Source organism: Microcebus murinus, chromosome 27 (assembly GCF_040939455.1).
Source record: "Microcebus murinus isolate Inina chromosome 27, M.murinus_Inina_mat1.0, whole genome shotgun sequence".
NCBI classification, from domain to species: domain Eukaryota; kingdom Metazoa; phylum Chordata; class Mammalia; order Primates; family Cheirogaleidae; genus Microcebus; species Microcebus murinus.
The window spans coordinates 17,408,737-17,665,972 of NC_134130.1; the positions used below are offsets into that span (position 1 = coordinate 17,408,737).

General features: G+C 38.8%; 3 protein-coding genes and 2 non-coding genes across 7 annotated transcripts; 4 read left to right on the plus strand and 1 right to left on the minus strand.

The window, feature by feature from the left end:
• The first annotated feature begins 52,338 nt into the window (after positions 1–52,338).
• GIMD1 (GIMAP family P-loop NTPase domain containing 1) lies at positions 52,339–61,654 on the plus strand. Its single transcript, XM_012779035.3, has 2 exons — positions 52,339–52,731; positions 61,394–61,654. The coding sequence occupies exons 1-2, from the start codon at positions 52,339–52,341 to the stop codon at positions 61,652–61,654; spliced, it is 654 nt and encodes a 217-aa protein (XP_012634489.1).
• Positions 61,655–67,601: 5,947 nt separating this feature from the next.
• On the minus strand, positions 67,602–108,430 carry AIMP1 (aminoacyl tRNA synthetase complex interacting multifunctional protein 1). Of its 2 annotated transcripts, XM_075998320.1 has the most exons (8): positions 108,209–108,430; positions 100,527–100,688; positions 98,826–98,959; positions 95,665–95,778; positions 93,588–93,755; positions 89,848–90,059; positions 78,654–78,822; positions 67,602–68,451 (listed from the first exon to the last, which is right to left on the minus strand). In XM_075998320.1, coding segments are annotated over exons 1-8 (1,128 nt in total). In that variant the 5' UTR covers positions 108,211–108,430; the 3' UTR covers positions 67,602–68,284. The 2 variants fall into 2 exon arrangements, with proteins under 2 accessions (XP_075854435.1, XP_012634485.1); XM_012779031.3 differs by lacking the exon at positions 100,527–100,688 and having other exon boundaries at positions 108,209–108,405.
• Positions 97,783–97,912, plus strand: LOC142864970 (small nucleolar RNA SNORA42/SNORA80 family). The gene has a single exon (XR_012915260.1). It is a non-coding gene; the product is annotated as a small nucleolar RNA SNORA42/SNORA80 family (small nucleolar RNA).
• A 111-nt stretch (positions 108,431–108,541) lies between the features above and the next one.
• TBCK (TBC1 domain containing kinase) lies at positions 108,542–242,717 on the plus strand. 2 transcript variants are annotated; one of them, XM_012779027.3, is made up of 26 exons: positions 108,542–108,845; positions 117,707–117,927; positions 119,666–119,738; positions 138,199–138,313; positions 146,782–146,855; positions 153,625–153,766; positions 158,546–158,606; positions 159,820–159,881; positions 160,461–160,522; positions 161,496–161,644; positions 163,547–163,685; positions 164,923–165,022; positions 166,757–166,806; positions 166,976–167,105; positions 167,880–167,978; positions 169,613–169,675; positions 170,190–170,316; positions 171,415–171,465; positions 179,590–179,673; positions 183,553–183,638; positions 210,755–210,791; positions 211,747–211,908; positions 215,185–215,357; positions 220,727–220,902; positions 222,726–222,885; positions 239,154–242,717. In XM_012779027.3, the coding sequence occupies exons 2-26, from the start codon at positions 117,735–117,737 to the stop codon at positions 239,262–239,264; spliced, it is 2,679 nt and encodes an 892-aa protein (XP_012634481.1). In that variant the 5' UTR covers positions 108,542–108,845; positions 117,707–117,734; the 3' UTR covers positions 239,265–242,717. The 2 variants fall into 2 exon arrangements, with proteins under 2 accessions (XP_012634481.1, XP_020140102.1); XM_020284513.2 differs by lacking the exon at positions 239,154–242,717 and adding an exon at positions 227,782–231,942.
• LOC142864955 (U6 spliceosomal RNA) lies at positions 230,709–230,816 on the plus strand. The gene has a single exon (XR_012915248.1). It is a non-coding gene; the product is annotated as a U6 spliceosomal RNA (small nuclear RNA).
• Positions 242,718–257,236: the final 14,519 nt, after the last annotated feature.

Sequence of the window (257,236 nt, forward strand, 5' to 3'; positions counted from 1 at the left end):
TAGATGCCTGGGATTTGGTTTTTATATCACATACAAATTGTTTAATGCTTTTTCTCCTAGGAAAATTGCTCTAAATTTATTAAGAATTTAATATAATGGCCTGAAATTCAAAATTCAACCACATGGACTAGTGAAAAATAGTAGCCCTGCCCATTTCCTATTTATTTATTTTTGCCTCCACTATCAACTCTGTAACCCTGTCCTGGGCACAATTATCTGATTGTAGCTCCTTCTATAATCTTCAAATATTTAAGAACTGACAGAAATAGTGAGATATTTTTAACCACAGAGCTCTTACATTCTTATAAGTAGCCTTATTCTTATTCTTATTTTTGGCCTCAACTGCAGTCCATAGAAAAATCTCGCTTCTGAAGGTCAAACTAAATATTGGAATCACACAAGATCATCGCCATCAGGGAGTGTTATGGCATCTTACCTTCTCTATTCCTCCAAGGAAGAAATTTGAAATGACTTCCACATATTGAAGATCCATGTGGAATACACCTTAAATAAAGGCAACAGTGTTAATTTAAAATTCAGTTTTTCTGTGTGAACCTGGAGAATTCTCTTTAGCCATTTTAAAAAGGACTTTTATTAAAGTGCCCTTTTAGTCGACATTAACAATGGTCACCAGCGTCGCGCTCATTTCAAGCATGTGAGAATCTGATCTGGGAGAGAGACCCTGACAACTCCTCTCCATGAACAGCCAAGAGAAACTAACAATCAATGAACACGAAGAAAAAGTCTTCCACGTGCACTTACGTAATGTGGGGCCGAAAAGTGTGCTTGGGCCCTTGAGAACTGTTTCTTCCCGAATGCTGCGTGCCACTGTCCTGCTCTCCCAACCCTCAGACCGTGCACCTCACACTGCCGTGGACCCTTGTGTTATTTATATTTGCAACAAATCAGTTGCCGTTTCATCTGAGAAACCGCCCCTGGCACCACCCCTACCATAGTTCACCAGGCGTTTATCACAGTCATTAACTATTTACTTCTCTGTCTCTCTAGTAATTAAAAGAGATCCTTGAAGACAGCTAAAAATATGCCTCTTCGTTTTGCATTCCTGTCTACCATAGTGTGTGAATAAATGTTTGTTGAATACCTTCATGGAAGAAAGAATGAATCTCCTTATATAAGACAATGGACTTCTTGGAGCAGGAAAAAATCATGTCTATTTCATCTTTGTGCTTTTCTCTCTGTCCATTTCCAATGTGTTTTACATAGTGGGGGCTTAGTGTCATAGTCAAGGAAAAAGAAGTTCAAAAGTAGCTTTACCATTCATTTGATCCACAGAACAATACTGAAATGGGTAGACGTATTAATACCCTAAAGTCCCTTCCATTTCTGAGATTCAATGGGGCTATGATGCCGGTGAGGTATAATCTATAGAGGAAAAGGAATCCCGAGACCCAAAGGCAAGTCTCGCTCCACTGAGTCTGTCCAGGAGCAGAGCCCAGACTGAGCCTGGAGTCGCCACTGCCTTTCCAGTGCTCCCTTCACCAACTCAAATTAGCTTGAATTTTACTTCTTTTCCTTCTTATAGTCTTTTTATGCAGTCTTAAGTTCTTAATAGAACAAGTCTCCTCCAGGAAGACATAGACTTAACAGTGGCCAAACTCTGTTTTCTGTTTTTAGGACTCAACTCTTCTGCAATTAAAGTAGAGGCAGTCACCTTGGAAAATAACACCTGCAAAGATATAGAAAGAAATGATTTGGCGCAGACGGGAGCATCTGGCAACTTCCAACAGATTCACAAGGGCAAAGCTTCAGGCCAAACCAGCCCCATCACACCTGTGCTTGGAGGCGGCTGCAAACAGAAGCCCGGCCGGCCCGGGCCGCTGCAGCTGCTCTGATGTAGATTCCCGGCCTCTAGGGGCACAGTAGTGGGACCCGAGACCAAAACAGCTGGTCTCTGTGCCCTCTGCGAGCTCCCCCTTGACACCGCTTGCTGAAAGAAAAGGAGGTGATGATCCCCGACCTGGGTTCAGCTCTCCCGAGAAGCTTGCGGTGTCGTGAGGCTGAAAACCGGACAGCCGTGCCCAAGACTCCGCGTCAACAGCGTCCGCAGGTCCCTGCTCCCCAGGCCGCGCTCCGGACCCACTCCTCCCAGGAGAGCCAGTGCAGCCAGCAGCCCAGAGTCAGCCTTGACACATACAATTTTAGTAAGTGCTAGAAAATCAGGAGACTGCGGGCTCTCGGCTTTTGCGGTTTTCCCGCGCCGAGTTCCCTCCGGGAGCTGCAGAGCCAGCGGTCCCGTGCTTTCCGTCGGAATCCTGCGAACAGTCGTGTCGACTGCAGCGACCCCGTCAGATGCTGCCGTGCATCAGATGCACCCGCCTCTTGGAGGAAAAGAAATTAATTTAAAAACAAAGAGAAGAGCCCGCAGCAACGCTGGCAGAGGACAGGCCTCTCCGCCGCCCAGAGCACCGCGACCCCGCCACTGGGGACGCCCACGCGGAGGACGGTCCGGCGACCTGTTCCATTGTAATCTCAATGAAACTGAACCAACTTCCCTGGGATTAGGCTTCCCTCGCCGAGAAGGAGGCTCCTGCCAACACACGCGGGCGCACGCACGGCGCCCGCCCCGCCCCGCCCCGCCCCGCCCCCGCCCCCGCCCCGCCCCCGCCCCCGCCCCGCCCCGCCCCGCCCCGCCCCCGCCCCGCCCCCGCCCCCGCCCCGCCCCGCCCCCGCCCCCGCCCCGCCCCGCCCCCGCCCCGCCCCCGCCCCCGCCCCGCCCCCGCCCCCGCCCCCGCCCCGCCCCGCCCCCGCCCCCGCCCCCGCCCCGCCCCGCCCCCGCCCCCGCCCCCGCCCCGCCCCGCCCCCGCCCCCGCCACGCCCCGCCCCCGCCATGCCCCGCCCCCGCGCCCGCCACGCCCCCGCCACGCCCCACCACGCCCCCGCCACGCCCCCGCCACGCCCCGCGCCCGCCACGCCCCACCCCGTGCCCGCCCCGTCACGCCCCGCCCCCGCGCCCGCCGCGCCCCACGCCCGCCCCGTCACGCCCCACGCCCGCCCCTCACCCCGCCCCAGCCCGCCCTCGCCCTACCCAGAGCCCATCCCACCCGGCCCCCCCCCCCCCGCGCCCGCCCCGCGCCCGCCCCTCGCCCGCCCCGCCACGCCCCGTGCCTGCCCCTCGCAGGCCCCGCCACGCCCCGTGCCTGCCCCTCGCCGGCCCCGCCACGCCTCGTGCCCGCCCCACCCAGCGCTCGCCCCTCCCCCCCACTACCAAAGAAAACACAGCTAGGTATTTAGATACCACGTCCAGATCAACTCCGGATCCACCGGCGTCAGCCCAAGCCCGATTTGCCTCCGCGTATTTCTTCTGTGGCTTCAATGCATGGCCTAAGGCTTGAAACTGTCGCTTTGTCTCCAAAGAGCTAAGTTAATATAAGTGCGGACACTGAAAAGGTCCCCTTCATTGACTCCCACAGGTCTCCGCCCGCGTGCGCGCCCGCGGCCAGGGCGGAAGCGGCAAGCGGCTCGCCGCGTGTCCCGCCGGGGAGCGCGCCGCCACCAAGCTGCAGACACTCCCCTGACCTGTCTCGGTCAGAGACTCCCCTGACCTGTCTCGGGCAGAGACTCCCCTGACCTGTCTCGGTCAGAGACTCCCCTGACCTGTCTCGTGCAGAGACTCCCCTGACCTGTCTCGGTCAGAGACTCCCCTGACCTGTCTCGGTCAGAGACTCCCCTGACCTGTCTCGTGCAGAGACTCCGCTGACCTGTCTCGGTCAGAGACTCCCCTGACCTGTCTCGGTCAGAGACTCCCCTGACCTGTCTCGGGCAGAGACTCCGCTGACCTGTCTCGTGCAGAGACTCCCCTGACCTGTCTCGTGCAGAGACTCCCCTGACCTGTCTCGTGCAGAGACTCCCCTGACCTGTCTCGTGCAGAGACTCCCCTGACCTGTCTCGGTCAGAGACTCCGCTGACCTGTCTCGGGCAGAGACTCCCCTGACCTGTCTCGGTCAGAGACTCCCCTGACCTGTCTCGGGCAGAGACTCCCCTGACCTGTCTCGGTCAGAGACTCCCCTGACCTGTCTCGGTCAGAGACTCCCCTGACCTGTCTCGTGCAGAGACTCCCCTGACCTGTCTCGGTCAGAGACTCCCCTGACCTGTCTCGGTCAGAGACTCCCCTGACCTGTCTCGTGCAGAGACTCCCCTGACCTGTCTCGGGCAGAGACTCCGCTGACCTGTCTCGTGCAGAGACTCCGCTGACCTGTCTCGGTCAGAGACTCCGCTGACCTGTCTCGTGCAGAGACTCCCCTGACCTGTCTCGTTCAGAGACTCCCCTGACCTGTCTCGTGCAGAGACTCCCCTGACCTGTCTCGTGCAGAGACTCCCCTGACCTGTCTCGGTCAGAGACTCCCCTGACCTGTCTCGGTCAGAGACTCCCCTGACCTGTCTCGTGCAGAGACTCCGCTGACCTGTCTCGTGCAGAGACTCCGCTGACCTGTCTCGGTCAGAGACTCCCCTGACCTGTCTCGGGCAGAGACTCCCCTGACCTGTCTCGGTCAGAGACTCCCCTGACCTGTCTCGTGCAGAGACTCCCCTGACCTGTCTCGTGCAGAGACTCCGCTGACCTGTCTCGGTCAGAGACTCCCCTGACCTGTCTCGGTCAGAGACTCCCCTGACCTGTCTCGGGCAGAGACTCCGCTGACCTGTCTCGTGCAGAGACTCCCCTGACCTGTCTCGTGCAGAGACTCCCCTGACCTGTCTCGTGCAGAGACTCCCCTGACCTGTCTCGGTCAGAGACTCCGCTGACCTGTCTCGGGCAGAGACTCCCCTGACCTGTCTCGGTCAGAGACTCCCCTGACCTGTCTCGGGCAGAGACTCCCCTGACCTGTCTCGTGCAGAGACTCCCCTGACCTGTCTCGGTCAGAGACTCCCCTGACCTGTCTCGGTCAGAGACTCCCCTGACCTGTCTCGTGCAGAGACTCCCCTGACCTGTCTCGGTCAGAGACTCCCCTGACCTGTCTCGGTCAGAGACTCCCCTGACCTGTCTCGTGCAGAGACTCCCCTGACCTGTCTCGGGCAGAGACTCCGCTGACCTGTCTCGTGCAGAGACTCCGCTGACCTGTCTCGGTCAGAGACTCCGCTGACCTGTCTCGTGCAGAGACTCCCCTGACCTGTCTCGTTCAGAGACTCCCCTGACCTGTCTCGTGCAGAGACTCCCCTGACCTGTCTCGTGCAGAGACTCCCCTGACCTGTCTCGGTCAGAGACTCCCCTGACCTGTCTCGGTCAGAGACTCCCCTGACCTGTCTCGTGCAGAGACTCCGCTGACCTGTCTCGTGCAGAGACTCCGCTGACCTGTCTCGGTCAGAGACTCCCCTGACCTGTCTCGGGCAGAGACTCCCCTGACCTGTCTCGGTCAGAGACTCCCCTGACCTGTCTCGGTCAGAGACTCCCCTGACCTGTCTCGTGCAGAGACTCCCCTGACCTGTCTCGTGCAGAGACTCCGCTGACCTGTCTCGGTCAGAGACTCCCCTGACCTGTCTCGGTCAGAGACTCCCCTGACCTGTCTCGGGCAGAGACTCCCCTGACCTGTCTCGGTCAGAGACTCCCCTGACCTGTCTCGGTCAGAGACTCCCCTGACCTGTCTCGGGCAGAGACTCCCCTGACCTGTCTCGTGCAGAGACTCCCCTGACCTGTCTCGTGCAGAGACTCCCCTGACCTGTCTCGTGCAGAGACTCCCCTGACCTGTCTCGTGCAGAGACTCCCCTGACCTGTCTCGTGCAGAGACTCCCCTGACCTGTCTCGGTCAGAGACTCCGCTGACCTGTCTCGTGCAGAGACTCCCCTGACCTGTCTCGTGCAGAGACTCCGCTGACCTGTCTCGGGCAGAGACTCCGCTGACCTGTCTCGTGCAGAGACTCCGCTAACGGGACGCGCTCGCGCCCCCGGCGAGGCGGGCAGGGCCTCGGTAAGGCAGCTCACGTTATGGACGTAGAGGCTCGAGGGAGGAGCCCTTCCCCTGCGAATGGCCGTCACAGCGCTGCGCGCAAGCATTGGATGAATGCAAACGTGTTTGCCTTGGACAGCTGAAACTCAGAGAGCAGAGTTGGTTCACAGAATTTCCGTCTTTCCAAAAACAAACACTAGCGGGTGGGGGCAGCTGGGGGAGGAGGGGCCGGGCACTTACGTGCAGTGAGTGCCATGCGCACCGTCTGGGGATGGACGCGCTTGAAGCTCTGACTCGAGGGGGAGGGGGCAAGGGCAATGTCCCTAACCTTAACGTTTGTACCCCCACAATATGCTGAAATTAAAAAACAAAAAGAAGAACAAATGTGTCTTTTCAGTGTACCAAAAAGCAGGCTGAAGAGGCGGAAACACCCAGAAGCGCGCGGAGCGCTGGCCTCCGGTGGCAGACCTCGGCCTCCGGTGGCAGACCTCGGCCTCAGGTGGCAGACCTCGGCCTCCGGTGGCAGACCTCGGCCTCAGGTGGCAGACCTCGGCCTCCGGTGGCAGACCTCGGCCTCCGGTGGCAGACCTCGGCCTCAGGTGGCAGACCTCGGCCTCCGGTGGCAGACCTCGGCCTCCAGACCCGCGGTCAGAGCCTCTAGGGATGCAGCGAGGCAACCTGCGCTTTCCAGAGCCCTCTGGGTGATTCTGGAACTTGCTATAAAGTTTGGGAACAACTGCTACAGACCAGTGATAATGCAGAGAACAAGTAAGCTTGGAACAAAGATGCCTGCTGGAGGAAGATTTCAGAAAATGGCAACAGCAAAAACATAGAACAGTATGGATTACTGCAGTAGTGGATTGACCAATAAAGTAGATTTTAAAATTGTGATCCTTAAATACATACCCAACGTGATTCATGATATCTAAAACAATCCTCTTATTGCATTCAGTACTTTTTGAACTATTTTAATATCGAATAAAGTCTAAAGTTTTAGAATTAAGAAGAAACATGGCATTTTACTTATTTGGGGACCATATCTAATTAAATTTCAAGTGTTATACAAACAAAATAATGGTCCAGAATTTAAAGAATGGCTTTGGGGAAATTCAACAAAGATTTTTTCTTAACAGATTCTAAGATATAGTAATCAAAATCCTTCTCCACAAGTGAATAGTTCTAAATTATAAGAAAGGATTTCAGTTCGTTAAGTAGAGTTGTTCAGCAATCTGCTGGTGAACAAAAATAAGATGCATAATCTTTTCTAGAGATTTTAAATCAATCCTTATATTCTGGGATGGTTTTAAAACCATCCAATGAAATGGCAAAAATACACGTTACTTTCAATTTTATCTTCTGATCTCATGCCATGAATCCGTAAATACAATTTTTATAAAGATGTGTATTTCACAGCCCTATATAATTTGCTAAATAGGTCCTTTCCTTCTGAAGTGAATCCAAAAAAGCACAAGGTGGTTGCTGAGGGATTAATCATTTAAGAAAAAATATGCTAGAAAATATATTTTTAAATAATTTTAATGTCTTGAATACTTGGATTATATTTAAGACCTACTCTGTTTCTTCCTGGTTATTTGTCTTGAGACAAGTCCCCTAATCTTTTTATGAGGCCATTCTTACTTTTAATCTACATGTAATCATATCTATCTTAGAAGGTTATGAGCTTAGGTGGGATAATGCATGGAAAAGCCTTGGTAAAATTTAGTTTGTATACTATATGCATGAAAGGTATGGCTTTTAAAACAAAACACCATTCATATGCTTTTAGAAGTGTTCTTTTAGAACCACTTAACATAAGTACCTTTGAACTATACATTACCAAAATATTATAACATTCCCTGAGAAATCTTTAATTTTTTATCAGTAGATTAAACTATTCATCCTCCATTTAACATACTAGGTAACTTAGTTTCTCCTGAATTATCTTAATAAACATTTTTAACATAGTAAAAATTTTATGGGATCAAAATTCATTCATTAAGAATAGCCCAAAATGACTCTGATGAGCATGATTTTGGCTTGGATAGACGCAGGGAGCAATTGTGAAGGGAAATCCTTGGCCTTCTAGGTTCACTTAGCAATTTATAGCCCAAAATAGAGATGCTCAGAGAGCTATTTTGCAATATCTCTGCCCTTCAAGATGTCAAAGAGCCAGGATGATGTAGCCTCTGGGAAGAGGGGACGTTTGGGGAACTGTAAACAGAAGAGCAGCCTAAATGCTCAGATGACCTGGAATCCCAGACATGCTGTTGTATGCAGATTTGCCAAACAAGAATGAAGGTCTTAGGACACAAATACAGCTGAGAAATGAGTTGATCTGATGAACTTCTGCATGCTTTGTGGCCAGAATGCAATGATATACAAGGAGACCTGAGAGATTCATTGAGATCCTGTTAAACCTTTAACCACTCTGTAGCCCCTAGAGAATCTAGTTATCTGAAAAATGTGACATATACTCTGGTAAATTCAACATTTTCATACTAATCCAACTTCCAGAAGGAACACCCTCTCCTGCCCCATTTTGCTGGTGACAATATTTGATGAAATGTCCTAGAGGGTCATTCTCCGCAAATAACCTACATTTCTATGAAATCCTGGCTTTGTATTTCATGCTATTGAATTTTGCAGGGAAGAGTAGTTCTTATGTTGGGAGAAAATGCAAAATAAAGAGACTTGGGAACTAGGACTTGCTTCATTCTGCAGAGACAAGAAAGAGGCTTCACATTTGCTGAGAGTGGACTTTCTTAAGTGGTTACACATGGTTTGCATCTGTTAATCTCCCGAGCACCCTGTATCTTTAGCATTTCTTTGCTTACTGAATTTTCCCTTAGTTTTAATTACTTAAGAAAAGCATCCCTCCCAAATGGCACCTTTTTCTTTTTGCTTTGACTTTGTATTTTAAAATAACTTTTGTCTCACATAGAAATTGAAAAATAGTATAGAGTTTCTGTGCAAATTTCACCCCACTTTCAATATTAACATCTCATAAAACTTTAGTACAATCACCAAAACTATGAAATGGACCACAATACAATATTATTAACAAAACATACCCCCGTCCGCCCCTCCGCCCTCACCCCGTCCGCCCCTCCGCCTGCACCCCCGTCCGCCCCTCCGCCCTCACACCGTCCGCCCCTCCGCCCTCACCCCCGTCCGCCCCTCCGCCCTCACCCCCGTCCGCCCCTCCGCCCGCACCCCCGTCCGCCCCTCCGCCCTCACCCCCGTCCGCCCCTCCGCCCTCACCCCCGTCCGCCCCTCCGCCCGCACCCCCGTCCGCCCCTCCGCCCTCACCCCCGTCCGCCCCTCCGCCCGTCTGCGCCTCCGCCTGACTTTTCTTTCAATATCTCTCATTCTGGGACTGTTTGTGTTTCTCTTTCGGCGACTCTATTTCTCTCTCCCTGCCTCTTCCCTAACCCATGCCTGCTCAAATAAAAATAAAACCAATAAAATATTTCTAAGAACACATCGGAAAAAAACCCACATCGATCATGGATATTATTACCAATTCTGCTCTGAAAAGCTACAATGTCAGCACAGATGTATATTGAAAAGGCAAATCAGATAGAGTCACTTTCTCTTAGGTGTCCCATAAAAGATGGGATCAGGACAGATCTGGGAATTCTCTTCCCAGGCTTCAGAATGTGCAGCTGGAGGGCTCAGACGACAGCTGCCAGGGACCTCGAATTAGGGCCTTGGGCTCCTGGAAGCGCTGAGGTGACACTCAGCCCTGGGAATGACGTCGTGAGACTCGGCTGTGGCCCACTCACTGCCCAGAGCCCTCTGTGTCTCCGGTGCTGGAGCTCATCCCTGTTCTGGAAGGCTTCCAGCCAGCGCTTTCACTAAGACAGCAAAACAGTTTCACATAAATGGCACAAACTGTGTCATCAAAACACCTAGACTCGGAGCCATTGCTTTGCCTCTGTGTGGGATTGAGGTGGTCGGGTAATTTGCCCTGTTTGCTTGTCTTTATGTATGAAACGGAAATGACTCTGACTTGCCCTGTGAGATTTTTAGGGTGCTGGGACAGTGAAACGAGACATGTGTAGCATAAGGTTTCTGTTTCTTGCTTTTGTTTGCTTTGCTTTGGCTCTTTTGTTTACTAAATCTGAGGTGCAGTGGCTCTCAACCAGGGCAACTGTTTCTCCCCAGGGATATTTGGTGATGTCTGGAGACAATTTGGGTTGTTACAACTGGAGGGTTGTTCCTGGAATCTACTGGGTAGAATCAAGTTTATTGCCAAACACCCTGCGACGCACAGGAGGGACGGACGGCCACAACAAAGAGTTATTCAGGCCAAAGTAATGCCATGGTGCAGAGGTTGGGAAACCCTGGTTTATTTAGCATGATAAACTTTTTAGATCAGTCTTATTTATCTTAACATTGTGTCATCACTTTATTCTCATTATTTTATTGTTCTTAACATGCTCCTTCTATACATGTATTTTATGTATTTTATTTCTGTGGCATATCCAGGGGGACACTTGGTGCCTAAGCAGAGGAAGTTGGTGACCTGTCACCCTTTGGCCACCCAGCCCCAATAGTTCTTCCTTTGACGACCCCCCAGACAATGAATATAACATGCTATATTATGTCATAGAAGATTTACAAACCCAAATCCCTCTTCATGAGCAGTAATTACAGGTCCCGTCGACAACATAACTAAGTTTATTCTTTCAACTGTGAAAAATGATTATCTAATATGGACAATACACTGTGCTAAGCTCTGGGGAGACAGATCTAAAATAGATCCAGGTATCACCTCTGCAACTAGGAATGTTCAGTCAAACAGAGAAGACAGAGACAAACAGACAGACGCACACACACACACACACACACACAAATAAATGCATAATTAGATATTATACTAAGTGCAATGAATGAAAATAAATAGATTCCAAGAGTGAAAATAGCTGAGAGGACCCTATTTAAGAGGCGGGAAAGGGGTGAGAGCTGTCACAGAAGCCTTCTCTGATTGAGAGCTGAGTTGTGACCTGGAAGAGGGGTAGGAGTTAGCCAGGCTAAAAATCTTTCCAGAAGAGAGAATAGCATGTGGCAAGGTCCTGAGGTTGGAACAAGCCTTAGCCACTTAAATAGCTGAGATTTTGGAGTATCTTTGTCTCCTTGTCTTGAATTATCCAAATTCTTTGGGTATGGCTACACTTCTCATTCTTTATAGACAGTCTCACAAATGGACGTGGTTTTGTTCATTGCTGTTTTTCTCTTTTGGGGAGAAATATCTAATCAGTTAAGTATACTAATGAATGTGGTACAATCATGAATAAAAAGCTAAAATAAGGGAAGTTAGAGGCTATAAAATTGTCTACCTAGAAGAGATACCCAACTGCCTAATTTTACACTTTAAAAAGAGAAATTAAGTGACTTGCATGAACATCACTTTGTAGATATAATCAAGGAAAGATGAGATCATGTTCAATTTGCATAAACTCTAATACAATATGACTGATGGCCTCATTAGAAGAGACAGGGAGACAGACACAGGGAAAACACCATGTGACAACAGAGAATGGAGTGACAAGGCTATGAGCCAAAGCAACCCTGGGAAGCTCAGAGAATGGCATGGAATAGATTCTCTTGGAAGGCTTAGATCGCCCGACACTTTAATTTTGCACTCCCAGCCTCCAGAACTGGGAGGGAATAAATTTCTCTTGTTCTAAACCTCAAGCTACAGTAGCCCTGGGAAACTGATACAGACTCCTTTCCTCCCCCCCCCCCTTTTTCAAGTTTCATCCATCCTTTTAACCCTTTTCTTCCCATGCTCCACCCCAACTCTCATCCTACATCCTAAGCCCCTCCTGCTTTGAGTGGCCATTAGCTGGGACCTGCCTCTAGCGTCGTGGAGCTCAACCCCGGGTGATTATACCCCCATGGGGAATTGATCAGTGTGTAGGTAGGTAGCGTGCTCCGGCACGTGCCCTGAGCATGTGCACTTCCATGATGCCTATTGCGTGGGAGAAACGTGTTTGACTGAGCAATGATGAGAAATCATTCACTAAGTAGCATGAAAATATTTGTTCCATTGTGTTCTGTTTCAGAGTGATGAAGTTCTTTAAGAATCACTCTATTGTAGAAAATATAAAATTATGTTTCCCTTTACGCCAGTGGTATATTGTCTCTTCTCATGCGAAATTCCATTTTCATGTCAATACGCATCTAGATTCTTTAATCTGGAACTAAATTTGCAAATTTTTGGCACGGAGCAATTTCCTTTTTAGTGCCCTGCTGTCTCCATGATATCTGCTTGATTTTATTACGTGCGCAGTTCAGACATGTGTTTCAGTTCTTGTTTCCTGTCTGTACTCTCTTTACCCCTTCCCATTACTAGTTCTACTCAATTTGGCAAACTCAATCTGCCAAAATTCTAAAACATTTTAAGGAAACCATAACTAACAGAAAACATGTAGGTGACTTTTTTTCTCCCTCCAACTATTCCATAGGCTGAAACTGAGTCTAAACAAATCTACTTTTACTAAACTTCAATATTTGGATAAATACCTTCTCATTCCAATGAGTACTCTGAACTACCTTGTCATTCTCATCTTTCAAGTCAGAAGCACTTGCTATACAAAAGGTATTTCACCAAAGTTTCTGAGTAAACTTGACTCTCTTCTTTTATCTCTTTGTAGCAATTTTTGTTTGACCTTACAAAAAGTTTAAAGCTAAGAGGGGACATTATAGGTGGTCATGTGAGTTCTGCCTTAGTTGGAAGAAGACACTGGATTGCGTGTGATTGGTGAACTGGGAGAAAGTAAAAATAATGGGCAACATATGTTGTTTTGTCACTGGTGTATTGTATACATTTGGGGAATCTGATTCCTCTCTCAGTGGAATAACCATCATCCTATGCTTAGAATAGAGATGATACAAGTGCCAAAAGGCATGTATGTAGCCCACCAGTTATTGTAACTGGACCTCAACTTACCTCCTGTGAAGGTGGAATGGTTCATCTTCAGCTCAGCTCCTAAGGCTTCAGCACAAAAGGGTTGGTTTGGGACAAACATCTCTCCCCACGTGGAGTAAAACACACACAGGCTCAGCAGTCATAATGGAATATAGTTGGAATCTAGAGGAATGGGAATATCCTACCTCACCTGACCATAAAGGACATTGGTTTTCAAGCTGTCCAATTGTCACTTCAAATGTCACATCATCACATTGTCATATGCCAAAATGAGTTTTCTAGGAACAATGGGAAATCTGTTTCATTTTGGAGACAAGAATTAAATAGTCTGGGTGGGGTCTTCAGGGAAACTTCTTTTTGAATAAATATGACATATATTGAAGCCCAAATGCCACCCTCAATACTAGGACTACTGTTGTAACGGCCGCTGTAGTGGTTGCCTGGCTGCAGAAAAGACACTAGGACTTCAGACAGGTTCAGAAGAACTCGATACATAACAAAGAAAGAAAACTGGCTCAAGCATATGAGAGCAACAAAACATATACAACCCAGGAAATTTTACTCACTCTATGAATTTAAGTAACAGCTTGTTAATCCTCAAAATACATATCAATAACCATATGTCATCAAATCAAAGACATTGACAATTGTGACAAAGCATTTTTTAAATACAACTAAGGAAGAAAAGAAAAACACTCTCATTTAAATATAAGACCATTTAAGTAAAGTAAAAAAAAAAGGAAAATTGGTGCTGATTGAATTACAACAGAATGTTTTCTAACTACATTGTGTTTGAGGCATTTCAATTTGTGTTAAAATGTGAAAAATGGACATTTTAAAATGAAAGAAGTACAGTAGGTCTCTTTCTTTTGAGTTTTATTGCATAAAAATGTGCTGAGAAACTTTTTTACTTCTCCTCTCCCAGCTCTTCTTGTGATGCTTGGAATACTCTGAACCTTGAAGAACAAATGAGGGAATTAAATTATGTTCATCAAGGTGGAAGAGACAGAAACTCTTGGCATCATTCTGAATGGAGTTTGTTTTAAAATGCAGGTTGGTATCAATGAGCTATTTGCTCCTGGTATTAAATAGATGATCAGACCATTTTGAAAAACTATATTTGCTAGAGTGCTTATTGTGGAGCATACCACTTAGTATTATACTATCTGGCCAAGTATTCAACATTTTAACTGCTAAGATTCACCATGTAAACTAGGCAAGAGGACGAGAAAGTATGAGAAAATTACTAGGTAGATTTGCTCTAGCTGACATGTGATTAGGCCACTCACAGAGGCGGTTTATTACAAGCAATCGTAAAAATAAGGCATCCATAATGGCCAATCATAAGCGGCCAGAGAAATCTGTGGCTGTAAGAACTGACCCCACAAATGCCTTTGGATGCTCCATGCATCCTTCTCCAATATGGTTTCATAATCCACCACTCCTACCAAGCTACTGATGGCGAGATGATCACCTTATTTAAGGCATATTCTGCTATAACAAACAGATTCCACATTCCAATGGTTTAACAAAACAGAAGTCTGTTTCTTGCTCACGAAGCAGCCTAAAGCAGATGTCCTTGGCTACAGTCTCCCCTGGATCTCTCTCCTCCAGGAACTCACGGTCCCAGGACTCATGTGTAGGTCTGCAGAGCCCTCGCCACTGATCTGGAAGATGGGGAAGTGGGTGGCGAGCATACTCGTGAGAGCTCTACTGAACCGCAGTTAGTTGCAGGGCCATATCTAACTACAAAGGCAGCGGGAAATGAAGTACAATTGTGTGCCTGGGAGGAAAAAGTAAAATAAAGTTGTTTCTGCCACAACTATTAGTGCTTCCACTAATAATTGTCACCTTGGACCTTGTGCCAACAGCACTTTCCACAGTAAAACGACCATATTCCCTTTGGAGGAGGGTCTTAGGGAATGACGGCCATACATACTTCTTTTGACGTTATTGGATTCTTTCTAGTGGAGATGGGATCTCTCTTTCATGAGTGGATTCAGGTATGAAACTTGACTGAGGTCAAGGAATAAGCAAGAGGCTGTGACTTTTTGCTGGGTGGCTGTCCTTAGCCTTCTCCATCTTTTTACTTTGGAAAGGACATTGGTATCCACGTGGCTGTTGGACCCCTAAAATCTTCACTGAAGTGGCAGGCTCCTGTGACTTAAAGCCACCCTTTGAAATACAGGTATCTTCTTAAAGCCTCTAACATACTATCTGCCTCTTGCTCATCCTATGAAATTCACATAATATCCTCAATGTAATAAATCAATATGCTATCCAGACCTCTGTGGAATATTTTATGACAGTTCTTTTCAGGAAAAACTATAAATAAATATTTTGTTAATTTCACATAAATGCAAATTATTTGGAGCCTCCTTTCCAACCAAAATGGAAAATAATGCATGTGCCAAATCAGTGGCCATATACCATGTTCTCGAGGCCTTATTAATCTTCTCTAGAAACATGTTATACCACATTGGGCAAACCAACTCCAATCTAGGCTACAACTTGGATGAGTTTGCAAGGTCTACAGGGAGAAATAGGAAATGATATTTATATGCTAATGGGAAAAGGGAGAAATTAAAGATACAGAATGAAGAGGATCAAGTGGCTGAGATTCATGCATTCATCCAAGACATGGTGAGATGTGCCGTGGAGAAATACAAAGAAGGTGAAGGAAATCCGACCTGATAGTCTATGTTATATTAGGCACTGAAAATTTTATAACCTACCACATTTTCTTTTTGTCTTGACTACCAAGAAGTTTAGAGCCAAGTTTAATACTTAATGAAATTGTTCATAAGTCTACTCATTAGTTCACTTACTCATACATTCAATCAATAACCAATTATTTCATGGCCAATGTATGCTAAACACTGTACAATAAGAATAGTCCCAGTCTTGAAGATCTTAGTCAAGACATGTATGAAAAAGAAGTCTTTGACCTTTTTTTGCAGCATATGTAATCGAGAAGAGTTATTTCTTTAATTATTGAAACTCTATCACCCATGGACATTGAATGACAGATTAAAATTTGGGAAGAATGCTATGTATTATTTTGACACAAAGAAACATTAACCAACTCACATTAACCAACACAGAGTTTTTGGAGTCAAAATTACTCTTTTTCAGAAATGACTAATTAATAAATTGTGTTTTTGTTTAATCAATGTGAATTGGGTTTTCTTTTGAATTAAATTTGTATGGTGAAAATAACTAATGTAGGCATTCTCAAAGTATATAAAATCATTGTTTTAATAGAAAAAGCAAGTATAATTTGTAGCAACCTTGCTTAGATAAAAAACCATCTTGCTTACATAGTCTAACAAATTATACCATGAAACTAAACTGCAATGAGAGCTGAAATATTTGAAGTGCTCTACTTTGACCTCACCACTGCCTTTAGTTTAGCTAATTCAGGAACTTTAATGGTTATCTATAAATACTCTTCTTATTTACGATATGGTAAAATAATCAATGTTGTACCAATAAAACAGACAGTTCAACCAAGTATAATTAGATTAAGAAGGAAAATAAACAGAGTCATGTTCACTTTTTAAGATCTTTTCAAAATCTGGAAATTGTTGTGGAAAGTCCAGCTCTTGGAATTTTAAAAGCCAAATGGTATCAGGAAGCTAGTCATTCAGTAAGAATGATAACTTCGGGGTATCAACTGTTACCAAGCAGTGATTACCCAGAGGGAGGGGGGAAAAAGGGTGAAATTTCCCCATTTGGTAACTTGATAAGTCTAGCAAAAACATAATAAGAAACAAAATTAAATGTGCTGGATGTCACCACTGAAAATATCTAACTATTAAATATCTTTGTATCTTACTTAGAGCCATTTTCCCAGCATTTGAGAATGTGTCAGTAGTTATCATATTTATTTTCAAGCTTTACAGATAGAAATTTGAGGATATATAAAGAGCAGTCCTAAAACTGTAATCATTAGTAGTTCAGGACCACAACCAGAAAATATATCATTTGGCCTTTTAAAACACTTTAGAATCATTTGGCTATTTGCATTATATGTTTTTCAGTTATACTTGACTATAGAATTATCATCTTAATTTTTGACTGACCGATTTTTGAATAGTTTTTGTTACCCCTTGACCTCTACATCTTTTTACAGACCAAAATAAAAAGATGTTTCTTAAAGTATTTTTTCATTTTGGTATATTATATCTAATTTAGCTCATGAGGATAACATTTAAGGAAAAAAAATTTGTGAAAAATACATTTATTTAACAAATATTTATTGAGCTAAGTACTATTCTACGACATTGGGTAAGTAATACTGCATAGAAACCATTCTTCTCAATTTTATCAATGACCGTCTGTGATGGCTAATTTAATGTGTCAACGTGGCCGGGCGTGGCACCCAGTCGTTTCATCAACACCAGTTACTGAGAAGAAATTTTCTGTCAAGGAATTTTTTTTAGATATGATTAACATTTAAATCAATAGATCCTGGTAAAGCAGATTACCCTTCATGATGTAGGTGGGCCTCACCCAATCAGCTGAAGGTTGTAAGAGAAAAGACTGAGAAAGAATTCTGTGTCCAAACTGTCTTTGGACTCAAGACCGCAACATCAACCCTGCCAGGTCTTCAGCCTGTCGGCCTGCCCTGCAGACTTCAGATTTGGCAACCCCAGCTGTGAGCCAATTTCTTAAATCACTCTCTCTCTCTCTTAAGTCCCTTCTCTCCCTCTCTCTTTTTCTCTTGCACACATTTTCTCTCTCTTGCTCTGTGTGTGTGTATACACACATACATATACTGTATATGTATAATGTGTGTATGAGTATATATGCTGTGTATACAGTATACTGTATATGTTGGTTTTGTTTCTCTAGGGAATACTAATAAAACCTCCATGATACTAAATGCAATAGTTGGTTTTCATCCTTTCTCTTTGATACACTTTCTTAACTTCAGTTTCAAAAGACTACTCTTGGTTTTCCTTCTATATCACTTATCTCTTCTATTCAAATTCTGTTGTTGATTGTTCCCCTCTTATTTCCTAATGTTGGGTTGGTTTGGGGTTACTCTTTGATCCCCTTCTCTTCTCTAGCTGCATTTCTCCTTTGGTGATCTGATCCAGTTTCATAACTATAAAAGCCATCTATACACCAGTGACTCCCAAATGTAAATTTCTAATCCAAATTTTGCACTGGAAATCCAAATTTACACATTTAACCCAGTACTTGACTTTTAGCCATCCAAAAGACATTCTCTAAATTAACATTGTTAATTATTAAACTTCAGCTATTCCCTCACCAACCCCTGCTAACCCATTTCACACCAACAGTCACTCAGAAAATCCTATTATTTCTGCCTTCAAAATATATTCAGAATCTGACCATTTCTTATCACTCTACTGCTATGACCCTAGCCTGAATCACCATAACCTGTCTCCTGGATTCGTTGATAACCTCTCAAATAATTTCCCTGTTTCTACCTTTGACCTCTGACACGCCTTTTCCAGACACGGTGATCCTCTTCAAATGTAGGTTGGATCTCATCACTGCTCTACTCAAAATTGTTCAATGGTTCTACATTTCACTGACCTATAAAAGCCAACACCCTTACAATGGTATAGATACAATTTAAGGCTATTTTATTCTTTGGGAATGGTGTGAGGCGGAGTCCTACAGACACTACACAATCTAGCCGTGTTTCTCTATTAGTCCACAGACCTTCCAGCCATCTATTCCCCCTCCTCCTTCACTCTACTGGCCTCCTTGCTATTTCTCCAACACTATCAGCAAGCTCCTGACTTAGGGCCTTTGCATTGCTTGATCTCTCTGCCTGGAAAGCAATTCTTATAGATAATCATGTTTATTAAGTCTTTGCTCTAATGCCAACTTCTCAATGAGTCTCACTCTAAAAACCTGATTTAAAATTGCAGCCTGCCCCCCACTAATTTGCACTACTGATTACCCTTAGCATTATCCTCTTTACGTATTTCCATCCTGTGAGTTTCCTTTATTGACCTGAACTCTGGGCTCATGTATCTCCCACTAATAGGCAAGCTCCACTAGGGTAGAAATGTTGGCAATTTTGTTCGCTGTTACATTCTAACATACTCAGCACAGTGTAGGACACATAATAAATACCATATGTTTACATTTTAATCATTTAAAATAAGCCATTCAAAAACACATCTTTTACGAAGTTATGAAACCTAAGTTACCACCCTATTTCAGAAAATCAACACAAACTCCTCTCAAATAAACTTAACCTATATTAGGTATCTAAGTTTGATGCCATATTTTAGGGAAGAGTTTACTACTACAACTATAAAAACTAACAGGGCGCCCAGATCGGGTGCAGGCACCTACAGCAGTGGAGAGCAGAATGAATGCTGGTGCTGCTCCAAGGTCAGAGAGAGATGCACGAGGAGAGGCTGTACCTGCCGTTGCTCTCTCGCTCGTCACACGGGAATGTGAGTGTCTCAATGGAAAAATGGAATAAGATCATGGAAACTGACCTACTTTAGTTACAGCTTAAATAGTTACATACTTCAACCCGCCCTGGTCCTTTTAGAGTATTACTTAGTAAAATTATCTGTCCATATTCCTCGATTTTACTCAGGGCATGATAATTTATTCCACATTCATAATCAATGCAATGTATTCTAGCTCATTGTCTTGGACATTCACTTCTAGACTGGAACACACTGTCATTTCATCAGCATCTGGGCAAATCACAGGCCACCTTCCAAGTGTGGGCTACAGTTCTATACAGAACATGTTAAATATGAGGATGAAGGGTTCATTCTCCATTTGTTGTTGATTCATTCACTTAAATGCTCACAACCTTTAAAATGTTATCCTAAGAGGCAATCAATTGTTAATACAAATTAAGTAAGTTATACATACTCAATAATGCAGTAAATGCAAAAAATAATGGTCCCAAATCTCAGAAAACACTGTTCAAAACATTAAAATCAATCATATGTGTGTGCATGTATGTGTGTGTACATATATATATATGTGGACATATATATATGAAGAGAGAGAGTTCAATTCTTGGTATTCTTCAAAATAATTAAATGATTCACACAAAAAATCACTAAACAAACAATTTTGAGATACATTTTCTAAATCTATATAGCAGTTATATTAATGCCTATTATTTCCAGTAATAAACAAATACATGCGCATTATGGAAAAATGAAAAAAAATTTAGATAGATATCCAAGTTTCATACAGTACACCAAAGTCATATGTCAGCAGTACATTGAGAGAAATTTTTAAAGAAAAGTAAGGAAGGCAGGGAGGAAGGAAGGAAGAAAAGAAGGAAGAGAAAAAGAGAAGATTCTGAGGCAGATATTATTAACTTGAAATCAAGAAAATGCTGGTATTGATCCACTTTCAGGATCTGGTCAATGAGTTGTCTAAACGTGCCACTAGTCCACACCATTTACTGTATTTGTAATTAATCTCAGAACTATATATAATGAGAAAAAGTGTGTTAAACAGAAAAGCAATGTTACTTCTTCAGTTTGTCAAAAACAATTTTGAACCCTTAAGGTTTGAAATATAATTCTCAGTACTTGATTCTTTTTGTAATCTACTATGAAGAAAAAAAGAAGTTTATAATAACCCACTGTGAAATAATAAGAAATGTACACATTGGTTTCTGCCCTCAGCTCCTTATAATTTCTTGAGTGATAGGGGTGCTGGGAGAATCTTCTCTTCCAGCGTTTGGTGTCTAACCCCAGTTCTTGACACAGAGATCCCATGTCCCTTGGAATTTCCTAGATGACAGGAGCATTTCTTTGCCCAAAGGAGGTGACTCTTGGTGGGCTTCTGGATGGTGGCTGGTCACCAGAGAGGCCACGCCAGGATTATGAGCTTGGAGCTTTCAGCCCCACCTTTCCTTTCTCTAGAGTGGGCAGAGGAGCAGCAAATAGAATTAATAATCAATCATGTTGGCCTGGCGCGGTGGCTCACGCCTGTAATCCTCGCACTCTGGGAGGCCGAGGCGGGTGGATTGCTCGAGGTCAGGAGTTCGAAACCAGCCTGAGCAAGAGTGAGACCCTGTCTCTACTATAAATAGAAAGAAATTAATTGGCCAACTAAAAATATATATACAAAAAATTAGCCGGGCATGGTGGCGCATGCCTGTAGTCCCAGCCACTCGGGAGGCTGAGGCAGGAGGATCACTTGAGCCCAGGAGTTTGAGGTTGCTGTGAGCTAGGCTGACGCCACGGCACTCACTCTAGCCTGGGCAACAAAGTGAGACTCTGACTCAAAAAAAAAAAATCAATCATGTCTACCTGATGACGCCTCCATAATAAAATCCCTGAACTATAGATTTGGAGGCGCTTCCGGGTGGAGGGAGGGCTTGCCCCAGTTCCACAGGGCCCTTCCCCCTATACACCTCTCATCTGGCTGCTTGTCTCTGTCCTTTAATATCAGTATACCCTTCATTAATAAGCCAGTGAATAGAGAGCTTTCCTGAGTTCCGCACGTTCTGTGAATCCACCCGGGGAGTGGCCGTGCGGACCCCACAGAGAGCCAGCGGTCCCAGCGCGGCCTGACCAGCGCCCGCCTGGCACCCGAGCGGGAGCGGCTCTGCGGAGCTGAGCCTCCGCCTGTGTGCGGTCTGATGCGATCTCTGCTACGAAGGTGTCAGAATTGAATTAGGGGACACCCGGCTATTGTCTGTTGGAGATTCTGCCAGAGAATTGCTTGATGTGTGGGAAAAAAACTCCACACATGTGGTGTCAGAGAGTAGAGTGGCTGTGTCAATGTACAGAGTGGAAAAAAACAATTTAATTGTTCCTATAGCCTATACCCTGTGGCTAAAAAAACAATCTGTGTCCTTTTTGTATTAAAGAAAGGGGGAGAAAAGATCACAATTGAGTTTTATGATTTTATATGCTATTTTTGTCTGGTTACAGAACATTTACAAAACCAGGTTTAATTTTATTTCTTTAATAAATTCTATCTCTCAAAACACACAATTAAAATTAATAAGAAATATAATACAACCTTAAATGAGAGCTTACATACTGCATTCCTTAAAACAGCTGCTTTTATTTCATTTTAAATTAGCCAAGCTTTATGTGGAATCTTTGTAGCTGACCTTGTAGAACTGTAATACTATGAGCCACAAAGCACATGTTTCTGATTTTGTGAATCTGAAATAACATTTCTTACAATATCCAAAAAATGAGATTGCATTGTGCCTGAGAGGGAAAAAAATCCATGTATCATTTAAAATATCATTGAAATAAACGTGAATGTTATTCATTGAGGGCACAGAAAACTATAGACCTTATCTTACTCTTGCCTAACCTACCATTCTACTTTCTAGAGAGCCCTATTCAGAAAAATAAAAATAGAGCCCACAACTTTGACATCTAAAGTGGACAATGTAAGATGCATTGTTTAAAAAAAAAAAAGCCACCCTCTTAATTTATATTCCCAGTGAAATTTTATGTTTATGAGTAACAACTTTCTTCTATGGAGCTTACAACATCTTATGTACACTAATTGTTGAATCTTTTCAACATCTTTAAGAAATAAGCAGGAAACTCCTGTTGGTCAAGACATAGATGAAAACAAAGCCATACTCCATTATTTAGCATGAAAAAGGAAATCTAATAAATTGTTGCACAAAATTGTTAATTAGCTATTCTCTTTTTTAAATTAAAGAATATTTTTAAATTTATTTTTTAATTTCAGATTATGTGGGTACAAACACTTTGGTTACACATATTGCCTGTGCCCGAGTCAGAGCTTCAAGCATGTCCATCCCCGAGACAGTGCGCACCACACCCATTAGGTGTGAATACCCCTCCCCTACTCCCCCTCCCACCTGCCCAACTTAATTAACTATTCTTATTGAGAACTAAATGAGGAAATTGGTTTAAAATGTTCTTAAATTACAATGGAGGAAATACAAGGTAGCAATCTGAAAGATACTCTCACACTGTGAGAGTAAAAATGCAGTTGGAGTAGGTTGCTTAGCCTGCAGCATGCATGATAACAGCGCAACGTAAGATGATTGGCAAGATTTGGGGTTGTGGAGGGGCACAAAACACCACGTGACCTTCTATATCACCTCTGCCCACTTGAGGACACTCAGGCACTTAGATTTGAATTATTCTCCCAACACAGTCCCAAGTCTCAGAGCAGCATTTTCCCTGCGTAAATGTGTTTATCCTGGGCAGGAACCAGAGCTCTATGATAGGGTGCAATAGCATCTTGTGGGTCATTATTCTTCTTTTGGAAGAGAATAAAGATAAATTTCAGGTGTCACTTTTACATGGTTTAAACCAGGAGGAAAGTAATAATGTTCCTTTTGATCTCTTTGAAACTCAATGAATTCTATCCCAATGAAAATTACATAGAGGCAGTTTCTGGATCAATATAAGAAAAAGAGGGCTATCATGAACAGTCCTCTCTGAAGGACATTGTCTATATGATTACTGACCAAACATGTGATCCAACTAAGTTGGCCCTATGGTGCCTTAGGAACCTACAAATACAAATTTTAACATATTTATTGTCTCTCCTACACACTCAGTGTGAGCAACTATGGCTCTGAATGCTGGAGAATTGACTCATCTTTTTCATTACCCTCTCTATGGTCTCCCAAAATATGATGTAATTTGCATAAATGGTTTAGAGTACTAAGCATTGGCATTCCCTCCACCAAAGCATGGCTTCATTGATTTAATACAGTTTAGTTATATAATTTTTCACAGTTGTAAATTGAAATTTTTTATTATTTTAGAGACATTGGTGGGACAAATGGGATTCAGAGCCCGGAAGAAAAAGTGTTGTGATCTAATACCAATTTGCCTCTCAACATTCCTCTCAAAAGTATCAAAGCAGCAGCCTGTGAACATTTTCAATGTTTTTGAGTTTCAATCCTAATTATCTCACATTTTGTGGAGACCATTAATGACAAAACTATTGTGATTTATGGAGAATGTAATCTTAATATTGATTATATTTGAACTCATTCAATTTCCCACTTTTCCCAAGACCTCCCTTCTGAAAAGGAATACATACCACAAGATAATATGAAAGTTAAGATAAAAGACCAGAAATGAAATCAACATGTCTGGGTTTATGTATTCAAAAATATTTCTGATCAGAGATGGTATCAGGTGATTCAATAGCCTATAAGGGATAATAACATAGAATCACTCTATCTTTTATTTTGCTCAGGTTACCTTTCCAGGACCAAAGCTTCGAAGTTTAACTGCTGCCAGAGATTAAGACAAAGCCAAACTCCTTGCCATGGTCTATAGACACATCATGTGCTGGCTTCCACCTACCACCCGCCCCTTCTCCTCCCACTGCTTCCACTCTCCTCTAACAAAGCAACCTGAGTTTCAGTCTTCCAGTGGTTCCCTAATCCTACTGTGCCCTAATCCTAATCATCCACACCTGTGTCTTTAATTAAGCTTTGCTTCAGCCTGAAAAGTTCTCCCAATTTCCTTCTCATCAAGTGAATTCTTACTTATTCAAAATATGTCTTCTCCACATACATGAGTGGATTAATAAAATATGGTATATGTATACCATGGAGAATTATTCAGCCATAAAAAGAAATGTGAACAATTACCTTTTGTAACAACCTGGATGGAACTGAAGACCATCCTCCTAAGTATCATAAGAATGGAAAAACAAATACCATATGTACTCACTATTAAATTAGAACTAAATGATAAACACTCATGTGTATGTATGGTAACAAAATTTAATGGAGATCAAGCAGGTAGGGGGGGAGAGGGGATGAGTAAATTCACACTTAACGGGTACAATGCATATTATAGGGGTGATGGACACACTTATAACTTTGACTCAAACTGTACAAAAGTAATTCATGTAACCAAAACATTTGTATCCCTGTAATATTCTGAAATAAAAATAAATAAATAAATACTGTCAACCATTCTATATCTAGCAAAACTGTCCTTCAAATGTGGTATAGAAAAAAAAGTGGGATAGAAATTAAGACATTCCCAGATGAATAAAAGCTAAGACATTTTTTAGTACTAGAGTTGCCTGGTAAGAAATTTTAAAGGGGGTCCTGCAGGTTAAATAAAAGGACACTGGAAAATAAATACAACAAAAACAAAAATAAGTAAATTAGACTTAATTAAACTAAAAAAGTTTCTGCACAGCAAAAGAAATAATCAACAGAGTAAATATACAACTTACAAAACAGGAGAAAATATTCACAAACTATATAGCGGACAAAGGACTAATATTGAGAATCTACAAGGAACTTAAACAACACAGCAAGAAAAAAGCAAATAACCCCATTAAAAAGTGAGCAAAAGACATGAACAGACATTTTTCAAAATATACAAATGGCCAGCAAACATATGAAAAAAATGCACAACATCATTAATCTTCAGGGAAACGCAAATTAAAACCACAATGAGATACCACCTTATGCTTGTGAGAATCACCATATTAAAAAGTCTAAAAAACAATAGACGCTGGAGTGGAGGTAATGAAAAAGAAACACTTATACACTGTGTTATACACTGTTGGTGGGAATGTGTGTTTGTACAACCTCTATGGAAAACAGTATGGAGATTCCTCAAAGAACTAAAAGTAAATCTACCATTTGATCCAGCAATCCCACTGCTGGGTATGTACCCAAGGAAAAGAAGTCATTATATCAAAAAGACACATGCACTCATATGTTTATCATAGTACAATTCATAATTGCAAAAATATGGAATCAACCTAAGTGCCCATCAACTGATAAGTGAATAAAGAAAATGTGAGATATATATACACACACACACACATATATGTACATACAAACACACCATGGAATACTACTCAGCCATAAAGAAGAATAAAATAATGTCTTTTGCTACTTGGATGGAACTGGAATCCTCTAGGTGAAGTATCTCAGGAATGGAAAAACAAATTCTGCATGTACTCACTAATAAGTGGAAGCGGAACGATGGGTATACATGGTCATATAGAGTGGTATAATGGACTTTGGAGACTCAGAAGGGAGGAGGGTTGGAGGTAAGTGAGGGAACAAAAACTATCCATCATGTTCACTGTACGCTATTTGGGTGATGGGCATACTGAAAGCCCTGACTTCACCACTATACAATTTATCCATGTAACAAAAAATCTACTTGTACCCCCTAAATCTATTGAAATAAAAACTTTAAAAGGATACTAGATAGCAATTAGAGTCAGGATGAAGAAATAAAGATCTCAGTAAAAGTAAATACATGGGAAATTATTTTTCAAAAAGTTAGTATTATGTGACAACAGGGTATAACTGCACGTTTTTGTTTTCTACATGATTTAAAAGATTAATACATTATAAAATTATTAGTCTAAAAGGTAGTATTATTATAGCTTTGGTTTATAACTCCGCATTTTGTTTTCTACATAATTTAAGAGACTAATGCACTAAAAGTTATTAGTTTATGTTTTGGGGCACATATGTTCTAAGATGTAATTTTGTGACATTAGTAACTACAGGGATAGGGATAGAGCTGTAAATGAGTAGTGCTGGTATAAATTCAAATTAGGGTGTTATAGCTTTAGGATGTCAAATGTAATTGCCATTTGACCACAAAGTAACCACAAAGAAAACAGTCACAAAAGGCTATATATGCAAAAGGAAAAGGGAAAGAATTAAAACATTTCACTACAAAAAAATCAACTAAATACAAAAGAGACAGTAAAATGGGGTCTCAAAGAGAAATTTATATACCCCTGTTCCTAGTAAATTATTCATGATGGCTAAAACGTGGAAGCAACGCAAGTGTCCATCGAGTGATGAATGGATAAACAAAATGTGGTATAGAGATAGAATGAAATATTATTCACCCTTAAAAAGGAAGGAAATTCTGACATATGCTACAACACGCATGATCCTGTAGGACATTGTGCTAAGTGAAATAAGCCAGTCACAAAAAGATGCTGCATGGTTCTATTCACACAAGGTCCCTAAAGAACTCAAAATCTTAGAGGGAAGGTAGAACAGTAGTTGCCAAGGTCTGGGGGAGGGGAATGGGGAGTTATTGCTTAATGAGTGTAGAGTTTTAGTTTTGCAAGATGAACAGAATTTAGGAGATGGATGGTGGTGATGGCTGTACAATATGAACATAATTAGTATCTCTGAACTGCACACTTAAAAATGGTTAAGATGGTAAATTCTATGTACATTTTGCCACAATACAAAATTGAAGGAAAAGACTTTCCCTCAAGGATTTTGAACATCAACAATTCTTCTAAGAGTCTTTCAATGATTGATTAGCCTCTAAACTTAAGCAGAAATAAAACTCAGACAACAATAAAGCACGTATCATGTTAGTTTTCACATGACGATATGGTAAAAGAAACTCTAAAGAGTGATTTAAAATAATTTCACATTAGATTATATTTGAGGTTAAAAGTCATATTTTTATAGAATGCAAAATATAAATTAGCAATCTCATTACTTTTATTCCCTGTAGACAAAACAGGAGGGGGGGATAAAAATGCAAGCACATGTAAATGATTTTTTTGTTTATGTTGTTTGGGAAAGTTCAGTTTGTTTCAAATCTGAGCCCAATCAAGAAAAAAATTTAAATAAGAACACCCTATGAACCATAGCAAAGACTCAAACTTTATACATCTATTTTTTCTCTCAATTTCCCCTACTGTTTTCATATGCCCACTTTACAAAACAGAGAAACTAAAAGTGAGAACACATACAGAAAATTATTTTTATATTTCTTCAGCATACGTTTTGCCATTAAATATTCACATCATTCAACTGAGCAATTTCTAACATAGATTCAAAATAAGCTCATTTGTAAAACAAAACATCTGGGGACAATGGTTAAATACAGAAAGGAAGGGGTGTTTCTCTGGTCTTCTTTGCTTTTCTTATGTATATTTTTCGTCCCATTTCCACTCAAATGATTTTGCAGAAATCTGGGAGCATTTTCTTTGGAGTGAGAAAATTAACAAGTCAACAGAAATCTACCATACCATCTCTAAGAAATGTTATCCATTTGTGTTATGAAATTCTTGTTTTGGGCTTCTTGAATTTCTAACTACAATCTTCCTGTAAACGGTGTAAGTTTATCAGAACAGCATAAAGGTACTCATTGCTTGCTCTCTAGGGAAAAGAAGGAATGACCTTCCCCAAGGAAGACAAGAGTGATCATGACAACTGAATGTGAAGTCATCAAACCCATGGCAGTGCATTTTCTAGGGAAACATTTTGTTATTTAAGTTAAAACATGATCTAATGAATTGTCAGGGCCATCATTTAGCACGTAACAGAGCTCCGTCCTGGACGTCCTGTGGGTGATGAAGTATGTGAGTTGCCCTGAGTCCCGCCCCTTACTGCAGACCTAGTCGCGTCACTCATCCAAAGCCCACGCACTGCGTGCCCACTGTATTGTTGCTTCTGCCTTTGTGGAGTTCAGGATCAAGGGAGCCGGACAGGGAATCCAACAGCAGCAGCACAAACCAGATGTCCTTTGAAAGTTCTAGGCCCAGGTTCAATTGGGAGCACATAGGAGGGGCACTTAACCAGGCATGGAATAGGGCAAGCAGGTGTAAGAAAGCTATTCCCAGCTGAAGCTGCTTGAAGACTACGTGGAATTTTAACAGAAAAGAGAAAAGAAAGCTTTCAGCGTGAGCGAGCAAGCATGGACGGATGTGAGAGCTCTTAGATGGTAAAATAAGACTTATGGGGCAGACGTGGGGGCCGAGGCAGCGAAAGACTGGATAAAGGGAAACAATCGATCTCATTTCCCACATCTGTGTAATGTTGTTGGCACTTACTATCTGCCTGGCCAAATATGAGGTAGCCCCCTAAGGAGAATACAGATATGAAAAAGTATATGGTCACTCTCCTTAAAGATGGCCCAGTTTAGTTAGAGTGGGGGCGTAGGGGAGGGCATGCAGAAGGACTCTCTAAAAGCAAGTGCATGACATGCAGCCTGGCAGAAGTCTTACAGCAAGTAGGTGGACCACAAGGGAAAATGGGACCAATTCCATCTGGGCATGAAGTAAGAACTAACTACTAAAGTTGTTGGCTCAAGGCACCACCAGCCTTCTTCTCACAGGGTTTAGAGACCAGCACTCTTCCTTGCTGAGTCCAGATTCGCTTCTCGGACAACAGTCCAGCACACTTGGCCGATCAGAATTGGTACATGAGGCAAATCCTGCACACTCGACACCTTGGAAGCTTAATCTTTGAAGGAAAAGGAAGATAAAGTGAAGCGGAGTTAAAGATCAGAAAACAAACGGGGGGATCCCTGAGGTCGGCTGACACTGGTTCTCTCTCTCCTAACTGGAAGGGGCGAAGGGCAGGAAGAGCTGCAGATGGGAGGGCCCATTGCACTGAGTGGGGCCAGCCCCTGCAAGTCTGTCGTCTAGCAGAGAACTGGCGGGGCTCCATGACCCCACAGGTCATCATCATCTTTGCTCCTACCGAAAAGACCAGAAATAGAGAGAGGGAGAGGGAGATATTTGATTCCACAAACCAGAAAAGAGGCCACAGGAAAAGCTCCTAAGTAGGGATAAAGAAGAAAGCAAATTACGGAGTTCTCGTTATGAATGGCAGCAGGGGCTGGAGGGACCTTACGGGGAAGCCAGCCAGCCTTCCTTGCTCCTCAGTATAAAACAATCTCAGCATTGAACTGGGAAGAGAATGGAATGTTCATCAATTATATTAAAGGTAGATGGACTTATTAAAAATGCAGCAATGTTTGCCAGAAGCAGATGGAAAACAGAAATTCAAAACAAGGTGAGATCATTTGCAAAACCTCAACCCTACTGCGAACTCCCAGCAGCTGACAGTTCTCCTGTGCCGGTGCCTTGCTGATGAGAGGTGGTTGGGAATGAGAAGGCCAAAGAAGGAGGGGGCAGAAAACCCCAAGACATGGTTTATTGGTCCTTTTCCTTCTATCATTCTCCAGTATAGAGAAAGACATCCCTTTGTCCTCCTATTGAATAGGCATTGGTATCAGTTTAGAGTCTGTGAGTTGCTGGTTTCATCCCTGTGGAAATCGCATTTCCCTCATATGCCTATTGTATAGACGTGCTCATTAATCTTAAACACTGCAATTTATGACAGCTAAAACCAGCCAAACTCGAGTAATTTCTGAGACTGAACTTGGATGACCACTTTTTCTATAATATCAGAACTTTAATTCTAAAGCTTGAAATAACCGTAGAAATATCTAGTCCATCACTCTCAATTTCCCTACTGGGGAAAGTCAAATCCAGAAAAGTCAGGTTATTGGCCTTAGTTTACAGAGCAGTTTTGTAGCTAGAAGCCAGAACTTCTGGCATCTGTTACAGAATAAAATTGAAGAAAATGAACACTTTGGCTTTGAATAATTATTTCAAGAATAAGGCTTAGGCTGCTAGCTAATGGGTATTCTAACAGTACTTAGTTATTATATTGCTTTAATAAGATCTATTAAGTGGTGATATAACAAAAATAACAGGGATGATAAACATACCCCAATATTAATCATGATTCACACAATTTTACAAAGCTTTAAAAAATTCTCTTAGAACTATTGCCATAATGAAAACTTACTTTTCTTATTTATTATAAAACAAACAGTGGAAGGGGAGGAGGGGAAAGAGCAAAGGCTTTCCCACCTATTTCTGGGGAAATCAGAAAAAGCTGGTGTGATTGGTAAAACATGCAAAGGAAAGATTGAATTAAAAGAAAACCAGCCCTTGCTACTTTAATCATCAATATGATGGAAATTTTTTTGACAATCACTGTCAATTTACACATTAAGTCACTATTCAATTACCCAAATTTGAAACAGAAAGTACTGTTTTCTTCTGCAGTGGGATTAAAAATTAAGACATTACTAATTATGGGAATGTTCACTATAATCAGTTATTCTTATAGCTTCTTTTCTTCTTTTCTTTTTAATGAGTTCTTCAAATTAGGGCATCCACAACATGGTTTCCAGAAAGACAGATGAGGGTGTGTCTAGAAGCAGATAGAAAGATGCTTTTTCCCAAGAGAAAGAAGTACTGTGCTTTTGAAAGTTAGAGAAAATAATTAAATGTTTTTAGATTTTAGATTTGAGAATCCTCACTCGTTTTATAGAAAAAGTGGTTTATGAAAATATATAAACTTGATGGATGTACATAGAATTCCTAGAGGCAATGCATTAGAAATTTAACATGGGAGTTCTAGACAACCGAGCATTAGAGATTTTTTTTTCTTTTCTTTTTTTTATTGGGAGTACCCCCCCCCCCCCACCAAACTCCGAATTCCTGGTGAACACCACCACCATTCGAGCACCATAGTGGTCTCTTTGGGGGAGCTTTAATTTTTTTTATTTTTATTTTTATTTCAGCATATTATGGGGGTACAAATGTTAAGGTTACATGCCCGTCTCCCCCCTTCCACCCACCCAACACCCGATAAATGTTGTTCCTATATGTCCACTTATGTGTCAATCCATTAATACCCATTTGCTGGTGAGTACATGTGGTGCTTATTTTTCTATTCTTGAGATACATCACTTAGTAGAATGGGTTCCAGCTTTATCCAGGAAAATACAAGAGGTGCTCTATCATCATTGTTTCTTAAAGCTGAATAAGTACTCCATGGTATACACATGCCATATTTTATTAATCCACTCATGAATTGATGGGCACGTTAGTTGTTTCCGCAACTTTGCAATTGTGAATTGTGCTGCTATAAACATTCTAGTGCAGGTGTCTTTTTCATAAAGTGACTTTTGACCTTTTGGGTAGATGCCCAGTAGTGGAATTGCTGGATCAAATGGTAGATCTACTTGTATCGCTTTAAAGTATCTCCATATTGCTTTCCACAGGGGCTGACCAGTTTGCAGTCCCACCAGCAGTGTAGGAGTGTTCCTATCTCTCTGCATCCATGCCAACATTTATTGTTTGGGGACTGTTTGATAAAGGCCATTCTTACTGGAGATAGGTGATATCTCATTGGAGTTTTTATTTGCATTTCACTGATGATTAGAGATGTTGAGCATTTTTTATATGTTTGTTGGCCTTTAATCTGTCTTCCTTTGAAAAATTTCTGTTCATGTCCTTTGCCCACTTTTTGACAGGGTTGTTTGATTTTTTTTCTTGCCGATTATCCTGAGTTCTAAATATTTCTAGTTATCAGCCCTTTATTGGATGTGTAGCTTGTGAACATTTTCTCCCATCCTGTGGGTTGTCTGTTTCTTTGGCTGTGCAGAAGCTTTTTAATATGATCAGGTCACATTTATTTATTTTTGTTGCTGCTGTGATTGCCTTTGGGGTCTTCTTCATAAATTCCTTGCCTAGGCGAATGTCTAGAAGAGTATTCCAATGTTTTCCTCTAGGATTCTAATAGTTTCACACCTAAGGTTCAAGTCTGCTACCCAGCATGAGTTGATTTTTGTGAGAGGTGAAAGGTGTGGGTCCTGTTTCAGTCTTATATATGTGGCTATCTATATGTCTATATGTGGCTATCCAGTTTTCCCAGCACCATTTATTGCATGAAGATTCATTCACCCAGTGTTTGTTTTTTGTCTGCTTTGTCGAATATTAGTTGGCTATATGAGGATGGTTTTATATCTGGGTTTCTGATCTGTTCCACTGGTCAAAGTCCCTGTTCTTGTGCCAGTGAAAAGCTATTTTAATTACTATAGCCTTGTAGTATAGTTTGAAATCTGGTAAATTGATACCTCCTATTTTGTTTTTGTTGCCTAGGATTGATTTTGCTATACGGAGTCTTCTCTGGTTCCATACGAAGCATAAAATTATTTTTTCTGTATCTGTGAAAAATGATGATGGCATTTTAATAGGGGTTGCATTGACTCTGTAGGTCACTTTGGGTAGTATAGATATTTTAACAATGTTGATTCTGCCAACCCATGAGCATGGTATATTCTTCTTCCACCTATTTACATCCTCTGCTATTTTCTTCTTCAGTGTTTCATAGTTCTCCCTATAGAGGTCTTTTACCTCATTAGTTAAATATATTCCAAGGTACTTTATTTTCTTTGTTACTGTTTTGAAGGGAATTGAGACTTTGATTTGGTTCTCACTTTTACTGTTGTTGGCGTATATGAATGCCTCTGATTTCTGTGTATTGATTTTGTATCCTGACACTTTACTGAATTCATTTATCAATTCAAGGAGTCTCTTGGTTGAATCCTTGGGGTTTCCTAGGTATAATATCATGTCATCAGCAAAGAGTGAGAGTTTGATCTCTTCTGCTCCCATTTGGATGCCCTTAATTCCACTCTTTTGTCTGATTGCTGTAGCAAGGACTTCCAGCACTATGCTGAATAAAAGTGGAGACAGTGGACGACCTTGTCTTATTCCAGTTCTAAATGGGAATGCTTTCAATTTTTCCCCATTCAGTATGATATTGGCTGTGAGTTTGTCATATATGGCTTGTACCATTTTTAGGTAAGCCCTGTCAATACCTATTTTGTTGAGCGTTCTTATCATAAAAGGGTGTTGAAATTTGTCAAATGCTTTTTCTGCGTCTATTGAGAAGATCATATGGTCTTTATTTTTGCTTTTGTTTATATGGTGAATTACATTTATAGATTTGTGTATGCTGAACCATCCCTGGGATGAAGCCCACTTGGTTGTGATGGATTATTTTCTTGACAAGCACCTGGATTTGATTGACTAGGATTTTGTTGAGAATTTTTGCATCTATATTCATAAGGGATATTGAACTGTAGTTTTCTTTTTTTGTTGTATCCTTTCCTGGTTTTGGTATCAGGGTTATGTTTGCTTCATAAAATGTGTTGGGGAGGTTTCCATCCTTCCCACTGTTGTGAAATAATTTCTGCAGGATAAGCACCAGTTCGTTGTAGGTATGGTAAAATTCGAGTCTGAAACCATCTGGTCAAGGACTTTTCTTTTTAGGAAGGTTTTTATTGCTGTTTCAGTTTCAGTACTTGATATTGGTCTGTTCAGGAGTTCTATTTCTTCCTGGTTGAGCCTAGGGAGGCTGTGTGTTTCCAAGAAATTGTGCATTTCCTCCACATTTTCCAGTTTGTGTGCATAGAGGTTTTTGTAGTATTCATAAATTATATCTTGTATCTATGTGGCATCAGTTGTAATTTCTCCTTTATTGTTCCTGATAGAGCTTATTAGAGATTTTTCTTTTCTGATTTTCATTAGTCTAGCCAATGGTGTGTCAATTTTGTTTATTTTTTCAAAGAACCAACTTTTTGTTTTGTTTATCTTCTGTATAGTTTCCCTCTTGTCAATTTCGTTTAGTTATGATTTGATCTTAATGATTTCACTTCTTCTGCTGGGTTTGGGGTTGGTCTGTTCTTCTTTTTCCAGCTCTTTTAGACGATTCATTAGGTTGTCTATTTGTAACCTTTTTGACTTTTGGATATAGGCATTTATGGAAATAAACTTTCCTCTCAGGACTGCTTAGCTGTGTCCCACAGGTTTTGGTAACTTGTGTCTCCTTTGTCATTTAGTTCAAAGAATCTTTTGATTTCCAACTTGATTTCCTCATTAATGAAGTGATCATGAAGCAGAAGGTTGTTTAGTTTCCATAACTTTGTGTAGAAATGAGAACTCCTGTTAGTATTGATTTCTACATTTATTCCATTGTGGTCTGTAAAGATACACGGTATAATTTCTATTTTTAAAAATTGTTTGAGACGTGCTTTGTGTCTAGGATATGGTCAATCTAAGAGAATGACCCATGAGCTGATGAAAAGAATGTATATTCAGTGGTTTTGGGGTAGAATTCCTGTAAATGTCAGTCAGGCCCATTTGTTCTAGAGTTGTGTTTAAGTCCATTATTTCTTTGTTGATTCCCTGTTTGGAGGATCTGTCCTGTGCTGTCAGTGGGGTGTTAAAGTCTGCAACTATTATGGTGTTGTTGTTTATTCATTTGTTTAGATCAAGTAGAGTTTGATTTATGAATCTGGGTGCACCAAGGTTGGGTGCATATATATTTAGAATTGTTACATCTTTTTGTTGAACTATACCCTTCACCATTATATAGTGACCTTCTTTGTCTTTTATTTCTTTTGTTGATTTAAAAGCTAAGTTATCTGTAATCAGACTGCCATTCCACCCTCTTTTGGCTTCTGTTTGCTTGAAATATTGTTCTCCACCCTTTTACCTTTAGTCTAACTGCATCCTTGCAGGTTAGATGTGTTTCCTGAAGGCAGAAGATACTTGGCTTGTGTTTTTTATCCATTTGGCCAGCCTATGTCTCTTGAGTGGGGAATGTTTTTATTCCTCTGGAGAGGCACTTTAGTCCCTCAGATGGTCGGCAGGGCCCTGGGACTTCCAGGTGTGTCCTTTTCTCCCCCTCAGTGAGGGCTGGTCTAGGAGAGAGTCTGGGCGGAGCTGGGTTATGCAATCCTGCCCTCAGGCACCACCAGTGCTGTTAGCAGAAGTCAAAGTTCTGTTCTCTGTTTATGGGAAAAGCTGTCAGGGAGGGGCTGGAATGGCCCCGCTCAGTCAGAGAGTCTGTGTGTGGTGGGGTGGGGCCATCTGAGACCCGCAGTCTGGAGCGGGCCTCGCTCCTTTCTACCCTCCCAACTCCGTGGCTACTCCTGGGCCTCGGCCAGCAGGCCAGACCTCACACCACTGGGCCTCCCCTGCCTGTGATGCTGGCCAGGAGATTCCCTGCACAGGATCATTGCTTGGGCTGGGCGCTCAGCCCCCCTTTGGGAGGAGGGTTGCCCTCTAGGACACTGATCTGTCCCTGAAGGCACACACACCTCAGTAGGCTGTTCAAGTATATCCCCTCTGTGCCCCGGGCAATGCGAGACCTCTGTGCACGGGATCTGGTCTGACGGTCTGACCTCTGGGCCCTGGAGTTCAATCCCTAACCCCACCAGGGAGAGGAGTGCCAGTCCTAATTCACCCACGGGAAGCCCAAGCTGGGTTGATGTCTCTCAGCCTCAGGGAACGTGATGTCCCACGTTCTTCTGGGATCACCGTGCCAGCAGCTCCTGGGAGGCCTGCGGGTAGGGAGCTCACAGTCTGAGTTCCCCTCAGTCAGCTGAAGGGCCCCAAAAGGGAAGGTCCTGTTCCCTGGAGGTGCCTCCAGCTAATGGCTATACTGACTCTCTCAGCAGCTGCGGATAGGGTTGGGGAAGGGGCAAAGGAGGAATGTGGTGCCTGCCACGAGGTTTGAGTCTGTTCCTGCAGAGGTGCCCTGCAGGAGTTGGGAGCCTGGTGCCGCCTCCGCTACTGGCTTCCCGCTCACTGGCGGTGGCCGTCTCTGGGCTGGTGTCCGCAGGTCTCTCCACCCGCTGGGGAGCCCACCAGCGGTCTGAGATACAAGGGAGGGGAAAGTTAACTGCTTCATCTGCCCTTGCCGCTGGTCTCCGGGCTACTCAGGAGGTCTCTGCTTCCAGTTCTCCTCCGCAACCTCCTCCCGTGGAGTCTCCCGTGGTCTCAGGTACCCCTCCTCTGATGTATGTTCGTCTGCTTGCTTTTTTCTTGTAATTTCTCCTAGAATCTGCCTTTTCTGCAGAGTCACTATGTCTGGTGGTGTTTCTCATCTGCCATCTTGGTCCTCCGAGCTCCATAGTCTAGAGATTGTTTTAAGTTCAGTTCTTCTAGTGACACTGTGACTTCTGTTCTGCATAACCAATCTCAGCATCACAAAACCTCAGCCACATACGATATTAAATACTGATTGCTCGTACATTTGGGGGTAGTAACTAGAGAGCTCTTCTGATCTTAATGAGGTTTACTCATGCACCTGCAGATTGGCTGTCACCTGATCCAGGTTGTCCTGGTGTGTAGTTTCCACTCCGTCATGTTTTTGTCATGGCAATGACAAGGTATAGAGGGTAGCCCCAGGACAATAGCCTTTGCTCATACACAGCACATGTGACAGATGAAACAACTCCTCGAATCCAGAGCCAAGGAGTCTGGCAGAGGAGAAGGACCCTGCAACATTATGTATGCCAAAGGATGTGAGTACAGGCAGGGGTGAAGACTTGGGAGTATTAATGTTCAAAGTACTAGGGGGGAAACAAAACAAAAAAAGACTCAAATTTTATCCTTTAGAAAGTCATATTCTAATTGAGAGACAGACACAAAGATAAAGTTTACCACATGCTAACATGGTAAATGATGGAGATGGGTGTGAAGAACTATAGGAGCAGGGAAAGGGTGGCTCTGGCTGAGGGTAGAGAAAGTCTTCACAGCAGAGGCAACCACATGAGAGGGTTGGAGGATCAACAGGAATTTATCAGATCTGAGAAGTGGGAGAACGAAGGAATATGGAGTAGCGTGGAGCTAAGGAAAAATGTGGTGTGTTCTGAGAACAGTAACTGGTGTGATCATATTGAGATACAAAAAGTGATGGAATGCCCTTTTATGAGAAACAGCTTTGCCTTTTTATGCCTAACGTCCTGTAACCACATTTGTGTGACCTGGGGCTATTGTGGACACATTATAGCCTGGCAGTGATAAGCCACAAGTAGAAGAACCAACATGGTGAGGGCTGCAGAGAAGAAAGTGGAGATGATGATGTCACTGAGCTGTGGGGTCGTCCCTGGACTGCTGACACTTAGGGTTCTTCAAATGTAAAATAATTAAATGTCTTCAATGCTTAAGCTACTATTGGTTGAGCTTTTTATGTTACTTGCATACTGTTTTTTTTTTTTTTGCAAGGAATCAAAAGAGGCTTTGTGAATCTGTTATTTACCTGATGAAAGTTCGCGATTTATGTTATGAATAATGGGATGTTGTGCTCTGCAGTTTGTTCCCCTACATCTTCTGTCCCTTCTTCTGCATTCTTCTCTGTTTGCCGAAAGGACCGCCTCAACAGATTGCCCTGACTTCAGGCCTCCAGTTCATTTCATCCAAGGGAAGTTGCCAGCAAGAGAGCAGAGAGCGGGAAAAGAGTGATGTGGGTGTTTATTCCTTCCTCTGCCTTCCTTATGGGTCATTATGGTTAAATTTTCTTTATCCTTGTGTTGAACGTGCCTACCAGGCAGCCCCAACTCTCTCGGAGCTCTGATGACAGCCTCCAGCTCCTTCCTTAACCCCTCCAGGGAGAGAGTCCCCCACTCTCGCCAGCCCCAGGGTAGCTACCCGTGTTTCTAGGGTTCTCTTATGTCTGCCCACACCTTTAGAAACGGCTCCTTTAAAGGGAGCTGAAGCGAACTGTGCCAGGGTCAGATTGGCTGAGACCCCAAGTCAGCAGAACGGGCGCCCATGGCTTGTTCCCACAATTAGCAGGGTGTGGCTTGTTGACTGCCGAAGAGACTGTTTCTCCAGGCAACGGCCAAGGACCTGTGGCCTCACGTGGGAGCCAAGGTTGCCTGGTGACCAGCACGCGGTGCTAGGCGCTGCAAGGCGGTCAAGGACTCCTGGTCTCGCACTTGAGCCGAGATTGTTCATTATCCGAAAACAGTGTCAAACATCAAAAGAGACCTCTTGTAGAAGGCCATGGTTTTTGCTTTGACTGGAAAAGCAGGTGTTGTTGGCCGTGGGAAGTCACGTACCAAAAAGTAGCTGGGAAAGTAGCTGGCATGAGAAAATAGCTACGGGAAGCTTGCCCAATTAAACTGTATATAAATAAATGACGAGCACATTTTTGGTGCTGCAGTCTGCAACTGTCTCTAGTCTCTGTGTCCTTTTTTCTTCTGGGACTGCAGCCAATTCTGTCTGTCTGCATCTTATGTATGTGTTCTGTGTGTCATCCCCCTCCTGTAATTGGGCCACGACACTCCTTTATTGTTAACTCTCTTCAGGTACCCCATTTGTCCATCTGTACATATGGTATAGGTTTTGATGTTGTTTAAGAACTGATTAGCTATTTGGTAGCATTAACTCACAGGAAAATTTCTAGCAGCATCATTTGTATTTAAAGGGAAATTCAGCACGTCTCTCTGATCAAAGGCTGCCTACAATATGACATATTGCTATACAGTGTTCACTCCACTCATGGCACTATTCTTTGTAATATGCAAGTAATTTAACTATGGAACCAAAATTCTCAGCTTCCCCAAGTGAATCCTAAAAAGGAAAGAAAACTGAATAGATGTTGGTGCAGATAATATTATTTATGCAGGTTATAAATTAACTAGGATAACGAAAACATGTTAAAACTTTGATATATCATATAGAACTGCAAAAGTATATTTCCTACCTTGTAACTGAAAAACTAATCTAAATGACCAGTCTGTTTGGCAACTATTTAAGTGTGTGTGTATGTGTGTGTGTGTGTATGTTGGTATTTACCCAAAGTCCTAGAAACTGAAAGTGGCAGACTAGCTCTCAAATACAGGGCCTCTATTTCAAAGTCAATGCTCTTTGAAAATTCATTACACTCTCTCATGTATGCACCACGTCTGAAAATATTCCCTAAAGGCAAATCAATAAATACTCATTGCATATAGTAAAAAGAATATGAAAAACACAGTGATTTAAAGTAATGAAGGCCCAAATGAATGATCAAGTATATCCAAGGACATAATGGGAAAGGGTCAACTAACAGTTAAATGGATGGGAAAAGAAGGCATGTAAGTTAAGTTTTAATATTTCCCTTTGTTTAGCAAACACTTACTAAGTTTCTCGCACTAGGTGTGAGGCACTGTCCTCAGCAGTAGGATTACAAAAATCCACAACACACCAGCCCTGCCTTCGAAGAGGTTAAAGTCCAACAGACAGATTGTGGTGTGTAAATGGCTGCCATGTGTCATTCTAAGGCAGCGACACAAATCCCACCGGACACAGTGGGAGCACACAACAAAAGAAGTTATCGTTAAGAAATGGAGGGGCTGGGCAGGAGGTGAGAGGGGCTTCCTTGAGGAGGTGACTGTAGTTGAGTACTGAAGTAAATAGAAAAAAATAAAATTATTTTTAGTAAAAATTTAATAAATAATAAATAATTTTTTTCTAAATCTTACTTTTTTATTAAAAACATTTATTGAAATATAATGCATTAAATTTACACTTTTAAAGTACACCACTTCATGGATTTTAGTATAGTCACAGTGTTGTACAACCATTGCCAATATCTTATTTTAGAATATTTTCATCACTCTAAAAGAAACCCTGTGATCATTAGTGGCCATGCCCCATTTCCAATCCCTCCCCTTCCTGGAAATGACTGATCTACTTTTTCTCTGTGGATTTGCTTGTTCTGAACATCTTATATGAATGGAGTCATATAATATATGACCCTGTGACTGGCTCCTTTACCTTAATATGATATTTTCAAGACTCACTCATGTTGTATCAATACTTCATGTGTTTTTATTGCCAATAGAGTCCATTGTGTGAATATTCTGCATTTTTGTCATCCCTTAATTAGTTGATGAACATTTGGATTGTTTCCACTTTTTTGCTACTAGGAACAAGGTTTCTATAAACATTCATGTACAAGTTTTTATATAAACATGTTTTCATTTTCCTTGAATATACATCTACGAGTAGAATTTCTGGGTCATACGGTAACCCTATGTTTAACATTTGAAAAACTGCCAAAGTGGCTACACCATCAGCAATGTCTAAACACTCCAAATTTTGTTTTAGCCAACTTGGTGGGTGTGAAGTTATATTTCATTTTGAATTTGATTTGCATTTCCCTAATGATTAATGATGTCAAGCATCTCTTCATGTATTTATTGACCATTGGTACATGATCTTTGGAGAAATCCTTTGCTCACTGTTCAATTGAGTTGTCTTTTTATTATTGAGTTGTATGAGTTTTTTATATATATAGTCATGCACTGCTTAATGACAGGGATACAGTCTGAGAAATGCATCACTAGGCAATTTTGTCATTGTGTGGACATCATGGAGTGTACTTTCACAAGCCCAGATGATGAAGCTACTACATGCTTGGCCTATGTATTATAGCCTATTGCTCCTAAGCTACAGACCTGTACAGCATTTTACTGTAATGAATACTGTAGCCAAATGTACCACAGTAGTATTTGTGTATCTAAACATATCTACACATAGAAAAGGTGCAGTAAAAATATGGTATTTCAATCTTATAAGATCACTATTGTATTTGGGGTCCATCATTGACCAAAATAGTATGTGACACATGATCGGATTCTGAAGTTTCTTATTATTAATTGATAGATGAGTTGCAAATGTTTTCTCCCAATCTGTGAGTTCTTTTTACCTTTTTAATGATTTTCTTTGAAGCACAAAGTTTTGAATTTGTATGATGTACATTTACTTTTTTCTTGTCACTTATGCTTTTAGTGTTACATTTTAAAAAACCATTGCCTAAGCCAACATAATAAAGATTTAATCTTATATTTTCTTCTAAGGGTTGTATAATTTCAGCTCTTTCATTTGTATCTATAATAACTTTCAGTAAATTTTTGTATATCATGTAGGTAGGGGGCCAATTTCATTTTCTGTATATGGACATTCATATTCATAAACATATAGTTGTCCAGCACTATTTGTTGAAAAGACTATTCTTTCTCCCATTTAATTGTGTTGGCACCCTTGTAGAAAATTATTTTACCTTACATGTAAGGGTTTATTTCTAGACTTTCAATTCTATCTCATATTTTTATATGTCTATCTGGATGTCCTAAATATTTTTTGAGTCTTGAAAATGAATGGTTGTTTGCCAGCCAGACGAGCATTCAGGTGGAGTGGAATTGGGGACAGAGGACATTCCAGACAGACGCGATGGCCTGAGCAGAGGCATGGAGGAGCAGCAGGATGCCCACCGGCAGGAGGACAGGGAGTGGGCATTGGCTAGGGCAGTAACAGCCGCGGAGCCCAGGAGGTGGTGAAGAGAGAGGAACGCCTAGGGAGACTGACCTTCACCCTACAGAAATGTGGGGCTTGTGAGGACTTCGCGCACGGTCGCATTCAACCCTGGAGCGGCCTCTCCAGCAGCAGCGTGCGAAGAACGAGCCGGAAGACCGTGAGGACGGCAGAGACCATCACAGAAGTGACCTCCGTGGGTCCAAGCAGGCAGTCGAGGGCGTGAAGTCAAGCAGTAGCAGTGGGGCCAGAGAAGAGGCAGGGACGCACTTGACAGAGATTAAAAGGGAAAATCAGTAATATTTCTTCACCAGTTGGATGAGTTCTACTGGAAGAAGAGGGAAAATCGCACCTGACTCCCAGGTTTCTGCGGAAGAGGCTGCTCACCGAGCTAGAGAACACAGGAGGTGGACTGGGTTCGAACAAACTATAATCATTTCCATTTGGGACACTTTGAATATTCCTAAGTACTTTCTATGTGTAAAGCACTATGTTAGATGATTTACATACAGTATGTAATTTCATTTATATGCATTATACCACTAGTCCTATAAGGTTTTATTGAATTTATTTTATAGAATAGAAAACCAAGTGTGGGAGGAAGATAAAAACTTTATCTATTTCATACAAGTATAATAGTTTAAATAGAGCAGAAATTTACACCTAGATCTATAGCTTTTATTTTATTTTTTATTATTTTTTCATTTTTATTTTTTTGGAGACAAAGTCTTGCTAGAGTGCTGTGGCATTAGCCTAGCTCACAGCGACCTCAAACTCCTGGGCTCAAGCAATCCTCTGCCTCAGCTTCCCAAGTAGCTGGGACTACAGGCATGCACCACCATGCCCCGCTTATTTTTTTTTCTATATATTTTTAGTTGTCCAGCTAGTTTCTATTTTTAGTAGAGACAGGGCCTTGCTCTTGCTCAGGCTGGTCTCGAACTCCTGGCCTCAAGCGATCATCCCGCCTCAGCCTCCCAGAGTGCTAGGATTACAGGCATGAGCCACCATGCCCTGCCCAGATCTATAGCTTTTAAAGATCTATACCTATTTAAGGTAACTTTCATGGCTGTATTTCATTCTAGAAGCTTATTGTGGATGAAATAAACCATGTGTAAACTCAAAACAAGAAATCTAACCCATTCTTTACATTCCTCTCAGTTGTGATTACTTTTAATTTTCAACAGAGTCACCTTTGCAAAGATACACAGAAGTGAATAGGTTGGAATAGGGTGCATATTGGAAGAGAGTTGTATTTAAAATCTGCCTTATTGTAAAGACAAATTTAAATTCAACTGATATTTATTAAACACCTACCATAGTGAGACAGTTTATAGAACACATTTAAATAGATTACCTGCCTTAACCTCTACAACAACCCTCTAAAGTATATCATTTCTTGCTTTGAAAAGAAGTAACCTACCTTTGGAAATTTTCTTGATGTTTAACTCATTTCCATTTGATTTTGTTTCTAAATATCACGCCTTTGCATAGAGGTATCCATTCCACAATCATTTATTTAAGTGACCATAACTCTTTTTATGGGTGATAATGAAGGAAAGAAACACGGCAATTGAGACTTCTGATTTCATAACAATTATGTTGAGCCTTGATGTGTCCAAATTCTGAAAAGATTTCACTTTTAAGTCTTTGGGTATTTCGTGCATTATGAAACAGATGTGAGATTTAAAGAAATATATCAATAAATCTGGTATAATTTAAATTGCCTTATATTATTTTATCAAACCTCTGATTTCTGGAACAGAAAGGATGTACTCAATAATAAGATGCCATAGTCACTCAATAATATGTTTTGAATTTACTAATTATAATAATTATGTTTGGGCTTCACTTGAATAGGCTTCAGATCTCCTTTACTATCTACAATGCTGGCATAAATTTTAATAAACACACTGCCATGATGTCTAACTTTGTAAAATGAAGTTCTTTAAAAAATAATCTTTACTTTTAATAGTGACATTTATTTCATTTATCTTTAATGCACATGTGAAACAAGCATAGGGGAAGCATATGCTTTTACATACACTTTTATGCTATGTGTTGTAAGTATAATCATGTAAACACATTGTACCTAATTGCCACACAAAGAATGATGTCATCTGTGTATTTATTTAACATAACATCTCTAAATGTTATCCTTTACCCTATGATTATAATGTAAATTTGTACACACCACAGAATTTGGAAACTGATAGTTGGATTAGCACTTAAAAACAAAGTATTATAACCCAGGACTGAAAATAAAATTAGTGTCATACAAAGGACCACCTTGGACAATAAAGCTGTTTTGCTACTTATATATGCAATCTATTTCTTGCCATTTCTTTTGCCCAATTATGCTTACTATTGGGCTATGTCAGCATGATCTTTATTCCATTTTGTAATACCCTATATACCTTCCCAAACCGTTCAGAAGACCAAATTAAACTCTTCCAACACATCTGAGCCTACAACAATATGTTTCAGATGATTGCTTCCAAACACTGTGGGCCTACAGTACGTTCTTTAGCCCAGCAATTTTATAGCAATATTATAAAGCAGTGATTTCAATTTCATATAATTGTGCTTGGCACAGATAGTGGCTCTTATGTAGACCTATTTAATTTCGCCTTTTAGGAATTATGTAAATATCATATGTCTCTTTTTTGAAATGTACCATTACAGTGTCATATTTCTGACCTCATTTTTCACAGGGCACACAACGCATCAACCTGACCATTTGTCTTTTTTGCGCTTAGCTCATGTGGTGAGCACCTGAAAACCATTCTTAAAACTTACCACCCACCCTCTTGCCTGCTCTGACTCTGACTTTTACATCACGTTTCTTAATTTTACCGAGATTTGGCTGACAGGCAAGATGTGATGTGCTGTGCAGGGCTGTGACCACAGAGGTACAATACCATGTCAGTGCAGGCTTTTAATGTGTAGTTATATAATCATTTCTGGGTATGCTCAGAATTAAGCAGAACATAAGCAAAAGATTTTTGCAAAGCCTGTAACATTTTGCTCTTGTGTATATCTCCATTTTATAGTATAGTGAATACTGGATTGAGGTAGATGTAGGTTAGAGTTCCATTCTGCTACTTCTACGCTCTGCCACTCGGGGAGCTTATGTATAATAGTTATGATAATATATTCTTATACCGAGCCTTGGTTTCCTCATCTGGAAAAGGACAATAATTGTGCCTGCAACACAGACTTGTTTTGAGGATTACATGAAAAAAATTCACACAAAGCACTTAGTACATGCCTGCGTCAAAATGCAATTGCCCCATAGAGTATAGTAATAGTTGTTATTATTGCTGTTGCTATTATTATTTGGGAGTTTGTATGATTAAGACAGCCCAAATCAATGAGATTGGGCCCAACACAGCAGCAATCACGTGGGTGATTGCCAAACTTCAACTAACTTTGGACAACTTTAACTCCTCCTTTAGAAAATCCGTCATTTCTTGATTTTATGCTTTAAATGTTTTCCCAAAACATTTTGGAGGGCAGAGGCGTAACAACAAAGTACTCGCTTACATACACAGTCCGGACAAATGGTGCCCTCCAGGCCCCCAGGCCCCTTTCCTTTCTCCGCTGCTCCTTCCCCGTCCCTGCGCTCTGGCGCCCAGCCCTGTTCTGGCCAGGTGCTGGGCTGCAGTGAGAGCAGTAGCTGGTTAAACAGATGTGTGTCAGCAACTACACTCCAGCTCTGCGACTCACTGATCGTGTGACCACGGGCAAGTTACCTAACCTCTCTGTGCACGTGTGTCCTTTAAAATGGGGTCAATGACACCACCCATCTTGGAGGGCTGTGTGAGTTAAGTCTAGAACAGGGCCTGGCTCTACAGAAGCCTCAGTTTTCCATTAAGGCCTGCTGCACTCATGCGTGGCGTCGCATGCACACGCACGACAAACACACAGCTGGCGTCTCCTCTCCTGCGCCCCGCTCGCTGCCCCTCTTTCCATGGCGCGTCCTTGAGGGATCTGCGCCGCACAGGAATTGACAAAGGGTGACACTCATCCCGTCCCCTTCTCTCTGTGCCTCGGTCACTTCTCAGTATACAGTGTTAAGTGCTCTGCTGTTGTTTCGTCTTTTAAAACTAAGGGCTGCTTTGCCATCCAATACTTCACCCTGAACAGTCAAGACGTGAATACCTCCTGTGTATCCGATACTCTTTGATAAGAGCCTGATAAAACTGTCATGTTGTCATAATCGATGTCTTTCCTCGGCTTCATTTATGGTTCCAGTTCATCACTGTGCCGGCGACACACACACACACACCCCTACCTAACCTCAGGATTGGACAGGAAGGCAGTATGAGAGTCAGAGGATTCGCTGACCTTTCTACAGCGAATTGGCAGTCTCCGTTACTGGCCCTGATGTCTCACACATTTTGGCACCAGCAATTCCAGTGACAGCATCTGGGATGTTAGTCTATCCCACAGCTTTTGCTAGGAAGAGAAAAAGCTTATTTTTCTTTGGGAAAGAAAGACTAAGTATTTTAGGAAGGTTACAAATTTCTTAGGCAAATTTCAGTTATTTTTGTAAGGGTTTACTCTTCTTGACTTGAGATTATTAATTCCTTTGTAAAAAAGAAGTATTTATCACAAAACAAAAGACTTTGGGGGCATCAAGTTTGGAAGGAATCAAGTGTGACATCTGATATTTGTTGTCATTACTTTATTTCTAGCTACTATGTCTATAGTCTGCCTTGGTGCATTTGGCCAGTCAAATAGATGTATCCATATGGGTTGAATATATGCTGTTTTCTAGGTTAGAAGAGTAAAATTTCTAAAACCTTTGACATTTGAAATTATTTTTATGAATATATTTTAATGATGTTCTATATTATGTTATCTTCTTTCTTTCCTTTTTCTTTTTCTTTCTTTTTTTTTTTTTTTTTTTTGAGACAGAGTCTCACTCTGTTGCCAGGGCTAGAGTCCCGTGGCGTCAGCCTAGCTCACAGCAACCTCCAACTCCTGGGCTCCAGCGATCCTTCTGCCTCAGCCTCCTGAGTAGCTGGGACTACAGGCATGCACCACCATACCCAGCTAATTTTTTCTATATATTTTTAGTTAGCCAATTAATTTCTTTCTATTTTAGTAGAGACGGGGTCTTGCTCTTGCTCAGGCTGGTTTTGAACTCCTGACCTTGAGTGATCCTCCAGCCTTGGCCTCCCAGAGTGCTAGGATCACAGGTGTGAGCCACCGCGCCCGGCCTATCTTATTTCTTTAGAGTGAATAAGAAAGGTCTTTTATCAAAGATGATCTAAATCAGGGTAATGGAATTTAGCAAAAGTGTTTCAAAAATAAGATTTAGAAGCTTTGAGATCTCAATTTTTTTTTTTTTTTTAGAGTTAGGGTCTTGCTCTGTTGTCCAGGCTAGAGTGCAGTGATGCAATCATAGCTTACTATAACTTCAAACTCTTGGGCTCAGGAGATCCTCCTGTCTCAGCCTCCCAAGTAGCTAGGGCTACAGGTTCATGCCACCATGTCTGCCTAATTTTTTTATCTTTTTGTAAAGATGGGTCTCACTTTGTTGTCCAAGCTGGTTTCGAACTCCTGGCCTTAAGTGATCCTCCTGCCTCAGCCTCCCAGAATGCTGGGATTATAGGCAGGATCCACCATGGCTGGTAAGATCACAAAGTTTGAGAATTTGAATTAAACACATTTATTTTACAGAGATATGTTTCACAATATCCTATTTTCCGTCAGTAAGTATAGTATTAGAAATCTACTGATTTTTCTCTCTTTTAAGGTTATAGTCATTCTTCAATAATGACATATATTTATATAATGACTCACTATATTATAATTATAAATGATAATTTGCATATACCTGATTCTCAGTTTCCAACCTAATTGTCTCAGAGTTGGTGGCCAAAAGTTTAGTTATTATAAGTTAAATCTTGATATCCTCAAAACACTAGATTATGAATTTAGCTCATGTTCATGGAAATCCATTTCAAGCTATAAAGTTGCAAAAGTTAATTGTGCACACATACACATACAGAGAAAACATTTGTAATTAAGTATATAAAACCAAACCTACTATATTAGCCACCTAAGAATTTTAAAAAAACAGGTCTAGTGCCAGAAATGAAGGTGGTTGGTTATATTTTTAAAAATTGAAAATATGGGCAAAATAGATATGTGTTTATTATACTGTAAATTACCAAAATTGACACCAGAAGAGTCAAATTACTATGGCAGAAATTTTTAAAGTTGTTTGAGAATCACTTCTAGGAAGTTGCTCAGTGTAACTATCTTCATGGAAGTTTTGCTAAACATATTCCCATTATTAAAACCTATCCTTGTGATTGCGTAATGTTTTCAGTAGCGATTGCTAAAGAAAAGGAATAAATAAGGTATACGTGGGTAGTTTGAAAATGAAATCTACCTACTACGTCAGTCTCCAAAAGGAGCTACTGTCCCATGGTCCCTAGAAAATACAGATTTAAAAGTGATTCTATTTTACTCTCTGTTCCGTTCTTTTTAAATGCTTTGAAAAACACACATTGCACTTATAATCTGGAAAATATATGTGCATAAATACTCAAAATAAAACCAAGCAAGCAATCAAACAACAACAAAACCAAACAAAAACATCCCAAGTGTCCTGCATGGGGGTGTGACTGGTAGAGTCTTTAATGTATGAAACCAACCAAGTTTGTACGAAAGACTTCTGTTCCCATAAATATTTCTTTGCAGACATGGATATTCTTCAATTTTCCAGGAACCTTCAAACTGCATTCAAATTAAGACCATCTGTTCACCAAATTTAAACTGCTAACCAGTGTCCCAAAATTTCTAATGGTGCGAGCTCATGCCTTGTTCTACAACCAGCTCAGCTGAGTTAATCAAGTTAATCTAACCTGAACCAGCTTGTCAGTGTTCTCTCAACTGGGTGCTGTGTTAGCCAAGGTTAAAGCCATTTAGTCATCACAAATGCAAAATCTGGTCAATATGCTAAAAATCCTCTTTATTATGAAAAGAAATGTCATTGGAGCAAAATGTTCATAATTCAAGCCAATGGAAATTGGAATTTTCTAAAACTGTGACAGTCTCTTCTAATGAAATTGCTGTAAGTCAAAACAATTGCTGTAAGTCAAGATCTACTTATAATAAAACTTGTGAGTATACAGACACAATTTTACTGAATATGAACACAAACTATAAATTATATATACACATATATGCACACAAACACACAAAGAAATATATGTTAATATATGTATGTATACACATCTCTCTCTGTGTGTATATATATAAGTATATATAAAATGTGAAATATAATAGTTACTTGTAAGCTAGAGTCATCTGTACTCCAAAATATCTCATTTCACGGATTATGGAAAGTATAAAAGTCCTCCCAAAGATTCCTGCAAGTTTGTAGGGATTAGTATCCTTCTAGCTTCAACCTCATGCCTCTTCTGAATTACTTTGACTCAGATGTCATCCTATAATCTCCAACTTGTGTGGCCCCTGTCCTATACTAACTTAGGGGTAGGCCTCAGACCTTTTCATTAATTTCCATCAAGATAAAATTTAAAAAATGAAATGCAAAACAACCACCAGAAACAAAGCAAAAATAAAAAGCCACCTTCACATGAGACAGTTGTGGTGTGGCTGACTCTGCATCTCAGAAATGCAAAGAACTTGAAACTGAACATTAGCTATTTCTGCTGAAATAGAATTTCCAGCACTGAGATCTAGTTTCCTGCCCCACTATAGTGTGAGCATTCTTATTTTCTTCTTCCTCCCCGCGTCCCTCTCTCTATCTCCTTCTCTCCCTTGCTCCTTCAATACCCTGACCTTCCCTACTCTTTTCTTGGTTCTGCCCCATAACCAGCAGGCTGGCTAATACAGTACTTTGCTGTGGGTTTAGCTCATATTCTCCTTTTATAGCTCAAGCAGCTAATCAAACTCTTCTCTCAAAGTCAGTTTTCTTCCTAAGAGGAATTCTGGAGCCAGCTGTCTGAGTGTCCTTAAACATTTCTTACAAGTAATAATACATTTTCATGCCTACTACATTATATTTAGCCAAGTCAGTGAAAAGGTAATTTTTTAAATTGTTTTTTCATTTCAGAAAAGAATTTACAATCAACTTTTCAACATCATCTACTGTGAATAAATTACCCCTCTATAAGACCTCTAAGTTGACTCAAATCTGAAACCACTAAACATACGAAAATTTATCTAGAAATTCTGCATTCTCATGGAAACTTATAATTATGCTTATGAACTCAACTGTTATATTCTACAGATGATTTAAACTTTGATTTTGAAGTGGAGTATTTGAAAAATTAACTTACACTTGCTATGTTCTATAAGGAACGTAGAAAGGAAAGTTTAGCTTTGCCCTTCTTCAAAAAAATCCTTCACACAATTAATGTGTGTTAATGCAGATGGTTGGAGAATGTCAGTTTGTAGTTTGAAGAAGAAAATTAAAATAAATTCTAGTTCAAAATCACTTCTTAGGAAGCAGGCTGCTACTGCCATCTGGGGGAGGTTCTTTGTGCTTCATTCCGGAAAGCCAAGGTGCTTGTCAGATGCGTGAGGACAGTTCCTGCTGTTCTTGTCATAGCCACACAAGAGGAAGACTTTTTCACTCTCTGCTCATGCGGCCAGCTGTCTCCAAGTTCTCTTCACCCAGAAATACATACTTCATAGACTTTTTGAGAGATACAAGAGAAGATAAAACAGATATAACCACACTAATGTTTCTACATCTTAACACATTAAAACCGTATTTTGGAAAGTGTGGTTAAATACTAAGATATGGAAAAAATAAAATTTGAGATTTTAGCAAGAAAATAAATCCTAAGTTTTTAAGAAAAAATGTATTTGACTTCAAGTCAGAGTTAATTTTACTCCTTTCCTTAAATATACTCTCACAAATTAATATGAAAACTATATGTGCTGATATAATCATGCTATTATTTCATCATTTAATATAATACATTTTAATTATATGGAAATAGTCCAAATAGTTTTCTTAGAAAATTCGGAACAGCATTGATGAACCTTAATATTGTTGTGAAGTCCATATGTAATTATTGTGCATACATTACATATCTTTTTATTGAAATTTTTCATGTAGTAGTTATATGGTTTTCACCAAGTAAAATGAAAAAAAAATAACCATTGCTATAAAATGTCTAGTTTCTGTTTAATACTTACCAATCTGGTATTTCTTTATGCTATATATAAAATTTTACCTATTAAATAATGAAATTTAATCCTTAAAATAGCAGTTTCAGAAGTATCTATTAAAATTACAAGTCTGGTCTGCTCATCCGGCCCAGGTAACATTACAAGTCTGTCGATTGCTATACAAGAGTTAGTGCTGATTACAGGAAGATGACTAATCATTTATAAATAGGATGTCTGGTAATAGATTAACTAAATAAAATACATACGGTGTCAGTCCCGGAGTGGTACAGCGACGCCATCAGAAGGTCAAAGTTCGAACCAAGGAACAACTGTACCAACTGAAGGCACGTCTTTGTGGAGAAAGCATTTTCAAGACTGGCAAAGGTAAGTGACACACAGCAAACTGACTGGGATTGCATAACCAACTTTTAAAAAATATGATACTTGTGATTCAGGACTGAAAAGGAGTTGCCTGCGTCTCCAGGCAGTTGGCACAACGGAACGAGAGGGGTGAGTTGGTGAAACACAGGGAACCCAAAAACGAGTGTCTCTTTTTTGGAGGGGTGAGGCTCCTTCCAGGGCTTCACATCTGGGCCTGGGGATCGTAGGGGAGAGGGACATTAGAGGACAAGAAAGGCCTGCGGTGCTTAAAACTGTGCAACAGAATGACAAGTAACAAGCAAAAGTAACCAATCTGCAATACTGAGATGTCTTCATTTCTGAATCGACAGGTTGAGCACATTCGGCAATTGACAGAACTTATCAGTCTAGTGAAATGTTTGATAATCTCAAATGCTAGGAGGGGCTCTGCTTTGTAAAAAGGATCCACCGCACTTCCCAGGTTTATAAATGACAGTTTATAAAGACTCTCTTGGGGTCCCCCCCTCCTACCTGAGCTGCACAATGTATCGGGCTTCACTCTGTCTGTTAAAAAGCCAAAACTTTACAACGACAGACTATGGAAATGATTGATTATTTCATAACAGCAATTATAAGTAGTTTTCATTTTCATCAGAATGTTACCTGATTATAAAAAATATTTGGTAAACAGAAACAGAAGTCTTCTATAGCATTATTCATATTTCGTAGGAAAAAAGTATCCAGGAAGTCCGGAAAGATGATGTTTTGCAGATGCCAGTTGCATATTCAGGGCTGGAGATGTCGCGAGAAAGTCAAGAAGGGCTGTTTCTTCCACTGTCCTGTTCCTGCTTCTCCAACAGTGAACAATTTTCAGACAGCGCTGTCAGCTTTGTCGCTGAGCGCAGGCACTGCAATGCCCAATCCTAAACCAACTCACCTACCCTGCTGATGCATTAACATATTCCTCCTAACCGTGGTTTATATTATCTTCATGCAATTCAAGGTTTTTTTTTTCTTTTTCCTGCAATTATTGCTTCTTCCTCCTTTTCTTATCTGAGTGTGACTTCTCTCTCCTGTCCACTGTAAACCTCTCCTGTTATTAATATTTCAGCACTTCCTCTGTCTGCTCTTTAGTGGAGCGCCTCCATGCTCTAGCCACCGTGGCGGAGGGAAGCAAACCTAAGACAATGCTCGGGTGCTCCAGACCAGGTGAGGGAACGCGGAAGCCGGAGCCTGCCTGCTTATGCTGTGCCTTTGTTTACCCACAGCCATGGCGGACCCCACCAAGATGGTAGTCAACCTGGCCCTCTTTGGCACGACTCAGAGTGGGAAAAGCTCTGCCGGGAACACCCTGCTGGGAAGCGCTGACTTTCACAGCAGCTTTGCCCCATGTTCTGTTACCCAAGATTGCAGCCTGGGCCGCAGCTGTCACCTCCAGAGCTTCCTGCGCCGAAGGGGTCAGGAGGTCGCCCTGCAGGTGCGGGTGTTGGACACTCCAGGTTGTCCACACAGCAGGCTGAGCAAGAAGGACGTGGAACAGAAGGTTAGGGATGCTCTGGAGCATCACTTTGGGCAAGAGGGTCTCCACCTGGCGCTGCTGGTCCAGAGAGCAGACGTGCCTTTCTGTGGGCAGGAGGCCACGTACCCAGTCCAGATGATCCAGGTAACAGACACGGAGTTACACTAACGCCATTATTCCCATCGGGAGGACAGCATCCTAGCAGTAAAGAATCATGTAGATCTGGTTTAGAAAGTAGTTTAAACCACAACGTGTTGGTCACATAAGAATAGTTAGTAAAAATTACTTGATTTTTCCCGAGAGTCATTCTTACAGTTTCCTTTTACAGGAATTCAATCAGTCATTTTACAACTGGGTTCAATAGGAAAGTTGAGATACTAAACTTCAGAGGTTAATGAAGCCTCAAACTCCTAAGAAGTGAAAACCTGAATAAGTTTGTAAAATGTAGTTGGTCCCTGGGCTGCCTGCATCAGAATCACCTGGCCTGCTTGTTTGGGCCCAGACCACCCCAGACCTCCCAAACAGCATCTCAAGAGGGAGCCTGCATATCTGCGTTTTCATAACTTTCTGTATATTTCTCCAAAATAGTCAGGCTTGAGAATCACTGAACTCAAATACTGACATGCATCCATCCAATTTCAAAGGGACGATCTCTTGCAGCTCACTCACAAACGGGTGTTCATTCACTGACTATCATTGAACACTCTATTGAGAACCGTAGAGTGCTTACTGATTGGCAAAGAGACATAAACCTGCCTTCAGAAAGCTTACGGTCTAGAAGAGACAAATAACCCAGGATAAGACGATGCACTAGTGCCAAAGTAGTATCATGTGTGAAGGGGGCTTTATAAGGCGTACAACATAGTAAACATTCAAGGGAGAGCTGTGCATTATTTATAGGGAAAGGGTAGGAATTTGAGATGCTTTGCTTGTCTCTTCATCTGCAGCTTAAATGGCTGTTCCATTCCAGCCATGGCCAGGCCACATGGACCTCAGGTTGAACATAAAGAACATAGCCACCTTTCCCTAGGGTTCTGTCCCTGTTTGTTCATTCCTTATAGGTCGCTAAGTTGTAGGCCTGTTCAGCCAGTCTGGAGAGGAGCCGGCTAAGGGCAGAGGTCCTGGGTGAGGCTGCGGCCAGGAGGAGGAGGAGCGCGTGTGCGCACGTGGGGGGGGGTGCGGAAGCGAGCCCCACACGGGCTATTACTAGCAGCTCTTGAGAGTGCTCATTGGGCTGCCCCATTCTATTCAATTTCTTGAGTCTCTGGTCTTGAGTCCACTCGAATTTAACTGCTGGACTTTACTGGTATCACTCTGGAGCCTTACTGAGCAACTGAGCTCAGAGAAGCCGTGTCTACTAGAAGCTGCACAGGTAAGCTATAGGAAGAATAGAGAACAGACATTTTCCATTCAAAAAGAACCTGTAATAAATGCTACTTCTTTTTCGGTGCAGTCTCAGACCATGCTGATGTAAGCTCTGTAACATTCAGAAAGATAGCATACTTTGCTTTAATGAAGGGTTGTTTTTTATTTCCCTTTAACTGGTAAAGACACAAGATTGTTCTAAATGACAGACACACATTTTGTTTTTCAGTAATTCTGCATGTTTCTGAGAATGAAAAAAAAGTGTAATCACAAGAAATTAGGAAAAATTAGGGTGACAAGAACATTAAAAATAATCCTCATTGTCCAACTCCTGAAAAATCAAGGGCATGCCATACAAAAGTAGAGGAGAACAGAAGATGATTGCAATTAAGAAACAATACAGAATCTAAGAAAACCCATAAACCTCTCCCAAACAATTAAAGCCTGCATTTCAAACAAGGTTTCTGGTAGAAATCAAGTAGTGGGAAACTTATATCCATGACATCAGTATAATTTTTAGATAGTTTTTTAAAAAATTATTTAAAGCTGTTATTAAATAAACATTTAGCTTAAGCTAGAGATGGATGCAATCCGGTAAATTCAGTAAGTGCAGAAACAACTATTTCTCAAAAGCTGCTCTGACTGTCTCCAAATGTCCCAATATTGTCCTCCCTGGTAGACCCAGGCTGAGCCGAGAAGGCTATTTTAAATGACACACATTTTGAAAACAGAGTTTTCAAGTTTTAGGATTAGAACAATATTGTAATCGTCCCCTTTTTAAAAATACAAGTGAACTCGATTCATAGGTGTTTCTGGTCTTCTCAAACAGTGTCTGGCATTTAGCTTCTCCTCTTAGAGCTGCCATCCCTAAATCAGTGTCCAATTCAGGAGCCGAAGGCAGAGAGGAGATGGGCTAGGGAAAAGCTCAGAGCCAGATTGTTTTTTTCCAGAATAAATAACTTCTGTCTCCCAAGAAAACTCAGCAGCCAAGATTGAGTCACCCTCAGGGTGGCCCGTGACCCCTGGGAGGCACTGCAGACCTGCTCTGGGGTCTTTGATTGGTGGTCACCCTAGCACAGGCTGGCTGTGCACAACCTTCTTCCAGAAGGTGCCTGGGACGCTGGTGGCGCCATCTGTCTGCTCACAGATTGGGAGCAGCTGCAGTAAGTCTGAATGTTCAACAGGACGAGCAGCTGTTAGGGAGAAACAAGAAGCTGCTGGGGTCTGGGTATCAGGCACACCCTGGATTTCTTTTCCTTCCTGGATGATGCAAAGTGGAGAGCAGAGCGTCTGCCTTCTCTCTTTTCCTTTCTCCCTCCCTTTGGAGGCACTGATGGCTTCCATGGAAGGAGTCTGTGTAAGGCAAGTCCCAGAGAAGTGGCCTCTTCTTTCCTGGGCCTCCCTGCTGTCTCTTTAAATATCTTTTTCTGATTTATACTCCAATATTTAGCAGAGGGTGACAGGCTGCCAGTGGTGACAACTGAAACATTTCCCCCAACGATCCCTTTTTCTTTGTGTTAGGCCTTTATTAATTTACAGCAAAATGATGGGATATCCACGAGTCATCTCCCCAAAGCTGAGAAATAGAAAGAAAAATTCATCTGAATGTTATCTAGAATGCCATTCGAATGTTTAAAAAAAATCCACAAATAATAGATCAGACGAGATGTGATAAAGTCACCTCAAGGAAAGAGCTCGTGTGCAGCCAAGCTGCACTAGGAATTGAACCCGGGAAGTGACTAACGTCCATACTCTTTCCAGTATTATGGTGCTACATGTCGTTACCGTGTGCAAGCGGGCTACACACGTGTATTTTTGTTTCATAATCAACAACTTGACTTTTGATGTTGATGAGGAGCGTGTCTACAAAAGCCTCAGAAAGACCAATGCAGGGCCTGAAAATATGAAACAAACATCCTGGGCTCAACTGTTGGATAGAATTTAATTTAAAAACAAGCCTAACTGCTTTCTAGGTAAGTGACTATTAATGTTACTAAGACTTTCTTGGTTTCAGCTCCTGACTTGTAAAATGGGGGCGATTGCACCGTGTTAAAGAGTTCTGAGCATCAGCACTGATGAATGCAATGCGTTTGGCCTTGTGCCTCCTTGCTGTAGGTTCACAGAAAATGAAACATATTACTATTATTGTTGCCGTCGTCGTTGTTATTAAAATCAATGCCAAGACTGTGACAAGTGCTCATTCTAATGAACCATGAGATGTGCGTGCACATTCCAGAGGTAGGAGCATGGGTTCTGCGGTATCAGAGTTCCGACTTAGCTGCTTCCTGGCTCTGTGATCTTGGGCAGGTAACGTCCCCAGGTTCTGCTGGTGAGTGGAGGATGATAGTAGCACCCACTTCATTGAGTTACTTTGGGGATTCATGCTGTGTGACCAGAAAACTGTTTAACTCCGATACTGGCACATGGTGAGTGCACAGTAAACGTTAGCTCTGGTCATTGTTATTTATTGTTAGTATTTGTCTTACCCTAAAATTAGAACACACTATTTGTAGAAATAACCTTCTTTAGGTCTATCTTGATAGGCTTCAGAAGAAAATGAGAGTGAAATAAAATTCACATGACCCTGATTTATAACTATAAGAAGTAACTTCTTTATTAATTTAGAAAAAAAATCTGAAAAAAGCTCTCTGGATTAGTAACGTTAAACAGAGAAGGCTCAGCTCAGTGGAGAGACCGTGGCCCTGAAGCGCAGGGGAGCGTGGTCGCAGGCCCAGGCCTACCAGTAACCGGCCGCATGGCTCCGGCAGCCCTTTGACAGCACAGGGCCTCAACACCCTCATCTGCAAAATGAGGCAGTTTGGACAGACGATCTCTAAGGCTGAATATTCTCTGACTCTGATCTAAAGAGGTCTTATCATTCAGCTTTGGCTCTCTGAGAAGGAAAATGTGGAGTTTTAAAGTGGGATGAGAGTAAGGGAATAGCATAAAATATAAAAAATGGCCCTTATTGTCCTCCTGTTCCATGATAATTTTTTCTCAGTTGATGTCATAGTTGGCTTTTTTTAAAGTTTCCCCCTAAAAAGTCCAGATGCTATGATTTCATCAACCACAAACAAATGGGGCAGGGCTGGTGAGGTCCTGGGAAAATGAACATAATTCCTGGAAAACAAAGTTTATATCCTAACTAGTTGTCCCAAAAGGACTAGATGGACTCATACCCATTAGCACTCTGAAACCAAGCAAGTCATGATTGATTGTAAAATTTTCATCTTGTTTAGTACTATATTTAAATTATTAACACCAGATAACTTACATTAACTTATCTTGCTCTTGGATTTTTATGTGAAGTATCAATCAACTATGATTATTCTTCTCTGTGTCCATAGAGAACATGTTTGGCCACTAACATGATGACTATACACCAAGTGACATTAAGTTCAAATATTCAACTATCTTCTGGCCAAAAATCAATCTAAAGATTATAACTAAATCAACCACTCTCTTCTGGTTTTGGCAGTAATTCAAAAGTGCAATTTCTCTCACAGTTTAGGATATGAGCATCCTTTTATAAATAATTATAAACATGTAAAAACTTCCCAGTGGCTGAACACATGGACTTGTAAATGGGGTAGAACTTACAAATCTATCATCCTTACGTGCTTTAACTCATTTTCTCTGAATGAGAGTATGATTTAAAGTATAGAAAATGTCTGGTGGAAACAAAAAGGGAATGTGTTGATGCTACAATACAGAAAACCAAGAACAAAAGGAATATTGTGAAAGTTCAAACGTTTACTTCAATAAGTACCAACCTAGCAAGAGAAGAATTCTATGTTATGATGTATAACACAAGAAAGGACTGTTTGTGCCAAATAGTTTATTTAGCATGCACATTTATAACAGTATAATGATACTATATATTGAAAATATTAATAACAAATATGGCTCAGGGTTCAACCAATAAATATCAGGGGATAGACTGAAGATGGCATTAGAAGGGTTAAGGGCAGAAGCTATTTACTAACTTGTATGTGAACACTTCAGTATCTGACAGTCAGTATGACCACACAATGGTGTGTTGGGTGAATATCAGATCTCGCCCTAAATCTGATAAACTTCCAAAGATAAGAGTGATCGAGGATCAATGGCTTTATGTGTATAGAAATAAAATCCCAATGCTATGCAATTCCCAATCACGCTTGCTTATGTTAATTCCCTTGTTAATTACTATGTGTTTTTCAAGAGTCACCTCAAGGCATCATCACAAACAGGAAATTTTTCCTCATCCCTCCCTTTGAACCCCACTTTCCACTCCCACCTCCAAATGGGCTAAACGTCCACCTCTATAGCACCAACATGATTTCTATCACAACACTTATAGCAACTTGGAAGTATTTTTTTTCATGTCTGTCCCCCTTCTTCAGCTCTAAGTTTAGTTAGTACACAAGAATCTACACTAGATATAGACAGAAAATATTATCTGTCTTGTTCTGCACTTTGTTCCTATCATGTAGAACCTGCCAAGAACAAAGTAGATCCTCAATAAATATTTGCAGAAGGAATAAATAATCTGGAGTGCTTTTTAAAGAAAAAAATTTTTTTTTTGTAAAGACAGAGTCTCCCTTGTTTGCCCAGTCTGGTCTCAAACTCCTGGCCACAAGCAATGCCTCTGCCTCTCAAAGTGCTGAGATTACAGACATCAGTGCATCTTAAAATTCAAATTCCCAGGCTCCAGCCCTAAAGGTTCTGGTGCATTTTTAGCAAGTTTTCCAGGTGATTCTGATGCAAATGATACCGGAAGCATTTTATTCTCAGAGCTCAGATCTAATATATCTGGCACTTTATTAATTTTTTTCGATTACTTTGCTCTGACTGCCATAACAAAGTACCACAAACTGGGTGGTTTAAACAACAGATACTTATTGTCTCAGTTCTGGAGGCCGGATGTCTGAGACCAAGGTGTTGGCAGGGTGGTTCCTCCTGAGGGCTCTGAGGGAAGGGTATGTTCCAGGCCTCTTTCATTGGCTGGTAGATGGCCATCGCCATGGTCACATGGCATTCTCCCCGTATTGGTGTCTTTGTCCAAGTTTTCCTGTTTTATTACTATAAGGATACCAATCATATTGGATTAGGGACTCACTCTAAAGACCTTATCTTAATTATATCTGCAACAACTCTATGTCCTAATAAGATCACATTCTGAGGAACTGGAGGTTAGGTCTTCAACATACGAATTTGGGGGAGGTCTACTAATTGTACTACATCACCATTAGCTAAAATGGGATGTTGACGTTGCATGAATACTTAGATTTAGACAAGAGTTATGTTCTTTAAAAGTCGGGTTAATTAAAATTTTGCAAATAAATCTGTGTTTTAAAGGCACATAGAATATACTAATTAAAGTACTTCTTTGAAAAATTGTTTTGTGAAGTTTAGAATCTTTCTGTTAAAATAATTATCCCCTAACGTACTGATCTTGAAACTTTAATTCATATTTTCATGAAACAAGATATTAATAGGAGAAGCAGAAATATGCAATATTGTAAGGTGTAGATAGGCAAATTTTGAACAGATATGAGGAGAAATTTTGGATTTATTCCTTGAGAGAGTCCCCCGAATACAAAACAGAGTGCAGATAGCAGGCAAATCCATGAGAATGAACTGCAGAGCAAAAGAGAAGCTTTACAGGAAATTATAATATTGTGTCACGAAGATTAATTAAACTTCAAAACTAAACCCTCAAAACAAATAATAAAACTCTAAACCTTCTATTCGAGATGGTGATAAATTTTAGAGTAATTCAACCAATATTTATTGAGAGTTTACAATGTGCCAGAAGCTTTGATTGATAAGAAAAGACATGAACCTTCCCTTCAAAGAGCCCACTGTCAAGCTGTAAAGGTAGATGTATAAATAACTGACTCTGATAAAAGCCAGACTGTATCAGGAGTTGTAACTGGTAAGCATGATCATGAGATGTTTCTAAGTTTAAATATTAAACTTTTGTTTAATATTTTTTGTCCCACAGTTCTCATGGATACTTTCATATTGGATTTACATAATCTGATTCTTTCCTTCCTTCCTTCTCTTCTTCTTTCTTTCCTTCCTCCCTTTCTTCCTTCCTCCTTTCCTTCCTTCCTTCCTCCCTTTCTTCCTTTCTTCTTTCCTTCCTTCCTTCTTTCCTTTCTTCCTTTTCTGTTTCACTCTTCCTCATTTCCTTCTTTCTTTTCAATTATTCAGCATATAAATACTAATCCTGTATTTGTCAAATACATTGAAAATAATTTCCCAGACTGTCTTTCAAATTTTTCAAGATTTTTTAAAAACCAGAGTTTATACTAACACATGCAATTCAGCCTCTCTGTATGTCAATTTCCCCACACCGTAATGGAGACAATAGTAGCATCTCCACAAACAATCATATTAAGCTTCAAAAGAGAGAAAGCCTGTGAAGTGATTAGCATAATATCTGGTGCTAAATGGTAGTTCTTTCTTCTGATTAGTAGAAGTCCTAGATAGTTCTTGTTATATTTATTTCTAGGCATTTTATATTTTTCTTGCTATGATAAACTCGTAGCAGCTTTGGAAATATTTCAGTAATGGGAGTGTTTGGAGTGGAGGGAATGTAATTTTACTGTCACATCATGATTTCATATAACTTTGAAAATATTAAGTGTTAAATGGTTATTTCTAGATGCCTTTCATATTGCGTGAACAGTTTGCCACATGCTGTTGCTTCTGCTGCATATCAGCTCATTTTCACTAATCAAACAAGAATTTATTACATAACCAACTTCCACATATTACTAAGTAAGGGAACATTTATCAACCACATGAGAGGAAATCATCTGATAAATTGTGTTTGATTCTAGACATGTAAAGTGAGCAAGATGAGAAACACAGTAACATCTTGTAGTTGTTCCAAATCACCAAATGTATTTTGATCTTAGCTTTTTCCATTGCATGCCATCTGATTAATCAATAGATTGTAACCAGATTGTGTAATTTTAAATCCTTAGGAGATGCTTTTAGTGATGATGATAACACAACATTCCTACAAATAAAAGACAAATAGGACAATTCCCTTGCCGAACCAAGGTCCTCTGACTTAAAGAAATTCAGTGGTTCTAAGAGAGTCATGTTGTTTCCATCAAAGAGACAAGTATAAATCATTAGTGAATAGTGTAAGTATATCATAGGGAGCACTGATAATATGTACCGTCGAGGTCATGTATACATCATCAATTATAATAGTAAAATAAAGTGGAGAACTAAGACCTTTTTTGAAATCCCACCATCTCTCTCTATTTCCTTCCAACACTTGGTCCCATCATCACTTCCTATTCCATGTATCAGCTTTCAGGGACATAACGACACCTGGATCGGTTGGGTGTCTATACTGAGCCATCATAAGTCCTTTGCTCATTTTTACAGAGTATAGTTCAAGGCAAATAGCCATTTAACTTCTTCTCTCTTTCAGGAACTTCTGGGACATGCTTGGAAGAATTACACTGCCATTCTTTTTACCCACGCAGAAAAAATAGAAGAGGCTGGATCCAATGAAGATAAATATTTACGTGCGGCCCCTGACACACTGTTAACCCTATTAAATTCTATTCAGCACAAATATGTTTTCCAGCATAAAAAAGAAAAATCATTTAATGAACAAAGAATGAAAATCTTAGAAAGAATCATGGGATTTGTAAAAGAGAATTGTTACCAAGTTCTTACCTTTAAATAAAATTTAGGTAAAAAAAAAGAGCATTTGATATTGGAGTCAGAAACCTGGTTTCAAAAACTGCCTTTGTGAGCATGGACATGTATGATAATAATTCTTATACACCACTGGTGAGCATGTGTTTTGGTATAACCACTTTGGAAAACTGGAAGATAAAAAGAACAACAAGCACTTAAGATTTCCAATAGAAGTCCCATAAGATAGCAGTTGCACTCCTAGGAGTATATATCCAACATGCATGTGTACATTTGTGCACTGAGGCATGTATGTGCAAGAATGTTCATAGCGGTACTATTCAAAATAGCTAAAAACTGGAAACTATCCGAATGTCCTTTAATAGTAGAATGCTATGGTGTGTTCACACAGGAGGATAGTATACAGTAATGAGAATGAGCGAACTCAACTACATTTACCAGTGCCGATGAACTGCACAAACATAATGCTGAAATATAAGCCAGACATTAAAGACTACATGCTCTATGATTCCATATGTGTAAAGTCCAAAACCAGTCAAACCAATATAATCTCAACTCCTCTGGTGATAGAAGTGCAGTAAGTCAAGAGAGTGGCTACCCTTGAGGAGGACACAGTGAGTCAAAAGGATGCACGTGAGGTGGCTTCTGAGACTGTTTTTCAGTTTCTTGAGTTTGAGGCTGGTTTCACAGGTGTGTTCACTTCGTGAGAAAGGCAACAACAAACGCTTGCCATTTATGAACTGCTTAGTATATAAGTTATATTTAAATACAAGTTTAGAATGAATAATATTATCCAGTTTTTAAGCACCAGAGGAAATAAAATCTTCATCTTTCTCTGCTGCATCCCTTTTAATAAAAGGATTTGTTCTGTAAAATTTGGATTCAGTCAAAAGGCTGCACTCAAGGACCTAGAAGGCCACATGTGGCCTTAAGGCCGCAGGTTCCCCACCCATTTCAGTCTTTTTATCTATCTTTTCCATTCTGTTTATCTATCTATACTCTGTATTCTTTCCCTAGAATCTGCTTAGATTTTCTTTTGTATTAATTTTCAGACATTTCACAATTCTGTTACGTAAGACTAATGTTTTTAAGTGACAAATCTGTTTCCCAGATTCTCGTTCAAACTTTATTTTAAAAATAAGTCTCTTTTCACAAACATCTGAAGTATTTGTTTTCAATGTATTGCTGTTGCACAGAAAATGTTACCCTTTTATAGGAAAACTGAAGATTATAGAAAAAAGATTTCTTAAAAAAATCATTCTCTTTTGTTAAATGTATTGAAAGTGACTTTTAGTTTGCATTTTTCATTAATCTTTTTCAAAGATAAATCCAGTTGTGGTGTTGATTTTGGATGACTTCTGCACTGTTCTTTCCAAATTCCCCAGGTGTGAAAATTTGAATGGGTTTTAAATGAACACATATCAGCCAAATATGTATTCATAGGGCTGCAAACTTAAGAGCGTGTATATATTGAGAGCATTTCTCTACTGGGATGTATAATATTCTAATGAGTCAATATACAAAAACAAATGTAAAACTTTGTCAGAACAGCCTTGATATAAAAGCTCACCACATGAATGCCATTGAGGAAATGAACAGATATCAACAATTGCTATTTTGACAGTTCTGTAGGCATTATGTCGCAATGGGAAAGACAAGAAGAGTTGACCCTTCATTAAAAAGGATTATTCTTTCTTCTTGCAATTACTGAGTCCAAGGCTTATTTCTGCGCCTGTTGCTAAGGAGAATAGCCTGCCAGATAGGAAATTATGTTGATGAAGACATAAAATAGCACTTACACATATTTTTTTACTTAAAAATCTAGAGAATTGAGAATAGTGTGTGTTAGGAGGGGGGGTGGAAGTTAGGAAGGAAGGAAAAAAAAAACAAGTAAGAGAATACATAAGGGTGAAAAAATACAATATACAATAATTAATTCACACTCTGAAATTCCAGATGGCTCACTTTCAAAACCAATAATTATTTCATTGTTCTGAGTCCTTCCTCCAAATATTTTTTTGGAGTTATGCTCCTATGAATTATCTCTGCCAAGATTTATGCAGAGGAAAAACCATAACTATAAAAAGTACAATAAACAAGAATGTGTAAGTCACTCTTTCTTACTCCAACAAGTTGGCACCTGAAGTTTCAGTTTTGTACAGAGATGTATTAGCCAAGAGCAACTATCCTATTTTTCATCATTGTTCAAGTTTTGGGGTTATCATCCAAATAGTATACCTATAAACAGTTGTTTTTGTTTTCAATTATCTACCTATCGATCTATCTATCCAACTATCTACCTGGAGTTTAGTAACTGCTTTCATGTGGTGGTTTTTGGGACAGACTGTCAGTATAGGGCCAGTGCCCTCAACAACAGTGCGCTACTCAAAGAATCAAGGAATCGTTACTCTTTAAAAAGGCAACTGCCACTAGCAGCAGCAGAGTAGGAGCTTGGTTTTGCCAAGTTGAGTTCTTCCTATGAAATTCCATAGCAAACAAATAAAAATAAAAATAAAATTTTAAAAAATGGATAAATTGATAAATCCTCTTCATAACCACTACAAAAGAGTAGTGTAATAACCACATCTCTTCCCTTAGAATCTCTTAAGTATTATACTAAAGAAGCCCCCCAATCTTACATGAACACTAGAGTTTAGGGGTGTTTTTTTGCATTTGTTACTATCTTTCCCTACAGTTTACATAAAAGTTAAACTTTTTATTCATACAAAAGAAACCACATGACGATTTAACTAATGTGGAAGAAAGTATAATCTAATGAAGAGCACTGGATTAGTAAAAGTTGAAAGAAGATCTAGGTTTCAGCTTAGTGCAGGCATTTAACTTTTCTATTGATTCTTAAAATGACTGATATTCGTAAGTAGTTAAGAAATACACGTGACATGTGAAAACTTTGTAAGTTATAAAGCATTAGCTATCTTAATAATTCTGTCACAAAATTGATGGCAGTAGACAGATGTTATATCCCCCTTACATTTGTTAGAGAAAGCATGGCTATTCCTTAACTAAAATTTTGGAGGGTAGAGCTCTCTCCACAAGAAACAGTTTGCCGTATTATTCAGTTGTGTTACACTAACTTGTCTCCCCTAGTTCTTTTTTTTTTTGAGACATGGTCTTGCTCTGCCACCCAAGCTAGAGTGCAGTGGCATCATAGCTCACAGCAACCTCAAACTCCTGGGCTCAAGAGATCCTCCTGCCTCAGCCTCCCAAGTAGCTGGGACTACAGGCATGAGTCACCATGCCCCGCTAATTTTTTTTTCTAGAGACGGGGTCTTGCTCAGGCTGGTCTTTAACTCTTGGCCTCAAGCAATCCTCCTTCCTTGGCCTCTCAAAGTGTTAGGGTTACAGGCGTGAGCCAATGTGCCCGGTCTCCTAGTTCTTTTATTTTGCATCTTAGTGATAATGTAATTTTGCATTGCACCTAGTACCAGAACTTGTGTCACCATTCATGTAGATAAAGTACACAATGTATAATTGTGATACTTTTATATTTTAAAAGGTACAACACATCATTTCCCTGAAAATTAGAGGAGGTATACTCATGCCCCTTCAGCACCAGTTATAAGAAATGGTGAGGTGCCCCCTCACCCATTAAGAATTTGAAAATATGATTGCTTATATTAAGCCAAGCAAATCAACACACAATAGTTAGAAACACATTGTGTTCCTAGTCTAAGAGAATTACAAAACTATTTGAAACATTATGAATGATATCAAACCAGTGACAGAGCATCAAATGAACGGGGGTGGGGTGGGGGAGCAGCATCTAAAAGTCTAAAAAATGGGTTTCAGTGGGAGTGGAGGGAGGGTAAGGAAAGTTTCAGTAACGAACATCTCCAATGAGGGAAGACATTATTGAGAGACAGAGTCCTCATTTGATACACAAGTAATCTTCCAAACAGGAATTCAACTTCTAAACAAATGTGATATCACGAATGGGGACAGAAATACTAGTTTCCAGAAAGAAACATCCCCTATCATAAACTGATATCAACATAGCATACACCTATTATATGCTAGGTGCTGTTTTAAGTACACTAAGTGTACTTACTCATAGAATATTCACAACTCTGTAGATACTGTTGTTATTCTCATTTTACAGAGGGGGGAAGTTAAGGTACAGAGATTAAACAGCTGTCCAAGGTCACACAGGCATTGAAGTTGCAGCGCCTGGAATCAAAATTAGGCCATCAGACTTCAACAACACTACTAAGCTCTACAGATCTAGCATCTCTGAGAGTCATCTACAAATGCAGGGTTTTGAACCTGCAAAGCTCATGCCCGGACTCTGACACCTAAATTCACTAAGATCGCCCTACGAGGCCCCTTGTTAGCTACTAGCCTTCCCTTATCCACACCCGCTACCTTGCTGACATGCTTCTTATTAAACCTCTGTGAGTGACTAAAGATAGTATAAAAATTCTAAACAGGAATTGACATATTTTTATAAAGGCAACAACAAATTATCTGTTTGGGGCACTTAATGTTCCTGGTAGAAGCAAGACCAAGAAAAAAAATTTCTGACTTTATAATAAAATCAGTATGTCCCAAAAAGGATTCATCTCAAAAAAATGCTACACATGGAATTTTTAAATATAAGAAAAGCTAGTTCTCTAAACACTTAACCATAAGATAGTGGACCAATCTTGCACGAGGAAAGTATTTTGGGAGAGGCTCAGCTTTTTTTCTGGCTAAATTTGCAACAAACAATGCCATTTTGTCATTAATTCTGTAAGAGTTCTCCCATCCCAGCAATACAAATAAAACAGAATTAAGTGGGTTTTTTTGTGTGTGTGTGAAAACAAAGACTGAATAGGGGCTGAATTGATAACTTGAATGATGCTTTTATGCAACTCGAAAAATCGCTCGCTAACTCCCAACTTCCTCCTCTCTTTAACAGTTTAGCGTGGATTTTTATGTGCTAAAGATCTGGGGGAATTATGGAGGGAAGTGCAGCCATTTGGTAAAATTGGCAAGATATAATATGGTGCTTGAGATAGAGATGTGAAACTTTTGCCAGGTACATACTCCATAAATTTCATAATTTTGTGATGAAAATTCATAAATTTCAGCCACAAACAAGCTACTGACAATCCTGTGTCATAGACTTTAACAAAAGAACAAATGGTTTTTATTATTTCTAGGTCCTACATATAGTTTAATCATTAATCTATGCTTCACTATCAAAACTTTAGATAATTTGATCTGGGCTAGACTATTTCAATATTTAGTTGGGAAAAATGACTATATGGGACTATTTCAAAAGACTCAAAACAGACTCTGCCAGCAAGTCTTTATTCCCAAAAGAATAATATATTTTGAGAACAAAATAACTTTTAAAACTGATTTTGTGTTATCAACAGATGTTAATGTTCTGTTCATATTCAGTTTTTCAAAATGAACTTATAACATATACTATGGTACTATATCCTGGCCTACCAGAGTTCTATGGATTTAAATAAATGAACTTTAATTATACTTTTTATAACATGCAATATTGTTTTACAGTTGTTAAGGTTTTCTTTCTTTTTTTTTTTTTTTTTTGGTCTCTCCTTATTAGAGGATTTAGACAGCCACAGTGCTAGAATGTTTTCTGTGTTATGCACACGTTTTCAAACAGTGTCTATACCTCTGCTTCCATGACTGCCTTCCCTATTTGGTAGTCTAAATCATCAGTAACCACCTCAAAGCTTGTGACCTTGTGGATCATAATTTCTAAGTTAATTCTCACTGTTCCTATAATGCTTGTAAAATGAGTGAAAAGAGGTATCTGACATATTAATATAGATGTACTATATAAGTTTGGGGCTATAATTTAATATATTGACAGTATGATGGTACATGAAAAAGCAAAATATATCAATTTTAAATGCCCCCTAAAGATAATAACCTATAAATTATCTTTTATTATGTACACAAAAAATCTTTATAAAACAGCTAGAAGGAAAAAAATGGAATGCTGTTTGTAGGATCAATTTATTGGTAACTACATACAGTGACACCACTTTACAGTGTGTTTATTAAATTCAAGACACAGGTGGAAATTTCACTTTTTTTAAAATAGTCACTTTAAGTATTATTAGTCAGGGTTACTTTGGTAGCAAAGCAAAAATGTTCAAATGTTGTATGCCCTGGATTTTATGTCTGGCTCTTAGAATTAGTAGTTGATCATTTTCAATATTATTACAATTATGAGTAGTTAATAACTAACACAAAATGCAACTTGTCATTTTTGAAGAGGACAGTACATTTATAACAGACGTTCACAATATATTAATCCAAGTGCTTGAAATTTCATGCATCATGTGCCCACAAATACAATACTACATACTAATCTAGTTCAAGTTATCTAAATGTATAAAGAAAAAACCTGCTAACCAATATCCCTGCTAAAAAATAAATTATCACAACACATAAGCAATGTCTTCTCTCCATTATAGATGATCATAAACCATGGGTAAAAACGCAGTTTCCCCAGTCAATTGAAAACAATATATAACAGCTAAAAGACTAGATAACTCTAGAAGAGAAATAACACAAAAATGAGCCAGTCATATTTCAGGTACAAGTGACAAATATAATCCTTTTTATTATTATTGAAGTTTTCTCCAATGTACTGCAGTAACAAACGCGTTTTATTTTACTTGATTCCGCTGTTGGCCATGGTCTGAGCCCGACACACCCCCTTCCCTTTGACCTCGAAGGCAGCTCCTCTGTAGGTGGCCACACACTGGTTGTCAGTGCGAAGGTCAGGCTGGATCTGCTCCCAGATCTTCTTCTTAGGGTTCAGCTCCTTGTCAGGCTCTCCTGTGGAGGGGAAAACACAAGAAAAATACAGAGCTAACATACAAAGACAGTAAAGAAACTATCCATAGAGATATCTAGTGAGTTGTCTTGGCAGCATTTTCTGACCTTTAGACCTAATCAAAGTTTTAATGTTTACTTTATTTTTATGTCAGTAGTTTCTATTCTTGACTGGCAAAATAAAATAACTATTGCTGTTTCCTGATTAATGTTAAAGACATTATTTTTATTTTTACAATAAATATTTTTACAGATAATATAGCTCAACAAATTTGTTCCCTGAATTAAAAGAAAAATGTAAGATACACATTTTATCATTACACTTAAAGACAAAAGGTGAAGGAATGAAAATGTGTCTTGATGTATTATACCTTCACACCTGGCAGGAGCCGCTTCTGCTTTACTGTTTCAACATACAAAAGGAATGACTAGACTTCAGATTTCCTGCAGATACCGGAGAATGGCTTAAATGTTGGGATTTTCCAACTCACTACAACTACTTTGCCACTTAGTGAGACAAAAAGAGACAGAATGGAGTAGTGAGGTGATAAGAACTAGCATTTTCTAAGCACTAGGAATATATGTTGTTGCCTAAAATTCACACAACACTGACTCTAATTTCTTTTCTTTTTTTAGTTTTTTAAAATTTTTTGAGATGGGTTCTTACTCTGTTGCCCAGGCTAGAGTACAGTGGTGTCATCATAGCTTACTGCAACCTCAAACTCCTGAACTCAAGCAAACCTCCTGTCTCAGCCTTCCAAGTAGCTGGGACTATAAGCGGGCCAACCTGCTGGGCTAATTTTTCCATTTTTTGTAGAGATGGAGTCTTGCTCTTCCTCAGGCTAGTCTTGAACTCCTGGACTTAAGCAATCTTCCAACCTTGGCCTCCAAAAGTACCAGGAATACAGGTATGAGCCACTGCGCCCAGCTCTGACTCTAATTTGATAAAGATCTAAAAGTTTTAAACTTCATACAAAAGACTAAAATAAATTCCAAGGAAGGAAATTTGAACAAAAAATAAACTAGAAACTAATAAGAGTAATCACCAAAGCTTGACTCTTCCTTTTAACACAACATACTTGACACCTGAGCATTGTAACTGTAGTTGTGAGACTTTATCAAATCATTAAATTGGACAGTAATTATGAAAGGGCCTAGTAAACTAAGAAATGTTAGACAAATACCTATTATTAACATTAATGTCAAAAAGCTAGTACTTTCACTGCTTTAAGTAAAATTTAAGCAGTAGATAATATCCCAGATTCTATAAGTTACAGTCTCACGTGTTATAAACCCGTCACATTATGAGCACTGAGTATAAATCAGCATTGAAAAAGTCTGAGATGCAGTGACAACCTTTGGGTTTACTCAAAATGTTTCTCTACAATTTACTACTTGGTAGGGTATCAAGCTACTTCTTCAAAATGATAGTTTAAATCATCTCCCACAAAAAATATACCTAATGTTTTAAAGAATTTTATTTTTTATTTCGGCATATTATAGGAGTACAGATTTTAAGGTTTCAATAAATGCCCATTTCCCCCCCTCCCCCCACAAGTCTGAGTCTCCAGCATGACCATCCCCTAGATGGTGCACATCTCACTCATTATATATGTATATACTCGCCCCCCTCCCCCCTGCCCAATACCCTATTACTGCAGTACCTATGTGACCACTTAGCTGCTGTTCAGTTAATACCAATTTGCTGGTGAGTATATGTGGTGCTTGTTTTTCCTTTCTTGGGAAACTTCACTTAATAGTATGGGTTCCAGCTCTAAACAGGAAAATATAAGATGTGCTATATCACCATTGTTTCTTAGAGCTGAATAGTACTCCATGGTATACATATACCACATTTTATTAATCCATTCTTGGATTGATGGGCACCTGGGCTGTTTCCATAGAATTGCGATTATGAATTGTGCTGCTATAAACATTCGAGTGCAGGCGTCTTTTTTGTAGACTGTCATTGGATCTTTTGGGTAGATACCCAGCAATAGGATTGCTGGATCAAATGGTAGATTCACTTGTATCGCTTTAAGGTATCTCCATATTGCTTTCCACAGAGGTTGAACTAATTTGCAGTCCCACCAGCAGTGTAGGAGTATAGAATTTTTTTATTTCCATCTTGATTTCTTCATTTATTAAGTAATCATTTAGTAGGAGGTTGTTTGATTTCCACGTTTTTGTGTAGAAATATGAGTTTCTGTTAGGGTTGATTTCTACTTTTATTCCACTGTGATCTGAGAAGGTACATGGTATGATTTCTAGTTTTTTAAATTTCTTGAGATTTACTTTGCGTCCTAGGATACAGTCAGTCTTAGAGAATGTCCCGTGAGCTGATGAGAAGAACGTATATTCAATAGATTTTGGGTAGAATGTCCTGTAGATGTCAGTCAGACCCAGTTGTTCCAAAGTTTTGTTTAAGTCCATTATTTCTTTATTAATTTTCTGTTTGGAGTTTCTGTCTTGTGCCGTCAGTGGGGTGTTGAACTCTCCGGTGATTATGGAGTTGCTATTAATCTATTTGCATAAATCCAGTAAGGTTTGCTTTATGAAACTGGGTGCACCTAAGTTGGGTGCATATATATTTAAAATTGTTATCTCTTCTTGTTGAAGTGTGCCCTTCACCATTATATAATGACCCTCTTTGTCTTTCACTACTTTTGTTGGTTTAAAAACTAAATCGTCTGAAATTAAAACTGCCACACCAGCCTTCTTTTGCCTTCCACTTGCCTGGAATACTGATCTCCACCCTTTTACTTTTAGTATATATGCATCCTTGCAGGTTAGATGTATTTCCAGAAGACAGCATATACTTGGCCTGTATTTTCTTATCCATTCAGCCAGCCTATGTCTCTTGAGTGGAGAGTTTAAGCCATACACATTTATTGAGAGAACTGACAGGTAAGGTAGATTACTGTTCATTCTGTTGGGTTGGATGTTGTTGCTTTGATTTCTCTGTTGAGCCATTGTATTATCTGGCCTTTAATCTTTGGGTTTTGGTTGTTTTTATATTCGTGAGTTTTTATCATGGTGTTCTGTGCATAACACTGTTTTGAGTACTTCTTGTAGGGCTGGTCTTGTCTTGGTGAATTCTCTGAGCCTTTGCTTGTCTGAGAATGTCTTTATTTCTCCTTCATATATGAAGCTTAGTTTTGCAGGGAATAAGATTCTAGGCTGAGCACTGTTTTGTTTCAGAAGAGTGAGAATGGGGCCCCAGCCTCTCCTTGCTTGTAAAGTCTCATTAGAGAGGTTTGGTGTTATACGAATTGGCTTTCCCTTGTACGTCACTTGCTTCTTTCATCTTACAGCTCTTAGAAGGGCCTCTGTAGTTGATATTTTTGTCAGTCTGATGACTGCATGTCGTGACGTATTCCTATTTGCATTGAATCTCCCAGGGGTCCTCTGAGCTTCTTGAACTTGTATATCGAGATTTTGAGCAAGGCCTGGGAAATTTTCCTCTATTATATCTTCAAATAGCTTGTCCAACCCTTGGGTGTTGTCCTCTTCCCCTTCTGGTAACCCTATGACCCTCACATTAGGTTTCTTCACATAATCCCACATCTCTTGTAGGCTTTGCTCTTTTTTTTGTTTCTCTGCTCTATCTCTGTGATGGTTTTATTTAGTTGGAGGGCGTTATCTTCAATCTCTGAGATTCTTTCTTCTGTTTGATGTACCCTGTTCTTGAGACTTTCCACTGTATTTTGTACTTCCCTGAATTGATTCTTCATTTCCAGGAGTTCGGTTAAACTTTTCTTCATTGTGTCTCTTTCTTTAGTGAACTTTTGTTCTAGGTCCTGGAGGCCTTTTGTGGTTTCTTTGTGTTGGTTATTGAGTTGTTGTTGCAGCTCGGTGAGTGTTCTTATGATCCACCTACGAAATTCCTCCTCTTTCATTTTGGTTGCCTGATTTGGGTTGGTGTCTGTTTCTAGGGGGCTGGTGCTCCTCTTTAGGGGGGTGTTTTCCATTTGGTTCTTCATATTTCCTGAGTTCCTTCGCTGATTTCTTCCCATGTCAATCAGTTGTTGTTTCTTTCCTTTAGGTTTTTGTTTGGGTATTCTCACACCTTGTTTAGTTTCCGAGCCGTTAGGTGGTGTCTGTGGGTGATATTCGACCACTCCCTGTATAATGAGTCAGTGGGTGCCGTGAAAAGGCTGTGCAGGATACCATCCCTGTCAGTAGGTGGCGCTTGCTTTGAGGAACAGGCTATGCTGTTGTTTTTGTGTCCTGTTATCAGCTGTTGTTCTGGGCGGAGCTGGGTTGGGAAAGCCTGCCCTCAGCCACCACCAATGCCGTTAGCAGGGGTCAAAGTTCTGTTCTCTGCTTCCAGGAAAAGCTGTCAGGGCGGGGATGGAATGGTCCAGCTCAGCCAGAAAGTCTGCGTGTGTGCGTGGGGCTGTCTGAGACCTGCAGTCTGGAGCGGGCCTCACTTCTTTCCACCCTCCCCAACTCCGCAGCTACTCCTGGGCCTCTGCCAGCAGGCCAGACCACATGCCACCAGGCCTCCCTGGACTGTGATGCCGGCGGGGAGGTTCCCTGCGCAGAAACGCTGCCTGGGCTTGGTGCAAGGCCTCCCTTTGGGGGGAAGGTTGCCCTCTAGGACGCTGATCTGCCCCTGGAGGCACACACACCTCAGCAGGCTGTTCACAAATATCCCTTCTGTGCCCAGGCAATGCTAGACCTCGGTGCACGGGATCTGGTCTGCAGGTCCGACCTCTCGGTCCCAGAGTTCAAACTGTATCCCCACCAGGGAGAGGAGTTCCGTTCTCAATTCACCCACAGAGAGCCCAAGCTGTGTCTGTGTCTCTCAGCCTCTGAGTCGGCACCGTTCTCCTGGGAACACCGTGCCAACAGCACCTGGGAGGGCTGGCGGGTAGGGAGCTCACAGTCTGAGTTCCCCTTAGTCAGCTGTAGGGTCCCAAAAAGGAAGGTCCCGTTCCCTGGAGGTGCCTCCGGCTGGTGGCTATATTGTCTCTCTAGGCAGCCGAGGGTATGGTCGGCGGAGGGGAGGAGGAGGCAATATGGCGCCTGCCGCACGGCTCGGGTCTGTGCACACGGAGGTGCCCCGATTGATTTGGGAGTCTGGTGCCGCGTCCGCTACAGGCTAACCCCTAGCTGGCGGCGGCCATCTCTGGGCTGGTGTCCGCAGGTCTCTCCACCCGCTGGGGAGCCCACCAGCAGTCCCAGATGCAGGGGAGGGGAAAGGTGATTTATCCACCTACCCTTCCTGCTGGTCTCTGGGCTGCTCCGGCGGTCTCAGCTTCCAGTTCTCCTCCACAGCCTCCTCCCGTGGATTCTCCCGGGGTCTCAGGTACCCCTCCTTCCGGCCCTCGTCTGCTGTATGCTCGCCTTCTTGCTTCTTTTTTCTAATTTCTGCTAGAATCTGTCTTTTCTGCAGAGACACTCTTTCTGGCGGTGTTTCTCGTCCGCCATCTTGATCCTCCTCCCAAGAATTTTTTTTTTTTAATGAACAATATTTTCCAGGGAAGTCTTCTGTCATTCCTTGTTCCAAATTTTCTTTTCCTAACTTTTTTTTTTTGTGGCAAAGGTTATTGAAAGTTATGTGACATATCAATATAAGTTCTTAAAGCTAAAAATTGTGGAGGCTCTGAAATTGCTAAACACATGCTAATAATCACCATTTGGAAATGCTATACATATTGTAAGAGAACTAATCATTTAGAGATTATTTTAGGCTACCTCATTCTAAACAAAACACATAGGAAAAAGAAACTAGAGGAGAAAGTTCAGAAAGCTTGTACAGATATAAAAAGCTGTGACCACCTTCTTGGCATTTAAAACCTGTAAAAAGCAATAAATACCAATTCCAGAATTCTAGGCGTTCACAAGTCTGGAGTAAAAATGACAAATTTCATTTTAATTAGGCAATTCTTTTGTACGGAATGCTCATCAATCATCAACTTCACTGATAGCTGGTGTGACCATAATAAATCTAGCACTAACTTATTTTATGTTTGATTAACTGAGTTTATAGAATTGTGGTTGTAACTATTACCAATTGTGGCACAAAAACTAAAATACAGCTATGCAAATGGGGGCCAATTAATTTCACACAGCTAATCAATAGACAAAAGAGGTTTGGTAGTTAGATAGAAATAATTATGGCAATACTGAAGGAAGATACTAGGTCTGCTCTCCAAATGCTGTATTTTTTAAAAATGCTTTACTAATAAGTTTCTTTCTATTTATTCACTGACCAATTCAATGAGCTACTGATTTATGTCAGGCATTGTTCTAGATGCTAGGAATGAAGCAGTGAATAATTAAAAAAAAGAAAAATGCTGATTTCATGATGTTTACATTTCCATGTGGGCAGACAATAAATAATGTACAGTATATTTGGTGGAGATAAGTGCTTTGGAAAAAAATAAAACAAAGAAGGTGACGTCTGAAAGATTTAATAGTGTGAGGTAGAAAGCCATGCAAATATGTGGGGAAGAACTAGCGGCTCCACCGAAGTGAGCAAGGAAAGGCTGGAGTTCTAACGAGACTATTGCAAGGACCTGGACGTGTCCTCTAGGCGAGACGGAAAGCTTCTGAATAGTCTGGGCACAGCAATATAATCTGATCTACATCACTCCAGCTGCTAGAGATGACAAGAGGTGAAAGTGGGAAGAGAGCAAAGGCAGGAAGATGAGTTAGAAGCCTTTTGCAATCATCCAGATAACAGATGTTGGCATTAGGACTGGGGTGGTAGTGGTGCAGATGATAATGATTCTATGTTTAGGAGGTAGAGCCACTAAGATTTTCTGAATGAGAGACACAGGGTATGAGAAAAGGAGCTAAGCAAGTGGGAGAATGGAGTTCCTATCAAATGAAATGGAAAATACTACAGAACAACGGAATACTGCGCGAAAAGACTAGGACATGTATCCTTTCCCCTTGGGGCATGAAAGTGAAGAAGTCCACTAGGCAGCTGGATAAGTGACTGGGAAAAAATGCCAAAAAAAATGAATGAGAAAAAACAAAACAAAAAACGGGGAAGAGGCCAAGGATGAAGTTCTGAGGTACCATAATGGTAAGAGGTAAGGACGAATCAGAAAAGGAGATGAGAGGGGCAGCTGGTGAAGCAACAGAACCAGGAGAGTGGAGAGCCAAGGTAGTTAATAGAAGGACTGAGAAGTAGCCGTGTTGCCACAGGGAATAACTGGAGATCTCAACCAGGGCAGTTCTGGTGGGACAGTCGGGAGAGAAATCTGATTGAGCTAGGTTTTGAAAAAGATGAATCAAGTATAGACAATTTTGGTTTTTAAGAATAAATGGACTCAAAAGGTAAACCTATGCTTTGTGATAAACTATTAATTTATTGTTATTAACCTTATTAGTATTAATAAAACTATTATTAAGATTCATTATCAATAGAAATAAGCATGATCTTGGAAGCTAAAAAGTCTGAATGTAAACTCTTATTTACTATTAGACCATGAATAGTATATTCCCCAAAAGAACTGTCATTGCCTTTGTCTCCTAGCTGCAACACTGTTTTCCAGTCATTTTTGCTTGGGGCTTTAGAGACCAGTTACCATATTTACATATTAAAAAGTATACTTTTACACATTTAAGATGAAATAAAGAATTGGTTAGGTGGGAAACGCTTTAGCCATTGTTATAAAAATATTACATGTTATCTTCTAAACTTTATGGAAGTTTTTGGCTTTATAGTTGGAGAAAATAGTTAAGCCTTGAAAAAATAGCCTTGAAAAAAGTTTTTTCAAGGCTAAAGAGCAATTCAAAGATTTGAGCCTCAGTTGCAATTTCTACGCCATGTTTAATACATGCAACATGATATGTAAATCTCCATACACTGAGCATGTATCCAGCAGACATCAAAATGTACTAGCAGACACTTTAAGTTTTACAATATGAAACAGATGCTGAAAAATGAAGCACTGATAAACCATGGTTCTCTCTAGGAAAAAAAAAATAAGACTAATGGCCTGTAGTGTAGTATTAACTCATTTATTTTGTTTTTCAGATTTACTGCTACAAAAGAAGTACCTGGTGTGGCAACACACAGAAGATGAGTACTAACAGACCTCATTTCCCAAATTTTATCAATTATTTGACAGTGTTTAGTTCAGATAAGCACAGTATAATGCTAGCGATACTTCAAACAACTCGATGGACTATTTTAAAGTTAGGTTTTCTTTTTTTTCGCTTTACAAATACTTTTTGTACTTTCTCCACATATTCAAGTGCTTAAGGCACAAAGGGAGACTATGAATTTGGAAGAAATACCTGACTTTGGAACAATATAAATATAAACTTGCAAACAGCAAAACTGATTGAAAGATTCAAGAATATAGTAAAGGCAAGAAATCCATGCTGGGCTATTAGTGCCTCTAATCCTACGTGAGTGGGTAACTAAAAATAAACTACTCTCAATTTATTCAGCAATAACATTCAGATAATAAAAACTGATTCAAATGCTGAAATAGTTACCTATTAATTCTATAGAGGAATGAAAGCCATCATAGTAATAGAAGAACTATAAGGCTTCATTAATTAAATAGTTCATATTAACTAATAGCAAGCAATAATCAACAAATAAAAATGTTATGGTACTAGAGATTCATTCACATCTATGGTTTGATCCTTCTACTAACTCCATATAACATTAAGTTAGTAACTAAATTTTGTTGGACCTCACTTTCCAAATTTGTAAAATAGTATGCTAAACAAGACGATTTCTTTTAGTTCTAAATATTTAACTCTACAATTTAGGTCAAAAAAGTAAACCTAAACAAAGTACCAAATCTTTAAGTATTTAAATAAAAAGGAAGGCAAATGTTAATCTGAAAAGGTAAATCAGGATTTATTTTTGTTGTTTTTCTTAATGCATTCTTAAACTTAAAAGAAAAAGTTCACTTTTATTGCTATTCTATTCAAATTTAGTGAATGAAAATTACAAATAGAATTTCAGGTTAGTCAATGATACATGGACAGCTTATCCCAAAGGGGCAGGTTTTGGGAAGTGTTTGAGATTGTGGGAGCAGAATGGTGATCATATGTTCTATGTAAAGCCATCAGGGTGTTTCTGAGAAATCTTTGAGACTGGGATTTTCCTAAAACCTAATTTCCCAAAAAAGGTTCTTAGAGCACAGACCACCATGATTGCTCATCTACAGAGGTTCAAGACATATACATGAATTCAAAGTCATGGATACTTACAAAAAATAATCACCTGTGTTTTTTAGATTAGTCTACTTTTCATTAGGAGGCTAGAACTGTGTTTCAGAAAAATTAATCCATGCTTTTATCTATGCTTTCTATCTTACTATTACAATGTTAAAACTTTTATTAAACACAGTTAATATAGAATTTTTAAAAACATGACTATATAATCACATCAGCCTTGCTATTCCATTAAAATTCAGTTATTTCTATAAATGTCTCCAAATTAATCCTGACTTTTGAACCTAATTCTACTTGTTACCTTAATTTATTTCCACTTTTCTATTAGTCTAGTCAAATGAAAATCCTTTAAATGTAGCCTTTTAATTTCTGTTTTTCCTCTTATAAAGTCCTTCTCTTTATATGAAAGAAATATTTATCCTACATCTGTCAAGCATCCTTTCTCTTCTACTTCAAAGACCTATTTGAAGAAGGTTTTTCATGCATTATGAAGCTTCAGCTGTCTCAGGAGCAATTTTGCTAGAGAAAACAGGCAATATGAAATGAAACTTCCTTTTAGATTATTAAAATAATTGAATTTCAATTTAGAGATTTTCTCTATATCCTGAAGTCAAGTAAAAGCATATGCAAGTATTATTAGATGGACTTTGAGAATTATAAATCTTCCCCCATTTCTGAACTTTTTATCTCTTTGTTTTTCGTGCTGCAGTCTGAGACAATGTACAGTGTAAATGATTTCGCAGCACACTGATTTTTCTTTATCCATGTCACGTTCTGCTGTGCAAGTATCAATATTAGCATTTCACACCTAAGGCAAAATCTCTTTCTGGTGTTTTGCATAATACATGCATTCATGGAGATGAGGGTGGTTATGTGACTGCACTCAACGTAGTGCCAATCTCAAAACACTCAATAGCATTTAATAATGATCATTTAACGTAAGTCTTGTGATTTATACACAGGACGATTTTAATCTTTAAACATTATAAACATCACTTTGAGAACCGATCCCCAAGCTATTTAAGTAATTACTAATAAATACTTACCAGGGAAAGCATCAAAAGTAATTCTGTCTCCAGGAACAGATCCATTAGGAGGAGCCAATATTTCAATTTTCTCTGGAGAACTCGCACACATCAGCATCGCTTGAGATATTATTCCTCTCATCTTGGCAGGTTTCAGGTTACAAAGTAAAATCACCATCCTATTTTGCATCTGTGTGAAACATAAACTGTTGACTAAATATATACTGAGATTTAGAATAAACCTATCTAGAATACATTAAGGTATACATAATATGTTAAATATCAGGTCTACTTTTGTGGATGTATCTTTGTCTCTGTGTGTCCCATATCTTTTGCATATTTACACATGTGCATTTTTTCCTTTACACATTTGGTCATTTTCAATGCTAAGCATCATTTATTTCCTAATTTAAAAAAATCCATCACTTAAGAATTCAAGCATTATGCATACTGCAATTAACACGTTTATTACAGAAGTGAAGAAATTCATTTAGTTTTCAAAAGTTAAAATGTCTTAATTTTTTTCCCTAGCTAGCAAAAATAAGAAATATAGTATCTTAAATTCTTCCAACAGATTCAAAATAAAACATCAGAAAAAAGGACCTAAGACTCAAATTTCAAATTCAAAATGACCCTTTCTAGGGGGACTCTTCATGAATAATGTTTCTCTTCAAACACTTCATATAAATTAGAAATATCATACATGAGACCTCTAAAAAGTTACAGCACAAATGTGTAAGAACCGCAACAGGGCTAGCTAGAAGCAATTCTTCAAGGATCTGATGATAATTGTGGCCCCTTTCCTTAGAAAAATATACAACCTAAAAAATTTGGCATGCAATTTTAAGGGCTAAGTTGCCTTGCTTCATAGAATTATAGAGTGCTTACTAGTACTGTCTTAATGAGTTATATATAGATGTTTATATAGTTATGCTTATGGGTATGAAAGACAGCATGTGGAAGAGAAGAAATAGTCTCATGGTCAACAACTTATGAGTACAGAAAAGATGAAGCCCAAATGAAGAGGTTTTCCAATTTGAGCTGGCTGGCTCAAGATCAGTTGTTTCTTTTCTCTAGTGTTCCTTATGACCCTAATTTCATAAGGAATTATGAGTAAATCCTGGTCCAAATGAGTATTAAAAACAAAAAAAGCACACACATGTGCCAAGTCTATCTCTTTTTCCACAAATAAGAGAAATTTCTTCACTGGTGTCCTTAATTCCATCTTCCTCCTATCAACAGAGCAGTCAGAATGATCCTATTAAATCTGAGGCAGACAATGCTACTACTTTGCTCAAAAATCCTTCAGTGGCTTTAATCTTATTGAGAATAAACACCAAACTCTTTAAAATGATCTCTAAGACTCTATGGCACTTGGTGTCCTTATCTTTGATTTCATCTCCTATAACTTTCCCCCTTATTTATCCTGCTCTAGTCATCTAGACTTGCTGTTCTTTCACCATCTCAGGGACACATCTGTCCCAGGGCTGCCTGAAATGCTCTTCAGACGGATAGACACATGACTCGGTTTCTTCATTTTCTTAGACCTTTCTTTACTCAAATATTACATTCTTTTTTTTTTTATTTTATTTCGGCATATTACGAGTATACAGATTTTAAGGTTTCAATAAATGCCCATTTCCCCCCCAACACAAGTCTGAGTCTCCAGCATGACCATCCCCCAGAAGGTACACACATCTCACTCATTATATATGTATGTACCCGCCCCCCTCCCCCCTGCCCAATACCCTATTACTGTAGTACCTATGTGTCCACTTAGGTGCTGTTCAGTTAATACCAATGTGCTGGTGAGTATATGTGGTGCTTGTTTTTCCATTCTTGGGAAACTTCACTTAATAGTATGGGTTCCAACTCTAACCAGGAAAATATAAGATGTACTATGTCACCATTATTTCTAAGAGCTAAATAGTACTCCATGGTATACATATACCACATTTTATTAATCCATTCATGGATTGATGGACACTTGGGCTGTTTCCACAGCCTTGCGATTATGAATTGTGCTGCTATAAATATTCGAGTGCAGGTTTCTTTTTTGTAGAGTGTCATTGGATCATTTGGGTAGATGCCCAGCAATGGGATTGCTGGATCAAATGGTAGATTCACCTGTATCGCTTTAAGGTATTTCCATATTGCTATCCACAGAGGTTGAACTAGTTTGCAGTCCCACCAGCAGTGTAGGAGTGTTCCTCTCTCTCCACATCCACACCAGCAGTTATTGTTTTGAGACTTTTTGATAAAGGCCATTCTCACTGGAGTTAAGTGATATCTCATTGTGGTTTTGATTTGCATTTCCCTGATGATTAGAGATGTTGGGCATTTTTTCATATGTTTGTTGGCCATTCTTCTGTCTTCTTTAGAAAAGTTTCTGTTCAAGTCCTTTGCCCACTTTTTAATAGGGTTATTTGATTTTTTCTTGCTGACTTTTGTGAGTTCTAAGTATATGCTAGTTATCAGTCCCTTATCAAATGTATAGGATGGAAAAATTTTCTCCCATTCTGTAGGCGGTCTGTTTACTTTCATGACTATTTCTATGGCTGTGCAGAAGCTTTGTAGTTTGATCATGTCCCATTTATTTATTTTTGTTGCTGCTGTGATTGCATCTGGGGACTTCTTCATAAACTCTTTGCCTAGGCCGATGTCTAGGAGAGTGTTTCCAACTTTTTCCTCTAAAATTCTAATAGTTTCATACCTTAGGTTTCAGTCTGTTACCCAGCGTGAGTTGATTTTTGTGAGTCGTGAAAGGTGTGGGCCCTGTTTTGGCCTTCTACAGGTGGCTATCCAGTTTTCCCAGCACCATTTATTGAAAAGGGATTTTTTTCCCCAGCGTATGTTTTTGTCTGCTTTGTTAAAGATTAGATGGCTATATGAGGATGGTTTTATATCAGGATTCTAACATCTGTTCAACTGGTCCATATTCCTATTTTTGTGCCAATACCATAATGATTTAAATACTACAGCTTTGTAGTATAGTTTGATATCTGGCAAATTAATGCCTCCCATTTGGTTTTTGTTGCCTAGAATTGCTTTTCATATTTGGGGTCTTCTTTGGTTCCATACGAAGTGTAAAATTAGTTTTTCTATATCTGTGAAGAATGCTGATGGGATTTCAAAAGGTATTGCATTGAAATCTGTAGATCAGTTTGGGTAGTATAGACATTTTGATGATGTTGAGGCTGCCATCGACGAGCATGGTATGGATTTCTATCTGTTTACATCCTCTGCTATTTCCTTCCTCAGTGTTTCATAGTTCTCCCTGTAGAGGTCTTTTACCTCCTTGGTTAAGTATATTCCTAGGTACTTTAATTTCTTTGTTGCTATTGTGAAGGGAATTGAGTCTTTGATTTGGTTCTCAATTAGATTGTTGTTGGCGTATAGGAATGACTCTGATTTCTGTGTATTGATTTTGTATCCTGAGACTTTACTAAATTCATTGATCAGTTCCAGGAGTTTCTTGGTTGAATCTTTGGGGTTTTCTAGATATATCATATCATCAGCAAACAGTGAAACTTTGATCTCTTCTGCCCCAATTTGCGTACCTTTACTTCCACTTTCCTGTCTGATTGCTGTAGCCAAGACTTCCAGCACTATGTGGAACAGAAGTGGAGATAGTGGGTAGCCTTGTCTGGTTCCAGTTCTAAGTGGGAATGATTTCAATTTTTCCCCATTCAGTATGATGTTGGCTATGGGTGTGTCATATATGGCTTGTATCATTTTTAGGTATGTTCCTTGTATGCCTATTTTATTAACTGTTCATATCATGAAAGGATGTTGAATTTTGTCAAAACCTTTTCCTACATCTATTGAAAGAATCATGTGGTCTTTGTTTTTGCTTCTGTTTATGTGGTGAATTGCATTTATAGATTTACGTATGTTGAACCATCCCTGCATCCCTGGCATGAAGCCCACTTGGTCGTGATGGATTATTTTTTTGATAAGCGTCTGGATTCGGTTAGCTAAGATTTTGTTGAAAATTATTGCATCTATATTCATTAGGGATATTGGTCTGTAGTTTTCTTTTTTTGTTGTATCCTTTCCTGGTTTTGGTATCAGAGTAATATTCACTTCATAAAAGGTGTCCGAGAGGTTTCCGTTCTTCTCGTTGTTGTGGAATAGTTTCTGCAAGACAGGGACTAGTTCTTCTTTGTAAGTGTGATAAAATTCGGGTGTGAAGCCATCTGGACCGGGACTTTCTTTTTAGGGAGATTTTTAATTGCTGTTTCTATTTAAGCTCTTGAGATTGGTCTGTTCAGGAAACCTATTTCTTCCTGGTTGAGCCTAGGGAGGCTGTGTGTTTCTAGAAATTTATCCATTTCCTCCACATTTTCCAGTTTGTGTGAATAAAGATTTTTGTAGTATTCATAAATTGTATCTTGTATCTCTTTGGGATCAGTTGTGATATCTCCTTTTTTGTTCCTGATGGAGCTTATTAGAGATTTCTCTTTTCTGCTTTTCGTTAGCTTAGCCAATGGTGTGTCAATTTTGTTTATTTTATCAAAGAACCAACTTTTTGTTTTATTAATCTCCTGAATAGCTTCCCTGTTTTCAATTTCGTTTAGTTCTGATTTGATCTTGTTGATTTCACTTCTTCTGCTAGGTTTGAGGTTGGTCTGTTCTTCTGTTTCCAGCTCTTTGTGCCGTTTCGTTAGATTGTCTAATTGTGGTCTTTTTGTCTTTTAGTTATAGGCATTTATGGAGATAAACTTTCCTCTCAGAACTGCTTTAGCTGTGTCCCAGAGGAGTTAATAACTTGTCTCTCCATTGTCGTTTTCTTCATAGAATTTTTTTATTTCCATCTTGATTTCTTCATTTATGAAGTAATCATTCAGTAGGAGGTTGTTTAATTTCCGCCTTTTTGTGTAGAAATTTGAGTTTCTGTTAGGGTTGATTTCTAGTTTTATTCCACTGTGATCTGAGAAGGTACATGGTATGATTTCTAGTTTTTAAAATTTCTTGAGATTTACTTTGTGTCCTAGGATACGGTCTGTCTTAGAGAATGTCCCGTGAGCTGATGAGAAGAACATATATTCAGTGGATTTGGGGTAGAATGCACTGTAGATGTCAGTCAGACCCAATTCTTCCAGGGCTTTGTTTAAATCCATTATTTCTTTATTAATTTTCTGTTTGGAGGATTTGTCTTGTGCCGTCAGTGGGGTGTTGAAATCTCTGGTGATTATGGAGTTGCTATTAATCCATTTGCTTATATCCAGTAAGGTTTGCTTTATGAAACTGGGTGCACCTAAGTTGGGTGCATATATATTTAAAATGTTATCTCTTCTTGTTGAAGTGTGCCCTTCACTATTATATAATGACCCTCTTTGTCTTTCACTACTTTTGTTGGTTTAAAAACTAAATCGTCTGAAATTAGAACTGCCACACCAGCCTTCTTTTGCCTTCCACTTGCCTGGAATACTGATCTCCACCCTTTTACTTTTAGTATATATGCATCCTTGCAGGTTAGATGTGTTTCCTGAAGACAGCATATACTTGGCCTGTATTTTCTTATCCATTCAGCCAGCCTATGTCTCTTGAGTGGAGAGTTTAAGCCATACACATTTACTGAGAGAACTGATAGGTAAGGTAGATTACTGTTCATTCTGTTGGGTTGGATGTTGTTGCTATGGTTTCTGTCTTGAGCCATTGTAATATCGGGCCGTTAAACTTTGGGTTTTGGTTGTTTTTACATTCGTAGGTTATTATTATGATGTTCCGTGCGTAATGCTGTTTTGAGTACTTCTTGTAGGGCTGGTCTTGTCTTGGTGAATTCTCTGAGCCTTTGCTTGTCTGAGAATGTCTTTATTTCTCCTTCATATACGAAGCTTAGTTTTGCAGGGAATAAGATTCTAGGCTGGGCATTGTTTTGTTTCAGAAGAGTGAGAATGGGGCCCCAGCCTCTCCTTGCTTGTAATGCTCATTAGAGAAGTCTGGTGTTATTCAAATTGGCTTTCCCTTGTATGTCACTTGCTTCTTTCATCTTACAGCTCTTAAAAGGGTCTCTTTAGTGGATATTTTGGTCAGTCTGATGACTACATGTCGTGACGTCTTCCTGTTTGCATTGAATCTCCCAGAGGTCCTCTGAGCTTCTTGAACTTGTATATCGAGATTTTTGAGCAAGGCCTGGGAAATTTTCCTCTATTATATCTTCAAATAGCTTGTCCAACCCTTGAGTGTTGTCCTCTTCCCCTTCTGGCAACCCTATGACCCTCACATTAGGTTTCTTCACATAATCCCACATCTCTTGTAGGCTTTGCTCTTTTCTCTTGTTTCTCTGCTCTATCTCTCTGACGGTTTTATTTAGTTGGAGGATGTTATCTTCAATCTCTGAGATTCTTTCTTCTGTTTGATCTATCCTGTTCTTGAAACTTTCCACTGAATTTTGTAGTTCCTGAATTGATTCTTCATTTCCAGTAGTTCGGTTAAACTTTTCTTCATTGTGTCTCTTTCTTTAGTGAACTTTTGTTCTAGGTCCTGGAGGCTTTTTGTGGTTTCTTTGTGTTAGTTATTGAGTTGTTGTTGCAGCTCGGTGAGTGTTCTTTTGATCCACCTACGAAATTCCTCCTCTTTCATTTTGGTTGCCTGATTTGTGTTGGTGTCCGTTTCTAGGGGGCTGGTGCTCCTCTTAGGGGATGTGTTTTCCGTTTGGTTCTTCATATTTCCTGAGTTCCTTCGCTGATTTCTTCCCATGTCGATCAGTTGTTGTTTCCTTCCTTTAGGTTTTTGTTTGGGTATTCTCACACCTTGTTTAGTTTCTGAGCCGTTAGGTGGTGTCTGTGGGTGATATTCGACCACTCCCTGTATAATGAGTCAGTGGGTGCCGTGAAAAGGCTGTGCAGGATACCGTCCCTGTCAGTAGGTGTCACTTGCTTGAAGGAACAGCTATGCTGTTCATTTGGTGTCCTGTTATCAGCTGTTGTTCTGGGCGGAGCTGGGTTGGGTAAGCCTGCCCTCAGCCACCACCAATGCTGTTAGCAGGGGTCAAAGTTCTGTTCTCTGCTTCCAGGAAAAGCTGTCAGGGCAGGGCTGGAATGGTCCAGCTCAGTCAGAAAGTCTGCATGTGGGGGTGGGGCTGTCTGAGACCCGCAGTCTGGAGCGGGCCTCACTTCTTTCCACCCTCCCCAACTCCGCAGCTACTCCTGGGCCTCTGCCAGCAGCCCAGACCACAGGCCACCAGGCCTCCCCTGACTGTGATGCCGGCAGGGAGGTTCCCTGCACAGGAACGCCACCTGGGCTGGGCGTATGGCCTCCTTTTGGGAGGAGGGTTGCCCTCTAGGATGCTGATCTGCCCCTGAAGGCACACACACCTCAGTAGGCTGTTCACAAATATCCCTTCTGTGCCCAGGCAATGCTAGAACTCGGTGCACGGGATCTGGGCTGCAGGTCCGACCTCTCGGTCCCAGAGTTCAAACTGTATTTCCACCAGGGAGAGGAGTTCTGGTCCCAATTCACCCACAGGGAGCCAAAGCCGTGTCTATGTCTCTCAGCCTCTGAGTCGGCACCGTTCTCCTGGGAACTCCGTGCCAACAGCACCTGGGAGGGCTGGCGGGTAAGGAGCTCACAGTATGAGTTCCCCTTAGTCAGCTGTAGGGTCCCAAAAGGGAAGGTCCCGTTCCCTGGAATTGCCTCTGGCTGGTGGCTGTATTGTCTCTCTGGGCAGCCGCGGGTAGGGTCGCTGGAGGGGAAGAGGAGGTAATATGGCGCCTGCCGAGTGGCTCGCGTCTGTGCACACGGAGGTGTCCGGAGGGAGTTGGGAGCCTGGTGCCGCGTCCGCTACAGGCTCACCGCTAGCTGGTGGCGGCCATCTCTGGGCTGGTGTCCGCAGGTCTCTCCACCAGCTGGGGAGCCCACCAGCAGTCCCAAATGCAGGGGAGGGGAAACGGCAAATCCACCTACCCTTGCCGCTGGTCTCCGGGCTGCTCCTTACTTTCTTTAGAAGGGCTTCTGTGGGGGCTTTATATGAGACAGCAGGCATTATCCAGGCTTCAATACTCCCTGGATTCTTTCTCTATTTTTCTCTTGGTACTTATCACTATTTAATTATGTATTCACTTATATCTTGGTAATTTTCTGGCTACTTCATAGGAATGAGAGCTTCATAAAGGCATGGCTATTTTTTAACCTGTCTGTCATACGTGTATGTATCTATTTTAATTTGTTGCACTATCCTTTGTCTAAATTAGTGCTTGGTACATGGCAGGTACCCAATAAGTATTTGCATTTATGAATGTAAATGAATGAATGCAGGGATTAGTCCAAGTTCATAAAGCCAAGAAGCAGCAGAGTGGCAATGAACAGAGAGGGAGAGCTATCTCAGTGTTGAAGTCCATATTTTTTTGCAGTATCTCTGAAGTACCATGGGACACAGGAAATAGAGGATTCAAAGTACTACAGAAGACATCTAGAAAGCATAAATTAAAAACTATTATTAATACTATCTTTGATTCTTCCCACTGTTATTAAATATATTTTTATAAAAAAATTTAATTCTTCAAGAAAATAAATATGGTATTCAAAAGTAAAGGGAGAGAAAAGAAAAAAGGAAAGAAATGTGTTAAAAGAAGGGATTTGAAAGCTTTTAAGGAAAGATATCAAGTTAGGAAAATGCTGCTTTGAAGGATATCACTATGGAGTATTAATTTGCTTTTAAAATAGTTATCAAGCAAGGTTATCCTACATAAAATATGCCAGCACTGCTTTTCACATATCCCAAATAGCCAGCTCTATTTCCACTACAGAAATAACTAAATTTTGAACAAGAAATAATATGAACTGTAGCCATGGTCTGCTTCCTAAAATATTGTTACATAAAAGCACACTTCTTGGTGACAAACACACCGGAAGAGAGGAGGAGAGATTTTAAAATCTGACCTCCTTCTCACCATCAATTTCTTTCTTTCTTTATTTTTTTTCCGAGACAGAGTCCCACTCTGTTACATGGGCTAGAGTGCCGTGGCTTCAGCCTAGCTCACAGCAACCTCAAACTCCTAGGCTCAAGCAATTCTTCTGCCTCCTGAGTAGCTGGGACTACAGGCATGAACCACCAGGCCCAGCTAATTTCTTTCATTTTTAGTAGAGACGGGGTCTCACTCTTGCTCAGGCTGGTCTCAAACTCCTGAGCTCAAACAATCCTCCCGCCTCAGCCTCCCAGAGTGCTAGGATTACAGGCATGAGCCACCATGCCTGGCCTATTTTAAGAAATATTTAAAACCCAAACTTTATTCATTCAGATAATTAAGTATTGAAGACCTAAAAGAAATGAGTTTAAATAAGAAGTGGAAGAAATTACATCCTTGCATCTTTGATGATAGGTCAATATTGACCCATTACCTGTACTATATTCTGGCTATGCTGCAACTAGAGAATACAACAACAGCCCAGACCAGGGATCAAAACCCAAATTGTCTTACAGGTAGGTAAAATAAATGAGTAAGGCAACCTAGATAGACATAACAAATAGCCCTCTTCTTGCTTTCTGAGACATGGTAGAAACACTCATATGGGCATTGGCCTAGCCATAGAATTTATGAAGAAGACTCCAAAGCAATCACAGTAACAACAAAAATAAATAAACGAGACCTGATCAAATTAAAAAGCTTTTGCACAGCCAAGGAAACATTACAGCAAACAGACAACCTACAGAATGGGAAAAAATATGTGCAGGCTACACATCTGTAAAGGGCTGATAACTAGAAAATCAGCAAGAAAAAATCAAACAACCCCATAAAAAATGGGCAAAGGACATGAACAGAAACTTTTCAAAAGAAGACAGACTAATAGCCAACAAACATATGAAAAAGTGCTCAACATCTCTAATCATCAGGGAAATGTAAATCAAAACCACAATGAGGTATCACTTAACTCCAGGGAAAATAGTTTTTATTAAGAAGTCCCAAAACAACAAATGTTGGTGTGGATGCAGAGAGATAGGAACACTCATACACTGCTGGTGGGACTGCAAACTATTACAACCTCTATGGAAAGTAGTATGGAGATACCTCAAAGAATGAAAAAAAGTAGAACCACCACATTTGATCCAGCAATCCCACTACGGGGTTTTACCCACAGGAAAAACAGACACTTTATAAAGACATTCCGCAGTCAAATGTTTATAGGAGCACGACTAATACTGCGAAGATGTGGAAACAACCCAAGTGCCCATCAATAAATGAGTGGATTAATAAAATGTGGTGTATGTATGCCACGGAGTTCTATTCAACCACAAAAAACAATGGTGACTTAGTACCTCTTGTATTGTCTTGGATGGAGCTGGAGCCCATTCTACTAAGTGAAGTATCACAAGAATGGAAAAACAAGCACCACATGTACTCGCCACTAAATTGGTACTAACTGATCAACACTTACGTGCACATATGGAAGTAACATTCACTGGATGTGGAGTAGGTGGGAGGGAGAGGAGGGGATGGTAAATTCACACCCAGTGGGTGTGGTGCGCACTGTCTGGGGGTCAGTAGCTCTGACTCGGGCAGCGCAAAGGCAATATACATAACCAAAGTATTTGTACCCCCATAATTTTGGAAATTAAAAAAATAAATTAAAAAGGGAAAAAGAAATAGTTTACTCTCCTCTTAACCTTCCATAACAGAAGAGGAATACTTGTATATTAAGTACTTTAAAAACAACAGCCATCATAATCATTATTTTTATTATTGTTCCATCATGGAATTTTATCATAGCTTGATTTTTAAAAAATCATTGTTATATGTACTCAGAAAGTAATCTAAAAGTAAGAGAACAAGTTTTATTTCTCTAAAATCCAAGAAATATTTTCACACTTGAGGAAAAAATAAGAGGGATCATAGAGATTGAACTTATATTTTTTAATAGTATTTCATTATTTATTAAAAATTAGATGCTTTGTATTTTGTTGTTACTTAGATATTTAAAATACATATTTTTTTACAGAAAGTAGAAAACTAAAAACACAGATAAAAATAATACATCTTCTCTTCTTCCTATGCTCATGAATAATCTTAATTTATAGATCCTTTGCAGGTTTTTGGTGGCTTTATGCACCTTTTTTGTAGAATCTACCACATTCAAACTAATTAATTGAACTAATCAACACTGGCTCATGTCCTATGGCCATCCGATAGGAAATCATAATGGAAAGCCATCAAAAAAGAGGGAACAAAAGTGACCTATGAATGCTACAGTAATTTCAGTTGTACAGATTTACCTGTTCAAGGGGAACATGATTCACCAGGCCGCTGACAACTGTTCTTGGGGCTGTTTCTCCAACATCTACTTCTTCTACATACAATGAATCTGCATCAGGGTGTTTTCTGGCAGATATAATGCAACCAATTCGAAGATCCAGGCGGGAAACATCTATTGGCTTGGAGTCAGCACTTCCTGTGGCTGACAGCTGTTTTTTCTCCTTTTTCTCTCCTAAAAAAGTAATTATGAATGGGTAAACATCAGAAGGAAAACAAAATTACACTATGAAAAACCCATGGTATTAATACTGACGAGTTTAAAAGAAAAAAAGAATATTTATCTCCTACCTTCATTTCAATAATAACAAAGGAAAGAACTATTCAAGTCATAATGTCTTAAACCCTTTTTTAGCTATTTCCTTGTTATATTTCTAGTTAGAAGACGTGGTGCAGAGGTTGGCAACTATAGCTCATGGGCCAAATCCAGCCTGATGCCTGCTTTTGTAAGTAATGTAATCATATCCGTTCATTTACATATTATCTATGGATACTTTTGCACTAAGGTAGAGTTGAGTAGTGGTGACAGAGACATTATGGCTCAAAAAGCCTAACATATTTACTACATGGTATGTTACAGAAAAAGTTTGCCTTTCCCTAAAACAGACCCATAGGAAATCCTTTAAAAACTTTTACTTTTACTCTTTGGAAAGTGAAAAATCCTTTATTTAGAAAGAACACCACAACCAGTAGCCAAATGACAGAATGAACTACAGTGAAATAAAATTTCACTGATAGAATGTTTCTCTCATCATTTATATACACAAATAAATATAAAATGAATTTTGACAATTCTTAGATTTCCCCGATGATTTATGAGGACTTTAGGTTTAACCATAGCAACTATTTTTTTTTTCCCTAAGAGAAAGGGGTTTTGTTATGTTGCTCAAGTTGGACTTGAACTCTTGGGCACAAGCAATCCTCCCATCTCAACCTCCTATGGGAGTACAGGTCCCAACAAATCCTGTTTCTAAGTTTAATTAATTATTAATTCTACTTTTATTTATATGCTGATCATGTAACTCTTACAAACAAACGATTACTTCAGCTACTGAGCCTCATTCAATCCTGCATAGAGGATTCATATTCCTTAAGCTTACAACTAGCTCCTGTGGCAAACAAATAAATAAAAACAAAAACTTATTTACTTCAAGTCTGCAGGGCACAGGTAAACTTCTGTAGCATGGAAGCAGTCCTTGTAAACTATACCTTTACTTAACTTTTTAAAAAAATATTTACTGAGTGCTAAGGCCCTGGAAAGAGTAAGATGAGTGGCCCATAATGCCAAAGCACATGAAATCTCTTTTAAGGAAGACAGACACATATGTAATGAATATGCAATAAATATTATATGCAAAGAAACACAGAGAAGAACAATTCTGCACAGAACAGGAAAGGAGGATTTTATGTAAAGGAAATTCACAATTTATACAAAGATAGCTTACAAAAGAGGAGACAGAACTAGTTTAAAATATTTTGGACAATTTTTAATCCCATTACCAAGCTTTTAAAAAATGACATTTTCCATATAACGAATTAGCAAAGACTCTTTAAAAGATAAAAACCCATATGATATAGAAAAACATATACAAAACTACCAGAAGAAAATATATTAAAATCTTAAGTTATCTTTGTATAAGCTATATATATTTACTTTAAAATACTGTAACAATATGATATAGTTATATCCATATATATTTTTAACTTTAACCTACTTTCCAGGCATTTGAAATATCTTTATTACCAGGAATCCACATTCCAGAGGTGATTGCAAATACTAAAACCTATACCAGAGTTCTGTTAATTATCATAAGGGATTTCAGAAATGTTTCATTGACGTGAATCATACGCAATCAAGATATATGGTGATCTAGACTATACGGGCACTACAGCCCTTGCATGAGCAGAATATTGGAATCTGGTGATCCTCGCAGCAAAACACCTACGGAATAGCTCTCTATGACCAGCACTGTCCAACACAGTAGCTGCCAGCCCCATCTGGCTATTTACATTTAAGTTCCAAATAATTAACACTAAGTTAGAAATTCAGTTTAGTCACACTAACCACATTTCAAATCCTTGACAGCCTCACCTGGCTACTGGCTACCATGTTGGACGATGCAGACATAAAGCATTTCCATCATCATAGAAGAGTTCCACTGGACAAAAGTGTTCTAGACCTAGAGCTCCATTTGGTCTTGTTTGCTCCTCCTTCTCCCAGGAGGGCCTTGCTGCCTCAATTGATTAAAAGACTGATTAATTCTGCCATCAGAATAACAGTGCATCCTCCTTAGAGAACAAAGTATGAACTTCACCAAATTTATAATAATAGGCTATATAATTGTTTTGTCTACTTAATTTTACAAATAAGAATTAGTACAATGCTTCCATTGTACTCATACCACCTAATGGTGAAGGTGCATTGGAGAGGATGTGCAGCCCCACCTACTTCTAACAGAGGCTATACTGTTTACCAAAAGGAATCAAGTGCTAGATGCTAAATTGGCTTAGGTTAGTTCACAAATCCCTCAGCCATCTTGTACTTTCCAAAAAAATTAAAAATGAGTGTTAAGTATACTGAGAGGTATATGTAATGAATTACAAAAGTACTTTTTAAGACATAACTAGGGAAATGAACTCTAGTGAGCAGCGAAGGAAAGTGGTTAAAAAGGTAGTCAGATTAGAAAAATAGCTTTAGCAGCAAGGTAAAGGATAAACTAGAAAAGATGAGGCTTTAACATTAATTCAGATGAAAGATCATAAAAACTTGAACTGAGGCAGCTCCTAATGAAATGAAAGAACAGAATTGGGTTCTAGATGTTTTGGTGAAAGGAATTATAGGGCTTATTGGTTTAATTAGACATGAAAATTGAGGAGAAGAAACAGGTTAAGATTGACTGCTCAAGATTTCAAGTATGGTTGCCTAAGTGAATGGTGACTCTGCTTTCTACTTCACTTGGATTTTTTGTTTTTTCAAGAGCAGTCCTTCCTGTGTCGCAGTGCAGTTGTGTGATCACAGCTCACTGCAACCTGGAACTCCTGAGCCCAGGCAATCCTCCCGCCTCAGCCTCATAAGTAGCTGGGACTACAGGTGCATACCACCACGCCTGGATTATTTCTTATCTTTTGAAGAAGCAGAGTCTCACTATGTTGCTTAGGCTGGTCTTGAACTCCTGGCCTCAAGTGATCCTCCTTGCCTCTCAAAGAACTGGGATTGCAGGCATGAGGCACTGTGCCTGGCTTCTAATTAGGTTCGTATGTGTTCCTGAAATCTCAACACTCCTATGCCTCAGTTCAGACATTTTGCCTTGACTAGAATGTCCTTTTCCTATCTTCACAACTGGTCTTAAGCTAACTTCCTACCTGTGACTTCTTTGAAACTATGGCCCAGATACATAGCAAACCAAAGTCAGTCATACCAAACTACATATGGGATCCTACACTTAATTTCCACTTTCTATGGTTTTAATTAGTTGGCTCCTCTGACTAAAACACCGTACTTTTACCTTGTTGACCTGGTCAACATTCATACATCATTTAGGACCCAGCTTGTATGTTCCATTATCATATTAGTCCTAATTCTACTTTAGCTCTTAAAAGTTTGAACTTTCTTTTTGATACCATTATTATTATCATCACCAAACATGTTGACATTATCTGATAAACCAGTCAAGAGCCCAATAAGCTTAAAGGTCAAAAATACCTTTCTTTTCAATTTTCTCTTTTGCCTTCTTTTCTTCCCCTGCTCCTCCTTTTATCTGTTCTTTGGCTCCAGAAGATATGGTTGTTATTGGTGTAGACTGCATCATATTTTCAGAAACCATAGAATTGGCTTGCAGTGGAGTACCAGATGGAAATGGTATTTGCTTCACTGATACAGAAAATGAAATAGATAGTCATTTATATTAAAATCAATAAGCAACATAAAGAATATGGAATTGTGAATCATAACTATAAACTCTTTTTAAAAGAAAAGTTCACTGTACGTGACTACTAAGTATCTCCTTTCTGAGACTGTAAAAAGGCTGCCAAGAAATAAAGTATTTTAAACCATTACTGAGGTAAAAGAATAAAGGCATGATTCCCATTTAATTACTAAACTGAGAAACTTGCAGATAACAAAAATAATAGCTAACATTTATTATGGACTATGTCCCAAATACTTTTTAAAATGCATTATATGAGTTAACTCATGCATTTCTCATATACACCCTAAGAAGAATGTTCTGTCCATGTTCCCATTTTACAAATGATCAATCTGAGCCAACCAGGAGTTAAGAAATTGGCCCATCACACAGATAGTAAGAAGAAGAAGAAGAATTTATACCCAGGCAGTTTGTTTCCAGAGGCTACACTCTCATGGTCTGGCATGATGGCAAGTTTTCACTCAGGTTTTCCTTCATATTGAACAATCAATTGGGAAAGGGTTTTAATATTAGTCATTTCTATTCTAGAATTAATGGAGAGACAGCATTACTTCTCCATAATTGTATATCAAAAAACAACTTTTTAAAGAAGCAAAGGGAAATCTATCAGCAATATTTTAAGATGTTAAAAAACGATTCCCATATCCCAATGAACACAGAAAAATATAATCTCATGAGGGATTTTGATGCGGCTCAGATTCTGGCCAATATCCAGGCCACTTTTCCGAGGTATTTTTTAAGTTCCTTAGAGGGTATTGCTTCTTTTAATAATGTGAATTTCTATTTTATGTTTCACCACCAGACAGAATTCACTACTTTAATTCAAACCACTGATCTGGTTTAACATTTCATTAATAAAATTAGAGTTTAAAAATTTACTGTTTATAGGGGCAGTCTTCAAGCACTGGGTGAAATGAAAAGCAGTTTTAAGCAGCTAATATTTTAATGCTTATTTAATTCTATACCTGCATTCCAAATCTGCTAGTCTTGGAAAGCATCAACTAGTCTCAAATCTTCGAATGACAAACAATATTCTCTCTAGTTGACAGCTCTAATACATCATTGATTTTTTCCCTTATTTTTATTTATCTAACTAAAGGTAGAATTAATACTACAACTTTCAAAATAATTCACTGACAGAATAATGGTCAGAAGGAACCAATAAGAGAGACTTTTATATACTAGGGCCTCCTTAATTCACCCAGGATTTTCTACAATACAATCAAATACCTTTCTATGTGGTACTCTGAAATTTTAACAGAACTGTTATTATTATTCTCATTGTTTTATGATAATGTAAATTTGCCTAGAAACTTGCAAAACAATTCAATAAAATTTTAAATTTTATTTACAATATAATAGTTGAAATGATACTTATTTGCTGACTTGGGTAGCTTAAAAATTATATGATTTCTGAAAATTATTTTAAAGCTCTAAGCTTTAACTGCCTCATGTACAAAACAAAGATGCTTGTATATAAGTGTTTTTAAGGATAAAATAATGCATGTGAAGGACACACTTGCTACAGTGTTCCACATACAGTGAACCTTAATAAAAATTAATTGAATAGTATCATGGCTAATTTTCACTAAGTATCAAACAGGAACAGTGATGGTCAAGTTGCAGTACAGTACAAAAATTAAAATAATAGGTTTTTGAACCTAGCTTTACTACTTTTGTGTGACTTCAGGCAAGATCATCTGCCTCTTCAAAGTCTCCATTTTCTCTTCTGTAAGGCAGCATGGAGGCATGCTGTGAGGATAAGTTGAGAAATCAAGCATAATACTTAATAAATAAAAAGTGACATATTATTATCATAAATCAAAATAATCTATCATTTCCATATCTAATTACCCCCATTTTGAATTTCTGCCTGAATAAGCTCTTGTTTCAGTTCTTCAATTTCTTTCTTCAGTTTAGCATTTTCAACTCGAAGTTTCTTCTCTTCTCTCAAAGTTGCCTGCAAAACTAGGATCAAGAAAATCCAGTTAAAATATGTTTTTTTTCAAAGGTTTTATATGAATACTATTTGAAAAGAGGATAACCAATATAAATGGAGTGAGGAGGACACTAGCAACCAAATTTTTGGCTAGTTCTTTATGCCAGTTTAATATTTATTAAAACAACCTGATGAGAGAGAGAGAGAAGTAAAGAGAGAGAGAAAGAGTAAATAAGGGAGAAAATCTGTGAAATAATAGTGGAACAGAAAAAAATTTTGTCTATGAATCATTTTCCTAGCTTCTATAAAGATGCTTACTAAAATCAAATTATCACCTTTTCAGCACTGTAGCTATAATAAAGGGCAATGACAAATAACTTAAGACACTGGCATCAAAGTGTCAATAACAGATAAACTGTAAGAAAGAGAGGTGAGTATTAGATATATCAAATTATATATTTAAAAAGTATGAGACCTAATGATGATATCACACAAGGAAAAACTATTCTCATCTCTTTTTAGTCATTACTATTTAAAAGAAGCTAAATAATATTTTATTCCTAAAGTCTCGAAGTGGGGCTGGCCAAACATGCAATGAGTGAAATAACTTCAAAGATTTGTTCAAAATATAACGTATGTGTTAAAAAATAATGTGTGTGTTAAAGGTGAATAAAGCATATGAAATACAACAGAAAAACAATAGTTCTCAGTGGGGCTGATATTGCTCCTTGGGTAGAATTCTGAAAATCTATGGGATTATTTTTGGTTGTCACAAATAAAGGGAGTCACTCCTGGCCTTCACTGGGCAGGGGTCAAGGATGCCAGATGTCCTGCAACATGCTGCATATTCTTGCAAAATGAAGAAATGTCTCACATTCAGCAGAACTTTCCAGTGGCCCACTCTATTGTATGTATAGGTAAAAATCCTGTTAATAATTATTTGAGTCTGGATTCTAACTATTCTTGATACATAAACACAAAGTATTTTTCAGCATTTTTATTATACTAAATTTTCCAGGAATCAAATACCATGTAAATCAAGAGTAGCCTGTACCTTGTTTTATTCAGAATTCTACCTAAGAAATCATTCAACATTTTGAGTAAATCAGATTCATCACTAAAAACTGCTTCTGGTATCTGAGCTGCTTTAACAAAGGCAGACTAATATGTATCTTTATTATGATAGTTGGCACTGTACCTGTTGCATTCTTGGAGAGTCCATGTATGTGAATCATGTAGCATGTGACCCTCTCACATTACCTCTGGTAGTACAGTCTCACTCAAAGTATTACTTTTTTTTTTCTTTTTGAGATAAGGTCTTGCTCTGTCACCCAGGCAGGACTGTGGGGCCTTATCACAGTTCACAGCAGCCTCAAACTCCTGAGAACAAGTGATCTTCCTGAGTAGCCAAGACTATAGGCACATGTAACCATAATTCTTAAAATATACATTATTATAACTACTGTTTATAAATTACTTTCTTTTTATTTCTCTTCTATACTACATATAGGGTTAATGCTATGTTTTGAAATTATGTATATAGGCAGGATATCTTATCTAAAATATTTTCTTTACAGGACATTAACACAGATTTTACAAAGTATTTCGTGCAAATGAGAACCACCAAGATAGGTTACCAAAGAAAATAATATGAAGGTGAAGAATAAATAGTTTCCTTTTAAAAAGAAATCAGCAACACTGAAATGCTAGTCAAGATGCTCGGAAATGGCCACTCATGAGAAAAAAACTTAGGTTTATAACATACATTATATCATATAAGCAATGATCATTTCCAATCTCTTCATTTTATTAATAGGAATATTAAGAATTTAAGAAAAATAGTAAGAGAAATCCTAGGAAACATTATAAAAAAGAAATAATTAAACTTGTATTTTAAAATTGGGGAAAAATTATAAAGGGAAATTTTTTTAGAGAGTAAATGTAGGCTTCTGTAAGCCATTTGTAGGTTTATGCAGGAGTGAAAGCATTCTTTTCTATTAGTGATGGCAAAAGATTTTGAAATTTGTATTATGACATTAACATTGGTTATTGAAAACTAATAGTCCCCCTCTCATAGTGTCCCATGCGAGAGCAAACTGTGGCCTCAAACCATTGCCTGGCCTGTGCTCGTAGACTCCTGGCACTGAAGCAGGTTGCACAGTGGAAAAGAAAAAATAAAAAGTAAAAAAAATAAATAAATAAATAAATTAAAAAAAAAAAAAAAAAAAGGCCGGGCACTGTGGCTCACGCCTGTAATCCTAGCTCTTGGGAGGCCGAGGCGGGCGGATTGCTCAAGGTCAGGAGTTCAAAACCAGCCTGAGCGAGACCCCGTCTCTACTATAAATAGAAAGAAATTAATTGGCCAACTGATATATATATAAAAAATTAGCCGGGCATGGTGGCGCATGCCTGTAGTCCCAGCTACTTGGGGAGGCTGAGGCAGGAGGATCGCTTGAGCCCAGGAGTTTGAGGTTGCTGTGAGCGAGGCTGACGCCATGGCACTCACTCTAGCCTGGACAACAAAGCGAGACTCTGTCTCAAAAAAAAAAAAAAAAAAAAAAGAAAACTAAAATATATTTAAACAAACCCAAAACCAAACTAAGTCCTAAAGTAGAAATTCAGGTTTAATATTTTTATACATATAACAGCAAATTCTACATAAAACTTAAATATTTCCATGTAAAAATCATTTTAGAAAATGCCTTAGTACAGAGTAATATGAAAGTATACATTCTTCTCCATATAAGGTTAGAGGAAATACTTGACTTCATGTTTGGTTTCACCCAATTTTCTTCATTTCTAACTTCTAATGCTATACCAACCTATTTTAAGCATTATAATCTTCCTTTAGCAGTCCTGAAATAATACACTGTTTTCTCTACATATCATCTACTCAACATATATCAATTCTAATTTATTTAATCCTAGAGTATTTTTACACTCAAAATTTAAAGGAATCTGAAAGCTATCATCCAGATGATTAAGTAATAATTTATGTGGTAAGCACATTTTATTTACTCTGTCAATATACGAATTCATTTTAAATATCTTCTTACAAAATTTCAAATTTTCTTACTTGCTTTCTCCTTAAGAAGAGCAACTTGCTGCTTAAGATATTCAATGATTTGATCAGCCTCTGCACCTTTCTGCTCCAGTCTCTTCAAAACAGCATTATTATTTGCCATTTTTGCCAAGAAACGGCAGAAAATCCTAAATGAAAAAATAAAAGTGATAAATCACACTGTGAAAGGAATAAATTTATTGTACAGGACACTGTGGAAAAAGCAGTTTTTTGGCATTAGAAGCTCTGGAAACAGGTTTTCTAGTAGTTGTTGACTAACTGTCATTTAAATATTTCAAAAATACAGGATGGACACATGAGTTTATACGAATGTTTCTCTAGTAATATCACCATTCAGTTCAGGGATGCCTTTTTGGTCCAGGCTAAACAGTGTATGAAACAACTTAACATTACCTTTAAGCAAAGCACATATACAGACTTCACCACTCCTGGTTGTCTGTCATTTATGTTGCCAGGTCTATAAAAGTAATTTAAGTTCATGACACCAACTTTACTTATAGTATACTTTGCTTATTTTGTCCCACGTGCTGGGATTATAGTGAAAAACAAAAATCCATATGTTCTTTGCACTGACTAAGCTTTCAGATAAATGGGGGAAACATAGTAAATTGAAGAAATTTTTTAGAATAAGGTTATGTTTAGGCCAACAGAGGAGGGAACATTGCTTAAAGCTCAGGCAAATCTTTTTCCATTTAACTCAATGCTCATTTCATTATTGCGAGCTAATGACTCCACTGTGATTTTCAATTTTACATTGAGTAAAAGCTAAATTCCAAGATTTTAAGTCCTCTTAGTCTCCTCAGAGCTTCTAATATGCTAACATGCACAGGGTTTCTCACATATTAATATTAACATATTTATAGAGCACTTACTATGACTGGCTAAACACTTTACATGGATCACCTTTGAATACTGTAATTACCTCAATTATACACAGAAGAAAACTTGAATTAAAATTAATTTGCCCCAGGCCATACAGCTACTTAGTAAATGAGGATTGAAACTCAGGTCTGTTTGATATTGCAGCTAGATCTATTAATGCCTGAGCTATAATTTCTCTAAAGTATAATATATAATTATAAAGCATTTTCAATGTATTGAATGACAGACTCCTAACCAAGGAACATTGATGAACGTTTAATTAAACCAGTATTCTCTAAAACAGTTTGGGAAATGCTAGTTTAATCTCTGTGCTAAAAAAATAAGTAAAATTATGAGATTAAAATAAATATAACAATTACAAGTACAGTAACTGCAAATATAAAACATTTGTGGAGAGAAAAAAGGCACAGAAAACAATATACCAAGTATGTTGTGTCTGAATGGTGACAGTCAAGAACGTTTCTTTTTCCTTTTCTAACTTGAGATAGTAATAGTAGGGATCATATATTTTATGAGAAAATCTTTCGAAAAATATTATCCAAATTATTGTCTCTTCACGTTTTGTTCTTTTCAATGTTCAAACCATACTTCATCAAACTTAAAAAGCCATTAATTTGATTCTAACACATGATACCAAATACTGCATATGAATAAATCACTAAAACACACAAACAGGGAGGAGGGAATCAAGATGGCGGACAAGAAACACCACCAGAAAGGGTGTCTCTGCAGAAAATACAGATTCTAGCAGAAATTACAAGAAAGAAGCAAGAAGATGAGCATACATCGGACAAGGGTCGGAAGGAGGAGTACCTGAGATCACGGGAGACTCCACGGGAGGAGGTTGCAGAGGAGAACTGGAAGCTGAGACCGCCAGAGCAGCCCGGAGACCAGCGGGAAGGGTAGGTGGATAAGTCACCTTTCCCCTCCCCTGCATCTGGGACTGCTGGTGGGGTCCCCAGCTGGTGGAGAGACCTGCGGACACCAGCCAAGCAACGGCCGCTGCCAGTGAGCGGTAAGCCAGTAGCGGACGTGGCACCAGCTCCCAAATCCCTCGGGCACCTCTGTGTGCACAGACCCGGGCAGCGCAGCAGGCACCATATTGCCTCCTTCACCCCTCCACAGACCCTACCCGCGGCTGCCCAGAAAGATAGTACAGCCAACAGCCAGAGGCACCTCCAGGGAACAGGACCTTTCCTTTTCGGGCCCTATAGCTGACTAAGGGGAACTCAGACTGTGAGCTCCCTCCCCGCCAGCCCTCCCAGGTGCTGCTAGCATGGTGATCCCAGGAGAATGGGGCAGACCCTGAGGCTGAGAGACATAGACACGGCTTGGGCTCTCCGTGAGTGAATTGGGACTGGCACTCCTCTCCCTGGTGGGGATACAGTTTCAACTCTGGGGCCCAGAGATCAGACCTGGAGACCAGATCCTGTGCATCAAGGTCTTGCATTGCCCGGGACACAAAAGAGATATACGTGAACAGCCTACTGAGGTGTGTGTGCCTTCAGGGGCACATCGGTGTCCCAGAGGGCAACCCTCCTCCCAAAGGGAGGCTGTGAGCCCAGCCGAGGTGGTTTTCCTGCACAGGGAACCTCCTCGCTGGCATCACAGCCAGAGGAGGCCTGGTAGCGTGTGGTCTGGCCTACTGGCAGAGGCCCAGGAGTAGCTGCGGAGCTGGGGAGGGTGGAAAGAAGCCAGCCCCGCTCAGGACTGCAGGTGACAGACAGCCCCACCCCACATGCAGAATTTCTGACTGAATGGGGCAATTCCACCCCTCCCTGACAGCTTTTCCTGGAAGCAGAGAACAGAACTTTGACCCCTGCTAAAGACACTGGTGGTGCCTGAGGGCAGGCTTACCCAACCCAGCTCTGCCCACACTCTCTCCTAGATCAGCCCTCACTGAGGGGGAGAAAAGGACACACCTGGAAGTCCCAGGGCCCCACCCACCACCTGAGGCACTAGAGTGACTGTCTACAGGAACAAAAGCTGATAAGAGGACACAAAAACAACAGCATAGCCTGTTCCTCCAAGCAAGTGCCACGTGCTGACAGGGAGGGCATCCTGCATACCCTTTTCACACCACCTACAGACTCATTATAAAGGGACTGGTCAAATCTCACCCACAGACACAACCTCCTGGCTCAGAAACTAAACAAGGCATGTGAATACCCAAACAAAAACCTAAAGAAAAGAAAACAACTGATCGACATGGGAGGAAACCAGCGAAAGAACTCTGGAAATATGAAGAACCAAACGGAAAACACACCCTCAAAGAGGAGCACCAGCCCCTTAGAAACAGACACCAACCAAAATCAGGCAACCAAAATGACAGAAGAGGAATATCGAATGTGGATCATAAGAAAATTCAATGACCTGCAAGAACAACTCAATAACCAACACAAAGAAACCACAAAAAGCCTCCAGGACCTGGAACAAATGTTCACTAAAGAAATCAACACAATAAAGAGAAGCTTAACCGAACTCTTGGAAATGAAGAATCAATTCAGGGAACTACAAAATTCACTGGAAAGTCTCAAAACAGGGTAGATCAAACAGAAGAAAGAATCTCAGAGATTGAAGATAACACCCTCCAATTAAATAAATCAGTCACAGAAATAGAGCAGAGAAACAGGAGAAAAGAGCAAAGCCTACAAGAGATGTGGGATTATGTGAAGAAACCTAATGTGAGGGTCATAGGGTTACCAGAAGGGGAAGAAGACAACACTCATGGGTTGGACAAGCTATTTGAAGATATAATAGAGGAAAATTTCCCAGGCCTTGCTCAAAATCTCGATATACAAGTTCAAGAAGCTCAGAGGACCCCTGCGAATTTCAATGCAAACAGGAAGATGTCAAGACATGCAGTCATCAGACTGACCAAAATATCAATTAAAGAGGCCCTTCTAAGAGCTGTCAGATGAATTAAGCAAGTAACATACAAGGGAAAGCCAATTCGAATAACACCAGATTTCTTTACTGAGACTTTACAAACAAGGAGAGACTGGGGCCCCATTTTCACTCTTCTGAAACAAAACAATGCCCACCCTAGAATTTTATTCCTTGCAAAACGAAACTTCATATATGAAGGAGAAATAAAAACATTGTCATATAAGCAAAGTCTCAGAGATTTCACCAATACAAGACTAGCCGTACAAGACTTACTCAAAACAGTGTTACACATGGAACGCCATAAGAAAAACTCACGAATATAAAAACAACCAAAACGCAAAGATTAACAGCCAGATATTACAACGGCTCAAGAGAGAAATCAAAGCAACATCATCCAACCCAACAGAATGAACAATAATCTACCTTACCTATCAGTTCTCTCAATAAATGTTAATGGCTTAAACTCTCCACTCAAGAGACAGAAGCTGGCTGAATGGATAAGAAACTGCAGGCCAAGTATATGCTGTTTTCAGGTAACACATGTAACCTGCAAGGATGCATATAGACTAAAAGTAAAAGGGTGGAGATCAGTATTCCAGGCAAGTGGAAACCAAAAGAAGGCTGGCATGGCAGTTCTAATTTCAGACGATTTAGTTTTTAAACCAACAAAAGTAGTGAAAGACAAAGAGGGTCATTATATAATGGTGAAGGGCACACTTCAACAAGAAGAGATAACATTTTAAATATATATGCACCCAACTTAGGTGCACCCAGTTTCATAAAGCAAACCTTACTGGATATAAGCAAATGGATTAATAGCAACTCCATAATCACCAGAGATTTCAACACCCCACTGACAGCACAAGACAGATCCTCCAAACAGAAAATTAATAAAGAAATAATGGACTTAAACAAAACTCTAGAACAATTAGGTCTGACTGACATTTACAGGACATTCTACACAAAATCGACTGAATATACATTCTTCGCATCAGCTCACAGGACATTCTCTAAGACTGGCCATATCCTAGGACACAAAGTAAACCTCAAGAAATTTAAAAAAATAGAAATCATACCATTTATCTTCTCAGATCACAGTGGAATAAAAGTAGAAATCAACCCTAACAGAAACTCACATTTCTACACAAAAACGTGGAAATGAAACAACCTCCTATTAAATGATTACTTCATAAATGAAGAAATCAAGGTGGAAATAAAAATATTCTATGAACAAAATGACAATGGAGAACAAGTTATCAAACCCTGTGGGATACTAGAGGCTAAAGCAGTTCTGAGAGGAAAGTTTATCTCCATAAATGCCTATAACCAAAAGTCAAAAAGATCACAGACAATTTAATGAAACGACTCAGAGAGCTGGAAAAGGAAGAACAGACCAACCTCCCAAACCCAGCAGAAGAAGTGGAATCAACAAGATCAAATCAGAACTAAACGAAATTGAACAGGGAAACTATTCAGGAAATTAATAAAACAAAAAGTTGGTTCTTTGAAAAAATAAACAAAATTGACACACCATTGGCTAAGCTAAGGAAAAGCAGAAAAGAGAAATCTCTAATAAGCTCCATCAGGAACCAAAAAGGAGATATCACAACTGATCCCAAAGAGATACAAGATATAATTTATAAATACTACAAAAATCTTTATGCATACAAACTGGAAAATGTGCAGGAAATGGACAAATTTCTAGAAACACACAGCCTCCCTAGGCTCAACCAGGAAGAAATAGGTTTCCTGAACAGACCAATCTCAAGAGCTGAAATAGAAATAGCAATTAAAAATCTCCCTAAAAAGGAATGTCCTGGTCCAGATGGTTTCACACCCTAATTTTATCACACTCACAAAGAAGAACTAGTACCTATCTTGCAGAAACTATTCCACACCATTGAGAAGAATGGAAACCTCCCGGACACCTTTTATGAAGCGAGTATTACTCTGATACCAAAACCAGGAAAGGATACAACAAAAAAAGAAAACTACAGACCAATATCCCTAATGAATATAGATGCAAAAATTTTCAACAAAATCTTAGCTAACCGAATCCAGACGCTTATCAAAAAAAGAATCCATCACGACCAAGTGGTGCAGGGATGCAGGGATGGTTCAACATACGTAAATCCATAAATGCAATTCACCACATAAACAGAAGCAAAAAAAAGACCACATGATTCTTTCAATAGATGCAGAAAGAGCTTTTGACAAAATTCAACACCCTTTCATGATACGAACACTTGATAAAACAGGCATAGAAGTGACATACCTAAAAATGATAGAAGCCATATATGACAGACCCATAGCCAACATCATACTGAATGGGGAAAAATTGAAATCATTCCCACTCAGAACTGGAACCAGACAAGGCTGCCCCCTATCTCCACTTCTGTTCAACAGAGTGCTGTAATTCCTGGCTACAGCAATCAGACAGGAAAGTGGAAGTAAAGGTATCCAAATTGGGGCAGAAGAGATCAAACTTTCACTGTTTGCTGATGATATGATATATCTAGAAAACCCCAAAGATTCAACCAAGAAACTCCTGGAACTGATCAATGAATTTAGTAAAGTCTCAGGATACAAAATCAATACACAGAAATCAGAGGCATTCATATACGCCAACAACAATCAAATTGAGAACCAAATCAAAGACTCAATTCCTTTCACAATAGCAACAAAGAAATTAAAGTACGTAGGTATATACTTAACCAAGGACGTAAAAGACCACTACAGGGAGAACTATGAAACACTGAGGAAGGAAATAACAGAGGATGCAAACAGATGGAAATCCACACCATGCTCATGGATCGGCAGACTCAACATCATCAAAATGTCTATACTACCCAAACTGATCTACAGATTCAATGCAATACCTATTAAAATCCCATCAGCATTCTTCACAGATATAGAAAAAATATTTTATACTTCGTATGGAACCAAAGAAGACCCCGAATATGAAAAGCAATTCTAGCCAACAAAAACAAAATGGGAGGCATTAATATTCCAGATATCAAACTATACTACAAAGCTGTAGTAATTAAATCTGCTATTGGCACAAAAATAGGAATATTGACCAGTGGAACAGATGTGAGAATCCTGATATAAAACCATCCTCATATAGCCATCTAATCTTTGACAAAGCAGACAAAAACATACGCTGGGGAAAAGAATCCCTTTTCAATAAATGGTGCTGGGAAAACTGGATAGCCACTTGTAGAAGGCTAAAGCAGGACCCACACCTTTCACCTCTCACAAAAATCAACTCACGCTGGGTAACAGACTTAAACCTAAGGTATGAAACTATTAGAATTCTAGAAGAAAATGTTGGAAACACTCTCCTAGACATCGGCCTAGGCAAAGAGTTTATGAAGAAGTCCCCAAAGGCAATCACAGCAGCAACAAAAATAAATAAATGGGACATGATCAAACTACAAAGCTTCTGCACAGCCATAGAAATAGTCATGAAAGTAAACAGACAACCTACAGAATGAGAGAAAATTTTTGCATCCTACGCATCCGATAAGAGGCTGATAACTAGAATATACTTAGAACTCACGAAAATCAGCAAGAAAAAAAATCAAATAACCCTATTAAAAAGTGGGCAAAGGACTTGAACAGAAACTTTTCTAAAGAAGACAGAAGAATGGCCAACAAACATATGAAAAAATGCTCAACATCTCTAATCATCAGGGAAATGAAAATCAAAACCACAATGAGATATCACTTAACTCCAGTGAGAATAGCCTTTATCAAAAAGTCTCAAAACAATAAATGCTGGTGTGGATGCGGAGAGAGAGGAACACTCCTACACTGCTGGTGGGACTGCAAACTAGTTCAACCTCTGTGGATAGCAATATGGAAATACCTTAAAGCGATACAGGTGAATCTACCATTTGATCCAGCAATCTCATTGCTGGGCATCTACCCAAAAGATCCAATGACACTCTACAAAAAAGACACCTGCACTCGAATATTAATAGCAGCACAATTCATAGTTGCAAGGCTGTGGAAACAGCCCAAGTGCCCATCATTCCACGAATGGATTAATAAAATGTGGTATATGTATACCATGAAGTACTATTCAGCTCTAAGAAACAACAGTGATATAGCACATGTTATATTTTCCTGGTTAGAGCTGGAACCCATACTACTAAGTGAAGTTTCCCAAGAATGGAAAAACAAGCACCACACATACTCACCAGCAAACTGGTATTAACTGAGCAGCACCTAAGTGGACACACAGGTACTACAGTAATAGGGTATTGGGCAGGTGGGAGGGGGGGAGGGTATGTATATACATAACGAGTGAGTTGTGCACCGTCTGGGGGATGGTCACGCTGGAAACTCAGACTTGTTGGGGGAGGGGAGTAAAGGGCATTTATTGAACCCTTAAAATTTGTACCCCCATAATATGCCGAAATAAAAGAAAAAAAAACACACAAACAAAAGACTATTTTTGAGATTACCTTTCTTAACATTTTTCTTTACTTCACCTATCTCCCCAGTAGGCAATGATAATTATGTTACAAGTACCTGTTGGTCTATATTAAGATGTCAACAATTTTAAAATACACCCTTATTTCAGAGATGTAAATATGAAAAACTTGTATATCACAATTGATGAGCTATAGTGATTTTAATCACTTTTTAATCATTTTTCCTCACCTTTCTTCTTCTCCCTTCATCCCTATTCTTATTGTCTAACTTCTTTCCCTCATTTGCTTCACAACTAAATTACCAATATACCCCACACTTAAAGAATACCTTTATTATAGAAGGAAACAATGAGGTACCTTTTAGAACTAGGTTAAAATTCCTACTAGGATTTAAAACATATATGTCAAAACTCATCAGAATTTAAAGAAAAGTAAACAATATAATTACATACGCTGAGAATAATGCATCTCAGAGACACTGAACATATTTAACAGCAGAAACCAGTAGTAATTCCAGGGGTCTTTTATCAACCTTTGCTCAAACCTATAGAAAGAAGATCTAAAACTGCTTTTCTTGTGTGAAAATTCATATATATTCTTGATTGTTTCCCTTACCAGAGAGCCTTCTTTCCCTTTACTGATGAGGACACTGAGCGTCCTAGAGGATTTAAAGGATGGCTATGAGGGGCTGGCTATAGAGTAGATAACTATCAGAGGACAATCCCTGTATTTCCAGACACTATAATAATTAACACAAAATTTAGTATATAATAAAAATGCTGAAAAATACTTTGTGTTTATATATAAAGAATAGTTAGAATCTAGACTCAAATAATTATTAACAGGATTTTCACCTATACATATAATACAGTGGGTCACTGGAAAGTTCCCCAACGACACTCAAGTCCTTTGACACACATTCACAAGACAATAAACGTGCTTAAGAATCTATTTTTTCCAGTAGCCTCCTTTCTCTTGGCACTGCATTCCATTTCTCAAACTTGGCTCTCTTCTCTATTTTTCCCCATGCCAAGGTCGGTGCTGGTGCCAAGCTGGCTTCCTAGTAGCACCCGTAGAACAAGCCCTCTCTCCAGAGGAAGTAAGGGAAGGGAGACTCCTACGACCTCAACCCACTCACTCTGGACCCTCCACAACGTCACTCACATCAAACAGTCGACCCCGGCTGCAAGGCGGACTCCGCCGGGAGGTAAGGACCGACGCCTTCCCCAGCACTGCGGCAGCGAAAAAGGACCCAACGAGGTGTCCGCGCCAAACGCCTGAAGGTTCCCCAGATCCTTCCCCACATTCCCTTCCCCTTCCTGTGCGCAGTCCTATTAACCCGCCGCACTGCGCTTCCCCGCTTCTATTCTCTCACCCAATGTTGCCAACTCCCTCCGCACCTCTTCCTCTGTCCCTACATTTTTTTGTCGCCAATTTGGGTAAACGGCATGACGCCGGAAGTCAGGGGTCTTTTCTTCGTGTTGCGTCGCGGAGCCAGTGAGGTCAGAAGAAATGGCCGGCGGAATCGAGGGTGGTGGGTAAAAAGCTGAGAGCTGTGCGTGGAGAGAGCCAGGCTCGCGCTCCTGGTCATCGTCCCAGAATGCTACTGCAGCTGGCTTAGGTTGCCGGCCAAGGGCGAGCTCTGAGTTCCCAGCGGGAAAGGCCTCTCCTGTAGAAGCACCTGAAATGCAGGGTCTGCTGTGCTAAGTCACAGCAGCCACAGCGACAGCACTGGGGGCCTGTACAGAAACTCCACCCCACCTGTCCTTGTGCCCGCCTGCGTCCCCAGACCCAGAGGCAGGTATTTGGACGTCCCAGTGTTCTGTGTCGTAATGGGGCGTGGGGTTGTGGGAGGTGGAGCTGCGAGTGGCCCCGCACCCGCACGTCTGCAGCTAGAAATAGAGCCCAGCTGTGGAGCTGCCTGCTGCTGGGTACTGTCTCCCTCGTTACCTGCAGCCTTCCCCTGAATCTCACGTTCACCTGAGTCGTTTGGGAATTGCAGGCTACTCTTGAAAGTAACTGCTTCAAAGGAAGGCTTAAAGGGGTTAGAAAGTCTGGAATCTGCCCTTCCATTACTCTTCATAGATGCGGACTTTTGCTTTGGTTTGTTTTTGGTTTTCAAAGTTTAATCAGTTGTCAAAGTGTGAAACTCCCTTCAGCAATAGGAGACAGTGACGCAGTAGAAGGAAGTTACTCTAAAATTGTCAGTGGCTGCTTCTCAAGGCCCCCTGTCTCTGTTTCTATTTGGGACAGAAAGATAACTTTTTGCGAGAAGGTATATATACAAAACAAATGAATTAGGGTCATTTGCCCGTTGAAGAAATGTGAAAACTGTTTTATTCATGATAAAATCGGCATCTTTTGCTCTATTTTTGACTTTTCCTCCCATTTGAATTATACGGCTCCAAGTTCTTTGAGGGCAAAGATTGTGTCCTGTTCACCGTTGGCCGTTGTCGGCACAGTAGCTAGGAAAAAATCTGGGAAAAAAAACTTAAAATAGGGACTTCACAATGTTTGTTGAATGAACTTATTTTCAAACCCAATTGCTTTCATTGTTTTTCTCATCTAATCTCTCACCTCAGTGGGTTCTTTTTCAATAGCTTTCTTCCATTCACCAAGTGTAAGCAAACGTTTGTGTGTGAGGTTTTTTTTTTTTGTGCAACCATCTAAGAGCAGAACACTAATGAAATGCTTTATACTATTTAATGTTGTATCTTTTTGAATCATTGCATTTTATTATTTGATTTTTAGTTGTCTAAATGATAAAGGCATCTAATTGAAAATCAAACACTGTAGTGCAATAGGAGTGAGTAATAAAATGCAACAGTTCACTGTCTCACCCTTCCTACCCTCAGTGCTATTCTCCAGAGGTAATCATTTTTAACCTTTTCTAATTTTAGGTCTATACATTGAATAATAAGTTAAATTGCTAATTCTTTTTCTATTGACTTCTTAAGGTAGCCCACGCCATCCACAACCTCTCTTCCCCAAATTTTGGAATAGTTATCACAGTTTTCAATTTTTGTATTATTTACTTTATAATTCTAAATAATATATATAAATTACCTTTTTCATATCAACTTTTGAAAATATATTTGACTCCTTATTTGGTAAAATGAGAAAAGTAGTTACTACCTTTTCCATTATCACTGCAGAAACCATAATCACGCCAACTTTTTCTTAGCTGGGCCTTGTACATTTTCCAGGTTTAAAATATTTATATTTCTTATCTACAACATTTGTGCTGTGTTAATGTGCTAAAAACTAATAAAATGTTTACAGTATTATGGGTTTATAGTTATTCTTCAGTGCAGGTTCAAGCAGTATGCTGTGATACATTTTCTTCCAAGTATTTCAACTTCATGATCTGCTGTCATACTAAGGAGAATGTGATATCAAGGTCAATTGGTTCTTCTTTCTTCCCCTCCAATGGCAAAAAATCATGCCATACTTGAGTATGCTTTATTTTTTGAACCATATATTTACATGGTTTTTAACCTTCCCCACTTTCATGATTGTCTTCCTGCTTTCTTTTGGGAAGAGGTGCATGTGCTTTCTTTACCAAGTTCTCTTCATTCTTTGTATCATGTACAGAGACGCTTTTATTCCGTTCCTCTGCTTGAGTACATTTCCCTTGGAGCCCAGTGCGCTTCTATTTAATTTGGACAGATTGCTTTCTAGTCCTTTTGTATTGCTTCTATTTGGGGTTTACATTCATTGAACTTGTGGGTAAATTATATTGTTTCTTAACCCCACATCTTCTATTCTTTGGTTTCCCTCTCTGTTTTGCCATAATACCTTCTAAAGAAACTTTCTCACAAAGATGTGTGGATGGTAATTTTATTTTTTAATGTTTGCATGGCTATAAATTGTCATTTGCTATTATGGTTGTTAGTTTGGCTGCATATAGAATCAAAATTATGTTTCTTCAACTCTTCCAAGGTTTCAGTGTCTTCTCACTTTTCATTGTTGCTGATGAGATGAGAATGCCAGTCTGAGCTTAATTTGATAGCTGAACTGTTTTTTTTTCCTCTCTGAAATGATTACAATTTTCTAGTTATGCTTGATGATTTGAAAATTTATGGTGACATGTTTAGGTATGAGTTTATTCTCCTTGAATGAATTTGTACAGCAGAGTTAAGTGTCTCAAATGGATCTTTTTCCACTTCTTGAATCATAAGCCTTTTTTATTTGAAGGTATTTATTTCCTTTCAACTGTGGGAAATTTTCTCCTGTCTTTCATAATTCCTTCTACTTTATTTTTCTATATTCTCTTTTTTTGAAATTCCTATAAAGTGATTATTGGATTCTTGGCTTGATCCACTATGTTATTTTTTTCTTTATGTTTTTATCTGTTTGCATTTTGCTTCATGTTCTAAACCAGGGGTCCTCAAACTTTTTAAACAGGGGGCCAGTTTACTGTCCCTCAGACCACTGGAGGGCCGGACTATAGTTTTAAAAAAAACTACGAACAAATTCCTATGCACACTGCATATATCTTATTTTGAAGTAAAAAAACAAAACGGGAACAAATACAATATTTAAAATGAAGAACAAGTAAAGTTAAATCAACAAATTTACCAGTATTTCAATGGGAACTATGGGCCTGCTTTTGGCTAATGATATGGCCGATGTCCGGTTCCATATTTGTCACTGCTAGTTGTAATAAGTGGTGCAAGTGTGCATCAGTTAGTCTAGGTCTGGTTGGAGATTTCAGATGTTTCATTCTGGAAAAAGTCTGTTCACAGACATAAGTGCTGACAAAGATGGTTGCCACTTTGAGTGCATGGTTCCTGAGATTAGGATAAGTCTGAGGGGAGAGGTGCATAGAAATTAGGAAGGCTGCTTGACTTGAATGCGTCTTTCAGAGAGTCACAATTCTGCAGTTCAGCCAGTTCCATTTGGTAAATTGTATCCGCATTTTCAATGTCAATAGAAAATGGGTTACAGAAAAGCTGTATGCCCTATTTATGGAGATGAAGCTCTTTAAATCTAAATTGGAACTCCTTTTGCAACTTTTCCAGTGAATCCACACATGTTTTGTTTGGGAATGCAACCAGTGGTTTTTCCGCTAACAGATATTGAGTTGTGGGGAGATGGCAGAAATTTTCCTCCTTCACTTGTTTAATGAGGCCTAATTTTACTTCGAATGCTTTCACATGTGATTGCGTATCACAGATGAGCTTCCCCTTTCCTTGAAGTTGCACATTGAAACTGTTGAGTAGCTCTGTTACGTCTGTCAGAAAGGCAAGGTGCCACTTCCATTCTGCACCATTGAGTTCTGGTACTTCTTTGTTTTTTGAAAGCAGAAAAGCTGTAATCTGTGGAAGTAAGTCATAGAAATGTTTCAAAACTCTCCCTCGACTCAGCCGACGGAGTTCTGTGTGGTACAGAACATCTTCATAGGCAACATTTAGCGCAGAAAGAAATTCCTGAAATTGTCTGTGGTTTAGTGCATTAGCTCTAATGAAGTTAACACAAGATACCACAATTTTCATAACAGTCCCACTTCAGTGATTTCCACACAGCGCTTGTTGGTGGACGAGGCAGTGTATGGCTGTTGGATGAGAATGGTTATGTTTGTCCATCCCTTGGTTAATGCAAGCAATTACTCCTTTCTTAGACCCCACCATGCTAGGAGCACCATCAGTTGTCACACTGGCTAATTTAGCCCAGTCCAGCTCCAAACCATTCACTATTTGGAAAACCTTTTCATAGGTATCTTCTCCTGTAGTTGTTCCTTTGATGCTTTGCAGTGCAGCAAGCTCTTCTGTGACTTCGAAATAGTCATTTGTCCCATGAATAAAAGTTACAAGTTGTGCAGAATCATGAACATCATTACTTTCCTCGAGTGCCAAGGAAAAATAGGAAAGTTTTTTTGTGGAGTTTTGCAAATGCTGATGCAAATTGTCTCTCATTTCTTCAATCTTTCGTGTAATTAATTGTAGGTCCTGAAAGAGTCACTGCACTAAATAAATCGGCCTTCTCTGGACACATCTCTTTGGCAATAGAAAGAAGGCATTCTGTAACAAATTCTCCCTCCACGGACGGTCTGCCAGTGCACCCTATTAGCTTGGCAACTTGAAAACTTGCTCACAGTGATGAAATATTTAGCTGCTGCTGCTGCTTCACAAAAGTATTTTGCTGAGTTGTCAATATTTTCAGTTTTAATATTTTATCTTTTCTCACTTCTCCAACCAAACAATCATATTTATCTTTATGTTGAGTTTGATAGTGTCGACGCAAATTGTACTCTTTGAACACAGACACTATATTCTGGCATATCAGACACATAGCTCTTTCCTTGTACTGCATGAAAAAGTAATCATAAATCCACTGTTCTTTGAATATCCTATACTCCGACTCAATTTTTCTCTTTCTTGATATCATTGTTTCCTAGGGATTCCAAATTGCTATTAGTAAAATATCAATATATGTATACAGTGCTACAAAAACAGTATACCAGCAATAACTTTGCCCACACGGAGACATAAAGACTGCACTGCCCATCAATGCAGTCTGATCAGTGCCCATCAATGCAGCCTTGCCAGGGCCCATATTGGTGGAACTCCGCTTTTACCTCAGGCTCACACTGGTGAAGTGTGGGAACCGGCCCGATTACAGAGCCAGTTCCTCCACCACCTTTCTAGTTCACAGTACCCTATGCGAACCGCACTGCGATCTGTGAACTCGCACAGGAATCTGATCGCATGGGTGAGAAGACCCATGCGATCAGATTCCACTGCAGGAAAAAAAAAGCACATATGCCTTTTTTCTTCTGAATCTAATGCAAGTTCAGCCATACAAGTATATGGCTGAACTCCCACTGCTCAGAGATCGCAACAGTATGAACTGGGGCTTACACAGCTAACAACATACAACATTATACACAACTGAATAGTAATCAGAATATAAATGTACTTACTATCAAATTGGGTTTCCTACTCCTCGGCTGTCTGCAGAGCCAGATTAAGTTCCCATGGGGCCCTAGGCAGATTATCAGTTTGGGGCCCCCATGTGATAAGGCTGAGCACTGACCATTTGCATTAACACTAAGCACTATTTGCATTTCCTCTGAGCTCTGACAATTTGCATCAACACTGACCGCTGACCATTTGCAATAACACTGACTGCTGACAATTTGAATTAATACTGAGCAGCTGACCATTTGCATTAACACTGAGTACTTACAATTAACATTACCTCTGAGCACTATTTGCATTACCTCTGAGCACTGACAATTTGTATTAGCACTGAGCGCTATTTGCGTTATCACTGTGATGCAACCCCCCCTAGAAACACCCCCAACCAACTAACCAACTTTAAAAAAAAGACTCTACTAACTTAAAAAAAAAGGCACCCCTTATCTGCAAAAAAAACGACCTCCTAACTTCAGAAAAAAAGACCACCCTTAACTGCAAAAAAATGGCCCTACTGACTGCAAAATTAAAAAAATAAAAAAAAAATAGACCTCCTAACTTCAAAAAAAAAATCCTAACTTGTTCTTACCTCGGTCCTCAGGCAGTAGCAGGCTCTGCACAGGTAAGCTCGTGACTTGTCAGATCACACCCGAGACTGAAAGGAGGAGTCGAGAGACAGAGAGAAGAAGGGGAGTTGGAGAATGCGGTGCACATTCCACACATGTGCACTGTGGGCCCAGGATGAGCCAGCTGCTAAGCAGGACAGGCAGCGGGGGCAAAAACACCCAGTGGGGCGGATAAATGTCCTCAGTGGGCCGCATGTGGCCTGTGGGCCATAGTTTGAGGACCCCTGTTCTAAGCAATTGTCCGAAAACTTTGTTTTCCAATACTTCCACTTGATTTAGCAATCAAGATTTTAAAGCTTCTTGTAGATTTCTTCCCTAATTTCAACCCTTCGTTACAGTCAGTGGGTGACACTACTCTGAGGGTTTTTTCCCCCATTTCCTTACTTACTGAATATATTCTTACCATATATGTAAGTATTCCAGAATTATTTATTTTACTTTTCTTATTTTTAGATTTTATGAAACTTGGCATAACTTTTGTGTGTCTTTTTCTCTTATTCATCATTATATTTCTCAGATTCATTTGTGCTGCTAAATTTCCTATCATTTGCCACCCTGTACGCTCTTCCATCAGGTGGATGTACCACAATTTATTTAGCCATTCATCCGCCACTGGGTACTTGCATTATCTCCAGTGTGGAAATATTAGAAGCAGTACTGCCATGATCTTTCTTGTACCAATCCCACTATGTGTGCGTAGTGTTTTATGCAGGAATGTGATAACAAGATAGTGTCAAACTGTTTTCTGAAGTGAGTGTACCAACTTACACTCCCACTTACAGTAAATTAGAGGTCCTAGTTTTCCACATCCTCCTAGTATGCATTACCAGGTTTCTTAATTTTTACTCTCTGGTAGATGTAAATTGCCATGTGATTTTAGTAATTTTTGTTTGTTTTTTTGACAGAGTCTCACTCTGTTGCCTGGTTTAGAGTGCCATGGTGTCAGCCTAGCTCACAGCAACCTCAATCTCCTGGGCTCAAGCAATCCTCCTGTCTCAGCCTCCCAGGTAGCTGGGACTACAGGCACGTGCCACCGAGCCCAGCTAATGTTTTCTATTTTTAGTTGTTTGGCTAATTTATTTCTATTTATAGTAGAAATGGGGCCTCGCTCTTGCTCAGGCTGGTCTTGAACTCCTGAGCTCAGGCAATCCTCCTGCCTCTGCCTCCCAAAGCACTAGGATTACAGGTGTGAACCACCACACCCGGCCTGTTTTTAGTAATTTCTTGATTATTAATGAGGTTGTTTATCGTCTCGTATTTATTGGCCATTTCCCATCACTTTTTTGTGTCATATGTTTTTCTATAACCTGTTATACAATGGATGCAATATCTTCTCAGATCTCTGTAGATATATTGGAGTTGGGTTTTGTTTTGTTTTTTCATAAGTCATTTCAGTTGCCTCCAAAGCTAGATTTTTGGGAGCTCATTGTATTTTTTGCTGTTTGTGCTGTAGTCTTTCCTAAACTATCTGATGATTCCCAGACACTTTTTTAAGAGTTGAGGAAGGCTGTCTGAGTGTTCTGTGTGTATGGACAGGCTTGTTGACTGGCACGTTTTGTTTTAGTATGTATGGCTGGAGGACAGCAGATCTTAGCTGTGGTCCTACAAATAATAGAATTAAGAGGAGTTTGCTTTTCTCACCAGTGCCCATAGCTACTGTAATTCTCAGTTTGTTCAGTTTCTTTGGGAGGGAATCTTGTCTTCTTTTACATGGAGGGTAAATAACTACCCATGTTGTGGGGCTGGTGGCAGAGTTGATGCTTCTAATTCTTCAACACCTCAAATCACCCTTTTGGTTTCAAACCCTCTGTGACTGCTCTTCACCACCGTTCCTGCCTTCTCTAAGTCTGAAGCCTCTGAGTCTGAAGAAGCCAAGCAAACCTCTTGACTGTCATTACAGGTTGTAGCTTCATTCTTCCTGTTTCTTGTGACAAACCTCTTCCATGTGCATTTTGCTTTGTAAGAGTTTCTGGGAATCTTTCATTATCTCATGGCCCTTTTCTCTTCCTTTTTAAATGTTTATTAACATTTGAAAACTTTTTATTCTAATGAGGTTTCTGGATAGACATAAGAAAAGTGGTCTATTGAACTGGAATTCCAGCATATTTATTAAGAAAGCTGAGAAGGGAAAAATGCAGTGCTTGACCAATGGAATGTCTTTTTAGTGAGATACATGGGTAAGAGATTTTGTGTCAAGAGACATTTTTTGTTATGATTGCCTTAATGTAATTCAGATTGATTTGGAGCAAGTTTCTTAATCTCCATGCTGCTCTTTTACACAACTCTGGAGGCACCATTTATTTTGGAGTCAATCCAAATAGGACCTCTCATGCTATACACATGGAACAAGTATCTCTAAATTGGAGGCAATAACATCTATCAAGATTGTTGAGGGAATTAAAGCAGATCTTGGTATAAAACACCTAGCATGAAAATTGATATGATAGACACTTCTGTTATCTAATTTAATTTTTACTGTTAAGAAAGTCCCTGATCAGAGTTTCATTACTTCCCCCACTGAGAAGGAAAGGTTCTTGGATAGTATGTGGGTCATTCAATCTTCAGGTAAAGTGAAGAGCCTTATTGATATAAAGATGCAGTAACAAACTTCCTCTACTCCTCCCCCAAACTTCTGCAGACACTATGGTGACTTAATCCTCCATTCTTAAAACTGTCAGGCATGATTGAAGGTAGAATGTTCTGCCTTCTCCTTTTTATGACATTGAAAATCTTTGAATTTGGTTTAGAATTACATTATAAATTTATGTTTGGGTGTTTTTTAGTTGATACTAGCTTAGAATATATATATATATATATATATATATATATATATATATATATATATATATATATATATATTCTGTAGTCTTGCTATGTTGCCCAGGCTGGTGTCCAACTCCTGGCCTCAAGTGACCCTCCCACTTCAGCTTCCCAGAGTGCTAGGATTATAGGCGTGAGCTACCGTGCCTGGCCAGAATTTTGTAACTGTGAAATTTTTGCTATGAAGTGTTCATATTGTCATTTTCCTCCTAGTTGTCTATTGTTAGTCATGTTTAATGTGAGAAAACACTGACTTAACGTTTTGTCAGTCTCATAAAATTCTCTCTTTTTCCAAGTCGTCTTGGAAGAACTAGGACTCCAAAAATGTTTCCGTTGAAGGATGCTGACATGGGTGCCTTTACGTTCTTTGCCTCGGCTCTGCCTCATGATGTTTGTGGGAGCAATGGGCTTCCTCTCACACCAAATTCCATCAAAATCTTAGGGCGCTTTCAAATCCTCAAGACGATCACCCATCCCAGACTGTGCCAGTATGTGGATATTTCTAGGGGAAAGCATGGTGAGTTGTTTTTTTGTTTTTTTTTTTCTATTTTGTGTTCTCTGTTGTTACCCTGATTAAGTTATAAATACTGCATACAGTGAATGTATAAAGAAATCAGTATGTGTATGCCTAGTCCCCTCCCCCCTCACCTCTTTTTCTCCATCTCTTTTTGTTGCACACTTGCCCCTTTATTTGCAAATCTGCCAGGTAAAATTCAAACTCCCTACCAGGTTGTTACATGCAAGATCCTTTGTGATCTAGTTCCTGCTGTTTTCTTTAGAAGGATTGCTTTTGCTTTGACCACTTTAACCCTTCACTCCAGCTAAGCTGAGTTGCTTGAGTTTTTCTGATTATGCCATGGCCCTTCCACACACCTGCTTTACTATTTTCTACTATTTACTACTATTTTTTATACTATACTATTTTCTCTCCTGGATGATGCTGTGCCTCATTCCCTGCAATCTGACTAGATCCCTTTCCTAGATTCTTTTATAGTTGACCACCCAAAATAAGCAACTGAGGCAAAGATCTCCACCAATGGAGGTTTATGAAGCCAATGTTTGAGGACATACTGGGAAAAGCACAAATCACAGAAGTATCTGTGAACTGTGCTCTCCAAAGAATGATTTGGGAATTCATTATTTAAAAGGAGAGAACATACAGAAAGAAAAAGGAGGAGGGAGTGGGAAGTGAGGCAAATGGTCACAGTCTTGCAGATTTTACTTAGTGCCCAGGAAATCTACATTTTCTATAAGGTAAATGTTTGAAGAGAAAAAAGGAGTAAAGGAAGAATCAATTATGTCAATGTTCCAAGTAGGTAGAAGAATGCTTGATCATGTATTGTTTGTGTTCTGCTGCTGGGAAGATAACTTGTCATCAACATTGTTCTTGTGGCATGAAGCAGACTTTACTTTTAGGAGCTAGACTTAGCCTGCATACCTAATATTACAATTTGCATGTTCTTATTTATGGGAGGCCAGCAAAGAATTTCATTATAAATGGTCTGTGGGGTTAGTCCTTAAAGATGCCTGAAGCCTTTTACATTTGCTTGGGCATCTAGCTAATGCATGTTAGTAATATTTAATAGCTGTTCATTTGAAAAGGGGGTGTTACATGATTCAGCCTCCAGGCTTGACCTTCTCTTTTGCATAAGGAGTTAGGGGGTGGTCCTGAGATTTTTATTTTCCTTTACATAGCTTTTATCATATTTTATTATGTTCTATTTTCTCCTTTGAGGTCCCTAACCACTTCATTGTTCAAGGGTCAACTATAATGCTAAGTCAATTTCCTATTCTTTTCCATAGTTATGATTCAGAACATTTCTGATTTTCTCAAGTTTCTGAATACAATTTCAAAGATCTTGTGTTTGAACCAGACTGTCAAATCAATCTGTACTTAGCTCCCCAATTTCCTCTTCCCTTCAAAATTTCTTTATATCTTCATTTAGTCTTTTATTTCTTCCAATCTGCATCAGAAGAATCACTTCTTTTTTCCCATGGTCAGCCTTTCCATCTGTTTTTCCTGATGCACATGAGAGAAACTAGAGAAAAAAAAAGATGAAAAAGAATTGTTATTTAATATATTAGATGTTTACCCTAGTATTCTATATACTTGTTAATGATGTAGTTTATAGGGTTCGAAAAGCTCTTTTAAAATATTTTTATTTGTGCTACATGTTAGTATCTTTAGTGGGTTGTATTATTTTCTTATTGAAATGTTTTGTTGATAAAAAGTGGATTTGCTTTGTTTTATGCAGAAAGACTGGTGGTGGTGGCTGAGCACTGTGAAAGGAGCCTGGAAGACTTGCTTCGAGAAAGGAAACCTGTGAGGTACTGTGTAATGTCAGGACAATTAAATGAAAAGCAGACATTGGCAAACAAAAAGGCATTTCAACTAGAAACTGGAGGGTTTGGTTTCTTCTGTTACTCGTTTTATGATAAAATCCAGGTGCAAATATTCACTTTAGGAAATTTAATTCACAGGCTACATACAAATCCTGTGTTAATATACCCCAGTATTGATCTTTTTGAGATAGATATTCTCCAAAGTTCTTTGGCAAATAATTCTTCAAAAGACCATATGTGAAAATTTGCAGTCTTCTTAGTGCTAAGCATTTCAGTAGCTGAAATTAAGATTATTTTCCTGAAAGGAATACATGGTAACTCTGAATAGGATTCTGGTATTCCTAGCGACATAGTTAACTATGTTAAGTAAAGCCCATTTTGAATATTAGGGAGAAGTGATAATCATGGCTTGAGTACAATTTAATGATACAGTTTAAATTCCATTATTTCAATGACTTAATAAATTTACTTCCTATCTCTTGGCAAAGAGGGTATGTGGTCTAAATTTTTATTATAAATATACTATAAAATGAAAGGCTTTACAGATCTTCTAAAATTATTCATCAAAGTCTTTCTCTAGTTTATAAATAAAATTGTATTAAAAGGATAGCCAAATGCTTGCTGTGAGTCTTTATAGGATTGTAATTATCCTAGTTTAAAAAAATATCCTTACTTTCATTGGTTAATACTTTTCCATCACCAGAATATTCCAAATGAAAAAATTTTCAAGGGAATAAAAATGTGTGTCCTACTACATGGTAATAATTTGATAGAAGCAAAACAAATAAATGAAAGTGCTACTATTGCCACTTCAAATGGCTTGGTTTCAGGTGGCCTCTGGAATGAAAATACAGATACCACGTATACAGTAGCCTTACTTGCTGCATTAGAAAAGTCCAATCTGACCATAAGTCTAAAAGTGACTTTTCTATATATTTAAAAATAATCTAACCTTACTTAGTAAATATGTTTTTTTTTTTAACATTTCCCAGAGTTTATTGGCTAATCTTATCATTTCACATTCAAAACCAAGGCACATTGCCAGGTCTCAACTCCTTTTGTCTCATGAAGGCAAGTTGAAAAACACCCTATAAATTGTGACCCGCATTTTGTTACAAATCCTTTCACATTGCATTTATCCACTGATTGAAACTACAATGACCTGTCATATGAATATGTATATACACACCCACACATATACATACACACATACATATATGTACATACCTGTATAAAAATCATTGTTTTATATATTTTTATGTTAATGTTTAATTTCCTTTGCAAATCCTCTAAAAATGTCCTTATAATTTTGAGAGTACCTATTCTCCTGTTTGCAGTTTCATTGACTTGCTCACTTTTTTTAAAATTTCAGAATATTATGGGAGTACAAACATTTTGAATGCCTTTGCCTTACCCAAGCCAGAGCTATAAGCCTGCCCTTCCCCCATACAGTGTGCTCCGCACACATTAGTTGTGAGTTTACCCACCCCCATGACTCTCCCTCCCACCTGACCAGCACTCCATGAATGTTACTACCATGTGAGCACCTTAGTGTTGGTCAGTTAGTACCAATTTGATGGTGACTGCATGGGGTGCTTGTTTTTCCTTTCTTGTGATACTTTCCTTCAAAGACAGGCTCCAGCTGTATCCCGGATAATATAAGAGGTGCTAGGTCACCGTTGTTTTTTGTAATTGAGTAGTATCCCATGGTATACATATGCCACATTTTATTAATCCACTCATGTATTGATGGGCATTTGGGTTGTTTCCACATCTTTGCATTTGTGAATTGTGCTGCCATAAACATTCGAGTGCAGATGTCTTTATTATAGAATGTCTTTTTTTCCTTGACTAGATGCCTAGTAGTGGGATTGCTGGATCAAATGGTATTTCTATTTTTAATTTTTTGAGATATCTCCAAATTATTTTCCACAGGGGTTGTACTAATTTGCAGTCCTACCAGCAGTATAAGAGTGTTTCTGTCTCTCCATATCCACAGCAGCATTGGTTGTTTTGGGACTTTTTGACAAAGGCAATTCTTACTGGAGTTAGGTGATATTTCACTGTGGCTTGGATTTGCATTTCCCTGATGAGTAGAGATTGTGAGCACTTTTTTATGTTTGCTGGCCATTATTCTGTCTTCTTTTGAAAGTTTCAGTTCATGTCCTTTTCCCATTTATTGATGGGGTTCTTCTATTTTTTCTTGTTAATTTTCTTAAGTTCTATTGATTCCTCATATTGGCCCTTTATCGGATGTGTAGCATGCAAGTATTTTCTCCCATTCTATAGGTTGTCCGTTCACTCTAATGATAACGTCTTTGGCTGTGCAGAAGCTTTTTAATTTGATCATGTCCCATTTATTTATTTTTGTTGTTGCTGTGATTGCTTTGGGGGTCTTCATAAATTCTTTGCTTAAGCCAATGTCTATAAAGTTTTCCCAGCATTTCCTTTAGAATTCTTAAGGTTTCATGCCTTAGGTTTAAGTCTGTTATCCATTGTGAGTTGATTTTTGTGAGAGGTGAGAGGTGTGGATCCTGTTTCAGTCTTCTATGTGTGATTATTCAGTTTTCCCAGCACCAGTGCGGCACCTGGAGTTAGGGGGCGAGGCTGAGAAATGAAGAGACAACAAAAAGATGGGGATGGGAGGACAGAGTCCTTGGTGACTGCCGCGCCTCGTTTATTGAGGCTATATTTATACAGATAAATTGCTATATTTATACAGATAAGAACAAAGGAGAAGCAAAATGCATTGGAATAGGTGGTGCATGTCTTCATTAAACCAGAAAACAAAACAGTTCTTGTTTCAACCTTACGTCACTTTGATAGCCCTTTCCCTCGCTTAAGCATTTTTTTAATCTACAACTTAACTTTTTTCTGATATCAAAAAGGCTACAAATACTCAACTATGATCACTCAGACAGTTCAAGGAAAGGAGCACCCAAGCGTAATTAACAATTCTGGGAAAGGAGTGTGCAGGGCCTCAGGGGGGGTATAAGCTACGAGGGCTGTGTGCACAGGATTACTTCAGTGACCTTCTATAACTGCTACTGCTATCTCCAGCACCCTCCGTGAGCTAGAAGAAAGGCCAAGAATGTCAGAGCTCTGAGTTAAGGCGCCAGGTGCTATGTCTCAAGGACCCCAGCGTTCCGGGCAGCAACCGCACTTTAACTCTCCCGTGTTCGGGACAGCTCCCAACAGAGATTCTTTTCCCCAGTGTATTTTTTTGTCTGCTTTGTCAAAGATTAGATTACAATATGAGAAGGGTTTTATATCTCCATTCTCAGTCCTGTTCCAAAGGTCTATATCTCTGTTCTTTTGCCAGTACCATGCTGTCTTGGTTACTATAGCCTCGTAATAAAGTTTGAAGTCTGGTAGACTAATGTCTCCCAGTTTGTTCTTTTTGCTTAAGATTGCTTTGGCCATACAAGGTCTTCTCTGGTTCCATATGAAGCATAGAATTATTTTTTCTAGATCTGTAAAGAATGATGATGATATTTTAATAGGGATTGCATTAATTCTGTAGATCACTTTAGATAGTATGGACATTTTAACAATATTGATTTTCCCAATCCGTGAGCATGGTAGGGTTTTCCATCTGTTTACATCTGCAATTTCTTTTCTCAGTGTTTCTTCTCCCTATATAGGTCTCTCACCTCCTTCATTAAATATACTCCTAAATATTTAATTTTCTTTGATGCTATTGTGAAAGGTGTTTCATCTTTGATTTGATTTTCGGCTTGACTGTTATTTGCATATATGAATGCTATTGATTTTGTATCCTGAGACTTTACTGAATTCAGTTATCAATTCCAGGAGTTTCTTCGTTGAATCTTTGGTATTTTCTAGATATAATATATTATCAGCAAAGAGAGAGTTTGACCTCTTCTGCCCCCATTTGGAAACCTTTAATTCCCCTCTCTTTTTATTTGCTCTGGCAAGGACTTCCAGCACTATGTTTAATAGAGGTGGAGATAGTAGGCAAACTTTAAGAGTTTTTATCATAAAAGTGTGCTGAATTTTGTGAAATGCATTTTCTGCATCTGTTGAGAGAATCATATGATCTTTGTTCTTGCTTTTATGTATGTGGTGAGTTGCAAATGTAGATTTGCTTATATTGAATCATCCTTGCATCTCTGACCATCTGGTCATGATTAATTATTTTTTTGATGTGCTGTTTAATTTGGTTTGCTAAGATTTTGTTGAGGATTTTTGCATCTATATTCATGAGGGATATTGGTCTATAGTTTTCTTTTTTTGTTGTGTCCTTTCCCGGCTTTGGTATCAACGTGATTTTAGCTTTGTAGAATGAGTTGGGGAGGATACCATCCTTCTCAATGTTGTAGAATAATTTCTGCAGTACAGGTATGGGTTCTTCTTTGTAGGTTTGGTAGAATTCAGGTGTGAACCCATCTGGTCTAGGACATTTTTTGATTGGAAGATTTTTAAATTGCTGCTTCAATTTCTGTGCTTGATACTGGTCTGTTCAGGAATTCTATTTCTTCCTGATTGGACCTAGAGTGATTGTGTGTCTCTAAGAATTTTTCCATTCCCTCCATGTTTTGTAGTTTTGGTGCATATAGATTTTTATAATATTCAAAGGTAATGTTTTGTATTTCTGTGATGTCTGTTGTGACCTCTTCTTTTTAATTTCTAATTGAGCTTATTAGAGTCCTTTCCTTTCTAGTTCTTGTCAAACTAGCAAGAGGGCTGTCAATTTTGTTTATCTTTTCGAAAAACCAACTTTTGGTTTTATTTATCTTCAGTATATTATTTTGTTCTCAATTGTATTTAGTTCTGCTGTGAGCTTCAATATTTTTTTCTGCTGCTAGGTTTAGGATTGATTTGCTCTTCCTTTTCCAGTTCCTTGAGATGGTTTATTGGCTTGTTGATTTGTGAGCTTCCTGTCTTTTGGATATGAGCATTTAATGCTATTAGTTTTCCTCTCAGGAATGCTTTTGCTGTATCCCACAGATTTTGATAACTTGTATCCTTGTTATCATTTTAGCTCACAGAAAGTTTTGATTTCCATCTGGATCATCTCCTTGACACAATAGTAATTTGGCAATAGATTGTTTAATTTCCATGAGTTTGTGAAGACAAATTTGCATTTTTATCATTTCACCTTAGTTCCATCCTTTTTATCTTTTACTTTGTTAAACTTTTAATTGTATTATATGAAGTTACAATCAATATTGCTTTTTCAGTAAGATTAAATTCATTAGCTTATGAAAAGTTTTACTTTTCTGTGCTTTTTCTTGTTTTAGACATGATGAATCTCATAGCAGTGAACATGTATAGTTTCAACAGTGAAAGGAAGCCAGTTTTCTTCAATGCCTTTGAGGATAAAAAAATAGATAGAAGCATATATTTTGAAAATGTATATGAACATGAATAAGATTAAATACAAACTTTATATTGTCTTTCATGTCATTTACTTTTGATAATTGTCTCATTCATTTTAAATAGAACATTTGTATCTACTACAGCAGTTGTAGCCTTTTGTAGTCTTTGTAATTTCTTCAGGTGATGAATTTAAACATTTGTGTAAATACAGTACTTTTTTAAAAAATCATTCTGGTAATAGACTAACATTCAATATTTTCCATGTACATTTTGGAATATAAGATTTAGTACTTACTGCCTTTGAGTAGAAATGATTTCTGTCAGGTTGAGTTCCAAGTTGTTATCTGATCCATCCATCTAAATTAGTTTCACCGAGAACGATTTGACTTTTCCACATATTTGGATTGCATTAGTCTCCAGTAACAGAGCAGGTGTCATGCAGAGTTGATGTACTGCAATTTTAATTACTTCTGTAACCTGTTTATGGAAAGTGAGAAGATGTTCTTAAGGATTATAAATTAGAGCTTTCCTCTCCTGCCAAAAGTAAGCATCTGCACCTGTAAGAAAGGCTGATGCAGAACAAACAGGAGATCTTCTGTTTAGATGGGATTGCATTTTGAGACACAAAATTTTTGCTTGTCCATCTGTCTATACTGCTGCAAAGCTGTCAGCTGCCAGTTGTTTGGTAGTTACTTGTGGTTGATTTTTTAAATATAGGCACCATTCAAGGTACATGTCTTACCTGATTTATATTTTTAAGAAAATTTTAAGTCTTTGGTAAAATTGGTGGGACATGAAGTAGGGGATGACAATAAGAACTTAGAGAAGAGTGTTGTGTCAGTTTACCAATATTGTACTAAAATGTCAGTTTACCAATATTGTACTAAAATGTCATAGTAGTAATTTTCATTACTAATATTAATATAACTTAAAACTATCTTGAAGTTTTAGATCCCAGTAGAAAATCAAGCATTCTCTCTCTTTATAGTTTTAATGGCCATAAAACCCTTTTGAGAATTCATGTTATCCAAGAAGAAAATAATAAGTTTGTGCTATGACCTGGAGGTGTTATCGAGTTAGTCTTTATATAGAGTAATGTTAGAGTCCATTCAGGCTTGAATACAAGGAATTAATTTTGGGAGAGAGCTGCTCCCTTTCCAGTGGCTTTTGTATGCTACCTGGCCAGAGTTCAGTCTTGCTAATGTTTCTCTTCTGTTTCAGTTATGTCATCAAAATTGTTTTTTAGAAACATAAAGGCATGATGAAATTAAATTTCTATAGATAGTAGGTTTTAATAAAAAAGTACAGCATTTGGAAGACTTGTTTGCAGTCATGTCATATTTGGTGCCTGTGAATCTACCTAATTGGTACCTTAAAATCAGATTCAAGAGTCAGAAGAGAAATTTAGATCTCAACTCCTTTCTGAAATATTTTTCAGAGAATATGAGGTATACCTTTATCACTCCTATTAAAGTAAATATGAAGAAATGGTTTCTCTTTAAGTACAGGTGCTATATGGAAAGTATTTAATATTTCCCTTTGTGTTAGCATTCAGAGCACGTGCTTTTGCTTAATCTATAAAAGTACCAGCAAATGTAGCTCATGGACAGATATTCAGCAGAGTTTTGGCATTTACAGTAGAGTTTCTACGCTGTACTTAAATTTGCAAGCGAAGGCAGAGTGGGCAGTAAAAGCATATTTCTTTAATAAAATGTAGTTTGTCACATGTTTTTAGAGTTATGGTTTTGAAAGTTGACCAGAATACTATCAGTATTGCAGAGGTTGTACATGGAGGCTTTGATGGGAACCAGACTCTGTCTGCAGCTGTTTACTAACTTGATGGAAAACATGATCTGACTTATCTGGATGAGCAGATAAGTTTATTTACCCTATTAAATTTTATTTACCCTATTAAAACATTGCTCACTGAATGAGATACTCCAAAGAATTAGGACATATTGTGGAATATGGTCCAGAGTTGGATAATGAGCCACAGGTTATAGTATCAGAAATAAATATTAGATATTCTTTTTTTATTTTATTTTATTTTTTGAGACAGTGTCTCACTCTATTGCCCAGGCTAGAGTGCCGTGGCGTCAGCCTAGCTCACAGCAACCTCAAACTCCTGGGCTCAAGCAATCCTTCTGCCTCAGCCTCCCGAGTAGCTGGGACTACAGGCATGCGCCACCATGCCCAGCTAATTTTTTCTATATATATTTAGTTGGCCAATTAATTTCTTTGTATTTTTAGTAGAGATGGGGGTCTCGCTCTTGCTCAGGCCGGTCTTGAACTCCTGACTTCGAGCCATCCGCCCACCTCGGCCTCCCAGAGTGCTAGGATTAGAGGCGTGAGCCACCTCGCCTGGCCAATATTAGATATTCTTATTTTAGAATATAAGCTGATGGTGGAAGTTGAGGCTCTCACATTTTCTTGCCTTTAAGGGCTCCATCTTCAAAATGCATTTGAAATTATGACTATATAGTCATACAAGTTGGAGATTTATATAACTCATCTGTGTTTTTCTACCTGTTTTACCTGTTTTGTTTAAAGAAGGAAAATAATACCAAAAAGTGCTTGCTCTTCACTCAGGCTTGTAATCTTGCAGTAGTCTTTTGCTTTCTGATTCTCTTGTACGCTATATCCTATTAATTGTCAAGTACTGTTAATTTCTCACATATCTGAGGTCCTCTACATTCTTTAGTTTAGGTCTTAGTGAAGAAAAAACAGTTTTGACTATTGCATTGCAACATTCTCCTAATAGTCTTACTGTCTTTAGTCTTTCCATACTCTAGTCACTCCCTACTTTATGTGCTATATTAATATTCTTGAATATCAGGTTATTTCCTGCTCAAAAACATTTGATGCTCTTTTTTTTTCCAGAGGAAAAGTCATTATGTAAGCATAGCCTTGGACTTCAATCTAATCCTCTAATTATTACTACTATTATTACTACTACTGCTATAATTATTACTCTCTTATTATTCTCAACTAGTGTCTAAATCATGCAAGTAGTTTTTATTGTTTCCTATATATAGTTGAGGAGATTAAATGTCAGAGAATTGAAATACACCATGAAGACTGAGCTGTGTCTTTTTGCCCAACATCTTTAGCACAATATGTAGCACTTCTTCAAGTATTATAATATGCTTTCCTCTGGCTCCTTTTGTACACTTCCTTTCAATCTAAGTAAAAATTGTATTTTCCTCCTCCAAATTCCTATATTGCACTGTATCTCTCTGGGGATAAGGTACCTTTCCCCCTTCTAGCTTATAATAGTTTGTTTCCCTGCAATTATAGAATTAAGAAAGGAATTGTTTATCTTCCTTAATTAACCTTTTTGACACCCATCCTATAATTTATTCATTTTTTCTGTCTCTTAAAGTTGTTAGCATAAAAATTTGCATATGGTGAATGTGTTAGTAAATGAACTATTTAATGAGTTAATTATATTTTTAGTTTAGTCATGCAGTTTGAATTATATTTCCCTGACTATTCTCTTCCTTTTAATTATATGCCATAATTTTAATTCCCAAACCAATTAGTTTTGTGAAAGTATGATGCAAATATAGTCTTGGTAATTTGTTTATAATTTTCTCAGAAATGGTTTTTAAAAATAAAATGGTATCTATGTTAGAGGAAACAAGTTGTCAATTTCCTTTCTTGTGGCTCTTGGGAAGAATCTACCTCTAAGCTCATTCAGATTGTTGGCAGAACTCAATTCCTTGCAGTTGTAGCCCTGAGGTCCCTATTTTCCCAGGAGTTCACTAAGCACCAGTCAGAAAAACATGCACTCCTGGGAGTGTGCAGTGTTTGAGGACTGAAGAAGTTCCCTTTTGAGGAGGTAGTAAGGTAGGTTTTATAGCTGCTTCCAGCAATTCATGAAGTATATTATGACTTTTTAAACAAAGTGCTCTTATTTTAGATTTTATATGTTGGCTCTATGATCCAGTCAATTTAATATTTGTATATTGTGTTCAGGTTTTTGCCATATGGATATCTATTTGTTCCACCTCTATTTGTTTAAAAGACTTTCCCTTTCCCTTTGTATTGCTTTGGTGCTTTCATTAAAAATTAAATGGCCATGTAAATGTAGATCTGTTTCTGGTCTTTCTGTTTTGTTTCATTAATACATTTGTCTATTCTTATGCCATCAACATGCCATACTAATTACTATATATAGTTTTATAGCAATCTTGAAGTCAGGTTTTCCAGGTTTGTTTTTCTGTTTCAAGATTGCTTTAGCTATTGTTGGTTCTTTGCATTTTCACATAAATTTCACAATAAGCGTTTCGGTTTCTAAAAATGTCCATTGGTACTCTGATTGGCCTTGCATCGCATCTGTGGATCAATCTGAAAAGAACTGATATCCTAATAATATTGAGTCTTCCAATAGATTAACATGTTGTTTTGCTCCAAAATTTTAAGCCACCTTTAATTTCTTTCAATAATATTTTTATAGTTTACAATGTAGAGTTCTTCTCTTTTGTTAAATTTATTCCTAATTATCTTATGTTTTGATATGATTGTAAATAAAATTTAATTTTGTTTTCTAATTGTTTTCTGCGACTATATAAAAATATGTGAATTTTTTATATTGGCCTTGTTTTGTGTGACCTTGCCAAATTAAATTTACTTTTTAGTTCGAACAGTTCTTTTATAAAAGTTCTTTAGGATTTTTTTATGTAAACAACCATATCATCTTTGAATAGAAATATGTTTACAACTTCTCTGTTTTAATCTTTATGGCTTATATTTCTTTTTTCTTGACATAGATTTACTAGATTTCACTAGATAGGACCTTCACTACAATGCTGAATACAAATATTGAGTGGCCCTTCTTTACTGGTTTCTGATCTTAGGGGAAAATAGGTATTTCACTATTATGTGTGATCTTAGCTGTAAGGTTTTCATAGATGCCCTTTATTAGATTGACTAAGTACTCTTATATTTCAAATTAGCTGAGGGATTTTAATTGACTAATAATTGTACACATTCATGGGCTACATACTTAGTGGTGTTTTGGTACTTATACCATATCGTGATCAGATCACAGTAATTGGTATATCCATCCTCTCAAACATTTACCACTTCTTTGTGTGGGGAACATTCAATATCCTCCTCCTAGCTATTTGAAACTATGTAATATATTGTTAACTGTAGTCACCCTACCCTGGTGTAGAACACCAGAACTTATTCCTCCTATCTAGCTGTAATTTTGTATCCTTTAACACTGGGGTCCCCAACCCCTGAGTGGCAGACCACTGCCAGTTGGTGGCCTGTTAAGAACCAGGCCTCACAGCAGGAGTTGAGCTGTGGGTGACTGAGCAAAGCTTCATTTGTATTTACAGATTTACAGCCACTCACTGAAAAATTGTCTTCCATGAAACCAGTCCCTGGTGCCCAAAAGGTTGGGAACCGCTGCTTTAACAAATCTGTCCCTGTCTGGCTAAGGGATTTTTAAATCATAAGTGAGTATTGAATTTTGTCAAATGCGTTGTTTAATATCTATTGAGACTGTGGTATGATTTCTCTCCTTTGTTGAATATGTAAATTGCTTTGATTTTGAATTCTTAAGTTGAAATATAATTCATGTGTCATAAATTCACCCTTTTGAAGTAGAAAGTTCATTGGCTTTTTAATAACTTTACAAGGTTGTATAGCCATCACCACTATCTTATTCCAGAACATTTTCATTGGTCCAAAAAGAATTAGCAATCTCACCCTTTCCTCTCTCCTACCAGCCCAAGGAACCACTAATCTACTTTCTATCTGTATGAATTTACCTATTCCTGAACTCTTCATATAAATAGAATTATACACTATGTGACCTTTTTGTACTTGATTTCTTTCAGTTAGCATAATGTTTTCAAGGTTCATCCATGTTAAAGCATGTATCAGTACTTCATTTCTTTTTGTTGCTAATATTCTATTATAGGTATATAACACTGTTTATCCATTCATATGTTGATGGACGTTTGTTGGATTGATTGGCTTTATATCTGAACATCAAGCCACTAGACTGTGTTTTCCATATGTATTTTTATCTTATCAAATTAATTTTTTGCTGAGAAGAAAAGTTGCCTAGTTGGGAAGCTAATTTTCCATTTTTTTGTATCCCATTGAGAATTAGTTATTATATATTCCAGATTTGCAGCATTCAACTTTGATTGTTCTGAGTATAAGCTGAACTGTAAAATATGCCCAGTCTCACAACTTAGAGACAGATGCACTGATTTTTTTTCTTTAGACTTACTACAAAACAATCTTTAGGTAGCAGTTAATCATTGCAACTTCCATTTCTAAACATCTGAGTCTGAGGCAAATGAATTCTTAAATTTAGCATGGGTCAGTATCCTCTCAGGCTAATACACATGCACCCAGTAGTAAAATGAGTTATTTCCATTTTCATTTCCAGAAACTGTTGGGTTTTTTTCTGTTAAATATTGTATATTTTTAACAAAACATCAAAATTTAGTAAGTGGTAAGTGTCAAAAGCCTAAAAGGCATCAACTCATCATTGAAAACACTCCCTCCCCAAATTCTGGAATTATCAACCAGTGTACTTTTACAAGTTACATACTCATTGAGCTCTTTTGTCTTGAGGTTATAGAGGGAGAGTTTCTTTAAAAGATAACACATGATTAAACACTTGTAATACTATCTGAACATTAATCATTACTATTTTATTTTTCCTCTCCATTTCTTAAATTATACAGTAGCTAACTATATTTCATCTGTGGTTCCTCACCCTTATCATTTTACCTTAGGCTAATATCAAGTAAGGAAAGTTTTAGACTAAAAGGAAAATTTTTGTGAGAGTGATCAGGTTTTATAAGGTGGAAAAACATCTTGAACTCATAGAATGTAGAAGTGGGTTTCCTCTCTTGGTTTGCTGACGGCATGGGTGTTTTGGCTTGGGGAATGGCCCTTAGAAATACCATGGATCATGGATCTGAGGAAATAGCATGTGTGGTTTTAGTTACCTATACATGAATGACTTCCAAATCTATCTTAGCAACCCTGACCTCTCATTCTCTTTCCTGGCCTCTGTTTTTGCATTCTGAATGACATCTTTCTTTGGAAACATCGCTTATACCTAAAAGAACTGATGGTTTGAGGCAAATAGGAATTTCTCTTAATAACTTAGTCTAATTTTCAGTTTTAGCCAGATATTAACAAGATTATTGTATTACCACTATACCCCAATTTATCCTGCATCTTTCAGTGCAGAAAAGACTAAGAGAGGTGTATTTTCAGCAAACGAGTACTTTTTGTAGGTAGCTATTGTGTGAACTTGAGCAATTTATGTTTTCTTGACTAACTGAAGAATTAATTATATGTTCTCTCGAGAGTTTCATTAGTGGTGAAGAATTTAATCTAGTTGTCTGCACCCTCTTGTACCATTGTGTGATAATATTTTATACATTTATTTAACACCTATTGTTTGATGTATATTTAACACCTAGATTACGGGCACTGTGATAGGCATAGTGAGTCATAATAAGCTAGTACATGCTCAGCTCAAGGTACAGTGAGAGAGACAAACCCATACAGAAATAATTACCATAAAATTAATAAACCTTGGGGCTATGTACTACCAGAATACAGGGAAGAGAGTATAGTTCTATAAGGGGATAGAGCCACTGAATGAGAAACCATTGAGGATCTCGGCCAAAATATTATTGAAATGACAGTAGATCTAGAATAAAAAAGGATGTCAAGAAGGGGCTGATTGAGGTAACAGAGGAGCCTTAGAGGACAGGGGTCCCAAAGTCTTGATGAGATTAAAGAGCAGGTCCTCAGAAATAAGGAACAGAGAGGTGTGGGAGACTGTAGTTGAAAGTCTGGATGTTTTAAGTAAATACAGGTTGAGCAGTGTCTCATTGTGACAGACTATCAGTATTGGGGAATATTGTATTGAGGTTGGTGAAAACCCGTGGCTATGAACATGTGAAGTCACTCAACCCATGTATGTACTGAATCCATATTGGCCTCAGTATGTTTTAACCAACAGCCACAGACGGTTTGTGGGTGATTTAATCAGAATCATGCAGTAAATTTCCTTTGAAATACATCTGGAAAGGGCTAAACAAAATATATTTGGGATTATACTAACCTTATATATTTGAAAACTTATTAAACCATATTCAAAATCCAAATGTAACAGTTAACTCATGCCTAGAAACTATCAACATTTGTTATGGGTGACAGTGGTGGTTTTCTCTTTTAATTTTTAATCTTACTTTCCCAAGATTGATGACTTTTTGGGTCTCTTTTTGTATTACCAGTGTAATTAATAAATTTTCATGTTTTATTTTCCTCTGAAGACAAAGGGAAAGGATGACTAATTCTCATCTACTAGCCTAATTGCTTGTATTGAAATTATCAGTTTATCAATCTGTCTTTCTCACTATCCTGTAGGCTTCTCGACTGTGAATATTGATTCTTTTTCTTGGTATACATGGGCCTAAAAACTCAATTGATATGTTTGAGTATAAATGAAAATATCTTAAAATGTGTTCTTGCTCTATTATAAAATATAAATCATATTCATTTGAAAGCTACTTTTTGGTCATAGGTATTCATATATTTGTAATAACTAGGGATTCTTATGTTCATTTGTCAGGGACAGTGGTGACGAAGTAGGTGCTAGCTGCCTGGTCCCTGAAGAAATGAGTGACTGAAAATTTCAAAAGAAGTAAAATATTTTCTGACTTGAGGTGTAATTTACATTTTCCATGTTAGTGATGGCTTTCCCATTTTAACAAGATTCTGACTTGGGAATTGTGTAGAATATTGTGTAGAATGTTGTGCGCTGCCAATTTTTTTTTAATTATGTGAATTCCATTCTCTTAATCCTAAAATCCCCTTTATAGCATCCATATTCAATTAAACTGTAATATGTTAGCTATTACTGGACCTGTGATAGTTTTACCTTGCTGTTGAGTTATAATTGTACTAGCTACTTTAAAAAGATTTCATGATCAAAGTTTTTGGCAATATTAAAGAATATAGCTTTGAAAACAAGTATGTATACAAAATTCTACAAATACTGATTCTTTCTCCTCATTATATAAAATACCATAATTTTTCTTTTATGTACCTTAAAATTAAATCATAAAAGTACAAAAAGGCAGAAAAGCAAATATGATTTACTGTCTGATTTCAACTGAAGAGTACTGAGTCCATTAACTATCACTGACATGTAGTCTCAAGTAATAGCTAGAAAGGGTATGTCATGAGCTTTAACTTTTTTTATATGTTTGAATTTTTAAAAATTATTTTTGTATATATATTCATTAGCTCATTTTTAACATGAATGTGCTTTTTGACATGGAAGACTAATATCTGTCTAGTATCTTATAATTAATTAGTAAAAGCCCAGTATAGAAAGTAGATTATGCAGTCTTCTGTGTTCAACAGTTTCAGAACTGGTTTAATAAAAAAATTCCCTTAAAGCTTTGGTTTTAATTTCCTAAGAAAGCTACCTGTGTTCAAGTAGTATGCAGCTGAGGTCCTCTAGTGTCACAGATGAATATGGCATTAGTTTTTAAGATTCTGCGAACGTGTATGTATATGAGAGGCAGAGACACAGAGAATAAGAGCAAGAGAGGTTACTTTAAAGTTGACTTGTAGAGCCAAAGAAGCTCATAAAGCTAGGTTTATATTTTTTTAATCCCAAGGAAAGTTTTTGTTTTTAAGGGGGAAAGGTTTGCTTTCTTCTTATGTACATATTTCAGTGTAATCGTGCTTTTACCTAAAATACTTACCTCTTTAACTGCTGATAGGTTACAAATGAAATTTGTTTTAAAGTTTGGGATTTTGCCATTTATACAGTTGGTTTATTTTTTAAGATGCTTATGAAAACTCTGTTTATCCCAAATTGTGCTCATTTTACACATTCCCTGTTTGCTTAAGACTGACTGAAAAGGCACTTTAATATGAGAGAAACTATCAATATTAGATAAAGAGGAATAGCTTACAGGTCAATTTAAATAGCATTCTTTATAAATAGTAACCATCATTGCTTCCTTTTTATGTACATCATGGGGAATGTCAATTTATTGCTTTACTTAAAATATGACTGACAACCAGGGATTGGATTATCAGATATTTGAGGGGGAAAAAGTTTGAGAAAAACAGCCTGGGATTAGGGGGTGGGGACTCATCACAGAAGAAATTAAGATAATATTCTTCTTGGTTTCCAGAATTAAAAGAATTCTAACTATCCTCAGAGATACTCAAAAGAATGATGTATCCATAACCAAAGAACAGTATTATTGAAAAGGAACAACTAGCGTACAGAAGAGAGATCCCGGAAAATTAATAATCTGGTTTAATACTCTCTCCTTCTCTCTCCTCTTCTCTCTCCTCTTCTCTCTCCTCTCTCTCTCTCTCTCTCTCTCTCTCTCTCTCTCTCTCTCTCTCTTCCCCCCTCTCCCTCTCTCCCCCTCCCCGTGTATGTGTGTGTGTGTAACTCCCCCTCACCTCCTTTCTCACACATACTTCACAGAAGAGAGATCCAACTTGCTTAAAGATAGAGAAAATAATCTAAGACATAACAAGTCAGTTTTTCTTGTTTCTCTGTTAATGGATCATGCGAGTCTTCAGATTAGAGGAGCACGCCTTATGCTGACTAGCACAAATGTGCCCACATCTTAGATATATTGGGCTGAAATTTATAACTCTAAGCATAAAGTAAAAAATCCCCAAAGCTTTCAGGAAGGGATAATGGTATCTACAACAAAATTGGAATCAGACTGTTGTGCTAAGACAAGACTTCTCACCATTAATGAAGAATGCTATAAGTCAATGGAGGAATTCTTTCCAAGTTTAATGGCAAGAATTTATAAGACATTTTCAGATATGCCATGCTTTAAAATGTCCTACCCATGCTCCCTATAAGAAACAACTTCTCAAGGTTGTATTCTAACTAAACAAAAAAGAAATAAAATAAAGGGAGAAAAAATTATGGTAGCTGATATTAATCTTCATGGATAGAGTTATCTTTATAAAGTTATAATATCCATTAAAGCCTGGTGACTGAAACAGTTTCTCTCGAGAGCTAGGATTGAAGTGGCCTGGGTTTATATTTCCTCCTCTGCTTAGTTCCACACTGAATATTTATTAATCATAGTATGGCAGTGTGCCAATCACGTCCCATCTTAGAGTAAAAGCCAAAGGCCTTACAATGGCCTAAAATGCCTTACATCATCTGACTCCTTGATACCTGTCTGAGCTTATCTCCTAAGCTTTGTCCTTTGCTCATTCTCCCACATGTGCTGTGGCCTCATTGCACTTTCTTGGGCTGCTGAACATTCAGGACTTGCTTGCTGTGCCTTCTGCCTGAATCATACATTTCTCAGAGAGCTGCATACCTTTCTCACTTTCTTTAGATTTCTACGTAAATGTCATCTTCTCAGTGAAGCCTTCCATAATCACACTGTATATCTTCCCTGCTGAATTTTTTTCATTGGCACTTAATCACTATATGTCATATTATCTATTTACTTGTTTGTTTGGCCTTCAAGAAAGGAGTGTAGGTTTCTTTTATCTAACTTACAAAATTTTGATATGTAAAAATATTATAACTAATAAAATAAGTTTGGGAAGAAAAATGGAAAAGTTGTAAAAATAAGTTAACTGTAACATCTTGCATGTTGAAGAGTTAATGATAAGACTAATAAAATAAAAGTCTAATAACCACAAGAAGAATTGAAAACAAAAACTGCTAAGGATAATTATGTCTGATAAGTCAGACTAGCAGGAGAGGGAATAGGGAGATTTTAGCTTTTATTTATGATTATTTCTAATGGCTTCAAGTTAAGGGAGGGAGTCAGGTTGCAATAATTATTTTTTTTAAAAATTATATTCGACTCATTTTTTAAAGTCAGATTTATTGAGGTATAATGTACATACCTTAAAAGGTACCCTTTTTAGTATACAGTTTAATGAGTTTGATAAACAAAGGCATGTAACCATCATCAAAATCAAAAATAAAAGTTTCATCACCCCATAACATTTTCTCATACTCTTATAATCCACCCCCATCCCCTACCCAAGCCCATGACAATCTATTAATAGTATTCCATCCTTTTACTTTTAACCTGTTTTTTATTTAATGTGAGACCCTCATAGACTGAATATAGTTGTTTTAATTTTTATCAAATCTGAAAATCCTTATCTTTTAATTGGTGAATTTAGGCCATTTACACTTAATAAAATTGTTCATACATCTGGGTTAAAAATCCACTAATTGTTTTCTATTCTGTCATTTTTTTATGATATTATCCCTATTATTTGGTTTGTTGTTTATAGCTCTTTTAAAAATTACTTTTAGTGGTTACCTGAATTTACTGATTAATTCAGTTTTTAAAAATAAAATAGAAAATAAATCTATACCAAAATATTAATATTGGTGGTTTGAAGGGTTTGGGTTTGAATTAATTTCTCATACTTTTCTGTATGTTATTTCTAACTTCCTACAACAATGACTTTTGATTTTAAAAAATTAGATGGTGAGAGAGAGAAGGGAAAAAGAGAAAAGAATCAGGTGTGTGGAGGATGGCTTAGAGAGGACAGGGTGAGAACTAAAGAGGAATATTTAAATAAATTGCCAGAGGTTGCTTTATGACTGATAGAAAAAACAAGCTAATGTCTACATATTATAAAATATATTGTAGCTATTTTTCAGGGGCTTCTGTATTTTGTATTGAGCATAATAGATGATTTTCATTGACTTAGTTCTCCTGTATGTCTGATACTTTCCTGATAATTTGGCAAAGCCAAATCTACCATAGGTCATTTGTACTTTACTATATTAATAAATAAAACACACCACCAAAATTAAAGTCCTTTCTTGGAAAGAACAAATACACTATTAGAGTAGCCTTTAGAAAACTGTAGGATCTTTGTCAGATCAATTGTGTTATAATCAGAAAATCTAAAATATGTATAAGTGGATATTTTAGACAATGTCCAGATTCTATTTTCTCTGAAGAACAATAAAAATATGTCTTCGAATGTTTTGAATGTTTTACTCTTTAAAACACGTTCTATATCTGCTTTGCAATTGATCTTTTACTTTTTGTTTTCTTTGTAGCTATTCAAAAGTTTTGTGCATAGCATTTGAGGTACTTCAAGGCTTGCAGTATATGAACAAACATGGTATAGTACACCGGGCACTGTCTCTTCATAATATCTTGTTGGACCAAAAGGTAATCGTCAAATAATGTAATAATGTCCTACTCAATCAGAAGAAACATAGAATATGTTTTAAGAATATTCTTAATTTAAAAGACTATGAAAGTGATATAATTATGTTTCTTGATAATCCAACAGTCTTTAAATTATTGGAATCTATATATCTTTCACATGGATTATTTTTCCCCTGAGATTCATTTTCTGTTTTGTTTTATTCCTTCACTCCTTTTTTCTAAGGCTCTAAAGGATATACACTATGGCTTTCTAGCCTACCGTTTCTCTGAATTTTCTTACATTTTAAGACAGCTGCTCTGTTTAAATAGAATGGTAGTCTCATAAGTGCAACTGCACTGTGTTTTCTCCTCTTTTTCTTCTTTCTTCTTACCTTGTCCATTTATCTTCTTAATTATCGTCTGTTCATACCTAGCTCCCTTTTCTATTAGAGTGCTTCTTTTCTGTTTGGAAATCTTATGAGGATTAATAAACTAGTAAACCCTTCTAAGAGAATTATGGATAGCAAGGTGATATATTTTCAGAAATAATCATAATTTCATTATTTTGCATACACATATAAAAACAGCTTTGGGGAGATTTCTTCTTGGGCATGTATTTTCTATATTAGTAGGATTATCCTTGTCTGATTCTTTTCAGTTCAGTACAGTTACCCTATGATGTTAAAAAATCACAAAAGAAAAAATGGTGCTCATTATTTCAGATTTATGACAGTAAAGAATCATTGCCATAACCAATCTAAACTATTTTTTTAAATATAAATTCTTTTTTCAATTTTTTTCCTGTTTATTTCTTTTTTTTTCCTTTTATCACATTATTGGGGTACAAAGATTATTAGGGTTACATATATTGCTCCTGCCATTCCTCCCCCTGCCCCCCGCCTAACCAAAACATCAAGTGTGTCCTACCCCCAGGTGGTGCACATTGCACCTATTTTGTAAGTATATATCCTTCCCTTCCTCCCCACTCCCATCTGCCCACCACCCGATAAAAGTTGTTTTTTTTTTTTCTTATTTTGACCTTTGGGTTACATTGTATATCTTTGCCTTTCCCTACGAAGGGTTAGAGGTATTCCCTCCCTGCACCCACTATGGTGCTCAAATACAAATGTTTTGTAATACTGGGAAATAAAGGTATTGAGCAGAAGATAAGCCAATATAAAAATCAATTTAATCTTTTTAAAGCCCTAAACATCTAAAAGACAAGAACTTAAGGCATAAAATTTATATTTGCTTTTTATTAAGAACTTCATACTTTGGGGAGAGGGACCAGTCTGGCAGATTGGAAGCAGCCTGCACTCCCTTCCCTCATGCAGAGGATCAAAAGTGGTCAGTAGATATGCACACTCAGATCAGTTGTCTAAGATAGAGAATTAGACAACAGAGAGGTGATGGGAGGCACCAAAAGTGAAGGAGAAGAAAGCGGGGCAACCCATGCAACAGAATCTGAGGTGCATGGAGAAGGCACCCACATGTGGGGAAGGGACAGAGGAGACAACCTGGGGCTCCATGCTTTTTCCAGGGACATTGCAGTTGAAGCTCTGGGAAGGTCCCTGGCCCAAAGCAGGCCACTGACTGACACAGGGAGCTGACTGGAGACTGTAGCAGCATTACTGCAGATAGAAGGGACAGGCTACAGCTGACTTACAAACCTAGGGTACTATACCTCATGCCATTTTGAGGTCTCAGCCCGAGAAGTGCTACATCTGCCCACGAGTCAAATACATTGCTGCTGCCTCCTCATCACCCTTGCTGGGCCAGGAAGGAAGCAGGGATGCTAGGTGGGTGCCGGACACCCCCAACACCACCAGGGACCTGGACATAGCAAGCGCCCATGGATTTGGCACCTACTGCTGCCTCCTAGGCAGCCATACCCAGCCACACCTGGTGCAGGGCCCAGAGAGAGAGTACAGCCATGGCCCCAGATGCCTGTAAGCTGAGTGGGGTGAACACTCACACCCCCATGCTCCGTATACCCATCACTGCATACTGGCAAATGCTGCCAGGATCAGCCCTCGGCAGGGAGAACGCTTACACTGCACACGTGTGCCCGCTGCCCATGACAGCCTCAGAGGAATGGGGAGATGCAGAAAAACAGCAGTGTTAAAGGTTTACAGTACATCCACCACTCTGCTGCATGGTCAGTCTTCTGGAGTAGGACTCAAGTGTATCTTGAGGTACATCTCTTTCTCTTCACTGAGCAACAGAGTTCCTAGGGAAGCGAACAGGTTTATCACAAAGCTATCTGTCTGGAGATGAGAGAAGAAGTTTCAGATGAAAAGGAACCAGCATAAGAACTCTGGCAACATGAAGAAACAGGCTGTTTTGACATCCCCAAAGGACCAAATAGGTCTCCAGCAATGGACTCCAATCAAAAGGAAATTGTTGAAATGTCAGATGTGGAATTTAAAATATGGATGGCAAGTAAGAGCAATGGGATTGATGAGAAAGTTGGAAACTAGCACAAGGAAACTCAAAAAACAATTCAGGACACGAATGAAAAATTCATCAAAGTTATAGATAATATAAGAAAAGATATGACAGAACATCTAGAAATGAAAGAGTAATTTAGGGAATTCGAAAGTATAGTAGAAACTAATAAAAGACTAGACCAAGAAGAAGAAAGAATTTTAGAGCTCAAAGACAAGGCTTTCTAATTCACCCAGTCAAAAATGTAGAAAAAAAATCAAGAATAATAGTCTCTCCAAGAAATATGGCATTAAGTGAATGAATATAAGAACCATAGGTATCCCTCAGGGAGAAGAAAAAGCAAAAAGCATGGAAAACCTAATTGAGGGAATAATTGAGGAAAACTTCTCTGGTATTACTAGAGATTTAGACATCTAAATACAAGAAGATCATCACACCTGGAAGATTCATGGCAAATAGGACATCACCAAGGCACATATTCATCAGTCTGGCCAAAGATGAAGTGAAGGAGAAAATTCTACAAGCTGTGAGATGAAGGCATCAAGTAATTACAAAGGAAAACCCATCAGACTAATGGCAGACTTCTCAGCAGAAACTTTGCAAGCCAAATGTGATTGGGATCCCACTTTTAGTCTTCTTAACAGAATGACTGTCAGTCAAGAGTTTTGTATGCTTCAAAACTAAGTTTCATAAATGAAGGAGAAATAGTCTTTCTGAGACAAGCAAACACTCAGGGAATTTATCACTAATAGACCTGACCTCAAGAAATACTTAGATGTGTTCCATAAGTGAAATGAACAATCAATATCCACCAGTGTGTAAACACCTGCAAGTTAAACTCACAGCTCTTATAAACCAGTAACACAAGGGAGAAAAAAAAGCAACTGGGTGACAATCAACTTGATAGACCAGAACATTATCTCTAATTTTAGTACTACAATTGAATAAAATGTTCTTAATGCCCACTTAAAAGTTATGGATTGCCTGAATGCATTTACAAAAAAAACAAAAAACAAAGGGTAGCTTGAGCTCAGGAGTTCAAAACCAGCTTGAGCAAGAGTGAGACCCCATCTCTACTAAAAATAGAAAAAATTAGCCAGGCATGGTGGTGCATGCCTGTAGTCCCAGCTGCTCAGGAGGTTGAGGCAGGAGGATCACTTGAGCCCAGGAGTTTGAGGTTGCTGTGAGCTAGGCTGATACCATGGCACTCACTTGGGCAACAGAGTGAGACTCTATCCCCCTCCCCCCAAAAATAAAAATAAATTAATTTTTTTTTTTTTTTTTTTTTGAGACAGAGTCTCGCTTTGTTGCCCAGGCTAGAGTGAGTGCCATGGCGTCCTAGCTCACAGCAACCTCAAACTCCTGGGCTTGAGTGATCCTTCTGCCTCAGCCTCCCGGGTAGCTGGGACTACAGGCATGCGCCACCATGCCCGGCTAATTTTTTATATATATATCAGTTGGCCAATTAATTTCTTTCTATTTATAGTAGAGACGGGGTCTCGCTCTTGCTCAGGCTGGTTTTGAACTCCTGACCTTGAGCAATCCGCCCGCCTCGGCCTCCCAAGAGCTAGGATTACAGGCGTGAGCCACAGCGCCCGGCCAAATTAATTTTTTTAAAACCCCAAATGTGTGCTGTCTCCAAGCAACCCATTTAACTCGCAGAGATTCTCATAGACTCAATGTAAAGGATTGGAAAAAAATATTTCACATAAATAGAAACCAAGAGCAAGCAGAAGTAGCTAACCTCATATCAACAATGGTTAAAAAAAAAGTGATTATATAATGATAAAAGGAGCAATTCAACAAGAAGATATAGCAGTCCTAAATATATATACACCTAATAAAGGAGTTCCCAGATTCATAAAACAAATTCTACTAGATCTAAGGAAGGAAATAAACAGAAATATCATAAGAACTGGGGACTTCAAAACTCCACAGTTAGAACTGGATAGATCATCAAAGCAGAAAATTGAGAAAGAAACACTGAACTTAAATGGAACTCTAGAAGAAATGAACCTAACAGACATTTACAGAATATTCTGCCTAACAACTGTGGAATATACATTGTTCTCAGCAATACATGGGACATTTTCCAAGATAGATCATATATTAGGCCACAAAACAAGTCCATTCAGAAACACCAAAATCATAGTGTATCTTCTCAGACCAGTGGAATAAAACTAGAAATCAATTCCAAGAGGAACTCTCAAAACTACACAAATTCATGGAAATTAAAGAACCTGCTGCTGAACTATCCTTGGGTCAATGATGAAATCAAGATGGAAATCAGAAAATTTTTCAAATTGAATGACAAAGATGAAACAAGCTTCCAAAAATCTCTAGGATACAGCAAAACCAGTGCTAAAATTTCATACCCTTAAATGCCTACATCAATAATATAGAAAGACAACAATTAACAACCTATTGCCACACTTGAAGGTACTAGAAAAAGAACAGACCAAACCGAAAAGCTAGCAGAAGAAAAGAAACAAAGATCAGAACAGAAAGAAACAAAGTGGAAACCAAAAAGGCAATACAAAGAATCAACAGAACAAAAACTTGGTTCTTTGAAAAGACAAAGCAGCAGGTGGTCTATCGATTCTTTTTAACAAGAAATAGAAGAGAAAGGATTCAAATAAGCTCAATCAGAAATCAAAAAGGAGACACTACAGTTGATACCACAGAAATACAAAATGTCAACCATGATTACTATGAAAACCTCTACACACACACATCTAGGGAAAATGGATACATTTTTGGAAACACACAACTGTCTAAACTTGAATTAGGAAGAAATAGATATCCCAGGTAAACCAATAACAAGTAGCGAGATTGAAACAATAATAAAAAATCTAACAAAAAAAGTCCCTGACCCAGATGGATTCACAGCTGAATTATACCAGACCTACAAAGAAGAAGTGACACCTATGCTGCTGAGACTATTCCATAACATCAAGAAGGAGGAAATCTTCCCTAACTCATTCTACAAAGTATCTCCCTCATACCAAAGCTAGGAAAGGATGCACAAAAAGAAAACCACAGACCAATATCCCTTAAGAACACAGATGCAAAACTCATCAACAAAATACTAGCAAACCAAATTCAGTAACACATCAAAAGATAATTTACCATGGTCAAGTGAGTTTCATCCCATTGATGCAAAGATGGTTCAGCATATGCAAATCAATAAATGTGATTGACCAAATAAAGAATGTAAAACAAAAACCACATGATAATCTCAGAAGAAGAAAAAGCACTGGGCAAAATTCAGCACTCTCCCTTCATGATAAATAAATACCCTCAATAAACTAGGCATAGAATGAGCACACCTCAAAATAAAGGCCTTTTATGATGAATCCACAGCCAACATCATACTGAATGGGGAAAAGTTGAAAACATTCCTCATAAGACCTAGAACAAGATAAGGATGCCCACTGTCACCATTTACATTCAACGTAATGCTGGGAGTCCTAGCCAGAGCAATCTAGCAAAAGAAAGAAATAAAGGGAATAAAAATCAGGAAAGAAGAGGTCAAACTATCCCTGTTTACTGACAATATGATCTTGTATCTAGAAAACCCTAAACACTCTGCCAAAAGACTCCTAGAATTGATAAATGAATTCAGCAAAGTCTTAGGTTAAAAAAATCAATGTACACAAATCAGTACCATTTCTGTATACTAATAACAGTCAAGCTGAGAGCCAAATCAAGGCCTCAATACCATTTACAGTAGCTGGAAAGAAATAAAATGCCCTCTACAAGAACTACAAAACACTGATGAAAGAAATCATAGATAATACAAACAGGTGGAAAAATATCCTGTGTTCATGGATTGGAAGAATCAACATTGTTAAAATGTCCATATTGCCCAAAGTGGTTTATTTACAGATTCAGTGCAATTCCCATCAAAATACTAGCATCATTTTTCATAGATCTAGAAAAAACAATCTTAAACTTTATATGGAAGCAAAGAAGAACCTGAACAGGCAAAGCAATCTAAAGCAAACAGAACAAATCTTGACAATTACCTGACTTTAAATTATGTTACAAGGCTATAGTAACCGAAATAGCATGGTATTGGTATAAAGGTAAATACACATACCAATAGAACATAATATAGAACCCAGAAATAAAGCCATGTAGTTACAACCAACTGATTTTTGACAAAGCAGACAAAAATATGCACTGGGGAAAGGAAGTCCCCTATTCAATAAATGGTGCTGGCAAAACTGGATAGCCATACATAGGAGAGTGAAACTAGATCCCTTTCTCTCGCCATATACAAAAACTAACTCAAGATTGGTTAAGACTTAAATGTAAAATCTGCCACCATAAAAATTCTAGAAGAAAATGTAGGAAAAACTCTTCTGGTCATTGGGCTAGGTGAAGAAGGTATGACTAAGACCCCAAAAGCAAGTACAGCAACTACAAAAATAAATAAATGGGACTCAACAGAGTAAATAGACAACCTACAGATGGAACAAAATATTTGTGAACTGTAAGTCCAAAAACAAGCTAATGGTCTACAAAGTCCACAGTCTACAAGAACTCAAACCAATGAGCAAGGTAACTACTCAGTCAAAACATGGGCAAAAGACGTGAATAGACTCTTCTCAAAAGAATATATACAAATGGCAAAAAAACATGGAAAATATGCCCAACATCACTAATCATCAGGGAAATGCAAATTAAAACCACAATGAGATACCACCTTATCCCTGTCAGAATCGCCATTAAGTCAAAAACCAATAGATTTTGCCATGGATGTAGTGAAAGGGAACACTTGTACACAGTGGGAATATAAACTAGTACAACTTCCATGGAAAACAGCATAGAGATTCCTCAAAGAACTAAAAGTAGACCTACCATTTAGCAATCCAACTACTGGGTATCTAATCTACCCAAAGGAAAAGAAGTCATGTTATCAAAAAGACACCTGCCCTAAAAGTTTGTTGAGCATAATTCACAATTGCAAAGCTGTTGGATCAACCTACCTGCCCATCAACTGATGAGTAGATGAAGAAAAATGTGTGTGTTTGTGTGTGCGTGTGTGTATACACATGTATACATATATATACACATACATACATACACACCATGAAGTACTATTCGGTCATAAAAAGGAATAAAATAATGTCTTTTGCAACAACTTGGATGGAACTGGAGACTATTATCCTAAGTGAAGTATCTCAGGAATGGAAAACCAGATAACACATGTTCTCACTTACAAGTGGCTGCTAAATGAGAGATATATATGGTCATAAAGTGGTGTAATGGACATTGAAAACTAAGAAGGGCAGAGGGTGGGAGGCAGGTGAGGGATTAAAACTTACCTATCAGGTACAATGTACACTATTCTGGGGATGAATATGTTGAAAGTCTTGACTTCAGCATGATACAATTGATACATGTATCAAAATACTTGTGTTCTCTAAATCTATTAAAATTAAAAGACAAGAACTTCATACTTATGAAAATTGTTGTTTTCAAACAATATAAAAATTTACTGGAAATCTAGAGGATTCACCAAAGTCTTGATGATTTTGGACCCTTCTTTTTAAGAATTCTCATCACAGTTAAATTATAACATTATGAATGGACTTGCAACTCCCTGAAAAAAAATTCTTCTGTGAAATTACCACAAAACATTCTAACCATGGATTCAAGACAAATGAGAACATTTGCCTTTTTTGCTTGGTCAAAAAGCCTACTACATAACAGAAACGGCAAAAATTTTTAAGAAAAATGTGATTTGTCATTCTGAAATGTATGTGATATGTATGTATATGCATACATATATGGATATGCATATATGCACACATATATGTGTACATATAATAAGTATGAAGCAGACAATATTGGTAGATAGTTATGACTAAATTTAATGTTATTTTATAAAATTTTAATAGTGCTTATTAATATCAAAAATATTTTAATAAAACAGTGTTATATAATGGTTGCCTTCCTTATATATAATGATGATTTTTCACTCCAGTTATACTAAAATATTTCATGGTGATTTTTCTTCTTTATTATTGTAGGGACATATTAAATTGGCTAAATTTGGACTTTATCACATGACAGCTCATGGTGATGATGTTGATTTCCCTATAGGGTAAGGATATGCTTTCTTCTGTCTTGAGTTCTGTGTTAAACTTTACAATCTTTGATAACATGTATATTTTGTTAGTAATAACTTTGATCATGCTTTTTGACATGAAAAAAGGTTTTTTATTAATACATCTTAATTTTCCATATACTTTTTTAGAGTGGACAGTTTTTCTGTAGCATCCTAAAGATCCCTGGTGGTGATTATTCATTGAATTGACAAAGAGGATAACAGATTATTTATGTTCTTTACCTTATAATACTTCCTAATTATTTGTATTTCATTCAGAATTAAATGAGTTTAAGGCAAGAAGACTGACCAGATTCTCTAATGATAATGTATGTGCATCACAAGACTGATAATATTACTCTTACATTATTTTCAATTTAATGTTTTATGTTTCTCTTTTCTCTAAGATCTGATTGTATATTAAGATTCAAATTGAGTCATTGTGGGTATTAGAGGTAATGGGATAAATTCCATACTTGGAAATCTATGTTTAAGTTCAAAGAAGTTTATTTAGTCATTTCTGATATGGAATTTCAGATGTATGTTGCCCCCCAAGGAAGAAATGGAAGTTTATTTCTTGCCATACTCAAGTAGATATTTTGATATAGATTTTTGCATTATAGTTATTGTGATTGTTTTTAAACATTTTCATAATATAATTCTTTTCTTTTTTGATTATCTAAATTGACATTGTTCTAGATACTATCTTAGTTATAAAAATAATACAAAGGATTTCTGTATGTTCCTTATCAGATTCTCCAGATGTTAGTATTTCTCTATATTTGCTTTCTCTCTTTTTTCTCTGACATGTATGTTGGATTTGTATAATACTTATTTTTGGAATCTTTTAAGAGTAATTAATGCACGATACTGGTCCTTTACTCCTAAATGCTTCAGTTTGTATTCCCTGATATAGTTTTCTTAGATAACCTCAGAACAATTTTTGAAACAAGTCAACTAAACTTGATACAATGTTATTTTCTAACCTAGAGACCTTAATTATATATTTTAAATTGTATTGTGTTAGTTTTTGATAGTATCCATTTGTGTTTTGCTCTTTGGGCTTCCTAAAATCAGTTCTATCATACCATTACTGAGAATTGTGATATGGGGACATGGAGTGCGTTTTTGAATCATAACATTGCTTAAAGGTGTAATTAGATGTTTAAAAAAAAAGCCTCATATATAAATGGCCCTTTTATCATTATAACTTAAATTATAGGTTTCTTATCCAAAATTTTTATTAGTTAAGACAGCTAATAATACTAGGCTTCATTCAGCAAGGAAACATTTAGTGAGCACTTTCTCTTCTTCCTGTTGGATGTACAAAAATAGGATAGGTTCCTGTCCTCAAGAAGCTCACTATGTAGTGGGAGAATTTTCTGTTTTGATCACCTACTTATTCAGGTACATGCATTCATAATCTTACAGTTTTCTGTAAGTTCCAGCTTATAAGCAACAATCTTCTTCATAAGCATGGAAATGATATTTTGTAAAGATAGTTTATAATTTCTTATTTGTTCATAAAATGTCTTTTGAACATAGTAAGTTTTTAGTCAGGCTTTAGCTTCTCTGTCACATATAATAATTGCCTATTCAAGTGACTTTTAAGTAACTGTAGTAAATGTGATTTCTGTTGCTTCTTCCTTTTTTGTAAATCAATTTGTGTAAGAAAGAACTCCAAAAATTAATACAAACAAATTAAAGTTTTTGACTTTTATTTAAAAGTGCTTTAAATATTATAATAGAAGAAAAGAGGTAATTTTTCTTAAAGCATATCAAGCATTTTGAAGAACTACACTTGAATTTTAAAAGCTTGGATAGAATTGGTCTAGTGTTACCATTTGGTCTGGCTTGCTTTGAAGTCTTCTACTCAAAGAGGCTTACCAGAAAATATCAAAGAGCAAAATGTGAAACATTAGCCAGGAAAAATAAAGTGATCAAACAGCTAAGGCATGAAAGAAAATATTTATACCAGAAGAAGCTTACGATTGATACAAAAGACAAATATTAAGGAACAACAAAGTAAAATGTTACCATCTGTTTTAAAATATTGTAAAGAGTTCGAAATTGGGCATTCATTTCAGTTGGCCAGTAGCTTAATACCTTGTTAAAACATCAAACAGATGATGAAAGCCACTTGTGTTTACCCCATCAGTCATACTCACAGCAAGTTCTGGTAAGTGAGTGTTAAAATGCTACGCCAAGGAAGTGAAGGTTATTGAAAGATGACCTGCATTAAAGAACAATTCTTTTTATTAATTTTTGTCTTTGATTAAAGGGAACTAAAATTTTTAGAGTAAAGGTTACCTCTGTGCTTCTTTCAGAAGTTTTTGATATAACAATCTACCTATAGTTTTGCTTGACTTTTCATTATCATTTTAAGGTTAGATGTACTGGAAACAGGAATAAAAATAGTTTGCCTTCTAGATAAATTGTGGCAATGCTAAAAGTACAACATTGCACTTGTGTACATTTTTCATTTTTATAAAACATCGCTATGTATTCACTAATATTTATAACAGTTTTGTGAGTTAGGCATTATTATTGCTATTTTGCAGATGAAGAAACCTAAATCACATGTAGAATATTTGGCAGGACTGAAATTAGAACACAAGTATTATACCGTCAAGTCCAGTGCTGCTTTCACTAGACTTCAGATGTCTCTAGAGATTTCACATATTCATTGAGAAGACCAGTATGATCATCTTAGGGTAAAATAACATAAGGTAAATTTTTGTATGAGACAAATACATGAGCAAATTAAAACAAAATATTGATCTCACTGCCATCATGCTATTTAAGTGAAAAGGAAGTTAAAAACCAATTTACTCACTTGACTCTGTTATATTTCCTAACTAAATTGACTTGTATTTACACGTAAATAAGAAGTCCTAGCAATGATAGTGCAAGCAGCTGGCTGTAGAAAAAGATAGGAAGAGAAACAGAGTAATATTGGAGTCCCTGCTTTACATATATTACACAGATGTTGCACATACTTAAATACATTTCAGTTACAGTCATTATTGCAGGATGGTATAATTTAATCTAATTGAATTTAAAAATTCAGATTGTGGTGCCCATGACTAAATCTGACAGTAAAGGAAGAAAGGGCATGTACATATATAATAAGTAAGGTAAAATTCCCCTCATTTTTCATTTATCTTCTAAAACTGTTTTTATTTATTTTATCTTGAGGCAGTAAGATTCACATTTAGCAATTGCCAGTATGTCTAATTCTTATTTACAGTGTACTTTTAAATTTTTGTTTATAAAGTAGTCCTAACTGGCATTTTGATAAGAAATGATCTTTTTTTTTTCTTTCTTTCTTTTTTTTTTCTTTCTTTCTTTTTTTTTTAGCAAAACTAGATCCTATATTTAAATTTTGTTGGTAGTTGCAGAAGGTTTATAAAAATGAATAAGATGCACTAGTGCCCTCAAAGAGTTTTTTTATTTAGATGGGCAGTTAAATTTTTGTCTGTGAAACATATAGCATATGAAACATAAAAATGTATAGCATCATATATTATGTATAGTCTATCACATAAGATATAGAACAGGCAAATGAGTACCTTATAGAATCTAATCATGTATGTTCATTTCCCTTATACAGAAAAATATTAATATAAATCTTTTTTGAGAGACATAGAAGACCTAATAAATATGGAGATACCATGTTTGTAGGTTGTTAGGGTCAGTATCGGAAAGATGCTCGTTCTCCCTAACCTGATCTGTTTTCAATAAAAATTCCACTGTGTGTGCGAAAGAAAGAGAACTTGTCAAAATAGTTCTAAAATGTGTATAAGGAAGAACAAACATCTTTAAAAAGCCTTGACACTCCTGAAGAGAAATTAAAAGGTATGGATTTAGGGCTTGTCTGAGCAGTTATCCATGTTTATTTACATAAAATATATTTAATAGAATAATATTTAAAATAGTGTGACAGTATAGCAATAGACAAATTGACCAGTGGAACAAAAGAGGGAGCCAAGAAACAAATCTACATATATGTGGAGCTTTTATTCATGGTAGAGCTAGCTCTGCAAACTAGCTGGGGGAGAAAAGTGTTTCAATAAATAGAATAGGGCTCAATTAATTATCCATGTAGGAAAGAAGAGAAAATCGTACTTTTATCTCACGTCACATGAAACATCAATTCTAGATGGATCAAAAAACTTATAAAAGGCTAAATTATCAAACTTCAAGAAAACAGCATCATTTTGACAAAATCACTAAGTATAAGGGAAAAAATTCATTTGAAAGATTATGAACTTCTCTTTCATGAACAGATATGGTAAAGAGAATGAAAAGACAGAACCACAAAGTAGCAGAAGGTATTTCAAGTCACAATTACTGAAAAAGGAATTAGTGCCTGGAATTACAAACTCTTTAAAAACAAAAAGAAAAAGAAAAACTGTGCAGTAAAAGGTTAACACAGAAGGACTGAGACTGCTATCCTTAGAAACTAAGTCCTGCTTGCAAGGTTTGCACTTGGCTAGCACCTGGGAACTTGGATTTCAGAAATGTTCCTGTGGATCCCTAACTGCAGAGACTGGTTTGCTGTGCCTGTTTGCATGAACGGTGTTGTTTATGTTGAATGTTTGCTTTTCTTCTTGAGGTCTTAAATTTTCATGCATGCCAGGCAGAGTGCCTCGGTGACCAGTCCCTAGAAAAAACCTTGGGCAGTGAGTTTTTAATGGACTTCCCTGGCCAGAAGCATCACATCTATGTTGCTACGTTTTTGTTGCGGGGGAAGTATGTGTTCTGTGTGATCCTGACAGGATGGAGAGAGCAGAAGGAAACCTGTATGTAGGTTCCTTAGTACTCCCTGTGTGTCTTTTTTCCCATGTGATCCAACTGTGTATCCTTACTTTGTCACTGTAATACATCTTAGCCATGTGTACACCTATGCTAAGTCCCGTGAGTCCTTCCAGTTAATCTCTAAACATGGGGTTGGTCTTGGGAAATCCAACACAACTAGAGAAATGAGCAAAAGCAGACACATCACACAATGGTAAACCAAAATGACTAACAGACATGAATATCTACCTCCGTTGCATTAATTTTCAGGGAAATGCAGATTAAAACCACAATGACATACAGATTTCACCCACCAGATCATCAGATTAAAAGATCTGTCAAATATGAAGTGTTGACGAAGAAGTAAGCAATGGGAACTGTCATACACTGCTGATGGCATATAAATTGGTATAACTCCTTTTGAAAAGCATTTGGCAGAATGTAATAAGGTTGAAAGGGCACATATTCTATGGCCTACACATTCAATTCTAGGTTGTTACTCTTGGGAAACTTTTACATACATAGTGTTCAGTGTTGTTTATCATAATAAATAAACAAAAAACAACTTAAATGCTACTGACATCCAAATGGATAAATTATGACATTCATAAAATAGAAGTAAAAATTAATCGCATACAGCTCCATGCAACAATATAGACAGCATTTTCAAATAAATAATCTTGATTGAAAAAGCAAAATATCGTCAGCCTTATTCCTATATTATAAAGTTCAGAAATATGCTTGACTAAACAATATATTTTTTAGATATATGAGCATATGGTAAAACTGTAAAGAAATGGAAGGGAATGATAAACACAAAAATTCCAGATGTCTTTTACTTTTGTGGGATAGAAATAGAATCAGAGAGAAACAGAAAGGGACTTTTAGTCATAATATGATGTTTTTTACTTAAACTGCTTCTTGGTACATGAGTGTTCATTGAAGCTCTATTGTTTATACCTTACTGATATTTAATAGGCTGTCTTTTATATTTATTCAATATTTGCTAAAACAAGTTTTTAAAGAACTTACACTGGTGAGAGTGTGAGGAAAGAAGCACCTTCAAACATTGCTTTTGGGGATGTAATTGATACAGCCTCTCCAGCAGGCAAGTTGGTGTGATGTATCAAATTTCAAATGCACAAACCATACATACAACCCTACAGTGCCACGTCTTAGAATTTATCTGTCATCCCCACATTTATTTGTGAGAAATGGCATCTTTGTAATGTATTCATTTTATTATTATTTGTAATAGCAAAAGAATAGAACTTCCAAAATGTCCTTTATCATCAGAGTTTGGCCAAATAAATTAAATGTATCAATACAATGAAATTATTGGCAGTTTTGAAAAAGAATGCAGAAACTCTATATTTAGTTTTTTAAAGAATGATCTCTAAAATATACTTTAAGTGGAAAAAAAAGGTATATACCAGTGTATATAATAGCATTCTACCATGTGGGGCCGAGGTAATGGGTGGACAAGTTTATATATACGTAAATATGTATGGGTAACGGGTGCAGAGATAGGAGGGAGTCTTTTCAATTTATATCTCTTTATAACTTTGACATTCCTACTATTCAAAATAATAAATATTGTTTTTAAAGATAAAATGTACTTTAAATAATAATTTAGTATTAAGAGAAGATAGGCAGTAAGGAGCAAGGAGAAACACCTGGAAACCTAGAGGACTGCAAGAAAGACATGTCAGAAATAGGAAAGCAGAGAAAGGAACTAACGCTGCAGACAGACATGGCGGTTTTAAAACTATTTTAGACTCATGTATATTTACTCTGGATTCCTAGAGGCCTCTCTGTTGTAATGATTAGTTTACAATTCTTCCTAGCAACAGTGGTTAATTTAATTGCATGGAACTTTCACATAGATCTTACCACAGTAATAGTAAAAATGTACTATTGCTGCTTGTCCTTGTAATTATTCATTATTTTAATATATCATTTATAGGTATCCATCATACTTGGCACCTGAGGTAATTGCACAAGGAGTTTTCAAAACCACTGATCATGTGCCAAGTGAAAAACCATTGCCTTCTGGCCCAAAATCAGATGTGTGGTCTCTTGGAATTATTTTATTTGAGCTTTGTGTGGTATGTATAAACAAACATTAAACTAATAGAAATTGTGTGTTCATTGGAATAATCGTTTTGAGAGGAATGTTATTTAGTAATAATAGGTTTTGCTATGCAAATTGATTAGATAGAAGAAAAGGCTTAATTCTCAATTTAACTTTTTAAAAAATCCTGGTTAATTAATTTGCATATTTTTTGGTAAATTTAAGCTTTACTAAATATATATCATTTTGGTATCTCTAGAAATGTTTACATTGACACATTTACTGTTTATACTTTTTGTATGTTCATGGTCTCTTTCCCTTCTGGTGTTCTTTTCTCCTTAAATACCTTCTTTTCTCCTATTCTCTTATGTTCCCTATAAGACTCAATTTGAATGTTGGCTCTTTATGAGACCTTCCCCAGATATCCTCCGTCTTTATTTGGAAGGTAAAGACTAAGCTGCTTTTAAAAACAAAAAAATTAAAAATCCCGGAACTTAAAGAGCACAGATGTTTTTCTTCTCCTCGTGTAGCAGTCCAGAGCAGGTTTGGGTGAGCTCTGATCTACAGCGTCATGCAGAACTGAGGCAGTCAGGGATGGGTCCACCATTCTCAACATCCGGTCTCCAAACTTGCTGTCTTTATCACTTTTTCTTGCTAGAAGGGGACGGGTGAGTTCCGGATAACTGTCTTTACGAAGATGATCTCTGCACTCTTCCCTAGTTTGACAGTTTTACTCGTGTGGCCACATCTAGGTACAAGGGAGGATAGGAAATAGAATGTTTAGCTGGATGTCTAAATATTGAGAAAAAAGAGGAGAATGGGTTTGGAAGGACAACTAGCAATCTATTGATCTTCCAAATACCTACCAGTATTAGATGCTCTCTCTTCTCTGCTTCTTTTGCTATGACATTTGTCACATTGTCTACTTTACTTGGACTATGAGGTTTTTGAGGAAGAAATTTTGATTATTCATCTATTTTTTTCTTTTTTCCAAGGGATTTTCAAAATATTGTGAAAATATTAACTCATTGATTTTTTTTTTAACATCTCTAAAAATTAAGTTGACTTTTTTTCATTTTGCATACTTAAGAACTAATTCAAGAGCAAAGGAATTGAACATAATAGTTAAGAGATAAGCTTCTGTAGTCAGAGAGAACTGTGTTGAATTCTGCTGCCGCAAACTCTAGCTGTGAGACTTTGGATAATCAACCTAACTTCTCAAGACTTGGATTCCACTTCTATAAATAATAATGGTACCTATTAATGTATTATAAAGTTGGGAAAGTTAAATGAAATAATGTATATAAAGTACTTAATACAAGGTATTACATAGCAAATAGTCTATTAGTGTTAGCTTTTATTATTAATAATATTAAAATTATCATAACATGGTAGCTTTTATAATGACATTGATTTAGTTCTAAGGGAAAATACCAGATTCTGATTCTTTACTATACTTGCCTACTTTTTGGTGGTATGAAACAATAGGAAATTTCATTTTTCTTTAAAATCACAGATTAAATGAAAAATTTTATTGGAATATGAAGTATATATAAATGTAAATGTGACATACATGGCTTTCCTTTTTTTATTACCATCACATGTATCTAAACTCTTTAGTAATAATCTGGGTGTCTTACGAGTAATTCAAGTCAGCAAATACTGATGAGTATTTGCTGTGTGTATGGCATCAAGACAAATATAACAAGGAATGAAGTGTGAAAAAGACATGCTATCGCCCAGGCATGGTGGCTCACGCCTGTAATCCTAGCACTCTGGGAGGCCAAGGCAGGAGGATCGCTTGAGGTCAGGAGTTTGAGACCAGCCTAGCAAGAGTGAGACCCCATCTCTACTAAAACTAGAAACATTAGCCAGATGTGTGTCTGTAGTCCCAGCTACTCGGGAGGCTGAGGCAGGAGGATCCCTTGAGCCCAGTAGTTTGAGGTTGCTGTTAGCTAGGCTGACGCCACGGCACTCTAGCCTGGGCAACAGAGCGAGACTTTGTCTCAAGAGAAAAAGGAAAAAAAAAGGATACACTACCTAAGAGCTCATAATTTGATTAAAATCCATAAACTTGGAAGGTAAATACAGAAGAAAAAATTAATTCTATTTTTTGGGCTTTGTGAAATTTTAAGTGGTACTCGAAGTATGGGCAGTGCAGCATAAGGATAGTAGACTCAACACAAGCTTAAATCTCCAGCTACCTCATCAAACCTTTATACTGGCTATAAAATACTAAGTTACAGATGACTAACACACCACAAACTAATAAAGGAAACTTGTGGTGCACTAGAAATTCTAAGCAAATAGATGAGAAGCCAAACCAAAACCATTTTGCTAGGGAGCACTTGCCATATCACCAGAAATTCCATACAGCCACTCTGCCACCAGAAATTTCCATTGTCTGACACATGTGTAGGAGAATTCTGTATTAAAAGATGAGTATATATCTAAGAAACACATTTAAGAATGACCGTTATAATGAAAAGTAAACAAACAGAATTGACACTATTATTAATAGGACTTTAAAATAAATAGGTGTGTTCTTTAAAAAATAAAGGAAACAATTCCATTCATGAACAATTATAGAAAATATGAAACAAGAACAGGTAGTGAAAAGAACAAGAACCAGTTAGAGTTAAGGAAAAAATATGCAATTACTGAAATAAAGAACCTAATAGATGGATCATAGGAAACTGAACAAACTGAAAGTAGATGAAGCAGAGTAATTAATTCTCTGAGAATAGAGATAAAATACAAATAAATTTTAAAAGACAGGGAAAATAGATCTAGATGTTCTAACATCTGTCATGTAGAAGTATCAGAAATAAAGTCATCTGTTTGAAAAGACCTACTTTTTTTCAGATGGAAAAAATAAAAACACAAATGACAATAACAATACCTAGAAACCTTATGGCAAACCTTTAGGAGGTAACCAATATGAAATGATGGGTAACTTTATTGAGCACTGATCAAGAGGTAGGCAGTTTTCTAATCTCTTTACATCTATTATCTTCATCAATTCCCATAGTCTGACAAAGTTTGATTATTATCTTTGATTACAAAGTCTGATTATCATCTCTATAGTTTAGGAAATTGAGGTCCAGAGAAATTAAACAACCTAAGTTGCATAAAATAAGTGGTCAAGCAGATTTGTTTCTATCCATCTGCCTCCAAAGCTGTACTCTTAAATTAAATAAAATACTAAGCTGCCTTTGCTAAATTCTTGTCTTTATTGGTGTTAAAGAGAAAAAAATCTTAAAACCTGCCAGAGAAAAAACATATTACCTATAAAGGATGAGAATGACATTCACTTTCAACTTTTTTAGCAATATGGGTGCAAGACAACAGCGGGGCAGTGCCATCCACATGCTGAGCGGAAATCATTTCAAATTCTGAATTCCTTAACTCCTGAAATTAACATTCAAAAGTAAAAGCAAACAATATAGAGAATTTTGATAGACACAATGAAAAGATAACTGTTAGAGGGAATAACGTTGAGTCGGAGCCTGTAAGGCCAGAATAAGTCAGGATGTGTTCAATATATTGCAATCTAGTTGTAATCTAGTTGTATCTAGTTGTACAATCTATATTGTAATCTAGTTTAACTACATCATGGGTGTGTGTGTGTGTGTTCCTCACAGGGTAGATAATCGTAAGCAGTTATACTGAAAATATATATTAGAGCCATATCTTAGGAGACTTGGCTACATTTAGATGTTTGTATTTAGTTATATATAGTATGGCAGACCACTGAAAGTTTTTTTCAGAAGATATCAATGAAATCAGACCTGCATTTTTGGAAGATTAATGTGGTAATGTAAGAGATAGAGGAACAGTAACTTTTTAAAATGATCTTTTTACCTGTAGTTCTGATCTGATAAGAGTTTAAAATTTTTTTGTATTTAAAAATAATCAAAGAATCTCTCTTTTTCTCTATGTAAAGACCAGGCTATCTTCTTAAGCCTTGTCCTTCTAACTTTACTTAAAAGATCATATTAGTTTAATTTGTTGATGATGAGAGAAATATAGTAATAGCCTACATTAACAAAGCATTTTCTGCATTATATAGCCCTCAACATAACCTATGGGGTATGTACAGTTAATATTCCAGTTTCACTTTTCTCCAGATGAGAAAAGTGAAGCTTAGGGTGGTTCAGTAGTTTGCTGAAGTTATATGACTATTTGGTTGTGGAAGAGTCCAGCTTGCTCAACTGATAATTGTTCAAAGTGTAAGTGTTTGACTCCAGACTCCATGCCAGAGAGCCTCCCAAGGTTGACTCATAAGGAAACAATCATAATGTGTGTGTCTTTAAAAAACATAGCGGGTGCTATAGGAGCATGAAGGATCACTGTGTGAAGTTACTGTGGGAGGAAGGAGGAGTGTCAAGGAATATTTCTCAATGGAGAACATTCTTCTACCTAAATTATGACATATAAATAGAATTAGTTGGGTAGATGAAAAGGTACTATGAATCTTCCCAGGAGGCATCTTGGTCTTTTCATAAAACAATGCTGCTGCTGGCCTAGACACCCAGGTATGTGTGGGTCTCAAAGTGAACAGTGCTCGAGATCAAACTAACATGTAACGATCCTTAGATATACAAAATATTTAAATGTTAAATATTATGTAACACTTTTTAAAATGCTAATTCACCAGTAATACTTTTTAGTGGAGCTCACTTTAAAAATCCAATAAAACCTCTGGAGGATAAATGGGGATAAAATCAGTTTTGAGCTATGGGAGGAAAAAAGACCTCTTTGGAAAAAAGATGAAAATATTAATGAGGATTTCTTTTTTCATTTTATTTAGGGAAGAAAATTATTTCAGAGCTTGGATATTTCTGAAAGACTAAAATTTGTGCTTACTTTGGGTAAGTGTCACGCAGTCGATTACCTGTCAACTATAAATATAATCTTTAGTAACTATTAGCAATATGCACATTGAAGATGTGATCTGAAATAGTGAATACATTTTGTTTCTAAATTTAAGAAAAAATGCGTATAACAACTTACAAAGGTTTATTTTTCATTATAACAGGCTTATATGTTTTTTCATGTATATAGATGCAAACATTTGTATGCATCTATATACATGTAATAAAAATTTGTATAATCTACTTTAAAGTGGCATAAGTTTAAGCATGTGTGGTAATAAAGGAGAGAAAAGGGTGATAGAGCACTTTATGTAAAAGATTAGTATCCAGGCTAAGAGTTTTTACAAATAAGAATAAGTACATGAAAGTATTAATAAATATTAGATAATAATGAATTAGAAGTAAAATTGCATAAATTTTTATGAAATTTACCACATTTAATTACAAAGATTGATAATACAGCTATTAATGAGTCTTGGAGATTCCTAAATGTGGTCTATAGACTAAACTTATACTTTAAATTCCCATAGAAAGCTGTGTACATTCTCCAAACTGTATATAATTAAAATAATCTTATAATCATGAAAAGACAATAAAGCCTTCTTAAAAAGTTTATACACACACACACTACATGTATATAGTCGCCCCTCAGTGCACACAGGAGATTGGTTTCAGGACACCCCTCCACCCCCACATATTCCAAAATCCATGCGTACTCACGTCCCACAGTCACCCATGTGCAACCATCTGTACAGAAAGCAGGCAGGCTGTATATGCGGGTTTTGTATTGTGAATACTGTATTTTCCATCCATGTTTGGTTAAAAAATATCCTCGTATAAGTGGACCCACACAGGACAAACCCATGATGTTCAAGGGCCAACTGTGTGTGTATGTATATAGATACCTATTGATAGATATATCTATAAATAGATGACTCTACATGTAGAAAGAATATCTTTACCTCTTTGAACAACTGCTTTGTCTCATTTAAGTAGCTCTTTCAGTATCTGTGATTCAATTAATATTCAGTGTGAGGTCTTTATTTTTATTAAAACATGTAAGGAAATTTAACAAAATCACAAGCTTTTTAGTATTTCCAGTTCCAAAACTGCATCACGCTTTTTAACAAATTTGGATCAGAGTTTGTTTCCCAGTTAATCTGATAGATTAGAAAAGCAGCATTTATCATACAGTTTTTCTGTTTTATAGACTGCGTAGACGACACTGTAATTGTTCTGGCTGAAGAGCATGGTTGTCTGGACATTATAAAGGTTTGTCATTAATCTGTGTCTTTGTGCTGCTCTAACAAAATACCTAAGACTGGGTAATTTATAAGATGCAAAAATGTATTTCCTCATAGTTCTGGAGCCCAGGAAATCCACGATAAAGGTGCCGTCAGGTTTGGTTATCTGGTGAGGGCTGCACCCTCCTGAGGGGAGGAACACTGTCTTCACGAGGGCAAGCTGGGGGACTGCTGATTCCTTCCCGAATGCCCTTTCCCATTCAGGAAGGGAAAGGTCCATGTGACCAAATCACCTCTCAGTCCCACCACATTGGCCCTTAAGTTTCAACACCTGATTTTGGGGGAGACATATTCAAACCATAGTAATCTGTTCATGAAAATTTGCTTATTTCGCATACTTGGGATCCAATAGCAAGCTATTTTAAAGCTATGCTTATTTCTCTTTAGGTATTTGCTTTTTCATAGAGCAACTGATATAAATTTGCATAAAATACAAATAAAAACTTTTTTTAAAAAATCCAACCATTCTAGAATAGCAAACATTTGAGTAAAATATATTTCTGAAATGGGTCATTTTAGGCAATTATTTTCTCTCTTTATTTGCCAGGAGCTTCCTGAAAATGTGATAGATCTTTTGAAGAAGTGCCTCACCTTCCATCCTTCTAAGAGGTTGATACTATTAATGGTTTGGGGATTACATTGAAATCCATTATATATAAGCAGTTAGTTTTTTTCTTATTTGTTATAATACTAATAGATTAAATATATTTATATGTGTAGTAGTACATGATTGACATCAGTATCATACTGTGAGTGAGTTAAGGCTTTAATTTTTTGTTAAAAATTAACTAAAGTTGAACTGTGGTTAGAAAGCTGACATATACCAAAAGAAGTTACTAGTTAATTTCCTACCTTCCAAGCAGAAAATCAGCTAAACCTGTGGAATATAGATATTCCAACTATAGACCCAACAATAATATCAGAGAAATGAGGACAAAAGTTTTTTGGTGATACATATTATAGCAATCAGCTTAGATAAATGGTGAGGTTAAGTTAACAATTGCTGATAATAGAAAAGGACTTCTTAGAAGTTTTACTAATTTACTTTCTTTTGTTGTTGTCACCATCTGTCATACAATTATTCCCAAACCCTTAAGTATATAATGTTTGAAAATAATGTATTCTAATTTGTCTTTAGAAAAACAGCTTTATCAAGACATGTTAGGAAGAGAGGAATGGTAGTTTTGGGTGAATATCTTACATTAAAGTAAAAGGGTAAGAAGAAAACCTAAAAGGTATTATTAGTTTACATATTTATTATTTAATTGAGATATTCAGTAAAGAGGTGTGTGCTTGTCAGGCAAAAAGTATTATATAAATGCAAAAGCTCTTAAGGAATGATTTTTTGATAGATCATGGGGTGCAGAAGGTACAAAAAAGTAAAGAAAAAGTCAGTGTTTACTCAGCCATTTGATTGTTGTATAAAGGTTTATATACATTTAGATTCTGCAAAGGAGATCTTAATTATTTTGTATGCTAATGAGGTATTGACTTTTAACTATACCCTTGAATGTGTGCCAGTATTCTAGGAAATTTTTTATGACTTTCATTCAGGCTCTGTATTTTAAATGTGTTTCTCAAGGCCAACCCCAGATGAATTGATGAAGGACAAAGTGTTCAGTGAAGTGTCACCTTTATACACCCCCTTTACCAAACCAGTCGGTCTGTTTTCATCTTCTCTGAGGTGTGCTGAGTTAACTCTGCCTGAAGATATCAGTCAGTTGTGTAAAGGTAATGGTAAATGAAACATAGGCGTCACTATGAGCCTTGTTTTTAAAAGAAGTTCTCTTATCTTAGTTTCAGTTGTGAATTTATCAACAATATATATCACATAAGTGAGATTTTACGGATAATTAATTGAGAATTAAGAGTTGATTCAGGAATTGATTAAAATATAACTGACCTAACATTTTAACCATTTAAGTTACTGATATATTCCATATAATTTGTAAATGATCTCTAAAAATCATATCATTGATAGGAAGTCCATACCATTATATTCTGCGTGTTGAAGAGACTATCAGCTTTTAGGTTTTCATTCTTGTGTGAAGATTACGACTCTCAGAATATGTGGTTTAGCGACAACAGCAAGATGTCCTGACATAAGTCATGCAGAAAATATTTACTAAACATTTTTCAGTTAAATGTTTATTGAATGCCTACAATGTGCCACATACTGCATCTTCCAAGTCATGCCAAGTGGGAAGGCAGACATTTAGTTCCATAAGCACTACTATAAAGGAAGGTCAATATGAACATAGCAGAAGGAGTACTTAATTCTGTCTGGGACATGAAGAAAGACTTTTCAGAAGAGAAAGCCATTGCCTTGAGACAGGAGAGATGGGACAGTGCGTGTTGGTGGCCTAATCAAGTGCTTTTTTCTGCCCTTATTCCTTTCCCAATAGAGGGTAAAAGTTCTAATTCTATATTTCTGCTATAAAGGGTAAAAATGTCATATTTTCCTTTTTCTAGCTTCCCTTGCTATAGGAAGTAAGCTTGTGAACTAGAGAGTTGGCTAATGGGATCCCAGTGAAGTTTGGACATGAGGATTTCTTCTAGGAAAAAATTTCTTTCATGACAAGATAGGTGCTACAACAGTGGTTCACCATTTTCTTCTCTTTTGAATGCAGGAAATGGTCTGAGGGACCCAAATTTGGGTCCCATCGCAATCCTGTACCTATGATTTAATTAAGAGAGATGAATAAATGTCTTTATTGTACAAGCCACTTTAAGATATTATTTTCAGCCAGGAGCATTGAAACCATTACAAAAGTTAGAATCTGCCAGTCGTGACATACCTCCATGTAGAAGAAGGGAAATATCTAACTCTAGCCCATTCTGGCCATCCTGTTCCACACTGAGGGCAAGGAAGCCCCTGTGAGAATCTTAGTCTGGAAGCACAGGTTTGCTGAAACATCGAGACCCAGTCACAGGACCGACTGCAGGACGCTTCCTCTCCCCATGCTTGACCACCACGTAGAAGGCTACAGCTGGCTGGACTTGGGCATTTCCCTTCCCCCAGGTCAGGCAGTCTGTGATAATACCCCAGAAAATTAGGCTGTAACTAACTAGTTTCTTCTGAAGGCAGGCTTTGTTAAAAACCGTGCTAGGCATATTTTAAAATGGTTCCTTTTCCTCCTCCTGCTGCTGGAAGCACATGGGCATTTTTCTCCAGTATTTACTGTGAGAATCTGTCAGACTCCTGGAGGTAAAATGTAGAAAAGTGTGAGGGACCAGATTGTCTCTGGGTACCCACCAATTTTTCAACTATAATTCAAGTTTTCCGACCCCAGCACTGGTTCCTGAGGCTTTTTCTGCTCGTGGGTCTCTCTTCAATGAACTGTGATCCCCTGTACTTTCCTTTCTGTCCCTTCAGTCTTAAGGGCAGAGGTCTGCCCTATATCCTCACCTCTCTTGTGGATCCAAGAACCATTGTTGGTTTTTCAGTCTGTTCAGCTTTTTACTTGTCAGGATGGAGTAGTAACTTCAAGCTCCTTACAGTCAGAACTAGAAACCATAAGTCTGTTCTTTAGTTTTTTACTTTTCTCAGAATGTCAGCTGTTATTACCTATTGAATTTTAATAAAAACAGAAAATGTAATCACTATTATTCATTTTAATTTGCCATTAATAGATATAAACAGTGATTACCTGGCAGAAAGATCTATTGAAGAAGTTTATTACCTTTGGTGTTTGGCTGGAGGTGACTTGGAGAAAGAACTTGTCAACAAGGAAATCATTCGATCTAAGCCACCTATCTGCACACTCCCAAAGTAAGAAAAGAAAACTTCTCTTGCAAATGAAAAGCAGATCTGGTAATAACATTAGAAAAAAATTTTGGTTGTTTTTTTGTTTTGTTTTGTTTTAATATTTTTGGTGGCTTGCCCAACTAAGTGATTATGGAAGCAATTGGAAGTTAACACCTCATTTGATTGGCTAGAGTTTCTGATTGCAAGAGTTCTCATCAATATTTTTTAATGTTTTTAATAATGTTATCTTTTAATAAAAAAGATAATAATGTTATCTTTTAATGCAAAGAACTATGTTCTTTTTCCAAATATATTTGTAAATGAAAATGAACTGTGTGGCCTCACTACATGTCCTAGAGATCATCACTATGCTTAATGTGTTGGAAAGAATCTACAAAACTGCATGAGAAGATAACCATGCTATAAATTAGGCTAGAAGCTAAATAACTGCAGCCCTAGGCCAAAGTTGTCATTACTGTAACATTGCTATTCATATATATTCATAAAAATTACGAACCTGATTTTCTTGAGCTTCTACCAGTGCTTTAAGTATTTTAATTTTAGATTTTAGGACTTAAATTTGATCATTGTAGGTAACTGTAGAAATCATCTGCTCATCATTTTTTTTTTGCACTTGTTAAACTTACAGATTATTTTGATAGATCATTAGTTTTCAACTTTTTTCTCAAACTGATTTTTTCTAAAATATTAACTTCAATTATACCAATCATGCATTGAGTTAAGTAGAAAATCAGAGATAGCATGATGGAAATTCCCGGAAGAAATGCTTTGAAGGATATGTAGATTCTTAAAAGTAATTCTCTGAAATTCTAAACAAATTTCATCTATTTGTTATTCAATATTCTTTCCCCTCTAAAGTTACCATAGAATGTGCTTTTTCTTTCTTCTCCCCTTTATCATTTTTTACCTATATAAACTTTCTCATGAGAACATTTGGTAGTGTGAGGAGAGTAATTTTAGCATTGAGCCTGTCTGAACAAAGAGTTATAAATGACACCCTTTTACTGCCGAAGTGCTTTATACTTACATACCATGCTCATACCAACTCAAGAGATATCTAAAAGTGAGACTTTGAAGAAATCTCAAGCAGCAATTACATTTGTTTTCTATTAAACATCCAGTCAGAAATTTACTTCTTTTTTGATAAAGGGATTGGTAATTTAGAATAAATTTTATTTCTAGAAACAATAAGTTAGATTTTGTGTTCTTACTATAATTGTTTTTTAAAATCTCTTTTCAGTTTTCTCTTTGAAGATGGTGAAAGCTTTGGACAAGGTCGAGATAGAAGCTCACTTTTAGATGATACCACTGTGACATTGTCATTATGTCAGCTAAGAAATGTAAGGATGATATTTTGCCAAATTTGCCTCAGATCTTTTTTTAAAAAAAATTAAGCCTTACAGATATACATGAAGCCTTGTGTTTCTCCCTGATTTCATAAAAATAGGAGAACTTCTCTAACATATGAGCCTCAGAGTAGAATTGCTAGAAAATAGCATCTGTACAACTTCAACCTTAATACCTATTGTCTGTTGACAAAAATGATTTTTATCAGTTTATCTTTATACCATCATTGGATAAGTTTTCTCATTTCTCCACTTATTTGGTAACATTTTGTCTTAAAATAATATGAAAACTAAATAATTTTTACCTTAAATGTTTCTGCACAAGTACTTTCACCTTTTTTTTTATCTTTAATGTGCTAAATTTTTAATTTGAAAAGACAAGTAGAAAATATATTTATTATTTAATATCTATGACACTGAGAATACTAAAACCAAACTTTAAAAAGATTTGTGTATTAATGATTCGGTAAACCTTAAGAAAATTTTCTTTGCTTAAAATTTTAATCTATAAAAGAAATACCTAAAGGTTTACCAAAATAGCATAAGTACACAGCACATCAGTTTTTAGAGAGGAGCCAGGCATAAATCCAGTGTTTGCCAAATTCTCAGTGTTGGGTAAAAGATTTTTCTTTGGCTTTTAAAATTCTGGGAATAACTCACATGGATGCACAGTGACTCTAATCAAGAAAAGATCAGTGCAGCCTACATACACACAGAGCTTGAACTCTGTGTCAGTCCCCATGGGAGCAGAAACTCTCTGCCTTCAAGTTGGAAGGTGAAGAGCAGAGCAGCAGGCAAGATGGCATTAGCTTTAATCACTCCGCCTAGGTTGTGGCTAAGATTTTCATTTTACTACTGCCTGCTTGCGTATTTTTTTTTTATTTCATCACATTGTGGGGATACAAATATTGTTAAGGTTACATATATGGCCCTTGCCGCCACCCCACCCCCCATCCTCACTGGGGTTAGGTGGTATCTCATTGTGGTTTTGATTTGCATTTCTCTAATGATTAGAGATGTTGAGCATTTTTTTATATGTTTGCAGGCCATTATTCTGTCTTCTTTGGAGAAGTTTCTGTTCATTTCCGTTGCCCATTTCTTGATGGGGTTGTTTGATTTTGACAAATACCTATAATCATGGCAATATTATTTGGAGCAACATTTATCATAATGACTTTTTGAAAAAAATAATTAGTTGATTCTGTCAGTTGATTTATCAGCTATTTGAATCATCCATGTTCAAAGTATGATGTGAGAAATTCTTTTGAATCTTTTCCTAGCACCTTTCCTTTTGACTTAGTTTGTATTATGCCAAAGCAAATCTGACTTGGGCTTTTAATTAATAGATATATAAAAAGGCACCTCTTGTTAATCATCTTTCTTCATATAACTTAAGAATATTTTATCTATTAAGCTTTATACTGATGTTAGGGTATTTCTCAGTTGTGTTTGGAAAAATACCATGATAGGTGTCTAACATTTATGAGTGATACTTAAAGGCAAAAATAACCAAAAACTGAAAAGCTATTCTTTACAGCTAGACCTTAATCAGTAGAGGCACGGGATGTTTGCATGTTTATGATAAGAACTAATTTTTAGATTCTGTTTTTTACTTTTCTTGGTACCTTTGTAAATACATAATGTTTATATTACATTTCCTCTTAAATACAGATCAGTGCAGCTGCCAAAGATGTTCATACATAATTATTTTTGTCTTTAAATTTATAGAGATTAAAAGATGTTGGTGGAGAAGCATTTTACCCATTACTTGAAGATGAGTAAGTATAGACCCATTTTACATTTATTTTTCTTTTCTATTAATATTAGGTTTGTAAAGTTTATACATTTTGTTTAAAAAGCATTTCATAAATGGAGCATAAGAATATCGTATTTTGGTTTATTAAAATTGTGTACTTATTGGTCAATATTTTTTTTCTTCTTTTACAGCCAGTCTAATTTACCTCATTCTAACAGCAATAATGAGCTGTCTGCAGCTGCCAGTCTCCCTTTAATCATCAGAGAGAGGGACACAGAGTACCAACTCAACAGAATTATTCTCTTTGACAGGCTGCTAAAGGTAGGGGTTCTCAAGTGTAAAATGGCAACAATAGCCCATACGTAATTCTTTTCTGCATGTGTTTAATTTCATTGGTAATCCTTAGGGAATCTTGAGGTCAAGAGAAGCCTGATGACCTATGTTTCCCGATTAACTTTCCTTAGTTATAAAAATGGTACATGTTCATATTAAGTAAAATTAAAAAGTAAGAATAAGGTATGGGAATGTATGGAAAATCATGTTAGATGAAGGATTAATATCCTTGTTTTTTAAAGAAGACTTAAATATCAATAGGAAAAAGAACCAATATTGAAACAGAAATTTTGTAAAGCAATTTGAATATATATCAAGAACCTTAACAACATTTGTATCCTTTGTCCTAATAATTCTCTTTAAGAAATTGCTCCTAAAGGAAAAAATTATATGTAAGATATAGAAATAGCCATAATAAAGTGCTTTACAAATGTTATCTTTTTTAACCCATATGAGGCTGGTACTATCATCCTCCTTCCTACTAATTCAAAATCCTTCCAGAGCACAAAATAGAGAGAAGGGATTAAAAACATGTAGAATCAGCTCCTCTTTTTGATTATGTTATACCAGTTTTGCAGGCTGTTTAGGAGTCCATTCCAGTGCTTATTTATATTTATTAATGATACCAGACACAGTGATTGCAGATACTTTGAAATTTATTGTAGGTCATTTCATCTTTATCACTGCTATATTCAGAACTGTTTAGACTAAAATAGTATTTGGTAATTTGAGACATTTTTAATTTCTTTCTTCATATCATAGGCTTATCCATATAAAAAAAATCAAATCTGGAAAGAAGCAAGAGTTGACATTCCTCCTCTTATGAGAGGTTTAACCTGGGCTGCTCTTCTGGGAGTTGAGGTAAGAAAGAAAAGAGAGGGTTAGAAGTTGTTTGATAGTGCTAAGAAAGGAGAGTGCTTTCTGAATGTATGTTTTTCAAGTTATTAGAAAGTTATATAGTAAAATATGAACATTAGAATATTTGGCAATTTTAAGTGAAAGGAATATAGGAAAAGAACAGAATAAAAATATAATTGAAGATTTGTTAAATTATGCTGTTTAATATTTGATTTAGTGGTACTTAGAAAATATCTTAATTATTAATTTAAAATCAGAATATTCTAAGAATATATATCAGTTACAGATATAAATATATTATATATACTTACAAAGTATGCTCATTATGGAATATAATTACCTATTTATAAGTAGTTCTAAGTTTGAAAAAAAATCTCAGTCCAGTTTGTGTCTTGTCAAAATCACTAACATGATTTAGTGGTTTTGTCATACCTGTTCCACTGGACTATGCTGCCAAAAGAAGTAGCTACTTTCTCTTACACAACACTTATCTGTGCATTGAGTAAAGGAGAGGTGTCGTAAAATTATTAGGGTGACTTTCAGTACTAACAGATAACTCTGGTGACAGCAATGGTGACAATGGGCCTATCCCTGCCAGATTTTTCATGTCCTGTTAATCTCTTTGTTGTCTTGTCTTTCTGTATTCTCTGACAGATATTTATCCTGTTTTTCAATTCCTTCAACTATTTTTAATCCTTTTCAACCCTCCATTGGAAGAATTTCCTTTCTTCATTCCTGATTCCCTGGATGAGAGTCTATAAATAACTTAGAGTGTGGATGGTTACTTTATAAGAATGCCTGTTGTTCCATATCATGTATTAGATCATTAGATTGTAGAACCATCCAATGCTAAAGTCCAAGAGGACTTTGGGTATCCATTGTCCAACTCCCATTAAATGGATGTCTCAGAGAAGCTGATACAGGAAATAATGTCAGAGCTTGAACCCAAATTTCTGGCTCTTTCCCTACCATAATGATAAGCCAGACTAATAAGAATTTTTTCATGCTGGGTCCTATAGAACATGACCAGAATTTGATGCAGTTAATTCAGTCATTCCTTCTGTAATAGCAAAAATGTAAATGATTCTTTTAATCCCTAATGATTCTATAATTACACAATATCCACTCTTTAATTGCTCCTGAACTTCTGTTTCGTGGTGCTGAATTACCGCTCCTCTGAACAGTTTTATTTTATTTGTGTTTTCATTACCAACTTGAACAGGGAAATTCCTTGTAGAACCACCTCCCTCTAAAAAATTTCTCTCTTCCTGAAAGTTGTCATTTGTGAGATAGCAATGGATAAAGAACGGGGTTGTGTTGTGTTGTGTTATGTTGTGTGGTAGAGGCTTAGAGGTTGGCTAAGCACACTCAGTAGCTAAAGTGACTCATTCAGGACCTTCTGGATATGATTCAAAGGACGTCTTCAGCAAAATTGTCACTTATCACAGACCTTCATCACAGATTGTTAAAGATGTAGAGAATTTTTCTCAAGTTAAGATGTACCTTCGGTTTGAATGTGCCTATGCATAGTTGGGTACATTTTCAAAGATAGATATATATAAAAAAATAGATTTGTCTATATTGCCAATTGTATTAAGGATATGATAAATTAATGTATCTTCTTTTATTATTTGCAGGGGGCTATTCATGCCAAGTATGAAGCAATTGATAAAGACACTCCAATTCCTACAGATAGACAAGTATGATTTAGATTTTTTTTTAAAAAAAAAAACCTAAGATAATTCTGCCAAATCTTTAAATTTTAGGAAGACATGAGGAGGTTTTTTTTTCTTTCATTATGAATGCTTAGCCACTGCCATGTACAGATAGTGTTAGAGTGAGCATAATTCTTATAATATAGTGAGTTACAACAACACTTTAAAGAAATTTCTGTCAAGTGATCTTTTTAATAATTGTATTTCTTTATCTGAAAAGTTTGCTCTTTTTTAAAGACAACATTGTAAAGGAAGATATTTTTGAAATACATACCTTTTCAAAAGAAATGGTCTTTTTCCCGTTTAAGTGTACATACAACTTCACTGGTGTCTCCAGAAGATCAATAAAAAATTGAAAAACTTGAGACACTAGGATTATGAAGGTAGTCTATTCTGAAATTCGTATTAGTCTCTCTTATTTATTCAAGGAGTAAGAGTTCAGGGATGATTGGGGATTGCTCTGTTATAGCTTCTCCTTATTGCTTTGCTGTTTTAACAGATTGAAGTGGACATTCCTCGCTGTCATCAGTACGACGAGCTGCTGTCATCACCAGAAGGGCATGCAAAATTTAGACGTGTGTTAAAAGCCTGGGTAGTATCTCATCCTGATCTTGTGTATTGGCAAGGTAACTTGTTTAGTTATTAAGGCTCTTCTTGGAATATGAGAAGCTTATTTCTTACATGACTGCCAATTTAAAAAATTAAAACAATGTCAAAACATCCTTGGCTTTGGGAAAAGTCTATACTAAAGCTCTGATTCATATTTTGATAGGTTTATATGAGAATTTCTTTTTAAACCTTATCTAAATGCCTAGTAGATATCATTTAAATGCATGATATTTAAAATGAAGCAACTTGCCATCACATTCATTAGGAAAGCAGAAAAAAATATTTGTTGCTACTGTAATCGTTGTGGGTACATATTTTTAATGCTTATGCAAATAATTAAATAATTTTGGGCTAGTTGACACTCTTACAGTTAATGATTCCCAATTTATTCTTATTATGGTTAGGAATTAAATAATAGGATATCACCCTAAATCTCTCATTTTATTTATTGTCTTTTTTTGGGGAGCAGGGGAGGTATCTTTAATAGTCCAGATCCTTGATTTTTAGATTTTGCCATTATTACTTTTGTTGCCATTGGTAAAGTCGTGAATGAGAAACCCATTCCACCTAGCCCTATATTTGAATGGGTTGCTATAAGCAGCTGCTTTTATAATTTAATTCTTCATTTCTTACTGGCCATACTTAAAGATATTATTTTTCTTAGTTATGTTCATTTTAGAGGTGTTTTATATTCTCCTAACAAAGATAAAGAACATATAGGACAAATCTGTATCTCTTGGATAAGAAAAATTGCCTGAAAAATACAGATAATTGTCAAGATCACACAGGGTAGTGTCAGAGATGGGACCATATCCAAAGCCTCCTAACATTCTTATATTTTCTATTACTATATTTCTTTCTTCAGCTCATAATAATGTTGATAATAATAACTGATTTGTACTTTGACCATTACTATGTACTAGGTACTATCATTTACTTCTCACAGTAATTTGTGAATTGCTGCATTTCTGCATGTATTATATTAATACGTATTAATACTTAATACTTATAACATTTAATCCATTTGGAGGTAATACAAAGAACTAAATAAGGTGTATAGCTACAGTTCTGCATTATATTCATTTGACTTCTTTCTCCCAACCCTTCTACATTAGGTCTTGACTCACTTTGTGCTCCATTTTTGTATCTAAATTTCAATAATGAAGGTAAGCCTCTTTATAATTTAAATTATCATTGTGCATATTATTCTAAAATATTTCATTCAAACTTAAAATGTTTTTGTTTTAAAGTTCTTGCTCTCTCCCTGGTAGATTTCTGTGAAATAATCTGATAAATTCATCTTAGAGGATGTGAAGGAGTAATTTATTACTAGAAAGTTTCATTTATGACCAAGTTGTAATTAGAGATTTGGTGGGGATTTGACTGATTATTCTAAATGCATTTACCTACGTTGGTGACTAGTTTTCTGAAACTAGAGAAACTTCTGACTTCTTCTGAGATTAATTGTAGGCTAAGTATACTTTCTAAAGAATTTGTAAAGAAATCAGTATTTGCTACATTTTCTCCTAATCTTATATCTCCAAAGCCTGTCATTTCAAACACCACCTTCTTCATAAAGACTTTTCTTATTCTCTTTCCTAAGCCCATATAGCACTTGGTATTTTAGAAAATTTATTTTGTGTCTATTTTGTATTCTAGTTACTTATATACTAATTTGTAATCCTTTTTTTTTTTGACAGATTTTTTTAATGACTAGCTTTTTGTTTTCTACCCTTCTGCTATAATAACTTTTTTATAGTAGGTGTTTCAGTAAATACTTGATAAATTCAAATGACTCAAATTTCCATTCCCTGATATCTCATATAGAACATGTTATCATATATCACTAGAATGTACAGATGCCTAATCTCAGAATCTCCATCTTTTCAAATTCTATTTCATGTCAGAATATACATAGATTTGTGGAATTGAGTAGATACAGTGTAATCCCAGAGAAGTGAAGTTTCACTATTTGAATTTTTTTTTTTTCGGCATATTATGGGGGTACAGATTTTAAGGTTTCAATAAATGCCCATTTCCCCCCTCCCCCCACAAGTCTGAGTCTCCAGCATGACCATCCCCCAGATGGTGCACATCTCACTCATTATATATGTATATACCCGCCCGCCTCCCCCCTGCCTAGTACCCTATTACTGTAGTACCTATGTGTCCACTTAGGTGCTACTCAGTTAATACCAATTTTGGTGAGTATATGTGGTGCTTGTTTTTCCATTCTTGGGAAACTTCACTTAATAGTATGGGTTTCAGCTCTAACCAGGAAAATATAAGATGTGCTATATCACCGTTGTTTCTTAGAGCTGAATAGTACTCCATGCTATACATATACCACATTTTATTAATCCATTCATGGATTGATGGGCACTTGGGCTATTTCCACAGCCTTGCAATTATGAATTGTGCTGCTATAAACATTTGAGTGCAGGTGTCTTTTTTGTAGAGTGTCATTGGATCTTTTGGGTAGATGCCCAGCAATGGAATTGCTGAATCAAATGGTAGATTCACTTGTATCGCTTTAAGGTATTTCCATATTGCTATCCACAGAGGTTGAACTAGTTTGCAGTCCCACCAGCAGTGTAGGAGTGTTCCTCTCTCTCCGCATCCACACCAGCAGTTATTGTTTTGAGACTTTTTGATAAAGGCCATTCTCACTGGAGTTAAGTGATATCTCATTGTGGTTTTGATTTGCATTTCCCTGATGATTAGAGATGTTGACCATTTTTTCATATGTTTGTTGGCCATTCTTCTGTCTTCTTTAGAAAAGTTTCTGTTCAAGTCCTTTGCCCACTTTTTAATAGGGTTATTTGATTTTTTTCTTGCTGATTTTCGTGAGTTCTAAGTATATTCTAGTTATCAGCCTCTTATCGGATGCGTAGGATGCAAAAATTTTCTCTCATTCTGTAGGTTGTCTGTTTACTTTTGTGACTATTTCTTTGGCTGTGCAGAAGCTTTGTAGTTTCATCATGTCCCATTTATTTATTTTTGTTGCTGCTGTGATTGCCTTTGGGGACTTCTTCATAAACTCTTTGCCTAGGCCGATGTCTAGGAGAGTGTTTCCAACTTTTTCCTCTAGAATTCTAATAGTTTCATACCTTAGGTTTAAGTCTGTTACCCAGCATGAGTTGATTTTTGTGAGAGGTGAAAGGTGTGGGTCCTGTTTTGGCCTTCTACAAGTGGCTATCCAGTTTTCCCAGCACCATTTATTGAAAAGGGATTCTTTTCCCCAGCGTATGTTTTTGTCTGCTTTGTCAAAGATTAGATGGCTATATGAGGATGGCTTTATATCAGGACTCTCACCTCTGTTCCACTGGTCAATATTCCTGTTTTTATGCCAATACCATATTGATTTAATTACTACAGCTTTGTAGTATAGTTTGATATCTGGAATATTAATGCCTCCCATTTTGTTTTTGTTGCCTAGAATTGCTTTTGATATTCGGGGTCTTCTTTGGTTCCATAAGAAGCGTAATATTAGTTTTTCTATACCCATGAAGAATGCTGATGGGATTTTAATAGGTATTGCATTGACTCTGTAGATCAGTTTGGGTAGTATAGACATTTTAATGATGTTGAGTCTGCCGATCCACGAGCATGGTATGGATTTCCATCTGTTTACATCCTCTGCTATTTCCTTCCTCAGTGTTTCATAGTTCTCCCTGTAGAGGTCTTTTACCTCCTTGGTTGTATATTCCTAGGTACTTTAATTTCTTTGTTGCTATTGTGAAGGGAATTGAGTCTTTGATTTGGTTCTCCATTTGATTGTTGTTGGTGTATATGAATGCCTCTGATTTCTGTGTATTGATTTTGTATCCTGAGACTTTACTAAATTCATTTATCAGTTCCAGGAATTTCTTGGTTGAATCTTTGGGGTTTTCTAGATATATCATATCATCAGCAAACAGTGAAAGTTTGATCTCTCCTGCCCCTATTTGGATATCTTTAATTCCATTTTCCTGTCTGATTGCTATAGCCAGGACTTTCAGCACTATGTTGAACAGAAATGGAGATAGGGGGCAGCCTTGTCTGGTTCCAGTTCTGAGTGGGAATGCTTTCAATTTTTCCCCATTCAGTATGATGTTGGCTATGGGTCTGTCATATATGGCTTGTATCATTTTTAGGTATGTCCCTTCTATGCCTATTTTCTTAAGTGTTCATATCATGAAAGGGTGTTGAATTTTGTCAAAAGCTTTTCCTGTATCTATTGAAAGAATCATGTGGTCTTTGTTTTTGCTTCTGTTTATGTGGTGAATTGCATTTATAGATTTACGTATGTTGAACCATCCCTGCATCCCTGGCATGAAGCCCACTTGGTCGTGATGGATTATTTTTTGATAAGCATCTGGATTCGGTTAGCTAAGATTTTGTTGAAAATTTTTGCATCTATATTCATTAAGGATATTGGTCTGTAGTTTTCTTTTTTTGTTGCATCCTTTCCTGGTTTCGGTATCAGAGTAATATTCGCTTCATAAAAGGTGTCAGGGAGGTTTCCGTTCTTCTCGAAGTTGTGGAATAGTTTCTGCAAGATAGGTACTAGTTCTTCTTTGTAAGTGTGGTAAAATTCAGGTGTGAAACCATCTGGACTGGGACTTTTCTTTTTAGGGAGATTTTTACTTGCTGTTTCTATTTAAGCTCTTGAGATTGGTCTGTTCAGGAAACCTATTTCTTCCTGGTTGAGCCTAGGGAGGCTGTGTGTTTCTAGAAATTTGTCCATTTCCTCCACATTTTCCAGTTTGTGTGCATAAAGATTTTTGTAGTATTCATAAATTATATCTTGTATCTCTTTGGGATCAGTTGTGATATCTCCTTTTTGGTTCCTGATGGAGCTTATTAGAGATTTCTCTTTTCTGCTTTTTGTTAGCTTAGCCAGTGACGTGTCAATTTTGTTTATTTTTTCAAAGAACCAACTTTTTGTTTTATTAATCTCCTGAATAGCTTCCCTGTTTTCAATTTCGTTTAGTTCTGATTTGATCTTGTTGATTTCACTTCTGCTGGGTTTGGGGTTGGTCTGTTCTTCTTTTTCCACCACTTTGAGTCATTTCGTTAGATTGTCTATTTGTGATCTTTTTGACTTTTGGTTATAGGCATTTATGGAGATAAACTTTCCTGTCAGAACTGCTTTAGCTGTGTCCCAGAGGATTCGATAACTTGTCTCTCCATTGTCATTTTGTTCATAGAATTTTTTTATTTCCATCTTGATTTCTTCGTTTATGAAGTAATCATTTAGTAGGATGTTGTTTAATTTCCACGTTTTCGTGTAGAAATTTGAGCTTCTGTTAGGGTTCATTTCTACCTTTATTCCACTATGATCTGAGAAGGTACATGGTATGATTTCTATTTTTTTAAATTTCTTGAGGTTTACTTTGTGTCGTAGGATATGGTCAATCTTAGATAATGTCCCGTGAGCTGATGAGAAAAACGTATATTCAGTGCATTTGGGGTAGGTGTCCTGTAAATGTCAGTCAGACCCAATTTTTCTAGAGTTTTGTTTAAGTCCATTGTTTCTTTATTAATTTTCTGTTTGGAAGATCTGTCTCGTGCCAAAAGTGGGGTGTTGAAATCTCCGGTGATTATGTAGTTGCTGTTAATCTATTTGCTTAGATCCAGTAAGGTTTGCTTTATGAAACTCGGTGCACCTAAGTTGGGTGCGTATATATTTGAAATTGTTATCTCTTCTTGTTGAACTGTGCCCTTCACCATTATATAATGACCCTCTTTGTCTTTCACTACTTTTGTTGGTTTAAAAACTAAATCGTCTGAAATTAGAACTGCCACACCAGCCTTCTTTTGGCTTCCACTTGGCTGGAATACTGATCTCCACCCTTTTACTTTTAGTCTATATGCATCCTTGCAGGTTAGATGTGTTTCTTGAAGACAGCATATACTTGGCCTGTATTTTCTTATCCATTCAGCCAGCCTATGTCTCTTGAGTAGAGCGTTTAAGCCATTCACATTTATTGAGAGAACTGATAGGTAAGGTAGATTACTGTTCATTCTGTTGGTTGGATGTTGTTGCTATGGTTTCTGTCTTGAGCCATTGTAATATCTGGCCTTTAATCTTTGGGTTTTGGTTGTTTTTATATTCGTGGGTTATTATTATGCTGTTCCGTGTGTAACATTGTTTTGAGTACTTCTTGTAGGGCTGGTCTTGTCTTGGTGAATTCTCTGAGCCTTTGCTTGTCTGAGAATGTCTTTATTTCTCCTTCATATACGAAGCTTAGTTTTGCAGAGAATAAGATTCTAGACTGGGCATTGTTTTGTTTCAGAAGAGTGAGAATGGAGCCCCAGTCTCTCCTTGCTTTTAAAGTCTCAGTAAAGAAGTCTGGTGTTACTCGAATTGGCTTTCCCCTGTATTTTACTTGTTTCTTTCATCTTACAGCTCTTAGAAGGGCCTCTGTAGTTGATATTTTTGTCAGTCTCATGACTGCATGTCGTTACGTCTTCCTATTTGCATTGAATCTCCCAGGGGTCCTCTGAGCTTCTTGAACTTGTATATCGAGATTTTGAGCAATGCCTGGGAAATTTTCCTCTATTATATCTTCAAATAACTTGTCCAACCCTTGGGTGTTGTCCTCTTCCCCTTCTGGTAGCCCTATGACCCTCACATTAGGGTTCTTCACATAATCTCACATCTCTTGTAGGCTTTGCTCTTTTCTCCTGTTTCTCTGCTCTATCTCTGTGACGGTTTTATTTAATTGGAGGGTGTTATCTTCAATCCCTGAGATTCTTTCTCCTGTTCCATCTACCCTGTTCTTGAGACTTTCCACTGTATTTTGTAGTTCCTTGAATTGATTCTTCATTTCCAGGAGTTCAGTTAAACTTTTCTTCATTGTGTCTGTTTCTTTAGTGAACTTTTGTTCTAGGTCCTGGAGGCTTTTTGTGGTTTCTTTGTGTTGGTTATTGAGTTGTTCTTGGAGGTCGGTAAGTGTTCTTATGATCCACATATGAAATTCCTCTTCTGTCAATTTGGTTGCCTGATTTTGGTTGGTGTCTGTTTCTAGGGGGTAGTGCTCCTCTTTGGGGGTGTGTTTTCCATTTGGTTCTTCATATTTCCAGAGTTCCTTCGCTGATTTCTTCCCATGTCGATCAGTTGTTGTTTCTTTCCTTTAGGTTTTTGTTTGGGTATTCACACACCTTATTTAGTTTCTGAGCCGGTAGGTGGTGTCTGTGGGTGAGATTTGACCAGTCCCTGTATAATGAGTCAGTAGGTGCTGTGAAAAGTGTGTGCAGGGTTTCCTCCCTGTCAGTAGGTGGCGCTTGCTTGGAGGAACAGGCTATGCTGTTGTTTTTGTGTCCTGGTATCAGCTCTTGTTCCTGTAGGGAGGCACTCTAGTGCCTCGGGTGGTGGGTGGGGCCCTGGGACTTCCAGGTGTGTCCTTTTCTCTCCCTCAGTGAGGGCTGGTCTAGGAGAGAGTCTGGGCGGAGCTGGGTTGGGTAGGCCTGCCCTCAGGCACCACCTGTGCAGTTAGGAGGGATCAAAGTTCTGTTCTCCGCTTCCAGGAAAAGCTTTCAGGGCGGGTTGGAATGGTCCTGCTCAGCCACAAAGTCTGCGTGTGGGGGTGGGGTTGTCTGAGACCCGCAGTCTGGAGCGGGCCTCGCTTCTTTCCACCCTCCCCAACTCCACGGCTACTCCTGGGCCGCTGCCAGCAGGCCAGACCACACGCCACCAGGCCTCCCCGGACTGTGATGCCGGCGGGGAGGTTCCCTGTGCAGGAACACTACCTGGGCTGGGCTTATGGCCTCCTTTTGGTAGGAGGTTGCCCTCTAGGACGCTGATCTGCCCCTGAAGGCACACACGCCTCAGTAGGTTGTTCCCGTATATCCCTTCTGTGCCCGGGGCAATGCGAGACCGTGGTGCACAGGATCTGGTCTGCAGGTCTGATCTCTGGGTCCCAGAGTTCAAACTATTTCCCCACCAGGGAGAGGAGTGCCGGTCCCAATTCACCGACAGAGAGCCCAAGCTCTGTCTATGTCTCTCAGCCTCAGGGTCTGCCCCGTTCTCCTGTGATCACGGTGCCTGCAGCACCTGGGAGAGCTGGCGGGTAGGGAGCTCACAGTCTGATTTCCCCTCAGTCAGCTGTAGGGTGCCAAAAGGGAAGGTCCCGTTCCCTGGAGGTGCCTCCGGCTGGTGCCTCTGGCTGTCTCTCTTGGCAGCCGCGGGTAGGGTGGGGGAGGGGAGAAGGAGGCAATATAGCGCCTGCCACGCAGCCCAGGTCTGTGCACATGGAGGTGTCTGAGGGATTTGGGAGCCTGGTGCTGCATCCGCTACTGGCTCACCGCTAGCTGGTGGCAGCCGTCTCTGGGCTGGTGTCCGTAGGTCTCTCCACCCGCTGGGGAGCCCACCAGCAGTCCCAGATGCAGGGGAGGGGAAAGGTGACTTATCCACCTACCCTTCCCGCTGGTCTCCGGGCTGCTCCGGCGGTCTCGGCTTCTAGTTCTCCTCCGCAACCTCCTCCCGTGGAGTCTCCCGGGGTCTCAGGTACCCCTCCTTCCGGCCCTCGTCCGCTGTATGCTCGTCTTCTTGCTGCTTTTTTCTAATTTCTGCTAGAATCTGTCTTTTCTGCAGAGACACTTTGTCTGGCGGTGTTTCTCGTCCGCCATCTTGATCCTCCTCCCTGAATGGTTTTTAAAATGCACCATTATCTGATATCCTCACTCATTAGCCTAGACTAGAGTTTTTGCTGAGTTTAGTTAGGTATAGTCAATTACCACTCATATTAGCCCAAGAATAGTAAAGGGACTGTGTTTCCAAATACAGATTATAACAACTATTCCTTTTTAAAAAATTTTTAAAATATTACAGGTGCACAAACATTTTGGTTACATGAATTATTTTCATATAGTTTGAGTCAAAGTTACATGTGTGTCCATCACCCAGATATATAACAAGTATTCCTAAATTCAAAGTTGACAGGCTCTTGTTTGCATCAGCAGTAATCAAGGGTCTTGAGATTCATATAGCTTATAAATAATGATTGTATGTAGAAATTTATAAAAACATAAAGTTCAGGTGCTGAAAAGTTTTTATTGTGGGATAATGATTGTCACAGTAGTTTTAAATTGAAGGTAGTAGAGTGATTATCTTTTGTTGTTGAAAATATTTTCTGTTTTAAAGCTCAGAGGCTTTTTTCCCCTTAATTTGTGTTTCTAGCACTTATTACCATAACTATTATTTAATAGCAAACTCAAGGAATGTGTGCTAAGTGAGTGAATTATTACTGGTTGTGTACCCTGTTAACTAATTGTTTATGTGCCTTTACTTTATTCTTTCTTAGCCCTGGCTTACGCATGTATGTCTGCTTTTATTCCCAAATACCTGTATAACTTCTTCTTAAAAGACAACTCACATGTAATACAAGGTAAGAAAATGTCTTTCCTTGTCTTTTTTTCAGGGATAATGCTCATATCAAAAGTAACCAGTGCCCAGTTAAATTTATGATTTAAACATGGTGATGGCCCATCACTAAAACCTACTACTATTTGTGTCCCTCACAATTAAAATTACAAAATGCTTCACCATGGAGCATGCTTGCTGTGAATTAGTAAAAAGCTTAGACATTGTTTAATTGTGTAAGTATATTATCAAAAACACTTCTCGTTCATCTCATTCCTCATGCTTGCACACCCAAAATGTACTCACTTTTTTTCTGCTTCCCTAAAATATGCCTCCTCCTTTGGAATCCAAGTTATAGCATAACCCGTTTATAAATTCATTTAGGACATGTCCTTCAGCCACCTTCAAACTTACAACTGAGTCATGTAATCATTTATATATTTCTTCATTCTACAATGTAGATTGGTGCCAGAAATTGAAATAGTGATTCAGTGTCTCTATATTAGTTTTTAAATGTAAGCTCTATTATGTTCATATTTTGAAATGGTTGGGTTTGAAATGGATGTGACCGATTTCCTGTATGTTTTGTATAATATGTACTTGTATAAAGTTAGGATTAATTTGAGAATGTTTTTTAAAAGGCACAATTTTTTGTTTGACTTTTTATAACACCTTGGATGATAAAATAAGATTTCAGAGGCTATGCAATGTAAATAATCTGCCAAATAGGGACCAAAGACAAACTAAAAAGATCAAAGATAGGCAATAATCAAGCGAATATTTGTGCAAAGCAAAAGCAGATTTCTCAATCCACAGTTATATATATCAGCAATATAATACTGTTAGTTTTAAAACTAACATTAAATTATAATGTTTACTGAGACTTCAAATATAAAAGCTGAGAAATCTTCCTTTTCCAGATTTGTCAAACCCCTGTTAAAGCACAGTGTCTAGCTAAATTTGTATACTTCAGAAAGATGAAAATATTGTAGAATCCTCAAGGAAGCAGTGAAAATAAGACTCAGAAAATATACTGGTTAGATTTTTAGATGGCTGGATGATGCCTGGCTACATGGCCAGCTCTTAGAGGTCTACTTTGGACATCTTCTGTTACATTGGTTTCTATTTTGGCTCTGTGTAGATTCCTATTAAAAAATACAAAAATTATTTCCCTCTAAAAATTTCATTTTTCCGCTAATTGTTTAGTATCTCAGATGGATGTGTATACTATATATTGATACTGAATTTCTAACATGAAAAAGATGAGTTTCACACTTTTTAACTACAGACTAATTTTCTTTTTTTTTTTTTTTTTTTTTTTTTTGTAGAGACAGGGTCTGGGCTCAAGCTAAGTGCCCTGCCCTCCCAAAGTGCTGGGATTACAAATGTGAGCCACCATGCCTGGCCAATTACAGGGTTTTAACAACACTTTAATATCTCCTTAAAGAGTCGGCAGTAACATCCAGGGAGTCCTTTGTTTTATTCTGACCACAGGTCTGGGTTGTTTGTTTATTTGTTTGTTTATTTTTTGTTGCTACCCTAAATTCTTTCAGCTGGATTTAAAATTCAAAGGACATAAGCATTTTGATATATTTTAAGTTTGCTCTAGAAGACTTTTAAATGCTGTTTTGAAATAACTTGGAATATGATAGTTCTATCATATCCCCCCATTTAAAGAAAGCAATCTAAGTATAACAACCCATACCATATCTTATTCAAAAGCTTGTCCTGAGCAACGAAAACTTATGCCAGTTTTACAAATTATATATCTGAAGTAATATATGTAACCTATAATAATGTATAAAGTAAATGTATATATTTGTGTGTGTGTATGCAGTTATAACACATATCATGGGCCGGGCGTAGTGGCTCACTCCTGTAATACTAGCATTCTGGGAGGCCGATGCAGAAGATCTCTTGAGGTCAGGAGTTTGAGACCAGCCTGAGCAAGAGTGAGACCTCATCTCTACTAAAAATAGAAAAAATTTGCCGAGTGTGGTGGTGCATGTCTGTAGTCCCAGCTAATTGGGAGGCTGAGGCAGGAGGATTGCTTGAGCCCAGGAGTTTGAGGTTGCTATGAACTAGGCTGATGCTTTGGCACTCTAGCCCAGGCAACACAGTGAGACTGCATCTCAAAAACAAAAACAAAAAACACATATCATATAAATCCAGCCATCGGTGTTTGGCATTGACAGAAGAGCAGGAAAATGTTTTCATGATGAATTAGGTTTCTTCAGTAGATCCTTAATTAGCCATGTAATTTCATGTAGTAATTATTTTAATCAGGCTCAAATAAGAATGATATTTAATAAACTGGAGCTTAGTTATGGAAAATTGCCTGAAGCATGAATTTCTGGTTTAAAATGAGGAGTTCCCCTTTAGAAATTAAGAACCATATGCTTTCATCAATATACAGTTGAATGCTTTTGATTGTTAATGTTATGTATCTCTGGCTTCTAAGTAAATTAGGACTATAAAAACATAATCACTAATTGGAAGAAGAAATAAAAAAGGTAAAGAGAAGTTAAACCCAGAAGTTTCCTGAGTCCTTCAGATATGTCTTAGGTCTCCACTCTGATCTGTAACTCTTGAAGCTAATGTAAATTGTATCTTTTTGTTCAGAGAGGAAGAGGTGAGACAATGGATAGATAAAATGAATTCTGTTACAATAGAATAAATACCAAGTCAAGAAAAAGTATCACTTGGATACCCATTATTTATCCAGCATGGGTAAAAGTTCACGTTAGATCAGTAATTCAGCTTTATACATGAAATATAGCACCTCTTCTTTTCTTTTTGACTGATGTTCTTTTGTGTAAAATATGTGATGTTGCTTATAGGTAAATATCTATAAAATACATGTGAACATTAGAAGCAAAGTTTTATTTGAGAAAAATAAGGAAGACTACTTGTACTGATGGAATATCAAAGGATTACTACTATTTCTTGAAATACTAAACATAAGAAATTTTAAAACTGAAAAAGCAAAGCAAACATTATTTTTAGAGGTTATTTTCACCAAATAATTGGATTGAAAAATAGACGTTACTTTATTGAAGGAGAGAGTCAAGATCATTAATTAAAGAAAAACTTTCTTGGACTAAGTATCATCATTTCACTTTCAAAAAAGAAAAGGAAATTGAGCTCATTGACATGTATTAACTTTGGTTTTTTAGTGAATAAAAATATGATAGTTACTTGCCCTTGTGTAGATTGCTACCACAATCTTGTTTAGATCAATTTACATTGTAAATTGACAAGAATAGTAACTTTGAAAGATATGGAAAAAATGAAAACAAGAACTTATTCCTCACATTTCAGCTGAACCCTATGAATAGGATTAGAATCAAAGATATTTTTAATTATCTACTGTATGCCTACTTTATGATTGACATGATGTTAGTTCTTATTTTGAAATATGCCAAATGCAAAGTTTTAGATGGAAATAAATTAGAAATGTAACAGATGCCTCTATCTGTATATTAAACAGATATGAGGCATAATTGTTCTATTTGTGACTCTTATAAATGTTGTTCCTTATTCCTTATCTAGAGATCTGTTACACTTTCTGAATATTCAATAAATGTGAAACAGATTTAGTATTACTAGAAAAAATGTATTTGTAGAGTTTAATAGGAAAACATCATATATCATATGTTTGTGTCTCAGGAAATAAACTGATAGATCTGAAGGCAGAAAATAAGTTGTGGCATAGTTTTTTGGTACATTTGTTTAATAATTAGCAGTAAGTAATTAAAATAATAAAAAAGCCAAAATTATTTATTAAAGTATCTTTTTTTATGGATAAATTAAATCTCATTCAGTATGTAAATAAAACTGTATTTGAATTTAATGTCTCTGAGGTGCTTTGTAAAAACGATAATTATATTTGATGTTATTTCAGAGTATCTGACAGTGTTCTCTCAGATGATTGCTTTCCATGATCCAGAACTGAGTAATCATCTCAACGAGATTGGGTTTATTCCAGATGTAAGTACTTGGTGTATAATAGAACATGAGGTAAAAAATAAAGGAGGAATTTGCAGCACAAAAGAGTGTATTTTTAAAACTTCTATTGGCATAAAAGTCCAATTTTGAATAGGTTACTGCTACTAATTATAGCCTCCTGTTAAGAAAGTTTTTGTAGTTACCTTCCACATTCCCCCTTTAAGTAAAGGAAAAAGCTTATTTTTCTTACATACTTGATCCTATCAAATTATTTTTGAAAAAGCCATTAATTGAGAGTGTTGTATTAAACTATGTTGTGAAGAGTTTTCACTTGGATTTTATGATATTGATGCCTGGTTTTGAAGAAATAAGAAATTTATGCTTAAGTGAAATCTTAAGTAGATGCTTTTATATTTTGCTTGACATATTACCTTGGAAGCTTTGACAGATTTTGCTCATTACTTCATTAACTTGCTAGAATTCAGAGTTGACACTCAAAAGTTAGCCAGGGCATGGCTTAGCCTGTACCTCATTTGTGGTTTGTGACATGGAGTCAAGCCCATTTTAAAAGGCTGTTGGATAAACATATATCAAAACATTAGATTGTACCCCATAAATATATACAATTATTATTTGTCAATAATAAAAAATAAAAAAATAAATGAAAGTGAAAAAAATTAATAACAAAGGTTACCTGTGTGGGGAGGTGGTTAAAATTGGTAGCAGAGGTGTACAGGAAACTGTTTACTTGTTACACTTTACATTTAAAATTTTTTTTTAGCACTGTGAATATGTTACTTATTCAGAAGTTAAATTGAAGGTGCTGCCCTCAAGCAATTATAATTTTTCAGGGAGATGCTTTATTGAAAAGTTACTGATTAAAGAATAAAAATGTTCATGTTCCATATTGTTAAAGTAGCAAATACAGTTTATAAGATATTATTATATCTCATTTTCATAAAATGAAATTTAGTATATGTAAGCATATACATAGAAAAGTTGAAAAGCTACTAGAACATTAAGATTCTATTGGGTTGGAGGAGTTTTGATTTGGGGGGAACTGTAAGTATAGTTTTTAATTTTTTTTAATTGAACATGTTATTTTTGTAATGTGAAAAATTTTCTAAAACTGTATTATATGATGTTTAATAGAACACTATAAAGCAGTGTTTTTAAAACTTATTTATTCCTACAATACATAGGAAGAAATTGTATTTTATATTGAGACCCAGGATACAAAAAATTGGGAGTGGTACTATGTAGGTGTGTATATAACTGAAACAAATTTTATAAAACATTTTATAATTCTTACATGTGATGCATTTTATTATTTTTTTAAAGATCTATACCAAGTAAGTTGATTTTGTGAACCTCAATTTGAAAAATACTTATATAAAGGATTTTTTTAAATCAATAAAAACTTATCTTTCAAATTGAAAAAGAAATAATAAAAGATTATTGGAGATATATTATCATAGGTTTTTATAAACCTCAAAAAATGCTTTTTGAGACAGAGATTTCTATAGTCTATCTTAAACTTCTTTGTTTCCTGATTGTGCCTTTCCTGTAAAAAAGGCTTGCATCCAGAAACAAGTATATTGACGATCAAGATTAGAGTGGAAAATGTTTATTATTATATGAATACTCAGTGCCTTTAAAGTGTAGACAATAATGCTGGTAGTATAAGTACTTGCAAAGTGCTTTGAAGTTTAAAAATAACTTTCATAGACATTATTTTCATTGGATTCTCAAAAACAAATTTGTAAGGTTTATAAATGTTTTCAGCATTTAATTGATAAGGAATTTAGTCTTCGTGAAGAACAGAACTAAAACTTTAACTCACATCATTTGGCATCAGCTTTCTGCCTCCAGTCTGATATATTTTCCATTGGGAGAATAGATACTAAAACATAAGTCTACTTACTTCTAGTTCATTGCTTTTTGTATTATGCTATAACTCTCTGTGATATAATCATCAGGCCTCTTTAATAACCTTATGAAGAGTTTACCTTTCATTTAAGTTCAGGGCTCTGTAAAGAACACATTCAGGTTACAAAACAAGCAGACAAAACACAGACAAGCCCTATAATTATAGAGATGAAAAACTTATAAAAAATTAGCCAATAAGTATATTATCAACTATTCATTTGATATAACCCCAAATTTCTTGCCTCACATTATGTGAGGTATAATACAGTATAATATTAGATTAAACCTTATGCTAGAGTCAAAGAAATTATCAAAACACTGACTGCCAAGTTGATAATGATGTCACATTTTTGAGAGAGAAAGAATATTAATATCCAAGATACAGACTAAAAGAAGCGATAATTATTTTTTAAAAATTCTCTTGAAAGCACCTAATTAAATCATGAATAGAAAATTACATTGGTTCAGTGTTATAGATTGACAGAAAACATTTATGTAGACAAATATATATAGAATTATAAAGACAGTCTAATAAAAATCATTAAACATATTCATGAACAGAATTGGTACTAAGAAAGGTAACAGAAAAATAATTTATCTTTGCTTTAGTTAATCAGAAAATTGAATTCTGAATGTGATATAAGAAGCAGTGGTGAGTAAAAAACATTGTTAAAACAATAATCTGAGCACATACTGAATGCTTATTGTGTACCAAGCACTGTTTCATCCTCTTTAAATATAATCACTCATCGAATCCTACAAGTTTGTGAATCTGATTAAACAATGTATATTAAACTTTTAAATGTTTATATATAAAGCCAATTTGGGAAGGGCTGATAGTAAGGTGAAAATAAAATTATAGATAACAGTAACATGAAAAGTAAGAGTAGATGGGAACCAGTTAAAAACTCCAGTGTTTTTGCATTCTTTTGATCAGAACAGAAATATGCTCATTGTATTTAGATATTAAGTCTGGGAATCTTTGGGACCTGAGATTTGATTTTACTCTAACAAATTAGCCTGTTACTATTTCGTGGACATGAGCAGAACACAAGACTTTATCACTCATAGCATAGCAAGCAGCATGGGCTTTAGCATATTTGTGTTCATTCCCTTTTCTCCCAAATCCCATGGAGACAACATTGAGGGCCAGATGATAACTGCATATACAATGCATGAGCTTAGGGAATTGGAATTGGAATTTTTTTTTTCAAACAGGGTCTGTCTGTCTGTCTGTCTGTCTGTCTGTCTGTCTCTCTCTCTCTCTCTCTCTCTCTCTCTCTCTCTCTCTCTCTCACCCCAGCTAGAGTAGAGGAGTATTATCATAGTTTACTACAACCTCAAATTCCTGGGCTCAAGCCATCCTCCTGCCTCAGCTTCCAGAGTAGCTGGGGCTACAGGCATGCGCCACCATGCTGGGCCAACTGCTGTATTTTCTGAAGCGACAGGGATCTTGGTCTTGCTCAGGCTGGTCTCAAACTTCTGGCCTCAAGCAATCCTCCCCCCTCAGCCTTCCAGAGTGCTAGAATTACAGGCATGAGCCACCATACCTGGCCTGGGAATTTGAATTATTTTAAATGGGTAGTATACATGCTTTCCCTTTATTCTGGAGAGAAAGAGATAGGAGAGACTATCCTTTTCTTCCAAGGCTGTAAGTAAACTTGTCCTGTGCTCCAAAGGGAGATTCTATCTGTTTTCCCAAGGCTGTTTTTTATACAAACGCATTTGAAAAGATAGTCCAGAACGAAGGACAGAAATGTTCTCTCCTCACAAGAAATGTAGAGTGCAAGACTGCATGCTAAAAATTTAATTTAAGATAATCACTAAAAGAATAGAAAGAGAATATATAACTTCTAAACCAATGGAGGGGGACAGGGTAGCACAAAGAAAAGTCAATTAATGCCGTAAGAATAGAAAGAACACAGAAAGAACGTGAGCTAATTAAATCACCTATTAAAAGAGATTTTCAGATATATGTTTAAATCCAAATACATGCTATTTATAGATAAACATAAAAATTTTTAAATAATGGTCAAAAAGAGATAAAAAAAATATATCAGGCAAATACTAACCAAAAGAAAACTAATGCAGTGTTACTAATATAAACTAGTAAAACAGAAGAGAGAACACAAAGTGGACCTAGACCCACCCATATATGGAATTTGATATATGCTGGAGATGGCTTTACAAATCAGTGAGGAAAGAAAGTATTATTGAATAAATGGTCCTGATACAATTGGATAACTACATGGAAGAGAGTGTAATTGAAAGTTTAATTCCACACATAAAAGTCAATTCTAGATCTACTAAAAGACCTAAATATGGAATGTCTTATTTATTTATATTTTCTATCTAAGAAGAAATTCTTATTAAGGTTATAGAAAGTATAAAATGTAAACTTAAAAAGAGAGTTTGGGATTGAGAAGTAATATAAAAGGGGCTTCCATTGTATTGGTAATATATTATTTGGGTTCAAAAAATTTTTGAAGCAAATGTGGCAAATGTTAATGCTTGTTAAAGCTGAATAGAGGGCACATTGGTGTTCTTTAAATGTGCTGTCATGCAGGGTGAGTGAATTATTCAATAACTCAATAATTTTTCTAAAAGTTATTTACTCTATTACACTCCAAAAATTACTGGGGCATTTTTATGTAACTTCTTATAAAAACTCTTCAATAGTTTTATTGTGAAAGTAATACTGATTCATATGTATGGTGCAATTAGTCATGTGACACATTCATAAATCATGTGAGAGGGGAGATTTTTTTGTGTCTAGCACACGGCAAATGCTGAACCTCCCTGACTCCCAGCCACTGATTGCCAGTAGTAATCCGCTAATTACTGTCATAATAAAATGCCTCTACACACATTTCTGGAAAGCTGCTTGTATTTCCAAATACCGGCTAGGTAACAGTCCTGTCACTATTGAGAATCCCTCAAGTAAACAAAAATAAGTGAGGGAAAACAGAATATATCTTAACCTGGAGAAAATTCCTCTGCTTACAACTATTTTCTTGTCACGGGGTCGGTAAATTAAAGTTATTTAACAAAGAAAGCTGAAATATTTTAGCTTTTAGATTCTTTTTTGAAATGCTTTATCTTTTTTTTTTTGTTTTGTTGTGCTGGTTTCTCAAGTCTGTGGATAATATAAGAAGGTCAACAGGCCATTTTTAAATTCAATTTTGTAAATAGATTTGGTGTTTTTAATGTAGAGATTGTTGACAATGAGTAGTGGTGGGAGGGGTGTGATGAAATGGAGAATTTTTCTAACATTTTTCTAACTATTAATATTTTTCTTTGCATTTCGTTAGTTTATGCATGCAGCATTCTTTTTTTCTCCCTGAATTTTGCCTTTAATGTTTTATCTTTGAAATAATTTTTGAGGTAACTTTCTATGCCTCTAACAACAATATAGGCTGGGATTCATTAAGGAAAAGAGTAGATATTTTGATAATGAGATCCAAACCAAGTTTCCCACTCGAGATTTAATCCTATCAAAGAAAGCCCTCATTAATCTTCCATCATTGAAATGCAGGCTTCCATTGCAGGAGAGATTGTGATTTCTGGCTTTTTTCCATTTGCTGTGGGTCACAGAACTCTGAATACTGAGCACTGCTAAAGCTTGAATAGTTAGGAATATTGTGCACTGATGTGATGCTTAGATTATACATGTCATGGTAGTTATGTGATTTACATATAAATAGAATGAGTAATATGTATTTGGTAAAATTGGGGCCAGGGTGATTTTTATCATTTTTGTCTTGATATGTATTTCTGCTTTCGAAAATACAGTAGACCTCATTTAAAATGAGAACAGGAAAGTATGCTTCCTCATTCTTAAGGGAACTGTTTTCCTGAAATGGTATGAATAGTATTCAGCTTGTAAATTATGAAAAGTTGTCAGGTGGCCATTAAGAGAAATGATAAAGGCTGTATCTCAGTACCATATGTGCCTTTTGAACCTATTGTCACAGCTAAAGATAAAGCTACCAAATACCAGGATATGCTGGCAAAACCATTGTCATTTAACGACAACCTGAAGGATGCCTATACTGCTGCCAATTTTCTCCTTCCTTAAAAGCTATCACTATCACTTTCAAAATTTATATTCAGCCAGATTTGTACTAACAGAAACCTTATGAAAGAACTGCTTAGAAATACTTGTTTGTTCCTTCATTTGTTCCTGACCTTCATCTTGTTATTAAAAAATTTTAGATTTTAATCTCAAGAAGAGAATATTGACAATGAGCTTTTCAGTTATTATGAAGATACAGTTACAGGAAAAACTGGGAAAGTCCAACTCACTTAGATTATCCCATTATAAGGTCCTGCTAACCTGTGTAGTCCATCTGCAGAGTCTCAGAATGTGTTCTTTTGTCTGGTAGCTGTTTTGGTGTCCTCGACATGAGTACTAACCCTGTTCTATTGACCTCGCATCCATTGATTACCTTTCAAAACAAGCCCAGAGCTTAGAAACCAAAGGGCCTAGTAATCCCACCAGGAATCATAAGATAGTATTTTAGTAACTTCCTAAAAAACCACACATACAAGTTAAATATTTAGCAAGTTTTCCCCCACTAAGTCAGTCTTCATTTGAGTCACTCCTCCCGCACCATCAAGTTCTAATGTAATGTATCCTTTATGGTTGAGAAACAGGTGAAAGGAAGTATAGCATAATGCAGCAGTTCTCAAACTTTTTGCTCTTAGGACCCCTTTATATTCTTAAAAATTATTGAGGACCCCAAAGAGTTTTTGTTTATGTGGGTTATATCTATCCATATTTACTGAGACATTTAAAAATTATGTATAAATTTACATAAAAATAACAATAACGAACTCATGCATGTTAACCAAAATAACATTCTAAAAAATAGGTATGTTCTCCCAAAAAATTAAACAGTGAGTTTTTGTGTTTGGGGTTTTTTGTGTGTGTGTTTATTTTTGCAATCTTTTTACTTAATAGAAAACAGCTAGATTCTCATCTCTGCTTCTGCATTCAGTATGTTGCAGTGCATTGTTTTGGTTGAAGTGTATGAAGAAAATGTGGACTTACACAGGTGTAATTGGCAGAGGACCTTGTTAACCACCTCGTTACGGTGCTCACTGGCTGCGAAACCTTGCCGACAGCCAGCCCTCATAGTCCGCACAGTAGTGTGTGCTGTTCATTGACGATGAATCCATTTTACTCGTGTGATGAGGAAAGCTTTAAAGCACTGAAAGATTGTTTTACTTTACAGGCAGCTTTAGGAAAATAACTATAATAACTCTTACTAAGGACTTGTTAAAAGGTCACAGATTTGTAGTAACTTATTAGCTGAACGTACACACTGCAACTGCAGAGATAAAAGTAAAACCTTTTGGCTGTCGACCAAAGTCGACGTTAGGCTGTGTGCCTTCATCTGTGGCTGTCAGCTGTAGTCAACGCTGGGCTGTGCGTGTTCATCTGTGGCTAACGACTAGACGCTGGTATGGAAGTAGTTAAGCAGTGGTAGTCTCTTAAAGGTTAGTTGCAATGTATAATCTATAACCGTATCGGTGAACTTTTCATGCTCTATTACATTAAAATTCATCACTCTAGCAATTTGACTCTCCTACTCATGTTTGATTTTATAATGTTATTGGTTATTTGGAAAATAGCGGTTCACTGAGTTATGCAGCTCTTAAAACTATGAAACATTTCATTATAAAATACCAAAAAAAGTATCATATTCGTTAATATCATCACTGATCATATCCAAAGAATCATTAAATATTGGGAAGCTACCAAGCTCCAATGAATGGCAGACGTAAGCTTTCCAAAATTCTGATTTTTGCCTGACAGGTCGAATTTTTTTCTGAAAGCAACAGGTTCACTTTATGCATTTTTTCAGAAATACCAGACAAATATCTAAGCCTAAAATAATTGTTGTTTATCTGCCATTCTTTCAAATAAAGATGATATTCCTTGAAGAAAGATCCTGTTAGCTCAGACCACGTGCTTTTCCTCAAATAGTCACTGTATTAACACTTCAGTACACAGGACCAGTACTTTATATTTACTTCCTACTTCATTTCACAGCATTTTTTAAAAGATTTTTAATGAAATTAATAATTTTTATTCCTTCACAACAATATCATGATGATTATTACAGTTTGGTGCCACTGCTTTTAATTGTGCTGAGATTCCCCCAGTTTTTTCCACCATTGGCTTTGTATCAGCACAAATGTCAGCACAGGCAAAAGAGCAAATAATCTTAGAATTATTATATAAATAGCTTTGAACTTGTGGACCTCTGAAGGGAATGAAGGCTCCAAGTGATCTGGGAGTCACCACATTTTAGGAAAGCTGGTGTAGAGGATAAGCACTCAGACACTAGTGCCAAATGGGTGCTAAACCCTGGCTCTTCAATACACTAATTACACAGCCTTAATTTAGTTTCTCTTACCCACAGTCCCCATACCATCAATGTAGACAATGATAAATCTTACCTCGTAGAACTCTTGTGATGATTAAATGAGATAACGCATGTAAGCTGTTTGACATAGTTCCAGGTACACAGTAAGGGTATTGCTGTTTAATTATTGTCATTGGATTTGCTCGTGTTCCACTATTTCTTTGGTTTTATTAACATGATTTACATTTAGAAGGACATTATATTACCAGCTATATAGATACATTATTTTGCTGCATCAGTTAATGAATATTCTGTCAGAGCAGGTATGGTACTAAACCCTTCCCAAAATGATAATGTGGATCTCAAAACCATTAAGCTGTCCAAGTGATTTTATTATTAATTTTTAGTTTATAGGTTTTCAGCTTCAATATTAAAGCCAACTGAGAATAAATAGTGAAAAATACGTTTATACAGTTGGTTTTTTTAAATTTGTTCCTCTTCTTTTTTTCCTATTTAGGGAAATCATGACGTGCAAAAGATGTAACTAATCTCTGATATACAAGGGGGAAAAAATTAACTACTTACCTCTGGGTCCAGTGGACCTTTTGAATTATTTTTATATGTTTAAGTACAACCCAGTCAATGGCATAATGAATAGTTTTGAGGAAATATATAAATAATTACTATTATTTTAACCAGTTCTTTGAGTTCTTAATTTTATTTATCTTTTAAATTTTATTTGTCACTATTCATTTATTTTCATTTTATTTTTTATCTATTGATTTTAAAATAGAAAAATATGTAAATAATTACAAAGAGAATTTCAGGTAATATTTCAGAGCAACATTCAGTGAAGAATTGTCTATAAAATTTTAAGAGAAAGAAAGTTGACTAAATAATTGCATATTGGCCATGAAGTATACATGTAGCACACAGGGATTCTTAAGCATGCAAGAATTTAAGGACTACAACCCCCTCAGAGCTTTTCTTAGAGAATATGTAAGAAAATATGATGAAATCCAGCTAATAAGGAGATGACTAAAATTAAGCAATTAAGGAACTGGTTAAAAAGACCAGAGTGCGTCATTAAATCCATTTAAATATAGAATCAAGATTAAAAACCATGTCAGTTGTGTTACAGTATAGAACGTGTTATAAACCTTAAATGATGTAAAAGTATTGTATAAAAATTTAGTGTTAGGAATCAGAGAAGACAAATTATTGGTGCATTAATTTTACCTTTCAAAACAGGTAATTACAGATGATAGTTAAACTTGAAAATATGCTTTACAAGTTTTCATGTTTCTTTTCTATCAACTTTCAGAAATTATTATCTTTTATGGTAGTAATACTTTTTTTCTATTTCACTCATTTCTAATTTTTAATAAAAATAAAACAATTTAATCCAATTTAAGTATAATTACATCTAAATTTAATACTTCATAAAAATAGCTAGTATGACCCATATTTTCTGTAAATATTTCTGTTTACCTAAAATTTTATATATGCACAGAAATATATCAAGTAATGTTTGTCATACATTATTATTTTGTAGTATTAGAATTTGAGGGTTTTTATAATTTTTTTTTACAAATGTACATTTTCTATTTTTTTCATGGCTAATAATTTTTTTTATTATTTCATCATATTATGGAGGTACAAATATTGTTAGGGTTACAAATATTGCCCCTGCCCCCGCCCAGATGTGTCCAATCCCCCAGTGGTGTGCATCACACACGTTATGGAAGCATACACCCCTTTCCTCCTCCCCCCTACTGCCTGCCCACCACCCGATAAAAAGTTTTGTTTTGTTTTGTTTTGTTTTTTTGACATTTTAGTTACATTGTATATCTTTGCCTCTCCCTAAGAAGGGTTCCAGTTATGCCCTTCCCCTCCAAAATGCTCGCCAATCCCTAAGATTGGGTCCCCCCCCCCACGCCCCCCGAATCCCTGGTGAACATTAACACCATTTGAGAACCATAGTTTTAATCAGTCAGTACCAATTTGATGGCGTGTAGATGTGGGGCCCATTTTCCATGTCTTGTGTCGCCTCACTTTGGATATGGGCTTAAGCTTAATCCAGGATAGCATAAATGGTGCTAGCTCACTGTCATTTCTTAGAATTGAGTAAAATTCCATTGTGAGCATATACCACATTTTATTTATCCACTCATGAATTGACGGGCACTTGGGTTGTTTCCATGACCGTGCAATAGTGAATTGTGCTGCCATAAGCATTCGGGTGCAGATGTCTTTATAATAGAGTGTCTTATGCTCTTTTGGGTAGATGCCCAACAATGCTATTGCAGGGTCGAATGGTATTTCTATATCTAGCTGTTTGAGGTATCTCCAAATTCTTTTCTACAAAGGTTGCACCAATTTGCAGTCCCACCAGCAGTCTAAGAGTGTTCCTCTCTCTCTGCATCCTCGCCAGCATTTGTTGTTTTGGGATTTCTTGATATAGGCCATTCTTACTAGGGTTAGGTGGAATCTCATTGTGGTTTGATTTGCATTTCTCTGATGACTAGAGATATTGAGCATTTTTTTATATGTTTGCAGGACATTATTCTGTCTTCTTTGGAGAAGTTTCTTTTCATTTCTGTCACCCATTTCTTGATGGGATTGTTTGATTTTCTTCTTGTTAATTCTTTTAAGTTCTAGATAGATTCTTGTTATTAGACCTTTAGCAGAGGTGTAGAGAGCAAATATTTTCTCCCACTCTGTGGATTGTCTATTTGCTCTACTGATGGTTTCCTTGGCTGTACAGAAACTTTTTAATTTGATCAGATCCCATTTGTTTATTTTTGATGCTGTAGTGATTGCCTTGGGGGTCTTCCTCAAAAATTTTTTGCCTAGGCCAATGTCTGATAGGGTTTTCCCAACATCTTCTTCTAGGATTCTTAAGGTTTCATGCCTTAAGTTTAAGTCTGTTATCCATCTTGAGTGAATTTTTGTGAGAGGTGAGAGGTAGGGATCCTGATTTGCTCTTCTGCATGTAGCTAACCAGTTTTCCCAGCACCATTTATTGAAGAGAGATTCTTTTCCCCAATGTATATTTTTGTCAGCTTTATCAAAGATTTAATTACTGTATACTGATGGTTTCATGTCTGGTATCTCAGATCTATTCCACATATCTATGCTTCTGTTCTTGTGCCAGTACCAATCTATGCTTCTGTTCTTGTGCCAGTACCAGGCTGATTTAACTATTACTGCTTTATAGTACAGCTTGAAGTCAGGAAGACTGATGCCTCCCAGTTTGTTCTTTTTATTTAAGATTACTTTAGCTATACAGGGTTTTTTCTGGTTCCATACGAAGTGAAGAATTATTTTTTCTAGATCTGTAAAGAATGCTGATGGTATTTTGATGGAGATTGCATTGAGTCTGTAGATCACTTTAGGTAATATTGACATTTTAACTATATTGATTCTACCAATCCATGAAGGTAGATTTTTCCATCTGTTTAAATCTTCTGCAGTTTCTTTTTTTAGTGTTTCATAGTTCTCCTTGTATAAATCTTTTGTATCTTTTGTTAGGTATACTCCTAGATATTTAATTTTCTTTGGGGCTATAGTAAAGGGTATTGCATTTTTTTTTTTTTTTTTTTTTGAGACAGAGTCTCGCTTTGTTGTCCAGGCTAGAGTGAGTGCCGTGGCGTCATCCTAGCTCACAGCAACCTCAAACTCCTGGGCTCCAGTGATCCTTCTGCCTCAGCCTCCCGAGTAGCTGGGACTACAGGCATGCGCCACTATGCCCGGCTAATTTTTTATATATATATCAGTTGGCCAATTAATTTCTTTCTATTTATAGTAGAGACGGGGTCTCGCTCTTGCTCAGGCTGGTTTCGAACTCCTGACCTTGAGCAATCCGCCCGCCTCGGCCTCCCAAGAGCTAGGATTACAGGCGTGAGCCACAGCGCCCGGCCTGCATTTTTGATTTGAGTTTCTTCTTGATGGTTCTTGGCATATATGAATGCTTCTGACTTGTGTATATTGATTTTATAACCTGAAACTTTACCAAATTCGGTTATCAAGTCTAGGAGTCTCTTGGAAGAGTCCATGGGGTTTTCTAGGTATAATATCATATCATTGGCAAAGAGCGAGAGTTTTATTTCATCTGCCCCCACTTGAATGCCCTTAATACCCCTCTCCTGCCTGATTGCTATCACTAGGACTTCAAGTACTGTGTTAAATAGGAGAGGAGATAGCGGGCACCCTTGTCTAGTTCCGGATCGAAGGGGGAAAGATTTCAATTTTTCTCCATTTAGAATGATATTAGCAGTGGGTTTGTCATAGATTGATTTAATAAGTTTAAGGTATGAGTCATCTATGCCTATTTTGTTAAGAGTTTTTATCATCAAGGTGTATTGGACTTTGTCAAATGCTTTTTCTGCATCTATTGGCAGAATCATATGGTCTTTGTTCTTGATTTTGTTTATGAAGTGAATTGCATTTATAGACTTGCATATGTTGAGCCATCCTTGCATCTCTGGAATAAAGCCCACCTGGTCATGGTGAATTATTTTTTTTGATGTGCTGCTGAATTCTATTCACTAAAATTTTATTTAGGATTTTTGCATTTGTATTCATGAGGGATATTGGTCTGTAATTTTCTTTTTTTGTTGTGTCCTTTCCTGGCTTTGGTATCAAGGTGATATTAGCTTTGTAGAATGAGTTAGGAAGGATACCGTCCTTCTCAGTGGTGTGGAATAGTTCCTGTAGTATAGGTATTAATTCATCTTTGTATGTTTGGTAGAACTCTGACGTGTAGCCATCTGGCCCAGGACTTTTCCCTTTGGGCAGGTTTTTAATTACTTCTTCAATTTCTGAGCTTGAGATTGGTCTGTTTAGGAATTCTGTTGCCTCCTGCGTGATCTTAGGGAGGTTGTATGAATCCAAGAATTTGTCCATTTCATCTTCGTTCTGTAGTTTTTGGGCACATGGTTTTTTATAATAGTCAAATATAATGTTTTGTATTCCTTTGGTATCTGTTGTAATCTCTCCTTTTTCTTTTCTTATTGAGTTTATTACAGTCCTTTCCTTTTGGGTCCTTGTCAATCTAGCAAGAGGGCCATCGATCTTGTTTATCTTTTCAAAAAACCAGCTCAGAAGCTGGTTTTACTGATTTTTAGTATAGTTCTCTTGTTCTCCATTTCATTCAGTTATTTATTTGTTATTTCTTTTCTTCTATTAGGATTGGAAATTGTTTGCTCTTCTTTTTCCAGTTCCTTGAGCTTATTCACTAGGTTGTCAGTATCTAAGCTTTCTGTTTTTTGCATGTGAGTGTTACTTGCTATTAGTTTTCCTCTCAGGTAAGCTTTTGCTGTATCCCACAGGTTTTGGTAAGAGGTATCACCGTTATCATTTTGTTCGAAGAAATTCTCGATTTCCCTCTGAAGTTCTTCCTTTACCCAAACATTTTTCAATAATAAATTATTTAATTTCCATGATTTTGTGAGGGATTGAGTGTTTCTATAGGAATTGAACTGTAATTTTATACCGTTATGGTCAGAGAAGATACAAGGTATAATTTCTATTTTCTTGAATTTTTTGAGATCTGATTTGCGGCCTCGGATGTGATCAATTTTGGAGTAGGATCCATGGGCTGCTGAAAAGAATGTAAATTCAAGTTTGTTTGGATGGAATGCTCTATAGAGATCTGTCAGACCTTTTTGATCAAGGGCTTTATTCAGGTCCATTATTGATTTGCTTATTTTCTGTTTGGAGGATGTATCCAGATCATTTAATGGGGTGTTGAAGTCCCCTGCTACTATGGTAGTGTTATATAACAAGGTGTTTAGATTAGACAAGGTTTGCTTTAAGTAATTGGGTGCTCCTGTATTGGGTGCATAGATATTAAGAATTGTTAAATCTTCTTGTTGGATCTTCCCTTTCACCATTATATAATGGCCATCTTTATCCTTTTTTACTTTTGCTATTTTAAAGCTTATATTATCTGCAAATAGTATAGCTACTCCTGCTTTCTTTTGACTTCTGTTTGACTGGATGATAGTTTTCCAACCCTTGACCTTCAGCTGGCGGACATCTTTGTGGGTTAGATGTGTTTCCTGTAGACAGCAGATGGTAGGCTTGTGCATTTTTATCCACTCTGCCAGTCTATGTCTCTTCAGTGGACAGTTTAAGCCGTTTACATTTATTGAGAGGATTGAAATTGGAGGAAGATTACCATTCATATTGTTGGGTGGAATCTTGTTGCTTTGTCTTACTCCTTGGGCCATCATTTAGTTCGAGTTCTAAACTTTAATTCTTTGACAATTTCACTTTGAGGAGTGTCTACTGCCCTGTTCGGTTTGAAATGTGGGTCTAAGAACTTCCTGAAGGGATGGTCTGGTCTTTGCAAATTCCTTCAGTGATTGTTTGTCTGAGAAGGACTTTATTTCTCCCTCATAGATGAAACTTAATTTTGTCGGATAAAGAATTCTAGGTTGGGCTTTGTTCTGTTTTAGAAGGTTAAGAAGAGGCACCCAATCCCTCCTGGCTTGTAAGGTTTCAGATGAGAAGTCAGCTGTTAGTCTGATAGGCTTACCTTTATAGGTCATTTGCTGCTTTTGTCTCGCTGCATGGAGAATTGTTTCTTTCAGATTTACTTTGGTCAGCCTAAAAACCACATGGTGAGGTGATTGCCTTTTCACATTGAGTCTCCCCGGAGTTCTGTGTGCTTCTTGTATTTGGATGTCAAGATTTCTGGCCAGCCCTGGCATATTTTCCTCCAGTATTCCATGAAATAAGTTTTCCAGCCCTTGAGAATGTTCCTCTTCCCCTTCCGGAATCCCAATCAATCTGATATTTGGTTTTTTAACATAATCCCACACTTCCTGTAATCTTTGGTCTTGCTTCTGTGTTCCCTTTCTTCCTCTGATTTGTTTAGAGCATAGGCATAATCTTCAAGTTCTGAGATTCTTTCTTCTGCATGGTCCATCCTGTTCTTTAGGCTTTCCACTGAATTATGTAGATCCTTGATTGTTTCCTTCATTGCCAGAATTTCTGTTTGGTTTTTCTTGATATTATCAATTTCTTTGGAGTATCTTTCATTCATTTCTTGTATTGTTCTTATGGTTTCTCTATGTTGTGATTCTATTTTCTCTTCAATTCCATTCAGTTTTGTAGCAATCCTTATTCAGAAATCTTCCTTTGTCAGTTTACTCATATCATGTAAGTTGGTGTCAGATGATGGAGAATGAGTATTTTGCTGTGGAGGTGAATTTTCTCTCTGGTCCTTCATGTTTCCTGTTTCCTGTAAACTTTCACTGGTTCTTTCTCATCTGGATGCTTTATTGAGGATTGGAGATGCAGGGAATGGATTATGAGCTAAAATCAGCTGTGCTTGAGCTGCCAGGGACCACTGAGAATCTCCACTTAGGGGGGAAGATAGTCCCTTTTCTGTTTGTCACCAGTGGAGATTTAGTCGCTGCAGACCCCTGGGGAGGATCCACGGAGGATGGCGCCAGCTCCCTCTTATGCCCCTTCCTGGGCAGAGCTCAAACAGATAAGTTCTGCTGAGGAGTGAAAACTTTCCACGCCCTGTTTGTGGGTCTTGGGCCACTGGAAACCCTTGGGGAGGGTCCACGGAGGATGGCTCTCACCCCACCTTCTATCCCTTCACCGGGAGAGTTCAAGCGGCCGAGAACCGCGGACAAGATCTGCCCAGGGGTGAGCACTATCCGCGCGTCCCCGCGTCTGCTGGGTGTGGGATGCTGGAGACCTCTGGGGAGGGTCTGCAGAGGATGGCTCTCACCCCACCTTCTGTCCCTTCACCAGGAGAGTTCACCTGGCTGGGAACCACGAACAAGTTCCTTGGAGGGGTGAAAACTATTTGTGTGTCCTCACAGCGGCAGGGCATGGGATGCTGGAGACCCCTGTGGTGAGTCTGCAGAGGATGGCTCTCACCCCACTTTCCGTCCTTTCACCGGCAGAGCTCAAGTGGCTGGGAACCGCGGACAAGTTCCACGGAGGAGCGAAAACTATCTGTGTGTCCCCGTTGCGGTGAGGCGTGAGACGCTGGAGACCCCTGGGGAGGGACCGCAGAGTTTGGCTCTCACCCCGCCTTCTGTCCCTTCACCGGCAGAGCTCAAGTGGCTGGGAACCGCGGACAAGTTCCGCGGAGGGGCGAAAACTATCTGTGTGTCCCCGTTGCGGTGAGGCGTGAGACGCTGGAGACCCCTGGGGAGGGACCGCAGAGTTTGGCTCTCACCCCGCCTTCTGTCCCTTCACCGGGAGTGTTCAAGCGGCTGGGAAGTGCGGACAAGTTCCACCAAGGGGTGAACACTAGCCACACATCTCCGCGGCGGCGAGGCGTGAGACGCTGGAGACCCCTGGGGAGGGTCTGCGTTTGGCTCTCGCCCCGCCTTCCGTCCCTTCACCGGGAGAGTTCAAGGGGCTGGGAACTGTGGACAAGTTCCGCGGAGGGGTGAACACTATCTGCGCCTCCCCACGGTGGTGGGGCATGGGACACTGGAAATCCCTGGGGAGGGTCCACCGAGTTTGGCTCTCACCCCACCTTCCGTCCCTTCGCCGGGAGAGTTCAAGCAGCTGGTAACTGTGGACAAGTTCCGCCAAGGGGCGAAAACTATCAGGGGTCCCCGGCAGCGGCGCGGCTTGGGCCGCTGGAGATTCTGGGGAGGGTCCGCGGAGAATGGCTCTCACCCTGCTTCTGTCCCTTCACTGGCAATACTCAAGGGGCTGGGAAGCGCAGACAAGTTCCACCGAGGGGCGAAAACTATCTGCGCTTCCTCAGTGGTGGCGGGGCTTGGGCCACTGGAGACCCCAGGAGGGTCCCGGAGGATGGCTCTCACTCCCCTCTTCCACTCCCTCCCTTACAGGGCTTGGGCCGCCGCCCAAGTCCACCGGGCAACTCAGTCAAATGAGCAACCTGTCTCGCTCTTCTGTCCCTTCACAAACGAGGCATAAGCCACTGGTGTTTATGGATCTCCCAGCAAAGGCGACCTTGCACCGCGCCCTGGAGATTTCAAATTGCTTTCCGCTCCTGCCTCCTCTCCAACCTGCCTACCTCCTCTCCAACCTGCCTGCCCGTCCATGTTACCTCTTCACGCTGTCTTCAGGCACTTTCTTGCTTGCGTGGGCGTGGAGGTCAGCGAAGGAGAAGTCATCCCCCTGTGGGAAGGATCACACAGCCGTGTGGCTGCCGCTGAGCGCGGCCAGCTTGCACTCAATCCCCGCTGTACCACTCGGATTCTCAGAACTTCACAGTAAAGCCACTGAGTCACTTTCCTTCTTTTACTGGCACTGCTGCCCCTCGAAGCTTCCCTGCAATTCCGTGAAGCTGATCCTGTGGGAGAACTACCCACTCAAGTGATTTAGGCGGCCGCCTTCACCTCCCACTCCAAGAACAGAGAGCAAGGAGGTCATCCCTGGTCCGCCATTTTTAACAAAGCCCACAAATGTACATTTTCTTTGTCACAGAAAGTTATATAACAGTGCTCCTCTGGAAAGATCTGAGGCTAAAACCACAAAACAGGCTCTTTGGCTATGTTCACAATAAGGATGGGGTATGATTTGCTCACAATTTAGAGTACTAAGAAATTACATAGAAAAATACAACCCAACTTGCTTCTGTCTGCACCACCATTGTATAGCACAGAGAACAATAGACTAACAGTTGAAAGTCCTGAATTTTAGTGCCTGCTTTATTTATTCAACTGATAAATTTGTGAACTTGGGCAGAGTGACCTGCTTTGAGCCTCAGTTGGCTCATCAATAAATGGGGGGGGGGGTGAGGAATAACACCTACCTTGACTCCACAAAGAACTCTTGGGAGACTCCCATGTTGAAATACATGGAACTGCTAGGTGATGATGCAATGCGAGCACACATGTTAAATGAGAAGAACTAGATCTTCTAAGAGTTGTCAAGTCTCAAACCACAAAAATTACCAGCCTGATTAGAAAAAATGCATTAGCATCAGAGAATCTACTGTCAGTCTATTGAAGAATGCCAGATTGTTTAGATATAGATACCATTTTCTGATTTTTCAGAAAACAGGGGGACATATATCCTGGAAACTCTAGTTCAATAAGCTTGACTTCAAATCTTAGAAAAACTCTAGAATATTAATTCAATATAGTCATTAATGTTCCAGGTACTGTGTTCCATACTACTTTGTTTTATTTATTTTTTCACATATATGAAACAAGTGTTTATATTTCTTTGTATCTGGCATAGCACCTAGCATAATAGTTTTCATATAATCCTGCAATAAAATTGGTTGGTTTATTTTAGCAATAAATCATCTTTTACTTCAGGGTTATTTATGGTTCCCCAAAATATCATAACATAATTTTTTTTCCATTTAAAAAATTCTAAAAATTGCTCTATTAATCACTCTCTGTTATCTGGAGATTTATCATTCTTACGTCTAGACTATTACCCTTTTATTGGTGCTTTTGAAAATGAAAACAGGTTTTGTATCTGAGACTGTTTTCCCAAGATTCTAAAAAAGATAAAAGGCTGAGAGTAATGTTAAATAGGAGAGCTGCTTAGTACTGCCTTTGCCTGTACTGTGCATTTTGTTGTTGTTATTATTCATATGGCACAATACAAATCTTTTATGGAATTTTTTTTCATATTTGAGAATTTTCTTTTATATTAACTCATGTCATACTATATGTAGCTAAAAGGATGAATTGTAGAATTTGGGAAGTAGAAGAAAGATTTTCTGTAAAAATATTTAAGATTTTGTGGAGTCAGAGTAGCTGAGAGTGGGATGAGGGAATGTTGATTCTGATAGCCAGTAGGGACTATAAATACCTTACCCTTCTTAGACCATGACTTGCCTTAAATGGCTGTAAAATAACATCCACAGCACCCAGTGCTTAGGATTCTCTTCCTTTTACCCTCTACTCGTACCTCTCTTAATTCCAACAAAACGTGTATCTCTTGTTAGATGACTTCATGAAGTTACCTCAGAACTTTTGTTTCTTGATTGTTATAAAAATGGCAGTTGTAACACCTGTACTTAAATCTGCCAAATGCCACAACTTCTGCCGGGTGGTTTGGATCCATTAACTAATCTTTACAACTATCCGAAAGGTTCAAGGAGATACATACCTTTATCAGATCACAAAATTCAAAGTTTCCAGGTTTCAAGAAAATGTAGAATGCTCTACACTGCTTTGAAAACCTGCTGATTTGGGGCGTCCTTTTCTGGAATATCTAGTTGTAAATTTTCTAATGTGCATGTAGAGAATCATTGCAAGGCATCAAACTAATGATCAATATGTATTTTACAGAGAAGACTTATAATTTAAATATAAAAATACTTATGACTTGAGGTAAATAATATGTTCAGAAGGAGGTGGATTAAGAGAAAGTCAATTAGAAAGGGAATCCCTTTTGTAATAGTAAGATCCACACTCAATGAGAGAGAAAGTGCCTTTCGTTTGTAAATAAAAAAATCTGTTTGACAAAAGGTTCATCTGGAGTTTATAGTATAAGAAATATTTTTATTTTTTTATTTTTATGCATTTTAAGTTGTTGAGCTGTAATTTTTTGCTTTTCAAAATCAAGATAATGAGCCCCCTGCCTTTGTTTTTCCTATTAATAGTTCTAAATTTGACATTTCCTGACCATGTGGGAAGACCTCCTGAACTGCTTACTAGCACTGTTCTTGCTTGATCTTGCTAGGGGGCAGTATATACCTAGCTGACTCTTTCTAAAGACTAGCACTACACCAAATCAAGTGTGTATAATTTCATGATCTGGAGGAAATACTTAAGACATACATGATTTCTTTTCATTGGATTTCAGTTTCACACTTTAAATCATGAAATAACTAATAATATCTCTAACTTGAGACTAATTATGTGTATTTGTCTATTTTATATTTCATTATTTACTTGCTTTTTTAAAAATTAAAACCTCCCTGGCATTCAAAATTACCTTATTTTGCTGTCTTTTTTGTGTGTACATCAGGCTATATTATGAAGCTTTATCAATATCCTGAGAATATTAAGATGAGAATATCAATTAAGATTTTAAAAGGGAAAAAGAAGAATAACAGACATTACAATCTCACAGAATATGTTAACTATTTATTTACCTGATCTTAATTTAATTGGTAAGAACTGACGATGTTGGTGAGCACCCAGGAGCTGCTATGTGTCATATTAAAGATATTTATTCAACTTGAATTATCACTTTTCAAATATCCTTAGAATAAGCTTCGTTTCACTTATTTTTAATATTTTTTTCATAATTGTCAATGTATAAATATATTACAAACTCTCAAGTTTAATTTTTTTATTTTATTTTATCTTTTTAATTTTTAATTTTTTTTTTTATTTTTTTGAGACAGAGTCTCACTGTGTTGCCCAAGCTAGAGTGCCGTGGCGTCAGCCTAGCTCACAGCAACCTCAAACTCCTGGGCTCAAGTGATCCTCCTGCCTCAGCCTCCCGAGTAGCTGGGACTACAGGCATGCGCCACCATGCCTGGCTAATTTTTTTTATATATATTTCTAGTTGTTTGGCTAATTTCTTTCTATTTATGGTAGAGATGGGGTCTTGCTCTTGCTCAGGCTGGTCTTGAACTCCTGAGCTCAAGCAATCTTCCCGCCTCAGCCTCCCAGAGTGCTAGGATTACAGGTGTGAGCCACCATACCCGGCCTCAAGTTTAATTTTTTTAATACTTCCTAGTATTTAACATAAAAGATTTTTTCCCAATACATTAGCCAAGGAAGTTAATACTAATTTTCTCATTATTTCATACTTGTTGAAAACTTCATAAAGTATATAATCTCATGACTATTTTAATTTATACCTTTTGGATATCTTCATCATATATTTAATTCTTTGAACACATATTTGTGTGCCAGACATTTTGCTGCATCCTGGGTATACCAGCATTAAAAATAGACAGAATCTCTGCACTCATATTCTAGTGGGAATATACAATAAGGAAGATAAGTAAATATATGCCAGTGTTAAGTTCTAATGAAGAAAAAAGGCTGAGACATAGATGTTAAGGGCGTAGGTGATGGAGGAATTGAATTTTTAAATAAGGTAACCAGGAAAGCCTCACAGAAAAGGTAACTTTTGAATAAATGCCTTGAGGAAATAATGGAAAGAGCAACCCACGCAGAAGCAACACCAAGTGCTACAGTCCTGAGCTGGAAGCACGTCAGAGGTTTGAAGGAGCAGCCAGGAGACCATGTAACAAGAGCACAGTGAGCAAGGAGATGATATCAAATAGGTAACAGAGTCTTATTGGTCATAGTGAGGACTTTGTCTTTCATTACTAGGGATGAAAAGCCACTGACACTTTTGAACAGAGGAATGACATTTGATCTAAACACTTTAACAAGAGCATTCTGGCTGCTATGCTGAGAGAGATCCAAGGATAGACAAGAATAGAATTTAGGAAACTAGTCATGAGCTGTTGCAATAATCTGGGCAAGAGATTATGGTGGCTTGAATCAGGATATTAGCAGTGGGAGTGGTAAGAAGTTGTCATATTCTGCATGTATTTTGAAGATGGAGCCAACAGGACTGCCGGGGACAAATATACAGCGTGTGAGGAAAAGAGGAGTAAAAAATGATTCCAAAATGTTTTTCTTGAGCAATTGGAAGGATAGAGTTGTCCTTAACTGAGATTTACAATACTGTACTTGGAGGTACAGATTTTGGAGGAAGTCTCAGGAGCTCAGTGTAAGACGTATTGTGTATATCTGTTAGACATACACATGGAGGTAGGCATTTGGACATACAATTTTGGAATTCAAGTCAGGAAGATGAAGAGGAACCAAAAAAGGAGATGGGTAAACAACAATCAGAAAGGTAAGAAGAAAACTAGATGAGTGTGATGTGTTGGAAGCCAAGTGTAGAGAAAAACATGTTTTTTAGCGACAGGGAAATCGTGTAAGCTGCTTATGGCCTGAAACTATGCTTTGTTCCCTGCTATATCCTATCACCTAGCACAGACCTGGCATGTATTAGGCACTTAGTAACTGTTTGTTGAATTAATGAATAAATGAGTAAAATAGTCTTTTAGAGATTTATCTTCCTGCAGAGAGTATGATAGAAGAGGCAAGCCATAAGCTCCTATAACTTTGTTGCCATTGCCCTGTGCCAGAACCTCTATTGTAGCACTTAGCTGTAAAGCATTTTGAGTATCTATTCACATGTCTGACTCCTCTTCTATCGGGGGAGACCTGGCATATGGCACAATGCATTTCATGTTAAAATGAATGAGTGAATGCAAGCATGGATGAATGAAAGAGTGAACGAACATGCCCAGAAATAATTAAAGTACAAAGTAACACATGGTAGGTAATTACGATATATAATTACTATCATTGCATATAATACAATTATATATAATACGAAGTATAGTGGGGTAGGTATCATAAGAAATGAACAAAAAGTTTTGATAGGCTAGGTGCAGTGGCTCATACCTATAATCCTAGCACTTTGGGAGGCCAAGGTGAGAGGATCATTTGAGGCCAGGAGTTTGAAACCAGCCTAACCAATAGTGAGACTTTGTTTGTACAAAAAATAAAAAATTTTAGGCCGGCGTGGTGGCTCACGCCTGTAATCCTAGCACTCTGGGAGGCCGAGGCGGGCGGATTGCTCAAGGTCAGGAGTTCGAAACCAGCCTGAGCAAGAGCAAGACCTCGTCTCTACTATAAATAAAAAAAAAAAAAAAGAAATTAATTGGCCAACTAATATAGATAGAAAAAATTAGCCGGGCATGGTGGCACATGCCTGTAGTCCCAGCTACTAGGGAGGCTGAGGCAGGAGGATCACTTGAGCCCAGGAGTTTGAGGTTGCTGTGAGCTAGGCTGATGCCACGGCACTCACTCTAGCCTGGCAACAAAGTGAGACTCTGTCTCAAAAAAAAAAAAAAAAATTTAAAAAATTAGCCTGGTGTGGTGTGGTGGTGTGCACCTGTAGTCCCAGCTACTAGAGAGGCTGAAGCAGGTGGATCACTTGAGCCCAGGAGTTTGAGGTTGCTGTGAGCTATAATGGTGATGCTGCACTCCAGCCTGGGCAACAGAGCAAGACTCTGTCTCAAAAAAAAAAAAAGTTTTCATAGAACAATTGGTATTTGAGACAGACTTTGAAAAAACATAAAGCTTTGATTGATGGAAATGATAAGGAAAGAACATTCAGAGAAGAAAAGAAAAAGCACAGTGATAGGAAAGTCGTTTGTGTTGAGAGCACGGTAAATCATCTGTCTTGGCGGGGAGTAGAACATATATGGGGAGGTAGGGAAACACAAAGAAATTTAGCCCAATGCCCTGTGCCATGTTAATAATACTACTTTAAACTTGGAGAATTTGTTACTGTGTACAAAGCATTTTCACATATATTATTTCATCTTATACCATCTCTTTGACATAGTTAAGATGATAATTTTCACATTTGAAAAACAAAAAATTTGGGATTCACATAGATTAACTGCCTTGTCCACTGCACAAGGTATCTGTAATTGTCAGAATTGAAACTCAGATGCATATTTTCGAGCTTGAAGACCTTGGCTTACTTTGCTAATTCACGATGACCTTAAATGCATAAGTAATAAGTGTATACTTAATTTGGTGTACATTGGAAAAGTATTGACCTGATAGAATAGGGGAATGATGTGATCACAGTTGTATTTTTAGAAAAGTCAATTTAGCTGAAAGAAATAATGGATCAGATAGAAACCGAAAGCAGGGAGAACAACTATAAAATGTTTATAGTAGTCTATGCAAAAAAGAATGAGAATCAAAACACGATTGGTTCAGTATGAATGGATAGAAGCAAAAGACTGAGGAGACAAGAGACTTTTTGAAAATAGCATCTATCAGACTTAGCAGGAAATGTTTTAAAATTATAAGATTTTTGAACCTAAGTTTTATAATAACCTAAGTTACTATAAAAATGGTACTGGTAGAAAAAAATAAGCAATTTGAAGGTGACCATGATTGTGGTGTCTTGTATGTAGTTAAGTTACATTGAAACAGTTTAATTTTTTCAGAGTTTACTTTTAAGGTTTATTAAATAGCCAGAGCAGCATATTTGGGAGCATTATTTTGCCCCATTACTAAGATAATACCCTTCTGAGTACTCTACCTAATGTCTTATTTACTACAGGTGTTTTTTGTTTGTTTGTTTTGGGTTTTTTTTCCCATTCTGGCTGGTGGAAAAAATGAACTATTCTTAGCATTTTATGAGCCTGGCAATTTTTCCTTCTGATTATTTTAAGTGATTTCTACCCTATTTATTAGAGTTTTCTCACAGACATGCCTACTTTACTACTGAACAAAGAGTTGAGGGGCACTCTCTGCAGATTTCTGGAGCTTTTTCTCTGCAGCTCTCTCCTGTCTAGAATTATGCTATTATATATCCTGAAGATTCCAGCCATGTTGACCTGTCCAGATTCCCAGCTCTGTCTATTCAGCTAATGACAACCACCAAGCTCTGTCTAGGTTCTTCTTCTCTGTCAGTGGCCTGGAACTTCTTTGTAAACAGTAATCTGGGCAATCAATTGTAGGGTTCATTTGTTTCCCCTATCTTAGGCATTATTCTTTGTGCTGCTTGATATCCAGGATCTGCAAATTGTTACTTCATATTGTCTGTCTGATTTTGAGGCATTTTGGGGGGAAGTATAAATCTGGTCCATTATTCCTCCATAGAAGGAAAATTCCTCCATAGATCATGAGGAAGCTAATTAAAGAGGATAGAATGGGAAGAAAGGGGTACTTTTAGCTAGTTGTTAAAACAATTTGAGAAAGATTTTTAATGAAAAATAATTGGCTTTGATCAAAAGGGTAGCAGGTAATGTAATTGATATCATGTCCTTAAAAGAAAGATATGTTGAATAATAGTGATGTAACTAATCTCTGCTCACTTTATTTTTAAATTTGAATCAGAATGAAGAGTTTATGTTTTGTTATATTTTATTTGCTACAACATATACTTGTTACAATGAAGTCACATATCTTTGGACTCTTCCCCTTTCCCATTTGTAATGTCCCTGGAAAGAACTGTCTGATGTCAGCCTATAACTGATGCTGTTGTGGAGATCAGTGGGCTTTGTTTCACATACAGTACTTAGATTTTTTAATGGACCATGTAATTATAGTTCTTGACTGGCATTTTGATAGTATAAATACTCCATTGTGCAATGCAAACACAATATGCATCTCTACTCATAAATTTATAATTGACAGGTGCTGAAAGAATCTTTATTTAAACTCTGTAAGTAGTACAAAAGTCTTCATTTAGTAGTAGCCTGGGCAGGGCACTATGGCTCATGCTTATAGTCCTAGCACTCTGGGAAGCAGAGGTGGGAGGGTGGCTTAAGGCCATGAGTTAGAGACTAGCCTAAGCAACGTAGTAAGTCTCCATCTCTACCAAAAAAATTAAAAAATTAGCTGGGCATAGTGGCATGTGTCCGTAGTCCCAGCTACTCAGTAGGCTGAGGCAGGAGAATCACTAGAACCCAGGAGCTAGAGGTTGCAGTGAGCTATGATGATGCCACTGCACTCTAGCCTGGGCAAAAAGAATGAGACTCTGTCTCCAAAAAAAAAAAAAAAAAAGGCAATAGCCTATATTGACTTAACAAGTAAAATAAGATTAATGCTTTTTCAGATTTTTCTATGAATTATTGATTTTTGATATTTACTATTGACAAAGGAGATTTTACTCTACTTTTATAAATTAGGAACAATTTGTCACTTCTAAAATCTCTCAAAATTAATTGGAAGTGTGTATATACATACATATATACTGTATATGTATTTTTTCATTCCTAGGCAGTTAATTTAGGAAAATAAATTTGCCACTCAGCCAAAGAACCAAATTATTACCAATAATGGTAATATTAGATTTTGTTGCCTTGGGTCTGTTATGATGCTTCCTATTAATTGATAAAATGGTAACAGAAAGCACACACTTCATAGTACCTTTTAATGAGACACTTTCAGCATTTCTAAAATATCATCTTATTGATTTTTAAAAATAGTTACAAGTACCTCATCACTTATGAGTACCATATGTGGGTTCTTTAAAGAAATAGAACCAAGAGGAGATATACAGATACAGATAAAGGAGATTTATTATGGGGAATGGGCTCACTCAGTGATGGAGGCTGAGAAATCTCACAGTCTGCTGTCTGCAAGCTGGAGACCCAGAAAAGCCACTGCTATAATTCAGAGTCCAATGGCCTTGGTAATCCCTGGTCCAAAGGCCTGAGAACCAGGGGAACTTATAGATAAATCCCTCAGGGGCAAGAGAGGATGAGACGAGATGTTGCAGCTCACATAGTGAGGCAGAAAAGGTGCAAATTCCTTTTTCCTCCACATTTGTTCTTGTCAGGCCCTCAGTGGAATGGGTGGTGCCTACCCAGGTTGGGGAGGACAATGTCCTGCTGCTCTCATCTGGAGACACCCTCACAGACACGCCCAAAATACTGCTTAACCAGACATCCGGGCATCCCCAGATCCAGCCAATTTAATGCATAAGGTTAACTATCACAAGGACCTTTAAAATCTCAGCAGTGTTTTTGTACAACCTGAAAAGTATACCCTTGAAATTAGCCTACTGTTATTGCATTTGGATTAGCCTTGGTCTTGAGTGTGTGCTTCGATGAAATGAAGACATTCTGTGAATAGTCCTTGGCAAAAGGGTCATCCACATTTGTGATACAGATAGATATCATTATGTGGTAGAGCGTCTGTGATACCTGTAATTGCCTACATCCTCTTTTATTTTAATCAACAAAGTAGACCAAAACCTAGAACTTTTTTTTTGCTATTCATTTTATTGGTAATCAGTGTAATGATCTCTTTTGTTTTCTCTTTTTCCAAACCCTGTGCCTCTTTCTTTTTCCACTCATAGCTCTATGCCATCCCTTGGTTTCTCACCATGTTCACTCGTAAGTATCATTTGCCTTTTTTTTATATTAGCAAAAAGACAGCTTCATTCTTCCTTCTATTTTATATTTATAATAATAATAAGCAGATTTAATAAGTATCCTTATGTAATTCTAACATAATAGAGTTGGGTAGAAAAGAATTTCAATTGTTCTGACAAAATGAGAATTGTATAGGATGAAAACCTATTTTATATGTCATGACATTCATACAAGCTCCAATCCTAATGTCTTTAGAAAAAGACATTAATATCAACTGTAGTATTTATATAAAGTTTACTAGGGCAACTTTTACAATCAACATAGGCTTTATTTTTAGAGATTCTCTAATATGTTTATTTCCTAACTAGGATTCCTCTAGAAATTAAGCAGATTATGTGACTATGTAATACATTAATTAGCCACAAATATTAATAGAATGGACATCCTTAAATCATGGTTACATGGTAAATGGAATAATATTGGAAGCAGATCTATATGCATTGACCTGGAAAAATACCCAGTATTGTTAAATGGGAAATAGAAAATTAATAGGATTTTAGGGGAGAATTTAATAACACACTTATTTAGATTATATAACAGAAATGTAACTTTACTGTACCTAACAATACTAAAGTTCATCTAGGTAAATAAACCTGTGAGAATAATATAACTGGAAAACTCTGGGAAGAAATATGAATGGGACAATTATATCAAGATTGATAATGGAGGTTAGAAAGTGTTATCTATTTGACCAATCTGATTATCAGCTTTGTAAGATGCATTAAGAATGTAAGATGCATTATAAATTTACAAAGTCAAATAAACATTTTATAAAAATTGGTAGTATTAGCTCTTAAATAATACTTTTGATCATAAAGTAATAGTTATATATCCAGTAAAGCTGGTTGTTATTTTTGTTTTTGTTATTTGGGTTTTATATTTTAATTTATTTATTTATATTTTTGTCATTTTACAGATGTATTTCCACTGCACAAAATTTTCCACCTCTGGGATACCTTACTACTTGGAAATTCCTCTTTCCCATTTTGTATTGGAGTAGCAATTCTTCAGCAGCTGCGGGACCGGCTTTTGGCTAATGGCTTTAATGAGTGCATTCTTCTCTTCTCTGATTTACCAGGTATAGCTCCAAATAGATGGAATCACTGAATGAAATTTGACTGTAAAATAATGAGACATTTTTAAGCCGTTTGCAAAAATAATCATCCAGGCCTTCAGAATCTCTTGTGCTTGGGCCTCATCATCATCTCTTGATTCTCTCCCCATATATTGCCTTTTCTGCTAGCCCAGCATTGTAGATACAGAGCCGGCTCACACCAGTGCAGTGTGATGTACTTCCACCTAGGTAATGCCACCAAACAGGCCAGTGGGGTGAAGGTGGTGGCAGTAACATGTCTGCCCTTTTGCTTAGGACAGGGCTGTCTTCAGCTGATGGAGAGTAAAAAGGGCCACTTGGGGAGGTATTTGAGACTCTTTATTCATACAAAGACATACTTCACATGAAGCTCTGCTCCCTCCTCGCCACAGCTTCTTGCTAACAGTTTGACAGTCTGAAGAAAGGAAACACTGTCCTCTTGGGCGGACAAATCAAACTCCAGAGAAATTCTATGTCATGTAATACAGGAGAGCAAGTTAAGCTGTATAGAGCATTCACAAGTAAGGAGTTTGTAAACCTAAGAGTTGAATACTTAAATATAGAAATATGGATAGCAACTACAGTCTAAGCTTTGATTCTACCATTAAAAAGATAAACTCAGTGTGGTTACATGGCATGTAACTAGATCTGTAGAAGGAAAATAAGCTAAACTATATTTTGGCAGAAACTAAAATTGTAATAAGGTTTACAGACAGTGAAATGTATAGGCCTTAACTATATAACTCAATACATTTTGGCAGTTATGAACATCCCCTTAACCAGCACTTCAATCATGACATATATTTTCATAGTCTCCAGAAATTCCTTCATGCCAGCTGCCGATTGATCCCCATGCCCCTTGGGCAGCCACTGTCTGAGTCTGTCAGTGTAGAAGAGTTTTGCCTGTTCTTGGCTTGTCTTTTTATTCTGTAAACTGTGTCTTTTGATGAGTAGATTTTTACAATTTTAATGTCATTTAATTTATCAGTGTTTTCACAGAGGCCTTTTGCCTCTGTGCAAAAGGCTTCTGAAGTTTTATGGATGTAGAGACTAGAGAAAGAGAAAGTAGAAAGTCCTAGGATTGGAAAAGTACTTAGTACTGGGTCAGAGTGGAGAAAAGAATCTTCAGGGTCCCCTCTTCTTCCGTGATGGAGGTCTTGGATGAGGTGTCTGAGGAAGACCTCGCCAGAGGCCCAGGATAAAGAGGCCTTTTCCTTGGAGGGGCCTACATTAGGGATGTGCATATGTGTAAGAGAGTGGCAGCCAGAGGGACTGAGTCTGTGACAGCAACTCCCTTCAGAGGCCGTAGTACATCGGCTATGCACCAGGTCTGCTTTGAGGAGGGCCACTCCCCTCTGGGGCCAGCCAAGTAAAGCCTTTGTAGGAATTGCCTATGGTTGGGCCCAAAAAATCATATATAGATTTTTGGTCAACAGCTGGACTTCTCAGATATTGTACCCTTGCTAAGAAATTACTGTCTGCTCCAAGATCATTACGATATTCTTTTGTGTTCTTCTAGACTGATTTATTGTTTAAATTTTTATATTTTGGTCTATGATCCAGTTGAATTCATTGTGTGGTATGAGTTCTAGTTTGAGATTCACTTATTGTCCCATATATTTATCCAACTATCGCAGTTCCTTTTGCTGTAATTGAATAACTGGTCTTTCCATATCTGCTAGTCATATTCCAAGTCTAAATGTGTTGGGAAATGACAAAAGATGCCTTGTAAACCTTTATTAACTGCAGACATTCTACCCATAATATCACACTTAATAAAAATTACTTAGTTTCTTCATCTTCAACAAAAATGGATGGTGGGAGGGAGAATTACAATGCCTGTCTTCAAGAATCATTGTAAGAATTAAATGCACTAAGTGAAAGTATTCAATACCTGTCTCATGACAGATGCTCAGTAAGTGTCATTTCCCCTTCCCTTCTCCAAAGTTTTTCCACCTTACAAGAGTAGACAACTCTAAATGATGACTCAGGTACCATCCACAGAAGCTACTTATTGCCTATTTCCTTTTATCCTTATAAGCCCTTTATTTCAATAAGAAAAATAGGAGCTTATCCCCTTGTAATTTAAAACATGTATAATGATATATTTTTCTCCCTTGTTTATCTGAACTGACACTTGAACTTTTGCAGAGGAAATGAGAATGTCTGCCATTTGCAGTTTTAGACACCGAGAAAGCCTCGCTAGCCTAGCTAGCTACTTCATCCCCGTCGACTTCTTGAACTGCTGCTACCTATCTGTGATTTCTCCCTCGTCCCCATAGAGCAATGACTAACTCCTCATCAGAAATTTTGGCTCCTAAAGAGCTACAGGCCCATGAAACACACAAACAATAATTTGGAATTGTAATAGCCTTCCTGTTTATAATGGCTCTGCATTGAAGATGCCTCCATTTCAAATATGACAAAAAAAAAAAACAACTTCTATGGAAATGTTTATTATTTTGATCAAGTACATTTAATCTACCTCCATATGAAACCTTATTTAAATGTTTCTGCACTTAACTCAAGAATTATTAAAGGTGGGTGGGTGCTCTGACTTGGTGAGGGGGGCAAGGACAATATACGTAACCTAAACATTTGTGCCCCCATAATATGCTGACATAAAAAAAAATTAAAAAATAAATAATTGTATAAACAGTGGAAGAGGCAGACAATAAACAAGGGAAAAAATTTTAAAAAATTATTAAAGGTGAAATACTAAATTGATATTTTGATAAATTTTGCCCTGATTTGTTTATATCCTATTTAATGACAGTGAAACTTCCAGTGTACTTTACTAGGAGTTGTGGTGAATCAACATCTAAATGTTTCGTGTATTCATTCCCAAATTCTAGTCTACCCCAACACCAACCTCTATTTTACTTTGGAAAAGTTAAAAATTATTAAAATAAATGAGCCAGATTTTTAAATAAGGAGATATGTTATATGCCATGATGTTTAAATAATGATACAGTGAAAGATACAAACATATATACATGTAGATAATACCAAATAAAACACAAGTATATATATTTACATATATATGTAAGCATATACTGCTAAATATCCCCTAGTCATAAATATTATATGTTGATTAATATCTGCATTGTAGTTTTACTGACGTCTTTTCTAATTGTCATCTTACCATTTAGATATATGCGTTTAGGAAATGCATATATCTAAATGGTAGATATATGCATTTACCTTAACAAAGCAATCTAAATTCTATACATTCGCTTTTTAAAAACTTTTTCTATCTAGAAATTGACATTGAACGCTGTGTGCGAGAATCAATCAACCTATTTTGCTGGACTCCTAAAAGTGCGACTTACAGACAGCACGCTCAGCCTCCAAAGCCAGCTCCTGACAGCGGCGGAGTCCGAAGTTCACCGTGTTTCTCTTCCGAGTGTCCAGACCCGCCAAAGACAGATCTGGTATGTATTTGCAGATTTAGGTGCACACACTACGAAGCAATGGATGTTAAGATTAATATACCCTAGTGTCATTGTTGTCCTTAATTATATTGTCATTTATGTCCTTTTAATGAAGCTATTTCCAAATATGATTGTATGCATGTAAATATTTCAGAAAACTTTTATGTCTGTTGGGTTATATAGGTAGAAAGATTGTTTTGTCATATTACTCCAGGTAGCAAGTTGCATTATTTTTTTTTCTATGCAATCATAGTGGGTCTGTTTATATATCAGCTTTATATAGCGAGAGATCACAAAGCAAAGGAAGAATTTTAAAAATAGAAAGCCTAGCTGGGTGCAGTGGCGCATGCCTATAATCCCAGCACTCAGTAGGCTGAGGCAGGAGAATCGCTCGAGCCTAGGAGTTTGAGATTGCTGTGAGCTAGGCGGAAGCCACGGCACTCTAGCCCGGGCAACAGAGCAAGACTCTTGTCTCAAAAAATAAAATAAAATTAGGAATAAATGTGAAGTTTTATCACGTGTAGCCATATGTAACTTCTAATGGTTATTACAATTTGTATCCTGTGACTAAGGTAATGAATTATATTAAAAATTTTCCTAATATTGAACCATCTTTAATTCCCAGAGTGTGCCCTACTTGGTCATAGTTTGTCATTTTTTAAAATTGCTATTGCATTCCGTTTTTCTAGTTTTGATATTTTTCTAAAAAATATGTATTTCCAAGGATATTGGGGGGGTTGTGTGTTTAATACTGTCTTTTGTCAGATTTAAATATTAGGTTAAGGAAGCTTCATAAAGTGGCCTGGGATACTTTTTAATATTTCTTTTGGCTTGGAGCAGTTATTTTGTCATGGGAATTCCCTATACTTTAAAAATGAGGTAGAATTGTTTGGGAAAAATACGTTTGGCATCTTTCTTCAAAGTAATCATTTGAAGACTTTAAAGTTTTACCTGTATTTACATAGATCTATATAGGTTTTCTATGACTTTTTTTTGTTTTTTTGTTTTTTCTTTTTTGAGACAGAGTCTCACTTTGTTGCCCAGGCTAGAGTGAGTGCCGTGGCGTCAGCCTGGCTCACAGCAACCTCAATCTCCAGGGCTCAGCGATCCTACTGCCTCAGCCTCCCGAGTAGCTGGGACTACAGGCATGCGCCCCCATGCCCGGCTAATTTTTTGTATATATATTTTTAGTTGATCAATTAATTTATTTCTATTTTTGGTAGATACGGGGTCTCGCTCAGGCTGGTTTCGAACTCCTGACCTTGAGCAATCCGCCCGCCTCGGCCTCCCAAAGTGCTAGGATTACAGGCGTGAGCCACCACGCCCGGCCGGTTTTCTATGACTTTTAAACACACACATACACACACCAGTCTATTCAGCTCTACTTAGGCTTATGGGTATATAGGTCTATTGAGGTTTTCTATTCTTTGGGGAATATTAAAATCGATATCTTCTAAATTTATTTATATAGAATTACATACAATATTGTATTTTTTAAATATTTCTACATGCTTATGTTTGTTCTCATTTATATAAAATTAAAATAAGAAAGAAAATAGTTATAAAAACATGTTTATATTTTTTTTCTCATTTCTGATCTCACACACATATACAGATTTTCCAGCATTATTGGTTTCCCCCAAAGTATCAACTCTAGTATTTGTCTAATTTTCCCTTCATTAATGTATTCATTATTACTAAATATTTTGCCTACTTTCCAACAGATAGTTTGTGGAGTTTTTTTATATTTGCCTTCTTTATTTTCACCTAGCCGCTTTCAATTAATGAGAGTAACATTTTGCAAGCTTTGTATGATAGCAGTTGCCATCTCTAGTTTTTCAGCTGAGAGAAAGATGACTTTATTGAGAAATTATTGAGATAGCTATGCACTTCACTGTTCTTGATTAACCATCACAGTGCTCAAAGGCCAGAGGGAATCTGACAGTTGCCATCCCTGAAGAGTCTAATAATCCAGACATAAGAATAGATTCTTCCCTGTAGTATTATTTAACATTTTTTTAAAACTCACTTATTCATTCATCAAATATCTATTGAGTTTCTTTGTGCCAGACCTTGTGCTAGCTTTTGGAGATAAAAATATGAAAAGATATGGAAACTGCATTCAAGGAGATTGTAAATCAAGTGGAGAAATAGACAATATCTCACAAATGTAATAATATACTCTGGTGGAGGTAAGTACACATTGTTTTGGAAACATATGCGTACCCAATGGCACATAGTTACTCAGGAAAAGGAGAAGAAGATTTAGAAATACTAGTTACTCATTTATATTCAGTAAATATATTTTCATACATTCTGTGTGTCAGATAATATGCTAGATGCAGGGAAAGGCATAAGTGTAAATGCCATTTTTTTCTCATCCTTGAGGAGCTTTTAGTCTAGTGGGAAATCATTAACCCATTCTAATAATGGTGCGGAGTTGGCAGATATTTTCTCCCATTGTGTAGGTTGTGTCTTCACTCTGTTGTTGCTTCCTTTGCTAAGAAGAAGCTTTTGGGCTTGCTGTAATTCCATTTGTCTACTGTTGCGTTTGAGGTCTTACCCAAGAAATCTCAGACCAATGTCCTGCAGTGTTTCCCCACTGTTTTCTTCTAATAGCTTGATAGGTTCAGGTCTTTAAGTCTTTAATTCATCTTTATTTTATTTTTGTACATGGTGAGAGATAGGGGTCTAGTTTAATTTTTCTGCAGATGAGTATTAAGTTTTCCCAGTGGCATTTATTGAAGACATTGTCCTTTCCCCACTGAATGTTCTTGGCACCTTTAATATGTGGCTTTAGTTCCAGGTGGACAGCTAAGTTTAATATGCATTGTGTGTACAGGCTGTTGGGCAGAAATGATAAATCAATAGACAATTCCCAGAGTTCTATAGTTATCCTAAATTTATTTTCCATCAACAAAGTCCCATGAATTTGAAACTTCAGTCACATGAGGAAAATGCCAATGTCTATAATACTAAATAAGACAAAAGTTATGCAGAGAAAGTTTTATTTTTATGCCTCTAAGTGGAAATTTTACAATGAATACTAAAATCACTTATAAAACTAATAAAAGAAAAACTAGACTGTGTGTTTTTAATATAATTATTTTCTTCATAAAGCACAGTAGTATCATTTGTTCTAAATTTACTAATCTCCTAAAATTAATTTGCAGAGGAAGACACATACATCATATTCAAGTTCTTTACACATACACATTCACAGAAGTTTGGAAAGTTATGAAATTGTCAGCAGTTCCTCTCCTTCTGTTCTTACATTTTATATAGCAATACTCTTCCCTTTGAAAAACACCTCCTATATGATGCATTTGATTAGAACAAATGCCCAGGTCAAATCTTTCTTTAAATCAGACATTACTTCATAGAGAATAGTTTAGTGAAATCCTCTTCTTCATCAGCCAGGGCATTCTTTTCACTTAGATGAAACCTCACTTGGAAATGCCATATTCATCACAAAATGACTATAAGTGGAACTAGGTTAATCAGAAGTTCTTTATTTTATCTTTATAAATGTATGATTTCAGGCGAAGGCTGGGAAAAATACCTGTAGAGATTGCAATCTAATGAAAAAGGCAATGGAAGCATTGATTGTAGGGCTTGCTGATTTTAAAGCCTTTTAATCTTTCTGAGCACTTTTAATTTCAGAATGTTTAAGTAGCTTTAATTCCTAATATTTAAAAAATTAAAATTCCTTATGTGTATTTTTTATTAAAAGCCATAAACCCATAAAGCTTAGCAATTTCCATTTCTATTTAAAAGCTAGTGAAGTGAGAGAACAAGTGCTTTACCACTAAAGAAGATGGTCATGCTGGAAAATCAGACTTGTGAGGGGGAGGAAGGGGAAAGGGCATTTATTGAAACCTTAAAATCTGTACCCCCATAATATGCTGAAATAAAAAAAAAAAAAAGAAAAGAAAAAGAATTCAGGGCACAGTCAAGGAAACCAAAGGGATGAGAGCTGATATCAAACTTCAGTTGAAAACAGTTCTTTTCAAAATAAGTCTGTCTAGTAGGTGACTCACATGGTTTATTTTCTCCTGCCTAGACATTCTAAATTATATATTCAAAGTGTGGAATTCCACAATGGAATTGAGAAAAGAGAGAAAATTGGATAATAATTAGACTCTATTTTGTTAATTTATTAGGCATATAAATAATATTTTCTTTTGAATACCCATATTTTCAATCAAGTGAATTTTGAAAATTCTAAAATTCTCAAGTTATGTTACATAAGTCTTCAAGAATGACTTTTAGTACTGAATAAATTTATGTTAAATTGAGCTAAATTGTCTTGCATTGCCTATTACGAGGGGGAAATCCTTCTCCCTACTAAATAACATACAGAATAATTGTAAATAGCCTTTAGTCTGAATCAGTCTTATGCCATATAACAGAAATATGGACCAATGTACTGGTTTGATAGTCTGGAGTCTGATTTTTACCTCCTTCATAAATAAGACGTTGTCAATTTGGTTTACTATCTAAGAAAGTATTAGGTTGCTCTTTATTCATCTCTAAGAATCTAATTTCCTCTTGACCATTTATATATGACATAAATTATTTTATAAATGTCCAATGCATATATTAGAACCAGTTTCTTTACTATGTATATGGAATTACAGTGTAATTTCTCATAACATTTAAGTTATAATTAATGCAATTCACAGCAACAGTAATTATACTTGAAGAAAGTGAAATGTGCTCAGAGGTGCTTTTTTTTTTTTTAGAGATACACCATACTCTCATAAGGAAAAATCTATTCATCTCTTTCTATGTGTTTGAGCTAGGAACCCACAGAGGGAAAAAAATGCTTTCCTAAAGATGCGACTAATGAGGAAATAAACTTTAACAATAAAGAATACAGGCCAGGCATGGTGGCTCACGCCTGTAATCCCAGCACTCTGGGAGGCCGAGGCGGGCGGATTGCTGGAGGTCAGGAGTTCAAAACCAGCCTGAGCAAGAGCGAGACCCCATCTCTACTATAAATAGAAAGAAATTAATTGGCCAACTAATATATATATATAAAATTAGCCGGGCATGGTGGCGCATGCCTGTAGTCCCAGCTACTCGGGAGGCTGAGGCAGTAGGATTGCTTGAGCCCAGGAGTTTGAGGTTGCTGTGAGCTAGGCTGACACCACGGCACTCCCTATAGCCTGGGCAACAAGTGAGTCTCTGTCTCAAAAAAAAAAAGAATACAGTTACACACTAGACTGCTAAAAGGAGATACAGTGTCCTCTTTTCCCATATGCTATACTGACTGATATCAAGAGCCTCTAGATATTCTATTACTGGCTATAACTTATCTCTCTATATTAGTATTAATATTTTTATTGTTTGTGCATTTTTTTCAGTCCAGAGAATCCATCCCATTAAATGACCTAAAGTCAGAAGTATCACCCCGGATTTCTGCAGAGGACCTGATAGACTTGTGTGAGCTCACTGTGACTGGCCACTTCAAGACACCCACTAAGAAAACGAAGTCCAGTAAACCAAAGCTTCTGGTGGTTGACATTCGGAATAGTGAGGAGTATCCTCTACATATGCAGTTCAAAGGGTGGCACTGCCTTATTTATATTGCTTCCTCTACATTTACAGAGTGTGTGGTAAAAACAGTGAACATTTCTAGGATTCCTCTGAATTCACATAGCTAAATTACTTCCAAACTGGATAACAGAATGGTCTTGCATGAGATTTCATAAGATAACATTTCATACCAGAGGCCTTAAAATGTTTTCCAAACAATACCAGAATATTGGCATATTTTCTTGGGTTTTGTACTTTATTGCTATTCTTGAAGACATTTGAATCCTTCATGCTGTAGATAGGAATTGTGGTGAAGATGCAGAATACATACACACCTGGTCTACCTCATAGCTTAGAGCAAAAGTTTGCCACATCTCAGCATTGGACTTGTATTTATTATAGTTTTCAAAACGTTGGCTTATAGGTAACATATATTTTCACTAAGTACAAGGTATTTTTACTAAGATTGTACTATTGAACATACCATGCCTTCATTTTGTTTGGCACTAAAATATGAATGTTTACAAAACAATAACAATGCGACCTTTCTCATTATATTTTCATCCTCTGTTCAGTTCTCTCTTATGAATCATTTTCTTGCCTTGATTCTCTATTCTCTAGAATCTAGGTAAATGGTTTTCACACTTTTTTTTAACAGAGCAACTCCCTTTTAAAATATTTCTTAGATATTCAATATATAAAATATAAATGAATTTTATAATAATTTTCTTCGAAAGTTTGGATCGATAGCATTTACTAGTTACAAATGCTATAAATGAGGGTTAGCAGGTTGGTGGTTTCTTACGTGCCAAAATTGAGTATAAAGGCCGGACACAGTGGTTCACACCTGTAATCCCAGCACTCGGAGAGACTGAGGATCACTTGAATTCAGGAGTTTGTGACCAGCCTGAGCAAGAGACAGACTTCATCTCTACTAAAAATAGAAAACATTAGCCGGGCATGGTGGCGCATGCCTGTAGTACCAGCTACTCAGAAGGCTGAGGCAGGAGGATCGCTTGAGCCTAGGAGTTTGAGGTTGCTGTGAGCTGGGCTGACCCCACGACATTCTAGTCCAGGCAACAGAGCAAGTGCAAGTTGGTCGGGAGGTCATCTGATACAAACAGGACAGCCTGAGCTCTTCCTTTCATCAAAGGCAGTGGTTGGGACTCTGCCAAACAAGAAAATGGCAGGTAGGTAGGCAGCCCAAACGTGCCTACCACAGCATTTGGCTAGGGTAGATTAGTATTATTATTTTCTACTATGAAAGCACTAGAAAAAAAAAGATATTCACAGTTGATAAGGGCTGTTTGATAAACACAGAAACCCTGGCAAGTGATTCAGACCTGATGGACACAGATACATTTGCTGAGAATTTAGGTGTTGCTAGGTTCTTAGTTTGTGTTATCAAAAATTTTAATTTAAAGTATATCTTTACTGAAAGTAAAAGCACTATCAGAGAAAAAAGTACTATCAGAGTAATTATGTTTTGAGAGAGAAGTCATTACTGTTTAATGAAAAGTACAGTTAAAAATATTGAATAATAAGCTGAAAGTTATGAATGTTGTACTCACGTGCTGCATCAGAATCACTTTCACAGTTCTTCATTTAATGAGGGAAGGGCTTTTTTGCATCTTTGGCTAGTCTTCTTTCTTTCTCTTTTCCACTTCATTTTCAAGTTTTGATTTTTGTTTTTTTCTTAGAGGTGCCTTACATCCTTTGGATAAAATACTCACATGAGCATGGAGGATGTGTAGCACTACCCTCTGGGATTTTCTCTCAGTCAAGTCTACACACAAATAAATGTTTTCCTTAAACTTTCCTTCTCAGTTTCATTCGGGGTCACATTTCAGGCAGCATCAACATCCCATTCAGCGCAGCGTTCACTGCGGAAGGGGAGCTCACCCAGGGCCCCTGCACCGCTGTGCTCCAGAACTTCAAAGGGAAGGTCATTGTCATCGTGGGGCATGTGGCAAAGCACACCGCTGAGGTGAGTGTCCCCAGCAATGTCGTGGGTGTATATGAGGAATTGTTTTCCTGCCTACTCTGTATATAAGGTTGTCTAAAATCGTGTTTCTTCAAAAGTTGGTCACAAATGAAATGAGCTTTGAAGATTTGTCTACATTCTTACTTAGAAGAGTTTGCCTCTAATTCAAGCCTTTTTCCCCTCAGTGTTCAGCATCAAGACCAACAGTAAGATTGGAAAAATCCAAATGATAGCCCTAGCTCGTTGGGTTTTTTTAAAAAAAAAAACCTGCTTTCTGAAATTGCAAAGAAATAGTTTGAATTTCCTCCAGTGGAGAAAAATAGTAGTGCTTAAGTGTAGACTCTGAAAGCTGGTCATAATGGGATTTGTTGGATTTGGAAGTTCTGTTTACTAGAGGCTCAAAGCTTTTTGACAATAGAGAATTCAGGAAAGGTATCATCGGTCAGATATGAGGAGTACATGAAACTATAAAGTGGCTTTCCTCTTCCATGGCTATATTCTAAGTAGATTAAAAAATAGAACAAAGAATAACATATGGAGGCCAAAAATATAACCTTTATTATTTCTTTTTTATAAAAGACAAGTTGGGTACTGTAGCTTAGTATGAGAGCCAAATGGGCTTGCTAAAAATAAAAAAAGAAAACCAGAAGCAGGCAGAGAACATATTTAGGTATAGGCAACATTGAACCCATACAGGCTCTTTCTCTAAATGAAGGGAAGAGGCTGCCTCTGGAAAAATAGGCAGGTGGCATGCTCCCAGCAGGCAGCTTTTTCCCAACAGGAAGAAAGACAGAACTGAGCTTTCCAAATTTACCAATCAAATAAATCCCTCTACCTCCTAGGGCAGTGTATATAGAGGGACAAAAAGAAAGGTCGGCAATAAGCTTAGGAAAATTTCCTCGTCAAGGAAATCAGAAATGGTGATAAAATGCCCCCTCCTGTATGAATATCCTTTATGTCTGTGGAAACTGAGAACACAGAAATGTGATCACTGAGAATGTAGTGCGATGAGATCTTTACGACTGTCGATCACAGGCTGTTTTAAGCCTCCAACAACCCTCGTCTCCAAAGTACAGGCTAAAGGTGGCATTGACTCTGGCACTACGTGAAGGTCATCCCTGACGATGGAGCCTAACCGACCATACTAAAAAAGTATCTGAGTCGGCCGGGCGCTGTGGCTCACGCCTGTAATCCTAGCTCTTGGGAGGCCGAGGCGGGCGGATTGCTCAAGGTCAGGAGTTCAAAACCAGCCTGAGCAAGAGCGAGACCCCGTCTCTACTATAAATAGAAAGAAATTAATTGGCCAACTGATATATATATAAAAAATTAGCCGGGCATGGTGGCGCATGCCTGTAGTCCCAGCTACCCGGGAGGCTGAGGCAGAAGGATCACTCGAGCCCAGGAGTTTGAGGTTGCTGTGAGCTAGGCTGACGCCACGGCACTCACTCTAGCCTGGGCAACAAAGCGAGACTCTGTCTCAAAAAAAAAAAAAAAAAAAAAAGTATCTGAGTGAATAGTAACTAGTTCTAAGTCATAATCACTCACACGTTTTTTGTGTATCTGGCACCTAACAGAAGACAAGCTATACCTATTTTCTGAGAAAGTCATTATAGTAACTAACCACTTTAATGTGTAATTTCAAGTAAATGAGAATATTTTATAACTAAAGCCATGATATTATATTATTTTGATGTTAGTTGTTAATAATTATTATTTTACTACTACCCCTGTACTGCTGCTACATTAATTGGTATTGCCATATCATTTCAGTGAAAATGTGAATTTTCAATTATAGTGGAAAAATACTATTGAAAATCACATATTTCTAGGTTCCAAGTAATATATGGCCTTAAGAAGAAATTCCAACAATGATAATCCCAATTATGGACTGGTTTTTATTATGCTAGACACCGTAATGAGTATGTCACATATATATATCTCTCTCTCTCATTTTATTCTTTATAACAATTCTGTGAGGGAGCCATTGTTCTAGACAAGTTACACATGAGAGAAACTCAGACTCAGCATTGATCTAATTTGCCTATGTCTAGCCAGGATTAAAACCCAAGTCTGTGTGACTCTACAGGTGAGACCCTCAGCTCAGTGAGCTCTTGAAGCTTTCTGAGTCTTCCGGCTTCCAGTTGCTCAACTCGTGAGCATTCCTGACCAGTGGGAGAGTGCGGGGTCAGGATATTTATCCTTCTGGGTCCTCCCCTCAGAAATGGTCTCAGGTTGGCTTTGTCCTTCTACTGAAGGTTAACACTTCTCGCCACAATTCTCTCTCTTCAGCCCCTGGTGACAGCGGGTCCCAGGCACAGCCACAATTCTGATTTTACTAGCCCCAAGTAATTGCACTGTCCCTTATGGTTCTCTGACATGCCACCAGCACCTTTGTGACTAATCTCTTTATGAGTCATTCTCCTCTCAGTTTATGCTAAGGGCTTTCTGGGATCCTGACTGTTGTTAGAAGGGTAGCATATAAAATACATGAATTTTTCTAATCAACCTACCGTAAACTAAAAGTTTTAAGGCTCACCCCCCACCAGCTGACTGAATGGACCCCCTCATGGCCAAAGGAATATCCTAAAATTAAATTGTCTGCCTGGAGGAGGGAGGTCAGACATGCCTTATGCCCCCCTCCCTTCGTGGAGACACCCTCTGTAACCCATTAACAGGCCTAAGGGTATGTAAGGCAAACCTGCAGGTCCTCAATTTACACAACAAATCTGTGTTGGTAGCTTGTCTCTGAGAACAGCTCCTTATGTTAAAACATTCCAAGCCTTTAGACAAAGCTTCATGTCTTTAACCAATTACAAGCCAAAGAATCTTTAAACCCACTGAACCTGTAACACGCCCCACCCTTTGAGATGTCCTGTCTTTTGGGGCCAAACCCATGTATGCCTCCCACATATTGATTTATGACTTTACCTGTAACCCCTGTCTCCCTGAGACATATAAAACCAAACTGTAACCCAGCCACAACGAGTCCACTTGCTCAGGGCCTCTTGGGAGTGGCTCCAGGTCATGGTCCTCAAATTTGGCTCAGAATAAATCTCTCTAAAATTATTTTACAGAGTTTGGCTTTTTTCCGTTGACACTATATTAGTTGCTGTGTGTTAGTTTGGGCAAGTTATTCTTTCTAAGTCACCATAAAATGAGGATAAGAATCCTACCTGCCTCATAGCTTTCTTGTGAAGGTTTCAGATTAGGCATACAAAGTTCACTGCAGAGCCTGATACTAGTAAGCACTCAGTTAACATCAGCTATTAATTTCGTTTTCTAGTACTATTATTTACATATATGTGAATTTAATAAATACTGTTTTATGTATGATAGTAAAAAATTCTAGAGTTTGTGAGTATGTTAGTAAAAGAACAGATTTGGCAGCTCTAATCTCCTGTTTCTTTATAGAAACACCAAAAAACAAGCAGAAACTGTACTGTGTTGAACAGAAGTGGCAAAAGCAGACATCCTTGTCTTCTTCCTGAAACTCAGGAAGTTTCCAATCTTTCACCATTGCATATGATGTTAGCTGTGTATTTTCATATATGGCTTGTATCATGTTGAAGAAGTTCTATTCCTAATTTGTTCAGTGTTTTTAGCATGAAAGGATGTTGAATTTTGTCCAGTGCTTTTTCTACATGAATTGAGATTATTAAATGGGGGGGTTTGCTTCCTTCTATTATGATATATGTGATATAATGATTGATTTTTCTATGTTTAACTTTACATTCCAAGCATAAATTCTACTTGGTCATAGTGTATAATCCTTTCAATATAGTGCTGAAGGCAGTTTCCTAGTATTTTCTTGAGGATTTTTGCATCAACATTCATCAAGTCTAATGGCCTCTAGTTTTCTTTTCTTGTCTGTCTTAGTATCAGGCTAATGCTGGTCTTACAGTATACATTCCCTCTCCTTCAGTTTGTTGGAAGACTTTGAAAAGGTTGGTTAATTCTAGCCAGAGCAATTAGGCAAGAAAAAGAAATAAAAGGCATCCAAATTAGAACATATAGTAATTTCCTAGTCTTGCTATAAAATAATACCACAAACTTGGAGGCTTAAAACAACAGAAATTTTTTCTCTCATAGTTCTGGAGTCTAGAAGTCTAAAATCAAAGTGTCAGCAGGATCATACTCCCTCTGAGACTCTGGGTGGAATTCCTCCTTGCTTTTTCCCAGCTTCTGGTGATGGCCAGAAATCCTTATTGTTCCTTGGTTTGTCACTGCATCAAGCTTTGACTCTGTCATCACATGGTGTTCTCCCTGTGTCTGTCTCCATGTCTCTTCCCTTCTTCCCTATAAGGATACCAGTCATATTATATTACTCCAGTATGACCTTACCATAGCATCCTAGCCTGTTTCCAATTAAAGTCACATTCTGAGGTTCTGAAAAAAACATGAATTTTGCGGGACTAACCCCCAAATTATCCAACCAGTATAGAAAAGAAGAAGTAAAGCCATCCTTATATATGCAGATGACATAATCTTTTATCTAGGAAACCTTGAGAATCTTTAAAAAAATTTTTTTAAAAACTGTTAGAGCCAATAAATCAATTCAGCAGAGTTGCAGGATACAAAATCAACACGAAAATCAGTTGTATTTCTTTATATTAATAATGAATAATTTAAAAAGGGAAATAAAACAATTCCATTTACAATAGCATCAAAAAGATTAAAATACTTAGGAATTAATTTAACCAAGGAGGAGTGAGACTTGTACACTGAAACTACAAATACTGCTGAAAGAATTTAAAGATCTAAATATCTGGAAAGACATCCCATGTTCATGGATTAGAACAATTACTGTTGTTTTGGTAACAATACTACCCAAAGCAATGTACAAAGTAAGTGCAGTCCCTATAAAAATCCCAATGGCTTTTTTTTTTTTTTTTTTTGCAGAAATGGAAAAATACATCCTAAAATTCATTTGAAATTATAGTAACCCAGAATAACCAAAACAATCTAGGAAAGAATAAAGCCAGAGGACTCACACTTCTCAATTTCAGAACTTACTGCAAAACTACAGTAATCAAAGCTGTGATATGGGCATAATGATAGACATATAGACCAATAGAAATAAAAATTCTGGAAATCTTTGCATCTATGGAAAATGGATCTTTTTTACAAGGGTGCTAGAATCATTCAATGAGGAAAAAATAGATTTTTCAACAAATGGTTCTGAGAAACTGAATATCCAAATGCAAAAGAATGAAGTCAGACCCTTACTTTCACTATATACAAAAATTAACTCAAAATGAACCAAGACCTAAATTTAAAAGCTACAGTTATAAAGCCCTTAGAAGAAGACATGGAGCTAAACCTTCATGACATTGAATTTGGCAGTGGTTTCTTAAATACACCAAAAGCACAGACAACAAAGAAAAAAATAATTAAACTGGACTTCACTAAAAGTAAAAACTGTGCTTCAAAGAGCATTATCAAGACAGTTAAAGACAACCCACAAAATGGGAGAAAATATTTGTAAATCATATCTGGTAAGGATTTAATGTTGGAATATAAAAATCGATATGTAAAAATCAGTTGTATTGATGTTTACTAGCAACTCCTACAATTCGACAGAAAGACAACCAAATAAAAAAAATGGGTAAAGGACTTGAGTTAGATTTCTCTGAAGGAAATATGCAAATAGCCAATAAGTACATGAAAAAATACTCAATATTGTTAGTCATTAGGGAAATCAAAACCACAATGAGGTAACCTTTTTACACCAAGTGTTGGCAAGGATGAGGAGAAATTGGAAGCCAGGTACATCACTGGTGCAAATGTGAAATGATGTGGCTTCTGCATAGAACATCTTAGCAGTTCCTTGAAAAAGTAAACATGGAATTACCATGTGACCCAGCAATCTGACTCCTAGATGTCTACCAAAAAAGTACTGAAAACAAGGAGTCAAAGAGTTATGGATAAAAAAAAAAGAGTTATGGGTATACCAGTGTTCATCACAGCATTATTGAGAATGGCTAAAAGATGGAAATAATCCAAGTCTCTATCAAGAGATGAATAAATAAAATGTTGTGTATATGTACAATGTAATATTGAGCCATAAAAAGAAATGAAATTCTGATATGTGCTGCAACATGGATGAACCTTGTGAACATTATGCTAAGTAAAGTAAGCCACACACAAAAAGAACAAATATTGTATAATTCCATTTATATAAAATAATGACAATAAGCAAATTCATAGAAACAGAAAATAGACTAGTGGTTATCAGGGCGGGGGTGGGGGGCAGCAGGAGAAATGGGAGTCACTGCTTAATTAGTATCGAGTTTCTATTTGAGATGATGAAAAATTTTGGAAATAACTAGCGGTGGTGATTGTATAACATTTTGAATGTATATAATGCCACAAAATTATAGAACTAAAAATGATTAAAGTGACAAATTTTATATTATATATATTTTACCTCAGTTTAAAAAGTGTTCTAGGATTTGATGTGTTCAAGCTACACTACTATCACCAGTTGATCTGAGCACTACAATTTTTGCTCAGATAGTACTGGACATTTCATGAGAGCTGTTCTGGTGATGTCTCTCTTTTACCTGTATGGGTGGTTTTTTGTTTTTGTTTTAAGTGATTTCCAAGCAAGTAGCAGCTTTTCTTCTAAGTCAAAATCAACACACTGCAGCTGGCAGTGTCCCTTTTTGTGAGAAGACTAAGAAAGCCACAGTCCAATGCTATGAAGAGGACGCAGAGGTGGCGATTCTAGTTAGTGCAGTTACAGCTCATCATTGCAAATGTTTATGATTTTTCTGTCAAATCCATATTTTGACTTGGGAAATTTTTGTTCGCAAAACAGCAGGCACTGACTGTAATGTTTAGCATCTTCTATAATATCTTCTGTTAAGAGCTGGTTTAAAAAAACTAGTCTGAAAATCCAAAAAATGAAAATGTTAAATAGAGTATGTAGTTCAATAAAAGAAAAAAGTTTTCAATATTGAATTCATAATAACAAGCAGCAAAATATCAAACCGTTCCAAGAAAGAATAAGCCACTTGTCTAGTATATGACAGCATTAAAACCACCCATTTGGCATACAAATTAGGACTGGAGTATCTTTTGTAATACAAATATGAAGAAATTATTGTACAATAACCAGATATATTGAATACAGTGTCTGAACTCACATAGGAGAAAACAACAGATCTGAGAAATACAGCTTATTCATGTGCCTGAATAACTATAATTGGAAATATGTATCATTTCTATTGTGTATTCATTAACTATTTCCTACAATTACAATTGATTAGCACTTTATTGCCACGAGATGGTTTCTTTACAATTACCACTTCTCATTTTATATGTGGCATTGCTTCCACATTAATTACATCAGAAAACTATAGAATCTGCCATTTTTTATCCAGATAAAACATTGCTTTTCCCCAGAATAGGGCAAAGAAGAAGTACTACAAAGATCTTAATTCAATTAGGATTCCATGTAGAGGCCTCTCTGGACCAGAACCAAATCCTGCTACATCTCACTTGTTAGTTATTCACTAATTGACCTTATCCTAAAGGTTAAATAAAGCAGTGAGCTATTGTATAACCAAGCATATCCAGATATGCTGTGAGCAAAGTTATGTTAGCTTTAAGGAAAGTCAGATAATCTGGAGTGAGTGAAGGAGAGTCCTACGTCTCTGAATGTGTGCTTCTTCTAGAGTGGATCTAGTGCTGTGCTGTAGTACAAGCCAGACAAACACAGGCTGCATCTGTTGGTAGGGTTTATGAGAGTAGGAGGACCTTTGTATCAAAATAGTGTAAAGCCAATTCAAGCCTTAATTTTGCCACATTTAAAATGAAAAACAGTGCTCACTTCGGCAGCACATATACTAAAAATTGGGACGATAACAGAGAAGATTAGCATGGCCCTGGGCAAGGAAGACGTGCAGTTTCATGAAGCGTTCCATATTTTTTTGGCCTAGGGAAATAATTTATGAAGAAGACCCCAAAGGCAATCACAGCAACAACAAAAATAAATAAATGGGACCTGATCAAATTTGAAAGCTTCTTCACAGCCAAGGAAACTATCACAAGAGCAAACAGACAACCTACAGAATGGGAAAAATTTTACTGGATGCTACATATCCAGTAAAGTGCTGATAACTAGAATCTATATAGAAGTCAGGAAAATCAGCAAGGAAAAAAATCAAACAGCACCATTAAAAAGTGGGCAAAGGACATGAACAGAAACTTTTCAAAGGAAGACAGACTAATGGCCATCAAACATGAAAAAGTGTTCAACGTCTCTAATCATCAGGGAAATGCAAATCAAAACCACAATGAGATATCACTTAACTCCAGTGAGAATGGCTTTTATCAAAAAGTCCCAAAACAATAAATGTTGGCATGGATGCAGAGAGATAGGAACACTTACTCATACACTGCTGGTGGGACCCCAAACTAGTACAAACTCTGTGAAAAGTAATATGAAGATACCTCAAAAACTAAAAGTAGAACCACCATTTGATCTAGCAGCCCCAATACTGGGCATCTACCCAAAAGAACAAAAGACATACTATAAAAAAGACATCTGCACTCAAATGTTTATAGCAGCACAATTCACAATTGCGAAGATGTAGAAACAATCCAAGTGCCCATCTATACATGAGTGGATTAATAAAATGTAGTATATGTATACCATGGAGTACTATTCAGCCACAAAAAACAATGGTGATCTAGCACCTCTTTCTTGTATTATCCTGGATGGAGCTGGAGCCCATTCTACTAAGTGAAGTATCACAAGAATGGAAAAACAAACACCGCATGTACTCACCGTCAAATTGGTATTAACTGATCAACACTTAAGTGCACATATAGTAGTAACATTCATTGGGTGTCGGGCAGGTGGGAGGGGGGAGAGAGGATGGGTATATTCACACCTAATGGGTGTGGTGCGCACTGTCTGGGGGATGGACATGCTTGAAGCTCTGACTCGGGTGGAGCCAAGGCAGTATATGTAACCTAAACATTAGTACCCCTGTAATAGATCAAAAATGAAATGAAAAACATGGCAAATTCTTACTCTTGTTGCAAAAATAATCATTTTTTAATAACTTATGAGAAATTGCATCTTTGAGTGCTACTGGAATTAGATTCTCTGGGCATAGAGAGAGAACATGCATAATATACATAGAAACCCCCACAAAAGATAACCTCTTACAAAACTGAAACACACTAAATCCCAGAGAGCAAGCATTAAGTCTGGGTTAAGGCAATAACTATTTAGATCAATAGGAAAAAGTAATCTACCATCCGTATCATGTATTAAATAAACAAAGATATATAAAGAGACATTTTTATATCCTTGAACTGATTGTTCAGATTTAAAGGAGAATTTTTGTTTTTAACATTCATCTCAAACGTTATCTAATGCAAAATGTGTGCTTTGTTTTGATACCCATAGCAACCCTTACTCACACTATCCTACTCCCAACATAAGGTCAAAGTCTCATATATTTCAGCTTTAAAAACTTCATAATGAATCCCTCTCCTAGAGGTAAATTACAATGTTTAGCGAGAATGATGACTTAATACAATAGCAGGCTTTCTGTATTATTGTGTTGTTTTTTCCTTTCCATGGGATAATGATGTAATGTGATGCAACTCTGAATCAGCTCAGACTGGAAAACTGGCCAACAACCTGGACCAGAACAAACCAAAAGCTCCAATTGGTGTTTTTCTGTCTTTAGAAAGTCTTTAAGAAAAAGTATAAACATCGTATTGCTGTGTTAGTCATTGAAATTTAGAAGACTTTAAAAATAATTATTAACCTTGTCTAGATCATACCTTGTGGTTATGAACCACTAAGATTTCACACCTGACAGTATTCAAAAGGTTATCTAAGAAAGAATTGAAGGATTCTTTGCTTCTCACTTTTGTATGGTCAACCCTTTGGAAAATACTGGAAACAGCTCATCTGACATATAAATGTTATATTCTTGGCACAAAATCAATGCTTTTATCAAAAGAAATATCAAAGCATGATATCTGGCTGCAGTCACGTGGGCTATTGTTATTCTTTCCTTCAGAACAAAACAAAGCAAACCAAAAAATTAGAAAAGAGCAATATATATATTTCTGAATAACATTTGAGTCAAAAACCTAGACAAGAGATAATTTTTATGAATATTCTACTACAACTAAACAGTGAGTAGCTGATGCTGTCTACATCTAGCATGTGATGATTAAATTTAAAGTGTGACATCTGTTTTCAAGTGAAGGTTATAGGTTCACAGTAAGCAAGACATGTAATTGCATGTATTTTTTTAAATCATAGTGCAATTGTGTTCACTTACACTCTCCTGCAGGCCAAGGCTATTTGATCTTTGGATGGCAGGTTGGAAGTTAATTTATGCATCAGTAAGATGAGGCTCTTGCCCCTCCTCCACGCCATCACTTTCTGGATCTCTTCACGAAGGTTTATGACACTGTGGTGATTACTGCTAGCCTTTACCTTTTGCCAATCCCTTTGCCCTACTTCATTTTGGCTGTTGTAACAAAATACCATAGACTGGGTGGCTTATAGCAAAAGAAACTTATTTCTCACAGTTCTGGAAGCTAAGAAGTCCTAGGTTAAGGCTCTGGTAGACTGAGTGTCTGGTGAAGGCCTGCTTCATGGTTCATATATGACCATCTTTTTGCTGTGTCCTCACACGGAAAAAGGGATGGGGAGCTCTCTGGAGCCCTTTTATAAGGGCACTGATCCCATTCATGAGGGCTCACATCTCATGGCCTCGTTACCTCTCAAAGGCCCTATCTCCTAGTATCATCACCTTGGAGGATGAGATTATAATATGTGAATTTGGGGAAGGCACACACATTCATACAATGCACCTTTCTTTAGCCCTGTCTCCTTCCCCTCTTGGCTCAAGCTCTTCCTCTAACCTTTAGTCTCAGGCATCTGAGATTATCCTACTACAAATATATGTTCAAAAGAGAAAAAATGACTGTTAAAACATTTTAACCCTTTGCACTCAGATGTCGAGTGTGACTCGACACAGTTAGAATAAAGGAATCAAGAAAAAAGCAAGCGAGTGCAAAGGGTTAAACCAATTCAGCACATGTGTTGTTCCGATAATAAACTTCTCTAGCTCCAGAGAGTATCTACCTAGTTCTTCAGATTAATAGGATACTTCGAAACCTGTCAGAGATCTTTTTATCTGTCAAAAAATTTATTATATTAGACCTCTTCATAATTGTACCTTAAGCATTTAGATAAAGAATGGAAAGTGAATCTCTTTTATCAGTTCCAAGTATGCAAGGAATTTTTTCTTGATCTTATTATACCTATGAGCACTGGCTATGGTTAAACTTGGCTTTCTTCCTGTTTCCTTGCCTTGCTTGTCAGCAAATGCTTTAGTCTGTGGGTTTATATCACATCATAAGGAAATATTTTAGGCATTAATGTAACTTGAACATAGTCGCTGGACATCATATAAAGATTAAAAGTAACAGTGAAAACTCTTCTGTGTAACTCTGCTTTGAGTAAATGGTGGAAGATAACTTACTTTGAAAGATCCATGAATTAAAAACTGTACTGTAGAGTCCCTGTTGTCACAGCTTTTCATAAGTTCTGTGACATAGAAAGCAATGTAGGAATTGTGTAAAGGGGACCTTAAGACGCCTAATCCAGACTTTGGTTGTCTGTTTTTTAATATGCTTACTATAGAAGTATTGTGTGATAAAGTGTAATCTGTTTTTAAAAAGAAAGAGGGAGTTCATTTCCAATTTCCAGGAAAAGCTGCAGAGTCATCATCTGAATCTTGTGATCTCTGGCACTCATATCCATGACCTGACGTGGCTGGATGTTACCTTGTCTCAGGGTGTGTTATTCCGCACACATGCCCTGCCTGCTCGGCCCACCCTGTAGCGGCCCTCCCCACAGGAATGTCTGTGGTGGGGGGGAAGCTGACCGTGGTCCTTGCCCTCCCGTTTGACCCGCAGAGGCTGCCACTTGGCTGTGATCCATCACAGCCCTAACCGTGCTTTGCATCTCAGTTTTTATTGTATACATTCTTTTCAGCGCATAGTACACTTTGTGTAATGCGACCAGTGGCCTGGGCAAGTGTAGATTTACTGTTCTCAGCTTTCTAGTGTAAACAGAAATTGATAAATGATTGTTGCTGAAATTCAGTTCCCAAATATCACAGATCAAAGAAGAATGTACCGCAAGACTTCCGAGGACTCCTGATACATACATCATGGTACTAGATGATATAATTTTATCAGAAGAGGCTCATCCTCTAACATGAGGCCACTACACCTTTTTATGAATAAGAATTGCTAAAATGAATGCACACCTTTTGTAACAACCTGGATGGAACAGGAGACTGTTCTCCTAAGTGGTGTAAGGCAAGAATGGAAAAACAAACACCACATGGACTCACTATTAAATTGGAACTAACTGAGTAGCACTCATGTGCACAATAGGAAGTAAAACTCAACAAAAAGCAAACAGGTGTCAGGGGAGAAGAGGTGGGCGAAATCATACCCAATGGGTACAATGTGCACTTTGGGTGATGGGCACACTTACAACTTTGTCTCAATCAAACGGGACAAAAGCAATCCATGCAACCAAAACATTTGTACCTCCTTAATATTCTGAAATTTAAAAAAAAAAAAAAAACTAAAAGAAAAAAGAATAAGAATTGTTTTCAAGCAAACTTTTCTATCATAGTTAACCTTTTAAAAATTTTTTCACACAGCCTGGGAGGACTTGTGTAAAACTATAAACTATTGTTAAACACTAATCTATAAATGTATAGAAAGAACCCATTTGCCACATTCACAAACACTAAGTTGTTATCATAAATTTAAAAATTAAATTAGTATAAAGGAAAAAATTTTAACCTAGAACTGATCATGCGTTTCAGGAGGTCTTTGAAATTATATGTGTTCTATGTATGTGCCATTTTTTTGAGAGAGAAGGTTCATTGTTTTCATGTGATTGCCAAAGGGTATGTGACCCAGTAAGCACTGGGAGTCACTGGTGTGAGTCACTGCTTCATCACAGCAGTTCACGATAAAGCCCTGCCTTACATTCCATTTGTGGGCAAGTCTTGTGTGGGCACATGTGGAAATAACAACAATCATCGGAAATCAAGCAGGTGGGAGGAAGGGGGAGGGAATGGGTAAACTCGCACCTAACGGGTACAGTGCACACTATGTGGGTGATGGGCACACTTATAACTTTGACTCAAATGGTACAAAAGCAATTTATGTAACCAAAACGTTTGTAACCCCGTAATGTTCTGAAATTTAAAAAAAAAAAAAGACCTCTGTGTTCTGAATGCCTGTTCTTCCATCCTCCCATATGTCTTCTCTACGTCACATGTGACCTTTACACAGTGAAAAGCTACCCGGCACAGTCACAGCCCTTTCTTGCCTCCGTGACCTGTCACGCTGTAGCCACAGAGCACTGTCCGATTAATATAGCGTCTGCGCCCATCACAGCTGGATTCCCAGGCCTTCCGGAGTCAATAACAAAAGAAGAATAGAAAGAAAAGAGAGAAACAAAGCAAAAAGAAAAAACTCAGCTCCCCAACCCCTGTTAAATTGAGAAACACTGTATATTACTCTGAACTGTGAAATACCTTGGACTTCTGCTCTTGTAATACCCCTACCACTTCATACTAACTGTCGTTTCTCTCTCTCCTCCACCGGGCTCCAGAAGCCCTCCAAAAACTGGGACAGTGTCTGGTGCTTAGTAGATGCTCAGTGAAATGTTTGATTGATAAATGAATGACCAAACAAACAGATGGAGAAAGAAAAGAATCTGTGGTAGGAGTAGAAAAGATACAGTCCTGGTTTCTCTGTTAGGGCCAGTATTTCACACGGGTAATTGGAAAGATAGCAGAACATGAGAGAAGCAGAACTCATCATCTTATGTGAAAACTCAACAATTGTTCCTTTTTTTTTTTAACTTAAACACAGTCCTCTTCTTTTCGAGGCATCTAAACATTTGCATCTCTACTTTGATTCTTAGACCTCCCACGTAGCAGCACCCTGACTGTTCCAAAGTGCTCTGTGCCGCCTGCTTTGTCTTCGCCATTTTCCAGCGCAGTGGCAGCCTGGCTGCTACGACCTTCCCTCCAACGCAGGAGTAACTGTCCAGCTCTGCAGCAGAGTTTAAGGGAGAGTAGTGGAACGTACCGCCCTTCCTTACTCATTTTCTGACTCCCATGGTGTTTTGAAAGTACTGAAAGCTCAGACTGCTTATCCACAAGTTCTTTTAAGTAATGCTATGTTTATCTTATACTTCCAGCCTAAACGGAAATTGTGTTGCTGCATGTGGGAGCTTGCAGCCCGGATGTTTCTGGAACTGCATGGTAGCTGGGGCTGTGCTGCCTGCACTTGACTCAGGGCAGATGAGTCTGGTGCCTTCGTTTGTAAGGACTAGGGTCCAAAGAAAAGTCAGCGAGAACAGGTAGAAGACCAGCTCACTCTAGGTTTGTTGAAATCTTTTGAAATACAGTAGTAGGAGCACTATGTCTCTTCTGCGTGAATTGCTATCAAGGATTCCCATCTGGTAGCTCTAACAGAGTGTAAGATCTGAAATGTGAACAGTATGTGAATCTCTGTTAAGGCGCCGCAGAGGATAATGGAGAAGATGTGTGAGGTCAGCCGCACTGACATCCACTTGTGTGAGCTGCTTTAAAGATTGTGAAGATCCCAGTCCAGCTTCATCTATTCTACCTGTTGACTAATACCTTTATCCTTTTGTCTTAAGATAGTATTTTAAAAATATTTTCCATGGGCTACATGCTTTAGAATCATCTAGGGGTGTTTGTTTAAAAATCCCCATCCCTAAGCCCACAGACGAATAAAGCACAATCTCCGGAGTGAAGACTTGAACTGATCCCACCCAAACCACTCAGCTGGCTCTTTTGAACCCTAAGTTTAGACTGTTTGCTTGAGACCTTACTAACCACTAAGCTTCAAATAGCCCCAAGAAGCGACAACACTGTGAGCAGGTATTAGCCATTTTCACTGAGGGCTCTGACACCAAGTTTTGATATAATAGAGTAATTGAAAAGAACTTGAGGCCACAAATGCCCAGTGAAGAGGAATGGGCACTACCATGCAGAGGGAACAGAAATAGAGTAGCCAAAGAGCCAAAAAACACTTCTTCATATTTTCCCCCAGGTTATATGGTCATTTGTCATAGTTTATTTCAGTCCAGCAAACACATACTGAGCCCCTACCATGTGCCAGCCACTAGGAACAAACAAAAAAAAGGACAGGGTCACTATCCTATAGGATTTTACAGTTTGATTAAAAAAACTCTTAAATGGGTCATATAAATAAATGGGGTAAGGCCAAAGAATTGGGGCCCTAATGGCAGCTGAGCTCCTAGAGAAGGAAAATAAATAGAAGTCAGGCAGTTTCGGGGTGGGGGGGTGACTGCTGAGGAGGAACTAAAGGGGGCAAGGAATGGAGGGAGACAGCATATTCGCAACAGCGGGTGACCTGCCCAGACGAAGGTCCCAAATCCTAACGCAGCGTGACAAGTGGCCATCTGACGAGTGGCTCAGGGCTCCCTTATCACAGAAGACAAGGAACGAGACAGGCAGGCCATGACCGTGGGAAGGCAGATGTGGGCTAAGCCAGGTGTGTGTGTCTTGACAACCTCTGCCAAGCCTTGTTGTGCCAGGCATCTCAAAGACCTCCTGGGTCAGCCCTTAAAATTCATTCCGAGTCTGTGGACTCAAAATGTTAATTGTGGTTGCTCCCAAAGCATGTGACAGCCAGTTCATGGGCCCGCTCGGGGACACTGTGCGCAGAATTGCAATGACCAATAAGTAGACCAGAATGTGAAAGTTTTTTTCAGTATAGATTTGAGCTTGTTTTGACTATCACTGGAAGAATATACAAGAAATAGTAACATCAATGAACTCTGGAGAGGCAGGCTAGGAACAGGTGGAAAGAGGTTGAGAGTTTATACAGTGGTCTCACTATATTTATTCCCTTTTATACTGAATTTGAATTGTTTACCATGTGTTTATTGCCTATCTAAAAAATCATAAAAGAGAACTAGAAAGACACATGCCCGTAGCATAAAGAAGTTGTTTGCGCATATATAAAAAGAGTGACTTAATTTATATTAATAACCAAATCAATAGCCTATTCATATAACAGTGATTACAGTGATAACATTAAAATTGTTTTGTCTTTCACAGCCCAAGAAAAACACTGGATTGAAGAAAGCTTTTGTACATCCTCTAAAAATTCAGCCTTTTTTTCTTTTCCAGTTTGCAGCCCATCTTGTGAAAATGAAATATCCAAGAATCTGTATTCTAGACGGTGGCATTAATAAGATCAAGCCAACGGGCCTCCTCACCGTCCCATCGCCTCAGATATGAAGAGCCGAGCCTGTGACCGCCAAGGACGGGGTGGACCAGCGCCAGCCCACCGGCCCTCGCAGCCGTGCCCCCCCCCGTCCCCCCCCCCGCAGAACCAGGCGTCCAGATCGTCGCATTTCCTTAAACCTTTGTCTCGAGACATCTTTTTAAATCTCATAACTCTAAAATGTTCAGCTGTCCAGGCAAGAAACTTGACTGTACATGTATTGCTGAAAGAATTTTCTTAACAGTGAAATCTGATCGTGTATTTTTACCACACTGCCACATAAAACCACAAGAATTCAGCAGACAGAGCAAATTTAGCATTATCAAGAAATACCAGTTGCACTGAAAAACTGTCCCCCACTGCACTGAACAGACAGTCCTAACAATGGTATTACTTAGAATTAGAGACTGGATATGGGCTGAAATCATCATCTTTCCATGATAAAAATTGAAAAGCTATTTACAATACATTCCTTGTAAATAAATGCTACATTTGGTAACTCAGACAGGTTGTGTGTGTGTACACACTTAGGAGTAGAGTTTAGCCAGTTGCAGAACATGGTAATGGTTTACTCCCAGAAAAATGAATTTCAGAAACCGTCCATATATATGTGTGTGTGTGTGTGTGTGTGTATCACAAATATTCAAATATTGATTCAGAGCTAGGAGGTTAGTTGGAGTTATTTACTTTCTCAGATTAGTCTGATGGAGGCTGATCAGTGTTAAAAAGTTTTCAACCCCATTTTGGGCTGTAACAAGATTTTTTTTTACGTATCAACATGCATTAATATCAAATAGTCATTTTGATTTATGCCACAATTTGGTGCCTAAAAAGAGGCATGAGAGGACTGTTTTCCTGATAACAAGGAAATTTCTAAACATATCCCTCCCCTTTGTTTACATTAAATTAATTAATAGAAATCCTAAGCAGATTAAGTCTAACAGTATCCCAGGTAATAGAGAAGGGCTAGTTCATATTTCAAAAATATACCTACAGATATTTATCACTATTTTTAAAAGACAAAAAATGATTGAAGCCTCTATCATAGCTTCTAATTAATATTTTATAAAACCCAAAGGACATAAAATGTGCTGATTGGATATTTAAGCCCATATCCCAAAATACACTTACTTATAAATTGCATATATGTGTAAGTAGATGAAATAATAAAAAAGATGATTTTAATAAATCTTAACCCACTCATTTGAATATAAATTCTGAACATGTTATTTTAATATGAATCTAAGCAGCAGCATAACAACTATTTAAGATTTCTGTGGTGACTTATATAACTTACATAAAGCAAGATATTACATGTTTGTGAAGAAATGCCATAACATGACAATAGCTCAGGCAGAAGCGGACTATATTAAATGCCCTATAAATAATTAATTGTATGACATTCTGAAATGAGTTTAAAATTGCCTTTTTTGATTAAGTGAAGTTATATCAAAATTCATATTTAAAGTTAATTATTGTCAGCCAAATTCTGTTAAATCAAAAAGAAAATGAGGAAATTAATTGTTGCAATTATTTAGCCCTTTTAATAAACTTGTCTTGCCCAGAACATTATTACTGAACCACTTTTAAAAAGCTGCTAGGCATTTATTGCAAAGCCTGATTGAAATTTTATGTGAGTGTATTATTGGGTGTGCACTTTGTTACTTAGCTAAAACAAAATGTTGATCTTTAAAGATCTGAACAAAATGCTAAATTAAATATTTGGCACAAATTAGTTACATAAAAATAGCCAAATGAAAACAGTAAATTGTGAAAGGGACCCACTGACGACTCCAAATGTTGTCATCCCAAATACACACCCTCTACCTGACGCATCTGGCTCCAGACCACTGCGCTTTATTGCTCCCTGAGGGAACACCAGTGCTTCGGCCGTCTCGGGGACAGGGGAAACCTCAGCTCCTCCGTGATGGTCGTCCCCGCCAATGGCACGCGTGGTGTTTGTTTGCCCAGATCCTAGGAGGCTGGAATGAGGAAAGACTGGGCGAGGTTTCAGGTTGGCTGGCATTTGTTTAGTGTTCATGGTTAAGAGAGGGGCGAACTTTTTCTCAAGGATCTTTCATTTCACAGCAGCAAGTTCCCATAAGCCCCCAGAAGCATTGTCAGTGCCACTTCATGCCACGCTATTCAGGGAGCTCAAACCTCCTCTGTGCGCAAGGTGGTGACCATCTTCAGAGCAGGGTCTCCAGGTTTCCAGTGTCAGCCTCCAACCGCCAGACGCCTTGAGAATAAGAAATATGTTCCAAGATCCCAACACTGTCACATTAAGTAAATTAAAAAAGACCACCCTCACACAAACATGCTTGAGGAACAGGAGAGGAAGAGAGGGTTAGAGTTTCCTCTCCCTTATTAAACCTCGAATCACAGCTACAGGAAGAGGAGGCGGCCAAGCATCAGAGAACCTGGATTCCCTGGGAAGTTCACAGAGGTTCTCTAACGCTCTGGGTCCTCGCATATATCATACAAAAAGGGGAAAATAGCATTTATCTAGCCGTCTCCTCAACTTATATTGAAGCTCATGGAAAAGTATTTGAATATATTTACAATTTTTAGAAAAATTATAACTGTCCTGTAAAACTATCATGCCAAAATTTTTATCTATTTTGTAATTTTTAAAGAAATATGGACACAACAGATAATTACTCTTACAATCCATATATCTGGTCCTATTGTGCAGCATAAAAAAGGAAAGATTCATGAGCAGTGTTAATATTATACATTGCACACTTACTACTACTGTTTGATTCCGTTTAAAGCAACCATTTCTGCTAAGTGGATAAATTTTATGCAAGATTCTTTCAGACTTCTCTTTGTTTTATGTACTATCCTTTCCAAATCCAGTTTTACCAACGTAAAACATACCATTTTTAAAATAACCCAAATCCTCTTAATAAAATCTGACAGATTCAATTTTGCCAATAACTATCTACACCTAGATGGCAGAGATTAACTTCGTTTCAAACCCATCCCTTCCCTCAGTTTTATCTCCCTCTTCCCATGCAGCTCTCTCCTCGACTTCAAAGCAGCTCTGTGGTTAGTCTTGCAGAAAATCAGTGGTTGCGAGATGAAAAGCAGCTCTTATTTATCTCTGCCTGCTGAAGGTCATTCTACTCCGCGGCAACTGTGCGAGACCCACAGCCGTTTCTCCTTGCAGAAGGGAGACGTACACTGATGAGATACAAGGAAACCCTTAGAGAGAGAGAGGTAGGATCACGTCAAAACAGAAATGTGTTAATAAGAATGAGTAGCGTATTGAAGTACTGGTGTTCGGAGTATAAATCTAAGGTATTACTGACTGTGACTCTGATTTTTTAGAAAGCTATGTCTGGACTTGTTACAGGGCACAAAACTACATAGTTTATCACGTTCTAACAGGCATCCATGAAGTTGTTGGATTCAGCTTTAAGGACCACAGCTAATAAGAGCGTAGTAGATGCGCGTGGCGGTACTGAATTCCGCGCGGGGGCAGGCGCCTCACTCCCTAGCGGACCGGCCAGAGCTGGAGCCTTGTCAGCAGCCTTCCAGCAGCCCCTTCCCACGCTGCTGGCGCTCTCACCCGCCCTGCCATGTGCATTCCTTACCTCTTAATGTTATTGACATTCCAAGGCCATTGCTTGAACCAGTATTAGGGGAAAAAAATCTGAAACACACACATATTCCCCACGGTCCTCCCGTCCACAGGGTGCTTTCCTGGAGTTCCGTAGCCTCTAGGGTGACACTTACTTGTCCTGCCTTTGTGATGTGGCTGGCGGGGGCTGTGTCAGGCAGCAGAGTTGAAGTTTTGGTTGCATTTCATGGTGGACCTAAAAATCCCTGCTGGTCACTGTCCTCTTTACCGAGTTTTCGAGTGAAATTCACGTACCAGGGATGGCAGAGTGGAAAGCGGCGCGCCAGCCCGTGGCCGCGCAGTGACCACTGCCCGGCGCTGCAGAGCCCCGCGAGCCTCGCCAGGGCCGCCGCGCGGGCTCGGGGCCCCGGCACCCTGTCTGCTCCAAGCCGGACTCTGATTCCTGGATCTCATGTTCTAGTTTATCACGTGGTGTGGGGATTAAAAGCAAAGGACCAGTAAGCTTTAAACACGCATGTAAAAGGGTGACGACGACAACAACAAAAAGATGGCCAGGTAACAAGGGACCTCAGTCCAGACTAGCGGCTGTGCCACTGGCAGTGGAAGAGAGAAGGAAGACAGAACTCAAATGTCAAGTCGTACCCCACCCAGTTTGGCCCCCAGAAATGGTCTGGACACAGACGAATCAGAGTATGACCGCCCCGCCCTTCTGAGGGGAGAAACAAGGAAGGGGGTGTGAGTGGGGTTCCTCTTCCTTCTAGATTTCTTTGAGGGCAAGATAGGTAGCATCTTCATTTTGCTGTTTCTCATAGAAAGCGGCACACTGTCTTGTCATTCCACAGACACTTAATAATAGAAACAATAATTCAGCAGCCCGGCAGATGCCAGGTGTCATTTCAGCTTCCCCATAGCTCGACGGATGGTAAACACAGGACAGCAAAAGCTTATGCATCTGCGAGAGCGGGAGTGCACTCACCGGAATCTCCGACGTGCATGGAGTTCCAGTTGGCGGGAGCAGCTTCTCCTGTTTCCCACAGAATGTTCAGCCCGGTTTAGGCTCGCGGAAGGCCCTCCCGCAAAACCCTCCGAGTCCACGATGAGGCCGTGGTTCTCCGACGACCCCTCAAAGCCCAGCAAGGGAAGGGTCCGTCTTGTGCCCCGGACAGAAACCCCCCGTTTCCCTCCCTGGCTTTACAGCCCCTTTGTCTCCTCCTCCAGGCCGCCCCCCAGGCAGCTCCACCAATCCTCCGAGGGAGGGAAAGTTGCTCCCCCCAACATCATGATGTCGCAGAGGGGGAGGCCCGCAGACGCACCCACCCGGGAGCGCGCCGCAGCGGCGCGCAAGTAGGAGATGTGCAGGTTTGAAGTGCCGGAGTCAAGGACGAATTTTCCTAAACACAGGCAAGGAGCGTCTGCTCTAAAAGCAAAGCGTGGGAGGTCAGTGCGTTTTTGTTTCTCATGGTGGTGACGGAGGCCCCGGCTCAAACAGGGGCCTCGGCTGAGATCCCCGCGGCCGGCGAGGCCTCTCCTGCTGGTGGCAGGAGCTCCAGGACAGCTGCTGGCTCAGGCGCTCTCCAAATGTGGCCCTACACCTGTAGCACCAGCAGCATCCGGAATTCTTTAGAAGTGGAAAATCTTGAGCCCAGCCCCTGATCTACTAAATCAGAAGTCTGGGCTGACACCCAGAAATCCATGTTTCAACAAAGACTTCAGATGACTCTAATGCGTGCCACGGTTTGAGGACCACTGGCCTGGAGTGCTGGTCCTCCTACCCGGCCCCCGAGTCGTGGATCTGCACTGCACCGACAGGGGCCGCAGGCAGATGAAGGACACGTTTAAGGAAGCCGCACACGACCTGGCAGCATGGTCGCTGCCACCCAAGAGGCGCAGGTGACAGACTGCAGGAGACGGTGTGGTTTAAGCCCAGCGGCACCTTGCAGGTTGCTGATGTGGACCACTGGGCAAAGACAAGCCCCCTGGCATGGGCATCTGGACTGTCAAGAAGGCCACCGTGGCCATGCAGAGGTGGCTTCTGGACCCCTGGCTAGGAAGCCCTGAGCATATGAAGAGTGTTTATGGAACAGCACTTCCCGAGGTCGCGTGAGATCCCACCAAGAGAGCCCAAAACTGCCGAGCCTTGGTGGGTTGGAGCCTGTGGGATAAGCGGCTGGGGGCTGGGGGCTGGGGGCGCCTGGGACGCGGCTGCTCCCACTGACGTCATCCGTCAGGCCGGCGGAGGCCGGGGGTCGAGTTGCAGGAGGAATGGACCCATCCCTAGCACGGGGCTTGGCACACGGAGCTCGCTGGTGCCCTCCCCTCTCCGGCGACTTTGCGGCATTCACGCAAGCCAAAACAGTGGCCGGGATTTGAAGGCAAAGAGAGGCCGCCCTTCCTCCCCGCTCTGACGCACGCGCACACCACAGGTCTACACCGCACGTCGCCGCGGGTGATTCCCAAGGACGAAAACCCACTTGCCTGGGCGCCCATCAACCCACGGCCTCCCCTGACAGTAGCCCCATCAGCTTCAGCCGCCAGAACGTAAAGGAACCGTTCAAGGTTTCCGGAAATCCAGCCCCGGCGAGGCCCCCAGCTGGGGCGGCCCTGTGCCCGCCGGAAGGCCCGGCTCTCCGGCTCCTGCGCTGGGCGGCGCAGCCTGTCCTTTGCGGATCGCAATTTCTGGCGCGCTGGCGTCTCCCTTCTCTTTCCTGCTTGTTTATCCCCTTGCAACTTGAAGGCTCCGAAGCCCAAGTCTTGAAAATTGCTGATTGCCCTTGAGTTTTGTTGAGCAAAAGACCTGGCGACGGCGCCTGCGGGGCGCCGGGAAACGCCCTGATGCGGCCCCTCCGCCCAGCGGCCCGTCGGGGGCCCGCGGGGCGACCCTGCGTTGTCACCTTTTAAGCTGCTAAGTATCGGGGCCTCTCATCCTCGGGAAAGGCTTTCCAGAGGGCTAACTTTGGGGGCGGAGTCACGTGTCGCACTCATTCGCGGCCGCAGGTGCAGAGCCTGCTCTCCGCGTGGGCCAGCCCGCCCGTCCTCAGCCCGCCCGTCCTCAGCCCGGCCCGTCCTCAGCCGGCCCGTCCTCAGCCCGCCCGCCCGTCCTCAGCCCGCCCGCCCGTTCTCAGCCCGCCGGCCCGTCCTCAGCCCGGCCCGTCCTCAGCCCGCTCGTCCTCAGCCCACCCGCCCGTCCTCAGCCCGCCCGTCCTCAGCCCGGCCCGTCCTCAGCCCGCCCGTCCTCAGCCGGCCTGTCCCGCGCCGACTCGGGAGGGGGGGACGCGACAGCCCGGGCGCCTGCGCCCCGCTGCGGCTGCGCTTCCACGCGGGCGGCCGGGCCAGGCGCAGGGGCACGGGCGCCCCCCACGACAGCCCGTGCGCAGCGCAGACCCGGCCCGACGCCCGCGGAGAACGCGGGCTGACGCCCTCCGCGCCCCGCAGCCGTGCGGAGCAGGCCTGGCCCCGCGGACGCGGGCGGCCGGGCGCAGGGGCGCGGGCGACAGGCGCAGGGCAGCCACGGAGCCGGGCTCACCGGCTGGCGGGACACGCGTCCGCCCCTGGCCCGGCCCCGTCGGGACAGAAGGGCGCCCCAGCTCGGCACGGGAACAATGTCCAGACCATCGGCTGGGCTCCGCGGGGCCCGTGCCCACAAGGCCTCTCCGGTGCTGGCGGAAGGGAGGCCGCCGCCCCCCGCCCCCGCCTCCGCGGAATGCGTGCCCCCCACCCGCCTCTTGGATGGGCTCCTGCCCCGTGTCGCCGTCGCCGACGTCTGACTCTGGGGCTTCGGCGGTGACACGCTGCTGTCCCTTACGGAGCCCTGGGAGGAGGGCGGTGGGGACGGCGGCTCAGTGCGGTGGCCCATGCGCCCGCCGCCCGTCCCCGAGGGCCAGAGGGCTCGTGTCATCGGAGGGATTTTGTGGCCGTCGCCACGTGCTGCCCGGCGGCTCGCAGAGCCGCGAGGTCGGACCAGGGCGGCCCTTCCCGGCGCTCCTCCGACGGACGCCCGGGCCCTGCGCTCCGCTTGGCGCCCGCACCCGCACCCGCCGGCGCCCTCCGCGCGGCCCACCTGGCCGCAGCTCTGCGGGGCAGCCGGGCCACACGCCCGGCCACACGCCCCGGCCACACGCCCGGCCACACGCCCGGCCACACGCCCGGCCACACGCCTGGCCACACGCCCCGGCCACACGCCCGGCCACACGCCCCGGCCACATGCCTGGCCACACGCCCGGCCACACGCCCGGCCCGGCTGGCCACACGCCCCGGCCACATGCCCCACCACACGCCCCACTACACGCCCTGGCCACACGCCCGGCCACACACCCGGCCTGGCTGGCCACACGCCCCGCCACTCGCCCGGCCACACGCCCCACTACACGCCCCGGCCACACGCCTGGCCACACGCCCCGCCACTCGCCCGGCCACACGCCCTGCTACGCGCCCCACCACACGCCCCGGCCACACGCCCCGGCCACAAGCCCGGCCACAAGCCCGGCCACACGCCCCGGCCACAAGCCCGGCCACACGCCCCGGCCACACACCGGCCACTCGCCCGGCCACATGCCCCGCCACACGCCCGGCCCGGCCCGCAGATCCAGGCCGGGCGTTTCCGGGGCGGAAAGCCGGACCTAGCAGGGGCAGGGCGAGCGCGGTTCCCGCGGCTCCGCGGCCGGACGGCCTGGGTGCCCGCGCCCTGCCGCCCGCTGACCGCGAGTCTGGGCGGCTCCCATCCCTGAAATGAAGGCGACAATACCCATCTTGTGGATGTGCCTGTCTAATTCAGGCTCTGTTCCCGGGACTCCCACCAGCCGCCGCACTCCTGGACCTCATTCTGTTCTGTTCTGAACTCCTGTCTGTCCGACGTCTTAATTTCAGTCTTATCGATGTGCACTCAGCGGGCAGGACGTTTATGTGCTTGGAAATATTCTCCACATAACGCCTCGGTTAAAAGAGAAGGCGGTTGAAGATACCTAACACTTCCTAAATTTCCTAGGTTCCTAAACATGACAATAATTATGGCCCTTTCCGCTTCCTGATGGCTAACTCCGCAACGTGCACTTCCAAACCAGACACCCTGTCAGTGCCAGACACAGAATACCTGGCCTCTGTCACGCCTCAACTGGATGTCTAGTTGGCATCTCAGACTTAGATATCCAAAAAGAAACTTCTGGTCTTCTCCCTGAAACCAGCCCCTCTCATAGTCTTCCCCATCCGATTAATAGCAACTTCATCCCTCCACTGCTCAGGCTAAAATCTTGTTTGTTCCGGATGCCTGACTCATACCCCACTTGCAGTCCATCAACGAGCCCTTCGGCTCTACCTTCTCCAGAATCCAACGCCCCGTCGCACCTTCCCCGCCGTCATCCTAACTGAAGCCGGCGCCCTCCTCTCGCTGGATCATCGCCTCCTCCGGGTCTTTCTGCTTCTGCACTCTACAGTCTGTTCTCAACGCTACAGTCGAAGAAATGCGTTCAAGTCCTAAGTCACAGCATGGCACTCCACGTGGCTTCCCGTCTCCTTCGAAGTCACTGCAAGTAGCTCCCGTGTCCTATCCGATCCGGCCTCTTGGTGTGGCTCCTTCTGCTCCAGCAGACACCAGCTTCCAGCAGTTTCCCAAAACTCACCGGGCGACTCCCAGCTCAGGGTCCTTGCAGCTGCTCTTCCATCTGCCCGAAACATCTTCTCCAGAAATCTGCAAGCTCACGCCCTCTCTCTCGCAGGTCTGCACTCAAATACTCCCTCCCTGACCGCTCTACTTAAATCCGTAGCCCTTTCCCCCCCCCCCCGGAGTTCCTTTTATACCCCCCCACCCCCCCGCCTTGTTCTCCCCGTAGCCCTCGCCAGTCTGTGAAGTGTCTGTCTGACTTGTTTGTTTTGTTCGCTGTTGGTCCCTCCGGTTAGATGTTAGCTCCGTGAGGACACGGTGTTTTGTCCCCATGCCCCCATCACATGTTAGGGGCTCAGTAAACACGTTTTAGACGAATGGATGGGTGAAAGGGCCCCTCAGGATGTCTTCCTGTCCCTCCACACGCCTCTTGCTTGGACTTCTGTGCGTCCCATCGGGCTTTGCTTCTGGCCGGTGGAGTCACCGGCGCCTGACGCACCTGCACCTTGTGGCGGCTGCAGAGTGGGCGCCCAGCGAGAGCAAGCTGTGACCCCACACTGGGAAACGAGGCCTTACTTGGAAAAGGGTCTTTGTAGAGGAGGGTTTGTTAGTGGAGGGTTCCAGTTGAAGGCATTGCCCTGCATCACCTGGGTGGGCCCTGAGTGCCGCGGTAAGCGTTCTTCCGGGAGAGGCAGGGAGACGGCACACACACGGAGGGACAGGTGGCGTGGAGACAGGGCAGGAGACGGGCTGCCGTGATGCAGCTGTCCGTCGGGGGCGCGGGGAAGCCACCGGAAGCCGGAAGAAGTAAGTACTGGATTCTTGGTTGTTGGCTCTGCCAACGTCTTCATTCCAGATGTCTGGCCTCCAGGATCATGGGAAAATATATTTCTATTGTTTCAAGTTGTTCTAAGCCACACAGTTTGTGGTTCATTACAGTAGCACTAGTAAACTAATACACGCCTCAAACAACTAAAACACAGGCAGAGTATATGGGAAAAATGATTTTCAGATATGGGTCAACAGCCAAGACAATGACCACTGAGAGAAGGCAAGCCATCGCCCTAGCAGAAGAAGTGTCCACTCTTTAGGAAAATTGCTTAGTGCAACTCAGGGACGGGAAACAAAGAGTCAGTGTCTCCCTGAGTCGTGTGGTCAGATGGAGAACTGAAGGCCAAAGGGGCTGGAATTCACAAGACAGGGCAGAGTTGAGGAGAGAGCAATGGAGAAAGGGCTCCAGAGACCTGCAGGGGTTCGTCTGGAGTCTTCCTCGCCTGAGTACCTATCAGCACGCAATTGCGAGAAAACTACCAGAGACCAGGAAGGAGACCATCGGAAAGAAATGGGTAGAACAATTCCTAGAGCTCGTAAGGATTTCAAACAGTTCATGTCCTTGCCAGCCATGCAAAATCTCAGACCTGATGGGATCAGGGAAAGTGCTCAGAGGCCGTCCCCTCCGCCGCGGAGCGCAGCCAAGCCTCTGAAAGGCGTCTGTGGCGCCGCCCGAGAGGACTAAAAGCCAGCCTCAAACAGAGCGGGCTCTTTTTAAGTAAGTAACTCTAAGTCCTAGAACCAAGTTCAAAACCATGTAAGGGAATATAAAAATATCCAGCACTCATAAAAAGGTAAAATTCACAATATTTGGCATCCAATAAAAAATTACCTAGCATGCAAAAAAAGCAGTATTAATGACCCATAATGAGGAGAAAAATCAATGACTTGAAACTGACCCAGAAATTATATAGATAGATTAATCCACAAGAAAATTAAAAGTTATTATTATATTCTGTGTGTTCAAAAGATGTGGAAGATACAAAAAAGACCCAAATTGAACTTTGAAGATGACAAATACAATGTCTAATATAAAACATATCAATTAACTTGAAGATAATACTAGAAACTATCTAAAATGAAAGACAGCAAGACCCCAAAAAATGAACAACGATAACTCCAAGAGGCCTAATCAACAACAACAACTTCCTGGGAAAGGGGGAAGCAGAAAAAAAATTGTAGAAATAATAAACAAATTTTTTCATATTTAATGATAACCATAAACTCACAGATCCAAGACACTCAATGAACCCAAAGCACAAGAAACATGAAGAAAACTACACTAAGGCACATCAGAATCAAATTGTTTAAAACTATTGGTAAAGATGAAATCTTAAAAGCAGCCAGAGAAAAAAGACACATCACATACAGATAGCAAAAGAAAAGGAGGACAGGTTTCTTTCAGGATGTGTTGGAAATACTAAGGAGTGCAACATCTTTTTTAGGGTATTGAAAGGGAAAAGAAACCACCTGTCAACCTAGTGAATTTATCTTCCAAAAACAAAGACAAAATAAAAACTTTTGAAATATATAAAGCTGAAAAGAATTCATCACCAGCACACTTGCTCTGTAAGAAATATTAATCTTGCAGGCAAAGGGGAAACAATACCATTTGGAAATGCGTATCTACACAACAGAATAAAAAGTGCTGGATGATAAACAAATGAGTAAAATACAAAATACTTTGTAAAAATATCTTTTCAAAGCCATTTGACTATTTAAAGCGAAGCTAATACAATAACAATGCATTGAAGGGATATACATGTAAACATAAAACCTCTGACCACAGCAGTTCACAGGCAGGGAGAGGGGAGCGGAAGTGTTCTCTTGTACCTTAAAGGTGAATGGATATGCTACTTGAAGCTAGACTAGGACAAGTTATGGCATAAATCTTATATGCCATAAACCCTAAAGCAACCACCAAAACAAACAACAATAAAAATCCACATGACAACAGAAACCGAAGAGGTATGGCTAAGGAAGCCACCAAGCTCAAGTGACTGCTTAGTTAATTCAGAGTTAACCCTTGAGAGCTCAGTGGATCCTACACAGCCTTCCCGGGGACACCTCCCACGTCCCACCCCACAACTCTGAAGGTGCCAGACCTGGATCCAGGATCTGACTGGACCACAAGGCTAAAGAGAAGTTTTAATGTTCTCCAGGCATCATTAATGCTGCAATGCTGAGTTCTGCCCAATTGCTGACATGTCCGTGAGTCCTGTAGATTCATCCTTCTGTTAATATTTATCCAGTTTCCTCCCTCCCAACCACCAAGAGCAGGTCCTAGGAAGCATCGGACTGTTCTCCCTGCTTGTCTTTCCCACCTCCTTTCGCCCCCTTCTAAGACCCTACGCTTGGGGAGTTCTGTCCCCCTCCAGGAGCACCGGCTGCCTGGGGTGCAAACCTGAGTTTCCAGCAGGGCCCTGAGCTTTTCTCCACGGAGCCAGCTAGCCTGAGTCTCCCAGCCACAAGGGTGTGTGAGCTGTAATCAATGGCCCTGTCCCAGGAACTCGCGTCTTTTGAAAGAGTTTTCATCCAAAAAATTGATAATGGTAGAATTTCCAGACATGGAGACAAATCAGTGGGGGTGAAGTTTTAGCACAGGTAAACTCTTAACTTTTTCTGTAAAGTGTGTCTTGCTTTCTTGCTTTTTTGTTTTGTTTTGATTTTTAGTTCTTATTTCAAAAGCAAAGTCTCAAAACCAGAAACATTTGAAGACCCAGGAAAACAAAAACAGGTAAGCATTAAACATGCACAGTTCCATGTTCTGAATAATTTTAATGTGTGTGTATGTACATATATCTACACACACACACACACACACACACGAGTGTTTTTTTGCTATGCAAATACTTTTTATTTTCAAACAGAGAATCATACCCTATATTCGGTTTGGTAACTGCTTTTCTAATTAAGCAATGTTGCATAAATACCTCTTCAATATTAATATAGTTCCTCAGAATAGATTTTAGTGGCTGCAGATCATTCCATTGTGTGAAGGTACCACGATGTGTTTCAGGAAGCCCCAGCTGTGGGACAAAATGTTGTCATTAGGAACAGCATCTTCGTAGGCAGTTAGCAGGTGCCATCCTGGGTTTGTTCTTAAATCTCCTTATGGAGTGGCTACTTACACTTCCAACTGTGTGGCTTTGAGTGAGGAATTCCTTTCTTTTGACACTTGCTTTGCTCATCTTAAAATGGAAATGAGGTCTCCTCCTCAGGGTCATAGCATTGCTATCAGTGAAGGAACATAAAAACTTAAAATGGTCAGCGTCAGCCCAGCAGGGCCGGCGAGGGGCATCCTCGCCCAAAGCGCTGTCTGAGCGCCAAAGGGCAGCTCCGTGGCGCCGGCCTCGAGCGTCTGCCCATGGGAGGAAATGCCTCCCGCCCTCGCCCCGCACACTAGTGCCCCAAAGTGACCCCGGGTGAGCCGCAAGTGAAGCCTCTGACGAGCAGCTGTACACAGCACCTTACAGGGTCTCTGCCTGTGCCCATACAGCAGCGCCTCGTGACCACCTTGCAGCCCCGCCCTGCAGCCCCGCCGTGCGTGCAGGTCCAGCCGTGCAGCCCCACCGTGCAGGTCCCGCCTTGCAGCCCCGCCCTGCAGCCCCGCCGTGCGTGCAGGTCCAGCCGTGCAGCCCCACCGTGCAGGTCCCGCCTTGCAGCCCCACCCCCCCATGCAGTCCCGCCGTGCAGGCCCCCTGTAGTCCTGCCATGCAGACCCCATGCAGTCCCGCCGTGCAGGCCCCCTGTGCTGTCCCCCCCCCTAGTCCTGCCATGCAGGCCCCCATGCAGTCCCGCCGTGCAGGCCCCCTGTGCTGTCCCCACCCCCCCATGCAGTCCCGCCGTGCAGGCCCCCTGTGCTGTCCCACCCCCCCGTAGTCCTGCCATGCAGGCCCCCTGTGCTGTCCCCACCCCCCGTGCAGTCCTGAATGCAGGCCCCCATGCAGTCCCGCCGTGCAAGGCACCGGTGCAGGCCGGGGCTTTCACCTGGAGCGCGTGGCAGGAAGGCCCGTGCTTGCCATGGAGTGTTCTCTCTAAGTGATAGGGCTAGAACTACTCTGTTTTTCCGAGAATAAGACATGGCCTTATATTTATTTTTCCTCAAGAAGACACCCTCGGGCTTATTTTCAGGGGATGTGTTATTTTTTTAAAATATGGTCCAACAATCTACATTGACTCAAATATAGTGAAGTGGTCTTCTTCTGGAACATCATCATCACTCTCCAAAGCCCGAATTCCATCCTGAATTTCTTGCAGCTCTATTTCCTTTAGATTCACTGGCCCGGATCTCTCCTGCCGAGCACTAGAGCCGTCACGGGCGGATGAGAGGGCTGCTCCTGTTCTTTCCCGCTCGGGCGGACGCGCGCGGGTTGTGCAGACGCGCTGCGCAGCCGCGCCCCGCACTGGGGCTGATTTTCGGGGCAGGGCTTCTATGGCGCACGTGCTGAGAAATCCTGCCAGGGCTTATTGTGTGGGTAGGGCTTATTTTCGGGGAAGCACGGTAAAACGCAAGCTGGCGTAAGAGCCACCTGAAGAAAATCCGATTTGGGGGCTTTTGCCGGGCGAGAGCCGCCGTGTGTCCCGCAGCCCCTGCGCTGGCAGCGCCGCCTGGCACGCGACGGGGGCGCGTGTGCAGCTGCGTGGCGCCCGCAGGCTGTGCGGTGCAGGCCGCGGCCGGCTCCGCGCGGTCTGTGCCTGACTCCCCGCGTGCCCGCCGCGGGCCGCTGGCGGGTTGCTGGCTGCGCGGCTTTGGGCGGCCGCCGCAGCCCGGCGGTTCCCTCCCGCGGGAAGTGAGAAAGGCGACGTCCTCGCCGCCCGCCGCCCTGCGAGCCAGAGACCGCGCTCCCGACGGTGACAGCTGCCGGCGGACACAGGAAGGGGGTGCTGCAAAGACCCCGCAGTGGACGGAGCGGAGCGAGACGGGCGGCGGGGACAGCCCCGGACAGACCGAGCCCGCCGAGCCTCAGGGCACGCGCCCGCCCACCGGTCCAGGGCGGCAGGAGTCGCCAGGTGTGTCTTTGTGATCACCTGACAGCTTCGCTCCTCTCACCGTGTTTCCCCGAAAATAAGACCTACCCAGAAAGCAGGCCCCAGCAGCACGTCTCAGCACGTGCGCCTTAGAAGCCCCCCCCCCCGAAAATCAGCGCCAGTGCCGGGCGTGGCTGCAGCTGCGCGTCCGCGCGGGCGGGAAGGAACCGAGCAGCCCTTCTCGCCGGCCAGGAGAGCTCTGCTGCCCACGCGGAGGTGGCGCCGATGGTGCCAAAGGAAATCGAGTCGCAAGACATTCGGGATGGGATTCGGGGTCTGGAGAGGGAGGATGTTCCAGAAGACGACCTAGCTCTATTGGAATCAATGCAGATGGTTGTGCCTACTTAAAAAGGGAACACATCCCTGGAAATAAGCCCCAGGGCGTCCTCTTGGGGCATATAAGGCCCTGTCTGTTCCGGGGAGACAGGGCAGCAGCCACGCCCTCCTCTGCGACAGTCGCAGGGTTAGCCTGAGCGTGCAGCAAAGCCGTTTCCTGGGGAACGTTTCCGTTTCCAGAAGAAATCTTCCCGGGCCCTGGGCCTGCCCCCTTGCAGGAGTGTCTTGTCCCCACCTACCACCCACACGACCACACGTCTGAACGCGGCCGCAGTGGGGCCCGTGGCGGGAACCCGCGGTTAGGGTTGATCTCTGTTCCTGCCTCCCTCTTGACTTGACTTCGGACAAGTCCTTTACGCTCCGAGCACCCGCAGAAGAGGGCCGGGCAGTGCGGCCCGAGCGAGGGAGTGGTGGCTTTGTTGGTGGAAGCCGCCTTCTTTACTGTGGCCTGGAATCTGGGCTCAGAAAACTACACTGACTTTCGAACGCGACATGTATTTATTTGGCGTTGTTGCTGTTGGTCTCAAAGTGCGCGCGGCCAGCGCCAGCCGCTGTTCTGGAGCCGTCTGGGGCGCCGCTGGCCAACACCACGAGCTGGCGGGCACGCGCCCAGGGACCCAGGCGCGGGGCCTGAGAGGCAGGGAGCCCAGGGCCGCCCTGCCCGCGCTGGCCATCGGCCGTGCCGCCGGCGCGCCCCCGGGCGCCGCCACCCCGCGTGGCTGCTGGGAAGAGTGCCACCTGCCGCAGTCCCCGCCACTTACCGCTAATGTGATTCTGGCCAAGTGGTTTAAACTCTTTGGGTCTCAATTTTCTTGTCTTTGGAATGAGGATGGTAATATCATCTCCATAAAATTGTTGAGGAGTTTAAATAAAACGACGCCCGCCAGCAGCGCGGCCCCCGCCAGCGCCCGGCGAGCAGGCGTCGCTCTCGAGCCTCTGCGCTTTCCCGGCTTTTCTCTCGGCCTTGCAAGCATTGGGGGCGTTTGCTTCGTCCCTTCCTTAACTTTTCTAGATTCGAACAACATGAAAAACGTCTCACCGGTGCACTTGTAAAACTGTCTTGTCCTATTGGTTATTAATAATTTTGGTTTTGATGCCAAAGGTTATGCTCTTTAGGAATCTGAGTCCTGTTGCCCCAGATGGGGTTCGATTCCCGCGCCCTGCGCCTCACTGGTGTTCTAAGACTCGCTTCCTTCAAAGGTGAGCAGTTGAGGTCACGCAGCAACTAACCGGTGAGTTTCTTTGCCCGAGAACTGTTTCCAGAAGCGTGTCCTGCCCCGCAGAACGCCACGCCGGCCCCCCAGGCGCCGCCCCCTCCAGCGGGAGGCCGCCAGTCCGCACTGGCCGTCTGAGCCTGCGTAGACGACACACGGCCAAGCACCCCTCTGTGTTGCCGCCCACAGGATGGTGACATAAAACAGGGAATTGAAACCCAAACACTGCCCTTTATCCCGAGCTAGATGTAGGAATGCATTTTCTTTTTCTTTTCTTTCTCTCTTTTTTTTTTTTTGAGACGGAGTCTGGCTCTGTTGCTCCAGCTAGAGTGCCGTGGCATCAGCCTAGCTCACAGCAACCTCCAACTCCTGGGCTCAAGTGATCCTCCTGCCTCAGCCTCCCGAGTAGCTGGGACTACAGGCATGCGCCACCATGCCTGGCTATTTTTTTCTATATATTTTTAGCAGGCCAATTAATTTATTTCTATTTTTTAGTAGAGACAGAGTCTCACTCTTGCTCAGGCTGGTCTCGAACTCCTGACCTCGAGCAATCCGCCCGCCTCTGCCTGCAAGAGTGCTAGGATTACAGGAGTGAGCCACCGCGCCTGGCCAGGAATGCATTTTCATTGTATGTTAATCTGTTGCTTTAAAAAAACGGATACATTGTATACAGAATATATGTGTACTATGGCTCCTCAAATGAGTGCGAGTCATCCGAAGATGTAGGTGTTTAGAGTCAGAAACTGGGATGCATGTGTGGGAACATGTGTATGCACAGGTACATACAAAAGCACTCACACGAGCCAGTCCGAGTAAGCCGCCAGTGATCACAACAGCAACACCACGAATGATAATCCTGTGCATGAGAGCAACGTCTTGCTGGGCCGGGCACGGCGCCTCACGCCTGTCATCCCTGCACTCTGAGAGGCCGAGGCGGGAGGATCGTTTGAGGTCAGGAGGTCAAGACCAGCCTGAGCAAGAGCGAGACCCCAACTCTACCAAAAATAGAAATAAATTAATTAGCCAACTAAAAATATATAGAAAAAATTAGCCGGGCATGGTGGCGCATGCCTGTAGTCCCAGCTACTCAGGAGGCTGAGGCAGGAGGATTGCCTGAGCCCAGGAGTTTGAGGTTGCCGTGAGCGAGGCTGACGCCATGGCACTCACTCTAGCCTGGGCGACAGAGTGAGACTCTGTCTCAAAAAAAACCCAAACAATGTCTTGCTATTTACTGAATGCCTCTTATGGCCGGTGCCCTGCGAAGGGCTACACAAATGTTACTCTCTTCAGATTGCCCTACACATGAAGCCTGCAAAGGAGGCACCGTATCTCTTATGTTTCAATAAAGAAACCCACGGTCAGAGAGGCTAAGTGGCCCACGGTCACAGCTGGCCA

Coding starts and splice junctions, on each gene's coding strand:
- GIMD1 (XM_012779035.3), top strand. CDS start 52,339: ATGGCGGACCCCACCAAGATGGTAGTCAACCTGGCCCTCTTTGGCACG. Junction 52,732..61,393: donor ACCCAGTCCAGATGATCCAG/GTAACAGACACG, acceptor TCTCTCTTTCAG/GAACTTCTGGGACATGCTTG.
- TBCK (XM_012779027.3), top strand. CDS start 117,735: ATGTTTCCGTTGAAGGATGCTGACATGGGTGCCTTTACGTTCTTTGCC. Junction 158,607..159,819: donor AAAATTTGTGCTTACTTTGG/GTAAGTGTCACG, acceptor TCTGTTTTATAG/ACTGCGTAGACGACACTGTA. Junction 222,886..239,153: donor TGGCAAAGCACACCGCTGAG/GTGAGTGTCCCC, acceptor TTTCTTTTCCAG/TTTGCAGCCCATCTTGTGAA.
- AIMP1 (XM_075998320.1), bottom strand. Junction 98,960..100,526: donor GGAGTCTCCCGTGATCTCAG/GTACTCCTCCTT, acceptor TTTTTCATTTAG/GATTTTCTGCCGTTTCTTGG. Junction 95,779..98,825: donor TCTTCTTAAGGAGAAAGCAA/GTAAGAAAATTT, acceptor TCTTGATCCTAG/TTTTGCAGGCAACTTTGAGA.